The 288358-nt window shown below is 35.4% G+C and overlaps 1 protein-coding gene and 1 pseudogene across 3 annotated transcripts; one reads left to right on the top strand and one right to left on the bottom strand.

The window, feature by feature from the left end:
* Window positions 1–25396: 25396 nt before the first annotated feature.
* LOC127557017 (leucine-rich repeat neuronal protein 1-like) lies at window positions 25397–25911 on the top strand (annotated as a pseudogene).
* A 76788-nt stretch (window positions 25912–102699) lies between these two features.
* On the bottom strand, window positions 102700–269808 carry EPHA4 (EPH receptor A4). Of its 3 annotated transcripts, XM_051983467.1 has the most exons (18): window positions 266799–269797; window positions 263621–263688; window positions 258466–259129; window positions 196510–196665; window positions 175776–176114; window positions 142945–143069; window positions 141788–141947; window positions 139886–139997; window positions 131251–131309; window positions 129303–129416; window positions 128898–129083; window positions 124906–124967; window positions 124217–124426; window positions 121855–122004; window positions 116993–117186; window positions 111820–111975; window positions 110610–111513; window positions 102700–105494 (listed from the first exon to the last, which is right to left on the bottom strand). In XM_051983467.1, the coding sequence occupies exons 1-17, from the start codon at window positions 266887–266889 to the stop codon at window positions 111399–111401; spliced, it is 2961 nt and encodes a 986-aa protein (XP_051839427.1). In that variant the 5' UTR covers window positions 266890–269797; the 3' UTR covers window positions 102700–105494; window positions 110610–111398. The 3 variants fall into 3 exon arrangements, with proteins under 3 accessions (XP_051839427.1, XP_051839429.1, XP_051839430.1); XM_051983469.1 differs by lacking the exon at window positions 102700–105494 and having other exon boundaries at window positions 111434–111513; window positions 111791–111975; window positions 266799–269806; XM_051983470.1 differs by lacking the exons at window positions 102700–105494; window positions 110610–111513; window positions 111820–111975 and adding an exon at window positions 115721–115974 and having other exon boundaries at window positions 266799–269808.
* Window positions 269809–288358: the final 18550 nt, after the last annotated feature.

Below are 288358 nucleotides of genomic sequence, written 5' to 3'. Positions count from 1 at the left end.
AAGGGAGAAAAATATAGAACACAAGGTTTCATAAGGGTGAATGTTGAAAACTATCTTTACATGTATTTTTAAAAAAACAAAAAGCTACTATAAAAATATGGAGCTTATGTAATTAATTGAAAAATAAGAGTGTGGAAGTTATTGATCAGGTTTTAGAATTTATAATGGAAACTACTAGGCAAATGAAAGGAAAATATAGTGTTATTAGAAAAGCACTAGATTAAACATAAGAATAACTGGGTCCTAGTTCTTCCTTTGTCTGTAACTAGCTGTGTGACTTTGAGCTAAGTTTTCTCATCTGCAACTTCAATTTTTATCATTTATCAAATGGAGATAATAGTACCTGCCTTTATACTTTCAAGAGTAGTTTTAAGGAGCTAAAGAACTTATAGATATGAAAGAATTTGGAAAAATTAATCATCATTCTCTCCTTGGAGCAAGGAAGGATTATAAATGTTTTTGGTGTCTGCTATACTTAATCCACTGTGCATGGCTACTAAGAGAGCTTAAACCCTGGACTGGCTTCAAATCCAGCCCACTATCCACTACACTATATCTCCTTAACACTATAGCATTATAGCCAGATTTCTGAATCATGGCTATGAACAAGATGGAGGATCAGATATTTTCTGTGATCCTTAGAGCCTATCTAATCTCTCCAAAATAAGAGTTACATACAAGAAGAAAATCTATTTCAGCTGTTTCCATAATCTAAATACCAAGAAGTACAAGGAAGTAATGATATGATGAATTAACATCAGAGAAGGCTAAATCATAACCCTTAATGAACTCATTCAACACCTAACACACACATGTATCATGATAGTCTGGAAGATCTGCAAAAGACAAAGACACAGGCTTATACTCTGGGAGCCATTCAGTAATTTCCTTGGTGCTGCTATAGTCTTTGCTAAAGCATCTCATCTCTGCAATTCCCATCCCAATATTTTGTAGCAATAAGCAACAGAACCCAAATCTGCCTTCTTACTCTATCCTATGAGGAGGAAGTAGAGGTATAAGAAAACAGGAAATATATTCTCTCTGGGGTGGCAATATATGCCTTGCTCTACAACAATTAGGCAGTAAAATAAAAAACAGAGAGAACTGGGACAAACATCAGTATATATGTAATGTGTTCCACTAGACCTGAAGGAAAAGAGACAAGCATCCAGATAAAGCAAGTTCTGTCCAGCGCTCCTAAAGTCACTTGGAGTAGGAACTGAGGCAGTTGGCAAAATGACTTCCCCAGAATAAGGGATGGCTGTAGCACTAATTAGTGACAGCTCTTGAGGAATCTTCCATAAAAGAGGAAGGGATAAGAAAATAAGCAAGATAGGATTATAAGGCAGAAAAACTGAAATTGTCAAAGATATCAAGAGGAAGAAAACTGTGTTTAAAAACCTTAAGGACAAAGATATTAACTAATAGGGAAGATGATAATAAGAGAAGGGAAGATGGTCTCAAGTCCAAACATTTCTGAAGAATTTCAAGAAAAGGGAAATAAATCAATAGATGATGAGGCAAGGGACTCTGTGGATTACTAAGAGAACACAGAACCACAGCAGGATGTTCCTGAATTGTTCAAGAGAGAAATAAGAATGATGAAATAAGAATTTATGGCCCTCACTGAAAAAATAATTGGCAGTATATTAAAACTTGACTCCACAGTGACAAGTCTCACAAGCGAAACAAAAAAAGAACAATTGACTGGGGGAGAACAAATGCAATCTGAAAGAAGAGGAGAAAGAAACAATAACATTAAAAGAAAACACAATCTCTATAAGAGCTAAACATATCGATCTCAGAGATAGAACTCATAGAAATAACTTAAGGATCATAGGTCTCCCAGAAGAACACATTAAGTCAAAATAAATAAATATCACAATATAAAAAATAATACAAGAAAAGTACTTGAACACAGAAAACAAAATGCCAATTGAAAAAATCCACAGATTGCTGCCAGAAAAACTGAAAAACAAAAATCAAAACCCTATGGTCCAATGTATGACCAGGAATAAAAGAAAATGAAAATGGGTAAAGACATATTTGAAAGCAAATATGTTTCCGTAATAGTCAAGCTTATCCTAGAATCTAACATTTGGTACATTCTTCATTTCATGTTTTCTTTAGAATTCAACCTAATCCCACTCCTACCCTTGGGTCTTTTTAATAAAACAATGATCTGTAGGACACTTGAAGTAGTTAGCACTTTAAAATATTTACTTTATTTCACATAAAGTCTCTTTGTCTCATCTGCAAACCCAATTGCTACTATTTATCCTAATGCTATGTCAGAGCCTTGAGAAGGACTCTTAAACCTGGCGGGGAAACAAGCAGAAAATTCACATTGACTCTAATGAGAATCCTACAAACATTGGGGGAAAATGAGGATTGAGGTGAAATCTTAATGCCATTTAATCACCTTGATAAAACTGGTACTTCACAGTCAAAAGATATTGTAGTTCTTATCTATTTCTAGATGCCTTCATTCCTGGACTGGATAAATAACATCCCTGCTCTGAATAAGTAGATATAAAAAAAAAAAAAAAAAAAAAAAAAAAGAACATTTTTTCCTAAGTCATTTTTCAAGATTAGTTTTTCCTTCATCTAAAGCTACTTTCCATTGACAATTCCTAACTACAAACCATCAAGGCCCACAGACACCATAATTAGGGGGATTTCAATTACCTATGTAAGGCAGGTAATTGACAATCTAATTAGACTCATTTCAATTACCATTTTCCTCTTCATTAGAGCACTTAGTTATAAAATGAATGTCAGTAAGATATTCTAAGAAAGTAGATTTTTTTCCACTCTAACATTAAGATCAATTCTTTCAGTTGACCAAAAAAAGAAATAAGCAAGCTCAAGTCCAAGATTGGTGCAGTAACAAAACAAGCAGATTTAGAATCAGAAAACCTGACACATACTAATAATGTGACAAGTAATTTAACCTCTCTGGTGCTTTATTTCCCTTTTCTTTAAAATGAGGGTTTGGGACTCAATGACCTCAAATGTCTCTTCCAACTTTAAATCTATGATGTTAGGACTGATGAGAGGGAGCCCCTAGATCAGCTCATTAAAAACTAATCATCTCAGAGTGATTTCTAATCACATTCCTTTGAGTGGATGCTGAAGGACAAGTCAAATGAAATCATGTATGTAAAGCACTTTGCAAATGGAGAAGCATGATATTAATGGAAGTTCCTTTTGCTATTACTATTATTACTAGTAAAGGGTTTGATCACTAAAGAAAAAATAGTTGGAAAAGTTTCATTTTTGTTCCTGTAAACTGAGTTTGCCATTCTCCCCTTTACCTTATCGCATATAGACATAGACATCCAGAGAGATATAAAGATACATCTACATACATACATATGTATATGTGTGTATTTTGCCCCACATATGGGGCAGCTGGAAGTGCAGTATACAAAGTGCCAGATCTAAAGTTAGGAAGACTGATATTCATCAGTTCAAATTCAATCTCAGATATGCTAGCTGTGTGACTCTAGGTAAGTCACTTCACTGTTTGCCTCAGTTTACTCATCTATAAAATAATCTGAAGAAGGAAATGACAAACCACTCAGTATTTTTTTTTGCCAAGAAAATCCCAAATGGGGTTATGAACAGTCAAACATGATTGAAACAACTGAACAGATACAAATATGTGGGTTTATTATATATTAATATATTACATACACATGCATTTACATTGCATAAATATATAATACATATTTGTCCCACTCTATGATTTCATCATAGTAAGGAACTTCAGTAGCTATCTGCAACTTATACTTTTAGAAACCTTCTGATAAGTTAAATGAATGAACCAAAGACACACAACAGGCAGGGAGGAGTATGCTAGAGCCACTTCATATCAATTGTTAAATGCTCTGTGTGAGCATCTGCTGCTCAGAAATCGACAAATGCTACAAATCGGGGCTTGATTTATTGTTTTCTTGATGACATAGCCTTACTAAAAGTATGGAGAAAATGTTAATAATGCTATTAAACCTAAAAGTGAATGGTGTAAAGATTTTTTTGAGGGGAGGGGTTCATTGCCAAGTATTTATCAATATCTTTCTGTTTGCTGAATTTAAGAAAGGCACAAGAAAGTTGGGGAATAAGTTAGATGAGGTTGAGAATAGAGGCATAATAATGAGTAAAGAGTATATGAATATTATAGGAAGGAAACAAGCATTTTATAAGTGCCTAATATATGCCAAACATTGTGCTAAGTACTTTACAAATAGCATCTCATAATGAATTTTGAAATGCTTAATAACTCTGATCAACACAAAGACCAACTCAAAAGGGCTCGTGATAAAATATGCTTTCTGCTTCTAGATAGAGAGCTGATAGAACCAGAATACAAAATTCTTTTTCTCTTTCCTTTCCCTTTCCTTTACTTTCCTTTCCTTCCCTTCCCTTCCCTTCCCTTCCCTTTCTTTCTTTTCCTTTCTTTCCTTTCCTTTCCTTTCCTTTCCTTTCCTTTCCTTTCCTTTTTCTTCTCTTCCTTTCCCCTCCTTCCCTTGCCTTTCCCCACCTTTTCTTTCCTTTCCTTTCCTCTCCTTTCCTTTTTCCATTCCCTTCTTTCCCTTTCCTTTCCTTTCCTTTCCTTTCCTTTCCTTTCCTTTCCTTTCCTTTCCTTTCCTTTCCTTTCCTTTCCTTTCCTTTCCTTTCCTTTCCTTTCCTTTCCTTTCCTTTCCTTTCCTTTCCTTTCCTTTCCTTTCCTTTCCTTTCCTTTCCTTTCCTTTCTTTCCCTTTCTCTTCCCTTCCTTTCCTCTCCTTTCCCCTCCCCAACTTTGCTTTCTTCTTTTCTCTTTCTTTTAGGTATGGCATATTGTCATATCATACATATTGTGATGATGCATAATTGTGATGACTCCAGGCCCATTATTCTACCCACTACTCAGTTTAGTTTCCTCAGATTAAAACAGGCAAGAGCTCAGGAATATTTTACCTTCCCTGGTAGTTCTCTACACAGAAAAGCTCTCTTTCTTTCTCTTATTGAAACAAGTGGAACCTCTGAACCATCTCATATATGTCTAGCTAAATATTTATGAGTGCTTGCCCCTACTAGAGACCAGGCATTCTCATTGTTGGCTGATGGCCCACCCCAACTAACTTCCTCCTATATTCAGATTCAGGAACAAGCACACATCTCAGGAAATCTCAAAATAAGAGATTATGTTCACATTTGGGATACAAAAGATGAGACTTTCTTCCCCTAGATCAGCACTTGATATCTCTCCAATATAAGATGGATATTTATGTAAAAGAACAAGGTTGGATTGATCATTAGATTCTAAAGAGGAAAAGTCTATGATTATGCAGATTCTGCAAAAGTTCCCTTGTAGTATATAGGAACAAAGAAGAAAACCTCACAATGAGTCCCTCCTCTTCTCCCCAATGAAGGTGGGAAAAGATCAATCAAAATCACTATCATTAGGATGTATTAGCTAGTTGGTATAGTGGATACAACACTGGGCCTAGGATCTGGAAACTTTGACCTCAAATTTGGTCTCAGACACTTACTAGCTGTGTGACATGGGGTAAATCATTTAAATTATATTTATCCCACTTTTTTCAATAGCATTGGCTTACAAGGGTTGTTTTGGGAGTCAAAGGAAATAATATTTGTAAAGCACAGCCCATAGGCTGACACATAGTTGAGTGCTATAGAAATGTTATTTTTATTATACCTGTTGTTATTTTTATTATACCTGGTGCTGAATTACATCATATCAACCTTTCATAATATGCTATATATTTTCTTTAAGGAATGATTGACCCAGATACATTTTTCCCCTTAGAAACACTTCAAAAGGAGTGAAACAAGAAAAGCAACTTCTTTCTCATCAATGAAAGGCAACAGTTCTATTAACCTTGTTCCTTTCATGTGCTCTAGGCTTCCTAAGTTCATAAGCTGTCATAAATCTTCCTTCTCAAAACCTAAAAGTTTTCTTGAAGGTTAAGGGGTTGAGATTGATCTATCTCCAGGAAAATAATATTACTAAGCTCTGTATTGGAGAATTCTGGGCACTTTTGCATGCTGTTTCTCAGATGGGTCTGTATGTCTCCCGAATGAGTTATGAAATAAGTCCCATGGCTCTGGATGAGCCTGGAGGGGAATGGTTTGGTTTCCTCTGAGTCTGTGTCTTAGTCTATGGCACATCAAAGCCTAACAAACACCTACCTCAATCAATCCATCACTAAAAACCTTCTGCAAAACATTAACTTCCCCAAAAAAGAAAAAGAAAAAGGACAGTTGAATGACTCACCCAGCTTTCCTTCCCTGCAGGTAAAGAAAAACAGTGCACAGTTTGAATTTAGTTAAAATTATTTTCAGGTGGCAAATGCACTGTCATTTATTATTGCTTGAATACAGTATTAGATCAATGTTTGCTTGAGTTTATGGCTTATAATTTGGAGGCTCTGAGCCTAGATGGACCAACAATGGTAAGAATAACTTTTAAAAATTCACATCTGACTGAATTCTGTGTCAACAGGTGTATAACGTCTACACCTATTATCAATGTTCATATATTTTTATATAAAATACAATCATCTTCTAATCAATTTGTTTCTAGTTAAACTTGCTTTTCTGCACAGTATAAGAAAAAATAATTTTATGATGATAAAGAAGGCAAACCAAACTATTCCTCATGGCTTCAAGTATTGAAAAGCTTCTTTCTATCAACATTTTGAGAACCAAGGAAATTAAAGGAAAACCAAGGGTCCAGATAAAGATGATTCTCTTGATTTTTCCCAGTTACATTTGGAAATGAATGCTGTCATTCCACTCCCTGTCCTGTCTGTTCTTGAGAGAGTTCTAGTTCCTGAGTGTAACTCTCTGGTTAGATGAAGAAAAGCAGCTGTTTTGGAAGCAACTAAGTAAACCTTGCAATTTGACTACAACTGATAATCACAATGGATTAGATTGTTCTGTTTTCATAGCTGAAATAAAGGGCTAGAGTGTGGTCAATCAATACTGTTCCTTGAACCACCTTAGCAACCATCCTTCAATTGTACAGCAATTACAATGATCGCCCCTAGGGAGGGTTGGGGGAAGGGAAACAGCTTTGATGGAATGGTTGAACTGAAAGGATTGTATTCAATTTAATTTAATCAATAAGTATTTATAGTCATCAGATATTTAATAAGCACCTACTATGTGCTAGGTATCGTAATAGGTTCTGGAAATCCAAAGACAAATTCAAAACAAATTCCTACTACCCAGGAAGTTCTGGTCTCAGATAGACTAAGCTATCTTCATTTTCTGCAACTATGAAATGAAAGGCCCAGAGCCAGATTATTGCATTTCATGGAGCACATTTGGGGTAATGCCAAACTCCATAGCTTTGAGAGTTTGTTGTAATCATTTCCCATTTCCTCTGTGCTGATATGAATAAAAGGTCATGTTCATTTAGTGATTTGAGGCTGGCAGAGAGCTTTATGAGAATTAGCTCATATGATCTTCAAAAAATATTCTTAGAAGCAGGTGTTGTTATTATCTCCAGATGAGGAAGTTGAGGCTCAGGAAGGCTAAACTACTTCTACTTCTCTGGGGTCATACAGCAGAATTTAAACCCAGAGCTTTTAAAGGCTAACTCTCTTTGTAGGATTAGATCCACCACACCACAACCAGCCAATTTCCAGCTTCTGACACTCTCTCAGGCCAAATCCAGTTCATTTAAAGGGCTCACCTCATGACTGCTGTAAAAAGAGATAGTCCTAGAGACTACTACTATATCCTTCTTCCTGAATTAGTTTCCAGACTCCTTTAGTCATAATGCCTATTGTTTCTAGCTACTATAATGACCTTCAGGGTCCTTTCATGATACAATACTATATTACACTGAAGGTCATAACTTGAGGGACAATCTTAAATCCAAATCCCTCAGTCTCTATGCTGGTACTCTGTCTTGACCTGTTGTTGTTGTTGTTTCTCCTTTGTTCTCAAAGAGGACCATGATATCAGGAAGGGGAGGGACATCAGGGAGGCCATGACATGTAAGTGAATTGAATTTAAGTGAGGGAGGGCTATGCAAGGTCACCTGCCTCACTTTCCCCTCCAGAGCCATCTGGGTCCAGTAGCAAGATATAGAGCGAGACAGCTGGAGATGGCCTTGGATAAAATGAGAGACCTTAATCTTTAAAGCTAAGGTCTTCAACAGGTCTCAGTATGACTGAAGTCATACCCATTCAATGATTAAGGCTAGGTAGCAATAGCATTTGTTTTGATCTGTTCCCCAGTGGTTAACATATTGCTGTTCTGTGCTACTATCTGTATCTCAATTAATCTGACAACCAATGAACATGCCCCATTACCCAGCTCCAGGTATCTGCTCCCTTAGTCTCATTTACCTCAACTCCACCTCCTCATTGTTTCACTCCCCATCTTCCTGTTCCATTCACCTTATGCTCTTAAACCCCAACAGCTCTTTTTCTTTCTTGATTCTGACACTCATTAAGACTCGACTCCTTCCTTAAGTTTTCTCCATGAACACTTTCCAGGACTGGCTATACTTTCATATTCCCAAGTTGCCAGTCATTTAGGGGAAGTCAGAAGTTTCTCTATTGCCACACTCAAATCAAATTTACTACGCAGTTCTGATTCTAGTGGAGGGTATCTATCTAATCCCTTCCTCTCTCCTATGAGTTCAGATCAAAGTCATTTTCCCCACCCCAGTCTATAATTTCAACTTCAGCCTTAAAATTCCCTAACTTCTCATTCCCTCAATCTATTCTTCTCCCATGAACGCCATTCAACTTAAGCTAAACAGATATGATCATACTTTGATTTTTTCATTACACACAAATATTCTCCTGTGTTCCCTATTTTTTATCTAATCATAATCTTATATTTCTTCCCCTTATACTGTTCTTCATTCTCATTATTATTTCCAATCCATCCAATCCTCATTACTTCCCCAAGCCATCACTCCCGCATTGATTACATTCATTTTGTTTCCCAATCTTAATAGCTGGGTAAACTAGTTCAACTTTATACTATCCTATATTCTGAATTAAACTTAAATATAACAAAATTCTTCCTTCTGAATGAGTTTATCTTGGCACTATTTTGTTTGCAATACAAAATCTATAAGGAAATAGCAAAAGAAAACAATGAAGATTTCTACAATCTATTTCCTAAGTCTTTTGTGCCATCAGTAAGGCCAGAACTTGATAAATTTAATTTATAGAATGATATATTTAGAATTAGAAAGTATATCCTAGAGAGCCGTAGTTCTCAAAGTGTGGTCTAATTACCCTCAGGTATCCCTGAAATCAACTCAGGGGATCTGTGAGGTCAACATTATTTTCATAATAATATAAAACATTATCTGCCTATTAACATACTTCTCCCTTTTCCAACTACATATCAGTGTGAAGCCAGATTTTCTTCATATGCTTCAACCAAAACAACATATCACAGCAGATTGAATGCAGAAGCAGATAGGAGAATCCAGATGTCTTCTATTAATCCAGACATTAAAGACATTTGCAGAAATACATAAACAATGACAATCTTCTCCATTTTTTTTTGTTTTGGAAAGTAGCTATTTTTTATAAAAATATTTATGTTAGTGTATCAGTAAATATTAATAGATAATATCTTCATAAAGAGAAACTCTTAATGGTCCCAAATATTTTTAAGTAGGTGAAGGGGTCCTGAGATGAAAAAAAAAAAATTTTGAGATCGTAGTTTGTCCAGTGCTGTCATTTTATATATAGGGAAAATTAAGCCTAGATAAGTGAAATATTTTTCTCACAGTTACAGAAATCCAAAAATAGCACTTTTTTCTGTTCTCTCAAGAGAGATATGCTACCTCTTGGGTAAATTGCTAACATTAATTTTAGGAATTCATTAGAATATTATGATGATGATTATACTATTTGGTGGTTGTAGAAGAATTAATGGTGTTCATTCTTCACATACCACAAATTGAATTAGGGTTCTATAGCAAGTTAAAGCTTATTCAATTTTTTGTAACTAGGTTCATAAGATGAGTACAAAATTTGGAAGATGTCATTAGCATATGTTTTCAGACTTTAAAGGTATGTTACCAACTCAACCACTATGAATTTTATCATAAGATGACCAGATGTCAAAGATGCTTCAGGTAAGGCTAGGAAAAAATAATTTCTAAAGTCTTTTACAATTCATATAATATAATTAGATGATTCTAGGTCCTTAAGATAGTAGCATACTAGTTTTTGCAAGATGATGACTATTTATTTGCATTAGACATGCATGAAAAATATGCAAAAATGATAATTTACATAGAGAGGAAGTTTGAAGTAAAAAGAATACTCTATTTGGGAATCATATGACCTGACTCAATTTTGACAGTATTTTTTTTTTCTTTTAATAGTATTTTATTTTTTCAAATGCATAAAAAGATACTTTTCTACATTCATTTTTGTAAAACTTTATTTTCCAAATTATTTCTGCCTCCCTTAGTTACTTTTCCTCTTCCCAAGACAGCAAGCACTATGATATAGGTTAAATATGTTTTGCCAGTATTTTTAAATGTTTTGATTGTCTTCCTTTCTTCTTTCTTCTCTCCCTCCCTTCCTCATTCCCTTCCTTCCTTTTTTCTTTCTTCCCTCCCTCCCTTTCTTCCTTCCTTCCTTCTTTCTCTCCTTCCTTCCTTTGTATATATCTTTCTATCTTTTCTTTCTTTCTTTTTCTAATGTAAGAGCATTTATTAAGTACATATTATGTACCAGGCACTATGTTAAATACTGGATAAACTAATAAAAAGTAAATAAATATAGTCTATGCCTTCAATAAATTTACATTCCAATTGGATAAAATAACACGTGGCTTTGTAAAGAGTTTAGAAGGAAGGTGGCTTGGTTTGGAAATCATAAGAAAATACATAATGTCCTTGGTTCCAGAAAAGATAAAACAAAATTTCACCTCTCAGAGTCAAACATCCTAAGTGAAGAGTCCGTCTTTTGGAGAGAGAAAGAAAGAGATGGCCAGAATGAAGAAAGCTTGGTAGTCATTTCCCAATATGTTCTGCCCCAACCCCATCTCAACTAGCTAAACAGCAATAGATTCCTCATTTATAATAAAGAGGTTCATTGAAGGAAAACTAATGCACAGCTCAGGATTCTGAGCTATTTTTTTTTTTTTGGCTTTTTGGGCACTGATTCCTTTTTATCATTGTGAGTATGATGTAGGTTGTTCTCCCAAGTTCTGCTTATTTTCCATGGAATGAGCTCATATGAGTTGCCCCAAGAAATCTCAGAGTTCTTAGAATTCCTTTTAACCATTTCTGCTCTCAAGAAACTTACATTTTAATAGAAGAAAACATACTTAGAGAGGAATGGTAGGGAAGATTGTTTTGGTAATGAAAATTTAATTAATATTTTCAGAGTAGAAAGCTGGAGTGAGGAGAGAGGCAAAAGGAGAGGTTCTCATGAAGCAATTTGGTACTTAAATGACAATGAAATAGAATGGTAAGTTTTCATCTAGACATGGTGACTGTTCACCAATCAAAAGCCCTATGTGCAAAAACAAGAGTTTGGAACAATATTTTAAAACAGGAGGCTGAAAAATAGTAATAAGTCTATGAATGTCAATTAATTGAATTCTATAAACTGTGCTATATAGAAAATGAATTCTATCAAGGCCAATGAATACTTCAGGGGGCTTACTGACAAACCATGATCTTGATGAACAATTAAACTCCCAAAATCAATCAGAGATCTCTCCCCAAGAAAGCAGCAGGACATACAGTTGTCAAACTTACCTAGGACTATGAGGTTCACAGATTCCCCATGACCTCTGTCTGGTATTTGAAGTTGTTTCATTGGTGACATGTGAAAGTCATAGAGATATTGAACGACAAGAAAATCCCAAATAATATTTTTTAAAAATTTACCTAGAATGAAGGACTATCTGACAGAAGTTAACTCCTCTGCAATGGATTTATAGTAGGGATAGTTGGGAGTAAGATATCTTTATGAGTATCCATTATAAGGATGACCAAAGTTGACTTTTTTCCACTTTTTCAGGAAGCAGGCAAAATCTCTATTCAGCACTCTTCACCAATTTTTTTAAATTCCCTTTTACATCTGTGGGCTCTCTCTTCATCCTTCTTCATATCCAGATGTCCAGCTTCCTTATGATGCTCTTTCCCATGGCCCTAATCTTCTACAGCAACACCTCATCTAGCATTCTACTGAGAGCTACTCCATGCTTCTGAATGTTTATTCCTTTTTTCATTAATAAACTCAGTTTTTCAATTTAGTGAACTATTTAAGTTTACGAAGACTTAATTCATACTAAGGTGTAATTAACTGATGGCCCCTGCCAGAATGGCAGAGGTTTCAAAATATTCACATTTTTTTAAAAGCTAACTAATCAGTTCAAAGGAATTGGATGGTTCAGTTTCAGAAAACATAATAAATGTAAATGAAGATTTGAAGCCATGAAAGCCAAAAATATTTTGGATTAAAATCTTGCCTACATAAAATCTTATTCCATATTTTCAGTATACAGGTATAGATGTGATTGTGGTATCTCAAAGTCAATAGCAGTGGAATGCAAAATCTCTCAGGTCCTGCCAAGCCAAAAATGCTGTAAGTTGCAGTGATGACAGTAGCAGTAAGATGTACTACTTCATGATCAATTGTTTTAAAAAGGCCCAAAAGAAATCTTGGATTATAAAGAGAGCAGAAAGTAGAGCCAAAAAATATGTTCAGGTTATCTCAGTCATTCTGTGGTTGATCTAAATCTTTGTTTTACTTTGTGAAATATGTCTACTTAGTAATTCAGTGGGTTTCTATCTCAAAACAATAAATTAACATTTCTTTAAAATGGTTATTAGTCTTTGTATTAGTCCTCCAAATCTGAGGTTTACCCATCACTTGCACTCCCTCATGACATGACCTTTTTCTCTATAGTCATTGTTTTATTAAAGTCACTGCAGAACAGGACTCCTATTTGTCAGTTACACTTCATAGATATAAGAGAATAGAGATAAAATCTATTAGGCCAGTATGGCACCCATTAATGTTTCAGTGGCAGTAATTAAATCCTGATGGAAAATCATTACAAATATTTCTCCAAAACTGAACCAGATGTTTGGCAGCTGGATGAAGAAGGAAACCTGAAAAACTCCACATGCCATGGGAGAAGAGGAGAACCTGTTGTAAGCATCTGATTGCTCACCGTTGCAGTTTGCTGGAAACATTAAATCAGAAATTTTTTTTTCCTTCTTGCCTACTGTAGCCCATCAAAAAGCACATAGGACCAACTGAAGAACAGTGTATCAAACAATAGCAATTTTCAAAATCCCTATAATAAGGAGGCAAAAAGACTAATGTAGTTAGTTATATTTCAATGTAAGAAGCCGAAATAAATTTAGAGAGTCGCTCTAACTTAGTCACGCCTCATATATCATATCTTTACATGGCTTACAGGGGATATAATTCTCAAATTAATAGCCAGTGGAAATATTAATTACTGCTGTATTCATTAAGTGTTCAATTAACAAATGAAAACATAAAACATATTTCTGTAGCTGCCCAGCTGTGACCCAATGAAGTTTTAACTCTGGAGCATTCATTTATTCCCATCTTTGAGTTCACTACTATTTTTTTCCATTTCCTCTCTCCCCAATACCTCCCCTGGCCTATTTTCTTCCCAGTACATTATTTAAATACATTGACAAAATACTTTACAATGGAGCAGAGCTCACTCTGGTCTGAGCATTTAGATCCATGAAGCTGTCATGATATCTTGTCAATGAAATGAGAAGAGAAGAGTTATTTGATCCATGTAGACATAAATTAATAATGGAGGCACCATTTTCCATGAATAGGGTTGGCAGCAGTGACTGTGAGTATAACTCTCAATCAGCTGGGCTCTAATCCAGGGTGGTACAGACTTTGCATTAAGAAAGCAGGGATCACTGGCTCACTAGGTATCAAGCCTTGTCAGGTCCACACGGGAACTGAGGAATACAACATAGTGACTGGCAACCATTCCCTTCAGCTAGCACATTTCATTATGTCGAGGCAATTGCTACCCCAGTACCTATCTGATTAGTGCTAATTTATTTTCTGTGTTAAGGAGGTTAACTACACTGTTATTTTCTCAGCTACTGAGCTTTACTGCATGTCTGGAGGACAATATTCAGGGTAACCTCGTTGGGGGAAGGAATCACACAGAGGACATGGCTGAACAATAAATAACCTTAAAAATAATGTGTCCTTCAGACAGAGGAAATAAAGCAATATAATATTAATTGTCGCAAGCAGAGAGAAAACACATATTTCACAGACTGAAAGAGACAGCATAATGGCTACACATTCCTCAAAATACAATATCATACGAAACCAAATAGAAAGGGTTGGCAAAAACACTAAAACTTCAAATGACATCTGGGAGTTCAAGTTGAAATGTATTTTGAGAATAGCTATAGATATTATCGAGTTAACCCACGCATCTAGCTGAGCTTTCCTTTTCAATAAGATACCTCTTTAAAAGCCTGATCTGACCCTTGTGAAGAGAATGCTTTTATGTGATACAATCATTTAACTTTTTTCAAAACCAAGAGGCCATGTTTACTCTAAAAAAAAATTTCTACAGTATATTGTTTATAACTCTTTTCCCAGAAAACAAAATTAAAAATAAATAATAGATATTAGAGACTTCGTTGGGTATATATGTGTATGTGTATATACACATATGCATATATAAAATCTGTATATGCATATGTATATAAAGATATATGCATATATATACATGCATATATAATCATATGTACATATTTATAAATATGTATGCACATATTATATTGTGATACTATTATGAGGCTTTCATTAGGAAAATGATCTTGCTTATAACATAATGATATGGTTATAATATAATGATATGATAATGGATGGAGAGCCTGCCTGGAAGCCAGGAAAATCCAGGTTCAAGCATTAACTCTGATATATATTGACTGTGTGACCCTATAGAAGCCATTTAAATACTCAATGCTTATTGTAGTGATACATATTCTTAATCTTTCAAATTTATATATCTTTAAAATGCTGTTCCCTTTATATACATTTTCTCCTACTTTATTCATTTCATATTGCATTATTTCATGCAAGTTCTCTCAGGTTTCTTGGAAATGGTATCTTTTGTTGTAACTTCTTATGGCACAATAGTATAGCCTGAAATTTATGTACAATAACTTGTCCAGTCACTCTCCAATGCAATGACCAATCACAATTCCAGAGATTAGTGATGATGCATGCTCATTTCCTCCTGGAAAAATGAGGTGGGACTCAAGATGCAGAATGAGCTGCATTTTGGTGGTATGTTTTGCTTTACAATGCATACATGTTACGAGGGTTTTGTTTTTCTATTTTCTTCTGGTGGTCAGAGAGAGGGAAAGAAAGTAAATGATTATTAATAGAAAATGTAAATTTTTAAAGAAAAATTTAAATTCTCTCATTGCTCTAGGTACTTCTCTAAGATTATAAGCTTCAGAGAAAGTATCAACTTGCATTAGTAGGAGATTCTGCACATGGAAATTCCCTATGTCAATAAAATCACACTGGTTCTACCAGTCCCTATGGCAGAATATATGAATGTTTTGGGGAAACTAGTTCTAGCAGGGCAGAGCTGCTTATTATTTTTTTTTAACTAACACCTATGCCTGTATTCTTTATTATTTGCTGTCATGGGAACATAAACATGAAAACAAAAACATAATTCCTTATGTTCCCATGGAGCTTCTGTTGGATCACCTTAGATGATGCTTAAAGCCACTCTCCTTTCAATATAAAGAGTGTGTCTGGTATTTGTTTGCAAATGTTTTCCTACCATTTTTCCAGGACCCCTTTAGAATATAAATATTAGCAAGATAATCCATGAAGCTAGCCAAACTTTCTTTTTCAATAAGATAATTATTTTACTTGATCTGACCATTGTGAAGAGAATACTTTTTCAAGATGTAATCATTTAACTTTTTGTCAGGACCAAAAGATCCTTTTTAACCAAAAGGAACCTGACAGAAAACCAAGAACTTTTCTAAAATACTTCTTCTCTTAGGAATATAGTATAAATTGAAGAGAATGGTTTCAAATGATATTTTAAGATGGCAATATGTTCTTATCACTTTATACTACCCTTTGATAAATGACTCAATCCACCATTGTCTACAGATAGATCTATCTATATATAACAACACTTTTACTCTAAATTCTGTACTTTTGTCATTAAAATTCAATCTTTCTTGAAGTAAGAAAGTGCCTTTAAATTACCGGACATGTCATCTCCTAGACCTAGAACTTTTTCATATTTTTCTACCAAGCAATTGCTTTAGCACTCCTTCAAAATTCCTCTAAATAGTTCTTTGACTCCAAGAAATTTTTCCAAACTAACTTCACCTAGCTCAAATCAGTCATTAAGTCAGTCAACAAGCATTTATTAAATGCTTACTCTGAGTCGAGCATTGCAAACCACTCTAATATCATCTCATACCTCCCCATTGTATCTTTCCTATCTCTGGAAATATGCATTATGTATGAGATCACTATTATTACTTATGTAGTTGAATCTGACCTCATACTTTCCTTAGCTTCAAGGAGATATGTGTTTGTATTTGAATGACAAGGGAGAAACAAGGGGAGAGGGAGAGGCAAAGAAAAATGTCAAAGAAACAAATATAAATGATGGTAGCGAGGGGAAAAGGAAGAGAAGAAAGAAGGGGAAAAAGAAAAGAAAAGAAACAATGTTCAAGTGAATTATTTTATTTTGGCATCAGTATATGCAAGAATTGGACTCTCTTCTCTGTGGAAGTCTTATCAGGCCCAACAGTCTTCAGTCTGGATATGCACTGTATGTCTGTCATTCAAAAGACTAGCCTAGCTACTTCAGAGAAACTCCCTGCCAAAAGAGCAACCAACAGTTAGTGAACTTGGGGAAGAGAGGCAGACATAAAGTAACAACTAAGCTACTTAGTAAGATGTAAATGAGTGGTGATCTACATTGTTGGATGAAATACCCTCTTACTCCCTTCTCATTCACACGGAGCAATCAATCATTTATTATTGATCAACAAGCATTTATTGTTCCTACTATATGCCATATATATACATCTCAGCAGATGGGCTAAACTAGGTTGACAGTAACCAGCAAGTCCCAGATCTGTCAGCGAGTTAGGGGAATATCTAGAGACTTTCCCCAGTAGAATGGGTAGATGAAAATAATTTGTTCCAATGGCCATGGAGCCAGTTAAAGAAGGAATTGTGGCATGCTTAGAGATTAGACAGACATCAAAGCTCTCAAGGTCACTCACTGCATCCTGAACCATCATCAATTGTCTTGACATTTGTCTTCCTACTGGACTTATTGACTCTGGAAGAGAGAATAAGCCTGATAACTTTGTGCAACTCCACCTCAATTAAATCTAATTCATGCACAAGTCAAAACATCATCCCACAATGCCACTGATTTTCTTCAAAAACAAACAACAATTAGAAGCATTAAATTAAAAAAAAACCACACCAACATGACACTTCTCTACCTCAAAGTAATTACACTCTAATAGGAGAAACAAAATAGTACATATATGTCTATAAAAAATTAAAACAAATTCAAAGGGCATTAGGATCTGAGGAGGGGGTCTAAAAACCCACTATAGAGAAGGGGGGGTACTTAATATGAGTTTTGAAGGGGAAGAGAGAGAGCATTTGAAGCATGGAACCATCACAAAGGCATGGAGAAAGGAGATGGAAAGTCATGTGTGAGGAAAAACAAGCCCAGACTATAAAGGAAATGAAGTCATGAATAATGAGACTGAAAAGGTAGATTAGGGTCAGGTTGTGAAGAGCTTTATAGGCTAACTTGATTCTACTTGATTGTTTCTACTTGATTCTAAAAAGCAAAAAAGGAACGCAGATTTTATTGATTCTATATCCTGTATTCTTTCTACTATATCAAAATGTTTACAAGGTATATATTTATGAATGCATGCATACATGCATTTATATATGTATTTTGTTTGTATATATAATATGGAAGTATTTTGTTTTCCAATGTCTTCATCAAGGATTCTGTAAGTCTTTTATTTTCCTTGTAACTCCCCTCCATGCTAGGTACAGTAGTCTGTGGTAGCTGGGAAAATGCAATAAAAATGGACATAATGATTGCAAAGGAGTCACAGAATACGAGCAAATTTCAACTTTATGAGAATTACTTTGTCTCATACCAGGAGGGAAAACAAAGGAAAACCCATAAAAGTCAACATTTGGTCAGCTCTCAACTAGTTGCTGCTTTCTGAGTGTTGTCATTATTATATTAGTGTCATTAAATGCCTGAAGTTCTCTGATTTCTTGTGTTTCAAAATTTTTTCATGAGCTGTTTGTATCATTAGTATAAATCTGAGATTCAAAAACTATTCTAATTATGTCAACTAATATTTCTATTATAATATATTCTCTACAACCAAATATCATAAGAAATGTACATTAGAAAGACTATTTCATTCTGTTAATTTTCATTGCTTAAAAGATAGTTGTTTATTTCAGTGAGGATGTTTGCTAATGTATGTCTCCTTATGTTTCAGAATATGACAATATCCTATTTAAAAATATAAACCATGGGTCAGCTAGTTGGTATAGTAGATAGAGCCCTGAAGTGAGGAGGACTTGAGTTCAAATTTGACCTCAGAACTTAATACTTTCTGGCTGTGTGACCCCGGGTCACTTTAACCCTAATTGCCTCAGGGGAGAAAAACACAAAAAACTATAAACCCAGATTCATTTTCTATTAATTCTTTTCCCTAAATTATGACAACTTAGGCAACTTATATGAAATATTAAAGAAACTTTTCATAGAATCCAGTTTATATTTATTCTATTAATTAGAGAAATAAAGCAATCTGGGACTGTTCTCATGACTGGTTGGTTAGGAAATTTAAATAGCAAATAGAGAACTTTATCTTTTAACCTTGAGTCAATAGGGAGCCACTAAAATTCACTTGGTAGGATATGGGAGGGAATTCATGGTCCTAACTTTAGAAAATCATTTTATTGTCTATTTGGAGAATGGATTGGATATAGAGAGATCAATTAGGCCACTGTAATACTTCAGAGGGGAAGTGATGAAGGCCTGAATTAGGGTGTTGGTTTGTAATATATTCTCTCTACACTCACATATAATATAAAATATAAGATATTGTAAAGATAGAATCTACAAGATTTGGCAACTGATTGAAAATCAGTGGAATGAGTGAAAGTGAAGAAACAAGGAAGACATTGAGATTATAAACCTGAGTGACAGACAATAGTAACCTAAAAGGAATAAGTTGAAGGCAAAGATGATGTAACAAGATCAGTGAGGTTCAGAATGAAACTCAACTATGCCTCCTCAACCTGTGCAACTCATTCTAACTCCAAATGTAAAAGTGCTCTTGTTCATTGGTGACTGGCCTATAATACAGAGTTTATCTTTCAATGAATGCTTTTAGATAATACTGAGAAGAAGGGGTCTTAGTCCTCCGACTAAGGGAAAAAATAGATTTTCCCAACACCACCCACAGTTAAAATGTCACAATTATCATGAGGGGCCAGTCCTTGATGCAAAAAGGGACAGGTTGGGATTTTTCCCAGTAGTAGAAAGAACAAAGTTGGGAGAATGCTGAATCAATAACAGGTAAAGAATACATGTGCTTGTATTTGAGTCAAATACCAATGATTAGCATAGAATAGTGAATTGTTACAAATCTTCCCATTTTCTGTTTGATTTCTCATTCATGCTACACAATCCTTCTCCAAGATGAGTCTCAAACTTTGGAGTTTACTATTTGAAAGTTGTTAAGCAGAGGTCCATGTAAGATTTGAGAGGAATGGTCGCTAAAAGCCAATTTCTGATTTCACTATTTCTGTCATTGATACTATTACTATCCACACATTATCTTTGCTAATTACTGAAACTACCCTTGTCTCTCTTAATCAGTTAATAATACCAGTTGATTCTACCCCAGTACCAACTGTGAAATTTACCTGCTCCTTACTATTGAAAGAGAGAGAGAGAGAGAGAGAGAGAGAGAGAGAGAGAGAGAGAGAGATTTTGCCATTCCCAGTGAGATATAACAATAAAACCTATCCTTTTCTTTTTTCAAACCCTGAAAATATAGTGGTGTGAGTTACTATTGGATATAATCCTTGGTAACAACCCTCTTCATGCATCTAAATAATTGGAAATTTGCCAGTCCAATTCAATAATTAGAACCAAGATGACAGAGAAAAGGCAGGGACTTACTTACGCTCTTCCAAATTCCCCTCCAAATAATTTTAAATAAAACATCAAAAAAGAATTCTGAAATGGCAGAACCCATAAAAGAAGGGGGTGAAATAATTTTCCAGATTTGTCATGCTGAGAATGGAGCACAGTCCAACCTAGAAAATGCCACAGCAAACCAGCAGCAGGCCTTTGAAGCAACTGAATCTGCAGTAGTGGCTTTCATAATGCCTAGTCCACATATGGTAAGGGAGTCACACGACTGGTCAAAAGAACATTACAAGAGTCCCTTTGATGCCATTATGTGTAAGACTCTGCTGCATTATCCACAAATATATATTATATTATATATAGGGTCAGAGTCCTAGGTAGTCCTGTATGCAATCCCAGGGTGAAGAGGAATACTAGAACACCAGAGTTTGCAGTGGCAGAGGAGGTAGAAACATAGAGGAGTGCTTATAATGACCACATACCAAAGCACTGATCAAGTGAGTGGAAAACACACCTCTCCTTAAATCATATACCTAGAAAAACCTGAAAATGTACAGACCTTTAGAACTCACTCTGAAAATGGTTACAAAAAAACCTACAAGCTTAGGACAGGGCCTTTCTATCCTGAAAGCCCAACTTTAACATAAAGTTAAAAATCAAGAAATAAGCTGGGAAATGAACAAACAAGAAAAAAAAAAGAATTTGAATGTAGAAAGTTACTATGGTGATAGGGAAAATAAAAAGTCAAATTCAAAAGAAGGCAACAAAGTTAAAGCTGATACAACCAAGTCTCAAAGAAAAATGTGAATTGGTCTCATGTCAAAATTAGACTTTCTGGAAGAGCTCAAAATGAATTTTAAAAACAAATAACAGATGTAACGGAAAGTTTGGAAAAGAGAAATGAGACTGATGCAAGGAAATCATGAAAAAAGAATCAAGAGGTGAATAAAAGATGCACAAAAATATTGAAGAAAATATAGAATAGGCCAATCATAAAAGAAACACAAAGAGAAGAATTATTTAAAAAGCAGAATTGGCCAAATGGAAAAAGATATACACAAATTCACTAAAGAAAATAAATTTTAAAAAGTAGAATTGGGTAAGTGAAAGCTAATGACTCCAGAAGATATCAAAAAACAATAAAACAAAATCCAGTGAATGAAAAAAATAGAAGAAAATGGGAAACATATCATTAGAATCCATTGACCTAGAAAAATAGATCAAGAAGAGATTATTTGTGAATTATTGGACTACCTGAAATCCATGATACAAAAAAAAATTAAGACCCTAGAAATCATCTTTTAAGAAATTATCAAGCAAAACTACCTTGATAGTCTAGGTCCAGAGGGAAAGTAGAAACAAACAAACAAAAAAAAAATCCCCCAATGTTCTCCCAGGAATATGATATTAAATTCCATAACTCTAACATCAAAGAGAAAATATTGCAACATTCAGAAAGAAACAATTCAAATTTCATGGATCCACCATCAGGATAGGACAAGATTTAGCAACTTTTACATTAAGTAGTTATGGACTATAGAGCTTAAATTATGACATTTCAGAAAGCAAAGAAGTTAGGATTATAAAAATAAATCACCTTTTCATTAAAATGGGGTATAATCATTAAGGAGGAAAAAATGAATTTTTAATGTAAGAGACATTTCAAACATTCCTTACAAAAAGGCCAGACTGAATACAAAATTTGGCTTTCAAATATAAGATTCAAAAGAAGCATTAAAAAGAGATGAAGGAAAATGAAATTATAAAGGAGTCAATAAAGTTAAACTGTTTGCATTTCTACATAAAAAGCCTTTACTTGTAATTCCTAAGAATTTTCTCATTATTAGGGCAATTAGAAGGAGTATACCTAGACAGAGATCACAGAAGTGAGTTGAATATGATGGGATAATATCTAAAAAATAAAATTAAGGGGTAAGAAAGAGGAATATACTCGGCGAAAAGGGAATGAAATAGTAGAATAGTGTAAATAAGGTGCCTCACATAAAAGAAAGACAAAAGAACTATTACAATGAAGTTAAAGATGGGAAAATGGGGTGAGGAAGTGCTTGAACTTACTTTCATCAGAAGTGACTCACAAAGAAAATAGCATCTCTACTCAATTGACTATAGAAATCTACTCACCATACAGGCAAGCAGGTAGGGAAGAAAATAAGACAAGGTGGGAAGTGATAGCAGGGAAGGCATGTTGGGGAGGTGGTAGTCAAAGGCAAAACACTTTTTTAAATGGACAGTGTTAAAGGAGAGAGAGAAAGAGTGGGATAAGCAAGGAGACAAGAAAAAGAAGGGAAATATGCCAGTAATCATAACTATGAAAATAATTAAAGCAAGTTTCTCTGAAAAAAGGTTTCATTTGAAAAATGATCATTGTTAAGGGATATGAATAGGCAGTTTTCAAAATAATCAAAGCTATTTATAGTCATATAAAAATTCTCTACATCACTTTTGATTAGAAAATGCAAATTAAAACAAGTCTGAAGTATCCCCTCACACCTATGAGATTGGCTAATATTACAGAAAAGGGAAATGACAAATGTTGGAGAAGATGTGGGAAAATTGAAGCAGTAATGCATTGTTGGTGGAGTTGTGAAACATTTTAACCATTATGGAGAGCAATATAAGACTATTCCAAAGGGCTATAAAACCACACTTATCCTTTGACCCAACAATATCACCACTAGCCCTACATTTCAGAGACAACAACAACAAAAAAAAAAAAAAAAAAAAAAAGGAAAATAACCCATTTGGATAAAAATATTTCTAGCAGCTCTTTTTGTGGTGGCAAAGAATTGGAAATGGAGGGGATGCCCATCTATTGGGGAACAGCTAATAAGCCATGATATATGATTGTGACAGAATATGCTTATGCTATAAAAAATGGTAAGCAGGATGCTCTCAGAAAATCCTGCAAAGCCTTACATGAACGGTGCAAACTGTAATTAGCAGAATCAGGAGAACATTGTACACAGTAGTAGCAATAGTGCATGATGAGCAATTATGAATGACTTAGCTCTTCTCAGCAATACAATGATTCAAGGCAATTTCAAAGGACTTATGATGAAAATCTAATAATAATAATAATAATAATAATAATAATCTAATAAAAAACTAATAGAGACTGAATGCATATAGAAACATACTTTTTAAATTTTTCTTTATATTACTTGGAGCTTTAGGAAGGTATTGGGGTATCTGTGTTTTCTTTCACAAAATAACTAATATGGATTTCTTTTTTCATAATTGCATTTATATAGTCTATATCAAATCACTTTCCTTCTCAGTAATAGGGGATAACATCCAAATTAGAAAATTTGGAGCTCAAACATTTCAAAATAAATGTTAAAAATAGATTTTATAAATGTAATTGAAAAAATATTAAATACACATATACATATACATATATGTATATATTATATATAATTCAATATAAAAATTTGGGGGGTATCTTATGTGCAAGATAGTATACTAGATTCTGGGAAAAAAAGAATGAAGAAAAAGATCTGTTGCTACCCTCAGAAAATTTATAATCTAACAGGGGATACTGAGGTATGCTATGGTCATAATACAAGATAGAAATTGAGAACTTTCAAGTGTTCCTGATGGAAACACCAGAGCTGAGTAGAAAATTTGACTTTCAAATACAAGACACAAGAGGAGTATAAAAAGGCATGTCTCTAGACATTGATTTGACTGAATTAATTCATATAATAGAACTTTGTGCCCAGTCCTGGAATTGAGAGACACCGTTAAAAGGTTCCTAATTATTTCTTGCCCTTTGAAAACTCCGAAAATTACCTTTCAGGTTCTAGATAGCCATATATCACAAGTAAAAGTTTGCATGTTTATATTTTATGCTTGCTATCCTGGATCTTTCTTACTATTGTTTGGACTTTAACCATTCTGGTTAGGATTAACTGTGTCTTAGTTGCTTGTTATTTGGTGTTGGAATTGCTAATGAATTCATTAACTGAGTCAAACTTTCAGAGTAAAAAATGTTCCCAACTTTGTCTATGTGAATTCAGATTATGGTTCATCCCTCAATCCACATACAGAGAGACCACAAAACAGGCTGCAATGACCACTGCTTAACAGAATTCCCAGCAACCTTTTGGACAACAAGCTTTCTTCTTACAAAGCAACATTACCAAGACCTCGAATGAGTTCCAGAAGCTTTTCAACTTGACAGAGGTAGATTTTTCACAGAACAATGTCACAAATACACTGGAAGTGGAGCTGGCAAATCTCACTCAGTTCACTAGCTTTGGTCTGGAGGAAAATCGAATCACAGAGATAAATGACTACTGTCTGTGGGATCTTAGCAACCTGTAAGAATTCTACATAAACCATAACCAGATCAGCAGCATTTTTACTAATGCCTTTCAGGGCTGAAGAATCTTCTGAAACTCTAACTCAATTCTAACAAAGTGAAAATGATTGATAGTCACTAGTTTGATTCTATAGCTAAACTGAAAATTTTGATGATTAGGGAAAATCCAAGGATTGGCATATTTCATATGAATTTTAATTTCTTTTCAAATTGATGCAGGTTGGTTTTGGCAGGAATGTATCTCACCAACATTCCGGGTACTGCCTTTGTGTGCTTAGACAGTTTCAAGAGTCTTTCTTTTTATGACAATAAATAGATCACTGTCCTTACTGAACCTACATTTCAGAAAATTACAAACTTGAAATTCTTAGATTTCAACAAAAATCCAATTCACAAAATTCAAGAAGAGAACTTTGGTAATATACCAAGGTTAAAGGATTTGATGGGGAAATTGATATTAGTGGATCGCTATGTCCTGGACAATTTGCCTAAACTTACAAAACTTGAAGCCATGTATATTCCCAAGTCACACCTTATATTCATCGTAATGAATTTCATAGTATCTCTGCACTTCAAAGACTGTTCTTCAACAGAACTGTCCTGAATGCTGGTGTAAACGACAATGGAATATCTTAGTATCTGAGGGAGAATATCATTCTCAACAATCTTCTGAGTTTTAACTGTGTCATTCGCTGAGTTAATTCCAAGAAAACTAGGATGCAATCTCTGATTTTTTTTTTCTGTGATACCACCTGAATAAAGGTCAACAGGCAAAGGAAGTTTTAATTTAATATGAATTCACTTTTAATTCAAGTTAACAGTGCCTCTTTGTGATTTTTCATGAACATTTCCAAATCTCTAATCAAATATTGACATGATGATATTTCTAGAATGTTAAACCATGTAGAACCTGAGCCCAAAATGTACTGAGTCATATAGCTTAGAAATCAAATAACAGCGAAAACTCTTTCATACAAATATAAGCTGAGCATTGACTACATTTTGAAAATTACTAGTATACAATAGAATGTTCAGGTAGATACGCTTGCATCAAAATATAAAAGGGAAAGATACATAAGTAGCTACAATAAGAGTCAAGAGAATCCTTTTGGATAGTACTTAGGTACTGAAAATCTATGGTGAACAGACAGACTCTCATTTCACATTAGTTTCCTTGCAGGTTAATTTTGATATCATGATTTCAAACTTAAAATGGCTATCGGTCACCATGAAAATCAATAACCCTCATATCACATACACTGCCAGGGTCCCACTTGATGTCCATGAATACAAAATCAATAGATAGGTGTAGATGTGTCAAATTGTATTCATGGACATCAAGTGGGACCCTGGCAGTGCTAGTACTTGTGCTAAAGTTAATAATTCTGTTTTAACCACGGTGCTCAGTACAGTATGCAAAATAGTTGGGATTCCCTTTTGATTCTACCAATAGCATGGCCCTCCCATACCCCCTTTTTTTTGAAGCCATCAGTAAATAGTAAAAAGAGAAAAGGCTTCTTGAACTTCTTGAACTGGCTTTTTGAACAAAATACAATACTGTACTATTTTTAAAATAAACACTAGAAAGCATAGAAGAGAGCTTTACTTAAAATAATACATAGCACTTATTTAAAACCATCAGCAAGCATTATCTGCAATGAAGATAAGCTAGAAATCTTATCAATAAAATCATGAGTTAAGCAAGGGTGCCCATTATTAAGATTATTACACTATATTTTTCCGGAAATATGAGCTATGCCAATAAGCCAAAAAAAGAATTTGAAGCAATTAAAATAGGCAATGAGAAAACTAAGCTAACATTCTTAGCAGATGACATGATTTTCTAGAAATGTCAGCAAATTGAAGGAATTAGAATATGCAATGAGGAAACCACGGTAACATTTTTTGCAGATGATATGAAGAAATAAGCTAAGGTTCTTTGCAAATAATTATAAAATTAGCTTAAAATTCAATTGAATAATTAACAACTTCAGCAAAATTGCACAATATAAAATAAATTCACATAAATTAATAAGGCAATTAGGATCAAGTGACTTGCCCAGAGTCACACAGCTAATGTGTTAAGTGTTTGAGGCCAGATTTGAACTCAGGTCTTCCTGACTTCAGAGCTGTGCTCCATCCAATGCATTATCTAGCTGCTCCAATATTATTAAATATTATCAGCAAAGTCCCGCAGGAAAAAAACACAAAGAAAAATTCCATTTAAAGTAACTGCAAATAATATAAGATACTTGGAAGTCTACCTGCCAAGACAAATCTAGGAACTACATGAACACAATTACAAAACACTTCATACAAATAAAGTAATATCTAAACAATTAGGAAAGCATTAATTGTTCAAAGCAGGTTGAGCCAATATAGTAAAAAAGATAATTCTACCTAAATTAATTTAGTTATTCAGTTGCTTATCCATCATTTTTGGAGTGGACCAATGACATCACACTGTGATATCCTGACTTGAAAATGAATTGGATTTGAGTGAAGCAGACTTGCATAGTCATCAGCCTCAAGAAAGTCAAATGGCAAGACAAAAAATAAGATGACTGGCAATAGTGCTAGTTGCACTTTATATAGTGTAGTAGATAAAGCACTGGACTTGGAATCAAAAAGAATCATTTGAGTTTAAATCTGATCTCTGTCAGGTCTGTGACACTGGGCAAGTCATTTAACTCTGTTTTCCTTAGTTTCTCATTTGTAAAATGAGCTGGAGAAGGAAATGGAATACCATGCCATGATCTTTGCAAAGAAAAAGTCAATCAGGTCATGATAAGCCAGACATGATTGAACAAAATAATTGGAGAAACATTAAATACTCAAAAATAGGCCAAATCAGTATAATAAAAAATGATAATTCTAGAATACAAGCTATTCCCCAATTGGTAAATTGCCAAACAACTTCAGATGAAGAAAGTAATTTCTAGTCATATAAAAATGTTCCAAATCAATATTGATTAGAGAAATGTAAATTAGGATAACTCTGAGGTACCACTATACATCTCTCAGATTGGTTAAGATGACTAGAAAAGATAATGATAAATATTTTAGAGGGGGTGGGAAAACTGGGACACTAATACATTGTTGATAGAGTTGTGAATTGATTCAACCATTCTGGAACTATGCCCAAAGGGCTATCAAACTGTGCATATCTTTTGATCCAGCAATGTCTCTAGTGGGTCTGTATTTCAAAGAAAATATAAAAAAGGGAAAAGAACACACATGTGCAAAAATGTTTGTAGCAGCCCTTTTTGTAGTGACAAAGAGTTGGAAAGTGAGTGGATGTCCATCATCTGGAGAATGGCTAAATAAGTTATGGTCTATGAATGTAATGGAATATTATTGTTCTATAAGAAATGATCAACAGGATGATTTTAGAAAGGTATGGAGAAACTTACATAAACTGATGCTAAGTGAACCAGGAGAACCTTATTCATTGCAATGGATGATCAGTTCTGATGGAGATGGCTCTCGTCAATAATGAGAAGATTCAGACCAGTTCCAGTGGTCTTGTGATGAAGAAAGCCATTGTCACCCAGAGAGAGGACTGCAGAAACTGAATATGTACCACAATATAGTATTTTTACTTTTTTGTTTTTGTTTATTTGTAATTTGTTTTCTTTCTCATTTTTTTTTCCTTTTTGACCTGATTTTTCTTGGGCAGCATATTTGTGGAAATATGTATAGAAGAATCCCACATGTGTAACATATATTGGATCACTTGTCGTCTAAAAAAGAGTGTGGGGGAAAGGGAGGGAAAAATTAGAACACAATGTTTTGTAACGGTGAATGTTGAAATCATCCACGTATTTTGAAATTTAAAAGTTTTAATTTTAAAAAATGATCAGCAGGATGATTTCAGAAAGGTTTGGAGAGACTTGCATGAATTGATGTTAAGTGATGTGAGTAGAACCAAGAGAACGTTGTACACAGCAACAACAAAATTATGTGATTATCAAATCTAATAGATATGGCTCTTTTCAGCAATGAGGTGATTCAGGCCAATTACAACAGACTTGTCATGGAAAGAGCCATTTACATCCAGAAAGAGGAATATGGGGACTGGGACTGAATGTGGATCACAACATGGTATTTTCACCTTTTTTGATGTTTTTTTTTCTTTCTCATTTTTCTTTTTGATCTGATTTTTCTTGTGCAAGATGATATATGCGGAAATATGTTTACAACAATTGTACGGATTTAACCTATATGAGATTATGTGCTGTCTAGGGGATGGGGGAGGGGAAGGAAGGGAGAAAAATTTGGAACACAAGGTTTTGCAAGAGTGAATGTTGAAGGGGCAGCTAGGTGGTGCAGTGGATAAAGCACCAGCCCAGAAGTCAGTTGGACCTGAGTTCAAATCTGACCTCAGATACTTAACACTTCCTAGCTGTGTGACCTTGGGCAAGTCACTTAACCCCAAATGCCTCAGCAAAAAAAAAAAAAAAGAGTGAATGTTGAAAACTATTTTGCATGCGTTTTGAAAATGAAAAAAATATATATTAAAAAGATAATTCTACCTAACTTTATTCAGTGTAATACTAATCAGATTTTTAAAAATTGTAGAGCTATAAAAAATTATAAGATGAAATGAAAGAACAAAAGTTGAAGAAAACATGAAGGAAAGTTGCTTAGCAATACTAGATCTCAAAGTGTATTATAGAGTAGTAATCATCAGAATTCTCTGGTATTGACTAAAAAATAGAGTGGTGGATAAGCAGATAGATCATTAGATACACAGTACACAGTAGTAAGTCACCATAGTAATCTAAATGTTTAACAAACCCAAAGATACAAGATTTTTGAACAAGAAATCGCTATCTGACAAAATTGCTACAAAAACTGGAAAGCATAAACTGGGGATAGCATTTCTCACTGTGCATCAACAGAAGATCAAAAAGAAAAGATGATTTCAACATGAAGGATAATATCAAAAGGAATTAGGGGAGTATGGAATATTTTACCAGTCAGATTTATGATTAAGGGATGAGTTTATGACCTAAAAAGAGATGGCAATTCAATTGTAAGAAGGATCATTTTGATTATATCAAATTTAAAAGCTTTTGAACAACAACAAAAAAAAAAAAACAATGTAGCTAAGATTAGAAGAGAAACAGGAAACTAGAAGGGGAAGATTGCAACAAATTTCTCTGATAAAATCATTTCTCAAGTATATGGAAAATTGAGTCAAATTTATAAGTACATGAATCATTCTCTAGTTGATAGATGATCAGAAAATATGAACAGGAAGTTTTCAGAAGAAATCAAAACTATCTATAATCATATGAAAAAATATTTTAAAACACAACTGATTAAAGAAATGCAAACTAATACAAATGTGAGATATCCCCTCTTACCTATCAGATTGGCTAATATGGCAATAAAAGAAAATGACAAATGTTGAAAAGGATGTGGGAAAATAAGGACACTAATGCATTACTGGTGTAATAGTGAACTGATCCAAGCATTCTGGAGAGTAATTTGGAAACTATTCAAAGAGCCATAAAATTATGCATATATACTCTTTGATTCAGCAATACCATTATTAGATATGATTTCCAAAGAGATTAAAGAAAAATGAAAAGAACATGCTTATATATAATTAATAATTCTACTAGCCCTTGTTTTGTTGGCAAATAATTGAAAATTGAGGGGATGCCCATTATTTGGGGAATGAATGAACAAATTGTGTCATATGGTTGTGATGGGATACTCTTGTGCTACAAGAAATGTCAAGCAGGATGTTCTCAGAAAAAGTTGTGTTAGGTCAATTCTCCAAGAGCCTCCACAGCTATGGATCATAACATCTGAAGGAGTTGCAAGGCAGCCTTTACCGATGTAGGCATTGCAAACTGGGAATGAGATAAATTGGAAGCAAAGGGAAGAGGAGAGAGGTCAGACAATGCAATGGCCTCTCAGTCAATGGGGTCAAAGAACAGTAATTGTCTCTCAGTCTCTTTGTATCATCCTCTCACAAGAGGAGATTCATTCTGGGTTGGATCTCCAGCAGCCACTGTTAGATGGCTCCCGTGTATTTCAACAAACATGGAAAGACTCACATGAATTGATACAAAGTGAAATAAGCAGGACCAGGAGAACATTGTCCACAGTAAGAACAATATTATGTGATAATCAAATTAATAACCTTGCTATTCTCAGCAATACAGTGAGCCAAAGAAATTCTGAAAGATTTATGATGAAAAAGACTATCCACCTCCTGAGAAAGAACTTGTGAAGTCTAGATACAGATTGAAACATTTTTTAAAATGTATTAATCTTGTAGCTTTAGAGTCTTCATTTTCTTTTGCAACATAGCTAAAAGGGAAATGTTTCGCATTGTGCATATACGTGTATAATCTATATCAAATTGCTTGCCTGCTCAAAGATGGAGAAGGGAAAGGAAAGAGAGAAAGAAATTGGAACTCCATTTTTTTATATGAATGTTTAAAAAAATTGTCTGTGTAATTGATAAAAATATTCCTTTTTATTATATTTAGTAAAAAGTTTTAAAAGAAAAAGTGCATGGTTGAATAACAAAGTAAAATAAAAATAAGATAGGACTTTTCTAGAACTATAGCTATTTCCTCTTAATAAAGTATTTTGTTATTTTATGATAGGATATCATTAGTGACTGTGTTTCAGCAAAGTGCTTTCTTCTTAAGACTTCCTTAAAATTCTACTCTAATAGGTTATCATGGTGGAAAAGAGACCTTAAACTCACTAAGGCTTTCCCAGTAGATCAAAAAACCTCACAGGTTGCACCAAATTAAAAACACTCTGTGTATGTTAGGTAAATATTTCACTGTGTCTATTGCATTGAGTAAATTAGCTAAATTTATGGAAGCTCACCATCAAAAACACAACAAACCAATGATAAATTGGGGAAGGGCCAACAAGTACTATAAGCCAATAACATAGTTTACTAAGTCATAGCTCTTTTGTAACTTTGACTAGTTGAGGGAAGATGACTGGATGAAATCACTCATCATCAAATTCTTAGAATATTTATCAAAAAAGATCCTAGAATTCTTGGGGTCCTTCCATAGTTTCAATGGGGTTCTTCCAGAGACTTCTACAACCCCTGAGTTTCCTCTCTCTTATACGCTGTCTGGAGGTCACATTCAAAGGGGAAAATTCCATTTAAAATATGGAAGTGGGCCCAGGGATCCTCATTTAAATGCAACAAGGGTCCTGAACAAGAAGCACTTGGGAACCACTGTTTAAAAGGATGGTTCTTTTATGTTGTTTTTATGATGTTGGTTATATCTGTTTATTGTGCTGTCCCTTAAGGACTTAGATGTGGGTATTTAATTGTCACCATTGTATATGCTATCATTTTCTGTCTATGTGTTCATTGTCTTGATTTAATCATGGAACTGCTTGTTACATTTCCCGATAGAATAATAAAGCCATTCCTCTCTCTCTCTCTCGGTGGAAATGTACTTTTCTCCTTGAGATGGAGACCCTTTATGTCCTTTGTAACTAATACTGGAGCCTCCACTTGACATTTTATCTAAAAGTTATAGTCATATACCCACCAGATATACAAAAGGCCCTGATTTTAGGAATATATTTACTTAGTAAATAATTCATTTTAAATATTTCATCTTTGCAGTTACTATTTTTGGAAATTGTTCTCATTTGCTTACAGATTGACAATCTGAAGGATCAAACTCCAGGTCCCTATCCATGCATATCCATAACCAACTTGAGGCAAACAGAGCTTTGCCTTTGGACTCAGGCGTTGGAAAGGGACAAGTTGGAGGGCAGGTTGCTTGCTGCCTCTGAGCTCTCTATTAACCTTGACTCCAGGGCTTCTAACTGAACCTGGACAGCTAACTCTACAATATATCACTTTGATACTCCTTTTTCCAGGAGACTTTTGTCTCCCAATCTCCACAGAGAGAAGGGTGAAGCCTCCATTTGGTTCTCAGGATTTAATTATGCCCACAGTCAAATAATCCTTTGAGCTGCAATTATTTTTACTTCACATGAAAAAATCCATAATTATGGCCCTACAGGACATTTTCATAAAAGAGCAATTTGGCCTTCAAATTGTACATAAGTATAGAAAGAAACCAGGCATCCCTCTCTATGCTCTGTAACATGGGGTTCCTAAAGTGTAGACCAAGATCCCATGGCTTTTCCTAATAGAATATATTCATGGTTTATATCCTGCTAAGAGGCTTTTTTAAATAGAGGATTTAAGGGTATTAACCTGAGTTGCTGCCCTGTTTCTAGTACCATCTTATTGCTAAGGCAACAATGAATGTGTTATTTTTTACTTTAGTCCTTAACAATTTGTTGTTTTTATTTTGTTTTGTTATTAGTGAGAATCAGAAACTAGCGAGGATCACTTGCATTAATGCCTATGCAGAGCCTTCCAGTATTCAGACAGATCATATTATATGGTAAAATCCTCATGAAAGGAAACCTGAAAAAACTCATTAAACTATATATTAAACTATATGTTGTCAGACTACTCACATTATGATCTCCTGTTGTATCCCTGTACTGTATAACATGAGCCATGGTGAATCATGAAGATAGAGAAATGGAAAGAGAGGAAAAGAAGGAACATAAAAGATAGTTTCTCTTTAAAATTCAATTTTCCCTCATATCAAGGAGCACAAAACTTTTTTATGACAGACCTGAAATTATCATAGTTATTCTTAGAATTAGAATATTTATCTGAAGGTCTCACCTTGTACGTACTTTGCCAATTTTTAGGTATATTATTTAAAATTATTTATCACAGTATTAACAGAATTAATGGCAATTCACTTGGAATTAATACCAATATGGGGGGAGGGGGGATTGAAGCTACATCTGTTATTATTAGCTCTCTCCCTTTTAAAATATCTTTTGGGGAAACACTAAGTAAAGGCTTCTTATATTTTGTGAGAAAGTCAGTGAGGGAGAGAGTTGTGCTTGACTGAAAGTGGTGTGCCCACTTAGAATTTCCTTTTCCTTCAAGTATCAGGCCTGAGATTGAATATTTTTAAAATCAGATAACTTCTGCAAATTTAGCTTGTTTTCCCCATCTCCTTCATAATTATAAAGCACCATAAAAATCTGAGTTTCAATTCAAAGGATTGGAGGAACATAGAGGAATTGAGAATATTCTATCACAGAATTGCAGAAACTCAGAGTTGGAAGACATCTCAGTGGTGATCAAGACCAACTCAAGAATATTTTGAGTGATCATGTAAATAGAGGTCAAAAGCAAGAGATGGAAGTGAGAGAACTAGTTATCATATTGTCTATTTCAATAGCCACCAAAAAAAGTTATTATGGCAAATTATACACTAAAATCATTCAACTTGCTTTTCTTAAACTCTATATGTACAAAATTTAATACAGTACCTAGCAAATATTAAGCATTTAATAAATGTTTATTGATTGATTATCAAAAGGAGTGAGAAAGATGATAAGAAGAGAATAATAATATTGTTACCTTTACTAGAGGTCAGTTATTAAAGAGAGTGGGCCCATCTAATCAGCTGTAATTCATATTCTTCCTAATCTGTTAATTTTTTTTCCATTTTAGAAGTATTCTAATGCTATGAACCTAGTGTCCAGAAATATCATTGATTAGGAAGTGGATAGAAAGATGAACTCAAAGCTGGAAAGTCTTTCCTCTGTCACATATTGATTGAATGACTCTGAGAAAATCACTAAATCTCTGTTAATGCTCTAAGAAACTCTAAGATTTTATGTTGTAGAGAAGGTGCCAACCTCCATTGATAAAGAGGGTTTCTAATGTCACAGTTCCTTATGCCAATGAAGTCACAGGTTTGGTCCACTCAGTCAATCCCATAGGCTTGAGTCATTTTAATCCAAATAGTGAGGTAGTACTATAGATCAAGATTCTCAAGCCCAAGGTCTCTAGATAATTTTCAGTCACTTCAGCTGTATTGCACCCCTTTGTAATGGAATTTACAAATCCTTGAAAAGAAAAACAAACATTTAGACATCTGGAGAGTAAACAGATGAGCTGTTAGAAACTGAATTCAAAATTTGAAATTGAGACTACCACCATAATAGTTCCTAGGGTTTCTGGGGCTAGAAATAGTTACTTATCTGAGAGGGGCTTGTTTCTATAGATTCCCTGTTGAAAGAGTTCTAAGATTTTAAGTCAGAGTACCTGAGTTTTAGGGGTTTTTATAACTGTGGGTATGTAACTTTTCTGGGTTCAGTTTCCTCACCTATAAAATAGAGCTTTGCACCAGATGATCTTTAAGATTTTTTTTTCCAGTTCAAAACCTTGTGATGCATCTTCTAGTGCTGTGATCCATCTTCTAGTGCAATCCAAAGCTGACTTTGAGGAATAATATTCAAATCAACATTACAATTAATAAAAATGTTTCAGTGATTTTCTCCTTTATATTTACCATCTCTGAGTTCTCAGACCAAAACACTCCTCCCATCCAACATGCCCTTATATGTAATCTTGAAATCAGAAGCCAACTTGCCTTTTGTAATTGTATTTCGGTGCCTGAAACAGTACCTGGCAGAAGTAAGAGTTTAATTGATGCTTTTATTTAGCCATTAGAATAATCCAGTTTTCTTCAAGACTCTAGGAAATGTTGTATTGAGAAACTACGTTTGGACACCAACTGCTGACAAGTCCTGGAGTTGCCTGAGTAATCACTTTGTTTTGTATACAGATTGTGAGAGATTTATGAACACACCACATAACCTTACCATAAGACAATGCTGCATCCAAGGTCCTGAACTTAAATTTGTATGTTAACTTTTCTAAAACCAGAAGTCCTTTCATCCCTTTAATTTTGAGATCCCCATAGAGGCATTCCTGAGATGTTAATAGTGGCAGATAGTCCTATTCAGACCTTCACAATTGAAATACTTCTTAACTCCAATCTTATCATCCACCAGCATTGCCTCCTAATATTATCTAAAATTCTAAAAAAATGTAACCAAGAAGGAAAAGACTGATAGATTTTTTCCCCCTGGAACTAGTAGAAATATTAACTGCCATTTGTCCCTTATTGATTGGCAATTGCTTAGAAAAGCATTAGTCTTTTCAGCATTATGGCCACTTTTGGGGATGAATTTGGACGAAAGTGGATTGAATCTTTTAATATCCCCATAGGGGAGGAAATGGCCATCTCTGGGTAGTATAGTAAACTTCTTCCAGTGTCAAGTGCCAGTTTTCTGCCACAAGGGGAACCTTAAATGTGCCAATGCAGGGCCTTTTTTTTTTTCTTTAAATCTGGCGGAACATGAATAAGCTGTGATAGAGGAATATCCATTTCCAGGGTGCTGCTTTCCAGGAAAATAAACCTTTTCATCTAGGTTCAATAGTTATATTTTAAATTTGCAGAGTCTCAGTGGCTCATAATCATGGGATGTGCTGGGTTTTGAAACAAATTTTTTCATCTTCTTCCACAACCTATTTCATGTCATCCGTAAGCAACCACAGGAAATAAAAAAAGGAAAAAAATGCCAAATCAAATATGGTTTAAAGGATACATATTTATGGAGCAAAAGGAATAAAAGCCTTGGTTTAACAATCACTTTTACTCTCTCTTTAATGAATGCCAAGTGGAGGATTGAAGAGCTAGTGGAGAGACTTGGCAGACGCCAGACAACACACACACAAATGATTTATTCTTTACAAAATAATTATCTCAATAACTAGGTAAATTAAGCTATTTATTTCTTTGCATATTAGGAGAAATAAGATCACAGAATGAGAGTTTTATAAATGGGAGGGAATTCAAAGATCATTTAATCCAACTTCCTTTTTTTGTTGGCATTTTTTAGATTAGAGAACCAAGTCTTTGAGAGAGTAATTTCTCCAAAATGGGAAAAAAAATTATAATTTAAACTATGGCCTCTGACACCAAATCAGTATTCCTTACCAAGATTTTATTCTCATATTGGGAGGAAATGTGGGTACAATGGATAGAGCATTTGAATCAAAGTCAAAAAGACCTGGTTCATATTTGCTTCTGACAATCACTAGCATTATAACCATAAGTTATTTAATAATTTCTTTGAACATCTGTTTCCTCATCTGCAGTTTGGGGACCTTCAATATCTAACAGAGTTGTTACATAGCTCAAATTAGATATATGTAAAGCACTTTGTGAATTTTGTTTAAATGTCAGTCATTATCAGTACATCCTTTTTTGGTCATATTTTTAACTAAATCACTATGAATTCACAAAAATTAATGAAGTGAATAATTTTTGAGTTAAAACAAGGCCCAAACTCCATTCTGATGCTAACAAAAACTAACCAAAATATCCAATTTTCCTGTCAAAATTTTATCACCAATTGTTTTTGTTCATTATACTTTTCCTTGGTTAAGCTTTAAAGATTTGAGCCCAGCCTTACTTTCTCTTAGAAATTACATGGCTTTTTAATAGAATTTTGAAATGTTCTCCCCAATGCTTATCTTCCTTCCCAAGATTCCCGAGCAATAGAGTAAGTGCTTCATTTTTGGAATGGTGACATTTGGGCACAGTGGCAAGTCAGGGTTATTCTGGCCATGGCCCAGCCTAAGAAGATACTGTCTTGAAAGATCCAGGGCCAAACATTCTCTTGATTAATCAGCTATTTCAGCCAAATTAATTTTGTACCCCTAGTATGATGGGGTTCAAATTTTATAGGTGATGTAATTGAGCACTAGAAAAGGTTAACTGAAGTGAACATTACAAAAAGAATGCAGGTCACACGTTATCCAGTCATAGGCCATTTCCTTGATACCACTCTATCTGAATTTTCCAGACATTTTTCTGAGTTCCCCTCTTCATTTTGTGGATATACTATAGAACAAGGCTCTGCATCTGCTTTGAATCAAAAAGCAAAACTATCCGCTTTTTTGCAGTGAGAATAAGCCTCATGTTCATACAAAGGACAGAGCGTGGGCTGGTCAGTATCCCTTGGTGAAGCAGCTGCTGGATTCTTCACTTTCCCTAAATCAAAAAAAGGACAAACATAATAGCCTAAATTCTCAACTGCAAAAATTAGCACCAAGTGTAAAATTGATTACTTGAATGTAATGCACTATGAAACCAAGACCCTTCTGACAAGACTGGTCATTTCAACAGAAGTTTCACACTCCTGAACTCTAGCTGATCCTGTTACCATTGCTCTGTGCTCCTGCTTAAAATGGACATTGGATATGGAACATGAATCTGTCCATTAAGGACACCATGCCTGTAATCAAATACTAAGACAATATTATCTCAAAGCGTACATAGGGTATCAATTTCTTGCTCTTCTTATGTATTCATAGCTAAATGATTTATGTGCACACAAATGCTTATAATGCTCCATAATATATAGCATGACTAATATTTAATGTGGTTTTTAACTTTGCTGAATAAAATCCTCAAAAATACTTTTAGCAAATGCTCATTAATAACGTCTTTTGTCAACTACGCTCAGAGTTCTAATAATCAGACCCTGGAATTTACAGCTCAATTCTGGTGACCATAAATTTGAAGCTGTGTTCTGAACTCAATAAAATAGCCCTGTCACCAGGGCCCAAGTCTGAGAAAGAATACCTTTGTTCATACGTCTTGGATTCTAGACCAATGTCTGTGGCATGAGCAGAAATATTCCCTTTTGGGGACCCTGTCCTTAATTAAATGCATCTCCCTGCTGGTTCAGAGACATTCTTGACTTCTTATATTATATCTAGCAAGGATCTCAGAGACCATCTAATCCAACCCACCTCATTTAATAATTGAGGAAACTGAGGCTAAAGAAGCTAAGTAACTTGCCTGATGCACACAAATGTAAATATCAGAGCTAGAATCCAATCCAGTATTTTTTTTTCCCACAGTACTATGTTGTCTGAATAACACATTTTGTGACTGACAGGCTCCAATTTTAATTTGAGTCTGTGGGTTTTAATTAGCTATAATCTGTGAATAGGTATAATTAACCAGGGCAGAGATCAAACTGCAAAAAATATTGGAAGTGATTACCAGAAGGGGAAAAAAAAAAAGACAGATATAAGGAATTGATAGAAATGGAGATAAACTCTTCAAATTACTTGATAATGAGTCTACATCACTAGCCTGATATATCTTTGAGAAAAAAAAAAAACTAATGCATTTTCAGATGAAAGCAAGAGCTCTTGGTTTTTTGGTTTGCTTTTGTTGTTGTTTTGTTTTGTTGTTAAATCAATGTGAACATTGATCTTTTTTGAAGAGTTTTTGTTCTTCTATTTTCACTGACTCCTCACAAACTTAAACTGATAAACAAAAACCAGGTCTTGGGAGACTACTGTCATGTTCAACAGAGATTAGGTCTAAAGTTATAAAAAGCTGGCTTTTTTAAAAATATAGACCTCTAAGACCATTACCTCCTATGCCCATACCTCTAATAAAGGCTATGAATGCTCAGACTGTTCACTGCCAGTTTAAGAAAGCCATTGTGCTGACCTCATTCTTGTATGCTTGTGAAACCTGGCCAGTATACTACAGTAATGCCAGGAAACTGAATAGCTTCCATTTGAATTGTTTTAGGAAAATTCTAAAGATCAGCTGACAGGATAAGATACCAGACACTGAGATCCTTTCTCAAATTAAAATGCCAAATATTCTAATTCTACTACAGAGAGCGCAACTCCATTGGGCTGGCCACATTGTTTGAATACCAAACGTGTGCTTGCCAAAAAGACTTTTATAGACAATTCACACAGGACAAATGCATATGATGGTCAGAAAAAGTAATACAAGGATATTCTCAAAGTTAAGAAAGTTAGAATTGATTTGTGACATAGGAGACAGTGGCACAGGATAGCCTAGCTTGGTGTGAAAAGATTCTGGGCTCTGTGAGCAAAATGGAATTGAATTAATTCAGAAGAAATGTGAGCTAGGCAAAGTTAGAGAATCCATCCCAAATATTTATAGGGACTATACGTGCCCAAACTGTGGCAGAGCATTTTGAAATCGTATTGGTCTGATCAGCCACAGTTGGACATACTAACTTAGCTGTAACATTACATGCGGACTGTAATGACTGTGATATATCATTTTCATCCTCTTTGAGAATTAAGGACAATAACCTACCAACCATTAAGGCTTTAAATGCTCAGATTCAGTGCTACCTTAAGGAAGTTTTACCCTCCTTTAAGTTTCCACTCAAGTATAAACTCCATCAAAAAGTTTTATTATTTCTTCTCCCTGGTTGTTAGTGGTTCCTCCAATTATTTTGTATTTATATACTTATCTGTTTTAAATTTAAAAACAAAAATTTATTAGGTACTTACATGTCAAGAAACATCAATATCCCCACCTAAAAAGACTAGAAAGAGAATTTTACAGGATATCCCAAAAGTCTTAGTGCAGTTTTAATCTATTAAACATTCCTAAAATTTTAATTTACCCAATATAACGCTCTTCAATAACTTATAATTATAATAAAGCCTTTGGGACACTGCATATGAAATTGAATTTGTTACATTTTTAAATGCATATTAAATTTAAATGATAGACAAGATTGTATTGATTGTTTTCTCTTCTGAACTTAGTTCTGCTCTTATTTCTGTAATTTAATTTTTTTCAATTTCAAGCAATTATTTATTCTTCCCATATTCCTTCACTGAAAACAAAGAAAAATTAAACTCTTGTAACATATATGCATATAATCATATATATGTATATAATCAACCAAAGCAAATTCTTATATTAACCATATCCAAAAAAATATATGTCCACACACTAGAGAGGAAAAAGGAGAGAAAGAATGATTGTATCACATATGTTCAGTCATGCAAAACAAGTTGCATCTAAAATGTGCATCTATATGTTAGTCCATCCTATATCTGTCATGATGTGAGCAGTATTCATCATCAGTCCCCTGAAATCATGTTTGATCACTGACTTGATCAAAGTTCCTAGGTCTTCTAGAATTGTTTGTTTTTACAATGATGTTGCAGCATAAAATTATTTTTCTGGTTCTTCTCACTTAACTGTATCAATTTAAACAAGTCTGTGCAACCCTCTCTGAAAGTATATTTTTCTTCATTTCTTATGGCACAATACCCTTCCATTATATTTATATATCATCATTTATTCAGCCATTTACCAACTGTTAGTTTCTAATTCTTTGCCAACTCAAAAAGAGCTGCTATAAAATTTTTTTGTATATATACAACCTTTTCCTCTTTCTTTGATTTCTTTGGATTACAGACCTAGTAGTGGATCAGACTATATAGCTTAGTAATAAGGAGAGCATAATTCCAATTGCTTTCCAAAATTTTTATACCCATTTCTCACATGCACCAAAATTGTATCAATGTGCCTATTTTCTAATAGTCCCTCAGTTCTGTTATTTTCCTTTTTTGGTTATATTTTCCAGTATAATAAGTGTAAATAATCTTAGAATTGAATTTTTAAAATTATTAAAGATATGAAACATTTTTTTATATGGTTCCAGATGGCCCTTGAAAGCTACCTTTGACTATTAGGAAATGGTTTTTATTCAGTAAATTTGAATCCATTTCTTATGAATCTTGAAAATCAGTCCTTTGTCAAAGAAATTTTCTATGATGATTTCTCCAAGTTATTTCTTCTTTAATATTAGCTCTATTGTATTTATCTGTGCAAAAATATCATTTAATATTTTGCATAATTCACATTAGCCATTTTGTCTTCTGTGATTTTCTCTAGCCCTCATTTTATCATGAACTAGTCACCTATCCAAAGATCTAAAAGATAATTTCTTCCTTATTCCTCATGTGTTTATGATGTGATCTTTTCTATCTAGGTCATGCATATATATATATGATGCATAACTTGATATATTTTCTCTTTACTTTTCTGAGTACATATATTCTCCCTCACTCATTCCTGTATAAGCTCTTTGAAGACAGAAATTGTTTTCTTTTTGTGTTAATGCTCACAGTGCTTGATACATGGTGTTTTCATAGGTGTTTAGGAATATTTGCTGAATTGAATTGCATTAAATAAATACAAAGTATTTCAGGTATATATTTATGTATATGTATACATATGGTATGTGTGTGTGTGTGATGTGTTTGTGCACATATAAACTCCAGCTCTGATATTCCTTCAACATCCATGTTAAAAAGAAACTGACAAGGAAAGTAAGAAGACAATTTTTGGTTGTTGTTGTTCTTTGGTCATTTCAATTATATCTGACTCTTCAAGAGTCCATTTGGGATTTTCTTGGCAAAGATGCTCAAGTAGTTTCCATTTCCTTCTCCAACATTTCACAGATGATGAAATTGAGAAACAGAGTTAGATGACTTGCCCAGAGTCACACAGCCAGTAAGTATCTGAGGCCAATTGTAAATTGAGGAAAATGAGTCTCCTGATACTGGGCCTGGTACTTCTATCCACTACAAAACCTACCTCCCACTGCACCACTTAGCCCACAACATTCCTAAACTAAATTAAAATGTCTCTGGGAAATATTTGATGAAATAAATAAAAATGTAATAAAATATAGATAACATTATATTATAAATCTTAGTCAAGATATAGCTCACAGGGAACCTTATGTTTAGATTAGCAGCCCCCAGTTCCAGTTGGGTTTGACACTGCTTCCTTATGATATATTCAAGGAGTAGACATCTAGTCTTTGCTTAAAGACCAGCTCCAGGAAGAATAAGGCTCCAATCACCTGAAGCTATACTGGTTGTGTTTATATTTGGACTGGTTCAAAAATAAGAAACAATACAGGGCACTTTAAAGGCCTGCTTTTCATCTGAAGATGTCCAAGCTTATTAAATCAAAGAAAAGCAGCAAAAGGGGGCAGAATTGTGCCATGATTAAGGGAGCAAACTAGGTTACAGAGACCCTGAAACTTTTCTTTTTAAACAGAATCAAGAACTTTGAGTGATCTGGCAGTGAGGCCAGAATTGGGGATTAGAGGGGAAGGGGGCAGGTAAGAGAAAGTAGTTCAGATATATACGTGTGTATACAAATGTATGTGAATATATATATATATATATATATATAATATATATATATATATATATATATATATATATATATATATATATATATATATATATATATACTTCTATAGGGAGAGAGACAGAGACTTAGAGACAGAATATGTGATTTCTTTGGAAAGAACTCTCAGGTGCATAAGGTCCTAATTCAAGTTGGCACAGTTTCCTTAAGTGATTGGTTCAAAGCCATCCAGCTAAAAGATGTCAATGAGGGGAATTAGAAGTGGGCCTCCCTGCTTTTGAGACCAGCTCTTTAGCATGGTTACCTCCAGAGCTCTTTTGATAGGTTTTATGTTTATATAGCTTTAAACCCCAAAGACTGGAGGTCAAGAACTGGCCTGAATTGGGGGTTAAGGGGAAGGACTGGTTCTCAGCAGAAATTCCCAAAACCAACTGGATCAGAAACAGAGAAAAACAGAGACAGAAAGACAGAGAGATTACCTCAGATTCCTTGTAATATTCTTCTCTAAAATATATTGTTCTCTAGGAGCAGGTTTCTTGGGGGGCTTCTGGGAGCAGCCTTTGTTTCAGTTCATTGTAATCACCCCAAATGCAGCCAGGAGTTTAAGTCCAAATCCTTTATTTTTTTCTTTCAAGTATTGTCTCCTTCCTTCCTTGGGGTCAATTAGCTTTCTTAGAGGCCTATTTCTCTCCTTGGTTCCTAGAGCTCTTGCCGCTAGTCCTTTGCCTCTGCCAGCTTCAGCCTCTAGCTCCCTTCGAATCTCTATAGCCAGCACAAAGGTGGAAAATGGAATGACTCTGTCTTCTCCTCTGAGACCTTCTAGTGGGCTTCTCTTTCTGGCCCTGAGAGCTTCTTGCTTATGTGCTGTACACTGAGTATACACCAATCATTATATCACTAGGAAACTATTATTTGTTGTAGGATTAAATCAATCCTAAACTAGATTTAACCACTGTCTCCTCGATTCCATCTTGTAAGAATTCTAACAATTCCTTATCTATAAATTGAGGGGATTTTACTATTTGTCTTTTAAGATCCTTCCCATCTTTCAATCTATGATTCAATGATACTATGATATATTCTACCACCGTATATAAGATTTTGTCAAGTTTACTTCTTTTTTTCTCCCTAAAAACTCTATTATCATGTTAAATGCAATGGTAATACTGATTCTAGAAATTCTCTCCCCAATCTTCATTCTGGATTTCTCTCCTCACCCTCACTTTCCAGTTCTTTTTTATGTGTATACATATTATATATGTATACATATGTATATATGAATATTCATACACATATATGTAATATATATTGATTCTCACAATGATGCTGAAAAGTAAAGAATACTCTTATTGGTATTTTTCTTTTTTTTTTTTTGGTTTCATTGTTATCTTCTATTTTCATGTCCCCTTCATTTTCCAATAGAGTCCTCTCCCCCCTCCATCTTTTTTTTTTGACTGAGGCAATTAGGGTTAAGTGACTTGCCCAGGGTCACACAGGTAGGAAGTGTTAAGTGTCTGAGACCAGATTTGAACTCAGGTCCTCCTGACTTCAGGGCTGGTGCTCTATCCACTGTGCCACCTCACTGCCCCATCCTCTCCCTTTCTTTCTCATTTAGAGAGATATTCCTAAAAGAAAAAGAAAAAAGAAAGAAAAGTCATTCCTTAAAACTCACCAATACTTCAATCAGTCAACAAACATTTGTTAAGCACCTACTGTGTGATAGATACTGTATTAAATGCTAGGAATAAAAAACACAACTATTGACCTCAAGGAGTTCACATTTTAATGGAAGACTATGCAAATAACAATGAACATATAAGATATATGTACTATAAATAAAAAATAAGAAGAAAGGAAACAAGTACTTATTAAGCACCTACTATGTGTCAGGCACTGTGCTAAGCACTTTTAGATATTACCTCATTTGAGCTTTGCAACAACCCTAAAAGTTAGGTGAGATTTTTATTGTTATTTTACACTTGAGGAGATTGTGGCAGAGTTAAGTGACTTTTCCAAAGTCAAAAAGATAGTGATTAAAGTGGAATTTAAACCTAAGTTTCCTACTTCAGAACACAGGAAAAGAAGGGTAGGAGGAAGGAAGAGAAAGAAGGAGAGAGGGACAGGTGTGTGTGTGTGTGTGTGTGTGTGTGTGTGTGTGTGAGAGAGAGAGAGAGAGAGAGAGAGAGAGAGAGAGAGAGAGAGAGAGAGAGAGAGAGAGAGAGAATGAGAGAGAGAGAGAGACAGAGAGACAGAGAGAGACAGAGAGACAGAGACAATCCAAAGGAGGTTCATTCTCATATTTCTTCTTCAGGAAAAGATGCTGGCTTTATAATTACCCAATGCATAGTTTTATTTAGCTTTTTTTTTGTTCTATTTATATCATTGCAGCCATTTAGCTTATTGTTTTCCTGGCTCTGCTTTGCAAAGTTCTCCCTTTGCATTGGTTCATATCAGTCTTTCTATGCTTCTATTTGTCCTACATATTTATTATTTCTAGTGGTACAATAACATTCCATTACATTCATTTATCACAATTTGTTCAACCATTATACAAATTACTTTATTTCTTATTCTTTGCTGCTACACAAAAAGAAGTAGCTATCAATATTTTTGGAACAGAGTACTTATTATCATTCCTACTTCACAGAAATTAGGGTACAGAGGAGAGCACTTATTTCCAAATGGATTGAGAATCCAAGTCTCCCAAATTTTGGGGCTATAGCTCGTTCACTTTATGAAACATGCTTGATTTTTAAGAGATAGTTATTAAATTGAGTTTGTACAAAAAAATCAAAAGAAAGATATGGGTTCTGGAATTCCAACTTAATCATAGTACAAGCATCAGAGCATAATAAAAATTGGTCAGGATGCTAACAACCCAGCTCAGTGGAGTTTTCTTGGCTTTTCCCAACTTGGTTTTTAAACTCTCTTGTTGTTTTAATCCAAAATGAGCTGGCTTCAGAATTAGATCCTGCTTTAGCTTTTTTTTTTTTTTTTTTTGCTATAGAGATATGCTGATTATACATATATCTTTTATCCAGGTAGAGTCCAAGCATGTTTGCCTAATAGTGTTGCTTCAAAGAAAGGGTAAAAACTTCCCAACAATGACAGAACCAGTTCATCCTCCCCCTCACCCCCAAAGAAAATAGCCCTGCTGTCATTTCAAGAACAGAGAAACCTGTTTCTTATAATAGTCAGTGCTGTATTACCATTTCCTTTCCTCATCCTCAGGTCATTATCTGTCATTATCTGCTATTCAAGCCTTCCCTTTCTCTTTTCTTATAGGAGAAAAAATAAGGAATTTCTCTGTTCCTTGAAAGCCAGGCTATTGTTCAGTGTTATCCTTTGGTACCCATTCAGTGTAGCTCTTGGATCTCTTAAGAAACCTTGTCATAGGGTCTTAAGAGAGCTTGGCAGCTGCTAATCTGTCTGCCATCATTGTCTTAAGTTCTAGCCTAGCTATAGACAGATTATACTGATGCCACCTGGTACAGTACTACCCTGAGGCATTTTCCTTGCTCCATTGTCCTTTAAGGGATATTTGGTTCCCAAGCTCTTTGATGAGACTGACTATTTCACTGGGCTTAAATGTTTATCTGGGTAAGGGCAGGGGTCCAGGGGTCAGGAGTGCACATTAAGAGAAGGCATTGTTTGTGACATTCAATGAAGGCACCAGAAAACTATTGGTCAATTTCCCAGTGATTGGCCCTTCTAGGCAGATTCAGTTGACTTGGCAGGGAGAAGGCAAACAAATTGAAATAAAGGAAGAGAACAAAACTAAAAAAGAGACCAAACCCAAGCCCAAACAAGAAGGAAAAGAAGATCTTCCAAAACACAAGTTGTTTTCAAAATGAGTCCTCCCCCATAAAAAAAGTCTTTTCATATAGTTATTTAAAAATTAATACACAAAACTCCTGTAGGAGATCACAGAGAAGATATGAATAAAGCTGATAAAGGTGCTTTACAATTAAGGTTATAGCTACCTGCTTATGACAAAGAAAGTCATGAAGGAAACTGGGCATCATAAAAATAGAAAGAACCACAAAATGTGGAAAATTACAATTTATTTAGAACAGTGGTTCCCAAACTTTTGTTCTCAGTATCTTTATACTATTAAGAGTAATTAAGGTCTGTCCAAAGAGATTTTATTTATGTGGGTTATATTAAAGACATTTCCCACACTAGAAATAAAAACTAATTTTGTATTTGTAGATCCTTTTTCAGGGTTTCAGAAAGTATCAGGAGAGTTTAGACCACACTTTGAAAGCCACTGATTTGGAACAGGTTCTTAACCTGGTATCCCTGGTCCTCAAAGATACCTGGATAGATTTCAGAAGATCTCTGAACTTGGACGAGAAAAAAATATATATTTGGTTTCGTATGCAATTCCATACATTTCTTTATAGGCTTTAAAAATACTATTGTGAGAAGTGGATCCATAACACACACACACACACAGAAAGAAAGAAAAGGAAAGGAAGGAAGGAAGGAAGGAAGGAAGGAAGGAAGGAAGGAAGGAAGGAAGGAAGGAAGGAAGGAAGGAAGGAAGGAAGGAAGAGAAAAAGAGAAAGAAAGAGAGAGAAAGGAAGGAAGGAAGGAAGAGAAGGAGAGAAAGAAAAAAAGAAAGAAAGAAGAAGGAAGGAAGAGAAGGAGAGAAAGAAAAAAAGAAAGAAAGAAAGAAAGAAAGAAAGAAAGAAAGAAAGAAAGAAAGAAAGAAAGGAAGGAAGGAAGGAAGAAGGAAGGAAGGAAGGAAGGAAGGAAGGAAGGAAGGAAGAGAGAGAGAGAGAGAGGGAGGAAGGAAGGAAGGAGGAAGGAGGGAGGGAGAGAAAGAGAAAGGAAGAAGGAAGGAAGGAAGGAAGAAGGAAGGAAGGAAGGAAGGAAGGAAGGAAGGAAGGAAGGAAGGAAGGAAGGAAGGAAGGAAGGAAGGAAGGAGGGAGGGAGGGAGGGAGGGAGGAAGGAAGGAAGGAAGAAGGAAGGAAGGAAGGAAAAAAGGAAAAGAATGACTTACTTAAAATATTGGAACTTCCCCCACTGTGGTAATTCTACACCAATCACCCTGACCCTGTGCCTCATTGCCAAAAGCATCATGATATTGGGGCAAGTAGTCACATCTGGCTATTTCATTTACCACAGGTTTTTTCATCAAGAAATGGATCCAGATGTTTCTAGAGGATTTATATTGGACCTGAAAGAATCTGGATCCTGTAGGGAAAGTACTATTTTGTAGAACAGTAACCAAACCTTTTTCTCCAATCTATATAAAAGGGACCAGACTTTCTATATGTCCTTCATGTGAGTTAACCTATTTGAGGTACAAAATGTCGCTGTAATATACATGCTTCATCCTATGAGACCTGGGTTCTCTCCCTTTGCTTGCACCTGCAGACCACCCTTGAGACCAAAGGAACATTGGCATCCCCTCAGTATAATACAATGGTTCCTAATATTTGCAAGTATTAAACATGTTTTTAACATTAGAAAATTTCAAGAAAGCCCATATGATAATATTTGTACTATCAGGATTCATAGACTGTGAAACTAGATCATAAAAATCCATTATGAATCAATTACATTTTAAATGTATTTATGTTATTAATTATGATAGGATCATCACAGTGAAAACAGTAAAATAGAAGTGAAATAGTATTAATTCAGTATAAGTTTGCTTGTTTACTAATTTACATTTGGATTCATGAATCCTTCACAAAACCTCTGTGCCCACTCCTGGGGTTCATAACTCACCAGTTGGAAACCATTGTTCTATTAGGCAGATTGTAATGCAGTATGCTAGTTTATTAAAGATTGCACCCCACAGAAAAATGCTCATTCCCTTTGGAACCAAACCATCACATTTCACAAGTCTAAAGGCAAAGAAGAACCTTAGGAAGCCTGTAACCTATTCCTTACTTGTGGAAAGAGCCATCCTTCAATACTAGCACTAACCCACACTGATGAAATTCAATCCTCCTTTGAAAGATGTTTCTAGAAAGGGATCCCATAACCACTTTCAGTAACTTATGCCAATGTTTAACAACTCCCACTGACAGGAGGTTATTTTTATTTGGAGTTGAACCGGCCCAGTGGGTTTTTCCAGGGGTGTTGGGTTTGTCAGGGTGATCTGAGAAGAAATGGAAATTGTCACATTGAACACTAGACATCTTATGCTGGCCTAACCCCATCCAGTCACCATGTTATAGCAAACTTTGTTTCAGGATGGATAAATTCATTGGCCGTTATATGTCACACGTGCTTGTGAACACTATGGCAAGCTCTTTTGAAAAGTCTTCCTGCAGCCTCAGTACCAACTGTTCCTTCTGTCTTTTTCTGTCCCCCACCTCTCTCTTTCAAAGAGAGAGAGACAGAGAGACAGAGAGACAGAGAGAGAGAGAGAGAGAGAGAGAGAGAGAGAGAGAGAGAGAGAGAGAGAGACAGAGACAGAGAGAGCGAGAGAGAGAGAGAGAGAGAGAGAGAGAGAGAGAGAGAGAGAGACAGACAGAGAGAGAGAGAGAGAGAGAGAGAGAGAGAGAGAGAGAGAGAGAGATCTATATGTCTCTGCCTCTGTGTCTCTTTGACTTACTCTGGGTCCCTGTGTATGTGTGTCTTTCTCTCTTCCCCTTTTCCCCTCCCTTCCCTCATTTGCTCCCTCCTCTCTTTCTCCCTCTCTAGCTACCTCCTCTCTCCCCCTTCTCTCTGTCCCTATCTCTTTCTCTGTGTCCCTCTCTCTGTGTGTCTCTCTATCTGTGTCTGTGTCTGTGTCTGTCTCTCTCTGTCTCTGTCTCTTTCTATCTCTGTCTGTTTGTCAGTCTTTCCCTCTATGTGTGTGTGTGTGTATTTCAGTCTCTCTCTTTCTCCTCTCATAACTCAATCTCCTGGATCTAAATTACCTACCCTAAACACTATTTAAGGCTTGCAGCTGTTACTGAAAAAAATGTTGTGATTCAAGGAGATTCCAAATTGCTTCCATAGGTACATGAGAAAACCCTAGACCAAGGAGTGTTAGGAGGAATGAAAAATAAGGTAGAGATGATTCTCTAAGGCTTAATGAGGAGCTCTCAGATATACCAAGTATTAGGAATAACTACTCTGGATTCATATTGTTTTCTTATTGGATTACACTAACCATGTACCTCAAGATTGATTTTGAACTAAGTTCATTAGGTTACAATTTCAGTTTTCAAAACATTCATCTGATTTACATGTTACATTGTTTTCTATGTTGCTTCAATATATTATGTATTCATCTCAGAGATAGTGTTTTCATTATTTATTACTGATAATATTAGACACAAAATAACAAAATGAGTAGAAGGCCAAAATTGGGGACAGAAAGAGCTAGATTCAAGTCCTAACTCTTGACACTTGGGACAAGTGAACGTCACTGAATGACATAATGGCTCAGTGTTCTTAAGCAATTTATAAGACAATAAATTCCCTATATATACGAGACAGGGAATTTCTTACAACAGGAAAATCTCATGTGTACACATGCATATGAATATATAACATATGCATAAATTTTTATATATGATCACACAATATGAATATAGCAAAAAGTAAAGAAATGTTATGTAGGTTATGCAAATTTCATGCAAGGCAACAAACCTAAATTCATTGTAAAAGGTCAGATTAAAGAACTATGGTATTGAAAAATTATAAGAGACTTTAACAATCAGTTACCTTAGGGGTTCCTAATTTGGGGCCCAGTGACTTTTTAAAAATATATTTTCATAATTATATTTCAATATAATTAGTTTTCTTTGGAATTTTATGTATTTTGTTGTATATATTAAAAAATTCATTCTGAGAAGGGGCCCACAGTTTTTTATCAGACAAAGGGAATTATGATACCAAAAAGGGTTGAGAATCTCTGCTGTAATACAACACTCTGATTTAGCAAAAGGGGACAAATTTTGCAAATGGAGACAAAATTAATTGATCAAGGTCACAGAACTATATGATTAGAAACCGGTCATTATGACCCTCAGACTAGGGGATTTTCCATTGTACCCAATTAGCCTGATATGATTTATGTCACCATTATTGGTTTCCTATTCAAGTCAAACCGATGAATATTGATTAAGCACCTATGTTACAAGTACTACCATCACCCTGAGGATTCAAAGAAAAGCAAACAACAAAAACAAAAACAGTTCCTATCCTCAAGGAAATCTCCATTAGTGGTGTTTTTAAACCAGAGGCAGCATGTTCAGGGAATATGGGCTAGGCTTTGAATCACCAACACTCATAGCAAGAAATATGACTTTATTATCTTTAACATGTATGGCATTTGGGTTGTAGGAACTAATAAAGTTATGTGACTTTGCAACGTTGTGGAGGAATGGAGCAATAATAACAATCTCCTTCCATCACCCTTCTGTGATTCCACTGTCTCTAGTTACATAGAGCTTTCAACACTATGCCAGTCTTTGCATAAATGACTTCCAGAAATCTTCTTGGCCAAGTTTCTCAAAGCAGTTTACAGTCTGCCACTAGGCTAGACCTCAAGAGGTTGGACAAGTGGCTTGGGAACTGGTCCAAAGTAGAGTCACACCAAAATGCAGAAAAATGCAGAGATGTGTTTTTAAAGTTATTTCTTGCTACAGATTTAAACCTAACTTTAAAATGCATGTGGAAAAATTGGTTGGGGGGGAGGGAATTGAGAATAGGGGGACTGGGTTCACAAAAAAAAAATTTAAAAAGAAATACATTAATTCCCATAAGTATGTGTTTTTGCCTGTCTAAATAGACAGAAACTAGCAGTGAGTGATTGGTCTTGTAGTAGAATGACATAGATTTAAATCTTGGCGTGTACGTGTACATATACTAGCTCTGTGACCATAGGCAAGTCATTTAAACATTAATGCCTCAAGTAACTAAGATTATGAATTTTAGAAAAATTATTGATTTATATCAGTGGAGGAGTCATCAGTGAAATCACAGGGCCAGATTAACTGAATATTTATATCTGAATGTGTACATACACTTTAGGGGATGACTCAGAGGTCTGGAGTCAGAAAAATCTGAATTCAAATTCAGCTTCAGATATTTACTAGCTATGTGACCCCGTGTTCCAGTATCTTTGCCAAGAAAACCCCATGGACAGTATGGCCCATGAGGTCACAAAGAGTCAGACGTGACTGAATGATTAAACAACATATACACACTCAAATACTCAAAAGTGCCTGTGATAAGGCATGTGGATATGGTGTCTCCTCCATTAAAATATGAGGTCAGTGAGAGCAGAAACTGTCTTATTTTTCTTTTTGTATCTCTACACAGAGTACGTACTTAATTACACAGAGTAAGTACTTAATAAATACTTCTTGAATTCATTAATTCATTTGTTCATTCATCTAATCAACCTAGTGCTCCCTTTAGAACCTTTCTGTCCTTATGAAGCTTATCTTTATTCTCAAGTTCACCAGAGGTATAACCCAACATGCTCGATGAAGGACTTCCTGGATAGCTCCTTCCATCATGAAGATACCAGTGCAGTCCTTGGACAATCATCCTTCACCCCCTCTCCCTAAGCAGAACATCTTTTTTTCCTATCATAATTTTTTCCAATACTATATTTTATTCCCTTTCTTCTTCAAAGCACTTCAATGGCCACATGTGTCAGTGTGCTTATACTCTCATGAGTATGTCATATTCAGAAATGGGTATGAATTATAAGGAGATTATGTAAAGATATACATTTTATGCAGTGTATATATAGTATGTGTGTGAATTTATGTATAGATATAAAACATGTTACTATAAATAAGCATTTACTCTCCTGACTTTGAAAGAGGCTGAATTTCTGAAATGAAATTCCCATTCCTGAAATGGAAATCCTACTCTTCCTCACCTCTACTTCTTATAATCCCTAATCACCTTGAAAACTTACTTTATGGACCACCTCCTACCGGAAACCTTTCTTGATTACCCAAGTTGATTAGCATGTAGCTATGTATGTATTTTCATGTTATAACTTTGCTTCCCCAGCAAAATGTAAACTTTGTGAGTTTAGGAAATGTTTATGTTATCTTTATATCTTATAGTACCTTCCTCAAAGTCTGTATATAATAAATGTTCTTCCAGTTGGATTACATATAAACTTTAGATGTGTAGATGTAGATATTTAGAGGCTAGATTATCTTTTCTGTAAAATAAAGGGATTGGATTAATGATGATATTCAAAGTCCCTTCACATTCCAAAATTCTTTTATCATTCTATTTCTCTCTCCTCTCCATTTCTCTATTTCTGTCTCTCTCTTTTTCTTTCTCTGCCTCATCTCTCTCTCTTTCCATCTCTAATTCTCTGTCTCACTGTTTCTTGTTTCTCTACATACACATACATACACACATGTGTGTGTGTTGGATTATAGCTAACTGGACCCTCTATATACACAGAGGGTATACATGTATGCATATGTGTTGTGTGATTATAGCTAACTGGATCAGATTAATTAGGATGTGCAAAGGTCATAAATCCCACTGATATGGTTTGAAAACTGATAAGGTTTTTGTTTTTCTTTCCCTCTCAGGAAGAATTTGATGACCACTGTGAAATACTAGGTCTTTGAAAGCCCTTTCTCTCTATCAAGACTGACAATCTCCCTTCACTGTAAATGTTGACTTGGAAGAATGGCTCTTTTATCCAGCCACCGAGTAGAATGTTACCATTATTTCATTTGTGACCTGCATACTTATATATCTAGGGAAAACCTTAGTAATCCTTATTTAGTCTCAAACATTACAATAAAATAAGGTAAGGCTCTTTTTTTTTAATGTGCTCCATCAAAAAAGAAAAGGAAAAAAAGGGGGGTGGGGAAAGAAGCTAATTATATCTGAACTGGAGTATAACCATGGCCCTATTAAATAGGTAGCAGTTATGGGCTATTGATCGCAGCTCACAGGAAAAGCTTGTCATGTAGAGTCAGGGGGTTAATGTAATTACAAGAATGGGCAGCAGGATCAGCTGTAGTATAGAATAGGAGAATAACTAAAAACTGCTTTAGAGACACATAATGTTGTCAAAGCATAAATAATTCATCCCAACATTCGAGAAGAAATTACTCCTCCGTTCCAGCGTATTATTCAGCCATTAAAATCTTGCCCTTCTAAAGACTTTTGATGTAGTCATATTATCAGTTCTCAGAGTCATTTTGAGGTATTCAGCTTTTATTAAGCTTTATATTGTGCCTTTTCAAAGTATTAAAAGGATAAGAAATAGACTTTCAATTTATTGAATAACTGCATTGCCCCTCAGATAAGAGAGGAGGAATTGTATAGATTCCAGAAGTCAAGGGGTGGACCAAACTGGGGCTATAATATGTCATGGAATTCTTTAATTCCTCTAAGTTAGAGAAAATTCTGTCTACTTCAGCTTTTTTTGTGTGTCCTTTCACTGGAGTCAAAGAGGAAAGAAACTTGTGAGTAAAAGCAACATACCCAATTGACCTTTCTGATGAATTCTCCCATGAGCATTGTCTGACTGTGACCGGAACCTTAGCTATCTGATTTGAGATTGAATCCACTTTTCATTAAATGTAGAGTTTGTCTTTAAGCTATATATTTATGGCAATACTTGAATCTTACTCAATGCCTTATCCCATTATAGAAGTGATGGAAGGTATTATCAAAGACTGTGACAGTCAAGTATGAACTCTGTCTGGCCCTGGTAGGTTGAATTATGTATGAATTGTACTTTGCACTGACTGACCCCATTTCCTGGAACATCCTCCCTCCTTATGTCCACCTCTTCAAATCCCAACTTTCCTTCTTGATTCAGTTTAAGGGCCACTAGTTACTAGCTGCTAGAATACTCACTTTCCCAAATTACCTGGGATTCATTTTATTTCTATCAGACATAAGTCTATATTATAACATTAGAATTTAAGCTTCTTAAAGTCAGGGACATTTTAATTTTGGTCTATGTATCTTTAGAATTTAGTGTCTGCCACTTAGCAGGTCCTTCATGACTTAACTCCCTCCTATCTTTCCAATTTTCTTATACCTTTCTACTCAACATATATTCTTTGATCTAGTGACACAAACCTACTGGCTATTCCACAAACAAAACACTCCACACCTCTCAGCTCTGGGAATTCTCTCTGGGACTCCTTCCTCCTCTCAGATTACAGACCTCCCTGGCTTCCTTCAAGTTCCAACTTAAAGTATATACAGAAAGCCATCTCTAATTTCTCTTAAATCCAATTCTCTCCCTCTTTTATTTCCCATTTATCCTACACATAGCTTGTTCTCTCTGTATATTTGCTTTTATGATATCTCTCCATTAGATTGTAAGCTCCTTAAGGGCAGGAACTATCTTTTGCCTCTTTTTATATTCACAATTCTTATTACAGTTTCTGGCATATAGTAGCAACTTTAAAATGTGAATTGACAGATTTTGTTTTTGTATCCTGAAATCCAGATTAATTTATTCCCAGTAAGATGCCTATCAGATGATTTTTTTTTTTCTTTCATAGAAACTCAGGAATACCACATAGACAGTATGGTGGATCAAGACTTCTAGTTAGGAAGGCCTAAATTTGAATCCTTCCTCAGAGATTTATTCCTTCTCTTTGACCAACTTTGTTAAACATGTTGCAAACCTTAAAATGCTATATAAATGTAATCATCATTCTTCACCTCAGATTTCTCTTCTGTAAAATGGGACTGTTAATATCACCTAACCTCCCAGGGGTACTGTGAAGATCAAATATTGGAATATGGTTTACAATGCTCGCTATTAACTTTTAGCATCTACTAAGACTTAGAAGACCAAACCATCAGTTTTCTTTATACTTTGGCAACAATGCTCTGCCCACCATGGGTATTCCATTATATGACTAAATCTGTATACTGCACATAAATTTTGGATTTGTGTTTAAAGGGCTCTGATTCTGAGGCAATGAACAACATGGTGCAGTAGAAGGAAGCCATACTCAAATTTCAACTCAGAAAATTGCTAGCTGAATGACCCATGATTAAGTCATTTGCCATTTCTGCGTCTTGAATAACTCCTCTATGAAATGCAGATTAAAAAAAAGTTTCATAATCTACTTCATAGGTTGTTGTGATTTATAACCCTTTAAGTTATCTATAAATATGAATAATTACTATTATAATATTTGTCTGGCAACATGTGACATCCCAAATGCTGTGAATCATTTAAAAGTTTGCCAAATTAGTTCTTATCATTTGATATAGTATTATTCATGACTCATTTCAGCTAAATTATCAGCAATTGTTTCCTTCTACAAGTTTTCAAATTATTTAAATCAACATTTATGAAGTATTTACATATTCTAAGCACTCTGTGCTAAAGGACAAAAATACAAAAACTAAAGTATCACTGCCCTCAAGGACTATAGGGCAGATTTTTATATACAAACATACACATATATACATATATAGAGAGAGAGAGATCAGTAAACACAAAGTCCATGCAGATTTTATTTATATATATATACAATATTATATATATGTACACAGATCAGTAAAAACAAAGTAAATGCCAAGTAAATTAAGACTAATTTCTAGAGGAAACAACTTATTTAATAAGTATTATTAAGCTTATATAATAATTAATTAAAATTTATCACTATGAATTAATATAAAATAATTAACTTCAAGGAATACCATGAAAGTCTTTATATAGGAAGTACAACCTCCAAAATGTTTTAAAGGGAACAAAGTAAAAGTTAATGAGAGAGGCATTTTTTTAATGTTTCACTGATTTTTTTTCCCCATTTGTCACTATCCATTAAGTCACCATCCCCTTTCAAGTAGGAACCCTCTCTTATGACAAATATGTATAATCGAGTTAAATAAATCAACATCTAAGCCTTATCTGAAAAAATGCATTTCTCATTCTATACCTCATTGGGTAAAATGCCTTCTCTGCCAAGAGGTGGGAGGTATGTTTCATCATGAGTCTTGTGAGGTCATGATTATTGGCTACCTTGGTCCGAATTCTGACCGCTTTCAAATTGCTTCTCTCTTCTTTATCTAAGAAAATCATGTTAATGCCTGATATTTTCAATGCAATCTTTCCCCCAGGCCATGAAACTGTCTTCCTCCTTCCAATTCCCAAGAATTTACATTTTGTCATTAAAATCACATAATAAAAAGAAGCCAAAGTAACAGTAGTACCTGGGGGGAAGGGGGGAAGGGGAAAGGGCAGAATGAGGAACTTTTGGAAACTATCTGTTGGTCCTTGGCTACTACTCAACTTATACCACCTTGGGCTTAGCCTCCATATAGTAAAAGGAAAGGGAGCGAATAAAGATCAGAGAGACTAAAGAATAGCTCTCCTCACCTAGCTGCCCTTTATACAGTACCCAGGCCAGGTGTATTCAACTTCCTTTTTGGAATCTTTGCAAAGAAAATAAGAAGTTAAGTCTGGAGAACTTTGAGTAAAGCTAATTTGGGTCTGGTCCTAAAGCAGGCAACCAAACCATTACAGACAATTGTTATCATTTACCACCTTTTTCATTGTTTTTCATTCCATTATAACTTAAAAAAGCAATCCATTTAATTATTCCTAAATTCAAGGGTAGGCTCCTAGATCAAAAGTCCCTTAATAAAGCCCTAGATATATCTGCCACCAGAAATAGGAACAACTTGTTGTTGTTGTTACAACTCCTTTTGATTGTCATCTAACACAGCAAAACGAGAACAACTGGTTTTCAAAGACCTTGTCAAGGGTAAAAAGAGATTTTGAGTTCTCAAACAGCTGTGCAAAAACAGTTAAGGTCTTGGAATGAATATGAGTTAAATTCTCTGACTAGAGGTCAGGGACCAGGCTTACATCAACAGGTGAAAGGAAGCCCACCTCTGATTTCTTATAAGGGAGCAAAGGGAGAGTAAAAATGAGCAAAATCCCAGGAGCTAAAGGTGATGATGGAGGGGAGGGCAGCAAAGAAAGAAAAATAATTGACACTTCAGCAAAGGAGCTAAAGAATTTTTTTCCTGCTTTCCATTGTACCCAAGGTTGAGAACTGACCCTAGGAATAAATGGGGTTCATGGAAATTCCAGGATGAGGGGAATTCTCTCCATCTATTCTGCTCATGAACCTTTCCTACTACTTAGGATCTTAGTTGCTCAGAACACTGATAAAGTGACTTACCCAGTCACACAGTATATGTTAGAGTTAAGACTGGTTCCTGAATTCCTCGTTTTTTCAAGGCTAGTACTTTGTTCCTTTGGCTATGCTACTTCAGAATGAAGAGAAGGTCACAATAACAACAATCTATATTTGAATAATAAAATTTACATAAGGTTGGCAAGATACTCTCCTTACAATATCCCTGTGAGGGCAATAGTTTAAATATTCTCCCCCACTTTCCAGATGAGGAAACTGAGGCTATGGTGGATTAAGTGATTTACCTGTGTTTATAGCAAAACCAAAATTTTAATGCAGGACTTCTGACTTAAAAACAGTATGCTGTTTGCAATGGCACATTCCCTTTCTCCCTAAATCAGTCCGACAACAAAATATACTGGATTCAGAGCATTGTGCTGATTGAGCATTGTGGAATTACAAAGATAAATAACACAGTATTTGTCCTCAGGACACAAACTATATCCTAGAGAGAGCAGATATGTACATAAAAAGGTAGTTTGGTATTATAGAAAGATCACTGATTCTAAAGATCAATGACCAAACTTCAAATATTTGCTCAAGCACTTACTAGTCTATAAACAGAAGTATCCTAGTAAATGTTTAACAATAGGCTTTCTGGGGAAAAACTATATATTTAGACATACTTTTAAGTATAATTTTAATTATTAGCATTTTTCCAACACTGTTTTTCATTGGCAAACTATAGGCAGCAGCCTGCAACTATATTTGCCCATCAGTGGAGAATGTTAGTGCTGGATTTTCTCTTTACAATTTTAAATATTAATATGTATTTAGGAAGAAAATAAATTATTATAAAAATAAATGTTACCTCCTTCAAAAATTTTTAAATAAGGTTTTATTGTGTTTAAACATGCCAAAATCATTCTTAGCTTTGCCCTGACAATCAACAAAATAATAATTCAGGTCCTGATTGTTGTTTGCCAATTTCTGAGGTATAAATGCTCACACTGAAATTTAACCAATCAACACACTCTACCATGCATCACCTTGTTTATCTAAACTCTCTGAATCTCAAGTCCTTCATCCTTAAAATGAAGAATTTGGACTAAATCCTTTTTAAGATCCTATCATCTCTAACACCCTGTAATTAGTGCTGAATTTGGACTCATCAGAGTGCTGGGTTTGAATCCTGCCTTAGGACCTTTGGTAAGATCTTTATTCTCTTTAAATCTTTATCAAATTGATGTTTACAGCACTGGCCATACAGAGTTTTTATAAGGATCAAATGAGATAACAAAAAGTAAAATGCAAGAAAAAAAAGAAAAAAGTAAAATGCTTTGTAAACTTTAAAATATTAGTGATAAGTGGTTCATCTCAGGATGGAGTCTATGAAATGGCTAAAATTCAAGAATGTGATCAGAAGATCCTCCATGGATGATATCCACATGAACTTAGCCAACAATATGTTGACCCCCCCCCAAAAAAAAAAGCCATCAACCACAAAAGTTGAGTCATAAAGAATTCTTTGTGGAAATGAAGAATTTGATTTTGGCAATTTGGGAACAAGTCACTGCCAGAAGAAACTAGATAAGGATTATTCTTAAGGATCTCAGACTTAGTGATTAATGTAGATTATTCAATGAAATGATAGGAGCTTTATAATGTTTTTTCAAACTGGGGAGGGGGGGAGGGAAGGTTTTTCTCCTACTGAATACCTAATAAGACATGACCATGATCTAGTGGTTAGAATTACATATCCAAAACTCTCTATCTCCCATGCACTGACAAAGAACAAATCTCCAAGCTACACATAAAGACCTCAAAAGATCCTGGAGAATTTTCACAATTAACTGGATTGGAAACAGACCATTATCACAGCCTGAACTGTTATTCACACTGACACAGCCATAATACTGGTCTATCAAAACTTAAGAATATGATTTTTTGTGGCCAATCCCCATTTGTATGAAATCTTCCTAATGTGTGTGTGGAGGGGGAAGGGAGGGGGACTCATCACATTCCAAGAAAATATATCCCCTTGATGTATAATTCTAATTGCTAGGGTTTTTTTTTTTTTTTTCCCTTACACCAAGCTTAAAATCTGACTCTTGGTTTAATCCACAGGGACCAAACAGAGTAAATATAATTCCTCATCTTCATGAAAGCCTTTCAAATATTTTGGCTCTAAAATCCTAGATTTAAAACTGGAAGTGACCCAAGATAGCTATCATATACCCTTCCTCTAGGACTTCTCTCCTCCAACTTATGCACCCCCAGTTTCTTCAACTAATCTTGATATACTTCCTTTTTATGTATAGATTTAAAACTTTTTTTTATAAAGCTTTTTATTTTCAAAACATATGCATAGGTACTTTTCAACATTCATCCATGCAAAACCTTGTGTTTTATTTTGTTTTTTACTCCCTCCCTTCCCCATCCCCTTCCCTAGATGTCAAATAATCCAATATTGGGTTAAATATGTGCATATTTCAATCCCACACAAGAAAAATCAGATCCAAAAGGGAAAAATGAGAAAGAAAACAAAATTCAAGCAAACAGCAAAAAAGTGAAAATACTATGTTGTAAGACACACTCAGTCCCCATGGTCCTCTCTCACAGTGTAGATGGTTCTCTCCATCACAAGATCATTGGAACCGGTCAGAATCACCTCATTGGTCATTCATAATCGTGTTGTTTCTGTGTATGATGTTTTCTTGGTTCCACTCATTTCACTTAGCATGTAAATCTCTCCATGCTTTTCTGAAATCCTGATAATTTCTTATACAACAATAATACTCCATAAAATTAATATACCATAACTTATTTAGCCATTCCCCAAATGATGGACACACACTCAGTTTCTAGTTCCTTGCCACTGCTGCTACAAACATTTTTGCATATGTGGGTCCTTTTCTCCCCCCCCCCCCGAGGCAATTGGGGTTAAGTGACTTGCCCAAGGTCACATAGTGTTAAATGTCTGAGACCAGATTTGAACTCGGATCCTCCTGACTTCAGGGCTGTTGCTCTATCTACTGCACTACCTAGCTGCCCCTCATTTTTCCTTCTTAATGATCTCTTTGAAATACAGACCCAGTAGAAATATTGCTGGATCAAAGGGAATGCACAATTGATAGTCCTTTGGACATAGTTCCATATTGCTCTCCAGAATGGTTAGATCAGTTCACAACTCTACCAACAATCCATTAGTGTCCCAGTTTTCCCATATCCCCTCCAACATTCATTATTATCTTTTCCTGTCATCTTAGCTACTGATATAATTCTTTATAATAACTGTAATGCAAAAATAGATCATCCTGGGGCAGTTATTATGAAACTTGGACTTGAAACCAGCTGGACTTTTTTTTTTTTAACAAGGACTCAATTGAAAATTTTATATCAGTTTGTTTCCTAATCCATATCAGTTCCCTAGTACAATGTATCTTCAGAGTGATCCAAATACTCAACCAGGAAAAAGAAAAAAAGAAGATATCATAACACTGGTGGAAGCTACTATGTGTTCATTATACACTATTCCTCATCTGCAAAATGAAGTGTTAATATAACAGCTTGATAGTGGACCTCTGTAAAATGAGCTGAGGAAGGAAATGACAAATTACTCCAGTATTTTTTTGCTATGAAAATTATATGCAAATCAGGTATTATTGGAACATGTATTATTCTTGAAAATATTCAGAAGTGACAATCAGTTAAATAGGAAAATAATCCCTTTTAGGGAGTATATTGTTGGAATGCAACAAAATAACATCAATAGAAGACATCAACAGCTTTGCCCCATCAGAAATATGAGTTGTTCCTCTGTGGATGTGAGTTGGGTACATATATTCTTTGCATATCTCTCCTTTCACATGTGGGGTCCTATATCTATGGATGCTTCTTCAAGACTTCTAAGAAAGCCCACTTTACTCAAAAGCGGGGGCTCAAGATTTAAGGGTTGAAGAAAGGAATAAGGGAGAGAGAGAGAGAGGAAAGGAAGGAAGGAAGGAAGGAAGGAAGGAAGGAAGGAAGGAAGGAAGGAAGGAAGGAAGGAAGGAAGGAAGGAAGGAAGGAAGAAAAGAAGGAAGGAAAGAAAGGAGGGAGGAAAGAAGAGAGGGAGGAATGAAGGCAGGGAGGGAGGGAGGAAGGAAGGAGAAAGGAAGAGAAGGAGTGAAAGAAGGAGGGAAGGAGGGAGGAGGAAAAGGAAGGAAGGAAGGAAGGAAAGAAGAGGAAGGAAAAAAGGAAGGAAGGGGAAAAGGAAGGAAGGAGGGGAGGGAGGGAAAAAAGGGAAGGGAATGAGGGAGGGAGGAAGGAAGGAAGGAAGGAGAAGGAGTATAATCCAGAAATTTTAGTCTCAAAGTAGGAGCACATTATTTATGGCTAAATTTATGAGCTTTGTTGCTGCTATAATTCCAAACTAACTGTTGATGAAGCATGTCTCCCATCTCTTGGCAAAAAAATACTAGACCATTTCAATGGAATGAAATATATATTTTCACATATGGCCAATAGATTGAGCTTTAGTATAGGACAGAGTTCTGTTAGGGTCAGAAGAATTATTGAAAAATGATAGTGATTTTTTTTTAAATAGCATTACTATAACATATTTTTTAAGTATTTTTATCGGTGAAATGGATGAAGTGCTGGGCTTGGAGCCAAGGTTCAAAGTCTCATTCTGATGTCCTAGTTATGTGATCCTGGGTCTCTTCATTTTTCCATGTTTCCAGAGACCCTCTGGGACTTATCTACCAATTTGTAGTTGGGTTGAAAGCTGTTTGAGGAAACTCCTTCTACCAACACTCAATTTCTCACCACTGGAAAAAAAATTCCCAGTTATTTCCCATATTCTACTATCACCAAGATAATATGGGTGGGACATTTGTTGGCTGCTTGTCAACAACCATCAATCAATGGTCTGGCCCCAGCCTCCCCACCCCCACCCCCTTTCAACATATGTCCATCCCTCAGATTGACTGTTCCCATGTGACTGTCTCTTTGGCTGATTCTTTTCTCCTAAAACACTTCAACATCTAGTCTTCCTAATGTTTGTACACATAATTATATTGATCAAGGGTGTTCTTGATGTTCACATGAATTTTTTTCCTATTCCTGAGCTCCAGAAATGGCCTTTCTTAGTGATTTTAATTACAAATAAGCATTATCCAGTGAGCTTTACGGAATCATAAGATTTAGCACTAGAAGAGAACTTAGAGACAGGGCTATGCTGATAAATGTTTAGCAGGTCTCTTTTTAAAAATATGTATATGACACATTTTTAATGGCTAACTACATGACTAACATTTTCTTTTCCAGGTTAAGTTTAGATAACCAATAAATAAATAAATCAACCATTTATTTGTAACATTTGCTGATTTCTAAGCATTTGACTCCTGAAAGCTGTTTAGAGATGGCTCTAAAACACCTCTATGAGATACAGATCAGATAGTCTAATTCCCTTATTTTTCAAAATAGAAAAGGATAGTCTAGAGATAGTGAATGATTTCATCATCAAATCTTTCTGGTACAAGAACCGTCTAAGCTCATATACCTTTGTCTTTGGAGTGCACAGTCCCTTTGGTTCACTATGATCAGTATTGTATTCAGAAGTCTAGAAGGGCTAAAGTACAAATTTTTCATGTGATCGGAAACCAATATCATTTGATATCCCTGGAACTGTGTCTAAAACACAGAGTGAATCCCAACAAGAATAACTTCTAGGAGAAATAATATGTGCTCGTATTTCTATGCCAAAATGGTTTGTGTGTGTGTTTTCAAATTATCTTAGAATCAGGAAAGTCCAGTCTTCAGAAATACCACAACTGTCATAAGACAAAGGGGAATGTTCCCTTGTTATATTTGGCTCAATGTGAAGCCCAGCAACAGCAGCAAATGAGAACTGATGTTGGTTAGCACACTCCAAATCAGGCATTCCAAAAGACCTTTCTGGGGAGTTTTTCTGACCCTTTAGAAAACCTCTGGTATCCACTGAACACTGGTTTAAAACCACCACTCTGACTACTATTCATGATGTTTCCTTCCTCTTATTAAATTTGTGGCAAGCTTTCTCCTCAAATGGGATAGTTGTCCTGGGCACTGAAAAGCCTTCTTACTGTTGTTAACAAAAAAATATTTTGTTGGTGAAATCAGTAAAGAATATAATCATCTAGAATGTTAAGTGAAAGCAAAATGAACCCATTTTTACCAAAGCCATGCCCGGTTGGTTGTCAGAAGAGATGCCTACGTGTTTTGTGGTTAGTTTTTTATGTGAATTTACCAACTCTTCATCACATGATTATTCTAAATCCTGACTGATGGGGCACAGTGCTACAACAAAGAATCTTAACTAATTCCATCATTTCAGAAGCTTGATATTCCTTTGAAATATCATTCATAAAAAGACATAAAAGAGAGTTCCCAGAAGGGCTATCTCTTGGGGAAACTTTGGGTTGTTCACTACTCACCTGTCTTTGTGATTTTTTTAAAGTATAGCGTGTGATCATGTCATGCCCACTTCTCAATGAATTTCTTCTTATTTCTGGGGCGGGGAGATATAAAGTACTCTGACATTTAAAATTCTTCATAAATTGACTTCTTTCTACCTTCTTAGGCTTGTTACACATTCTCCCCTCAACACATTCTAAGTTGGATGCATTTCCATGTCTTTATATTAGCTGTCACCCCTGCCTATAATGCTTTGCTTCCCCTCCTCCACCTCTCATTTTCCTGGCTCCTTTCACCTTCTGAAGAATGGCTCACCCAGCCCCATTGGCTGTTAATGACTTTTCCTCCCATATCATATTCCATCAGCACTTAGAATGCATATGTCTCATATGAGACATTTATGTGGTTACATTTACATGTTGTCTCTCCCATTAAAATACATTATTCTAAGGACAGCTAGGTAGCACAGTGGATATTGTACCAGCCCTGAAGTCAGGAGAACCTGAGTTCAAATCTATTCTCAGACACTTAATACTTCCTAGCTGTGTGAACCTGGGCAAGTCACTTAACCCCAATTGCCTCAGCTAAATAATAATAATAATAATAATAATACATTATGCTAATGGAAAGGGACTTTTTTGGCCTTTCTTTGAATCCCTATTACTTTGCAAAATGCCAGACACATAATAAATGTTTAATAAATACTTGCTGATTGACCATACCTTGAAGAAAAAGAAATTTATATTTGGTTTCAATAGTCTTCATGATATCAGTTGTGACTTAATACACATACATGCACATATTCACAGACATGTATACACATAAAAATCCATATATGTGTGTGTATGTGTGTATTGTGTGCATGTATATGTATGGATAATCTATGCTATTCACTGTCTCTAGCGAGAACTGTATTAGGCACAAGGAGCCAAGCCACAAGCTTTTGTATATTTCCCAAACCAAACACAGAACATTGATCTTCCCACTTAGGTGACCTAATGGATAGAGAACGATTATAGATTTCTTTTTTAGGCTACTTGAGTGCTCCATTGCCCACAATTCTTCCCTCCTGACTTGCCAAAGCCTAGGTAAAGATAAGTATTGGTACTACACCTGTGCTCCTAAGGGAATCCTGAGTGGTCAGATAACAGACCCTGGAGTCAACATTACAGATGAGTTTCTGAGCAGGGAGTTAGATCTATGACTTTCATAGTATAGGGAATTTCCAAATGGGACACTTCTCTCTTCTGTTGCAGATAGGCATTTTTTTCTGAAACTTATAGTCTTATAGAGTTGTTTGGAACAATGGGAATTTGAGTTGCTTAGAGTTGCACAGCCAGTATGTGTCAATAAAAACAGATCTCTATGCCACAGTGACTCTCAGACTAGGAGATGCTGTGTAAATTCATTTTCTGTGGTCTGATATAAAAGAAAAAAAAAGGGAATGTTCTAATACCCTCCCCCAAGAGTCTTTTACTTTTTGAGGATGCTATTTGAGGATCTATTGAAATTTATTTTAATATTTGCATGAATGGGTCATTAATAAATTCAGCACTTTTATTCATTTATTCAGTCAGCAGGCATTTATTATGTTTCCTCTGCTCCTGTGCAGGGGACACAGAGACAAAAAAGAAAAAGCCATTATAATTGAGTAGTTTATTATATCTGATAGTATCTTCCAAAAGGAATATCTAGTGAAAGTAAAAAATGGACAAATTCTCAAAAGCAAAGGAAGGTTCCTTTACCCATATTATGCTCACTAGGTCCTTCTTCTGACTCCTCCAACATCATCTTAACCTTTTACTACTTCTCATCTTAAAGAGTTCACCATCAGCTTCAATCTTGGCCAATTCTTGGGAAAACTGAGAAACCACACTGTCCTGGTCTAATGAAATGGAGACATAGAGCTTACATATTTCTCTTCCATTAGCATTCAAGTATTTTAATGAACACCAGATTTCCCTATTTGTAACTTTTGGAGGATATTTGAGTTTGTCGTGGCCCATTTTCTTTTCGATTTTTTTCCTCTAAAAACACATTTCCTTGATTAGTCACAACTGTAATTACATCTGTAAGGAGCCGGCTGTGTTTGGTTAATGAAACATGCTTTATAAACGCAGTGACAAAAATTAATTCTGTGTTCCTTTTGTGGGGCTTCTCACTTTTCTTTAGCAAGCTCAGAATGCCTTTAAACTGACCTTTAACCTGAGAAGTTGAACTTCTGAGGCCCTGAAACACATAGAAATCTATCTATCCATACACATATATTGAAAAGAAAACTCTGGCACAGTCAGAGTAAGAGATATTCAAATTGCTCCCTCTAACCACAAAGAAGAGCAAATCATTCCCAAACTGTAAAGCGGTTTAAAGACAGGGAATTGAGAACTAAATTTAAAACTGACATTTTGACAGTCTGGTGACCTAGTTTCAGTCCTGGAGCTGTAAAATAAAGTGAAGGAAAAAGGAAGGGAACTAGGAGGAGGAGGGAAGAAAAGAAAATGGAGAGAGATAAGAGAAGGGAGAAGAAGGGGGAAAGAGAAGAAGGAGATGAGGAAAGAGAAAAGAAGAATGAGAGAAGAGAAAAGAAAGATTCACTGAATACATAGGTAGTCTGAATCTTTCTAAATAATTCATAATTTTTCAGTTCCATTACCAACTTTTGGGACATCCTTTGGAAATATCACTTCTACTATTCAAAAGGAAGCATCTGAATGAAACAAGACAAAATTCAAGCATTTATCTAGCTATTTCCAAATATTCTGATATTTGGCATCGGTTGCAATTTAAATGCCTTGATGTTTAATGGATTTTCATCCTGTCTTTGTATCTCAAACTTCTAGCACAATAAGCAAAGCCTTAATAAATGCTTGTTGGATTGCAATGATTTTTTTAAATTTTATTTTCTGCTTTCTTATGTTGATTTGGTGCTATGTAAAACAGAATTCTTGGTATCTCTCTTTATCTGAATCGATATAATATGTAATATTCCATATATCTTTCAAGGAGAGCTAAGAATGAATGAACTAAGATTTTATAACTTCCTTTAAGCTTGAGGTTAAAATCATGGTATCTAAAGGAAGTTAAATTAATGAGCCAGATTGTCACAGAGCCTTTGACTGACATTGTCATGGGTCCTTTCCATCTGGAACAAATAGTAAAAGACTCAGTAGAAGATGGAAGCCTGGTGATTATTACTCTGATATGCTTTACCCCATGCAAATAACATCTTATTTAAAAGCTGAAAGGGAAAGGGCATTGAATTAGGATGAAATGCTTTGAGCCTGCAATGGTTTTCCATTTAAAGGGGCAATTTGGGAAACCTGAAAAGGTAAAATATGGCCCCATGTCAACTCTCATTACTGTGAATTAGAAAATAAAATTCTGCTAAAGCAAACAAACCCATAGCCACCATGAATAATCAAACTCCCTTGAAAGATGATGTTTATGGAGAAAGGACAAAGGAACTTTATTAGCTTATGGATGAATGTGCATTAGAAACATTTCTCAATGTAAAAGGACATCTCAGGGTATTAGTGGCAATGAAGATTGGACATTTTGACTGCTGACTAAGCCTGTAAGATACTAGAGAATAAGAAGACAGAGCAATTTGAGGCAATTAAAAAAAAAAAAAGAGGGGCATCTAGGTAGTGCTGTGGATAGAGCATCAGTCCTAAAGTCAGGAGGACCTGAGTTCAAATCTGGTCTTAGACACTTAACACGTCCTAAAAAAAATGATATAACATTCTTAGCTCTGATCTCCATTCAAGACAATATATGTGAAAGAAATTGTCTAATAAGTTAACTAAACTTTTATTTTTCATTGGCAGGCTCATTTGCAAAGAACATATATGCTAATTCCAATGTTTAGATCTCTTGAACATTTTTTTTTCTTGTAAGCCTCTATTTTGGTAAAAGCCTCTCAAACAGTGAATATTCAAAAGATACATATGGAACTAGCATGTTGGATGTAATATATACATTTTACAAACAAATAAAAATTGAGCTGTACATATTGAGATTCACAGTTTTATATACAATACTATTTTTCCATTCTTCTTTGTGAATAGAAATATTTATCTTTGTTGTATTTCTCAAGTTCAGAATAATAATAATAACACAGAAAAGAATATCTCCAGTCCCCATCACCATATATCCTTTTAATTTAAACATAAATCTCTTATAACTTGTGTTTTGAACATCATAAAACCAGTTTGATTCATACCAAGGAAATGCAATCATAAAATCCCTAGCAACTTACCTGATAAGTTTTAAAATTTTTATTAGCTTATGGATATACTTTTTTTAAAAAAAATAGTGCTAATGTACTATTAGAGATAGTAGAAATTAGATTAGAAAAACTCAACTCCATTGGAATTGAACAGTGAAGTTGATTGGAAAGCATATTCTGGAAAGCATAAATGGTACCAGTGGATAAAGTACTAGGCTTAAAGTCATGAGACTAATATTTATGAGTTCAAAGGTTTCAGACACTTACTAGCTGGCAAATTATTTAACCCTGTTTGCCTCAGTTCCTCATCTGAAAACTGAGCTGGCGAATGAAATGGCAAACTATCTTTGTCCAAAAGGGAAAAAAAAACAATTGGTGTCACAAAGAATTAGACAAAATTGACTTTTGACCCAGAAATGTTAGGTTCGTTTCCCTACATGTTCAGGGAAAAAAGGAAAAGAGCATCTATGTTCCAAAATATTCTCTTTGTGGTGACAAAGAACTGGAAATTCAGGGAATGCCTATCAATTGGGAAATGGTTACACAAGTTGTGGTATATGATTGTGATGGAATAGTACTGTGCTGTAAGAAATGATAAGCAGGTTGCATTTAGAAAGACATGGAAAGACATATGAAATGACAAAGAATGGGATGAGCAGAACCAAGGGAACAGTGGATATAATAACAGCAATATTATTCCAAGAGTGTCTGTGAAAGACTAAACTAATCTGACTGCAAAGGCCCCGCCCACCTCCAGAAATACTGATAAATAGAAGTATGAACTCTGTGTGTGTGTGTGTGTGTGTGTGTGTGTGTGTGTGTGTGTGTGTGAAATGGAGGTATTCTCTAGTATAGGGTGGGGAGGGAGGGAGAGAGACAGTTTAGAATTTAAAATGTAACAAAAACTAAATTCATTTAATTTGAAAACAAAAGAATATTCTATATGAAATCAGAAGGCCTGTGTTTGAATTTCAGTTCTGCTATTTAGTCTTGTATGACTAGGAAATTCACTTAACCTGTCTTGATCTAAGTTTTCTCATCTGTAAAATGAGATGATTGGATTCACTGATTCCCAAAATATCTTCTGTCTTAAAATAGGTAATTAGTTTCTAATTTTTTAAAGTATACTGACCAGCCCCTACTACCTCTTCTCCATTGTCACTGTCTGATTTTCTTATTTTGACCCTACATCAGTAATCTTCAATATCTTTCTAATCCTTATGGTTTGAGCCTAATTGTTTCTGTGAGCCCTCACTGAAAAGTTCTATGCCCATTTGGTCTCAGCCCAGTCAGTTGTTCACTGTGTGGGAATTAAGTGCTTTTAGGACTACACTCCATTTTGCCAAGGAATGGAATTTCCCCCCCAGGATAGAGGCAGTGCTTCCTAAGAAGCAGAACTGAGCCAAGCCTGCAAGATAATGAACCCCTAAATTATACTATGTGAATAAGTTTATTTACAGTGGGAAAATTTCCAGCTAATACAGGTCATCACCAGTCATTTTGAGAATCCAAATTCCAAAATGAGGTGATAGAAAGAGTTTTTATTAGGGAGTAAATCCCACTGTTGGCTACTGGAAAATCTGGCCCTGAAAGTGTGAATTCACTATATAAAATAATATAGAAAAACACGGGAAGAAAGCAGGATATGAGGATTTCAGCACAGACATATCCTGAATAGGTCTGGACTGTCTCTCTTTGCTGCTGCTAGAGGTGATAAGCAATTATTAAGTGCCTGTAGAAATTTACCAAGCACTTGCTAATTTCTGAAGATACCCCCCCCCAAAAAAAGTATTTTCTTTCAGGTAGTACATAGACTAATGAGCTACACAACAGGCAAATAATTATGTTACCCCTCCCTTCCAGGATTGTTTGAGGATCCAAATGAAATAATAATTGTAAAGTGCTTAGCAAAATGCCTAGTACAAAGCAAGCATTATGATGATGATGATGATGATGATGATGATGATGATAAAACAAGACATATAAGAAAAAAATGGAAATAATCAACAGAGGTAAGACACCAACAATATAGGAAACCAGGAAGTCTTTTTGTTGAAGTAGGGATTTTAGCTAGGACTTGAAGGAAATCAAAAATACCAGATAAAAATTAGGAGGCAGAGAATTCCAGGCATGGGGAACAACTAGTGAAAAGGCTAAATCAAAAGATAAAAATGTCTTCCAAGTGGAACAACAAGAACAATATCACTACATTATAGAGCTGAGTAAAGTATAAAAAGATTGAAAACATAGGAAGGAGCCAATTTTTGAAGAGGTTTTAGGCCAAACAGAGGATTTTATATTTAATCCTGGAAATAATAGGGAACCACTAGAGTTTATTGAATGGGAAGGGGGGTGTAGAGTGACAGGGACAGATTTATACTTTAGGAAGATGAATTGAGCAGCTGAGAGGAGGATGAATTAGCATGGGGAGATACTTGAGTCAGAGAGATCAGCTGGGGTTTATAACAGGTTATTCATTCATTATTAAGGAATTATGTCTAACTTTTTAATATACTAAAGAAAGGACTCCTAAATTCTAAAGAATTAGACCTGCGAGAAGGAAAAAAGGAAAGCTGCCAAAATGTAGATTTTGGTTCAATCTAAGAAAAAGACTAGAGACAAAACAACTCCAGAATTCAGAATGCCCCCAACAGTCGTAATTTCACCATCACTAGAAGTCTTCTGCAAAGACTCAAGGACCACTTGATGTTGGTGTTATTCATGTAACAGGTGGGAGTAGATAATCTCTGTTGTTGTTCAGTCATTTTTTTCAGTCATATTTTACTCTTTGTAATGTCATTTCTTGGCAAATATATTCAAGCAGTATAGCATTTCCTTCTCCAGTTCATTTTATAGATGGAGTAACTAAGGCAAAATTAAGTGACTTGGCCAGGTTCACACAGCTAGTAAAGGTCTGAGGCCAGATTTGAACTCAGGAACATATCTTCTTGACTCAATACTATTCAACCTAGTTTCCCCAGATAATGTTTACGATTTCTTTCAATTTTGAAATTCCATGATTTTGTGATTCTGTGATATGAGACTGAAAAAAGGGTCAGAAAAAATACAAGGTAACACTTGAAAAAATCTTGTCACTTCCTAGGAATACAAACTTGTGCTGAGATTGAAAACAAAGTCAAGATGAAAAATAAATTCTTGAGCAACTAGAGTTGAAATTGAGAAATAACTAGGCACAGAGTCAGGAGCAAGTAAAGAGCTAAGACCTAATTAATGGATATGAGAGATTTTTCTCCCCTCTTTATTGTAGCTTACATATTTTGTTCAATGTCAAAGTTGAGAATTATGTTAAATTAGATGAGTGAGAAAGTCAAAAACAATATCAATTCATGATTCCAGATTTTCTAATTCTCATAAGCTTGCCTTTAATTGCTTGTATCCTGGTCACTTTGCAGCAAAAAATAATAATAATAATAATATAATAATAAACCTACTACTCACATTTATAATATAAAACCAAGAATCTGAACTTTTTTCAATTAATTTTAACAAAGATTATGAAAAACAACTAAAAGTCTAAAAAACCGATCAGTTATATACCCAAAATATGATTGTTTTGCCAATGGCTGGCCAATAAACTCAGAAAAGTATCATTTTATTTATCTTTTTGAAAATACTTTTAAAGATATAAAGAATGACCCATTTCACCTGGTGTCCTCTGCATGAGATGATGAAATACAATCTAGATAAAGAAATATAGTTTATATGCTCTGGTAAGATTACACCACTTTCTGGAAAGCGAACATTTGTGACTCACAAGGAAATAACACAAACCTGTACAAATAGCAATATTAATTATCCAGCCAGACAGTAAACACAAGAAACTGATCTTTCTAGCTTGTTGGTGCCCATACTCTGCCAATTTAGTAAATATTGATCAAGGTAAAATGATTTGGTAGCACACAAATTGTCTTCCTAAGGATTTGGAATGTGAAGAGGAACAATTTAGAGCATTAAAAAAAAAAAAAACAAAACGAATGATAGAAAGTAAAAAAGTTTGTTCCCTAAGAGAAGTTCACTGTATCCAGAAAGTTACTTAACCAGTTTCTATGTAAATAAAATTTCCACCTAACATAAAGCCCAGTAGGAAACTAACACTACTGATGAAAGAATCTTTCCAGGATAGTACATTAAACCAAATCTAATATGATGAAATATAAAAGAAACACTGGCTTTAAAAAATAAATTTCAGAAGTAGAGGATAGAGAGATATGACTAGATAGCAATTTGCATGAAAAATATCTCGGGTTTTAGTTTAATAAGAGTCAACAATGTGATTCCAGAAAGGCCTGAAGTTAGGAAGACCTAGCTTCAGACATTACTAACTGTGTGAAACTGGACAAGTCACTTAACTGTTGTTTACTTCAGTTTTCTCATCTGTAAAATAGGAATAATAATAATAATAATAGTGACTACATCCTAAGATTGTTGTGAAAATCAAATGAGATGGTAATTGTTAAGTGCTTAGCATAACATCTAACCACATAATAAGCACTATATTAATGTTGGCTATTACCATTTTTTCTTATTACATGTAAAAGAAAAAATGCAGTGGATAAAACACTAGTTCTGTAGTCAGGAGAACCTGAGTTCAAATTCAGGCTGATACATTTGACATTTATTAACTGTGTGATCCTGGGCAAGTCACTTAACCCCAATTGTCTAGCTTTAAAAAAAAAAAAAAAAAAAAAAAAAGAATGAATAATGGTTGCATTAGAGAATAATAGCGCCCAAGAATAAGGAATAAGGTGATACAAGTGCTATATTCTCTACTGGTTAAATCAAATTATCAGTATTGTCCTTCAGGACTACACATATTTCATTAGTGACATTAATAAGCTAGAGAATCTAAAAAGAAGTGTATCTAGTAGAATAAAAGGCTTGAGTTTATGCCATAAGAGGATCAGTTAAAGGAATTATGGTTTAAATGACTTATTCAAAGTTACTTAAAGAGATTTGAATGAAGATCTTCTCAATCTCTTTAGGCTCAGTCAGTTGAGGGAATTTAGAGTTCATTTTCCTTCAGAATATAACTTAATTCAATGGATCATGTCTCTTTAAAGAATATATATATTAAATATATTATATATAAAATTATATATAAAATATATATATATATATATATTTACTTATTTTCCTTCTGTTCTTATTAGTAATAGTACAGGCTTATCTACTAAAACACTAGGGCTTATACCTCACTTTTTTTCTTTTAGTATTTTTTTACTTTTTTTTTTTCTGTATTCACAGTAGTTCACCTTTAGCTTTCTGCCTTAATATTTGGTTCTTCCCCTTTCATTGATGTGGAATGTTCTCATTTGAAGAAAACTCTAGACTGGGAAGCCGTTTTCTCTTCATATTGCAAGACAAAAGGATCTAGCATGTTCCCAGTGCAGAGTAAAACCCTTGGGGAGAGAAATGACCTCCCAACTAGGTATCTAGTCCCCTTTCATTATAGAAGTCACTTTCTCTCTGACCATCTCTGCCCTGCCATGTTCCTCCACATCCATTATTTTTCCTTTTGTTTGTATGTTTGCATAGATTCAATGTTTGCTGCTTTATTATAGGGATAGGAAGGTGTTAGACTAAATGAGTGTTATGGAGAAAATGGCAAGATTTCCTATAGCTGGATCTTGAAACACAAGCTTATGAGGTTGGTTGTACTAATTGTATCCAACACAGGGGATGATGTTGGTGAGCAGAAGTGTTATGGGCCAGAACTCTGAACTTGAAACAAATGATTCTTATAAGGTACTAAGTCAGTGGAATTGAAAGAGAAAATAGTTATCTAATTTAGTATGGTTCAGTATGGTTGATTTAATCCTACAAGAAGATGTTATGGGCCAGAACTTGAAACAAGGTATTAAGTGGAATTGAGGAGATAATGGTTAAATCTAGTTTAGCATTGATTTAATCTTACAACAAGTAATGGTTTCCTAGTGATATAATGATTGGTTTGTACTCGGTGTAGAGCTTATAAGCTAGAAGCCTCAGCCAGGGAGATTCAGAGATAAACGGACAGAAGGCTGGAGGTTGAAGGCTGGAGCACAAGCCTTTGGACTTAGACAGATTCATCCCATCTCACACCACCTTGGTGGCAGGCTCTACTCCTTCACTTCTCCACTGAAACCAAGACTCCAGAAGGCCTCCAGAAAACTAGCCAAGCCCCAAGTGAAGGAGACAAGACTTTGAAGGAGACAATAAAGGATTTGGACTTTAATACCTGGCTACACTTGTGGTGATTACTGAACTGAAACCAAGGCTGCTTCCAGAGACTCCAAGAAAACCCAACAAGAGAACATTATGTTTTAGAGAGAACACTACACAGAAGCTCAAACTGTTTAACTTCTCTGGTCTTATTACATGAAGCTTTTGCCTTATGTTTCTGTATTTTTATCATTAGAACTTAGCTTTAATTATAAATCTGTTATATATTTCCCTTTAGGAGAATTGGTGAATTTTGAGGAAAATAAATTATTCTGCCATCTTGCTGATCGCATAACTGTAACTACTTTTAGCCAAACAAGAGCAGCCTAGTGACTATCAATGTCATCTAGTGATTTAAATGACAACTGTTGTAATATAGACCTTTAACAAATCATTTTTTGACTATCTCTGTGTATGTATGTCTTGTACACTCCCGAAAGGCAATATATTTCTTTTTGTCCTTCACAGACTTTATTCCAGTGTTTTACACACATAACACTTCATTATCAAGAATCTGTGATTTCTTCAGGGTGCTTATGTATCCCTTCCCAAACGCAGCTTATGGCTCTACTCTCACAGGAAATCTTCTTCACAACACTGTCCCATTACCCCCAGCCATCCTCTTAAGACCAACTCAAGTGAAAGGTTTTAGCTAGTTTTGACCGTTGGCAATGGGTATATAGCTTGTCATCTCTCCACTCAATACTTGAAGTTGTTCTAGCTTATTAGGATCTGTTAGAGCTGGTATACGGTATAAGCTTTCAAAAAGGCTTCAACACTACATCAATACTACAATGAGAAATCAGAGAAGATCTCTTGTTGAAACTACATATAATAATTTTCCAAAAATGATTCAATGAATTTTTTTTCCATAAGACTGGTAATTTTATAAGTATGGAGAGCTCTCCCAGTGAAGAATTCTTTTTGCTAATGAAGATTGGTTTGTCCTCAATAATTTGTGGTTTTTAGAGTTGTCTGAGGGCCTTAAGAGATTAAACAACTTGCCCATCCAACTAGTATACAACCAAAGTTGTACCTTAACCTGGATTTTTCTGACTCTAAGGCCAAAGATCTATTTATTACATGACACTTTCTTTCATTGTATGTACAAAAGTTTCCTTAGGCACATCTTTACTATTGTTAAAAATAATAATGAAAATTGTACTTATATGCTACTTTAAGATTTGCAAAGTGTTTCATATACATTGATGTTTAGATACTTTTTTTGACAATGTGGATTGTAATGAAACATGTTGAAGGAATAACTAAGTGAGTAAATTAAATTGTATTTATTAATTGCATATTTTGATTAAGGAAGTTTTAGGTACTTTAGCAAAGAAAGAATGAAAAGATAAAGAAATAGAAATTGCAGAATCTCAAAATTCTAAGAATTTAAAGAGAATTCAGAGGTAGTCCTAAATGTACCTAAAAATGAATCCTCTCCAAAATAAAATGAACAGGTTTTTCTTTGAGCAAGAAGCTACTGCATTATAAAATAATCTATTCCATTTTAAATATTTTAAATTTTCAAGAAAGTATTACTTACCTCAAGCCTAAATTGTCATCTTTACAACTTTCACTTATTCCTCTTTGTCCTGCTTTCCCTGGTCAACCAAGACCAGTCTATTCCCTTTTGAATATAATATCATAATTATAGAAATCTATAATATTCCACTTAAATTATCTCATATAAAGAATTATAGGCCTAGGAACCCTGAAAAGTTAGGTGACATTTCCAGGGTCATACAAGCAGTGTATTAGAGATAGGACATGAATTCAGATCATCCTGATCTGAAGTCCAACTTTCTATTTTCTATACCATGTTATTTCTCATATGTATATGTGTCATTTATGCTAAAAATAATATTAGAAAGGCATTTTTATATGTATATATATATATATGTATATCACCAAAAAATATATACTCTAAAAGATCTCCCAATGAATATAGGACAAGAGAAAGGAAGTCACCTTTTCTGCTGTTATTTAATATAGTTCTAGAAATTATAATAATAGCCATAATTTAAGAGAAAGAAATTAAAGATAGAAACTTCAGCAAAAAAAAAAAAAAAAAAAAAGAGGTAAAGAAAAGTATTCTTATTTGCAGATAATGGGATAGTTTACCTAGGAAATTCCCAAGGAGCAGGGGAAAACTATTGAGACAATTAATAGTTACAGTGATCATATACACACATATAACTACAAAAATGACCATATTTTCTATATGACAATAACAAAATCCAAGAAAAATTACATAAAAGCAAATTTCAAAAATATAAAATTTAAATGCTTATATTTGCAAATCAATCTACCAAGATATAGTGAAGACATCTAAATCATGCAATTAAAAACTCTTTATAGAAATACAGAAAACCTTAAACAACTGGAGGTCTAATCTAATGATTTCATCATGCAACTATAATAAAAAATGATTATATAACCTAAATTAATTTATGAATTTAGTCCTGTACCAGCTTATAGTCTTAGTCGTAGAGTTGGAAAGAGTAATAGCTAAATTCATTTTGAAAAAGAAAATACCTAAAATCTCAAGGGAAATAGGGAAGTGTAAAAAGAAAAGGTGTTAGAGTCTATAAAAAATTAATTTAAAGTAATCATCCTTAAGTTATTTTCTATTGGTTAAAAAAAGTAAAGCAAATCAATGGAACAGACATAATAAGGAATGATCAGAAACAAATAAACAAAAAGTTATATGGTTCAATTTTTGATTTAAATATTCTGCAGAGTACTGAAAAGGATTCTCTATTCAATAATTATCGAGAAAACTAGAAAATACTTGTTAGGTCAGCATCATATACAATATATAAGTTGCAAATGAACACACAACCTAAATATAAAAGATTGTATCATAAATGAAAGCAGAGAAAACATAAGGTTGTACTTCTCACAATGATTTGTGAATATATTCTTAGCTAAAAAGGAGATAGAAAAGATAATAATCATGATCATCATCATCATTCTAATTACATTAAATTGAGAAATGTTTTTATTAATAATATCAGTATAACTTGGATAAGAAAAATACCTGTTGATTATTCAAAAAACCTTTGTATAAAATATCTATGTATTATATTATTGTATATTGTATAATAATATATATTAATGTATAATTTTATGTGTGTGTATTATATATGTATATATTATACAAAATATAAGGCTATTACAATATATACTATATAGCTATTAAATAGCTCTCTGTTCATATCTATATCTATCTATCTATGCTATATAGCTAACATTTTTGGAACACTGATTATATGGGGAAATAAAAAAATATGTAAAATATCATTAATTACCTAGTATGTTTTAAATATGGCACTAACCACCAAGGATTAAAAGGATAAAAATAGAAAAGTAATACAATCTCTGCTCTCAATAAGTTGACATCTTAATTAGGGAAGTCAGCACATATGAAATGGTTTAGCAATTGGGCATTCAAAAAAGCTCAGTGGTTCTTAGGGTCAAACAGCAGGGCAGGTAGGTGGCAAGTTCCAGAGGTTCTTAAGGATAATTATTAAGCAATATGATAATTCCTTAGAGAATATGGCAGCAGGACAGAATATAAATCTATTGAGATAGGGGGCAGCAAGTTACATGGTTATACAGTTTAGGGATCTATGATCTTATCAGAAGGACTATAGTTTGTGACTCTCTGCTCATCTGTGCTTGAGTCATAAAGAAAAGAAATATTGATAGGTGTATATCATAACCATTGGAAAGAAGAATCTGAGCCCAAGGGTCAGAATGGAATAAGGACATTATCTCTCAAGAGACTTCAGATGGGGTATCAACAACTCACCAGAAGTCAAAAAGTGAAAAGAATTGGCAGGAAAATTGTTCTAGGCCTTTTGGCATAGAATGAGAATTGATAGTCAAAAAGACTGGAGTAGGGAGGGAAAAGGCATCCCATAGTACCTATTCCCAAGAAGTACAAATATTTAAACAAATATCTCAGAAAAAAAGCAATTGCCTGCATGGGCAAATGCTTCTCAAAAAAATTTTAAGTTAAAAATAGTAGCAAGCCAAAACAACCCTGTGGTTTCATTTTACACCCATTGGATTAGCAAAAATTATAAAAGACAGAAGTAATCAATGTTAGAGTAGCTATAGGAAGACATTTAGACCAATACGCTGTTGCTGGTGCCATGAGTTGTCCAACTCTTCTGGACTATAATTTGAAATTATACCCCCAAAAAAGTTATTATAATGTACACACCTCTTAACTAAGAGAGCCCAAGGACAGAAAACTGAGTCCCCTAAATACCAAAACATTCATGGTAGCAGTTTTGTGGTACTAAAAACTTGGAACAAAATGGGCATTTATGAAAAAAAATGTTTAAAATTATACACACATGTGTATGTATGTATGTATGTATATATAAATAAGGCACATATGTGTATATAATACACATGCATACACATATATTTATATATAGTAGTTAATTTTACCATAAAGAATGATGAAAATAAAGGGGTCAGAGAAAATTAGGAAGACTCGTAGAAAAGAAATAAACATAAACAAGGCAAGTCAAAACATAAGGATGACAATGTAAATAAAAAATATAAAGTGAAAATTAATATTTTGTAATTGTAGTGATCAAATTTCTCTGACTCCACATGGGATGTCAAATACATTTGATGCATGAATTAGTTTTGTGTAACCATCCCCCCCCTTCTTTATTATAATGAAAGACTCAAAAGTATGGAGTGGTAGAAAATATTCCCAAAGAATTATGACTTAAAAACAAAAATATCAATATTTTTACATGAAAAAGTTCAATACTTTAAAAATTGATTAGAAAAAATAAAATAAGAAAATAATCTTTGTCCTAAGGAGTCCCATCTTCACAATGGTGTTTTGAATATATCCTCTGGGACACGGCAGTGGTAAGGATTACCTCGTTCTTTACAATTTTGAAGGAGTCACACTCATTCTATACCTCTTTATGTAACCCTGATTTATTGTTAATGAGTTAATATTAGCATTTAGGAGTTAATGATGATTTATACATTTACTCAATCAAAATTAGCTTAGAGTACTAGAAGTTAAATCCTGCCTTTGTGAATTTAGAGATATTTTAGTAAATCTTAGTCATATGGCCTCAGTATAATAGAGTTGACTATCCACAATGACAGACACGATTAGTTGGATCCTTCAGACAGTTGGCTTTCCCTCAACCTAGAATCATTATGCAAATAAACAATACTTAGTTAACAAGAAAGCAATGCATACTAATAAAACATCTACTAAGCAGTCATGAGCTCTCTGTTTTCTTCCATCCCTTGGAAGTCCCTCAGATGGTACAAAAGTGACCATGACCTAGGAATTCTAGGAAATGCCCAGCTTTTGTTTTTGTATGTTTCTGTCCGTTCCCACAACTCCACCAGTTCAATGAGCAAATAAATATTCATTCTGGACTCACATATTTTCCAGGGCTAATTTTCAGATACTAATATAGATGAACTCTAAATCTGGGACAAGGGCATAGACTTAGGATGCATATGAATTTGGTAAAAACAGAAGCACTCATGAGATAAGAGGCAGTTAGATGCCACAATGAATAAAGTTTGAGAAGTGAAGTTAAGTCTCACATTCAAATCCAAATTCAAGTAATTACTGTGTGACCCACTTAAGCAAGGTAAATCATTTAAGTTCTTTCTATTTCAGGTTCCTCATTTATAAAATTGGGATAATAGCATCTATCTCTCAGGTATAAATTGTATTTGTAAATTGCTTTATTAACCCTAAAGTGCCATATAAAAGCTAGACATTATTATTTATCTTCTCAATTCTCTCATAACTATTGCTAATCCATTTCAGAGCTATCTGAGCTGACTCTGTGACATGACTCATCAAGTATGCCACTCTCATTGTGTCCCAGCAATTCTTTCTCTTCGATCTTGAATGCATCAGACTTCCTATATCTTCTCTCCCTCTCTTCCTTCCTTCTTTCCTCCTTCCCCTCCTCCCTCCCTCCCTTTCTCTCTCTCTCTCTCTCTCTCTCTCTCTCTCTCTCTCTCTCTCTCTCTCTCTCTCTCTCTCTCTCTTTCTCTCTCTCTCTCACTCACTCATACTCCTCAAATTATTCCACCTTTGTTTGTTTCTCTACCTCTCTACTGGGAGCTTTCCCAAGACAGGACTCTGTCTTGACTGGTTATCATATTTAATGAGTCATTTTAATTAGCCAATTTTATATTCAGCTTTATCTTCCAATTTTGGCATCGCTTGAAGTAGTTGGGGGGGGTAAAGGGAGAGGGGATGTGTTGAACAAAATGTTTGGACTCTCTTACCCTTTGTACATCCAATCTAATCTGAATGGCAATTTCCTAATTCCTACAGTCTAGAAGTAAGAAATATATAATACTACTTCAAAAGGATCATTTTTTGAGAGAAATACTCAATCCATCAATAGATCAATCAATCACGATATACTAAGCACTCATGTAACTGACTGGAAACTGCAAAACAAAAATCCATAGCCTTATAGCTGTGTTTTGATTAGGAGCCAGTTTTATTCAGTGGGGTCTGTTTTTAAAATCAAAATTTTAAACTAATCTCATCATCTGTGGGGCAAAGTGGTAGGCTTCATTTCATAAATAAAATGATACAACATTACATATTACGGATGCAAAATCAGATGTGCCAAAGAGATAACAGTCTGCCATACATTATAGACATCCGCTGTTCATCTTTGTTCTGATCTGGAAGCTGTCTCTCATAAAGCACTCCCATACAAGACAATTTAACTAGGAACAGATTGTACCTTATAATAGATTTTTTTAAATGACATTGAATTTTGCTAGGTATCAGGGAGTATGTTTTTAATTGGCCAAATTGAAAAAAGCTTCCGCAGGATTAATTAGCTGCATCATCCTGTTTTTATGGCTGCAGGCTTAAATAAAAATTCCTCTTAGAGAAAGCATGGGGCATCTCCCACATTTGAACCTTGGCTCAATCATTGAAATTCGGTTTAGAAATTTTAGTAGGGTTAAACAGGATTGTGTCAACACCACAAAATTTCATTTGTTATAGAGTCATATCTTATTTTTAGTCTTTTTTGTCCCTTTTCTGGCTATATGTTCAAGTACAATTCATCACATAAGAATCATTGAAATATACTACTTAGAGAAGCTAAGATAATCACATTTTTCAGCACATATTTCTGAGCTATGAAGAAGCAGGTATATCTTTATACCTAAGTCCATATGTGCAGGAACATACTTTAATATCAGCATTGATTTGTTGCTATTATTGTTATAGTTATTGTTATTGTTTCCATTCAAGGCATAGGGTAGTTGCAGTATGATATATTGTACATAACACTGACTTAGTAATCAAGAGACCCATATTCTAACCAACAGATCTGACAATAATTAGCACTAACAATAAGCTGTGTGACCTTGGTCAAGTTGCTTTAGTTCCTTTTAAGATAGATCAATTTGTTTCAACATTTATTTAGCACATACATAGCCAGGTATGAGGTATTCTAAAACAAAGCTTTCCCTATAAGCTTATACTCAAAGGAAAGCATGCTAAATTTGGAGTCAGGAAGAGCTAAAGTTAATTCCTGCCTCAGGGATTTAGCTTATTATCTTTGGATAAATCACTTAAATTCTATTTGTCTCAGTTTCCTCATCTGTAAAATTAAGAAGTTGGCTTTAGAGACCTTTATTTCTATATCTATGATCCTATCATCTACCAGATTGAACAAGAATTACTAGCTTGACACAAACCATGATGATCTGAGGTAGGAGAGAACTATAATATCTAAGAGAGTAATGCTTGGATCAGAGAAGGCTTTGAAGAGGAGCTGGCACATGAGTTAACCCCTGAAGTAAAAGAGCACTGAGACACAAAAGATAGAAGAGCCAGGATATTCCAATCAGAAGCCATGACTTGGATTGGTAAAAAGAAAAAAAGTTTATCAGATCTGTATCTTAGGAAGATTATTTTTGGCAGTTACATGAAAGAAGGATTTTTTTAAAAAAAGATAGGCTAATTAAAAGAAGTTCAGGAAAGAGATGGTAAAACGGGGGCTATGCAAGCAAGGGAAAGGAATAATTATAAGATTTGTTATTGCCAAAGAAACTATGGACTATGGACTGATGAAGAGAAATAAGAGAAGGATGGCTCCAAAGTTACAGACCAGGATGAGTCTTTCATCAAGAAAGTTTGGAGGAAGAAAGAGGGGACATAATCAATTCTCTTTTGAACACAATAAGTTTGCAATGCCAGTGGACATCAAGTGGGAATATCTATCATGCAACTGATTATATTGAGAGGACGATAAAGGCTGGCTGGAAGTCATCCAAATAGAAAAGATAGTTGAATCCATGGGAATTGATGAGATTACTAAGAGAGTATATGGAGAGAAATATACCTGTACTTAGAGAGAAAGAGACAATATAGTAAAGGAAAGGAAAACAACTAGAACTAAAGGAGAACATGTCATGTCAGCTAAGAAAAGAGAGATTTTTCAGGAAAAAAGATCACAAATATTAAATGCCTCAGAAAAGTGGAAAAGAATGAAGATTGAGAAAAGGTCATTGGATTTAGTATTAATGAGATCACCAATGATTTTGGAAAGAGCAATTTCAGTAGAGTAGGAATATTGAAAGCCAGATTTCAAAAAGTTGAGAAACAAGTAGATGTGGAGGGAGAAGCACTGAGCATAAACATTTTTTTCTGTTTGGCTATGAAATGGAAGAAATATATAGGAGGGTAATTCTAGGAGATGATGTGGTTAAGTGAAAAAAAATAGCCTCTTCTTTCTAACTATGCTATGTGTAGAAGTGGCTGTGGTTGTGACATATCAAAAGTGAATTAATAGACATATATATATATTCATATGTATGTATTCATACATTCATATGTATACATATCTACTTATTTATTTGTTTGTTTGTTTCATCCCTCTTCTCCCATTGTAGACTCATGCCATAAATAAAAGGAAGAAACATGTCAAACTGGTACCAAGGAAATGTTAAGTAATATTCTGGATAGCCCTTTCATATAACTGACAGAGCTAATATCTCTAATTAGGAATAGAATCATCATATCAAAAGTCAGTGATATCGTACTCAATCTCTTTCTTAACATGTTAGTGTGTAATAAAAGTATATTGGGTTAACCTCAATGGAAGAAAGACTGCCTGACTTCAAGAACATGGAACAGAAGAAGCCAGAGAGCTGATATTCATTAGAGGAAATGCTAGATAATTACACTCCAACCAAACCTTATGCCTGCATACTGGGGTGATGTCATAGTAGATCTGAATTTAGAAGAAAACATAGGAGAAAGCACATAGGAAGACAGAGGGAATCATTGAGTCCTGTTACATTCTTGAACCCTCACTGATATAGAACTGAACTAGATCAGTCTGATATTGTGGATTATAATCCAGTGTGCAAAGGATACTGATGCTTCCACCTATATTTGGTACCTTTATTTCTAGAGAATTCAGAAGATGGGGACTCAGAAATTTTATACCATATGGAAGGAGCTGACAGCCCAGATTTGGAATTGAAGCAAATGCAGTCCAACTGGGCTACAATATATTTCTATGCTGGCTACTGAAAGCATTCTGAGAGATGAAGAAATGTATTGAAGGATAATTTTTCTACTTCTTTACAAATTTCTACCTCTGGAGAGGCAATTATAGCTTTTTGTGTATGAGGAAGAAGATTTCTGATACTTGTTTCTATCTCATATGGATTTACAATTTAATTAGATATTTTCAACTTATAGCTCTTGGTATGGTCTACCATGGATCACTAAATCATGATTCAATGAACCAAATTCTACTGGCCACTTCTTTTTATAAGCCTATAAAAAAGTAGTTTAAAAATGGTTTCAATGATGGTTTCTTTGCTCACAGACTTATGAAAATAGGCATTGGACTGGATTTGACCTATACACCATAGTTTACTGAACCATAGTCTATTGTAAAGAAAATTGCAGTAAAGTGGGGTCTCAGACTATGATTTACATAATTGATTACTCTGGTAAGAAGAATCACCAAAGTCATAGTTTTCAGGAAACAATTAAGGTCTCAAATCTTACAAGGAAAAAGTTTTCAATTCAAACAATCTGGTCTCTACCAGAAATCTATGATAAATATATTGTTGCTCCCAGAGTTTATTGGACTACAAGGCAAGATTTCAAAGGAAAGTAAAAATGACAGCATAGCTTGTTTCAACTTCAGTATGCTTGCTTTTATCTTGAAAGCCAAGGCTTTTATGCCAGATCTCTACAGAAAACATGTCTGTTTTTATATACCATGGACGAATTGAGTATGTATAGTATTTCAGAATGAAAGTAGCACTTCTTTCCTACTAGTAAGGGTTAATGAGAACAGAAGTTGTCTTTTCTGCAAGTAGTGCTAGACTTTACCAAGAGCCAATCGACCTCTCAGATGCAATTCTCCAGATCAGCTGGCTTTCATCCACAAATAATTTTTTTGCTTCCCTTTCACTAGGCCCACAATGTCTTTCTTATTAGTTTCACTCGAAAAATCCCTGGAGATCAATACCTAGTAGAAACAGGCATATTGATACTGATTCCATGATCATATAAAACAGACACAATGCAAGGATTTTCAATATAATTTCCATAAGCTACAAAGTATTACTGGAGATGAACATTCAGTTATGAAATTCTTAGTTCTCTAAACATACTTGGCAGAAATCTGGATGTTCACTGGCCCTGTGAGCTCATCATTGTGGCCACTCTTTCTACTTTTGCAGACCCATGCTTTTCATCTTGTGCCATTCTTTTCTGTCTTTAAATATTTTTTATGCATCTATGAGTTCATCAAGAGGAGTATTTCCTCCAACCTGTTCATACATCCTCATCTTATGCAACTACATAATTCTGTGTAAATAGCCCAATGGGATTCATCTACTGCGTTCATCTAGTGTGCTGAGGAATATTCAGCTAAAGCTATTGATATTGCTTGGATACCATTAGTACACATAGACTATCCATTGGTTATCTCATCTTGTTGGCATTAAATAATAATTGTACTTACATAGTACTTCAAGATTTGCATGGTGCTTTATAAATATTATCTCATTTGATCCTTGAAACAATCCTGGAAGGTTGGTGCTGTTATTATTGAAATTTTATAAATGAGGAAATTTATAACTAAGTTATCAAAAAGTTAAGTGAGTAAGTGTCTGAGGCTATATTTGAAGTCAGATCTTCCTGGCTCCCAGACTAAGAGTCTTTTTTTTTCCCTTGCTCAATAGTATTTTATTTTTCCAATTACATATACAGATAGTTTCTAATTCATTTTTGTAAGATTTTGACTTCTCCTTCCATTTTTCCCCCTCTCCTCTCCTCAAGATAGCAAGCATTCTGATGTGGGTTATACATGTATAATCATGTTAAACATATTTCTGTATTAATCATATTAAGAAAGAAAAGTCAGAACAAAAGGGAAAAAATCAGGAGAAAGAAAAAGCAAACAAATAAAAAAAACTGAAAATACCATGCTTTGATTCACATTCAGGCTTCATAGATCTTTCTCTGGATGCAGATGGCATTTTCCCTCCAAAGACTATTGGAATTATCTTGGATCACTACATTGCTGAGAAGAGCTAAGTCTATCATAGTAGATCATCACATAATCTTGCAACATTCTATCTTTTACAGCACCTAACTGCTTAGATGGCCAGCCCACCCTCTCCAGATTTCTACTTTCTCCCTTGCTAACTTTTCCTTGTTAATATGCTGCAGCTTGTTCATACTCATCCTTTTCCTCTCTTTGGATGACTGCAGCTTGAAATCTTCAGACATTGTTATTCCATGCTAGACAGCCAGAGAACATCACTTCAGGAATATTGGTGTTAAAAGAATATGCCTTTGTTTCAAGGAAAAAAGCTTAGGGTCATTAAAAGCTTTGCATGATTTCCCCAAATTCATGTCCTTCCATAAATCCTCTATAGAGAATCTATCCAACATGCTGGAAGCCTTTCTCTAGTTCTTTTAATATTTCATGGACACGAGTGCAGCACTGGGTCTGTCCATCTGTTATCTCTCAGCCCTGTTCTAACCCTGCCTCACATACCCACTTTTCTTTGTACTAAATTTCATAAGATTACTATTCAATTGAACAAAATGTGCCATTCTTTCAAAGTATAAAATATTCATGTGCCTATATTATTCCAACAGTGACTGAGGAGTCAGAATGTGGATTAGTCTGGCATAGTAGGGAAATGACTTAATTAGAAAAAGGAAATAGGAAGAGAAATTTAATTTAGTAAATGATGTATAAAAATTAAGAAGGGGAAAAAACCTCCTATAACAAAATATGCAGCAACTAGATTGGTGAGAAGGGTAGGAGGGAAAGAAGGGGAGAAAGGGGTCCAGAAATTGAGTGATTGCTATGAGAAATTAAGTATTTGTCTCTTTGAGAAAAGTTAAGTTTCCTCATTTCTTTCTATGGCATTCTGAAGAGTTTGGGGGAGAAATTTTACAGGAGAATAAAATAATAATAGCTACCATTTATGTAATACTCTATGCTTTATAAAGTACTTTACATATAATGTCTTATTTGATCCATACAGCAATCTCCACTGGTAAATTTTATTACACCAAGTGACACGTGAGGAAATAAGCTGAGAGAAATTAAATGACTCACCTAAAATGGTACAGCACTTGCAGCAGAATTTGAACTCAGGTCTGCCTGATTCGACTATAGTATACTATCTACTGTGCCACATAACAGCAAGAAGAAATGCTGCTTTAAGGAAAGATGGACTAGGTCAACTAGCCATCATGGTGCTTACTTCCATTGTCCTTTGACTACTTTAGGAATTCACTATTTTTTAATGAGACTCTTTTATATTTGATCTATTTTATTAGTGTGATAAAAAGCAATTACTAGAGTACTGGCCTTAAGATGACAGCAGGTTTTATGTTCCATCTTATGAAATAAAGCTTTCCAGATGCCTTCACGGCTCTCAGATGAACCCTTTTCTAGCTCTTCAATCTTTTTTTAAGGATGTTAGGCAGACAATAGATTTTGCTCTAATCATCGGTTTTTCGCTCAAAGATTGCAGGGTTGGATGCTGGCCTTTTAGTCTTGGCTGAAATTTGAAAACATTCAATGCAAGTTTTCTCTTACAGAGTCAGTCACAAGAAAGGAACTTCCCAAGAGGTGCAATCAGAATCCGGCCAGGGATCTAAGTGAAAGGAGCCAGAGAGGATCCGGGAATTTCCTGAACCAAGTACCCTAACTGTAGTCCTGTCTCAATGAGAGAAAAGCAGCTAGTAATTCAAATGAGGCTACTTCCAAGTATTGTTCCTTCACTTTTATAAATGATTATATTCATGTATATATACACATATGTGCATATATGTATATATATACATGTATCAATATATATGCATATATACACCTATACACATATTTTATATATATATATAATTTAAAACGAATGCACATAAATATTGATATATATATATATATATCAATATTTATGTGCATTCGTTTGTGTGCGTACATGTATGTAGGGAGAGAGAGACAGAGACAGAGACACACAGAAATAGAGACATACAGAGAGAAAAAAAAACCTAGAGAAATGGAAACAGAGAGACAAAGACAGAAAGAAACAGAGCCAGAGACAGAAAAAGAGACAGAGATAGAGAGAACTTCTAATTAATGTGAAAAATTAATTCTGTGGAAATGGTTACATATATTTGAATTTGCAGGCAGCTACATGGACTAATGGGTGGAGTACAGGTATAGGAAACAGAAAAAAAAAATCTTCCTAAATTAAAATATGACCTCAAACTCTGCTGGACCCTGGACAAGTCATTTAGCCCTGTTTGCCTCAGTTTCCTCTTCTATAAAATGAGCTGAAGGAAATGAACAACTATCCAATATCTTTGCCAAGAAAACTCTAAATGGGATAATGAAGACCAACATGACTGAAAAATAAATGCATTATTTAAAGTTAAAATTATATAAAATATGCATATTGCTTTCAGACGAATGGAAATATATAATGTAAATTCAAATGAGATCATTTTATGAGACTCATTATTTACACTGATTGGGATTTACCTCTGTGTGTGATATGCACATGTTGTATGTATAGGCATATAGATGCACATACATATATACAGCATGTCCCAAAAGTCTTTAAGCCATTAAAAACCTAAAATTATACTAAAACTTTTGGAATTCCATATACACATGTGACTCTATCTATGAATCTATAATTGTATATATATATATATATATAGATGTGGATATTTATGTGTGGATGTATCTATAGATAGAAACATACAGAGAGGATTGCCAAAAGAGTTTAAATACTTACACTATAAATACATGTCTATGCTTCTCTATTTATTTGCCATACTATCCCTCACCCATATGACTTATAAGATAGAATTAACTTATAGAAAACAATGTCAGAGCTTAAGGGCCCTTGTAGTTGCTCAGTCATGTCAGTCATGTCCAACTTTTATGACCCCATTTGGGGTTTTCTTGGCAAACATACTGGAGGGGATTTCAATTTCGTTCTCCAGATCATTTTACAGATAGGAAACTGAGGCAAATAGGATACAGTGACTTCCCTAGAGTCACACAGCTTTTAAGTGTCTGAGACTGGATTTGAACTCAGGTCTTCTTGACTCCAGTCCCAGCACTTTATCCACTGCACCTAGCTGTCCTAAAGTGTCCAATGATACTGGCCTCTGTTATCCCAGAACAATATACCTCATCTCTCAGCTCCAGTTATTTTTTTTGACTGTCCCCCATTTTTGAAATATTCCTTGTCCTTAGCTCTACCTCTTGATTCCCCTGGCTTTCTTCAAATCCAAATCAAAAACTTGTTTCTACAGGAAGCTTCCCCACCTCTCAATTCCAGTGTCTTCCCTTTGCTAACCATCTCCTATTTATTCTGTACATAGTTTGTTTGTATATATTTATTGTCTCCCTCCATTAGATTGTAAGCCCCTTGAGGGCAAGCATTGTAGATTGCTTCTTTTTGTATCCCTAGTGCTTAACAGAATGCAGAATGGGGCACCTAGATAGTACAAGGATTAAAGCACCAGCTTTGGAATAAGGAGGACCTGAGTTCAAATCTAGTCTAAGGCCTTTAACATTTATTAACTATGCAACCCTGGCAAGTCACTTAACTCTCATTGTCTCCCATGCTAAACCAGACTGCCTGGCACATTACAGACTCTTAATAAATTTTTATTGATTGTTTGATTAAGATAAAATATGTAAAAAGCATTGTGCAATTCTTAAAATCAATATTGCTGAAAAAGGATGATGATCTCCATAATCCACAAGTTAATTAGGGCAGAAGAAGTCTGCCCTGTCATAGAAGTTTAGGTAAAGAGAACAATGGAAGGGATCACATAATCCAGTAGAAACCCTATAAGCCTAGAAGTATACTAAATTAAAAAAAAAAAAAAAAAAACACACACACACACACACACCAAGGGAGAATTGCTCCAAGACAATTCTCCCTCCAAGACTCTGAATCAAAGAAACCATCCTAGAAATAAAAATAAAATAAAAATGTACACACTCTGTGAAAGGTAAGCTATATTATTTATCATTTTTTAGGAAGGGAATGAGTGCATTGTCTTCACTAGAATTCTAGAAGTTAAAAAAAAAAAAAGGATGCTGATTTAAGACAAATCCTATATGTGTTTTCTACCAATTTTTTTGTCCTTCCAATAAGAAGAAAAATAAATCTCAACAACCTAGATAAATGACTTCCCTATATCAAATACATGTTATGAACTAGAACACAGGTACTTTCATAGACATGAAAGATTTCTGGAATACAGAGTATTTTTTAGTAGAATTTCTCTTTTCTCTCTTCTGTGTCTATAGTGACATAGAATTGGCTTATTTGGCTTGATTAGATTGGGAAAGAGGAGCTGGCCAGTGTAAAGTACTCTCAATGCAGAAACTTCTTCCACTGAAATGGATCAGAGACCCTCCTTTGATTAATAGCATTTTAGGGCAGTGAGTGAGAGAGACTTCCCCAGGATTATCCAGCAAATATATTTCAGAGATTGGGAGTCTTGATTCAAAATCTTCTCTTTAAGTACACTGTGATTTGGTTACAGAAAAAAAAAAAAAAAAAAAAAAGATGGTGACCTTTTTTCAGAAAGAGAAAATCTGCAACTGAGTTCTCTTCTCTTGACCACAATTAAATGACTTGGGTGAATTTATAAATACTCTGCTGCCTGGTTTCTACAAGTGTTTCTAATCTGAGCCATGACAGGTGTTTGCTGTTTAAAATAAACAGTCAACCAGGGATCTTTTGCTTAGGATTCAAAATATGCCATCATGAAAGCACTAAATAGAATATCAAATAAATTGAGTTCAGAAACAACTTGGTCAACTCCTGCCTGCCTCTGCTTCTGGGCCAGTTAACAGTGCCCAGAGTACACAGGGACTAAAATCTGTTCTATCAACATAGTGGCTAGTGCCAAATATCTTGCTTAGAAGAAGTCAGTTTAAATCAGGAGAGCCATAAGGTAGTATGGTTGGTCAGGGTTAGCCTCAGGAAAGGAGATTTGAAAGACCAGAAGCAAGATGGATGTTCAAATTAACATCTTATCCCTGCAAGTGTCCTTATGTAAAATAAAATGAGGAAGAAACAAATAACAATTGGATCCTTCTACTATGGGAATGGGTCATAATTTTAGAGCTGAAAGGGATTTTGTACTAGAACAGCCTTATCTTACAGATGAGAAAACTGAGACCCAGAGTTATGAAGAGACTTCTCTACAAACACCCATGTAATGAATGTCAAAGGTGAGATTTTAATTGGAACTAATTGTCCTATCATGCCATTCAGACTACCCTAGCTCTGGACTCAGAAACCTAGACTTCATAGCTATCTTCTGCATTTACTGCCCTTTGGGATCTTCTCCAAGGTGACTTTTTGCCATTTCCTTACACTTCCTGGGTTTTAATGACCTTGTTTATGCAATGAGGAGACTGAACCAGATGGTCCCTATCTTCTTTTAGAGCTATGATTCTATGAAATCTTAGGATTACTTCTCAAAAGAGGAGCACATGGGGTATTCTGGAAAACAGGTACTTTGAAGTAGAATACATTTTAAAGTTTAATATGTCTTAAAATTTTCTCCATCACTTACTGAAATCTAAACAGTCAACAAAACAGTAAACGGAGGCCTGGTTTGTACGACTTGCCTATTTCTGAGATATAAATGTTCACACTAGAAATTTAATAATTGGCTCTTTGGATTTTGTTCCAGTATATCCCTGGAAACCTATGAAACTAATAGACATGGAGATGTCAATAACTGATCAGATCTACTTTCTTCTCAATAAGGTGAAGGGTGATCAATTGGAAAGAGAAAATGTCTATTAGGAGGACAATGATCACCTGATGGGGGAGGAAGGGGAGTAATCATAGGTTTATCATTTTAGAGTTGGATACCTCTTTTTTTTTTTTTTGGATACCTCTTAAGGAGTTATTATTGGAAAGAGAATGGTAGACTTTAAAGAAGATTCAAATTCTACTTCAGACTTTTACTAGCTGTATGACAATGAGCAAATCAATTACCTTTCTGGGAATCAGTATCCTTATTTATAAAATGATATTATGATATCTTCAACAATACTTGGTTCCTGGCTTTTGTTTTTGAGTTCAGTGTTCAGCACATAAAAAAAAAAACTAGTTTTATTAAAGCAGCCCAAACCTTTTCTATAAGTCTGAGCATTACCAAAGGTTAAGGGTCTTACTTGCCCAAAGTCACACAGCCAGAAGGTATTAGAATTGATACTTACATTCTGTTTTCCTGGATCTGAGACAAAATCCTACTACTTCAGTTCAGTGAGTTTTCTCAATACAAAAGGAAAGAGTTCTCTTGCTACTTCTCCCTTAAGCTTGCATCAAATAGATAATGCACTTATTGCACTTTGCAAACTTTAAGTGCTATATATTAAAGTGTGCTATCATGATGGCTATTTCACAGAAGAGATAACTGAGGCAATATGGAAGAGGAATGGGAATAACTTGCCTAAATGATAAGTATTCCAATACAGACCTTTCAAATGTCCAATCTAGGACTCTTACCAATGCACCATCCTACTTTTCTTAAGGCTGACAAACTCCAGAAGCAGTAATGTGCCTAGCATGGTGAGAAAAAAGACAATGGAGACAAAATACCTACTTTATAGGTTTGCCTAAGGTGGGTCTGCCCTGCAAGAGGATATACTTTAAAGAGATTGCACCATGAAGTGCCTACATTGAGCAAGAAGGAAATAGCCATTATTCCACTGCTGAATTGTTTCCCTAGCACCTTGGGTTTCAGGCAGGCTGCACAACCATTCATTAATTATTCCCTAGGGCTTTTCGGAAAGATCTAACTGATGAGGAGACAGGTGCATCAAGATCAAGTATCTTCCCAAGACCTGCTTAGCACCTCAAAAAGAAGAACCAAGCTAGCTTCTTTTTATTCCTACACCCAAGTTCTCAAAGCCCCACATGGTTTCAATATTGTTTCAGGGCAGAGCCGAAGGAGAATAGTATGATTTTCACAAGCAGCCAGAGATCTGAAATTCATTCCCTTGTACTTAAAGAAAATGGATGAAAACTCAAAACTCTTACAGGAGGGAGAGAGGGAGGGAGAAAGGAAAGGGAGAGGGAGAGAGGGAAGGGGGGAAGACGGAGGGAGGGAAAGAAGGAAGAAAGAACAAGAACAAGAAGAGCAACAGAACAAGAATTTAGCTTTTTGAGGAGAGAAGGACCACGGAATATGTAGGCCCTGAAAACGGTATTCTCCACAAGGCAAAAGGAATGGAATAAAAATTGACTCAAGTGTGCATAGGTATTGCAAGATATCTAAAGAATAATTTCCAAAGAACAAAAATCCAAAAATCAGTTGCTTTATGAAAGAATGCTCCAAGCTTCTAATAATTTAGAGAAATATAAATTAGAGCAAATCTGAGGTTCTATTTCATAGTCATCATAATGCCAAGGATGACACCTCCTCCAGCAAAATAATAATAATAATAATAAAATAAGACATACTAATGTACTGTTGGGGGAGCTCTGAAGTGCTCCAACCATTCTAGAAAGCAATTAGGAACTCTGCTCATAATTTACTAAATTCTGCATATGCCTTTGACCAAGTGATAACACTGTGCCTACACCTTAGAGAGATCAAAGGAAAAAGACACCTGTATGTGCAGGAATATTTATAGTAGTGCTTATTGTAGTGACAAAGAACTAGAAACAAAGGAGGTGCTCATCAATTGGAAATTGGCTGAACAAATTATAGTATGTAAATCTATTCAAATAGTATTATAAGAGAATATTTTCCCTTTCTTTTTATTTTTTGAAGGGAGGGAATAAGAAGGGAGAGTAAGTTGATTTTTATTGAAATTGAAAAGTAAAATGAAATAAGTTCCAAAGAATCTACACCAGGAAGCCTCTATCTTCCAATTGTACCTTGAAGCTGTTTACTTCGCTCCTGGGAAATTAGGTTCCTCAGCAACCTGGCATTACACAAGGAGTAGCCTGGTAAAGTTTCTTAGAGAACATGGGTCTCAGCAGACTAAGAATAATGATGCCTTGGGAGTACACTTGGGAACAAGAATTCCCTCACTTGGTCACCCTTCCCCATCTGAATTATTCACATTGACATACATATCCATAAAAAAAGGAAAGGGTCCTCTCCTTTTTCCCTTCAGGTTCTTCAAGTGTCCTTCCTTTCATCCAAGTTTAGGTTGTTCGGTCTATAAGAGAAGGCTTATAATCAAGATCTGGAATTCTATACCTCTAGGGGAGAGGGAATATGATATAGTGGGGAAAATGTACCCTGGATTCAAATCACAACTCTTTCATCTTCAACCAATGTATAGTTGGACAAGTCTCATTTCTTCATCTTGTAGAATGGGAAACTTACACTAAATAACGAGAGTCCTTTCCTGCCCTGAGTTGTACAATTTGCACTACCATTTGTTATGTCCTGTACCTCTCTGTGGTGAATTATAGTCTTCAGTCAGGGTATAATATCTTCTCCTCTCCCAAATAAAATATATACTTTTTTTTTACTACCTTGTTTTTACTCATCTTCTTCCCTATACCAAGAATGAACTCATTCCTTTTCTTTCCTTCTTTAATCCCTATCTTTTTTTTTTTTTTTAATACAAGCTCTAGAATCAGAAGTTCTGGGTTAAATCCCATTTCTGGCACTGCCTATGAAAATCCCTGGACCTCAGTTTCTTAATCTGTTAAGAATAAAAGAAATAGTACAAAATGTAAAAGCTAAGAGACATGGAAATGAACTAGATAAAAGGATTAAGTGAAAGTGAGGAGAGGAGATGACCCCTATTTGACTCATTACTTTTATGGGAAAGTGTCTGTTGATAGAGTTTTATAAAATGTTGCATGGTAACCAAAGAATAAACATTAAGAAATTATATTAGAAAAAATGTACAGCCACTGTTAACAACTACAAATGCTTTTGTAAAAGATTGACTAATTGTAGAAATATTTGTTAGAATATAAATAATGGAGATGGTGAATTGATCGAATGTATTCGTTTTGTTTGTGTCAATGTATATTTTTATTGCTGATTAATAAATATATTTTGTAACACATATTCCATTCATTATGACATTATTTTAGGTTATTAGGTTTAATAAGAGCAATAGCTACCTCAAGCCCCCTTCTAGTGTCTACTCTTAACAATCCAGGTAAGAACCATTAATCAAATTTAAAAAATTTACATACAGCAAAATAATGTAAAAGGGGGCATTATAGACTAATTTTCACATGTCCACACACAGACTCAAATATACTAACATACATAACAGTATGATCTCCTATAGGCTTACCTACTAGTGGAACATCCAGAAATTTCATTAAAATATGAATAAGCCTGGTAGAGAAACAAAAGTTGGAAGCATCTGCTAGCATTCTTACCATGGTGATAAATTCCTGCCTTCCTTAATATTAAACAAACAAAACACCAACAATAAACGGGAGCGACGGGTGGGGGAGGAAGGATAAATTATTAGCATGAATAACAAAAAAATGAATGGAAATATGAGAAAACCAAGCCATTCTTTTGTAGTTTAAAATCAGTATAAATAATTGGTAACAGTGAGCTAACTTTATACTGTAGATCTAAAATACATGGTATATGTATCATTTAGATGATATAATTATATTTTGAATTTTATCTTTAATTTATTCATGTGCAATCCTAATATATGTGAATATATGCCTAATATATATGTGTATGTGTGTACATGTACATGCACATTCAGATATACTCACCTGTATATATGTACACATTTATACATATAATATATGCATATATACATTAGATTTAAAATGAAATTCATAATATATCCAATGTGGATAAATTAAACAATGACTTCTGTAATTAAATAATTTTTCAGCATTATTCAATTCATCTAAAACTGGAAATAAAAGACCAAAACCACCACCACCATCACCACCACCATCAACAAAAAAACAGCCTTCCATGGAAATCGAGAATCAATCTACTAAGTAAGCTAAATATATTCAGTCAACTGGGGCTGATTGAAATTGACTTTGCTTCTGCTATAGCTCCACCCACTTTCTGAACTAATTAAAAAAGCACACACGCAATATACTCAGTCCAATAAACAAGATAAGTGAACTTCAAAAGTAATCAGTCAAGAACAGTAATAGATCTTCCTGGAACTTCTCAGAAATGTGCAGGAGCTAAAGGTACCAATAGAAAAACAAAAGTCTGAGTAGCTGGGCCCCAAACTAAGGCAAGCAGCTTCAGGTGAGCATCTGGACCAGGCAGAAAAAGAAAGACAAAGCCAGGCTGAAAATAGATTGATGACAAACGCTCCACCTAAATTCCCAGTCCACAAGAGAGCAATAATGTCTAAGCACCACTCATAACATTTGAAGGGATCAGCACAAAAATAATTTCCATTTTCTATAAATGTCCAACCATGGAAGACAGGCTCATTTGAATATATTAATTATGCTATTAATCAATAAAAGGCCCATATTTCTTTAATTTGCTTTTTTCAGGAATTATAAAAAAAGTCTGTTTTCTGTTTGCATAAGATTATTGTTGTTGTTGCTCTCCACTTCATTCCCAGTGTTCTAAAAACGAAAAGCTTACTTTCTTAATAAAATACATAATAATAATAATAATAATAATGATAATAATGGCACACCTCTTTCAAGGTATCCAGGGAAAAGTTAACTCCATTGAAAGGTCTAGAATGGAGTTTCACAAGTATATACACATAAACATGTTTGTATTATATGCATGCTACCATTATTATAACAATGAATCTCAGCTATCTGATACATTTTAAGTTGTATTATGAAGCTGATTCCTACGTGGTAATACTAGTATATTTGTTCTGCATTTGAATTTCAAATGAAAGCCTATGATAGTGGCTATTTGATCTCTGAGCAATCACAAGGATGACAATAAAAAAACGTTTATGCTAATAATAATAGATAATCCTTATTTACTGTTTTAAAGCTTTCAGAGTATTCATTCTCATTTGAAGCTCAAAACAGCTCTATGAATTGGGCAATAGGAATAGAGGAATGAATGGGATTAAGTTTGCAATTACAACCGCATAAAGTAGCTCCCAAATGGGCAAACTCCTTCTGTCCAATGAAAATTGATACCTTTTTTTGTAGCTCATAATCTTAAAGATTTTCTAGGGCACTTTGAAGCTAAATGAGGATCAAACAGGTCATACTGTACATAAGAAATGGACTTAAAAGGCCATCAGTAGATCTACTCTAAGATGTTGTTTATCTAATGTAGATATTATTACACCATTTTACTGATAAGGAAATTGGGGGACAAAATGACTAAGACACTTGCTATAGTCACATAATAAGGAAACATAATTTGGAGACCTCTAAGTGCTATGTAAATTTATGCAAATATTTACCATAATGGTAAATATTTGAGTCATTTTGTTGACTTTAAAATTCAAAATTGAATCATTTGTTGAGCATTAAAAGATAATGTATTTATTCTCAATCTGAATTTTCCAAATGAAGTTCAAGTCCAGTTGATTTGGTTTCTGAGTCATCTAGAAGGTGTCAATGTAGAATTTGGAGTATCTTTGTCAGGAAGTTTAATTCTACCTTCATTATGAAATCATATGCTATCTAAAAAGCAGGTAGCAAGCTATGCTCAGAACTCTGGTCAATCGATGCTTTGGTATTGACTCAAGAAGAGCAAATGCTATTTATCATCTATGATCCATGTTACTGTTCAGAGTTTAGGTTTTCACAGATTTTCCATCAGGACCAAATCTATAACCCATGAAACAAAATGGTAGAAAGCATCCATACATTTCCTGATTGCCTCTAAATATGCCTAAATTCCTTTGCCATTTGTAGGATGGAAATTACATTTTCCAGCTACATTGAAATTTTAAGAAAACCTTGACTGTATGGCAAATGGTATGGTAATTCTGTAATGGAATACACAGGCTAATATCCAGGCAATAAGAAATTATCAGCCCATCAGTCCATGGGAAGATTTTAAGATTTTAATAAATCACAGGTGAAAAATGTTCGTTGACTTTACAGCAACTGAATCCTGAAATGGATGTGAATCCTAAAAGTGACTGTCTCTCTGTTGTTCCAGGTTCATTTGAAACAAACAAATTAAAAAAAGAAAAAAGAAAAAAGAAAAAGAAAAAGAAAAAAAAGTGATGAGTGTCTTCTGTTTTTGCCAAGCAAATACTTGAGTTTCTTTGAAACTTTTTAGCCACTCATTGCTTCTTCTGGTAGATTTTGAAATTATGCTAATTGGTAGAGGAGGGGGTAGGGAACATTAGTAATGGAATAAAACAGAATGTTGCTTCTTAAAGCATCTGGTGCAATCTGAGCCATTTCAAAGTGCATCATATGAAATAAAGATCAGAATAAGCAATGCCAGACTGATTACAAACAACATGGGTCTCATTAGAATACGTCAGCCTGATTGCTAGGCGGTGATACACTGCAGATTCCCAGACTAGAACTGACTCCTGTATATTATGGGTACTGCACAGAGTTTCTGTGGAAGGATATCAAAGCAACCTTTCTCTCGTGGCTGACTTGTCCAGCCAAGCAAAAAGCAGCAGACTTGTTTTGCTATGCTGGTTTTAACCCAAAACTTTTGGTCCTAATTGTGTTTATTTTTAAGAGTTTGTCAAATTTTCTGTAGGACTGTTGTAAACTCCAAATTAAGTTCCAGGCTACTGCCAGAAATAAGATATGTCAGAGGCCCATTACCCATTGGATTGAGGGGCAGTCAATGGCCCAAGGGCATTTCTTCAAAAGAGAAAGGCTAAAATAAAGGGAGGTCAGGGCCTGCAGTGTAGCTACAAGTTTTAATTATGTTGTTGATTTAAGCGCACTGTGCATTTTTTCATTGTCACAATCTATTTTGATTTTTTTAACATGGTTGGAAAAATTCAAAGCTCAAACAGAGCTGTGACTTGTGCATATGCTGCCTGGCTTAGTGCTTAAAACATGATGCCATAAGCCAAGAAATTAGGAACTAAAATTTTATAATGTGTTCAGAAGCATTATTTTCAGCCAATCAATTGACAGGCATTTATTAAGTGCCTGATTTGTGCCAGGCACTGTGCCAAATACTGGGGATAGAAAGAGAGGCAAAAAAAAAAAAAAATAGCCCCTGTTCTCAAGGAATTCACCATCTACTGGATCTTATATTAATCACCGGTAGGTAAAATTAATTTCTCTTTCAAAATGGGATGTTTGGGTAAGTAAAGGAGGGCATCAGTGAGGTGGCACACTAAAATAAGTAGGAATCAATAGTTTGAATTTTAGTCCTAAAGTTGCTGCTCTCTGTGAGGGCTGAGACTAGTCATATCACAGTCAATTGTGATATTCCTTTTTTGGTAAATGAGGGGATAAATGAAGATATTTTCAAAACCTAAGATTACTCAGTGTGGTAGAAAGAAGCTAAACACAGATCAAAAGATCTGGATTTAGATCTGTGACCTTTACTAGTTGTGTGACCTTGAACCAGAAAGTCTATCTCTCTGAGCCTCAGTTTCTTTATCTGCAAAATGGGAATAATAATACCCTAATATTTGTACTACCTACTTCACAAGGTGGTTGTGAACAGAGTACTTTGTAAACTTTAAAATGTTGTAATGATATAAATTCATATAAAGATTTTCTTCTGGTTCAATCCTATTATTTAGTGAGGGTAAGAAGTGCTTAGTATAGAAAGCCCTTCCATTAAGATAGACATGAAAATTCATTTTCAATTTGTTCTTAGAAAATTACTTGGGATACAAAGAGATTCAATAGCTTTCTCAGTCATCCACCCCATTTATGTTAGAGGTGAAGACACATCTAATTCTTCCAGATTTCCAAGCTGATTCTCTAATAACTTGCTTATTCTTATGTAAGTAAAATATTTTAAAAAAATTAAAAAGTGCATCTCAAAATAAACAAATGTTTACAACAAATGTTTTTTTTTTCTCTTATAGTAAAAGGCAAAATTTTTGTCCATTTGCTTGAAGAATGGAACTGTTTTCATAAATACTAATACAGGTAAATCATTATGTTAGCTTTCTTTACAATGGATAAATCATTGCCCCTTTGTGCTTCAATTTTCTCCCATTCATGAAATAGTACAAAGGCCCTGCTTGCATTATAAAGGTAGAACTGATTGTTACCCCACAAAAAATCATTAAAATTTGGAACTAAAAAGGACTATCAGCCCAATCTTCATTTAAAACTCATACAAAGTTAATTTTAGAGAGGAAAAGTGATTTGAAAATCATAGAGCTAGTTAGTCTTAGATGTGGAAGTTCAATTAGTTTGTGAAACAATAAAATGGTTTCACCAATGTCAAGGGCAAGAATCTTCTGGTTTCATTGCTAGTTTCACAACAATTATAAGCAGCTGTGCAACTGAATTAAGTCTGTGTTTTCTTTTACTCATGGTTGTTTTCTATTATTACTTTCCTACTATTCTGCCTTTTGTCATGGTACCTAAATTTAGTTTTTCTGCTTTGCCAAAAGATATAATTGCACCTTTCTTGTGAGAATACAATGCCATAAAAAAAAAGGACCGGCTAGTTCCAGCTCTAATATGAACTGGTTGTATGTTGTTCGTTGAAAATAACATTATTTTGGATTTGGAGTCTTAGAATTCAAATTATACCTCAGGTTTTGTCATGAAAGAGAACTTAGAAGACTTGGGTTCAAAAGCCAGCTCAATCACTCTTCACTTTTATGACCTTAGATAAAATACAAATTGAAAGGATTGAAATGTAAATTAAAAGAACAAAAATGATATAATTGTACCTAAAAGGAGAAAAAAAGAGAAAAGAGAGAAGGGAGAGAGAATTACCCCTTTTCTTTCCCCTTCATTAGAGAGAATATGGTAGCCCCTAGATCTGAAACACTGTCAAATTCAGTTTGAACACTGTACTATTTCATTTTGATTGGTTTGCTGAGCTATTTCCCCAACCCCACTTCTCTTTCATTGACTTTTTATTTATTGCAAATGCAAAAGATGATTTATTGAGCAGCAAAAGTAGGGAAGAGAAAGGATTATGGGCAGACTTGAAGATGATATCAAAGTCAAAGATATCAATAAAAATATTTGAAATGATAAGGTCAAACTGCATGACCTTTAAGATCCTTTATATCTCAATAACTTTGATCCCATGACCTTCATTCTTGTCTCTCATCATGTTTCTCATATTGCTGCCTCTCTTTGCTTTTAGCTGATTGACTCCTTGTCTCTGCATCTATCTCCTGACTCTGCTTAGTTAATTATTAGCTTCTATCTATAGCACCTGAACATCCTCAGGGGAAAAAATGGTCTGTGAGAAGACCTGTTTGAAGCCTTTATGCTTAGACCATAGAAACAATAATTAGGAAAATCATTACCCCCTCATCTATGAGATACAGTGTCTAGGTATCTGTGAAGCAAAAAGTTATTCTGAGCTTTTAGTGAAAAGCAGAGAAAGGGGATTTAATCATAAATTAATTCTCACTAAATGCAGTGAGCTAGGAAGTGTGATACTTAATTTATGGTTTGGCACCCATAAGGATCCTCTGAATTTTGACAAGAAAATCAAAAGCCTCAGAGTTTATAGAATCTATGAGTTCAATGTGATACAGGAAGAAAAAGCTATGTCAAATAGTGTTACTACCTGTGTGACATTTGGAAAGTAGCTCAACATCTCTAGACTTCAGGTTTCTCATCTCTGAAATAAGGCATTGGATTAGAAGGCCTTCTAAATTTCTTTTCAGGAACAAAACTGTGCTCTCCAAAAAAAAAAAAAAAAAAGAATTAATTGAGAGAGGGGACTGATCTTTCAGTGGCATTTCAGAGAGGGGGAAAAAGTCATCAATTTTGCCTACTCAAAAGAAGATCACCTTAAAAGTGCCAATGTTAAGAGAAATCTAAATTCATTTAGAGCAATCATCTCATTTTACACATAAGAAAACAGAGGCCAGGAGAAGTAAAGCTATTTGCCCAATGTCAAATGGCAGTTAGTGATAGAACTCCATGCCCATCTTGAAGCATTGGTTACTCCATCCATTTTTGATGGCTTTGGATGGAATTCTTGGCACAATCATTACCAATAAGAAAAAGGCTTGCCACGAAATTCCATTCCTAATTTCTTTTAGCTTAAAAGTTGATGCTTTAAAAAGGACCACTTCTACCATATGCCTCCTGACATCCTCCGTCTGATACTCTCTGCTTTGCATCATGCTGAGATCTTCAAATAAATGATAAGTGATATAATATTGTGGTCTTCAAGACCTTATTCCTTAAAACTACTGTTCCATTTGGGGATGCCTGGATGCTTCATGTAGTGAAGGAGGTCAGAGGACAACCCTTGTGCAAAATGATGGTGTGATGGAGCCCATCAAGTAGCAAGAATGCTGAGATTAGGTAATCTAGTAAACTCCCAAATCCATGTGCTATTTTCTTGTTCTCAGGGGTGGACCTGAGGTAGATAGATGTGCATGCTTGTACTGTATCAAATTGGGGTCACTTCAAGCTTATATAACTTGAATCATGAACTAATAACAAATGGAATATTCAGGAGAAAAGAAATTCATAGAAATATCTTAGAACAAAGACGCTAAAAAAAGCAATTCTATTCCTGGTTGGTACAGTAACTACTTTATTATTTTCAAATGCAAACCTTTGCATTGAGTTTGCTATTTTACAATTTTACAAACTAGGTATAAAAGACCATAAATAAATGACATAAGTTATGTGTACCTAAAGTTCAAATAGGAAAAAAAAATGACAAATTAAAACAAAATAGAAAATCTATGTCTAACTCAGAGATCACTCAAATTTATGGACATTTATGAACCAAGCAATGGTCTCTTTAAAAAAAAATTTTTTAGCATGAACTAAATTATAATATGCCTTATACATTCTAATTTTAACCACAGTCCTTGCATATTCCAATATACTTGCAGTGATACAAAAAATAAATGCACTCTTTATGTCAATGTTTGTTCTTGATAAGAGAATGTTAATGGAAATATTGCTTTTAAAAGTCTCATTTCCTGGTAAGAATTTTTTTTGTCTTTAAACATATACATGGATATAAGTGTATGCATTAATACACATCTCCATCATAAACTGAATACAGCAAGAGATCTCAAAGCATATTTACCAGCAGTGTCAAGAGCACAACCTTCCCCTACCCTGCCCCCCTCCCCTGACCCCCAACATACTGGTTTGCTTAGTAGAGTGTCCCATCGATAAATTCCTTCGATAACAAGGGGTTGGCTGACAAATACTGGCATCATTTAATTTGGTCTGGGGTGAGGAGAGAGTTTAAAGCTGCCTTGTTCATGATTTGATGGTAATTTGGTATCTGAGCATGCTATATTGTGACAGCACTCAGATCACAATTGATTCAACTCAATTAAAAAGAAGACATTTATTAAGTGCCTACTATGTGCAAAGCACTGTGCTAGATTCTAGGGAAGATACAAAGTGGAGGAAAAACAGGCTTATTCATCCTGTTCTCTGTCTCTAGCACAGTAGACTTCTTTGGCCAATTATCTAATCCCCCCTCATTTTAGAGATCAGGAAATAAACTTATTTTTGAGAGTCTGCTCAGAGCATCCTATGATTTATACTAATATTCTCCAAATATCTATTTATAGGCACTTCCCTTTAAAAAAAAATAAGGGCCTAAGGAGGGGTAACATACAGGAAAATTAGTTTTGACTCTCTATTATAGTTTCTAGATTACAGTGCCCCACACCCTATCTTAATACAATCAAGGTTGGTAGATAGTGGGCATAGATTCAGCATTTTGCCTCTTGTCAGTGATGTTTTGTTGTGTTTTCTTTATCTTGATACATGATGCTATAGCAATCTTTGCAACCATCATGCATGGCAGTCACATAACTGAATCCACAGAATGGCAGTACATTGGCTGGAGTTTGGTATACATTTCCCGTCCATGAACAAGTAGTTTTTGTCAGCACTCAATCTTCACATTCTAGACCTCAGATTCGAGATGCTGGTGCCATTGTGAGGGCCATAGGAACTTATGGTAGGTTATTTCCCTTTATGAAAGTAACTTTCCATGAAAATTTGGAACTTGGAAGTGCTCGAAGCTACTTGACATGGACCCAAGAGTGTACCCTCAAACATCACTGGTATGTGGTTTTTTGTGATGTTGGGAGACAAGCTATTAATTATAGGACACAACCTTCTTAGCACCTGACACTGGTGTCAGAGTGCAGCTCTGACTGTATAGAATTGCATATATTTGTTCACATTTAACAAGTCCATTTATGCAGGAAAATAGGCTTTTTGTTGTTTTATATTTCAGGTAACCAGATACAGATCTCACCCCCTCCCCTTTTTCAATAAGTGTGATTCTGAGAACGACGAATCAGAATTAGCAACATTGATGGCTGCTCCATCACCTGAACGGACCTTTTTTTTTTCATTAATCATTCCGTAACTAAGGTGAAAGTGCCTCCGTCTTAGGCTGCAGGATGCAGGATTATTGATTAAGGTTAGCGTGGCAGCTACAAAATACACTTAGAGATACAGGAAACTTAACACTTCTGTGTTTTCTTGCTAGTAGGAAAGACATAGTCTACAGACCCACTATCTCATGTTGTTCGTCAGCTTGGATGTGGTGGAAAGACAGTACCCTAGGAGGGTCCCAGGAGGGACTTTTTCCAAGACATCCATAGGCAGTTCTAAGCATGAGATAATACATGTACATACATGCCTGTATTCACATTCATTCACTCACATACATACACACATACACACTCACCCCTATGTACACACATCAAAAGAGATAGTCAGCTCATTATTTAGTCTAGAAAAAAAATATATTTATATCACTGCAATGGCACATCTCGTGTAAAATGTAACTTCAGCAATGCATATACTAGGCAGCTCCCATGAACTGGCTTTGTTCAGCGTGGCGGCACCTGGCTTGGCGTCCATGTTAAGACCTGTAGTGTTGGGTCACTTGCCATCATCCAGATGCAGCAGTGACATACAGGAAAGAGCTATGGAAATATGTATAAATAAAAATCAAAACAAGGAGAAAAACAGGGACTCTGCAGGGCTAGCGCTTCAATACAGTACATTCCTCAAAGTGAAAACTGGAGAGAATAGATGCTGAGCCTAGGAGGTTGGTGGTGGTGTTGGTCGTAGTGATGATGTCTTCTTCCAATGTGAAAAAGGAAATCGGAAAGTCACATGCTTTTGCTTTTTAGGGACCAATGCTCTTTTGTCCAGTGTCTCTGCCTCATCCCAAAGTGGTGCGGTAGAAGCAGGAGGCCCGTGGAATTTGGAAGGATTCAAGTTCAAGTTTGACTTCTTGAAGTTCTTTCCCCATGGTCAATATGATCATCAGGAAGGGCCATGAGGCCAAAAGAAAATAAAAAAGAATCCACTTTCCCTACAAACAGAAGAAAGGAATATATTAGATAAATGTTTTGGCAAAGTTTCGAGACAGACTTCAAGCTTTCTCTATGAAAAGAACGACAGAAAATATCACATGGCAAGTCAGGCAGCAACCTCTAAAATGAGATGGGAAAGGCTCCTCAACTTTTAATCTTAGCTCAGTCATGTAATTTTGCTGAACCTTTCTCCTTTGACTTTCTCTTCTGAAAAACAGGAATAAAAATACTTTACTGCAGAATCCAACTAGATGATTTCTAAGTTCTTTTCCAATTTTAAAACTACACATTCTGTAATACTTTGTGGAGAAGTATTAACTATCTAATGTCAGAACATGAAATAATCACATTAGATTTTCCCATGATGTTGGCATGATATCCAGGATTATTTCTTATTTAAATACCTTGGATTTATAGAGCACCTTTCTTCTCAGGGGCTCAGGGTGTTTCACATAAGAATATTTCATATATCTTTACAACATCCCTGTGAGTTAGCTAAGGTATCATTACTAGGGTATCATTATCCTTAATTTTCAGGTGGAGAGACAGAGCTACTGAAAAAGCTAAGTGCCTTTCCCAGAGTCATACTCAGCACATACAGACCTGGTTCCAAAACACAGATCTGCCTGATTCTCAGGCTTAGGTTGTGTTAGGTCCCCTCCCTCCCATTATCCATATTTTTATTTTAGCTACATTTACTCTGATGCTTATAGTATGTCGGTGGGAAGGACGAGTTAAATGCTTTTCAGTAGCTTAGCCAGGAGTATACCGACAATTTGCAATCTCACATTAAAGTTGTTAAACTAAGAAAGCAGCATACAAAACAAATTCACTGTAAAAAATGCCTTCAACCTTGACTTTCATTTTAATCACTCACAAGTCCCTTCTAAAAAGCAGGTACTTTTTAGAAATATTTACTGATTGTGAGAAAATTAACTAAAGCCAGAGATCACAACTAGAGAAATTTTGGATTAAACAGAATTCATTTGGATCCCTGATTTTAGCAGAGTGCTTTGCACATAGTAGATATTTATATCATGCAACATAGAGGACAGATATGGAATCAGAAAGACCTGAGTTCAAATATTTACTCAGATATTTACCTCATATTATTTTGCCTCAGATATTTACTAGCGGAATAGTCTTGGGTAAGCCATTTAACTTCACTAATGCCTCAGTTTCCTCATCTCTAAAATGGAGTTAATAACAACAGTACCTACTTCTCAGGGTTGTTGGGAGGATCAAATGAGTTGCAAACTTCAAAATATTACATAAGTGCTATTATTGTTATTATTATTATTATTATTGAAAGTAGTATCAGACCTAGATGCAAATCTTTAGTTGTGAGATCCTGGACCAATCACATAATCTCTTAATCTTTGTGTACTTCATCTGGAAAATGAAGATAAAACCTACTTTGCAAGCTCCTGAAAGTATCAGCTGGGATACTGCATCATATAAATGTCAACTGCAGCTAAAATCAAAACAACTCTAAAATTCTCCAGAATCTTCTAATATAAATCCTGATGGTTATTATTATTATTTTTTGGGGGGGATCTGGGTTTTTTCCCCTCTTAAAAGATAAGACCATGTCTTTAGAACTTGTTTGCAGAAAAAAAAATAATAAAATTCTCTATAGGTTTCTCAAAGGGAGTAGTAACTCCAAATAAGTAAAAGAACCAATCTACCAAAAAAAAAAAAAAAAAACATATTTTCCCATGAATATCTAGGCCTCCTAGGCTTCAGCTGAAATGGCACTAACACATGAATCATTGGAGTAGCTTTAAAAAAAATCTCAAATTCCTTCTGAACAGAAAGGATTTTACTACCAGTATTGCAAATGAGGTTTGCATCCAACTGCCATCATTTGACAGCATCAAATTTAACATCACATGCACTAAAGAAGTAGCTTTCAGGTTAAAGCCTAGGGGGAAATGTTGTTAAAATCATTGCTTGCCATTGTTTAGAGGTGGTAGAAATGACATAGTTAAAGAAGTTAGATTTTCCCAGTCCAAAAAAAAAAAAAAAAGAAAAAAGAAAAAAGAAAAAAGAAAAAACTCTAGGTTTTGCTTTAGGGAATAGATTGAGCTATTTAAGCCACTAACTTGAAGAAGAATTTTCAAAATTATAGTTGAGGTGTGTATAATGAAGCCCTTCAATGGAAGGCTTCAGGGATGAACAGGGAAGAGCATAGAGAGTATGACCATAACGGGACAAGTCGAAACCAGTTGTCTCAGATCCCCTAGTTGGGGACTTTCTGAATTTTTCCCTGTCTGATCCTGTTTATTGTTCTTAGATTAGTAAATGTGACAAGAAAGGAATAGTATCGAAAAAAGAAGAGAATACCTCAACGTGTCTCTCCTTTGGGTAATCAGTCAATAAATATTTAGGAAATGCCCAATATGTGCCAGTCAATCAATAAATATTAAGCACCTATTATGTGCCAGGCTAAGCACTAAGGATACAAAGAAAGGCAAATGTTCCTATTCTAAAGGTCTAACGGGAAGGCTTTCCAAGACCTTCTGACTAGATAGAAGGAAAGGAGAGGCTCCTGAAATTTGACTCCATCAAACTGGAGAATGGCAAACTCTTCCTCCTCTTCTTGTCTCAGTATAGTGTGTAGGATCAATAATAGGGACTATTTTCTCTATTTTTCTTCCCAAGGTCCTACTCTCATGGACTATCTGGATTCCTCAAGCCATAGCATCTACAAAATCCACGACTAGCCCTGATCAGAGATCTATTTATTGACATACAATATAAATCTGCCCCACTCCTGTGGTGTGTTCACCACTGTAGAACCAGTCCTTCCTGGAGGAATATCATTATATGTTGGATGATCTCTACAAAAGATCTGAAAAAGGAATACATTCAGAAAGAGTGTTGCTCCCTATGTTAGGGACTCAATTCCTCTAGGAGTCTGCATAATCCATCCTTCTAAAGTACTATTGCTGCCTTTCCTGTATAAGTTCTGCATGATTGAATATAGCCATGTGCCTCTATTTATGGTCAATAGTTTCTTTTCCACAAGTGTTTGGCACATAGTAGGTTCTTAAAAGTAGGCAGCTAAGTGGGGTCATAGTTTATAGAACACCAAATCCTATAGTCAGGAAGCTTATCTTCCTGAATTTAAACTAGCTGTTTGACTCTGGGTAAATCATTTAGCCCTGTTTGCCTCAGTTTCTTATTTATCAAATGAACTGAAGAAGAAAATGGCAAGCCACTCCACTATCTTTACTAAGAAATGGGGTCACAAAGAGTCAGACAAGGCTGAACTTACTGAATAGCAATAGCTCTCAACTAATTATTAACTGATTGTATTTTTCTAAAGTTCATATGTTTAATTTTACCCAAAAGAAAAATTTTCCAACTCAGAAAAGCATTCTAAATTTTCTAAGCATCTGGATCTGTTTATTCAACTAGACTTAGAATAGTATCACTTCTCATTTCACTAAAAGCTACTCTGACTCCCTGCACTTGTCAAATGACAAAAAATTTCTCTGAAATTTGATAATTATACAAAAAAAGCAACTAATTGACACCTGACCCAGCAATCACACTACACCAAAGAGATCAGTGACAGAAGAGTCCATAAGTCCTTTATACAATAAGATAACTAACAGCAGCATTTTTTGCCCTAGCTATATATATATATATATATATATATATATATATATACACATACATACATATATATACATATATATAAAATTATGTAGCATTATCTCATTTGAGCCTCACAAATGCTGTATTTGAGCATTTATTTAGTCTGTTATTATGTTCATTTAACTGTTGGGGAAACTAAGATAGATTAAGTGACTTACCTAGGAACACACAGTAAATGTCAAAGGAAGAATTTGAACTCAGATCTTCCCTACTCCAAGTTTAAAGATCTATCCCCTCTATCACCTAATGACCATCTAAATTGCCTTGTTGCCTAGACCTGAGACCAAGTCTAGAATGTTTTAATCTCACCATCATCTCTGATATTTCTACTTTTGGGCTTCACTGTTCTAAATGGAAACTGTTGCACCCAGCCTATTATTTGAATCAGGTTTCAGCCTCATGATTCACCTCATTTCCCCATTCTTCAACAGTCTTTTCAACAGACCCACCTTGCTGCCACTTGCATACTGCTTCCCTTTCTCCGGCCTCTACTTCTTGAATCATTATCAAATCAGTTTTATCATTATTCCCTAAAAATGTTGGTCTCTACTGGTCTCTATTATTGATCTAAGTGTTTTCCCTGGACAGTGTTTTCTTACCTGTATGCCTCTTGGAATGTAAATTTATCAAGCAATTCACTGTCTTGCTTATTTACATATCTATCTATCTATCTATCTATCTATCTATCTATCTATCTATCTATCTATCTATCTATATCTGACCCTTAGCGCAATATTTGGAAGACAGTAAGGTCTCAATACGTACTTTTTTATTCATTAATTCATTCTTAAGAAAAATACCACCAATTCAAAAAGACATGCTAAGAAATGAAGCAGAGTAAATGAAGCAATTTGATAAGAATATGGCTATGATAAATTAAATATTTAAAGATACATAAACTCCTCTTGCTAATTAAGTTAGTTCTAGAGTGAGTTCTATAGATCAAAAGATGTAAAGGTCTAGAGGTCTATATTATTGCCTCATACTATCAGTCTTAAATGCTTTCTTGGGCAGATTCTGTTAACCAGGCTAAGTTCAATGACATGAGCATTTCCAAAACTGGGAAATAACTATGATTTTTCTTTTAGTGCAAATTATATATATATTTGGATTGATTTATTATAGAAGTATGAAAAATATGGGGAGATAGCCTCTCAGGCTCAGCCAGAGTTACAGCAGAGCCATCTTGATGAAATGATGAAGTGTAATCATGAGATTTTTGCATAAAGTGAGAGACTGAGTAAGGCTGCAAACTATCATTTTGCTTGAGCCGCAGGCAAACTACCAGAGCTCAGAGTGGCGAGTACCTTTTCATAGAGACCTATGATTTCGCCATCCTAGGAGGCCCAGATTAAATAGCATGGTTATCAAGCGGTATTTCAAGTAAGGAGACATTCAATAAGGGTATACATTGTTGGAAGAAATACATAGTTTGTTCTTTCACTGACCTTTTCGCTTTTTGGTTGCTTCTAAAAACGAGCGAAGTATGGAAGTTGCCAATCCAAGATTGTCACAGGCAGCTGTCAGTAAGGTAGTTACAAAAAGTCCGAAGCGTTCATAGGATAAGATATTATATGGCACAGAAACAACTAGAAAAGAAACAAACCTCTTGTGTAGAGGTTTTGGCGTGTTATGTTTTTTTTCCCTGTTTTTCTTTCTTCCTTTCTTTTCCAGTAATCCACAAGGCAGCTTAAGCCTGGCCCCGGCCAAGCACCTATGGTGAGGCACTGAGCAGCCACATGGTAATTTTCACGGAGATTTTCCCTCAGTATCTATGATGCCCTGTAAGCCAAGATCAAGTCTGTAGAGGATATCCTGGGCAAATTCTTCATTCCAGTGAAAGATGCAGGAGTGTGATTTATTCCACAAATAAAATACTATGGATGTAATTCCAAGGGGAGAGGAGAAAGGCTGTGGGTAGAAGCCCAGCATCTGGCAACGAACACAACACCAAAAAGTTGGAGGTGATGTTATATTTATATAGGTACATGTATATTACACACTGTGGATTGACGGCAATATATTTTGAGAAACAATTTGTTCCAGGTCTGGTTTCAATGACACGTTGTCATTTATATAGTGGAGGCCCCACAGTTTCAGCAATTCCATCCACCAAGCAATGCTGCAGATTTTTATTTCAGAGGGCGAGAACGAAGTAAAAAAAGTGCAGGTCTTCAATTAAAGTGCATGGATGAGGTAAACTAATTGCAAGAGTTTTGAGTTTATTCAGTACTGGCTCAGACAGGAACCATCCTGCCATGCATCTGTTGCATTTGGGTTCGCATTGCCTGGACGCTGTTCAAGATCTTGTTCTGGTGCGTGGCGGCTGTGATGCCGATTCTCGCCAGGTCGCTGCATCGGGGGCAAAACAGAAAGAAAGGAGGGCTCAGGTTCTCGTTTCTGATATAAACACACATCTGAATCAAGCACAATTAATATGGCATAACAAGGCAGGTGGGGAGAAATGTTTACTTAAGCAATTTAATGTCACAATGGAGGTGCTTTGCAAAATTACATTCGATCAAAATGAGAGGCATTCCATGTTGTAACGAGCAAGATGAGTATGCAAGCTCCAAGCAAAATAAATGAATTAAAGTAAATTTAAAAGACGGATTAAATCTAGATTTACCCTTTTTTGTTACATCGCTGAGTACTTACTCCTGGTTCATGTGCACCACAGCCTCAAGGGTGGTGTACCCGGCAGCTGTGAAATTGTCCTTATACCGGTCCATTTTAATGGCCTGCAGCCAATCACCTACAGATACCACAGCAGAAAATTCAGGAGAGCTAGGATCCAACAAGGCAGTGTTGGGCCTGGAAACAGAAGCAATGGAGACAAACGGTTAACATCAAAGGGATAATGACAAAGTTCAAACTCCCTAAAAATTATGAATGTAGGAAGGAAGGGAGAAAAATCTCTAGATGACACAGTCTGTTTTGTTCCTTTAAAGAGAGGAGGAGAAAAGTCTGAACTCTGATTTCAGTTTCTGAGTTGGAACCAGCTATCAAAATGGATCAGCAACTTATGGTCTGTAACTTTAAGAATCCAAATCTGTAACTTAGACTTATATGTTGCTTTAAATGAAATATAAACATGAGATTTTTGTATGAAGTGAGAGCCTAAGCAAGGAACAAATTGTTGGCTTGCTTGAGCTATAAGCAAGCTACTAGGGGCTCAAAGTGGAGAGTAATTCTTCTTAGAACCTTGTGATTTCATTATCCTTCAAGGCACAGATTAAAGAGACCATGTATCAGATAATATTGAAGCAAAGAAACACTTAATAAAAGTAAAATGTCTATTACATCTTTAACTTATAGTCTTAGAATGATACCTGGGGCATTTGGACTTTAAGTGAATTGCCCATAGCCACCAGATTGAACTTATATCTACCTGGCTTTAAGGCTATCCCACTATGCACTGGAACGTGCTACCCCTCCTGGATAGCATAACTAAGAAGTGTAACCTAAGGAATATTTTTTCTCTCTTACAAAATCATAAGTCATTTGTATTTTACGTGTGTTTTATTTTAATTTTCAGGATTGGTCATAACTGGATTTTCCAGTACATTAATGTTCATAGCTTTTATCATTTTATTTATCATAGCATTTACACTTTGGCTGGGCTTCTTTAGCAGTAACCCGCACAGAATGAGCCTGGCCCTCACCGACATGACATATCACAGACTTGAGTTCAGCAACTATAGAAACCCTAGTGAAGTATGAGTTGGGGTTGGGGAGGAGCCAATGCAGAGGGCGGGAACCATAAGCCTTTAGCCTGCCAGGCTTGAGAGAGAAGCACAGAAAACAGCAAGAACTCAAGTCAAGCATGTTTCCAACCAGTTTTTCAGGCAAGCTCAGTGCAGTGAAACAAACTTGGGACAGCAGGGAGTTAATCCCTCTTTTAATCAATCCATTCCTGAACAGCACGTGTGCCAAGACTGGCGGGAATAATGGTCACTTTGATCATTGTTTGGGCTGTGGAATGTGCTTCTCATATTCCCTGACTGGGGCTGCAAAATAATGATTTCAACAAATTCAATGCACTTATTATTAGCTTATTTATTAGTTTATGTATATTTCATGCCAGGTGTTTTTTATAAGGTCACTGTCAAATTGCTACCAAGGATTCAGACAGAATTCTTGGCATTCCTAATGGTATTAAGACATACTACCATATTAATAGGAACATTAGTTAGTACGGTTGTGTCTTCTTTTCATTGACATTTACCTAATCTCCCAGGCTCTATACAGGTAGGCATCTTGTATACTTTTACTTAAAATTAACTATAAAATCATATTGACATTTTTTTTTCCTTAAGACTGTTCTGTTTTTCATTCTCTGTGTTATGATCTATTTGTTACAACCACAATAGCCTTGATTTAAAATGCTGGATATGTTCAAAGGTTGATCTGTTTTGAATGATTCCCCTAGTCTCAAACCCTTGTGGGGTAGAAATAAAACTGGATTTGGAGGCAAAAGTCTGGAAGTTCAAATCCCAGATCTACCACTCACTATCTTTCAGACTTTGAAATGACCATCCACTTCTCCGGCAAACTTCATCTTGTGTGGATCACTGAGGTCTTTTCTACATCTAACTCTACATTTTTATGATTCCTCTCTCTTTTCTATGATAAAACAAATCTGTCTGTTAAAAGACAACTTTAATCTGGGGCCCCATAAATTTGTGTTTTTTTTCCTATTTTGATGATTATATTTCAATATAACTTATTTCCTTGGTAATCCTATATATTTTATTTGATGCATTTAAAAATGTTATTTCTGAAACCAAATGCTAAAGGGGTCCATTATAAAAAAAAAAGTCAAGAACCCCTGGTCTATCTTCTCCCCAATCTCACATCTTAAAGGACCTATTAGATTAGCATATGAAAAATATAATAGAAGGATAGGAAAGCTAGTTGGAAGGAGGGAGCAAAGAATGTGCTCACTTTAAGGACCTTTTGGCTTAGGGCAACAAAGAAAAAAACCCCAGCAAAATGTGAGAATGAACAAGAGGAGGAGTCACTTGATATTATAATATTTGTTTTCTGAAATAAATTAGCCAAGAAAGTTGCATTTCATTTGTGAGTTGGCAAATAGAAGCACTAAGATAAAAATAGTTTCTTTGATCATATAGCCTTTCCTTTCCTTGAATGTGCATGATAAATCAACATCCAGAAGAACAATTGTCTAAAAATAAAAAAGGTTTACTCTAATGCCAACTAGGAATATCAGAAACAGAATTAGGAACAGCAACACCTTGCTTGTTACTTATCATTTCAAAAATAATAATAATAATAATAGTCTGGGTAACCCACAATATGTGCAGACATAACAGCTGAGATTGAAACATAGCCACTATTCAGTGGCTATATCACATCTCCAATGGGTCTCCACTTCTGCCCTGCTGATGCTGAGGGAGGCAAAAAAAGGCTCACAGGAAGCTGTGACTGAATTCTGTCTTTCCTAGGGCAAGGTGACCACTGGCACAAGTACCCTTTTGGACAGGAACTGTGAAAATTGGAAAGCAAACACACTTCATAGAAATGCTGACCACAAAATTTTCTCTGATGTTACCCTAGCAAAACCCAGCTATCCAAAGTTTAAAATTAGTAGGCAAAGTAGGAGATAAGGATAAACAAGGGAAGCATTAAGCTTCCTTACTTTCTCCTCTCTCCTAGAGACTTCCAACGTAAAGCTAGGTAGGGAAGCCAAGATAGGGGAGGGGGGAACTAATAATCTATTCTCTACTTGCTATTCTGTATCATATGCATGCAGGACTATCCGGAAAAGGAATGGGGACTGGACTTGTGATTTCATTAGTGTCAGAAACTTCTAAGTGACAAAATTCCCTTTAACAAGGCAAGTCAGTATCTTCTGAGAAACTTAAAAACTTGGAGAGAGCAGTGGTATAAAACTTAAAGAAATCTCTGTAGGTTGCAGATTAGTTTAAAAAACCACAGATTAGCATTATCTATATGATATGATATTTTAAATTATTTTGTTCACCATTTCCCAATGACCTTTTAATCTACTTTAGACTGCACTTGGAAGTTTTGGTGGAGGTTGACAACTCCCTAGAACATTGAGAGATTAAAGTGTTTGGCGAGGGCCATACAGTCAGTGTGTAACAGAAGTGAGATTTGAATCCAGATCTCTCCTGGCTTCAGTTTTCTAGCCACTATGCCATGCTGTATAATTTTTGGTGTATGTGTGGGAAAAGTTTGGGATACAAGAGGGAAGGGGACTATAAAACAAATGGATATGAATAGTTGAAAGGAAGTTAGTTCCCCAGATGTGTTTTATGTGAATATGTAAATGGTTTCTTTTTTGGTATTTTTGAGATCTCAAGAGTATGAACCAAGAAGTTCCTGGGATTGAAAATATTAATCTTTGTACATGCTGCTCTAAGACCATGCCAAACATATTTGTATATTGTCCATGAAATAGAAATGTAGCAAATACAGATTTTTTAAGTGGAAAAAAATTTTTTTGGCTTTACAAAACACATATGTCCTTTTTACTTTCTTTAAAAAATTAAATGTTTTATTAACAACTTTATACAGAAAATCAATTCAACCAACAAAATTTACTTAGAAACAATTTATACTAAAATTAATTAACTTTACATTTAAGATATCATTACAAATTCTCCTCACTCCTTCCCCAAAGGATTCTGGATTGTCCATTTATTCTCCTCCTTTCCTCTTCTTTGGTTGTAAGTATTGTGTATTCTCTTCTTTTTATTCTGCTTATCCCTCCCCGCCTTGCATTATTTCATAAAGATCTTTACAGATGTCTTTGTATTTCTCACCCTGGTCAATTTAAATTACATTATATTAGCCCATTATATGACTAGGCTACAATTTATTTAACCACTCTCCTATTGTTAGACTTTTAAGAAGCTTCCAGTTTTAATTTATTTTTAATTATGTATCACTATGAAACTCTTTAATCAGATTGTGCTTTTTTGTTACTGTTTGTTCTTTATGATGCTCCGGCCTACTGTTTGCCCATTTTCTTTACCAATAGTTTCTTTATATTACTTTATCTTACTCTCCTCATCCTCATCTCCCTCCCCAAAATGACTTAGGTGGGAAGTACAATTATTTTGCATTTTTAAGCAGATTCTGTAAGTTTCAGTATGATCTTTTCCCATAACATTATCCATTTTGGAAGTCAGATAGTTTAATAGCTAAGGAGCTAGAATTACTCACCTGTCTTACAGTATAAAGTAACTTTTATATTCAATCTAATGTTTTAGTGCTTAACTATTATATAAGGAATCAGAAAAACAGTTTCTCGTGCTGGATTTTTTTTTTTTTTGCCTGCAAATCCAAAACCAGCTTCAGCTTTCTGTAAATAATGATGCACTTTTAATTTCTAAATCATTTTTTCTCCATCTCTTCTACACTGTTTCTAGGTTATTTCTTCTTTGTCCCTTTTCAGATATTTGGCATCTTTACTTGGTACGGAATACCTCTCAAACTTATATGTGATGTCCCTTTTTGCTAAAATTTTCAAAAATAAAATAAAATAAAAATTTCAAGACTAATTAGACTTAGGTAATGGTTTCACTGACTTTTTTTTAAGATTCATTAATTATTTCTTTTGGCCTGCCAGATGCTAATCTCTTCAGCATTGACAAAGAATGATGGCAGAAGCATTTCTTCAAAGCAATCCCCCGTTGAAGAAAAAAAGCTGCCCCTATTGGTGAGAGTCAGGAAACATCCTCTAATCCGAGAACAGAATTCTGAGTGAGGGTGAGTTACTGCTTGCCTGTCACCTTTCATAGGTTCCCTCATCTATCACCATTACGTAAGCGCTGCTGACCTGGAGCTCTCAGTACCCGTCCTCTTCAGGCTGTTAGGGTTGCGGATGAGTTTGTCCAACATGTTGACAATCTGTCCAAATTTAGGCCTGTCGCTTCTTTCCTTCTGCCAGCAGTCTAGCATCAGCTGGTGGAGAGCAATGGGGCAGTCCATTGGTGGAGGTAGCCGGTAGCCTTCCTCGATAGCTTTTATAACCTGTGCATGACAATACAAAGAAGGTCACAGGCTGCCAGAGAAGCTGGCATCCAAACTTGCCCATCCTGATCCCTGTGCCTGGCTTGCCAACAAATGGAAGCTGTGGGAGCAGCTCCCAATCTCGTTTACAGTGGTCAAATCTGGCTCCAGGATCCACAACTACAGAAAAGAAAGGTTGCTAATTGTCATGGGATGTTCCCAACTGGCAAGCATTCCCTATCTGAATATCTGATGCAAGAGAACACCAAAATTTACCATTAAAAAAAAAAGAATTGAAATAGAGGGAGGGCAAATAGGTGGTACAATGGCTAAACTGCAAGCTAGAGTCAAGACTCATCTTGGTGAATTCAAATCTGATCTCAGACACTTTGTTAGCTAGTTAAGTCACTTAACCCAATTTGCCTCAATTTTCTCATCTGTAAAATTTAACTGGAGAAGGAAATGGAAAACCACTGCAGTATCTTTGCCAAGAAAATCCCAAATGGGGTCATGAAAAGTAAAGCATGACCAAAAGGACAGAATAATACCACCAAATAAGAAATAGAGGGTGTCAGAAAGAACCTGAAGTTAGTATTTACTTTATCCTTCCACTCCTGTAGATATCAGACATAATCCTACCTAAATAATCCTAGAAAAGGGAAATGAACCTCAAAAAGCAGTTCCAATGTCTAATAACTCACTAAAACTTAAATCCTTCGTGTTTCAACTTAAACCTATTTCCTCTTATTCTGCCAGAGCAGAGATTTTTTTTTTAAAGGACTTAGATGATCACTAGCACCAGACAGGCTAGCAAAAACCGGGATGGAGATAAAGTTTGTCTTTTATATGTATTTCCTGCCACCTAGGCCCCTCCACTTGCATTCAGAATCCCCCAGAGCCTTTCAGGTGCCTAGCTCATGACTCATTCCAACTAATCTCAACTGCCTCTCCACCATTAACTACTAAAGGTATTAACAGATAATCTAGAAAGGGGTATCTATATTTGTAAAAGCATTCTCAAAGACCTCCGAGGGAAGGAAAAGAAGGAATGCAAAATTTGGAGACAGAGGGCCCTAGTGCAAATTCCAATTCTGACATTTACTACCTACTAGGACCACCTTAAGAAAATCACTTCTCTGGTTCCCCATTTTCTCATCTATAAAATGAAAAGATGGTAGTAAATGACTTGTAACTAAATGACCTGAAATGATTTTCAACGTTTCATCAATTATCCTCTGACTTTTAAAATGGAAGAAAAGATGAAATGACCAGTAGGAGAGTTGATATTTTAAAGTAGAAAGTTCGTATTCCTGCCTCCTTAAATCATACTCTATAAGAAAGATTGCTTTCTCCCATTTAATGAATCTGCAGATGTGCCATTTGGGCTAAAAATTCTTTTTCATATTATTATTATTATCAGAATTCAGCTTTCACTTTTCCAGGTTCATAATCCTAATTCTTTTAACTTGTTCTTATAGGTACTGTTTTTCAACCTCTTAAGCATCTTCATAGTCCATTTCTAAATCTTCTCTACATTTGTAATGTCTTACTTTACAATTATGGAACCCCGATGAAAGAAAAAAACCTGTTAGATTGTGACCAGTATTGATTGAAAGAAAGAATAACTCGTTTCTGAATCCTATATTTCTAAGCTATCAACCAACTATTGTTTACTTTAGACTTTTTTTTTTTAGTCCTCAAAATGTATAATGGGCAAATATTCTAAGGAACTGCCATAGAGTTTGTGCTGCAGTTGTGCACTCATCATGTGTCTTGGAAAACAGGCACAAAATTAGTAGAAGTGTCAGCAACTGTGTATCAAGGTGGGATGGGGAAAGGAGAGGAGGAAAATATAGTCAGAGCCAGGTGCAATCTTTATATCAAGAATTGAGGAACAACAGCAGTATAGAACATAATCTTCTTAAGGGAAGGTATTTTATCTTTTTACTTATAGCAACTAGCATACAGTAGCATTTAATAAGTGATTGTTGGATTTGAGCAGGTCCTTTTATACTTTTGAATTCTTGTTATATCCTTCTAGCTACTGGTCATGCCTTAGATTATGACAGGTCCCAATTTCAGGAGAAGGTCCTATATTCAACTAATAAAAAAGTATAGAACACTGGAGGGGTCTGGGACTCATGGCTCCCTATCACCATTTGTTATGTCAGACTGACACTAGCCCTGGAGCCAGTTGGAAAACTACTTATATGTCCTGGACCACACTTTCTTAGTTTATTGATGAGTGTGTCATGTACGCTAAGAATCAGAAATCTTGCTAACATTAAGACAGATTTACAGCAATTCCTTTTTCTCAGAGTGCCCAAAACCAGTAATTCTTGGGTAACAGTAATTCTTCAGCTGCTTTTCCTGTAGTCAAAATCTGCCTGCTTCAAAACTCCAAGAATTCACACTTGCTTTATATATTGTCTGGCCCAAAGTCACACACATGTATTGATGTCCAACTAATACTATAAGAATGATAATCTAGGTCTATTGGAAACCTGCTGTTTCCTCTATATAATTTACAAAATTTAAAGGTTTAAAACATTGAATAGCATATTCAAAATGATACAAAATAGCCAGGTCCCAAAGTGAGACAAACAGGCTTTCCCCAAAACTCCAAAATGGAAAGAATTAGTTAAATAGCTAAAGGCTTTTGTCAAAGCTACAAGTTTGAAAATAGACACAGCAGGACAACGGACATCTGGAAATATTTTTAAGGGTTCTGTTCTTGTGGGAATGACACTCTAAGTCTCCGATGAAATTGAAGAAAGCTCAAAAAAAAAAAAAAATCAAAATAAATATACAAATGCATGAGCTGCCCTTGGGTTGGATGGTTTACCTTTAGTTCTCTCTGAGCTTCCAACCTGAATCCTAATACTGCAGGAAGCCACTTTATACTCTTTGCATAGAATAATTGTACCAAACATTATATTATGCTACCCGTCACCACCACACAGACTTTTTAAGGCTGTAATTATCCATCAGTTATGCTAGCTGCTGCCTTTCTTCCCATCTGCAGTGATTCTTCCTTTGTAATTTACAGATAATACCATGTCAACATTAACTACCCCATTTAATCTTGTTACTTAGATTCAGGAATTTTCTTTGACCCACAAAAAAAAAAAAAAAAGAAAGAAAGAAAGAAATGTATTAGCTGCTCTCTTGATCCAAAGCAATCTTTCACTGATGAAAAATCAAACACATCATCTTTCTTAAGCACATCTGGTTTTTAGATTAATTGTTAAACCCCGATGGCCTCCTGTTGATTCAGGGGGACAAAGGAATCTTGGAGAAAATTCACATGACAAATAAATTGAAAAGAACATTCTTAAAATTATTTTTGGGAAAGAAAATATATTTTCGATACTTTTTATTACTATACCAAAATCTAGGAGTAAAGGAAATGCTTGTCTCTACTCCAGATTGAATCCTCTCTTGTAAACAAACTAAAACAAATAAGCAGAAACAGCCAATACAAAGACTACCTCTGATAATGTCGAATATCCTTTTTTTTAAGGGGTAGATTGAAATGTCAGCAAGATGTAACTTCTTGCCAACAGTTTAATATTTGTACAATAGGAGGTTACATACATTCACACAACAACAACAAATTCCTGTAATCATTTTATTGGGATCCAGTTGTCAGTAGCCTGATTGACTTTGTACATCTCTGGGCCTGTTTCCACACATTATTATATAATTATATAATGGGTTAATTAATACTTGTATTATCTACTAAAAGGATTGGTGTGGGAAAACCACTCTGTTAACTTCAAAGCACCATATGAATGTGAACTATTATTATTATTATAATTCTTTTCCACAAACAGATAAGTTCAAATTCCAGATTAATTTTTTAAAAAAATATATCTTTAATCAATCCCCAGGAAAAGCAGTTGGGACTGGGAGTTTTGTTGTTGTTGTTGTTTTTGGTCTTTTTCACCTGAGATATTTGCCACTAAGTTCTTTCCTCACAGAATCTTATTAGTTTCATTATTGAGTGCTTTTCCTGAAATTGTGTATATACTCCCTTATGAAATGGACTGGAAGTCCAGATGGCACCGTTAAAGGGATGTGCATAATTTACAAAGGGTCATTTAGTGAAGCTGTTTTTTAGTGTCCTCAAGGGGCAGCTCTTTCTCTTATTGAGACACAGTGGTAAGTTCTAATTACAACTTCACCAGAGTTAAATATTAACCCCTTTTTTCCCACTAATGCTAACATTTCAAGAAACATATAAGAGAAATTGATCTTCATTTCAGCTTGGGATATATTTAATTTTCCTTTCCCCCACACAGAAGAATTATACTTAATTTTACTTTGTCTTAGTCTTGAAAGTTTGTGAAGTGAAAAAAACTTGTCAATGCAGTTGATGCAATTTTGTTTCCTGGATCTATAATATTAAGTATAAAAGAATTAAATTTCATAAAGGAGGGAATGATTTTTGTTTTGTTTGTTTTTTCTTTTTTCCCTCTTAATTGTTACTAACTTGCATTTAGTAGGTGCTTAATAATACTTGCTAGATTGGATGATCATAGCAATACATTAAGTTGATAGGATATTATTTCACAGAACATTATTCTACACCAACACAACCCCCTTCCATATTCCCCAACTCCTCCTTTGTCCCATAACACTTAAAATCTCAACCCAAAACTGTTTGTTTCAGAACAGAGAACTCACATCCTGGTTGGACATATCCCAGTAGGGTCGCTCTCCATAAGACATCACTTCCCACATCACAATTCCATAGCTCCATACATCACTTGCAGATGTGAATTTACGATAAGCAATTGCTTCTGGTGCAGTCCACCGGATGGGAATCTTGCCACCCTATAAACATTGAACTGTAAGTTATTTCCTAAGTACAACACTGACTTTGCAATTTCTGAATGACATCACTGTTTTTTGAAGATGATAGTACAGTGCCTGGGACAGCTCCCAAAATAATTTCAGAAAGTAAGATAGCATTGCTTGTTTCATTTAAGTTTGCAATATTGAGAAAGGCAATTTCACCCATATGTTTCCTTTACTTACGTGGATATGGATCAGTAAATTGTTTAATATGCTTTGCTTAAATCAACCTACAATCCAACCTTAACTAAATACTATATCAGGGAAGTGGTGGTAGTGGGAGTTATAAAAGGCAAGATGCATATATTATTCACAATAAATATGGTGTAGAAATGCAAGTAGTTCTAAAAGATTAAGCCCTTTTCTTGCCTTATTTTCTAAAGACATATTAATTAAGCAGCATAAAGGTCCTTGCTTTAAAGATTGGTTCAGAAATCATGAAATCAAGGCTAATTTGAAAATGGGGCATGAAATACTGTCTCCCTTCTGCCATACTATCATCCTATTCCTTACCAACATGACAGACATATTTGAAGTAGGTAGGAGATAAAGAGTTAAATAGGTTTGTAGAGACAAAAAGGAAGAAACTAGATATAGTATTATCCTGATTCATTTTTTTCCTATAAGCTATCTAATGTGGGAGAGGAGTAGGAAGGTGTGATTTTTTTATTGAAGTTTTTAAAAAGACAATTTTTCAAACCTAGGTAGAGAGCCATCTGTTAGAGTTTAAGGGACATTCTAACCAGTTATCTAATTCTCTTTTTACCATAATCATTCCATGCCAGGAATTTCTCTGTTTGTTTATGTTAAAGTGCAAGGTGTTTTTAATTGACTTTAAACTTTACTAGGGTACCATCTGGGGGAACTGATTCAAGCTCAAGAAGTCCTGTTTTAAGCTGTTCAATGGAAAGAATCCAAAAGTTTCTTCTCCTTTATTATAGATATTAAAACAAGACTAGAGACAAGGCAGCAAATGACATTGCTTCTCTGCAACTTCCTCCAAATAACACCATCTAAAACTAAAATTTTCTATATTCATACAGAAATTGCTATATTGACTTCTGCCTCTTATAATGTTTGCTGGAACTGCTCACCTTCAGATTATTAGAGGAAAGGAAAGCACTTCACTGTTTAACACAGATCACTTCTTTTCTAAGTGAATGAACTCTAGATGCAAGAGGATGCATATTGGAATTAGCAATTACAGCCAGAAAGACTGAATATTGAAATCAGGCTCCAGGCACAGATGGAAAATGGCAAATATTTAAATGGAGTGGAGGAAAGAAGGGTGGAAACTTTCTGCTTTGTGTTAATTTTAATGGTTCTGGCCTTAATGGTCAGTAAATTGTTTTATGAGCTACTGTGTTTATACCATTAGTATTTTATATGCAGATTGCTAGGGCTGGACAGCAGACTCATTAACTGCCAACTGATAACTCTTAACTGTACTAAAATCCCTGCTTATCTTTCAACATTAAAATGAAGACCATTAGCAATTGGGGGGGAGGGGGGAAATTCCCAGAGCAGAAACATATTATAAATCCACATTCTATACATTTCACACTCCCTAAATACTCAGTTGGAGGAAAAAAAAAATATGGAGAAGGAGTTCTCAAAATATGAAGACTTTAAAAGATCAGAGAAGAGTGAAATAGAAAAAAATATTCTTAATGTATCATTGATTTAGAAGTAGGTGAGAATTGAGAAGCTGCAAAGCCCAATTTTTTCATTTGAGAAAACTGAGGTCCAGAAATTTCTGCAAGGACACAGAGAAAATAAGTAATAGACCAAAGATGCAAATCCAGGTCTTCTGACTCTAAATCTGACTGTACCATTCCACCTCCTTCCTTTTCTTCATCATTCTCTAGTTGCTGTTATCTTTAAGTTAATCTGCTAATTAATTTAATTAAGAGTACTCTTCATCCAAAAAAAATGGAGATAGATTCTATTTTATTTAGTAGTTCTGGTTATCCCATCTGTGATCTTTTGTTTGAGGCAAAATCCTTCCTGAGAAAGATACTTTAAAAAATAGATTAGCCATTTTAGAGAACAGTCCAAAGAATTGAGGGCCTATTTTTTTTAAGATAAATTATTAAATTTCCCTGACACACAAATGGTGATGGTTTTTGGAGTCCAAAAAATTCATCATCAAATTTGCAGAAAAAAAAAACCCAAATGGTACAAGACTTACCCTGGTTGTGTAAGCTGCTTCAGGATCATCTTCAAGAACACGAGACATGCCAAAGTCAGAGACTTTGCAGACCAAGTTGCTATTGACCAAGATGTTCCGGGCAGCTAGATCTCTATGTACATAGCTCATATCAGAGAGATATTTCATCCCAGAACCAATGCCACGAAGCATCCCAACCAATTGAATCACTGTAAATCTTCCATCATTCTTCTGCCCAGAAAGTGTGTGTGAGGGGAGGAAATGGGGAAAATTTCATTAGCATTAAATCAAAATGAACTATTGCCAAGTATTACTAAGCTATTTCTGATAATCTTCATCTACCACAAAACACAATACCACATTATTTCTTTGTCTTTCTGACCCAAAACACTAATTCACTAGGTGAATGCATCTTATAATCTAGAGTCCCACATCCTGTGTTAGATGGAATTTGTCCAATGATAATGAATCTGTGGCACTGCCAGGCCCACTGAAAAGGAATAAATCAAACAGAGAACTGACTAATCATGGATTATTTAATAGGCTCTTTAAAAAATCATTGATCCTGTATTTCCTTTCTTCTCCTGTCCCCACCCACTCAAAGTCAATAAAGATAGTCAAACATAAGTCATATGTAGAATGGCTGGGGGAGGGGAGATTCATTTACCAAGTGCAAACAATCTTGAATGTAATATCAAATAGTCACATACCCTAAGGAATGCATCCAAGGAGCCATTCTCCATGTACTCGGTTATGATCATTACAGGTTTACCTAGAGTTTTCAGAAAGAAAAACATAATTCCTTGATGAACACCACCGTTAATGAGATAAAAATGGGCTGTGCACAATTTTACTGCCAAGACACCTGTCTTATGTGATCTAATTTAATTAAAACAAGCCAAGCTTATGCCTCAGCTGTGGGGAGCTGGGAATGAAATATTAAAAGGACGAGTAGGTTTAATCTCCATCTGGAAGGTTAACCCTTTGGGTGACTTGTTGACAAGGTCTTTAAAGTGGCCTCTGGTATCTAGGGACCTGTGAATGGATAATGGCTTATTCAAGGTGGAGGGGAGGGCAGTGAGGAGAAGAGAAAGATAAAGGGGCAGATCTGTTTAAACATGAAAAAAAATTTTAGGATAATTAAATCCATCCCCCCACCCTCAGCACTATAAGAGTCTTTTGTGTGAAGCTAAAGAGTCAATGTATAATGAGACTCTTTTCCTTATTATTATGTAGACACCTTGAACCATTCCTTCATTTTTCTTAGCTCAAGTTCAACACATCTCCCTATTTTCTCCTTTTCCTCCTCTCTATAAATAATATATCCATCTGCTTCTCAAAAAAAAAAAAAAGAGTATTACTAGAGAAGAGATTCAATGAATTGTTTTATTCAGAGGGGAGTTGAATTACAATATCAACTCTTCATTTCATTGGGATGAGTATGATAGAGAAAACCCTTAGTTCCTAGCAAGACTGAGGAAACAACTTGTAGATTACTTGTTTGTTTTCCTTTTCTTTTGCAATGAAGATTTTTAGAGGAAAGTTATGCTTGTTATTAACCTCCCCAGTTCTAGCAAAGAGCTCAAGATTTTAAAGTTTTTCAGTCTTGGGAAAGCTGCACTTTATTTTAAATGTGTATTGTCATAAGTAATTTTCATTGAGTTTTTTTTGGAGGGGATTTCCCTCTCCCTATTTTTTTGGCTGAGAGAAAGGGGAAAAAAGCATGGGGTCACTAAAGATGCTCTAGGACAGAGTAAAATGCTAGCTTGATAGATCAAAAATATTCACAATGTGCTGGCTGCATTTACCATCAGTATCCATTTAGACAATCAGTCAGAGAAAATAGCTCTGGAATATTTCAACATTGAAAAACTCCCCTAATTATTCTGCACCAATAAATTTCTGTTCATTCCAAAGTCCCACTCTGCTTGCAATTTCCAGAATGGGCTCTTGATTTCTGAAGTGAAATTTTTGGATTAGAGAATAAGAGTTTGGGTATGATAATTTGAGAAACTATAAAAGGCAGGAAAGAGGAAAACGCTCAGAGCCCAGAAAAGAGATGAGTAAATATATCATCCTTCCCTTTTCCCTCACATCACTTCATTAAAGTGGAGTCTACCTTTCTGTGCCTCCTCAGTATAAATGAGAACCTCTAACCCAAACTACATATTTCTCAGTTTCCTTCACATACATCCCCACATCCTTGACCATGGCCTTTTGACAGAATACATCTAAATGAGTTTTAATTAACCTCCCTCCATCAAAATATACTTTGTCAGCCAACAAGGATGGGGACCATGTTCTTTCAGTGCATTAACCCATAATTCCATTACTCAGATACTATCTTCATGGTAGGGAAGAGAGGAACATTGAGAAAAACAAGATAGAGGGAGTGGTAAAGGGAATTTGTGATCCTACCATCAGTAATAAAAGTTATTCAGCTAGCATCTGGTAATAAGAGTCACACTCTTTATTCCCACTTCTACACCTTCCCACTCTGCCAGCCCAACTCCCATGGCACCTCCCTCATATATTTTTGGGACTACATTTTATTTTTGTTTATTAAAGCCATGTATTCCCCACAGCCTTTACGAGCTTTGTAAGAAAAATGAAGACAAATATATTTCTAAGAAGCAATGCTAATAAAAAAGTAAAAAACTCTAAGATAGTTCATTTGGGTTTACAGTGGACTTTTTCATCAGGAACTAGACAGATAGAAATTCAATGAGAGGAGGAGGGGAAGTCTAACCCATTTACCCTCTTCACCCTCCCAACTACCACACACACCACCACTCTACCTCCCAACCACCACCTCATTTGGTGGAAATTTTAAATCATTTTAATTCAGTGACAAGTGCATTATGCAAATGCATCTAGTCATTTATAACAGTTACAGCTGTAATAGCTATGGGTTTTAGAGGCACAGTGGGATTTTAATACAAAGATCCCCTGTTACCTCTCTCTTTTACTGAGGTGCTATGAAATTCACTGTCTATGGCAAAAAAATATCCTAAGTCAAACAGAGACTCCTTTTTACAGAATAGGACCTGCAGAAGTATTTAAACAGAATGTTATCTTTTAATTAAAGTACTGAGGGGCTCAGAGCAGTCCTATAGGCCACAGAAAAATATCCTTTCTGTAAAACTAATCTGAAAAAGTAAAGTGAGATATTCAATACTAATTGCATTCTCAACCATAAGAAATATCATATTATGTTTTATGTATAATGTTATTTGATCACCTTTTCTATAATTCAAAAATATCCCTACCATATAATAATGATAATACACACACACACACACACACACACACACACACACACACACACCACATTTTCCTATGCCAGAGGATTTGATTAACACAGACCATCTTACTTTATCTTTTAAGATTAGTTTTATGGAAAGTCTCTGGAAGACTCTGTTTAGATCTTTATAAATTGAGATCTTGAGAGATAAGAAAGAGTCTTTTCAGTTACCTCTATTGCTCCCCCCCCCCCCAAGAATCCATTGGGGAGAAAGAAAAGAAACAGGAAGCACTTAAGATGCATTTGAGAAGTATAAATAACATCTTCATTTTTACATTTTGAAGTACATTTCCCCTCTCCAGACTCCAACAAAACACTGGGTATTTCATCAGTTTTATTTTCATAATCTCTTTCATGTCTATCAATTATAATAGCTTCTATGCCAGTCAGTTTTTAAAAAATTATCTATAAACCACATTTTAGGATTGTAGATTTAGCACTGGAACAGACAGAGATCACCTAATCTAACTCTGCTTTTATAGATGAGAAAACTGAGCCTGGAGAAGTAAAATGAATTGAGCAAAGCAAAATCCCACAAAATGGCAGAGCCAAAGTTTGAACCAAGGTTCCCCATTCCCAATCTGGTCCTTTTGCCTCCCTCATCAAGAGAAGTACTGACTTCACTGAAAACATGCTTCTGAGTTCACTCTGGTCCTCAACTCTCTGTAAGCGTAATGTGAGGGCACATTCACTGCACGCTGCCCTTGGAAGAGGGCCATTCCAAACAGTAACTGCTTCAACTAGACTGTCTTCATGCCACTTTATAAGCTGGGCTGAGCCAGCCTTACAGATGTATTTAGGCTTTAGCTTGGAAACTGCATCTGCTGAGCTCTGTCATATTTTAACTGAAGCGTAGTTCGCAGGCTCAGTGAATGCTAATGGACTAAGAAAGCAAGGTTCAACCAGGTGTTACTGGGAATGGAAGCTGAGCTTCAGCAGCCATAAATCAGAAAGAGCAGACAAGTCTCTAAATATAATAAAGATTCCTTCGACTCAACGCACTGCATCTGGATTTGAAACTCCCCAGCAAAAGGTGTGGGTAAGATTTTGTTGTATTTATGTAAAAAATGTGTAAATCTATTTGGCTCACCATCTGCTCTTGCCCGTCCTGTGACAATCACTGTGGCCTAGCAGATATTTGAACAATGCCATAGAATACAAAAAAAGTTGCAGTATTAATTTCCTGAAAGTCACACACAAGCTGCTTTGAGGTAAGGTATCAGACGAAACCATAAACCCATTTAGTGCTGACAACAAGATTAATGACTTGTCCTGCACTGATTTCTTCCTATTAGCAATCAGTGGATCTGCTCCATCTGTCATTTTCCTAGAAAGAAAATGTGTATTTAATTTCCCAGTGATTCCTAGATTGGCTTTGAAAAAGAATGACCTACTTACATTTGGTGACTACGCCTTCTAAGTGGATGATGTTTGGGTGGTCAAACTGTCCCATGATGCTAGCTTCACTCAGGAAATCCCTCCTCTGCTTGTCTGTATATCCAGCTTTAAGAGTTTTAATAGCCACACATATTTCTCTTTTCCCAGGTACTTTAAGACGCCCACTGCACACTTCACCAAATTCACCTTTGGGAGAAAAAACAAAAATATCTACTAGGATCTAGGAAGTCAACTATAATCACATCATCTCCCCCACTCCCCAATCTAATTTTCTGCCACAGCTTTCCATTGTATACCTAATTTGTTTTTCAAACAAGACTAACATTATTGAGGAAATATTTACTTTTTTATAAACCTAAAATCTTCTTATCAAAAATAGGAGTGTTAAAACATTCCAATACTTACCCACTCCTATGACTTTTTCAATCTTAATGCAGGATGCATCAATTTCTTTGGCAAATTCTCGGACAGCTTGGTTAGGATCTTCATATGTAAAAGGGTCAACATAAGTTCTTACACCTAAAAGGAAAAAAACATGACAGTTTGGTTTAAGACTTCAACCACGCCCATAAGAAAAGTCTTTCGATATACATATATATTTGTGGGGACAGTTTGAGGCAATTGGGGTTAAGTGACTTGCTTAGGGTCATACAGCCAGGTAAGTGTCTGAGGTCAGATTTGAACTTAGGTCCTCCTGACTTCAGGGCTGAAATTTTGATTTTTTTAAAAGCAAAAATGAGAACATATAGTCAATATCATTGTCTAAACCTAAGTAAAATGAGAATTAAGAACTGAAGTCCATTGAGCAATGTACACTTCATATGTACAAATGTTTTGATTTCTATCTTGCTCTATTATAATTAGTGATAAAAAAAAAAAAACTGTTATTTCCAAAAGGAGGCCTTTTAAAAATGTTGAAGATTGAAATTCTTCTGTCTTTTTAGAAAATAGGAACAAAGAAAACAAAATTTATAATCGATCAAGTGGAAGAAAGGAGAGTTTTTATGTGAAAGTGTGTATGTGTGTGTGTGTGTGTGTGTGTGTGTGTGTGTTTATGTTTTTCATTTGCCAGTCTTTTAGGTGACTTAAAGATCTACCACAGGTTTCTGGCATAGAAATAGTTATCTAGATATGGCTTATCCAATAGGCCAATTAGCCACAGAAACTTCTTTTCTTTCCTGATTGTTTGAGATTTCCCTTCCTCCATCTACTCTCTTGTACCTACAATCCTAGACTCTTTTTATTCAATATCATCCTGATTCCATTGTTTGTTCAGGAATTCTTCCTTAGAAAAGTTCTTGTCTTTGTCTTATAGCTTCAAATCAGAGTACACTTAGTTTCATATTTCAAGGAATTATCAATTCAAGACAATTTTCATCGGCTGTGAGATATTCACAATCCCACTATATCTAAGTAGATCATTTTCAAGTTTTGCTCTGGTCAAAAAGAAACATCAATAGCCTATGGAGCCTACTGGGTAATGAGCCTCTCTGAAATTAACTAAGTTGGTCTTCTGAAAATAGACATATTTGTGTTTCACAACACACTCCATACTCAAAGTCTATCCAGGTTGACAGGATCTGCACAAATGCCCCATGGAAATAACCTATGCAAACCCATGTATGCATAGGGAGGGATGGGGTAAGGACTTTATTGTAGCTTTTTTTTAATATATCCCATTGATATTTTATAACTGATGCTCAACAAAAATGAATTGATGGTGACAATATCTTCATCTTTAAATTACAAATGAATTGTCTCATTGTGGAAAGGAAGTGACTTTGATATCTTCATCTTTATATACGAATTGCCTCATTGTGGCAAGGAAGTGACTTTGAAATCGTGGAAGTTATACCAATGAACCCTAAACTCTACAAAGTCCTATTAAAATTCAAAGCTATCACACACAGACGGAGATAGACAATGGATCTGAGCACCAGTCTTGTGAAGTGTGAAGAAGCTTGTCTTCAGAAAGTTCACCATCAGCTGGTGATTGTTATTGTTGCTGCTATTGTTCAGAGCTAGTCCCCCAATTAAAGCTTGAAGGAATTATGATCTGCCTCATCCAAAAGAGCATCTAAACAAATTAAGTAATAATGTCATGATACCCAGTTGAAAAGAGGAGTCAAGAGGTATAAAATCCCTTCCGGCTAGAAAGGAAAAAGAGGAGGAAAAGAAAATGAAATCCCATGCAGCTATTATGACTTGATTCATTTGAAGTGAATTACTTTAAGCAATTGCATGAAAGAAAAACACAAAGTCTAGATGAAGGCCATTTACATTTCCTTAACATAAGGATAAGCTTCCTAGAAAAGATCAAAAAACTCAACCCTGAAGATTTTTTTTTTTTTACCTTGATTCAAATGTTTCTCTTCATCTGCTTCTTGCTTTGCCTTACTGTATTTACTCCGTCTGTTGAGGGGAAAGAACCAAACCAAAAAAATTTTTTTTAAAAAAATCCAAATCTATTACAGTATGAAATACATTACAGAATGAAATTGTCTAAAAACTGGCTAGTGTGAACCAAACAAGTTCTTACCTAATGAAGCTTAAAATGGGAGTCAGATAATAAAATTATTAACACCTACGACAGGGAACTCTTGCTTTATTATTCTATAGTTAGGACCCAGAAACAATCTGTTTCTTTGTGGCAATCTTCATGCCATGCTACAGAATACTGTTCTCTCCAGCTCTGGGACCAATAATCAAATCAATGTTACTATTTCTGGAAAGAATATGTCCATCAAATCCCTTATAGCTCCATTCATCACATCTATAATTTCCCAGACCAAAAACACTGCTCCCTGGATACTCCCTTATATGAGTTGCCTTCTCATATCAGATATAAGCAATCAAGGGCAAAGACTTTTTTTTTATTGGTAATCTCAGTACTGGGCACAATAACTAGAATATAGTGTTTAACATTTTTTATTATTTCATTTGTTTATTATGATTAATGTTACTATAGATTAAAGATGGAGATCAGGTTTCAGAATTTTTTCCCCCAGAACAACTACTGATATTTTGCTTATAATAAAGGACTATGGGATAAGACTGACTCTTTTCCTTACCACAGTGTCAAGTAGGAATATTTATCCTCATTCAAAAAATATGATAAATCCTAAAATCTAATTTTTTTTTGACCACAAATTATATGATAGGTGAACTTGTTTCCTTGGGGATATAGCAGAAGTCATTTCACCAAAATTTTTTTTTCAGGAAAAAAAAAGAGTAACAATTAATGAAATTAACAGTTAACTTAGAACAGTTCAAAGAAGAACTTCTTAGAACTTGGTATTTCCTGATATAGCTTGGCCAAAGGAAAGATAATTAAGGCAGCTATCCATATCCTTTCAAGGGAAAGACTTATTTATCACAGAATTTCTAGTGGAGAAAAGATTGACTTGTACATTGCTCTGAAGAGAGTACATCAGCCAAAGTATATCAGTAGAAGACATCTATAGCTTAATAATGTTATAGACATGAACTGTTCCTCCATGTTTGTGTAATGATCACATGTGCTCCCCATGTATCCACCCCATTATGTCGGTATTTTGGCCATATTAAATTCTCCATGTAGGAAATACCCTACTATGGATATTTACAGTTTATTGAATCAATAGGTATTTGTGATTGATTAAGCTCAAAATGAGTGTGTGTGTGTAAAACTTTATTTGATGTAAATTGATCATTAGTCAACCAGTATTTATCAAGCACTTAAGTGCCAATGACAAAAACTCTAAATGAAAAAACAAAAACAAAAACTATAATAATGTACTAGTAATAAAAGCAATGAAGCAATTGAAACTGACTGCTATGAAACTTTAATAACCAAGTTCAGCCCCAAAAAAGACATAAGAAACTGAGGTAGCCAAAAGTTACATGATTTATCTAAAGTTATGTAGTACATATTTGTGGGAAAGAAATTAGAAGCCACATTGTCTAACTCCTAAGACCATGTCCTTTAAAAATAATGCCTTTGAGGATGGAAAGTTGGACATCTAAGCTCACATAATTAAAAATATCATTGGTGTCATGGGGGAAGAAGTTAGACTGTGAGTTAGGATAAGAAAGAATTTTATAGAAACTTGGTTGAAAAGAAACTTAGAATGAGATCTGATCTAACTGCTTCATTTTTAAAATGAGGAAATTTATGACTAGAAAGGTGAAATAAATTTCCCGGGGTTAATAAGTTAAAAAATAATAGACCTGGAACCAAAATATAAGTCACTTGGTGCCAAGTCCAGTCCATCTTTGTTATTTTTGTTCATTTGTTTTTATTTTCTCAGTTTCTACTATTTTACCTTAAATAAGTGATTCCAACTCTCTGGGCTTTATTTGAAAAGAGATATGTGTTATAGAACCAGATAGCCTCAAATTAATTTACATTCTACAAATATAACATTGTTATAATTTCTAAGTGTAAGCCACTGCAATTGGCTTTACAGGTTCTTAAAATCCATTGAGATTCATCAATGAAATTAAATAGTTTGATATACTCTGAAACACAGAATTCAGAGCAGGTACAAATCAAACCAATATGGATGTCAACAAACACGTGGCTGCATATAAAGAACTGTATATGACCATAAGTACCTATGTGATTTTCATGTAGTTGAAACTCTTAAAACCATAACCTGAAACTACAAAGATAGCTTTGTACTCACTCTAGATCTAAAACATTGGTTCAAACCACCTTCCATCAAAAAGACCAAAAAAAAAAAGTTCAGAAGAGATTGCTTTTGGACCTAATTTTAAGTTTCTATAAATTAACTTAGTTAAGTATCATATTCTACTTCCAAAAATCAAAGCCTAGTTAGGAAATGTCAGTTCTTTGACTATAGTTATAATTAAAAGATAACAGTATCATCCCTGAATCAAACATATTCCCTGAAATATACAAGGCAAGAAAAGAAATGAAATTACAATATTATTTAATTTGAAGTGTCACACCTAACACCGCCTCCCTCCCAAATAAAACAAATGGGATGGATATTTAAATAGGGACAGGAAAATTAATATAAATGATTTGGAGTTAGTGATGAAGTTTTTATTATTTAAAACATCTTTAAGTCTGATTTTGGAGAGGGGGGGATAGGACACAGATAGGAAGAAAAAGAGAAAAGGAAGAAAGGAAGGGAGGGAGGGAGGGGGGAAGAGAAAGAGAAAGGAAGAAAGGAAGAAAAAGAAAGAAAGAAAGGAAAAGAAAGAAAGGAAGGAAAGAAGGAAGGAAGGAAAAAAGAAAGAAAAAAGAAAGAAAGAAAGACAAGGATTATTGTTCAAACAATAATTGTAGCTTATTAACTTTTAATACTACCTTTAAAAACAAAAATGCCTATTTCCAATTCTAGCTTTGTCACCTGTTGACCTTTTCTCTTTAGTGCAGGGTAAAGAAACACTGTGAGCAGTTATTGTCCAGAAAATAAAACCCTTTGCAAGCTCATTATTTAGTCAGGGCACCACAGGGAAACACCCGAGTTATAAGAAGACCTGACATTCAGAGGTTGCTTCACCTGAATGACAGAAGGAAACCTTTGTGGGAAGTTTGAATTTGGTAATTATAGGGATTTGGATGGCGCTGATTAAAAGGAGGGGGAAGGAGGGAAAAGAGAGAATAAAGAGTGTACAGAGAAATTTTCAGAAACTGCAGGAGGCCAAGAGAGAAAGCTACAGGTGAACCTAAGAGAAAGAATGATGAGGGTCTTCTTATAGACTAAGGGATATTTGCCCTCCCCCCAAAAAAGTATTTAACCGGCTTTATTCAAAAACAGCATGAGTTCCTAAGCCTTTTCAACCAATGTGTTCTAGTTGGCATTTTGACGATTCCCAAACCAGACAAAAAGAAAAGAAATTGACAAATCCAGAATTAGGTCTTATCTGATTAAGATACTAACTTCAGTACTCCAGGAGAAGGATTTGATTGATGTAGTCCACTGTTCCAAAACTAATTAGTAAAAGGTAGATAATTTATTCAACTGGAGTACAGATTAAAAAGTAAAGCAATCTAATAACCATAATAGCTCCTAGGGGACATTCTCGAGCTTCCTCTGTATTGTCAATAAAGGTTCATAAAAGTCATCCATCTTGATTTCCATTTTCAGGAGCCTCTGTGACCCTTGCACCAAATGTTTCCAAGTTGTTCTCTGAGACATTTTGAGATGGTTAAACTATAATAATACAATGGTAAGGAGCGGATGGAAATGTTCAGGTGGCACCATCTGCCTTCTCTCATTGTATGAGTTTATATGACTTTATCTGCATCAGTTTAAATTACCATTCATTCTAATGTGAACATAATCTTCCATAAAAGCCAGAGAAGCCAGGAAAGAAGCTGGATGAATGAAAATAGACCAGTATCCTATCAGTTGTTTCTCCCTTAATGGAAGAATTAACCTTTGACAAAAGAGGGAGGCAGATTTTTAAAGTCTGTCTTGGTGCCTCATTTCATATTCAAGCAGACCCAGATTTGGAGACTTTGGGAGAACAAACCTCAAAATACCCCAAAAGTTTGCCTGCTATCACAACTGTTATAATCTTCTTATTATAAGTGATGGTATTTTTAGGTTTGAATTCTGTTTAAGATTCATTTAGGAGTTGGGAGATCTTACAAAGAGCCTAAAATGTTCTAATATGTTAACTTGACAACAAGGAGGAAGTTCTAGGGTAGCCATAGATCATCATAGATTTAGAACTAAAAGGAATGTTAAAAGTTTTCTGGTATTACACTTTGTTCCCTTTTACAGATGAAAAAACTGAGGTTGAGAAAAATTAAGAGACTTTGCCAAGATCATGGAGCAAGTAAAAAATTTGAATCTAGATCCTCTGATTCCAAATAATACAGTAAGCTATATTAATCCATCAATCAATCTATAGGCATTCTTTAAACTCACAGTACCATGGGCCTAGGGATCATGCAAATTGAGTCCCAGATAAAAGCACTGGGAATGTTTAGCCTGGGAAAGAAAAGCTTTAGAGAGAACACAATAACTTTTTGAGAGATACAAATCTGTTTCTGTATATGATAAAGTAAGTAGAATTATTATGCTTGGTCTCATAAGACACAGCTAGGAACAAAGAGTAGTGGTTATGAAGGTGTGGATTTGGGCTGGATATAAGGGGGGAAAATATCCTAACTATTAGAAAGGTCAAAAAATGGAATCGACTGCTTAGAACGGTTGGGCTGTGATGATCAATGGACTGTGTACTTAACACCTGCAAAATGTGGATCCAAATCCTGCCTTAATGATGCTTCTTAACTCTGAACACAGGCTAAGAATCATTTTTATCACCTGCAAAATAAGACTTGGAGCATCCACTTCATAGAATTATTGTGTTGTTCTTCAGTCATTTTAGTTCTCTGTGTTCCCATTTAGGGTTTTCTTGGCAAAGATACTGGAGTGGTTTGCCATTTCCTTCTCCAACTCATTTTACAGATGAGGAAACTGAAGCGAATAGGATTAAGTGACTTGCTCAGGGTCACAGAGAGAGTGTCTGAGGCCACATTTGAATTTAGGAAGATGACTCTTCATGACTTTAGACCTGGCTCTCTATCCACTGTACCACTTAGCTGGCTTCATAGAGTTGTACTGAGGCTCAATTGTGATAAAAGTGCAATGTTGCAAGCTTTGAAAGGCTAATTCTGAGATACTACTGCTGTTGATGACAGTAATGATGATGGTAATTCTGTATTAAAGAAGATTCTCATTCAGGTTTAGGTTATACTAGATCTTTTCTTATATAAGGAAATATACCTTAAAGGCACCCTACCATTCTGTACTAAACACTGGATTTGGAGATGGAGGACTTGGATTCAAGTTCTGTCTGTGCCATTTATTAGTCTGTAATATCAAGCACTTGACCTCTTCAGCTTTAGTTTCCTCATTTGTAAAATGAGAGGGCTAGACTCCAGAATGGCTTCCAGCTCTAAAAATCTGCTTCTTAGAAGAATTGGAGCAATCAGCGCAGAAGACCATTCTAATTTTCCTGGCTTTGTTTCATCTGTTGCTTTCCAGGAGTCTCTGCCAAACTCTGGCTCATCATCCAAGGGAAGGATCCCAAAAGGGCTCCTCATCTCTTTACCACTTTTCATTTTTGCCCCCCTAAAAAGCCTAGGCTAGACTTTTGTCCCTAGTACTTGTCTCCTCTTTACCTGTTCTTGTCCATTTTAAGCACTCAGTCTGAGATAAAGAAATAGACAGCCAGAGTGAGAAGAATCGGCTGAGTGTGCAGTAGCCGCAGTGAGCCCGTCAACTACCTGGCTCCAGGCAGCCTTTCCTTTGACAGCTTTATGGCCAATACTAAAGAAGAATCAATATGAGGGCAAGGGGTTGACATTTCATTTTCTAAAAAGTGATCCATTGAGGGCCAATCACCAAGCAGTGTTTATCAGCCTTGGGAAGTGACATTTTTTTTTTTCTTTTACGAGGGAGATGGGACAGGAATCATCTCTAGGAACTCAGCAGGCTCAATTCTCCAAGGTGGCGACTCATAATTAGAAATCCAATGTATCCAGCTATCAATCCTGCCTTAAATAATAAAGTGATCAATAAAACCAGAAAGGAAATTAAGTCATCAAGCTTGACGATGCTATTTTCTGTAGCCATGGCTTTTAATAAACCTGTCTTTCTACATTACAATTTCATATGTTCAGATTTCCTTTCTTTGGGCCAGCCCCTTAGCTAGAAGCCAAGTCTCAGAGAGAAACTATTATAATGAAGAATGAGTTATTTATAATTACAAAGATTTTGCTTTAAGACACTTAAAAGTAAGGGGGGAAAAAGAAAGGGGGAGAAGAGAGAAAAGAGAGTGAGAAAGAGAAAGAGAAAGAGAGAGAGAAAGAGAGAGAGAGAAAGAGAGAGAGAGAGAGAGAGAGAAGGAAGGGGGGAAGGAGGGAGAGAGGAAGGAAGGAAGGAAGACAGGAAGGAAGGAAGGAAGAAAAGAAAGAAAGAAGGAGAACAAAGTTAGAATGATCTTAAGAGACCCTAAAAGAGACTTTAAGGCTAGGTAATACTGGTGTCTATTTGCTTTTAAAAAGGTACAGTCACTAAACCCTAGAAAGAGGTAAGAGGTTAGACTTACTTATCATGAGATTATTTTGTACCCAGCACTGAGACATTATAATGGTTTGTTTTCACTTGAAATCTCAGCTGCCAGAGTCACCTTGAGTCTTCTCAGAAAGAAATGCCATAAGAAATAAACGAGGTTTCCAAATTCCCTGCTCGGTAAACTAACATTTACGAGGCATGTTCAGAATTTCTCTTCTAAGGGAAGTGTTTTAAGGGACTGATGAATGTGTGTAGTGAAGTAGTATTTCTTTTGTTTTTTCTTGGTAGGGATTTTAATCCTAAACTTATAGAACTCTAGAGAGGACAGTGGGAACTTCAAGGTTATAAGTATAAACAGATGAAAAAACTATGATTCAGAAAAGACAACTTGGGCAAAATTACAGTTAGTAAAGCAGACTCAAGTTTCAGATGGAATTAGCATCTTTCCTATTTAAATGATACCTTGCTCAAGACAATAAATCAATAAACTATTATTAATAAAATAGATGGGCTTATCCCCATTTTACAGATGCAGAAACTTGGCCAACTGTGGTCACAAGGATGACTTGCTCAAAAGTCACAAACTAATAAATAGCACAGCCAGAACTTGACTACCAACTCCTTGGACTCTAAATCTAGGGCTTAGTTCACCATGGCAGATTGCTTTTCAGGCACATCTTATTTATACATTATTATACATTTTACATTATACTTTTATATTATGCATTGTATACATTATACAATTATACATTCCTCACCAAAGAGAATTAATCTTAATATATGTAGATATATATAGAGGAAAACTTGCTTAATAAACCAAGTTACAGCCAATTTGTTCAGTCATTTAACATCCAACTCTTTATGATCCCATTTGGGGTTTTCTTGGCAAAGATGCTGGAGAAGTTTGTCATTTCTTTATACAACTTCACAGATGAGAATACTAAGGCAAACAGGGTAAAGTAACTTGCCCAGGCTCACACAACTAGTATTCAAGGTTGATTATGAATTCAGGACTTTCTAATTCCAGGCCTGGTACTCTATCCACTTGGCCACCTATCTATTCTTTTGGCAATAAATTAATGGTTATAAAGTACTTTGTAAATATTAAAGTGTTACAGACAGTTCAGTAATAGTTGTTGCTGTTATTATCACATGCCTGAATTAAGCCAATATTAAAGAATTCGATAAAAACAAAAAAGGATGTTCCTAGGTGCAGATAGTATGAATTCTGACCTAATTCTCAGGGAGACTATCCTGATAGCCTCATTCATTCGGTCAATATTAAATAAATGCTACTGTTCTGGACAATAGGAAAAGATAATATTCTCTAAGTGGAACTCTCTAAAATGAGAACCACAGGTAAGTCACTTTTATCTTCTCTGAGCTACAGATTTCATACCTATAAGATGGGGCCAATACCACCTATATTACTTTTACCCATCAGAGTAAATATCATTGGATTTTGCAAATTTTGAAAAGCTGTATATAGAAAACAGTTATTATTATTCTTACTATTATCATTATTAGTATATAGGATAGCAATAGTACCTGGCACAGGTATAATTAATGCCTCTTATTAATAAATGTTTATTGATTAATTATTGATTGGGTTTTGATTTTCTCATTTAATCACTTACAGTCATTACAAGTGATATATATAACCCACTAAATTCATCATCAACTACAGCATCATTCTTCAGATGGAAGCATTTATTGTTATTGTTACTGTTATTAGTTTTTCAGGAAGGGCTGCTGGGAGTCAGACTGTTCCCCACAGAGGGCTGAGGCCCCTATCACAGAAGATCAAAGGGACAAGGGAGGGAGCTTGTAATGCAAATGCACTTTTATGATGCTAATCCAAGAATGTAGCTTTGTGTGGAGGAGACAAAAGGTTCCCTTATAAAGTAAGAGGAGGGGCCCCAGGCTGGAGGCTTAAATCCTTACCTCCGGCTGATGACAAAAGCTGCAATCAGAATGACCACTAGTACCACGCTGCCTGAAACTGACACCAGCAGGACAGTGGAGTTGGTTCCATCTCCAATGATTCGAGAAGGCACTGCAAAAAGGAAAGAGTTTGCCCTAAGAAAGATATATTCAGCTTCATTGAGGGTGAGATCCCTAATCGGACAAGAGGCTTTTCTCTCCACCACAACCTTCCCTTTAGAATCCTCCTCCTAGCTTCTCAGCCTCTCATTAAGCTTTCCTTCAACACCTCCTTACAGACAGCTTTAATGAGATAGAGATCTTTTTCATAATTACCGGAGAAGAACCCCTTCTAGCAAAGAATCTCATGCCTCAGTGGAAAGATACAATAGGAGGACTAGTGGAATAGAAAGACTAGTGCTATGGATCTGGAAGAAGACACTGCCTGTGGGACTTTAAGTGAGTCACTTCAACTCTGGACCTTAATTTCCTCACCTGAAAATTTCCTTCATCTGGATTAAATGAGCTCTGAAGTCCCTTCCACCTATGAAATGGAATCAAAATGGGTGTATCCTTAACTGATAAACTGCTACCCATTTGTTTTTTTTTTCCTTCTGAATGCAAAGGAGGTTGCATTTGACCAGTGAAAAAATGTCTGGTCCTGGAAAAAGAGAATCTGGGTTCAAATTCAGGTACTGTCATTTACTCCCTGAATTTTGATCTCCTCTTTGGAAAACAAGGAGATTGGATAAGTTGGTCTCTGAGCACTTTTCTAGCTCTAGACCTATTGTCATATAATTGAATGATCAATGATGACTTCCATATTTGCCAACATCCAAGTGGACTCAATAAATATTAATCAACTGCCTACAAGGAACAATCAAGGTTCTTGGGTTCAAAATACAAAATCCACCTTGCCCACAAGAAATCTGAATACTACTCCCTAAAGAGAATTCCCTAAAGAGAATTTAGTACATCTCCTCTTCCCCTGATTTGGTAGTCCAGATTTACCTAGGTGTTTTTCTTGTAGTACTTTCTTTTATAAGCTTTTTGGTAAATGGCATAAATCAACAAAGTAAACCTCCCCAAAGGTATTCTTGATCCTAACTTCTCCCAGATTCCCCAAAAGATTGACCTCCAACCATTACACTGCTCTTACATCTTCCTTCAACTCTCTGTCAGCTGACTCTTTAGGTGCCCATAAGCACTCCCATGGATGCCTATCCTTAAGAACTCTCACTTCATCTAGCCAACTCTTGCTAGCGATCAAGAAAACCTATGGTCAATCCACAGTACTGCCCTAATGGAAGATATAGTATAATATGAAGAGATGATATATATGTGTAACTATAATATAAAATCATGCATCAAAAATGCACTAAAAAGGTACAATTGTCTTGTGAGGATCAAGACAGGGGCTTTAAAGGATAAGAATTCAAAGTGGGCTGGGTGGGGGTCAGAAAGAGGCAGGGCAGCTTTAGGAGAACTCTAGGGAACAGAGTAAGGAATTTTTAGGAAACAATGAAGACAGTGAGCTGTCCAGATGGCAAGTAAAGTATGGAATAAATGGAAAGGAATAATATAATATTAGACTAAAAACAAATACTTTAAAAAGAGAAGTTTTGAATAACAAGATTTTCAAGTCACAGTCACTTATTTCAAGCAATATACAACACAAGATCCTTGGATGAGTCTTTGGAGAGTGATTTGATGTTTGGCTTGATGATTAAGTGAAACAATAATTGCAAGACCTTTAACTGACCTTAAAGTGCTTATAAATGTCAGTTTATAAAGTATAAAGTAGTATCAGAATATTATCATTAATAGGACTTAATCTGTACTCCTCCATAGATATCAGCTATGACTATCAATAATGTTTTTATTACTCCAACAAATGTCTCTGAAGAATTCTGCTCTTCTTACCTGTGTTAGTTGTCACCTCAAAGGGCTCACTAAAGTCTCCATAGCCAGCTGCTGTACGGGCTCTCACATGGAATACATAGGAAGTCAAGGGATTCAGGCCTTTGATGTCAGTGTTCCTGGAGGCTGTCCGAACAATCCTATAACTGCGTTCATTCTGATCCTACGAGAGAAGGCATAGTTGAAAAAAAGGAGAAGCTGATTAAAAACAAAAGCAAATTAGAGAAGAGATTGACAATATATGTAAATTGCATTTTTTTAACACTTCATTTTTCTAAGTGCTATTTTTTTTCTTCTTGGCTCTCAACCAAACAGAAACAAAATGGGGCTAGTAAGGTATCAGTGATCGCTTTTGACATTGAAAAATGGAAACTTCAGGTAAACATCCAAATCTTTGATTATAATCTCTTTTGACAATAACACTTAATGAAAACAGGAGGGGTCCCTACTCCCCACCCCCACATCAATAAATGACAGAAATAAGTACATGAAGGACCCTGTCAAAGTCTTCTTTGTATTTCCTGGCTAGGAAATGTCAAAAAAATGTTGTAATCTAGCTTGAATAAAAATCTTCTGTCCTTTTCTGCTTTTAATAGGCTGCAAATAAGCGATTATCTTTTTTTTTGAAAGAGAGAGAATGTAATTGTTCATTTTCTAGACAACCTTGCATGCAAATAGCTCTTTTCATAGTTCTTTTCTTGAAGAGAGACAAGTTATTTGTTAAAAAAAAAAATGTCTTTCTATAACTTTGAGAGGCTGAAGAATGTAATTTTCCCTCCCCTATTTTCTATTAAAAGCCATCAAACTCATACCATCATTCTGAACAGAAGCTATGCACTTAAACAGATGTTATTATTATTTCTGTCTTATATGTCTCACTCTTACATTACTGTCTTGGTTAGTATCTTGAGCTTCTTAACTGACACTGATTTACATGGTAAATACCCCTTACTTGATCCTAAGAACAAAATGTAGAGTCATGCCAGGATGTATTGTATTATTCCTATTATTCAAAGTCACTGTTTGAGCATTTGAAGTTCATAATTGACCATGATTATTAGGAAATCAAATATGTTCCACCCTGAAAACAGGCAAGTATCCTGGGCTAGTTTTACTATTAATTTAAAAGAAAATATGGCTTCCTCTTTTTAAAATCATACCTTCTCATAATATTTGACTTCATACTCTAAGATGACTCCATTTGGCCGATCAGGTTCCAGCCAAGCCAATGCAACGCTGTATCTCGTTATTTCTTTAGCTTGGATCAAAGCTATTGAAGATGGAGCTGCCAGAAACATTTAAAAGACAGAGGCAAAAAGTTAATTTTAACGATTTTATTAATATTGGTGATCATAATGAATCAATTTTATCCTTTTAAAAAATACACATACAGCATCTTCACTCTACTCTAGGACCCCATTCCACATTTAAAAAAGAGATCTTATTTTTAAAGAATTCTCAAGCATTCTAGTTTCCTGTTTTTTTAAAAAGAATCTCAAAAGTCAGAGCTTGGTGGTCCAAAATACTATGATGTTTCACAGTGCCTATAGCCAATCCCTCATAAAAGGCCAACGTTATAGAATGCTGACTTGTTTCTGACCTTTTACAAAATACAAAAGCTTTTAGAAGAGCTTCTTCTGGCTCTATAAAACTATCGTCCTCCCTCCAAAATACTAATGGGTGGCATTTTATTGGTCTTTAACTTTATTTGGGAAAAAAAAGAAAAAAGAAAATCCATAGCTTTCTTAAGGGGATGGGAATATGAGGAAGAGAATTCTTATATCCAATTCCTTGGAAAGTAAAACATGATTCTGTAGTATAAACACTTTGTATAATTTAACAATCCCAATTAAAATGCCAAACACGGCACCCTTAACAGTTTTTGCTTGTGTAAAATCAGGAAAAAAATACAAACAATTCAATAATTAGTTTCTGTGGTCATAAATGACATTTTCTAACAGATTCTTAGGGTTTTTTTTGGGGGGGGAAGGGGTAAGAGAAAGTTGGCTAGTAGACAGTGCTTCCCTCCCTTGACCCATATAAGAGCAGATTCAGTGCTGTAGTGAGGAAACAGAATGCTAAAGATTTATGAGCCAGTCAGCCCAATTTCTGTTGTGCTGCTACTGTGTGGTCAAATCTCTAGCCAGCTGTTATCAAGCTCTGCCATGGCTGACAATAACTGGTACAAATGTGGGGTCTCTTGGGAAAAAAGGGCACATTCATGAAATTTTTAATCTTATCTAACAACACTGTCCTGTAGAAGTAGAGATTAGAAGTCTTCCTAAATTGAATGCATTTTCTTTTCTATTATTTATTTAACTAGTTGGTTAGTTAGTTTTGCTTTTCAAACTATAGAAATGGATGAGATTTTATAGACAAGAATGAAAGCCAACTTAAAAATAGAGCTAACACAATGTAATTGTATCAGTCTTTTGTCCCCCGACTCCTACTGGTAACTTCCAAATACAAGGTAATAAGACAGATAAATATAATTATCACCCAATATGGAAATAGGACAAAAAAAAGCTTCACATCTGCTTGACCATATCTGACAACTCTCCTGATGGGAATGAAAACAACAGAGGAAGGAAGGAAGGACTCCCAGCTGAAGCAAAGCCATCAGGGACAGACTCCTAGCTTTAATGTTTGACAGCTTAGCATCTCTGTTAAAGATGCCTCCAGAACTGAATGCACAGATACACAGAAACACATACAAACATACATTAAATTGTTATCTCTCTTTCTCCCCTTCAACGGGGAAAGGTGAATTATCACCTTCAATGCCATGTATATGTAGATGAAATCTCCCATGGGAACACATATAAAACAATAGAAAAGACACTTACATCTTCTTTAAATGATGTGAGAGAAATACCCTTAAGAAAGGTGTTTCAAACCAGATGAGTAATCATTGCTGACATTTTCAGAGCATTCTGAAGTGTTCAAAAACACAGTATCCAGACAGAAGGGCACTAATAACCACTTTGGAGGGGAAAGTCTAGGTGTTCTGTGCCAAATACCACTGAATTGTCATTTGTCTACTTGAATTATGATTGGCTACTTTTAAGGTGAAGATTAGCTTTCTTTAAATTCCCTTCCCCAACATTATTACAGGAGTTGTCCTTTAAAACAAATGTCCTAAAAATTATTACAGGACTTGTAAGCTTTTGTTCTTTTCTGAGTATTTGCACAAAAGTAGGAAATACCCTTGGCTATTTTCCCTTCCTTCTTTCAGCCTTAGAGAACAGTACTAAGTTGATATTTATGCAACATTTTAAGTTTTAGGAAGTTTTTATTTGACCCTCACAACAACTCTCTGATGTCAGCAAGAGTATGGGTACCATTCTACACATGAAATTGAGACTCAAAAAAATGTGACCAACTTCCCCAGGATGGCAGAGCTCCTAACTCTCTGAGGCAGGATTCAGACCCAAGCTTTTTAGCTCATTTATGGTAAGGCCCATCTTATTAACTGTATCCTCTACTCTTAGCACAGAGCCTGGCACACAGTAGGACCTCAATAAATTTTGTTGATTGATTGATTCATTATACAAGGAATGGTATAAATGATTTTACGAGGCTGCCTTTAGTCAAAGTATCATTGGGCCTTGTTCAGTTTAATGATGCCCAATTCTTCACGACCCTGTGAACAACACAGTCTATGGAATTTTCCTTTCTTTTTTTCAAAAATATTTTATTTTCCCAAATTCATGCAAAGATACGTTTTCAATATTCACCTTTATGTGTTCCAATTTTTTCTCCTTCTCTCCTGCCCTCTCCCCTCCCCAAGACACAAAGCAATCCAATGAATATAGTTTAACATGTACAATTATTCTAAACATATTTCCCTATTTGTCATGCTGTGCAAGAAAAAAAAAAGATCCACATTCAGTCTCCATAGTTCTCTCTCTGGATGTGACTGGCATTTTCCATCCCAAGTCTATTAGAATTGTCTTGAATCACTGCATTGTTGCTATGAACCAAGTCAATCACAATTGATTATCACATTATCTTCTTGTTATAATGTACAATGTTCTCTTCATTCTGCTCACTTCACAAAGCAACAGTTCATATAGGTCTTTCCAGGTTTTTCTGAAGTCAGCCTGCTCACCATTTCTTTTAAAACAACAGTATTACATATTATTGTTCTGTAAGAAATGACCAGCAGGATGAATACAGAGAGGACTGGCGAGACTTACATGAACTGATGCTAAGTGAAATGAGCAGAATCAGGAGATCATTATATACCTCAACAACGATACTGTTTGAGGATGTATTCTGATGGAACTGGATCTCTTCAATAAAGAGATCTAATTCAGTTTCAATTGATCAAAGATGGGCAGAAGCAGCTACACCCAAAGAAAGAACACTGAGAGATGAATATAAACTGCTTGCATTCTTGTTTTTCTTCCCGGATTATTTATACCTTCTGAATTCAACTCTCCCTGTGCAACAAGAAAACTGTTCGGTTCTGCACACGTATATTGTATCCAGGATATACTGTAACCTATTCAACATATACAGGACTGCGTGCCATCTGGGGGAGGGCATGAAGGGAGGGAGGGGAAAAATCGGAACAAAAGTGAATGCAAGGGATAATGTTGTAAAAAAAAACTACCCTGGCATGAGTTCTATCAATAAAAAGTTATTTAAAAAAAAAAAAAAAAAGATGTCCCTGGTGAAATAATGATAACCTGAAGAATGCAAGGGAAAATCTGCCTCTTCAACCTGTGAGTGACACTGATTAACTAAGGAACTTTTTCTCTGGTTGACTGAACCTTCATCTGCTCCATGTAGGGGATGAATCTGATTTTTATTTTCAGACAGAGGAGCAGTAACATTGTGTTATTACTACAAAAGGGAATATGTGATCACTGAGATGCCAAAATGATGCCGGGCAGGACTTAAACAATATAATAATGTAAGAATAATGCAATATTTCTAGGCATTTCTATATACTGGGGGAAAAACAGATTAGTGAAAATGTAAAGGTAAAATAAATCTTGGTACTATATGTAAGCATTTATGAAGGAGATAAAGGGGGAAAATAATTTTCAAATAAAGGAGAGTACTCTGAGATTTTTCTAAAATGTCATATGTAATATGGGGGGAAAGGCCAAGGAAACTGAAATTTACAGGTAGCTCAATTTTATTGTTCTTCTATCCCCCTAGTAGGACTCTTTCCCCCAACAAACCTTAGCATAAATAATCCCCATGAAGTGCCCTATTACTCACCAGAGCTCCCCTATCCTATCCTATTTAGGTTTTCCTTTACTGGCAGAGCCCCCACACTCATTCCTATATCAGTCTTATGCCAGCTAATATGTCTTAGAACACATTCCCTCAAGAACTTACTCTACCCAGATAACTGGGTATTAAAGAAAAATAGGGGAAGGGAGTAGTGAAAGAGGGCATTTTTCTTTTTTTACAGTTGCATCAATGATCCCAAGTACTATGCGTGTTCAAGTAAGCAAGAATTTATGGAGTGCTTACTGTGTTCCAAGTAATGTGCTAAGCACTGAGGCTACAAAGTTAGGTCAATACACACACACACACACACACACACACACACACACACACACACACTGATCTTAAAATCTCTGTCTAAAAAAATTAATTAATTAAAAATTAAATTTTAAACAGAGAGAAAAAAAGATCCCATTCTAACTGGAGAGATAATATGAAAATAATTATGTACAAGATAAATTGGAGATAATCACAAGAAGGAAGACAATAAAATGAAGTACTGGGAAAGGATTTCTGTAGATGTGGAAAACTGGAGAAATCAAAGATAGGAAAAGCATTCCAAGCACGGGGGACAAAGCTAGAACAAATGTCTGGAGTTGAGGGAGATTTGTGAAAGAATCAGTAAAGAAACCAGTAGTAATTGTATTTGTTCTGGTTATACATTTTTGTAGTACATATAATACATTCCGTTACCCACACCAACACCCAAAATATATGTTCTTTAAGAATAAGGATTATTTCATTTTTGCATCCTTAGTACCTAATATAGTACCTGTCATGTAAGAGCAGCCTAATGAGTGTCTGTTAAATCATACTGAACTGAATGTGTCCTTCTCTTTGGGGAGTATGGAAAAACATCGACCTGACCCTTGCATTTGGCCAGAGTTTTATTGACCTCAAAAAGCTGACTTCATTTACACTGGTGCATTCATTGTGTGTGCTGCTCTTTGGGGCCCTGCTGCTTCACTCTGGTTCACTTCATGGAAGTTCTCCCCCGTTTCTCAGAATATTTCATATCTGTCATTCCTTTACAGTACTGTAATATTCCATTATGTTCATATGCAGAATTTTTTTTCTGTCATTCTCTTATTATTGGACAGACTTTTTGTTTCTACCTTTTGGTTGTCACAAATATGAATAACAATCTTTTAAAATTAATAATAACAACCTTAGGGTATAATCCAAGTAGAAATATATTTGGAGGTATGAACAATTTAATAACTTTTTTTGTATAATTCCAAATTGTTTTCCAAAATGGCTCAACCAGTTCAAAGCTCCTCTAGTAATGAATAAATACAACTGTCTTCTCACAGCCCCTCTTCACTGATTTTTTTCTCATCTTTGATAGCATAGTGGGTAGGATGTGATTTTCTCGAGGTTATTTTGATTTACTTTTGATTATTGTAGGTTTTCAAATGTTTAAATATAACTTAGATTTCTTGTATTATTTTAATAAACGATTTAAAAAAATTTTTTTCTCTCACCTTTCCCTACATAAATGTAGGAAAAAACCCCACAAAACAAACTTTATCACATTAATTTTTTTTAATTACACAGTTTGTAAATGTCAGACATAGAATTCAAATCTAAATCTTTTGACTCCAAATACAGTGCTATTTCTACCAGTCCATTAACAATAATAATATGTTATACTCAGATTATGTCCCAGAAAAACATCCTCAAAGTTCTAACACTATAACCAATTGAATATTGACATTCTGATTTTAGAGATTACAATTTAGATAGATTCTTTTTCCCCTTTAACCTCAAATCAACCAAACACTTTTAATTTTGTACCTGATGAAACGTTTTAACTTTTCCTCTGTAATCAATTTTTCCCATCACTTAATGCACTGGCTTCTTCTTAGAACTTTCTTTCCTGATCATTCCTCCAGTTTGCTCTTAGACAGAGGAATGATATCACTGTTCATAGAACTAAACATCAAATTGTTCCAACTTGACTAACCATTGGATATTTACTTTAGTGTCAACTGAATCATACAGTTATCAACCAAGGATGAGCAAAGTAATAGACTGTTCATGTGTTGATCATTTAAGTTTACTTAATTTATGGCTTCCAGCCTTGTGAGAGAATGAATGATTCTTCTGCCCTTCAGAGGGAGGGAAGAAAAGCTATGCTGAGTAAGGTCTGTGTCTCTATGCTGAGTAAGGTCCATGTCTCTGATAAGTTAAAACAGAATATTTACTTATTCCTTTTCTTTCTGACTGGATTTCCCATGGGACAAAACTATGTTTATCAGATGGAGGACAGGATAGGGAAGAGGAATTCCCAAACAGGATAGGACTATATGACTAAGAAGCATTTATCAAAGATAACTAAAGATATAGTAGTAATATGGAAAATGTACTTTGAAATGTAACAATTCAATTTAACAAACAGCATTATTTTAAGGGTTGCAATAAGGCAAAATCCCTATTCTCTTGGCACTTACAATCTGGTAGAAGATTAAAGTAGATAAAATCATAATAATAATAAAAAATGATGCTTGAGAGGTCTATTATTAGAGAGGTGTAAAGAAAATGCCATGTGAATTCCCCATATAGCTTCCAGAAGTTGCTCTACATACACATTTTTTTTTTGCTTCATTTTATCTTCTCAGTAAAAGTTCTTTATATGTCAGTTAGTTCATAGATGTGCCAGGAGGATTACATCCCTGCCAGCCACCTTTCACTACTAATTAAACAGAGAGGTTACTGCCATATTCTCAGAGCTTTAGGGTAGGAGGAATGGTAGGGAGTGGCAAGAAAACAACTCCAAAAACCAGAGAAAAGCTTTGGCATTTAAGAAGAAAAAATATATATAATATAATAGGAACCAAAATGGGCAAAGAATTGACTTTGTGGAATTCTTGACTTCCACTCATGACCAAGGATTTCCATTAAAGACCTCATTCAGAGCTCTCAGTACATTAAAAACAAGCAAACAAACCAAAATTGTCAGTCAAGCCTGCCAGTGTGCTAGTCTTTATGTGGCCATTCACTTGATGCCAAAATTTCATTGTATCACTGAAGAAGAAAGATGGTTATTCTAATGTACAGCAACAACAGGCATGCAATGGCAGAGACAAAGTGACAGAATGAAAATCTAGAATTTGCAACCTCAGCATGTATTCCATGAGAGAAAATAACTAAGATTTTATTCTCCATGTGACTTCTAAGGACAAAGAGAAAAAGTAATCCAGCAGTAAATTAATCAAAAACTCACGAAGTTGAATAATTTGGGCTTTTCAATGAAAATTCCATTAAATAAATCCATCCAATATAGCACTGGATGCTGAAAACTGGCACATTTCTAAAAAAGGACCTTATGATAAAGTTGTTGTCATTTATAATCAGAGAACCCAAATGACATCACTATGTTGGTACCAATGTACAGTGTGGAATGGACTGTGGATGAGGGATGGAGTGTTGGAAGGGGAAGAGCATCTTTACGATGAGAATACAAGACCAGTTGTTGCATTTGGTTAAAAGACAACAAATTCTTTGTAATTCAGGGCATTCAAATGAAGGTTTTCAGCATTTGTCAGAACATTTTGATAGATGGTAACAGCATAGATCATATAGCAACAAGGTGAGTCAGAGCCTGAACTGATGCACTTCACAATAAATGATTACAGGAGATGTCTTGATGTGAAATAAAGGTGATTCTATCTTTTGTAAAAAGGGTAAATTAAGCATTACCACAACTAGTCTTTTTCCAAAGATGATTGGGGGAAAAGGAAAAGGACTATGTTCTAAAATGTTTTTAAAAGCTCTCTTCATTGGCAGGGATGCCCATTGATTGGGCAATGGCTGAACAAGCAGTTGTATGTGATCATGATGAAATACTACAGTGCTGTAAAAAAATGATGAACTCAATGATTTTAGAAAAACATGGAAAGAATCACATGAAATAATGAAGAGTGAAATGAGCAAAATCAGGAAACACTGTACATAGTAACAGCAATATTATTTTAAAAATGACTTTGGGGGCAGCTAGATGGTGCAGTGGATAGAGCACCAGCCCTGAAGTCAGAGGGCTTGAGTTCACTTAACATGTCCTAGCTGTGTGATCCTGAGCAAGTCACTTAACCCCAATTGTCTCAGAAAAAAAAAAAAAAGAATGACTGAACAAAGTCATATTGAAGTTTATAAATACCCAAATTATCTATAAAGAACATATGAAGAAAGATGTTACCTGGAGAAAGAACTGATAAATAGAAGTATGTATAGTGTAATTTAACATAAATATCTCTCTGTATGTGTGTTTACCTAGTTGTGTCTAATGGAAGCCTTCTCTAGAGCTGTGGGGGTGGAGGGGAAGGTGGAAGGGAATAACAAAAGAAATGTACATAATAACTTTATTATATATTTAAAAGGAATTTAAAAGGAATCATCTCTTTTTTATACTATGTTATGGAAATGCTTGTTTTATTCAAAAAAAAAATTAATGGTAAATTTAACTTTGATTTGAAGACCAGAAACCTAACTGCTTTAAAAACAAATAAATAAATAATGAAAGATCTCTCCCCCCTCCCTTTAATATGACTATAACAGTATTCATGGCTTTCCATTTCCAACAACTTGCTATTAAACACCTTTTATTGATTTTACTTTGGTTTGTTACTTATGACATAAGAAGTGGGTAGATAGGAAAAAGGGCGGCATGTAGAGGTGGCAAAGGGAGAAGAAGATTCATTCATTTTCTGATAGACAACAAGCACAGCATTCACAGATCCTTGAAAGAACAGCAACAGACTTGATAGCATTTCATTGCTGGCTCAAATTAGCAGGGTGCATGGGGTAGATCAGCAATAAACAGACTGTAACCCTTCAGGCAGGCAAGAATGAAAATAGTCCTTTATGAGGCACCAAGAACTGAGCACCTAAGGTTGCCCATGGTTCATAATACTCAGTTTTTCAGGGAGGATGCCTTTATAATCACAGCACCATTTATTTTCCACTCCCTAAGATTTGAATTTAAATGGATCCTGTTTATTCAAGGGTCTTTCACTTTCACTTTCACAAGGGAAAGAATATCCATAGTTCATACATTATCTCCTTTATTCTCAAATATAATTTTTAGATTTAACTACTTGAAGCTTATGAGTTATTAGTTTGTTTTATTCCCTTTCTCCCAATTAAACATTGTAGGTCTCATTTGATTTTTGTACATTTTTAAAATGATGATCAGCACCATCATTCAATGCATCAGGACATGAATAATACCTCTTTCAAGACAAGGGATTTTACCCTATAGAAGTTAGGACTCTTGATAGTAATTGCTTTTGTTTCCTCCAACCACCCCACCCCAAACACACACATACACAACTTATCTCCTTCCACAATGGAAGATTTCCTCCCAGGAGGTCAACAGTGTCAATGATAAGAAATCCAGTGTTTCAGTTTTTATGGTCTTCCATATCCTAAGTATCTTACCAAACAACTGTCTCTGCTATTAGATACAGATATGGAGAGAGACAGAAATAGACAGTGAGATGGGGGGAGGGGGCTGAGAAGAAGGAGAGGGGTAGGAAGAGGGAGAGAGAGAGGAAAGGGAAAGAGAGAGAATTGAGAAATTTAAATGTGGACTAATTCTCCATCCCCTCCCTTAAACCATACATGGATTTACTGGGAGAGGTATGCAACTTGGAACAGAGCAGAAAATTAATTTAATTTAAATACCTCATTTCAAACTCAGCACCTTTCCAACTGAATCACCTTAGCTCCCTTTCCCCAAAGTCAGAGAGGAAATATATTTATTTACTTTAAATATAAGATGAAAAAAATTTTCCTGAAAAATACAAGAAATGTAAGTCATTTTCAATCATGGGGCTTTGGTTTTAATGCAATTTCAGGAAATTCTTCTCCGGAGCGACATGCAGGGACCATGAAATGATCTTATGTTGAAGGGGATTAGGAAAGAATCCCACTTCTGAAAATCTATATTGCAATGAATTTGACCGTGGATGGGTCAATGTCAGTGATCTGAAATGATCTGAAATGTGGGTCAATTTGGTTGAATGAAATGAAAACAGTTCTTCTGAATGAGTGATTTCATACTTCTGATTCTAATGATAATGAATTTTCTGAACAAAATAATGAGTGATCTAGGATAAGCAATTTCCCTTAGAGGAGATCTGATTTGGTTTCCATTCAAAGTGCAAACTTTGACAGGCAATTCAAGGAATCATAATGCCAGAAAGATCATGGAAGGCCATCTTCTCCAGGATTTGACAAATCTCAGGTACTAGGAATGTCATTATACCTGTTGATTTTATGCCTTTACTTGAAAATTTGAAAGCTATTTTGTCTGAAATTGCTGGAATACCCTTGATCCTTTCTGCCCCTTGGCTTGTGGCTTTCGCATGATAACATGAAAAGTTGATAATATAAGGCAAAATTCCTGGTATAGACAAAAGTAAGTGCCCATTTGTGGACTCTGATCTGTCCCCATGTCTCTTTATATGCTCCCACTTTGAAATGAGTTAATCTCTTTGAATGCACATGAAGAAATGAGGTGAGTACAATGGATGAAATACAGTTCATGAAAGAACAACTAGATACTATAGTTTCCGGCCATGTCAAGAGGTACTATTAGTATATTCAGTTTACTGTATGAACTAATTCTGAGGCTTTTTGTGGATTCTGGAACTTAATTTAGATAGAGAGCTATATAAATATAGAGAGAACCAATTATCTAAAAGAACATGTTTGGTTCATCCCTTATGATCATCAAAAAATTAAAAAAATTCACTGAGTTCCTAAATTTGACAGTTGGATTCTAGATGCAAAATATATTCCTTGAAACCTGATCTGGCCTCCTTAACAGAGGAGGAAACTGAGATATAGATATATTAAAATATTTCCCAAAAGTCACATATGTATCATCATTTGGGATTAAAAGATGTAGATTCAAATCCTGACTCTGTTATTGAGCCCTACCTAACACTGGGGAAATCACTCGTTGGGTCTGTTTCTTCATTTTCAAAAGGGAGGAGTGAGACTAGATACCTTCTTAATTCTATTTAAACTCTTAATTCCATTATCTTATAATACTATGGATTTATAGAGCTAGAAGGAAGCTGAGAGATTAGATAATCCAAACAATCTTATAGATGAGGACATTATAAGCACTAGAGAAACAAAGAGACTTTGTCAAATTAAACAAATTCTCTCTCCAAATCTAGAGCTCTTTCACACTGTCTGCCTCCTTCACTATTGATTTCTAGCCTTCTTTTAAAACCCACCTCAAGCACTACCTCTTCTATAAAACCTTTCCTGATTGCCTTTTCTTGCCAAATTGCTCATGAACTTCAACCCTTTCTCCCTGCTGGACTTCACGGGGAACATTCTGTCTTTCTTATGATTTATTAATTTTATTACAGCTATTTAATCTGTCATATCCCTGGAATAGACCATGGGACTACAGAAGGGACTATATCAAAAAAGTTTTCTCTCTCATAGTGCTGAATGGTTGTTGAAATAAAATAAATAAAATAGATTAATATATATAATAAAAATTAATAAGATTAAAATAATGAATTAAATTGAATATAGATGAATAGTAAGAAATACTAAATCCTTTCTGATACTCTTTGACTCAACTCTACTCAGAGTAACACATCTCAAATCCAATTGGATCTAGGTAAGTAAAATCTCCCCAAAAGCTAAACAAACAATATTCTGAAATAGAAATTCAAGTTGAAATAAATTACTATAATCTTAAAGAATTTTAGTAATAAAAAGGCATTTTGAAAGGATTTCAGTGTGCATTTCAGCTGTTTTTTAAAGGCCACACTCATTGGCTCTACTTAATTATTGGGTAAAGATTGAAGTGTAAGTGACCACAAAGATCCAAGAGGCTTCTGCCAAATCTGGCATTAAAAGGTCCTTAACAATGATTCTTATATGTCACTGGAAACCACCACACAGCAACCAGCATTCTCTGAAATAAAGAAAATGCCTCCATTTTCATCTCCCTCTTTCCAAGTTTGAAAATGCTAAATACAGCCCTCAGTCAATGAGGCTACACAGATAGCTATACAATTAGCAGTACAATTAGAAGCCAGTACACTAAGATATTCTCTAACATTACTACAAATCAACCTCCCCAAGCGGAGGCTATATATGGGATTAAAAGACACCCATTATTCTGCACATAACTGGAGTGTTCCTTCTGTTTGGTCTGAGCTTTGCTTGGCTCATTTTCTGCTTACTTACTAAGAAATCTCACTTGCCAACAGAAACATGGCAGGATTCTGTGCCTCTATTTCCTTCAAGGATGAATGCCAATCTAAAGCAAACAGGAAAACAAACCTTGTCATTGAGGGGAAGTACATAAAAATGGGCAAACTATTTTAATAAATGAAAATAATGATTTTTTTTCTTTTAAGTCTTAAATGATCTGAGTACAGAAATTAGATCAGGAAAGATGAATCTGCTAATAGAGCCAAAATTTTTATATATGTGTGTGTATATAGATATAGATAGATAGATATAGATATAAAATCTAATTGTAAATACATAGCATTATAAGATCACAGTATTAAGGCTGGAGGAAATCTAAGAAGGTATCTTGTCCAATTTCTTCATTTTACAGAAGAAAACAAAAAACTAAAATCCAGAGAATGATTTGCCCAACATCATTCATTGTTATTCAGACTCTTTGTAACCCTATTTGTGGTTTTCTTGGCAAAGATACTGGAGTGGATTGTCATCTTTTTCTCCAGTTCATTTTATAGATAAGGAGACTGAGGCATACAGGGTTAAGTGACTTGCCCAGAGTCACACAGTTAGCAAGTGTCAGAGGCCAAATTTAAACTCAGTTCTTCCTGACTATTAACCTAGTATTCTAGCTGCTCTTGCCCAAGATCACAAAAGAAACAATCAGGATTAGAATCCAGGTGTTTTGATTCCAAATGCAACACATTCTTTCCCCTGTACCACACCACTAATTTGGAATTTCATGTTATTGTTCTCTTAATTTTCTTCAAAACATTATTGTTTATTATTATTACAAAGATTTCAATGTGTTTGAAGCAGATAACTTTGCTTCTACAATCCTTGCGTCAACTTGCCATACTCCCTAAACTTCACACCTTCAACATAATCACATATTCCAACTATGAGATTCTCCAAAGTTCCAATAGAAAATGAAGCCATAGTCAAAATGAATATTTCAAAGGGGTGCCGGATTCTATTACATTAGCTTGGAGTATGGAGAATGAAACGAATAAGAAAGGAACACTTCTGTTGTGTAGATCCAAGCTTAAATAGAACGAAGAAGGGAAGCCTTCAGTTTCTTTGTTTTAAGGCTCCCCTCTTTCCAGTGGATACATTCATCACAGGCTTTAGGGACATCAAATCTGGGTAGGGAAGGAAAACAATCTTTCTAAGTTCAGGTTCCTTTTATTATCCAACTGGCTGCTAATTGACCTGCTGTATCAGAAACTAGTAAGACAATGCCTAAAGCATTTCACTTTCTGACACTCAGAGCATCTACAGTCATCCACAATTAAAGATGTATTAATCACAGGGACTTTAAAAGCCTAGATAATAAATATACACACTAAATCTTTCTTCTTGCCTTTCACCTTCCATTCTTAGAATTTATATTTAGAAGCAAAAAAAAATGAAAAAAAGTCCTTAAAAGCCCACTCTATAACCAAATAAACCATTTTTTTTTTTTTAAAAAGAGTTTATCCATTGGTCTCTCTCACTCTTTTGAAGATCTCCAACTCAGGAAGGAACTTTTCAGACATTGGTAAGGCATTGCCTATCCTGCTAAGGCAGCTTTAATATTTCAATAAACAGATCTAGGGAGGTTGTATCATTGTGATTTTTGATGTGTGTTAAGGATAACCTGAGAATGAGATTCCTGTCACAGATGAACCATCTACAGCCAAAAAAAGAAGATGTCTTTGAGAAGCTCAAAAGGAAAAAAAGACAATAGGAAATTTCATATTGGTGTCTTTGTCGGTTTGTTTTTCACTGAGACCAAGTTATCTTTGGATCTTGCAAATAGCAAATAGAATCTTTCAACATCACAAAGCAATATGGCTTAAAGTTGTTGTTGTCTTTGTTGTTGCCTAATATTTTGTTTATTTTTGACAGAAACAGAATTTGAGTTTTGAAAATGTAAAGTGGGTTGTAACAGAAACAATCAAATTTATTTTGTCCTCTATTTTGCATAGTAGCAATTGTAGCTGAATTTAAATTACCCATTAAAATATTACATCTTTAGGTCTTTATTTTAATCAGTGACATAATTGTCACCTTTTTTCCAAATTGAGCAACATGAATGACGCCATCAAATTGTCCATTTCTTTCCATATAATACATACGTGTGTGTGTGTGTGTGTGTGTGTGTGTGTGTACAGAAAACCTGGAAATATTTTTAATCTTCAAGTTCCCATGGAAAACAAAAAGGCAAACTGAAAAAGTTTTTCTGACCCCAGCAAAAAGAAAAATTCCAGGTCCCCAAGGTTAGTGGAACTCTTTTAAAACTAAATGTCTATTTTATATTTTCCACATTGATGGCATATTGGTAAGGACAGTAGAACATTTGCAAGAAATGCCACATTGTTCTTGGCTCCAGAAACCCAATTTTTCTTTTTATGAATGGCATCTGAATTCATCATAGATAAACTAAATTTCCAGCATTGTATTAATGAAGGTCCACTCTGTTCTAAGTTGAAATAATGGGGAGTCAATTAATGTCACTTATAATGGGAACACCTGTCCACTAAGACCTGGCCTAAGACCAACTTCATTTACATAGCCACTAAGTAGCAGCCAGATGACAAAGGCTTGGACCACTTACTGAGATATTCTAGATTTGAGTAGGTGACCTAAAAAAAAAAAAAAAGGTCTACTAGAGTCCCATTAATTATCTTGTGAGCCATCTAATTCCCTTTCATATATGTGTGGTTGGAAAGGGAATTCTATTTTCCTAATGCTCATTTTAAAAAGGACTATCGGCATTCAAGAGAACAAAATATCATAACCACAGAACTGAGAAAGCCAGATCCTTATTGCTATGTCAGCCATAAGAAATCTTTGGATTTCTCTCTTTGAAATAGCTTTAAAGCTGAATTCACCTTTCTATTTCCTTATATTTGAAACACACTGGACATTGCTTATAGAACAGGATAAAAACAAAACTGGCAACTTCACTGACAAAGAATGCTTATAGTTCTAGATGGAAGGAAGCAAGGGAGGACTAAGATAAGCCAAAGTAAACAATCCCACAGTGTTGGCTTTGGAGCTGTTTTTTTTTTTTTAAACTATTCTGGAGGGAGTTTTTTAGGCCAAAGTTTCTTAGCCTTCTTTAGGATGACTACAAAACTTGGGTTGAACTGCAACTATTCTGTGATCATGTGTAACAGATTCAATTCTAATTCTGGAAACACTTATTAAATACCTAGATTGAGCAATGAATTATGCTAAGGACTGGGGAAAGCAAGCAAATTAGATATAAATCTTGTAAGGTAAAAAATAGTAAAATTGTTGGGATAGGATCAGAGAAGTTCCCTAGAGTAAGACTTCTAAATTTTGCCCACTTGCGATACCTGAGCAAATTTTATATGACCTTGGATATACAAGTATCTAAAATAGGTATACAAATCAAATATTTACTAATAATAAAACTATAACTTTGTGAGTCTCACATTCAATTACAAGACCCCATATGAGCTTACAATCCACACTTTAAAAAAACTAGTCCCTAGAGGGACCTTATCCCAACTTATCTAGAAAACAGTTCTAAGAATGACAAGTCAAAATTTCAAGGGACTGCTTCAGTATTTTTCCTTAATAAGGTGTCTCCTTTTAAGGCTATTTCACGGTCCAATCCAAATTATTTTTTCCTTGTCTTTGTTTACACAGATAAAAGTCAGAGATAAATTACATGAAGGAGGATGTGGAGAACTTTTAGATGAAATTATATTACAGTATATTTAAAATAATGTTGCTTCTATACCAGTGGGTATAGAGGTATGGGAAGTGCAGTACAGATTTGGTTAAGATTAGAGAATGAGAAGAATAGAAAGTAGTCAGATTTCTACATGTAAAAGATTAATATGAAATAAAATTGGACACTTTCAAATAGAGAAATGGTCAAAGGAGATGAAAAGGTAATTCTCAAAGGAAGAAATCTAAGCTATTCACAACCAGGTGAAAAAAAATTGTTCCAAATCACTAAGAAATCAAAGAAATGAATAAACAGTCATCAGAATAAAAATTTCACTTTCAATGAGTTCAGAGAAAGCATTAACAAAATGATAGAACACAACATGCAGATTTTTCAAGAAGTTAAGCATGAAGGGGGAGAAGAGAGATATGATTGTATCTGGATAACCAGAAGAGTCAAGGGAAGGTTTTTACAGTGTCTGTGGGACCTCCATATGGTTGTAGGTAGATAAGAAGAAGCCAAGAGCAAGAATAAGATTCCAAGAAAAGAAATTAATGTTGGAGCTAGGTACTAGAAGAAGTGGGAGTAAATCAAAGTTGCAGGTAGATAAATGAACCTTACAATTCTACTGAATTCTTCCCTCCCCTGAGAGTGAAAGGAAAAAGAAGGTGATGATGTTGCATAGATTTAAAAAAACAGAACAGAGAAGCTGAGAGAGTTCATGTGTCTGTAAAATAAGGGGATTAGGAGTAGATGATAACCTCTAAAATACATACAACTCCAAAAAAATTTATTAGTCTATTAATTTTAGCTCAGGGAGGAAGGGATATCTTAAGTCTCACTTGGTTGAACCATACAAAGCAGGAATCTCATATAATGCTCCAATGTGATTGTGGATTGTATGAAATGCATAATATGCAAACTTTCCAGAAAACGTTCTTTTTTTCCAAGGTAGCATTTGAAACATTTTATACATTATACTGGAGTCTTGCCCTAACATAACTCGCTATAGTGGCAATTTCAGTGTAACAAGGCTTCATCTTGGAAACTATCTCAACATGCCAGAAAGATGTCAGCATAACTTACCTAGAAAGAATCCCACATTTTGGGCTCTCTGAATGGCACTGGAGCATGGCTCCATTTCACTATCATCATTATTTATAGAAGCTGTTTGATGAGTGGCTTGATATGGGGAAAGAACCCTCCAAAGTTAGTGTCCATGAAAGAAACAATCTTGAAGAAAGTTAAAGAGGAAATTTAACAGCTTTCTCAATTATCCATCTTGAACAATAAGCTTTTTAACATGTTTAGAGAATGTTCTGTGCAAATAATCTATTAAGTTTCACAGACCTTCATTTTCCAATCTATATGAGTTCATTTATAGTTCATGTGTCTACAGTAGATGCTACAAATACTACCATTGCTCCTTTCATTTTCCATCACAAGCTTCACCCATTGAGATAAAATAGGCTACTCTTGTTTATATTGGATTTAACTGTGCATTAAATTGTTTAATTTGATCATTTCCCCCCCTCAAAGACAAAATTGATAGAACACGTTAGTCTATAAATATACATTCCCATATTCAACAGAAACTAGCACTCAGTAGTCCAGCCAACTCTATATTATTTGCAGTAGTCCATGCAAAATATTGTCTCCCATGGCCATGCTTTTGTGCAGGCTGAATGCCATGATTGGAATATACTCTGTCCTCATGTTACCTTCCACAATTAGTACCCTGTCTTGAGGATCAGCCAAAGTGCCACTTCCTGTCATACATCTAGCTTGATTCCTCCATATACTAGTGGCTTAATTCAAATCCAGATCTTTGTGACCCTTAATTATAACATCCATCCATTATGCCTCCTAAATGTCCCAAAATAATGTCTATATATCATGCATTTACTTATTTCCGTGCATATTATTTTCATTTCTCTTGCTATCCCAAGGACCTCTTATAATATTTGTGATGTAGAAGGAATAAATGATAAACTTGTAGAAGTCTCCCTATTTCTCTGTCTCCTCTTAGTAAAGTCCTATAAGGTATGTACATATACATATAGTTCTGAGGAGAGTCTATCTTTCAATGTGTTTTGACCATAGCAGAAGCTCTGTCAACTAATCTTGCAAAAGTTTTCAATTTTCAAATGATAAAAAAGATTTTAATCTGGGAGTAGGAAAAATACTCAATTAAGGATGATCATACTTGGATATTCAATGCTTTTGGCTTATTTGTGAATAGTCAAAGCTTTGGAAAAGAAAGTTAAAAAAAAAAATTTGGTGGGCCTTTGACTGCCTTCATTGCTTTGAAAAAATATTTATCAGGGTTGATTCACCAGGCAGACTCAAACCGTGCAGCATGAAAATTACACAATGGTAATAATATTCCTAAGGATTCACTATGAGAATGCTTTATTTCCATTCCAATGAATGAAGGTAAGTCAGTTTAACTGTATGTATTTGTTAATGCATGTATCCAACCTGTCTGGGGGCAGGTGTTTTCATTTAATTCACTCTTGAGTTCATAGATATATATTCAAATCTAGGAGTCATTTGTATATTTTTGCAATTCCATGTCACTGACTTTGAACTGAGGAGGTAGGGAAAAAAAAAAAAAACTTTTAGATAATAAAATCCATTCTCTGCCCTAGCATTTGTCTTTGACAAATACACATTTCTAAACATGAAGAATGTATGTGCAAGTCTACAGGATTTCAAACAATGATCTCCCTATCCTGAGGTATATACCAAAATAATAAAGGAACAACACAAATAAGATTTTTTATTTATCTTTCACTTTTCCTACAAAATCCATTAAAGAGAGATTTTTGGAAACCATTCATCACTTTTTGCTACAAGCAAACAACAAAATATGGTGCACAGGGGATCCATAACAAAGTTACTTTATGGTAGACCTGACTACTTTATCAGACTTAAAAAAAAAAATAACTATGGAATTTAATCAGGCTGTTTGGATGGACCAAAACAGTCTCCACAGTGATCTTTCAGTATATGCTAATGTTAGCAAAGCATTTGCCCTATTCATTGGAAGTTAGAGGAAGTCACTGAAGGTCTGCCATACTAATAGAACCTCCCTATACATTAATTCACAAGTAGGTCCAAATGGGAAGTGACATTTCCCAATAAAAGAAGCAGTGTTCCCCAGGAAAATGGCCATACCAATGTCTGGTAGCATTTCTCATCTTTGATTATAAGGGGCTACAAACTTCCTATGGAATCTTTCCTTTCTCTATATCCTTCTTATATATTCAAAGGAGGAGGATGAGGTGAGGAAAGAAACGCCAAAATGAACAAGCTACTTTTCACATTGATGGATGAAGCCAAAGCCCCATTTGTATGGCAAAAAACAACAATCAAACTAAAATCGAACCCCTCTCCCCTCCAAAACCCCCCAACAATTTTGTACCTAGAAGAAAACAAACTTCCTCCCACCACAGACAATTGGGATAAATATCAAGCATGACATGTCAAATTGTGAAATAGTCCAGAAACTCTGAGATTCAGAAGCAGGCCATGTTTATTTGTGCTCCATAGTCTGGCATTTTAATTAGTCACCATAGATTTAAAACGTCTCAATACACTCAGAGGGCCAGTGGGTTCAGGGCTGTCTTTGTGTTTTCATATTGTAAAAAAAAAAATCCTCTTTAAGGACATCAGCAGGGGGTTAATGGAAGCTTTGATAAAGTTTCCTTGAATCTTTTTATTGATGCTCAATTGCAGACTGGACTCTTGGTGTCTCTGGCCACATTAGGGGATATAGTAATTAATTCAGTCAATTGGAGTGACAAGGAGAAAATTTAGAGGCCCATCAAAAACCTGTGCTAGCCTTGTGTTCATTTCTCATCCCAACCATGGTACATATTTTTCAAAGCAATTGATGGCTTCTCCAGAGGGTGTACAAGCTGGTGGTGTTCAGGGTAACAAGCCAAGAAATGAAATATCAGACTCCAGACAGTCGGTGTTAAGAAAAATCTGGTGAGCGAATGTCCTCATGAGTGTATGTGTTTTTGTGTTTGTGGAGGAGTGAGGGGAGGGAAGGAAAGAGACAGGAATAATAGTGTGCTCAGCCTGGGGGATGCATAAGTAACCTTCATTTCTCACAGTGAAACATTCACATTTTCAGGAAAAAAAATGAGACCAAACTTTTATTTAAGTGCCATAATTACCACTTGGCTCTCCTTGACATACTGCTTGTCTAAACTGTTCATTCAAGCTTGAAGCTGGTTAATTTAGTAAGACTCTTTGGAATGCTGGGATTTCTCCCTCCTTACTAAGGCATAGATTATCACCCACCTAGAATGCAAATTTATAGGGCCTGGTGGGGCACCGTACAGAAGCCACAAAGACATAGATACCGACTTGCCATTATTGTCACAATCTCCATCAATACTCATCACTAACGACAGTGGTAACAGTACTAATATTCAATAGAACTCAAATTCCTTTCGTGATGAAACCAAATGCAAACTTCATCTCTCTGTTTTAATAGACATAAATGCATGGTTTAAGATACACATTTAACATTTGCTATCAACTCAGCCAGCAGTCTGTGTCTGAATACAGAGTTCTTAATGAGAAAATTACAGCTTGGCTACAATGCTCTCTATTCTGGGGTGCTTTCTCAGGCCTATAATCACATGTGCATTGAAAAGGAAACTTCAATTGGTCATCATTCCTTTCTGTTCCTTTGAGGTCTTGAAAGATCTCATCTCAACAGATGCGACTAGGTAAATGGCCAAAAGACTTCTCAGCAAACATTTTAGATCTATAAGCATCATACAAAGATTTTTAGTCATTTCTCTTGAGATTTACTTTCTTTTATGTTTCTGAAGATACTCCCCACCAAAAAAAAAAAAAGAAAGAAAGAAAGAAAAAAGATTCAGTGAATAAAAGAGCTGCATATAATAACAAAATTGTTGATGTGAATATATATGTATACAGACATACATATATACACACACACACACACAATGCATACACATGTGTGTGTATGCTAGCATTAATGAATTACAGCATTAAAAATGTATACTTGAATGAGAATCAGGCCATTACCTGGTAAGAGTCATACTCACATCAAATTATACATTTATAGCTAGTGTAATTGGAAAAAAAGAATCATGTCAATGCAGTGACCAATTATGATTCCAAAGGATTGGTGATGAAGCATAGAAAATGGAATAAGTGGCAAATATGGAAATTTATTTGGCTTGATTCATGTGTATTTGCTACAAGATTTTTTTTTCTTATTTTGTTTTCCCTAAATGGAAGGAGGGATAGTGAGAGACAGAAAATGAGAGAGTAAGGAAGATCTGGTTTAACTCTTCCCTCAGACATCAGACATATCGGTTGACCACTCTCAACGTTAATTTTCTCATCTATAAAATGAGAGGGATGGATTTAATGACCTTAAAGGTCCTTTCTAAATCTACATCAAAGATTCAATTAACCAGGGGTGAGCATGGGGCCTAAAGTCCTGTGAATTCAGGACCTGAATTCAACTTCAGGTATTTACTAAGCTGTGTGAGTCTAGGCAAATCCTTTAACCCTTTTTGCCTCAATGTCCTCATCTGTAAAATGAGTTAGTGAGGGAAATGGCAAACCACTCCAGTATCTTTGCCAAGAATATTCCAAATGGGATCACAAAGAGGCATACACAACTGAAACAATTAACCAACAATACCCAAACCACCAGTAGTCTTCATTCTTGTTTGATGCTTTGATCATGATAAACTGCCTAGAGTTTCATTTTCATTTTTTGCATCAAGTCCCCTTCGATATTCAGTCTTTCTCAAGTTGTCTTGATAATATTGCCCTCAATAATATCATCACAGCCTTTGACATTTGTTGCAAGATGAGAGGAACCCAGAAATGTATTCCTAGGCCAAGCTTGCCAAGTTTTTTTTTTTTTTCTCTCATTTCACATGAAACCTTCCCTCACCATCTGGAAGACATATCTATTTGCCTTTAAGTGTAACTGCCAGGATCCCCTGTGTTCTACATCATCCCACTAAATGCACCCACACTTTTCCTTGCATTAACTTTTTTAGCATGGAAAAGGGAAGGGGAGAAAAAAAGAAGAGAGGAGAGAAGAGAGAAGGGAGAAGGGAGAAAACAAAGACTTTGATTCAAGCATTATAGCTTTAAAAAGTTATCCAGTTTAATAAGATAGTTTTTAAATGGAGAGTTAAAAGGTAGATGAATTTTTTTAAAGATTATTTTAAAATCCCTAACAGAACAAAATACTTCCCTGCTTTTCACTCAATAACCCACTTCAAACAGATTCTGTAAAATTCAATTGCTTAAAATTGCTAATGTAAAAATGAGATCCTTAGGGGGAACTGAGTTGATTTGTGCCCCTTCATTCAGCAAGAAAACCTCTCCAGTATGAACACTCATAGTCAGTCGAGGTCTTCAAAAAGAAGACCCCAAAGTGCAAAACATCCAGCTGTGGGGTTCATTAAGTTGAGAAGGCCTACTGGATGGTCAGCCGGTGTTCTACATTATGAAACCATATTTTAAGGCCAGCAAATAGCTGAATTATTCACTGAAAAGACCCAGAGCTTATAGAATGAGGGGCAGTGATATTAAGACCACCAGGTGCCACAGCAGCTTTTAATGTTCCAAGCTCAGTTGAATGGTGAGTAAAACATTGCTTTTATTTATATAACAATTCCTTATATAACACATACTCCATTTATTTGATTCTGATGGCCCACTTAAGAACAAGTAAACTAAAGGTATTCTGAAAAAGAAATAACACTTAGTGTATGTTTAGTTTTAAATGTCAACCAGTTAATTCCTCCTTTCAAAGAATGACGGAAAGAAGGAAAGCTGTGGTCTTTTATGCCAAATATAAATTCAACACAACAGTATAAATAACAAAATATAAAGACATTTGGATTGGCAATACTGGCTCTAAAGATGATGAAACACATCTCCATCTTTTTAATACAGAGCCAGGAGGTGATAAGTGCTATTTTTAAACACATTTACTATAATCATTAATTTTGCTTAACTTTTTTTTTTTTTTTTTTGCCATAAGGGAGATTTCCTGGTATGAAGGATTGGGAAGAAATCTTCTAATATTTATGGGTTTAAAAAACAAAAGCTATCAATAAAATTTTAAATAAAAAAGTTTTAGGAGAAGAGTTTATTCATAGCATAAGGTATTCACTATATTCATGACAGTTTTTACTGGGCTGTGAAGATGTAGCTTTAGCAGTATATGTTATTGCTATTTGTTTTTTGTTCTCAAAGAAGACCATGATATCAGAGAGGTGACACTATGATGTGCAAGGGAATTGGCTTTAAGTGAGGGAGGGCAGTGCAAGGTCACCTGCCTCACTTTCCCCTTCACAGCTATCTGGGTCCAATGGCAAGATATAGATCAAGAAGATTGGACATGGCCCATGTATATGTGTATGTGTATGTATGTGTGTGTGTGTGTGTGTGTGTGTGTATGTATGTATAGATATGTGGATATATATATATATACATATATATATACATGAATTATATGTATGTATGTATATATATATATGAATTACATAGGTGTGTGTGAAAACTAATATCTACACATATATATCACCAGTTAAATGTAAAAGAGTTCACTCATTCACTCACTCACTCATTTTTCTCACATTATACTCATTTACCAATGCCTTGAATTCTGCTTTTTTTCCTTTTCACTCAGCTGAAACTATTTTCTCCAAAGTGACCAATGAAGTATAAACATGCCCTTTACTCAAGTATTACCCTTGACCTCTCAGTAGAATTTGATCATGATCACTGTCCCATCCTCTCTGTGTAGATATACTTCACAGCTCTAACCTGGATCCAATTTTCTTCTTTTACTTTTTTATTTATATCCTCTCTTGGAGATTTCACTGACTCCCATAGGTTTAGTTATTAACTCTATGCAAATGATTCCCATATCAAAGTATCTTGATCTAATCTTTTTCTCTTGTGAACTCTAATCTCACATCATCAGTTTCCCAATGGATATCGCTAACAAAAAATCATGAAAATGATACATTCTAAACCCTACATGTTGAAAACAGGATTCATTATCTTTCTCTTCAAGTCTTCCTTTTTTCCCCTAACTTCTGCATTTTCTTGGAAGCACAACCATCATTCCTGACATCCAGGTTTGAAAGCTCAGAGTCATTCTTGATTTTTCCCTCTGACTCATTCCTTCCACCCAATCATTTTCCAAATCTTATCATTTTAACTCTATGACACATTTCTCTTTCAATCCCTGGTTTCCACTCACACAACTCCTAACTTAGTTCAGACCCTCATTACATCATGCCTTGTTTATTATAACAACAATCTAATTGGCATCTCTACACTCCCAAACTATCTCCTCCCCAATCCTTTCTTAAATAATTCCAAAAAGACATTCCTAAAACAGAGGTCTCATCATCTCATCTTTCTGATCAGGATGCTATGGTGAATCTCTCATGCTTCTAGGATAAAGTACAAATTCCTCTATTTGGTTGGTAAGGCACTTCACGATCTGGCACCAGCCTACGTTCCATGTAGCAGTTTAATTCATATTACATTCTAGCTTTCTATGCCTCATGAAGCCCCTATTTTCTGTCAGAGATCAAAAAAAATATTACCTACTAGTGGAAGTCCCTTCTAAATCCTAAAGTTTCTAATACTAATAAAGATTTCAGTTTGGAAAAAACTGAATGAATTTTTAAAATTTAATTTTCTATGCATGTATTTTTTTTCCTCCAGAAAGAATATAAGCCCTTTGAGGACAAGATATTTGATCTTTTCCCCCTGTAAAACCTCATATATAATAAGTTTGATGAGTTATTTAATTGAATTCAGGTCAATTGTGAAAGCCAGTCTGAATTAGCAGGAAAGCCTCCCTATAGAACGGTTTCAGCATGTCTCTTTTTTACTGCTTTCAGGGACATATTTTAGATAGGCTAACCAAGTTGCCTAGTAGAGGTCCTACGGGAATTTGCTTTAATGAAAAGATTGGAATGATTTGTAATTAGCATATAATTGTGTGTGTATGTTTAAATGGGTATTCTTAATGTGTTTGAGAAAGCTTAAAACATTCTGGAATTTAAACATTTACCCAGAATCTTCATCTACCCTGTTAATTTGCACTAACTATGAAGGAAGAGTTTGTTAAGCAAAGGTAAACTACTCTGGTGATTTTGAATTGGTAAAGTTTAAATTATGGAGACATAATAAGGTTTTACAGGGCTTGTCTGCAATTCTTTCTAAATCAAAGGTTTTCTGGAAGGCCACATGGGAGGTCTTTTTATGGAAAGATTTACTTTTAATTTTGAACAGTCTCCCAATATTACCCTCTAAGAAAATTAAATAAGTATATGGCATTTTATATTATTCAGCAAACTTCCTGCCAGTACTGCTTTCTATAGCAGAAGGAGGTATCTTGTTAGTGTCATGAAAAGTTCTTCTCCATCTTCTCCTGCTAAACAAACAAACAAACAAACAAACAAAAAAAAAAAAAAAAAAAAAAAAAACCGAATAGCTACAGCATTATGGAAACTAGTTTGGACAAATAATAGCTTGAGTTGGGATGGAAATTGTTGAGAGATGGATTTTTAGATCCATGTAAGGAAAAATTGTTCTAACAATTAATTACACGAGGGAGGAAATGGCCTGTCCCAGGAGATATTCTCCTCCTTCATGTGCCCTCTTCCCCCAAAAGCCCTTTATCTCCCTTACCAGGAGGCTTCAAGCAACCGCCATTCTCAAGAATGGTATTCAGGGATGAGTTAGATTAGATTATCTCAATGATCCCATTGAAATCTGAAGTTCTATTTATTCTCTGATGCCAGAAAATTCAGTTTATTCTTCTGGGTGTGTGAAGAGAAGTCCACATGTAGCGCGTACCAAAAGTCTTAATTTATTTTTAAGCTATTAATGCTTAAAACTGCATTTTTTTTTGAGACAGCCATTTTAGGCTTAAAGGATTATAGGTTAGAGCTGGGAGGGATTGTGGAAATAATCTCAGGCAACCCACTCATTTCATAGATGAGCAAAGTGAGGTTCAGAGAGATGAAGTGACTTCAAAAAGTATGTGGTAGAGTCAAATATTCTGATCCCAAATCAAGAGTTCTTGCCATTTCACTAATGATTCTCTTGTGGTAAACATAGGGAGGGCAAGATCAGCACTTATCAATGATTGTGTCATTCAGGCACTGCACAAAACATTCACTGAGTGTCTATTATATACAAAAGACACCATGTGAGCATTAGTGGTGCCACATGTGATAATACCGCGCCATTTTAGGGTCATTTTTTAAACTATACAGTTATTATGCTTTGTGGGGAGGGTATGATTTATCCATTGATAGAACTGCATTCACTTAAAGAAGCATAATGTAATTCCAATTATTGGAATAGCTACCCCATTTATGTCCCTGAATCTTCTTTTTTTCCTTCCATCCAACCTCAGATTTACCAAAATAATCCTTTTAAGGCAGATATCTGATTATTTACACTCCTGATCAAAAAATGATTAAAGTCTCCTTATTTTCCCACAAGATAAAATGTGGCCTCTTTCTAGTCAAAAAATTCCACAAGTTCATGATTGATGGTTGGTGATGATAACCAGTATATATACAATGCATTAAAATTTGAACAGTTATTTGCATGCATTTTTTTTTGATCCTCCCCCAAACCCTATGAGGTAGTTACTAATAGTATTTCTGTTTTACAGATGAGGAACTGAGGCTCAAAAAGGATCAGTGCCTAGTCTAGGATCACACAGCTACTATCTAAAGCAAATTTTGAGTTCATTTTCCTGTCTTGAAGTCAGGTACTTTATCTACTATATCAAGTTCTAGAATTAGATGAGATCTCAGAGATCATTTTGTCCAGTCCCCTCAATTTTGAAGAAAACAAGACCTAGGAATATTAATTGTTCTTTTTTTTTTTCCAGCCAGTTAGTATTGCTATATCAAGCTAAGCATTGTATATCTTTTGCCTCCATTTATTCACAGAAAGAGCACAGCCTCCTAATCTTTCTATCAGAATCTTTATCTTCTCCAATGCTCACTTATATGTCACCTTTTCAGTAATACTTTCCCACATCCTTCTAGCTGCTAGTGCTATCACTTCAAATTCCTTTGTATTTACATAGTTGCATATATGCTATGTACCTCCTTCAGCCATCTAGTCATAAGTACAGCAGTTGCCAGAGAAGTCTACAAAAAAACAAACAAATAAACAAATGATTAAACAAAACCACAGGTCTATCTTTGGGTGGCTGAAGGCCTTCATTCACATTTCCAATGAGAATTACTTTATCTGGCTTAAGTGGAGACTCAAAAATCCATCAGAAGACATCCATCCCAATCAGCTAATAAATGAACATAAAGCAGGATGTGTCTTTGAGAAGAGTTTCAAAAAGGATAGAATATTCATTTGCTACAAGCCAGATGCCCCACTGTATAATGTTAGACTTAGATCTCTTCGAATGACGTCAGTCTCCTATTATGCCTTTCCCATATGAACATATTTACACTGATATTCCCTTAGACATAATACTCGGTTGCATTATTTCAAGCACAAACATATACAAACCCAACATCAGAGGTGTGTTTGTGATGTTTCAGAATTTCTAAAATCCATTCCTCATGTGAGCAGGTGAGTGTAAATTGATCAATGAGCATCAACAAGCATTTATTGGAACTTAGCACAGATGGGGAGGAGGGCAAGAGGGCAGAGTGGCTATCCATGTGGACTTGAAACCATAGGAGGTTCAAGTCCCACATTTGATACATACTACCTATAAGACTGGGCAAACCCTTTAACCTCTCAATACATCTTTAAATAACCAAAGGTTGCTGAAAAGGTACTGTCCTACATTGGTAGGAGTTTCCTCACTAAAAAATAAATCCTCTATACCAATAAAATCACAAGTCTAGTCTTTATCAAATATCAATAGTGTGCTATAAGTGGTAGACATTTGGCCCTCAGAAAAGGAAAGACCTGAACTGTACCAATGTGGGACAACCCTCTAAACTTTCATTGTCTATAGGCAGCTTTCTGAGACTCTAAGTGCTAGAACAAGGACATCAGTGTCAGACTTCAGCTGAAGTACCACTAACATACCAATAGTACTATGTTCAGTTCCAGGTACCACAGGATTTGTTTCTACATTATTATTTATATCATTATTATTGTTATTAGGTGAATCTGAAAAGGTAAAAAATATAAATCATAAGTCACTTTCAAATGTGCAGATTAGGAAAGGCTGTTTTTTGATAGGTAACTAAAGCAAGTTTGTGATTCTGCTTTGTAACTTGCTTCTCCAAAAGTCAGGAGAATCACATCATTTAAATGTGTATACCATATCAGAGTCCTTTATAGCTTTTCTTTTTTATAGCTAGTCTATCACTGGAGAATTCATTTTAGCTTTCCAGTTACTTCATTCTGATGTTATTTATGTCAACCCTTCAGGACAATGTAGAAATTAAGTATGTTACGTAGAGTTATTTTGTCAAAAAAACAACAGCAAAAAAGCTTGTGTGGGAATAAGAAAGTTTGAATTCTGATATCATCAGACTATTAACTCTCACTAAATGACTCTGAGAAAGTCACTCTCTTAGAGTGACCACCAATTGGGCAGAAGGAAGATTCTGAATGGGTCTAAATGCCGTAGGAGAAGCTAGAAAGCACTCAGGCTCTAGGGGACTCTCAAGATTGAGGAAAATCTTATTACTGTGTAGAGGGGGGAAAAAATCAGTGTAAACTGAGTGGGTCTCATCTCTGACCCAATAATGCCTTTTTGCTGCTGTCTGTGATATTGCTCTGGAGTCTTAGGAAAGGGAAATTCAAGCATGTATATTCACTTTTAAAAAGTATATCATGAGAAACAGAAATTCTTGATCTAAGCTAAATGAATCATGACACTCAAACATGCCTGATAAAAAAGGACTTTAGAAAATTCACTTAAAGACAATTAACAGGCAATATAAGGCTTCACTGCTCTTAACAGCAGTGAAATGCTTCGAAGTCTACCAGGAATACTTTATCAAAAATTACATGTGAAAAAATGCCAATATCTTAACCCCCTAGTTACGAAAAATGAAGTTCCCTCCCTTTTGTCATAGACATGCCTCTAATGTCATTTAATTTCCATTATAATGCTATCATCACCAGTCTGCTATTAAGCTAAATCTTGGTGTCAATTCCACATCAGGGCTTATATTTTAAAATTTTGCTATCATAAAAAGAAATGTTAAATGCTTTTAAAATGTTTGATAAAAAAGTTTGAAAAAAGATAAACTGCACATTATATACTTATTGGACTAAGAAACAACAAATGTAAAAATTATAAAATTGACTGGAATCATTCTATCATATAATGTTAATGCTAAGGAAACAATGAAATTGCAAATACAAAATATTGACACTGTAGATAATAGATTTATGAAATAGAAGTATTCAATCTTGGGTACAAGTAAATGGCAGTATCCTTACATTGTTGAGTTAAGCTCAAGAATTGATATCATCCAAGAGAATCAGAATAGGAAGGAGAGAGAAAATCTTGTTCTTTGAGCTAAGAATAATAAATGTACTATTTACCTGATACCTTTGAAATGTAAAAAGACTCATTGAGGAAGGCTTTTATCTTATGGGGTAGATCCATAGTGAAGGACCCAGGAAAATCATCCATGAGAAGCACCCAGGAGATATGGATGAGTTTTGACATATGAGAAGCGAGGGAGGAAATATCTACATCAATTAAGACTTTCTCTCTGAGGTTACCTTCTATCTATTTTGTATTATATGTAATTATTGACATATTGTCTCTCTCATTAAAATGTAACTTCATTGAGGAAAGGAACTCTTTTGCTTTTCTTTGTATCTCCAGAATGGAGCACAGAGCCTGCCACATAGTAGATATTTTAAACAATTTTTGTTGAATAAATGGATGAATGAATCAATGAAAAATGTTGCTTAAGTGTCTTCTATGGGCAAAGAACTATATTAAATACTAGAGGAGTAGGAGGTGGATAACAGCCCCTGTCCTCCAGAAATTTAAATTCTACTAAAATAGACAAGAAAAACAATACAATAGTAACAAATATATATGTGTGTGTGTATATACAATATTCATATACATGTTCATTAATATATTGATAATGAATACAATATGTTCATATATTATTCATATATAACATTCATATATATGAATATTGAAATATTCACATATATATTAATATATTGTGAAGCTCATCAAACTTCCTAACACTCTGGTAAGGTAGGAACAATAGGTATTGTAGCCTCTCTTTTAAAGACAAAACACATAAATACATGGATTAAGGAATTTCAAAGCCAAAAGAAGACTAAGAAATTAGGAGATTGGTAAAATATTCACATAGGAGGTGGTCCCTGGGCCACACAGAAGCCTGGGACTCCTGAGAGGCAGAGATGAGAAGGGAGTGGATTCCAGGCAAAGGTGATAGCCTATAGAAATCAACAGAGCAGAAAATAGCAAGTTTTGTTGAGAGGACAATTAGGAAGCTACTTTGACTATAATTGAAAGAGTAAGCATGGTCTGTGAAATATTAAATATTAAAGAAATATATATTATATGTAACAATTACTTAACAAAAATTAAAATTTGTGATAGAGACACATACTACAAAGAAATATGAAATTTTCTGAAGCACTCTCATTTCTCCTTCCCCTTTTCTACTTTTGCTTAAAATCTTGAGGCAGGAATTGTCTTGTTTTTATTTCTTTCTCTTAATGGTATTTTCCCAATGGCAAGAGAAAGAAAGATCCCAGCCCCAGCCTCCAGCACACTGGGTAGCCTCCAGTGAAACAATTATGGAAGGACATAAATGTGTATGAACAAGCAAAAGTAGATTTTGTTCTACATCTTTGGAGGGAATATTCCCATTGATAAGATTACAGCCACTGGAGAGAATTTTCCTAAGTGGGGAGAGCAAGGAAGAAATAGAAGTTGAATTGGATTGAATGAATGTGTAAAGTCAAGTCTCATGATCTTCAGTGAACACACAACTAAAATCACCAGAAAACTGTACTCATGGTAAACAAGACATTATTACAACTAATGAGATCAGCTTTCCCATTCTAGCCTGCAAGGCACAGCAGTACACCCCCCAAAAGATGCACAGAAGAGAATGTGTTATATTGGGTACTCCTACTGGGAAGTGAGGGGGATCATCTCATTGCCTCCCAACCTGCAGATGGCATCTCTATGTGAAGCAATGTTACCCCAGACTACTTATACTCTGTGGCTCAGAGAATCTGATGAAAAAATAAGTGATTCTGTACTTGGGAAAGGCAAAAGAGGATAATTCAAATGAACTCATTCAAAAACTGCACTTGGTTAATAATAAACATTAGCTACAGGGGCAGAGCTTGATCTGTTCATTCCCACTATCCATCATCTCAAATATTTCTTTCCTTTTGTAGCTAAATTACCTAAGAAGGCTGTCTTTAATTGGTGTTTCCATTTACTTTCCTCTCACTTTCTTAACCCTCTACAGCCTGGATCATTCAACTAAAACCACTTTCTCCATAGTTACCAGTGGTTTCAACCATCAAATCTAATAGAGTTTTTGAAAAAACATATTGGAAAAGAAATGCATTTGGAAAACATGATAGGCCAAAGTCTATGTCTATTGCAATTTTCCCTTTTAAAACAAGTATCATACAATCATAAATACCATTAAGTCCATCAAGGAAAAATGATCAAGAAGGAATGATATTATTATTTATGATTTATAGTTCCCTTTTAGTATTGTGGACTATCTTTTTTATACTCTTCTATGAGATTAAAGGTATCATCCTATGTAATTTTTTCTCCCTATTCTCTCAGAGCTTCCTTCATTGGGCCTATGTCCAATGGTCTTCTTGCAGAGTGTCTTACATTTTATAGATATCAATAGGACACTTGAGTGGTCAACTCAGACAACATGGCCAGCCTACCTTCTTTTCAAGTTGAGACTCCAAACAAACTATCTCCTTTTATACTCATTTTCAAAATCCATTTTAGCCCACAGAAAGATAGAGACCACTATGGCAAAAACAAGATATTCTCAGAACAAGAACCCACAACTGTCAAAGTTCAGGATTGTTCAAAGTCAAAAAATAATGGCAGAAGTGTTTATTAGAAATCCTGAAATATTTCAAAGTGGTCAGGGCATATAAAAGGAAATAGAAATCAAAGATATATTTTGGGAAATAATCTGAACAGGTCCTAATAACAAAGTTCTTAACCATTCTATAATTACTCAGTGATGATTCCCTCATACAGATACTGCTTTTGTCAGGAACTAATTAGAAAAAATGATTTTGGTAAAGGAAAGAAAAGTTTTATGAAGTTACCAGTCATGAGACAGGAACATTTGGATAAAACCAGAATAAGTTAAGAAGAATGAAAGTTTTCAGTCTTAAATAAAAGGGAAACTGGACAAAAGTCATTTGTTTGATCAATAACTGTGTCCCTGTAAATTCATGTGGGAGGGAAAAAAGTATGGTCAAAGAAGAAAAAAGTATGTTCATGAAAATTACATATACAGTCCTGGGTTTCAGTCTTATTGAATAGAGAAAAGATTCTTCCTCCTTTCGTTTCCATAAATAGGCTATTCTTGATTAAATAAAAATTTGCCCTAGCCTCTGGTAAAATACCGCTTATAGATTTTTCATTAAACTCATGGGGTTCAACTTCATTTGGAAAACTTTAACATTGCCTTTGGATAGGATGACACCATGCTCCATTCCCCATAACAAATGTCAATTTGACACCAGAAGGCAGACAGAGGATCCTACCTGCTTGGTTCGTTGTCACAGTAACTGAAACCGACTGGTCATGACTTGGGCTATATCTGGACACTCCATTCACGGCCCAGATTTCGAAAGTATAGTTAGTATGTGCCAGGAGGTCTGTAATGGAGACTTTGGTGCTCTTGAGGCCGTTCTGCTGGGGCGTGTAGTGAACTCCACTGCCACAGGACCGACACCGGCTGGGATCACCAGCACCACACTTCTTACATACTACATTGTAGGAAATGTCCTGGCGGCCCCCCGTGTTCTCAGGACTGCTCCACTCCAGGTTCACTGATGTTTCATTGACATTTGAAATCAAGTTGAGGGGAGCAGATGGTGGACCTGTGGAAACAATCAAATACAATATATGTTACACACAAGGACCCGAAAGTCTCCTTTAAAGATATCTCAGAATCTGCTCACTCATTTATATGAAATGAAAGCATTACAATTAACACATCAGTACTTTAAGCATGCTCAAAGTTAAGGGTTTTCTGAAACTCAAGGGCAATAAAATAGCCATGATTACACAAGAAATGCTAGAATCTGGATTTGAATCCATATCTCCCATACTATGGTAGGCTATTTACTATACCAAGTTGTTTCTTTAGCAAAACAAGCCTATAGTGGGGTCTTTTAAAAGAATCATCTGACATAAAGTGCTTTGGTGAAGTTTCATTTTAATTCCTGGGAAAATAATCTTATGTCAGGTGTTCCTTTGACAGATGGGATAATCTTACATCAGTCTCTTATGTCCAACCATATCTTACTTTGAAGTAGCAGAGAACCATAATACAGTTTCTTTACGTCTCAATTTTTATCATCCGGAAAATGAGTCTAATAATACAATCATAGTTCCTGGGGCTGTTATGAGACCCCGTTAATTAATGTTTACAAACCATTTTTGCAGATAAAAATGTTACACAAGTACAGGTTATCATCAATGTTATTATGGAAAAAAAAATTAAAAACCAGGTAAATTTTTACAGATCTGCCATTGGCAGCAGAATGTGAAGGGTTAAGCTGTTTGAAGGTAATTAAGAGAAACTGGTTTAACCTGGTTGTATGGTGCAGAAGGCTCAGCAATTGAAAGTTATCAGGTCAGAGCCTGAAAAGGCTGGTTCCAGGCCCCTCCTCCTTCCTTTCAAAATGGAAAGAACTCCATCATGTTCTTTATTAATTCACTTATTCCCAGTGACATCAAAGAGATTGGATAAATATGAGTTAAAGGGATGATATAGGTCCCACTCATTCTGGAGCTTGTGGGTTTAAATGATTGCTTTAATGATGGCAGTTTTGAAGGAGAAATGCCAATTGCAAACATAGTGTTTAGGAAAGAAAAGAGGCCTCAATAAGCAGTGATAAATATTCTTGCTTTCTGCAAAAAAAAAATAGGAGTCTGTGCAAGGAAGCCTAAGAGTCTCCCTAAATCTGGGGACAAGGGCAATTTTTAAGTCGGAGCTTATTCCAAGAGATCCATGAGATAAAATCATTGCTAGATGCTAGAAAAGGACCTTGAAGATTATCTATTCCAACCTTTTAAGTCTTACAAGATAGAAACTGAGACCTGATAGATGAGTGATTTGTTCAGGTCCCCACAGCCAATGAATAGCATATGTATATGCTCTTTCCCTTCCAAAAGAATGATCTAAATCAAAATCCTTTGAAATATCACAGCTTGTAGTTGAGTTCCTCATTGTTAAATAAAATAATATTGGTAGCAGGAAGGCAGACCACCTTGAAACAATGGAGAGCGTATTCAGGGGGCCTGAGTTCAAATCCCAACTCTGCCAAGTACAGATTACTTTCTTAACCACGGACAAATCATGTAAGCTACTGGGACTCAATTTCTTTATTCCTGAGAGAGCTGTCTTTGACATCTATGCTTTTATGAACTGTGGGGACAAGATCATTTCGAACTATTTAGAGGAAAGATGATGAAACTCTGTGTGATTCTTCAGTCCTTTCCATGGTCCCTCAACTACAGTGACTAATTGATCACTTACTGTTCTATAAAGGAAATTTCTGGCTTTCTTGCTAGAACTTCATGGAAATTCTTTAGAGATTTTTTTTTTTAAATCCAGAGCTGCAATTTTCATTGGTTCAGGAAGCTTCTTGTGAGGGAGTCCCCCTGTTAATACAGACCAGCACTTTCTCTTATAGTCTTAGAGAGTTATCTAGGACACTAAGAAGTGATTTACTACAGACCATGTGAGTCAGTATGTATCAAAAGCCGAACTTGAACTTGGGTCTTTCTGAATTCTATATCAGCTTTTATTCTCCAAGCCATGCTCCCTTTCCCACAAGTAAACCATTGTAGAATGTTAAGAGGTCACTTACTTGTCAACTTATAGGGGTAGGCATTTATTATTTATTATTTGGTTTGTGGTGATGGATGGTAAAAGGATTTTCGTGATAACATTTAATAATTCACTATTCTTGTCTCCTCATACAGATTAATTGAGAGCTTGAAAAAGATAATGTCTCTATAAACTCTCCCTTGGGCCTATTTATTCTCTCCATCTCAACACCAATATCATCTATTCTTTGGTAAATTTAAACGGGGAAGAGGAGGGGGTGAAAGACTGAACAGTCAATGGGGGAGGAAGCATGATGAAACAGAATGACTCTAAGGTTTGGAATCAGAGGACTAAAGTCCAAGGCTGATGTCTGCTATTTATTGACTGCTGATCTTGGGCAAGTCTCAGTTTACTCATCTGTAAAATGAAGGGGAAGGACTAGATAACCTATAAGACCCTTGTCAGTTCTAAATTTATAATCCTATTGATTTCATTCATATTTTCATCAGTAATGAGTGTTAATTAATGAAGTTAGAATTCAGATCCAAAAAAATCTTGATGAGGGAGAACAATGATGCTATAAAGTTTTCAGCAGGCAAATGATGAGTCTCTCATTTAGATTCCAAATCAAATATATGCGTGTCTGTGTATAATGTATACATGTTGTATATATGCATACATGTATGTGTGTATTTTTGTGAGTTGCTGTCCTTTAAAATCTAAGATGACCAAGATGACATCATTAGATCAATATACAATATACCCATTTGTGGCTGATCAGATCAATACAAGCTAAGCACATTCTACCACACATCAGAAATAAATAGTCCATCTGAACATTTGGAATGGAGATGACTCTAAATTTGCACATCACACCTCACTTTTGTTTTTATACATATATAATTAAATGCACACAGCTACCTAACTACATATATCTGGAAAAGATAATCTTGTCTAAATCTTTCATTTTATAGATGAAAAAAATGAGGAAAGTTGAGTAATATACCTAAGGTCACATAGAAAATAAGCATCAAAGACAAAATTTGAATCCTGGTCCTCTGATTCTAAAGCCAATAACCTTTATAACTATTCCAAGAACTCTAATTTCTTGCTGCTTTCAAGCTTCTATTCCATTTCTAAAAACAGATCCCATAGAATTTTCCATGGTTTCATTTTCTTTCTGTTTATTGTGTCAAATACTGAAGTCATAGTAAAGAGAGAGACAATGTCATTTCTGTTGAAGCCTGCTTGTCCCATCCTTTGGCAGGTAAATGGAAAAACAGAGAACTGGTATCTTTTCAGAAGTGCCAAATGAAGCCAATAGTGGCCATTACTGTGAAATACATTGCTATCTTCCAGCACAAAAATATCATCATGTCTTGGTCTCTTTTAGAGATTAGTTACTAGTTCCTATGTTACAGTAACTTTCAGGTTAACTCAAAATGACTCTGAAACCCATTAAGTTTACTGCCAAGGTTCTGTGTCCATTTTCATGTGGGAAAATGTGCCACTGTGAATCAAGGAGGCAGCGGGAAGAAGTCAGTCATTAGTATGTGGGACAAGGCAGTCATGGCAGTATCTCAACAGAGAAGAAATGGAGCAGAAACTAAATAGGCAAATGGCAATGGGTCCCAGGGATAGAAGAAGGAGCCCTGTACTGAAAAGGGGGATGCCAATGGACTACAAAATGGAGGGCTGGTGGGAAAACAACAAAAGCATGGGAAGCTTCTTTCTAACAATTGTTCATAATTATGAAGGCAGAGCTCAGGGAACAGGAAATGAGGATTTTTTCATGTTATAAAGTCAATCTCTCCCAAATAATAAGAAAATTCCATTGTCAGTGTTCTTCCTATGCTTCTTCTCTTCCCTTGCCCCCCACATGAAATCCCCTTTTCTCAGCTAGCAATAGAAAAATCTCTATCACCTAAATGTAAAGCAGAGAACTTGGACTTGATTCCTAACTATATGATTTTCAGCAAATCATATACCTCCCATAGAATCCAATTTATCCAATTATAAAATGAGAGAGTTGACTAAAATTAACTTTCTAATCAGTTCTAGATCTAACTCTTATAATTTCAACATTCAACAAACCAACTAGGGAAGAGAATTTCAGAACTTCACTCAATCTGGTCCAAGTGATTTACTTCATAATACTACCTTAAAATAATTATGGACAAAGAAAACATTTCCTTTAGATAAAAGAAAATCATCTGGCAGCAAGGTGGTATTGGCTCTATATTTGTAAATGCCAAAGCATCAAAATTTCAGCATCTAAATAATGGTGGAAATGATCCCTTGAATGTTTTGTCTTATTAAGCCAAATAGTTGGAAACATTTGGAAATATCTCAGAAATGAAATCATTTCCTAGGAGTAAGTAGTCTTTGAAATCTAACTGTCTGAAGCTGTCCTCCTCATATCTATTATGACAGAACTATATTTGGATGGCAAGTTAGGAGTAAAGAGGATAAGGCTTACAATAGACAATAAGGATCATATACATCATTAAATATATTTTCATTATCAAAGAATGAGTTTGTGGTGAAGGGGGATGTTGCTTCGCTTTCTCGGGGATCTAGCAACCATGCTAATAACTTATTATTCCTTTGTTAGGATCATTCCAGTCACTGATTATTGGGACAAAGTTGGGGGGGGGAGGGGAGGAGGAGAAGACAATCACATTTAGGAGACTTTTTAACCATGATTAGCCTGGAAGTAAGTTGTCCAGATATCCTTCAAAAATGGAATTATCCCATATTGTGGAGTCTTGTCTGAGGGATAAGTCTACAGTGACTGGTGGCAGAGAGCAAATATCTTCAAAAACGTGAATTGAACTTGTCATGCCAAAAATTTGGCAATTCTATCCACCCAGTAAAGAAATCCTAAATGTGTTTTCACATTTTTTCCCCAAATGTTGAAATGTAGATGAACCCAAAAGTCCCTTCCAATTAATAATAATAAGTCAGCATTGTTATCACACTATAATTCAGTTATGCTTTTATCCTCAGTGTTTATTAATAGAGAAGAATATGGGTTTGAAAAGAATTTAATAATCTGGAATGATAGGCAAATCCAGAATAACAAATTTTAATGGACATAGACTAAAATCTCAGATTAAGATTTAAAAAAATGAACTATCACATGGACCCATGATATGGAAGAAAACCTTGCTTAATAAAGCAATTAACTTTGACTTTGGGGTATTTTTGGCAGATATACAATGTCCACAAAGTAAAACTTTCTGGTCAAAACTATGTTTAGTTTGGGACATCATATTTTAGGATATTGGCAAATAGGATGAAAAGTAGAATGGCTGGAAAACTCAAACTGAATCTTATGAGTATGATTGAAACAACTGAGAGAACATTTAGACAAGACTTGATATCAATTCTAAAAATTTTGAAGGACTGTCATGAAGAAAGTAAGGATTAGATGTATTCTCAGAAAGCAGAAAATTATAGGGAGGAATACTTCAGATCAATAGAAAGAATTTGCTAACAAATATAGCTGTCAAAAAAAAAAGGAGAAAAAAGAAAAGGGAATGTAGTGTTCTAAAAGGTTTTAAGTGGCCTTTCATTAGAAGAATTCAAGTAGAAACTGAGTAAGTATCTGCTAGACCTACTGAAATGAGGATTCCTGCAGGAAAACTAGACCTATATGACTATTAAGGTCCCTTTCATTTTTAAGCCTCTAAGGTCCAAAATAGTATCAGCCTTCCTTATTACCCAATTCTTGTGCTAGTTGAATCAGGAATTCTGAAGATATGGTAAAATCTCACATGATTACATTCACTTTCTGAAAATCATGCGTAACTGTTACTGAAGCTACAGTTTTTATTACCCATGTTTTTACATATTGTGTTTTTATGAGTAACATGCCTTGTATTTTATGAGAAACTGCCTCAGTGTGGTGTGGAAATGATCCTGCATTTTGAAATGCTTTACCAGCAAGAGTACAAGTACTGGCAGGTCCTACTAAGCCAAAAATAAAAAAAAATAAAAAGTCCATGGTGGACAATGTGCTAGTCAATCTGAGGACCTGTCCAACTACATTTTAAGAAATTCTTCAAAAAGGGTTTGGCATAAAGAAGTAACTTTTTTTTTTCATTCATGGCAACTCATGTAATAGTCTATGAAAGTGTGGGAGGAGTTGTGATTAGCATAGAAGGAAGGTGTATCCACACAGATGAAATCATTAATCTCAGAACTAAGAAACCGTGCCTTTTAAGGATGCTCTCTGGAAGCCTGTGGGTGAGTGTTGGTTGAATATTAAATTAAAGTTTCTTTTGACGAGGCTAAGGACACTTGAAAGGAAGCACAAATATTGTGACCACAAGACAAGTCTATTCTGGTTCATGGCCATTGAAGGATAGGAAATCCAGTGTACCAAACATAGGCTCTGTACAATAAAAAGGACTTAAGGAAAAGCACTACCAATTTTTCTTTGTTAAAATCCTTTAAGCATCTTAATCTAATGGAATTATAAGGACATTAATTATATTTCTAGCACTATAAGCCAAAAAGCTCCTCAATTTTTGTATTCAAGAAACAGGATCTGCTAGCTACCTCAATAAAGCATGATCATTCAATCCACATTTCTTAAGTGCTTCTTATGTGCCAAACATTGTATTAAATGCTGAGGATACAAAATGAGGTAAAAGATATTCCCTGCCCTCAAGGAGCTTAAGATCTAATCATTTTCATATGTTGAGTTAGAGGGACCAACATTCCATTGGAAAAAAAAACAATATATACATACACTTAGGTACCTACCAAATAAATATACTATAATTGGAGGAGGAGAAAGAATCAGCAGCTACCTTGATTAGGAGAAGTCTCACATAAGAGGCCACTTGAGATGAATAGTGAAAGAAGCTACAGTTTCAGAGACAGAGATGAAGAGGGTATTCATTCCAGGTATAGGAGATAATAAAGACAGAGTGCCACACAAAAAAAGGAGTTGACATGTCATATATGGGGAACAGAAAGACCTATCTATTTCTACCATGGAGGATTCTTGAGCCTGTCAAAGTAGACTGGAATCAGGTTGTGAAGATTTTTAAATGCCATACAATGAAGTATTAGATCCTAGAGGCAATGGAAATAGGACCCGAAGTATCTCATGACTTCACAATTACTGGTGGGAAAATGGCATAAAAACCTTCTTAGTTAAAACCTTAGGCAAAAATCCATATGTATAACTTACTGCCATCTTCCTTTTATTATTATCTTTAATAGAGATCCCCTCAACCCAATTGAGTACTTCTCCAATGACACCAGTGACAAAATACATCTATGTGCTAATTACCATTAAAAGAAGAAAATTACAGAATACCTGAGATACAAGGGGCCTGATTCATATTTTGTACATTTCTCCATAAGAAAGGGGCACTACCCTTTTTTGCCATTATGAATAAATTTAATGAGCATCCATTCATTTCAGTGGTGTAAAATACTATTTCTGCATCACCCAGCAGGATCCTGGTGAAAGGTGCGACAATGGATAATTATTATTTTCTGGTGGGATGTCACCTTGCATTCATTTGACATTAACTTGACAGTGTTAAACTCAAGGTAAGCTGTAGCCAATTTCTAATGCAGATGTAGGATTCCTATATGAGGGAAAGAAGTCTTTGTTGTCTTAACCAATCATGGGTTCTCTGGTGGTGGGGGAGAAGAGAAGGGGGAGGAAAGGAGGGAATGAGAACAAGTTTTGTGATCTGAGCAATGAGAATGAGAAATTGAATATGAGTGGCTTTGTAAAATATAAAGCCAACTATGGCAAGCAATAAAGAACATGCTAATAATTTCATAGTTCTCCCAGATCACAGAAGTTTGGAAGCATATGTGCTGATGTATTTCTAACATCTGACAGGTAGGTGACCCCGGGAAAGTGTCTTCACATTTCAAAGACTCAATTTCCTATGAAATGAATTTAATAGTACCTCCCTCAGAAGTGCATTAGGCAGGTCAAATGAAATAGGCTTGTACTATACATGGGCTTTAAAAAAACTGTAAGTTATTACTACGTTTGCTTCTTCTGTTTTCAAGGAGCAAGGTCTGAGTTCAAATATGACCTCAAACATTGTGTGATCTTGATCTAATTGCTTAATTAGTCTAATTGATCTACTTGCTTACACCTATTTGTCTCAGTTTCCTCATTTGTAAAATGAGCTGAAGAAAGAAATGGTAAATCACTCCAGTATCTTTACCATGATACTCCAAATGGGATCAGAAAGAGACAGAGATGATTGAAATGCTCAAATAACAAAGTTCTGTTGTCATCTTTGGCTTCATCCCTACAGGACAAGTGAATGTCATGGCCATGCGAATCCTACGTGAATGATAATATGGCCATTGAACAAAGATATTTTACCAACGGTAAATTTAGATAGATTTTGTTATAAACAAATATATAAAATTAACTCTTTGACACTGATCCATTTGTGAATCAACTTTAGAATATCTGATAAATAGAAGAGAATCCTTGTTTAAAATAACTCCCCTTGTCCCCTAACCAGGTGGAATTTGACTAGATCTTCCTAGGAACAAACTTGGAATGCTATATATGGCATAAATAGCAACATCTTATTAAAACAGCCATGATAATGGCAATCAGAGATGGGTTCTCTAAAAGGCCAAATGTAGGTGTAGGCACAGAGTTCCATATATCATATAATGCCAAAGAGTCTCCCCTTCTGAACTCTGGAATCAAGATTCAAGTGCAAACCTGTCATCAGCAAAAGCCCACATAGAATAAAAAAACAAAACAAAGCAAAAAATTTTAGACAAAACTTAGAACTCATCTTGTTCATGAACATGAATTTATAAATAAAACCCAAATACTTCCACAAACAACTGATGCTCATTATTGCCAGATGTATCACCACCATTTCACTAGTATGTGTGGGAAGGCCTGGTAAAAAACATTTTTATAGAGTGGATTAAAAAAAAAAAGTTTGTAAACTGATGAGATAAAATTAAATCTATTCCAGGCTTCAATAAAAGAAAAAAACACAATGGTAGGAATGTGACAAGTAGGCAAAACAACCTAGATTTGTTTTGTGTGATGAGTGGCTTCCAGGGCTAGTAGATATTTTTAATGCTGAATGTATTTTTAACCATCATACTAAAAGCCAATGCCTAAGCCATAATATCAAGGCTGGTTGTAGACACAAACAGTTCTCCTGTATAAATATGCAACTCTTAAAGAGAGCAGCATCGTTAAGTCCCTCAATAACTCTGCTCAAATGCCAAGTCAATTGGTACCAGGTACATATCTCTGAAAGAAGCAGATCTTGGGCTGCTTCTCCCATTTCAGAGGACTTCATTAATCATGTACAACTTTGAGACTGTCAATAATACTTCAGAGTCTTAGCTGTAAAACCCTTCAGATAAGCCTTTGTTGTTAATCTCTCTCCAGTTGAAGAAAGACAGGTTATAACACAGAGTAAACACTTGGGATGTATAAGTTTTGATTATGAAATAAAACCCATGCTTTCCCCCCTGACAGTTGTATATGTTGTTGCTACTAATTGCTTTCTTCCAGCCCCTGTTGCTGTGGGTGAGTTTACATAAGGACTGCTGTTCTGGGAAGCCCCTTTTTCTATAAATGTATGGATATTCCTCATTCTTTTATCACTAAAGTTTCTGTAGTCTCACAATAGTTCTGGCCAAAACTCAGCAGTCCATTATGAAAAATAGGCTCATCAGCTTTTTTCATAAAGGGCTATCTTCTTGAAGACTTAATTTGCTGTTGAAATTTTAGATACTATTCTAGAGCTCTTCTATACCAAAGACCTTTCTAAGAATGTCGTCTTTTCTTTCCTCGCTTAATTTCTTTATAGTGAGAATACTAGTTAATTCATGTATAATTGAAATCATTTATATAATCAAGTCTCAATTATCCGAGTCATTAGAGGGAAGTTTTAATGAAGATATATGCCCCCAAAAGCAGTTTAAAACAGTTGTTTACATTTGATTTTTAAAAAATGCAATTGAATGTCAGTTTATCACTTTAATAGCCAGTATCTATTAACATTTTCAGTCATTTTAACTTGCTCATTTGGCCTTATTATGAAGTAGATCCTATAGGTATTGATATTCCCATTTAATATATAGAAAAACTGAGTTCAAAGAAGGTTCAAATGCCAGAAGAGTTGAATCCAGGCTTGTCATTATAGCAAGCCAGCAGTTTTCTAACAAGTACTATAAATCTGAAGGAAGGAGAAATTATTGCTGGGTAGAAAAATCAAAGAAAACTTCATAGTAATGGGAAGAATTTGAAGGATAAATAGGATCATTAAATTTTAAAGCTGAAAGAGAACATGGGAGTTAGCTAGTCTAATTCCCTCATTTTATAAAGAAGGAAAATAACACCCATAATAATTAAATGACATGCCCAAGATCACACAGCTATTAAGAAGGCAATTCTGGGATTTGAATCCAGGTCTTCTGATGACAATCCCAAGAATCCTTTTACAATACTAGAAGATTTCAAAAGAGTTAGGGTAAGACCAAAAGACAGATCACAAGGGGATTGGGATATGACTATAAAGAAAGCAATTGGAGGCAATACATGTTGGAAGTTAAGTTTTCCTAAGACTTAAAATAAATAAATAAATAAATAGATTCAGGATGGGACTGTCACTGAAGTTTTTGTTTTTATTTGTTTTCATTTTTCCCCCACAAAAATGAAGGGATATTGGAAATGCCAGATATAATTTAAAAAGGAGGTCACAAAGGGAAATAAATTAAATATTACAAGGCTCTGGTTGTGAAGAGGATTCTGAAGAAAGGAAGGAGAGGACAGGAGGTGACTGAGCACCATAAAGAGATCAAAAGAGAATGTAGATGCTTGAAACAACAAAATCTGATAACTGAGCAGATATGAGACGTGTCAAAGAAGATTCCAAGTTTATGCACAAAGATGATTGGGGAAATTGTGATATTAGTGAAGTCTATTTCTATAGAGTCACATTTCAAGGGAAAAATGGCAGTTTTGTGTGGGGATGCATAGAGCTGGAGTTACCAGTGAAATATCTAGATGGAGATATCTGGTAGGCAGCTAGAAATGTGGATTTGGAGATTGAGAGAGATAAGCGCTAAAGATACAGATTTATGAGTTGAGAAGCTGGGAGTGATAGTTTAGACAGTGACAGTAGATGAGATCATCAAGGCATAAGGTGCAGACAAAATAGAGAGTACTAGGTAAAACCCTAGAGGGTATCATATGGAGGAGGAAGCAGAAGAGCCAGTTAAGAAGCTGTCATATAAATATGGAAACAGGAGAATCTGATAAGGGGACACAGAGAGGAAACTGGACAGGTTTAAGAACAATGGACTGTCTCTTTCTTGTAAAGAAAGATGTTGAGAATGAGAATTGAGAAATCACATTGGATATAGTAATTCGTTTGTCATTTGGGAAGTCTGAAGAGTGCAATTTCAGATGGCAAGGGATATTGAAGAATAAGCAGTTGAAAAGATAAAGGAGACAGTGAGTCTAGAGTACTATTTCAAAAATCATTAAGTTAAAAGGAGAATAGTAAGATCCAAGAAAGATGGATGTTTTTTGTTTTGGTTTGGTTCCTTTGTTTTTTTAGGATAGGGAGACAAGAACATTAGTAGGTGAAAAAGCCAACACCACAATTTAGATTAAGTCACACAAAAGAATGAAGTCATAGCATTTAGCCAAAAATTGACACTGTTGTTCCTCATCTTATTCCTTTGCCCAACTAATCCTAGATTGCTATATGGAATAAATGTGACATTATTCTTCAGATCAGAGACAAGCTTCAACTTCTCTATATAGCCCATAATTTCTTTCAAAGGCTTTTTCTAACCCTGGAAGATATCATCAAAAGGGATAATATTTTTAAAAGATCTTAGCACAGTGTCTGGTATATAGTAACCACTGTATAAAATGAATGCTTATTCTGTTCTGTCCCTTACACTACCTAAGAAGAGGAAAGACAGTTGTCTACTCCTATCTTAAGGTTCCATCTTTTACCATTGCTAGGTTCCAAGTAAAGCAAGAGAAAAATCAATAGGAGCTAAAAGTCAAGATTATGACCATTTCTTCTGATGATGATAATTAACAGACATGAAACTCAACCTCTCAGGAACAGTGACATGGTGCCCAAAATGACATCAAGATAGGAAAGTGGTGAATTAATTTCAACTGAAATTTAATTCTTCAGTGTTATAGAATAAAATTACCATTTATCATTTCGTGTTAGCCTTAAATCATGACAGTGTTTTTTATAATTTCCTGTGAACTATCTCTGTGAGGATAAAGATTTCCATGTGTGTCCAGTGCGAGAGAGAGAGAGAGAGAGAGAGAGAGAGAAACAGAGAGAAAGAGAAGAAGAAGAAGAAGAAGAAGAAGAAGAAGAAGAAGAAGAAGAAGAAGAAGAAGAAGAAGAAGAAGACAACTTCCTTTCGTAACCACTTCAGAACTGAGAATGGCATTAGCTTTTTTTAGACATCAGTGAATTTTTTTAAAAAATTAAGTAGTAAATTGTTCTTGGTAGAAACAATTTAGCATCTCATAATTACTAAAAATGTCAAATAATCAGGTTGGCAGCCACACTTTGGGAACTATGAGGCTATTCTGTCAATCTCCTTCTGTTAAAGGCTGTTAGGAAGTGGAATGCAGTAAGTGGTCAATTGGAAGGAAGGTACTAGCAAGAAAAGGAGTGGAAATAGATAGGATTAATCTGAAAACTAAACAATCAAACCATTCTTGATGGAATCTACTGAAAGAAACTTCATAGAAATGCTTACATTCATGTAAGCATCCATCAGTATTATATACATGGGAGAATCAGGGGTCATTTTTTATTATTTTAGCATTTGCTAGAATTTGAAACATTATTAGTCCAAATAGGCCATTTGCCCAATATAACATGACCATGGAATGATCTGTTCAGTTGTCCATTTAAACAGAGCTCTAAGTTGACTTTATCCTCAGCTAGACCTTTTTCTTAAAAGGACATCTCACAAAAATCATTCTGCTATTTATCGATGATAAGTGGAAGAAGTACGTAACTATCGTAAAACAGAAAGAGCCTTAGACTTCATTCATAAATCTATGGGGTAATCAGGAGGACCTGAGTTCAAATGTGGCCTCAAACACTTCCTAGATATGTGATCCTGGACAAGTCACCTAACTATAACTGCCTTGCAAAAATAAACAAAACAAAACAAATAAACAAAAAAATAAGGTTATGGGTTGAGCTTTAAGGTTTGCCATTAGTTAGTTCTGTGACCACAAACCAAGCACTGAGCCTTTCTTAAATCTCAGATTTCTCATCTATAAAACAGACATCATAATAATCCTACCACCTAGCTTATGGCAACATTATAAGAAAAGTACTTTATAAGCTACAACTATTAATTCTTATAGATGTATGCTACTGTTTGAAAAGAAAAATAGGCAGCATGATGACATGGAAAGAGCATTGCTACATAGTGTCAAAGAATCTGGATTTGATTCTTGGCTGTACTGTTTACTATTGATAAGATTTTCAGCAAGCTCTGTGAACCTCTGTTTCCTTTTAGAGAGATGGGATTGGACCAAATCAATGGTATCAAACTCAAAAAAAAAAAAAAAATGAGATGCCATTAATCTAAGGATTCTTCAGGCAATGATAGTTTTAAAATGCATATATATTGTATTTTTATAAATGTTATTAGATATTTTCCAATTGCATTTTAATCTGGTTCAGGCCACATGCAGGATATGTCATCTGGGCCATGTATTTGACACCTCTGGACTAAATCACCCTTCATTGTCCCATTCCCCTTTAAACCTATGCATTGATTTGACAAGATGGCACAACAAACAGAATTGGATTGGGAATTAAAGACCTTGATTTAGATCCTGGTTTTGCTACTCTGGATTTAAATCATAAATATTTGACTTCTCTGAGCCTTAATTTCTTCAAGTGTTAAAAAAAAAAAATGGGGGGAATAGATTTGATGATTGCTAAGGTCTTTCAATTTTATGTTCATAGTACTTTTTATTCGATAACTTGAATACCAAAGCTTTTTTATATGACTTTTAAAAACACAGACTATTACAAGCTTAACACTTGGGGAAGGGAGGATATTTAAATTGTCATATCAGACACATAGTTAAATGCAAGTCAAATAAGATTAAGGAATTTTTAAAATCTCACTTAAAAAAAAACTTCACTCTGACCTTGGAAACAAATAAGGACGATGTTATTTTAATTTGCATTCAAATTTTAACAACACAGTCACATAGCACCAGTGGAATCCACATTGGGTTTCCACTGAAGATTGCTCATCATTTCATTATGGTTCATTATGTTGATAACTGTCAGAAAGCATTAGAAGCAAAGGCTTTGAGTAATAGGACTGAAATGGTAATTTAAAAACAATATACTTTCTGGAGGAAATACAGCAGTGCACTAAATTCAATTAGAACAGGCGAATGTAAAGACAAACTAAGTGACGTTTGTTGTCTGAAGTAGGGCCATTTCAATTTCTTGTTAACCTAAAGCTGCAGAAACCGTTTTCAAATTGGGTCCTTTTGTCATACATTGTGGCAAATTTGCCCTTGTTAGCCCTGAGGTCTTCCAATATAAACTGTCCTAACAGCTGAAATTTTTGGTATATTTCAGGTCATGTCTAAATATCAACCAATCACTCTTTGTTTGGCACAGCTGATTCAATTATTCGAGGCCATTGACTTGGAGACAGATTCATGAAGGCCTTTCAACTTGGCAATGTAAAATAATAATCTCTCATGTATGAAGTACCCCCAAACACAATGCACTTAGTTTTAGCACAAGTTAAAGAGTACCAAAGAGTTTAAGAGGAGATTTTAGATGAAAAGGGTTTTTAAATTATTTTATAACCAAACTCCACAGAAATCATCTTCAGGCAGATCATATAATACAAGAGAATAACAGATGGACAGTCTAATTATTTCACTAGTATACAAAATAGTAAAACAAAACAAAAACAAAAACCTGAAGATTTCCAATACATTAGACTGATCCTCAGAGTAAGATTTATGAAAAGACAGAGTCAGGATTTACACAGTATAAAAGAGGGTGGTTAGATTCCAATCTGCTCTAAGGGAGGGAGCACCCATAGAGATGTGATCACTGATCCATCAAAATAAGAATAACCAAGCTCAGAAGTAAGGTTGGCAAAAATGATTTAAAAAAAAAAAAGCCTATTTCTCAACCACATTAAGAACCCTCTTTAAGGACTTCCCTTTTGACAAGACATCTTTTGAGCAAAAATTGAAATGTAATGAGAAGTTGAGCATTACATTAGAATGACATTGTCTCTACTTCCGGAGTTGGATAAAGGATGGGAGGGAGAGATTATTCGCTCACATTCTGTGCTCAGGTAGATGTGTGATAAGTCAATCCTGTGGTTTCATGCACAAGCATGTAGGTGACATTTTCACCGCATGATAAAATTTCTAGTCTGCATTCCTGACTTAGATGAACAAGGTAAACATGAAGTGGAAAAAAAAAAAAAAAAAAAAGGAAAGAGACCAAGAGTTGCAAGGACATCCATTTCAATGACATTCTCAAATATTTCTATGAAATGATTTATGAAACCAAGATGTCTGCACAATCTTAGACTGTGCCCTTCCTGCTACCTACAGAGCTTCCCTGCTTAAAAGGAAAATTCTGCAAAAGTCATTTTTATATTCCTTGTGTTCATATGTGGGCATTTTATTCATTATTCATTGGATGAAAGGATTCAATTTGTTGTTGTTACTCTTGTTACTTTCCCAGCCTATAGTAAATATATGGAGGAGTGGGAAGGAAATTTGAAAATTCTTTCTAAGGTCACCAAAGAAGTGTCATGTAAATTGTATTTATTAACTTCTTCCAGGCCAGGAAGGAGAAAAAAATTACAATTATTGCATTACTGAAACTAAAAAGAAATTCATTTCTTTCACACTGGTCTTCAATCAGAATGGCAGCTAAATTTTACCAGAAAAAAATAATACTCTTTCATTTTCTTCAGACTCTTCAGAAGGGACTCTCCTAAGAACACATTAAAGTACCTCAGAATCAGCCATGGATCAGTGTCATTAAGTCAATACAGCATTAACCAAATCAATAGTCAAAAGAAGGAGCTTTTTACCCAAAGTTCTGAGAAGATAACATTCCTCTCATATTCCTCTAAGGAAGAGAGTGGAAGGAGTGAACTTTAGCCCATCCCAGGTGTTTCCTTCTAAATTAGCCAATGCTACTTTTATTCACCTGGTCTAATAGTTCTGCTAGTGAACAAAAACCTGATTTTACAAGCCAGTGGAGCAGAGTCTATCTTTCGCTAGAAGAATGGGTCTCTGCTAGTGTGTTTTATTTCTTCATTAGTGTGCCGTCACAATGAGTGCTCACTAAATGCAGGGCTGAATAAGAATGCCGGGGTTAAAGAGAGCATAATGAACAAAGAAGGAGCCTGATTACCATGGCTGTCAGCACAAGGGAATTGGGTTTGTCACCTGGCTTAACCAACTGGGAAGAACTGATTAGAGTCTGAAATCAGTTTGAAAAGATCCCTCCCTACATGTTTAACTTTCCCTCCATCTCCATAGCCTGTCAAGAGAGAATGACAAAGGAGGCAGAATAGGGCAGTAGAAAGGACATTGGCCTGTGAGACCAATTCTGACCCCAGCTTCTGCCATTAACTAGCTGAATGACCTTAATTGGATAAATTAGGTTTTCTCTCTGGACCTCAGTTTCCTTATATATAAAATGTGGTGGTAAATGGAAATTATCTAAAAAGTTCTAAAATTCTTTTCTGTGTGATTTCATTGATGTGAGAAATTCTCAATGAAGGGACTCCTAGCAAAGCAGGACATTTAGCAGCTGCTTTGCAACTTATAGACTTAAAGAGATATCTGCAACGAAGAAGTTAAATGACTGCTAATACATGTCAATGACAATTTAAAACCAGGGCTTTCTGATTCTAAGAAAGCATTCATATCACTATCTATTGCTTTTTCTCAAATTAATGCTTTAATCATCTATAATTCTAATAATCTCCAGTAGGAAAACTTATCCAGGAAGAATACTGGTGTGGGGAGGGGGAGGGAGAGGAGGGAAGAGAAAGAAGCATAGATTTATCATGGATAGAGAACCAGCCTCAAAATCAGGAAGAACTGGATTAAAGTCCTGCCTTTGACACATACTAGATGCAAGACCCTAGGCAAGTCACCTAACCTAGTGTACCAGGAAACTCTTGAAGGTTAAAACTTGCAGTTATGTGAAAGTTTTCATACTGATAGTTTCCCTACCTTTATTAAATTGCCAGTCTAGAGAACAAAAACAGAAAATTTGAAAAGGAAATACTTTGGTGAATATCCTATTCTCTGAAATGACTATTAAGTTTAAAGTAAAGGGAAAGGCATCTTGGTGAATGCTTCTAAGCCTTGCTTCTGAGAGAAGCTGGGATTGATGGATTACTTGTCCTTGAGAGTTCTGAATTGCAGCAGGCTAAAGCAGATCAGAGGGTTTCATTAAGACTGATGCAAAAAGGGTGAGCCCCAAGGAAAAAAGAAAAGGGACCAAAAATAGTAAAGTAGTTTAAGTCAGAAACAGAACAGGTCAAAGTTCCTTTACCAATCAGTATTGAGATAAGACCAATGAGTGGCCTCTTCACTGTACTTCTGGCTAATGAGGTGATGGGAAGACCCACTTTTTAGGATATATAGATGATGATTGATAGATAGATGATACACTGAAATTGAGAAGGAGATTGAAATAGAGATAGATATATGAAAGATTGAGATAGATCATAGATTGAAATAGACAGAAATAGATGATACACTGAAATAATGACATGATAGATTGAGAAAGATTGAAATAGATGACTGACTAAAGAGAAAAACAGAGACAGAAGGGGAAGAGAGAGAGACACAGAGAGAGGTGAAATGAAATGAAGTAAGATAGGTTAAAAAAAATAAAGATTGTGTTTTAAAGGAAAATCCAAAGCCTAAAACTAAAAGACAGAGTTCTGTATTCCATTACTTACTGCCACTAACTTAGAAGTTCACTATTGATGTCTAGTACCTTCCCTGCTACTTTACTCATTTGTAAAATGAGTCCAGATCATTTCACTCTCACAGGAGATTTTAAGAGCCTTAATTAGTTAATGTTTACCAAGTGCTTAAAGATCCTTAGATGAAAAGACCTATAAAATCAACCATAAAGAGGAAGTGAGTGTGATTCTAAAGAAGTAGTGACATGGACACTACTGAAGGTAGTCAGATGAGACAGACTTCTTGTGTCCGCTCCAGTCTATGGCCAAGACCTTAGCTTAACAACTGCAACAGGGACATGCTTCATAGTCAGCAGATTCTAAGGCATGAACTAACATATGAACAAAGTCCCAGCTTCAATAAGTTTAGCATTAAGACCAGGGAGGTTTTTCCCATGAAGAGGGATCAATAGGAAAAAGGAATTAAATCTAGCTCATTTATCAGCATGGATATTGCACTGATGAGGAAAGAAGCAAAATCAAGCTTGTGCATGGTGAAATCCACTTTTTAATCTGTAGTGGTCAGAGGAGATTTTTTTTTAGCCTGATTGTGTTGTTGTTCAACCTTGTGCCAAAATGATCTTTGAAATCACAAAAACAATGATTATTTTCCTTTTCTTACTCATATTCACTAAGGAAATTGGATGAAAATTTCTCCAAAAATAATGCTGACCTACTCTGCTAGCACCTCTTCAATCATCATGGTAAGTGCCTCATATGTCACATATAAAAGTCAGATGAATATTGTAAAGTTCTTGTGCTTTGAGCAATTGCTGAAAAGGTTTATTGTTTCATAGATGATAAATCTAAGTTGCCATGATTAAATGATTTGTACTGAATCATTATCTACATTGGCTAGTAGATCCTGAAATAAGAGGGAGGAAAATGTAGAAAAGGGAAGTACATTCCCATTCTCTAATCAAACAACAAATTCTATGGGATTAGTAGTATATAGGAACTCAAGACAGGACTGGAATCACATGTGCAAAATTTAGAGGGAGGAGAGTTTTCTATATTATGAGAATTTTGAAAAGTCTATTTTGTTTTGTTTTGTTTTTAATTCCTATTATTTAGATAAGAAATTCTTTTGATTCTGTTATTATGAATTGTAAATATCTCCCAAAAGAGATTACAAAAGTAAAGAAATGGTATGAAAAGGAGAAAAGGAGAATTAATTCATCAAAGATTAGTAAGCCAGTTACTTAAAATGAGCCTGGAAAAAGACACAGAAAAGGTAATGAGTAGGGTGAGAGAAGAGATTGGAATATGGAACCGTAATCAAGGTGGTTAGAGAACTAATAGAACTAAGTGGGAATGATATGAGAATGTGTGGCAATTGACACTAGAGAAAGAATACCCAGCAGTGGAAGAAAGAGGGGCAAAAAAGATCTAGGAATGTCTGGAGGCAAACCAGCTATTTCTTAATTTTAAAACTGACACTGATCTAGTCATTTGTCACTTGAGAGTTCTCTAGAGAAGGAAGGGCTCCCAGAATTCTCTCTAGTCCATAACAACTATGGGAAGTCAACTTTAGCTCTGATTCATTTTGAGCCAGGAAGAAGTTCATGAAATAAGGAAAATGTCAGAAGCAACCTGAGGATTCAAAACTATCCTATTTGTATAGTCTATAATGTGCTCTGCCCAGTCATGAGCAGTATCATTCTGGGTCTGTAGAGGGCCAAATATGCATAGACAGAGGAACTCTGCCCTAGTCCACGGTAGAGATTTCTTTGTTCAACCATTGCTAATGGCAAAGCACAAATATAGACAAGGAGATAGGCTATACTTTAATAATGATGGGATTATTATATATATATATATTATATATATATATAAGACACATATATAAAGTCTTGTGTGTGTGTGTGTGTGTGTGTGTGTGTGTGTGTATAAATCTCATTCATTTATATAACCTTACTCTATACATGTTTCTCCCTCAGCTGTCAAGATTATTGAGCATCCTAGATGGAATGGTAAAGCAGTTTATAAATTCAAATCTTAAGCCCTAATTATACTGTCAGATGCCCACAAAAAGCTCAACTGGAACTCTCTTCACAAAATGTTCTGCTGGCAGGATATGCATTTGAAATGAAATCAGAACAGTGAACCAGATCCTCTCATTTCCATTGGCCATTATCATGCCATTATTAGGGTGGGGAGAATGCAAAGGGGAGAGATCATTCTGATCTAATTTGCCCAATGCAGGGCACCTATACTGAGAGAAGACCTGGTATTGCCCAGTACTGCCCCTCAGTGTAACCAACTAGGGAAAGAACATGAATGCAAGCTATCGGCTCTAACTTCTCAAAGGGTGTTCCCCATTACCACCCTAGCCATGATTGAAGCAGGGTAGGAAGAAAGATTTAATTGTGCTGGGAAAGAAGTATTCAACTTACGAGTGCAGGGCATGGAAGCTGCATCATCATCTGCTCGAAAATAGCCACGGTCACAGGTGCAGGAGGTGGCTCCCTCCCAGACAGAATAGCTATGGGGAGGGCACTTGGAACAGGAAGTATCAGTGGAAAGGGCCTTGTAGTATCCAATCTTGCATGCTGTGGAAGTAGAAAGAAAGAAAAAACATCACATGTAATCACAATTACAGCAAGGAGTAAGTACCACAAAGTTCATCTTCCTAATTGAGAAGAAAGCCTAGGCTAGAAAGTATAGGCCCAGGTATGAAATGAGCAAATTTATAAAGGCTAATCACTATCATCATCTCTGGACTGCCAATATTCCTACTCAGAACAACCACCTTCAAAAAGCAGCCCTGGAAATTAAGCAGATTTTTCAGTCAGAAAATCTCCTATATCTATACAAAGACATTTCCTTTCTCTTTGTCTCTCTGCTCTTTCTCCCTGCTCCAACCCCATCCTCCCTCTTTCTTTCTCTTCTCCCTTCTCCATGTCTAAAACCAAACTTAATATTTCAGACTAAAGCCATGGTTTTAGTAGTGAGAAATGCACTTGAACTACCCAACCAACTCAATTTCTGAAACATGATGTATCATATTCTATATGTCTTGGAAGGAAGGAAGGAAGGAAGTCACATAAGCAATCATAATAAAACATACCCATAAGAGCACCCCTGATTTCTACAATTAAATACAAGTCTAAACGGTCTTGATGATCAACTGGTAAAGTATGATAATCATGTTAGCATCATTAGCTTCCAAAAATTCAAAGAAAAGGCAACCAAAAAAAAAAATGGATTTTACAAAGCTCAGTCATTCCATGAAATCAGAGAATAAAAAGAATGGCAATCATCCTTAAAATTGTCTGTATAATTCATTTTTTATTTATTTTTTTATTTTTTAAAACTGTGTCTTAAGTTGTACCCATATAACCAAAAATACCAATTGGAAAAAAGTGTCAACCAGCTGCTTTTCATCATCTTGGCAATAACTAAATCAGACCCAGACACTGCTGTTGCTGTCCATGTACCAGATTGCACTGAAGCCACCTGATAAAAAATCCTGAGCAAAAACGATTTGATTCAGTGGTTCCACATAGATCTAGCCACAGTTATCCTAGCATTACTCATGCACCAGGCAGGCATCAGTGTGGGTTTCAATTCAAAGCCTGTTTCTCTCTCATGTACATCCTGTTGGTATTTCATTAATCATGCACCGGTCATGGTGAGCGGAAAGAGAATTTAGCAAGAGTGCAAGGAAGACATCGTAACTTCACTCTTATTAACCGTAGTTGTTTATGGAATTTCCTCTAAGGAGCTCAGACTTTATGATGTGTGCAGCCCTGACAATAAAAGTGCTAAGAGATCAATCTCTCCCTCATTTGCTTTGTCTTTTACTGGACCAGAGAATCTTAGAAAACAAGTTGCTCCAGTGACTAAGATTTATGTTTCTAGAGTTTATACACATCACATAATTAGATAAGGTTCAACTTGCAAGGTGCTGTTTGGCTGGGCTTAAACTGGCCCGAGGGTTTCGATTCAAATCGGAAACCACAGTTCTGGCAGGAAGAAGCAGAGGGGGTCAAGGCTAGCCTTCCCACATCAAACACAATAAGTCTCAGAACACCAATGCAACCCCACCGGGCACAGCCTGTCACTCAGTCAGTCCCAGTAAACAAAGGCAACTTGTATAAGACTGGTTACCCTGCTCCTGTTGGAGGAGCTTGAGCAAACAGGTCCAAATTACTTTTATTTTATCTTCTTTCCCCTCTTTCACATCTGAATAACAGTGGGTGAGCAAAGTTCCATTTAGCCCTTAACTGGCTTTCATGTGCCCAAAGAGCAATTGAAATTAAAATCTAAAAATCTACAGATGGAAGGGAAAGATACTGCTTTAATCTGATCTGACATAAGCCAAAACCATAAGGCTTTGAAGTCATACTCAGGTCACCTGGATTTCTACTTCTAGTTGATCTAGATCCCTATGAATGGATGAAAGAATGAATAAGTAAATGAATGAATAGATGAATGAATGAATGAAGCACAAAAATATGTGATGCACAAATAAGTAAATTTCCATAAATTTTGAAGGCATGAAAAGAGTTCCAATGTGTAAGGAAACAAGAATGTATTAAGCCATAAGGTTTTGAAGTCAAACCCAGGTCAACTGGATTTCTATTTTAGTTGATCCAGATACTCATGAAGGAATGAAGGAATGAAGGAATAGATGAAAGAATAGTTGAATAAATAAAGCACATAAATTTGTGATACACAGATATGTAAATTACCATAAATTTCAAAGGCACGGACAGAGTTCCAATGTATATGGAAACAAGCATGTATTAAGCACCTACATGCTGGGCACTGTGTCAAGCAATATCTATATTATACATACATGTGTACATGCATGAATTGTATGCAAGTATATATATATGTGTGTATATGTATACATATAAAATCACCTTTGATCCTCACTTCACTACAATCCTGAGAGATAAGTGCTGTTATTATACCTATTTTACAGATGAGGAAACTTGCCCAGGATCACACAAAAAGTATCGAAGAATGAATTTGAATTTAAGTCTTCCTGACAAGTCCGATATTTTATCCACTGGACACTCAGTTATATTTAGTTGCTGCACAAACAAAAAAGGAAAAATAACCTCTTTATTGTACAAATGCACAACTATAGATAAAATGTCTGCCTGTTATGTTTAAGTGTTCTGAACTACCCTTCCCCCTCCTTACTTTAATATTTGTTTTTAAACCAAAGAGGGTATAATTCTGGTGCTCTTGGCAATCCTATCCCAGAGCCTTGAGCTCAGCACTAGATGCCTTTGTCTTCTGCTACATCAAGATCTGTTGTTGATATTTCAGGACCTTAAAGCACATCTCTCACTTCAGATGCTGGGGGTGACATGCAGGGCATTCAGCCTTTTTGCTGTCTATATTCAATAAAGCTTAGAAATGAATAGTTTGGGGTATTTCATTATATTCTGTGATTCACAGCACTTCAAGTCTCACTACAATGGATGAATACCTTAGTTAGATCTTAAAACCTTTGCTATATCTTTTAGTCTAAATAAAACTGATAAAGGATTTTCTTTGGGTGTAGATGTGACTACCTATCCAAGTCTAAGGGGTGAGAATGTTATCCTGTATTTTTTAAATGCTAATGGCTTAGTGGGCAAGAAGTGTGTGGAGGGCCTGGAAGGGATTGCTTAAAAGATTTCTGCATTTTGCTCCTTATTAGGGTGAGGATTTGCTTGATGGGACAGAGCATGAATAGTAACCTTACACAGCTTTCCAGAGATGCCATTGTACCAAGATTAGTTCACATGTGCAATACAAACTTTGAATTCAATTCTCTTGGCTTTGCTTTAATTAGTTCTTTCTGCTGGTTTACAACTCCTCATCCCCCACCCCTCCTCTCTCACTGTGCCTTTCCTCTTCCATTGAGCTCACCCACTAACATAAACCAAAGTTACATTTTAAGATAGAATCTTCCTTAAAGCTCAAAATTCTTCAGCTCAAATACTCAATATAAAAGGGAAAATATTCTCACACACACATTTCCACATTTTAATAGAAGTTCTGGAGAAACCAATTATATATTTTTTTTAATTTCAAAAAAAAATTCAACTATGGTAATCAGAGACTGGAGGCCAGGACATATCTTTAAGGGAAAAGGAAGCCCTGGTTTTATACATTCTCACCAGGAAGACCAAAATAATCTCATCAATTAAAGCAAGGGGAACCCTATGTAGGTTCAATATATGTAGCACATTTAAAAGACCAAGGAAACTGATTTAGAAATATAAAAGGATAGTATTACCCTCCTTTCTCTAAAATTACCCAAATACTACTCTCTTTATATGAAGAATGGAGAACACCTGCTATGAAGGGAGAAACAAATATGCTAAGAAGAATTTCATATTCTGAGTTCCAAGTTTAAGGAGGATTATTTAATAAGCCATTAATATTTCCTTAATTTTATTTTTTGAATAATATATTTTTCAATTACATATTTTAAAAAGTTTGTTTTTTGTTTTTTTATTTTGAATCCCAAATCACTTCCTTGATTTCAAAAATGGAAAATAAAGTTAAAGTTCCACTGACAACCAACCAAAGTTTACAATTTGGCAAAAACACAGCATTGAATATAAAATCATCATCATCATCATCACCACCATTAATAATAATAATAATATTGAATTTCACTGACAGAATTTATGGTCAGCTAGATACTTTTCTCACAACAGTGATAGGAGATAGATGGAGTTAGTATTATGTATCCTTATTTTAAAGATGAGTAAACTAAGGCAGAAATGAAATGGCACAATTGAGTTAGCAGCAAAGTAGAAGTTTGAACTCAGATCTTCTTATAACAAGTTAAATATTTTAATGGGATAATGGAAATGTTTTAATACAGAAGGACCAGGATCCTCAACTAACAAAATATTTTTTTTTACAATTTTCATAATTTCTCTCATTTATGCATGTGTATTTTAAATGCAAATAATTATAGGCAGATAATTATATTATTTTGAAATTAAAAAAAAAAAAAAGCCCATCCTCTTATCTCTAGTATGTACATATAAACAGTGTCAACTGAAACAGCTTAGTCCTTCAAGATATTCTTAAAACCTGGTTCTTAAGAAGTCCATCGAACATTCACACTACTCAGGACTTGTATGACACTAGTCCAATTACTAGGAAATCAGATATGCTTCCATAATATTCAATGCAGCTGCATTTTTATAGATAATATAATATCTTTATTATATAATAATTACTTTACATGGACATATAAGACATCATGCTAAGCGCCAATGTGGATATGGAGATAAAAAGGATATCATCCCTTCCCATAAAGAACTTGCAAGCAAACAATAGGGAAATAAACCATCTACACAAATGCAATTTAATAGAAAATTCCATGAGAAGGTATGTGAGAGGTGCATAATCTCTGAGCATTCAAAGAAGGATACTTTTCCCTCCCATGTGAAAATCATGAAATGTCAGGACTAAGAAGAGAAACCCTCTCTATTCCAGGTGCCTCATGGTATAGATGAAGAAAGTAAGCCTGAGAGAGCTTATGATTATACAACTAGGAAGTAGAACTAAAATTAGAATTCAAAACATAAATTGGAAACCAAAAGAATCCTTAGGGCTTATCTAATCCAGTATTTGTCTGTATTTTATAGTCAAGTAGCTGGTGCAATGGATAGAGTGCTGGACCTGGAGTCAGGAAGACATGTTCAAATGTGACCTCAGATGTGACCTTGCTAGCTTTGTAATCTTGGGCATTCAATCTCTGTCTCAGATTTCTCCTCTACAAAATGGGTTGAGAAAGGTAACCATCCACCAAGGTAATTGTAAGGATCAAATAAGATATTTGTAAAATCCTGAGCACAGCACCTGACACATAAAAAGCACTATATGTTAACTAGTATTACTGATAAGAAAAGCAAGCATTGAGAGGTCAGATGACTTGCTGATGACCACACAGGTAGCAAGTGGCTAACCCAGACCATCTGACTTCAAAGCTGGTACTTTTCCCACTCTACCATATTACCTTCTAAGAATCATGGAAATTGTCTCTATTTAATGTTCTCACTCCGTAGGGTAGCAATAATGCAACAAAACGAAGGAAGTAGCCACAATTCAAAAGAACACCATGGACCACATTTGCCACTTTTCTTAAAACAGCATCATAAACTGTTAAATCGAGAAAGCTACATGACTTGACCAAGATAATCTGGCTGGCTGGTCTGAGGACTGGAAATAGAGCCCAAGTTATTCAATGACAAGATTACTGCTCATCTCCTGAGAATCATGGATATTGAGAATGGAAGGAGTTTAGAGGTCACCTGGTTCAAATATCTTACAGGAAAAAAGGATGTCCAGAAAGGTGAGGTGATTTAGCTCAACATTGCTGATTAATGATAAGCTCAATGGAGCTGGTTAGTGCAAGTCCAGCTATCTTGACTTTGGGGTCAGTGTTTTTTTTACTAAATTAAAGCAAATCCCTACTATTAGAGACAGTGCAAAACTAAACATGCCTCCATGAAGAAAGGACAAGATACCCTTCATCTTCAGGATGAACTTCATCACATCCCTTTACCAATATTCAAATAATGCAGATAAGAAGATCAGAAACTTTTTCAAGGTTAAGTTTCACAAGGTCAAACAAGTAGTAATCATCAGAGAACAGACTGCAGAATGATGTGCTATCTTCTAGAACTGCCAGTTTTAAGGATGGACATTTGAAGAATCTGAATATAATGAATTAAGGAGTTCTTTGTGAAATTATGCCATTCTTCTGGCCCAATGTAATTAATCCCTGTAATGCCCACGACAATTATGGAACCAACCCTTAAGAAGAAGCTTCTAAAGAAAACAATCCCATATGAAACAGAAAATAGAGGAAAAAACCCACACAGAGAAATCTGTTCTTCTAAAAGTCATATTGTGGAATCCAATAGCAATATTACTAATGCCACCTCAAATAAGTCTTTTGATATTAACACTGTGAAATCTGCCTCATCTTGTTTCTTCCCAAGATTCAACTTCCTAAGAGTTTCAAATATCATTCATGTTCTCCATCATCAGTAGGGTTCCAAAGACAACCAATTTTTTTTTTTTATAGAGGCCATTTGGATAAGGTTCTGAACATCACAAATTTGTTTTTAAAAATCAAAATCAAAATAATTTTAAAGATGTTAGTTACACTTGAGGTAACTGGAGAAATCCTGGTTTTTCAAAGGAAGTCACAAGAAGTTAATTATTTCTTAGAGGGAATATAACTATCAATTCATTTCAGTTTTGGCTTCCTGTCCAAATGATGGCTATAAAGATTGTTCAGTTTGAAGCTCTGCTAATGGCTAAGTAAAATATATTGGACATCCATGATAATAGAGGGGTGTGTGTGTGTGTGTGTGTGTGTGTGTGTGTGTGTGTGTGGTGTGTGCTTGTGTCCTTTTCTTAACTGGATAGAAAATTTCACAGATTGCTAGTGGTAAGAGAGAGAGCTTAGAAATCACTTAATTTCAACTCCCTCATTTTACAGGAGAGAAACTTGGGGCTAAGAAAGACTAAACAACATGCTCATAGTCATAACTAGGAAGTAGCAGAGCCAACCTTTGGATCTATAGGAGTCATCTGATAAATATATCTGCATTTCATAGACAAGAAAAAAAGAGGCAAGTGATACTACTTAAGAAGCAGTAGGATCAAAATTATCATCAAAAATATAAATTAAGAACTAGATAGATGCTTAGCAGACATCTAATTTGATATCTGCATGGTATGGCTAAGGAAAAAATAGTATCCTCAAAAGGTTGACTGATTTACCCATAGCTATAGGAGGCAAGTAGTTCAGTCAAGATTTGAACACAAAGCACTTGCCTTCAATGCTGGCCCTCTATGCCAGTGCACAGCACTGTCTCCCGATAAAAGCTGGTGCATTTTCTTCTTTTCTCAATAGATTAATAATATTGTAACTAAAGTGGGAAGTTGCAGTTGTTTGGACATTATATCAAGGTTTTGTAACTAAAGTAGAAAGTTACAGTTGTTTAAATAGACACTATATCAAAGTTACCATATTTGCTACTTTTCTTAAAACTCACAAATTCAGTATCATAAACTGAAAGGATTTTGGAAGACATTCCCTGAAGACATATTGCAGCATATTATTGATTTAGAAAACCACAGATTAACATTATCTATGTTCAGACTTAAGTGAAAATTTTTCCGTGATGTTACAACTATGGTTAATATATTACTTGACTCTCAATGGTGGGGGAATGAGCTAGAGGAAAGAGTAAAATTTGAAACTTCAAATTTTAAAATTAAATATTAAAATAAAGTTTTTAAAATTATATTTTTGGTTATATTTTTATTTATTTTGTTAAATATTCCCCAATTACATTTTAATTTAATTGGAGGCATTGGGGAGTTTTGACATCTCTGATCTCATTCTCTTCCTCTATCCTTGTAAATCCATATCTTTGTCCATCCCTGCAATACATATACATACATACACCCACTCATACAATCCTCTTGAATGAACTGAGCCAGATCCTTAGAAAATCTGTCTAGAAACTATACACAGGTGCCTGTGAAGATTAGTTCACTCTACCAAAGAGTTTGGCATTTTCTCATAGCTATGTGGGCAAGTCTATGGTGACTAGTAGTGCAGATGGCTTTCAAATAAGTAATGTCAAAATATCAAATGAAACATTATTTGTAAAGGCCTTAGCACAGTATTTTCCCTTCCTTTTCAAAAAACATATACAGAAGCTAATAAATTATTAACTCTATAAAAAATTATTCAACAACAAAGAATAAAATAGAAAAATGGTGGTGGTGGGGGGGGGGGGTTTGGGAAGTAGGGTGAATGGATTTAAATGAAAATCAAATCATTTAAGAGCTATTTCTGTTGGTACTTTTGGAAAAAGACACACTGGTTTTCCAAAAGATGGACCCAAATTACTCCCTTTTGTTTGCTGACTACATCTTGTGCAGGAAAGGTTGCTGGCTAAAGTTTCCTTAAATCCTAGATAAAGCTGATTAATTAGAAGAATCTTAGACAATTACACTATCTAATCTCATTACTAAGGAGCTTGTCAAAGGTTTTCAAAGCAATCCTCTTCAATGTATGTAAAAGTACTGATGGGAATCAAGATATCTCTCAGAATACCTTTTGGCCTGCTCAAGATTCTCAAAAGAAAATTTTTAGATTCAATTTTTTTTTTAAATATCCCAAGCATATAAAGATATACACATATAAACACACAGACACAAACTTAAAATTCCAAATTCTGACTAAAGCTATGATACAAAATATGAAGGATTAAGCATATTTAAAAAGAGATCATATTTTCAGATTTGAGGACTTAGCTCTAAAATGAATTTGTCACTGATGATATCAAAATGATATTGTATTTGGTCACATCTTTTCCACTAGTGTCCCCTCCCCCCCAGCTCCACCAAGTGGGATATTACTTTATATACTAGATAAACATCATGATAAAACAGATACAAAGAAGGCTGGATCAGAATTCAAATGACCCCAAATTCAAATCCCAAATAAATGCCACTTATAATCAGCCTGACCTTGAAGCAAAACACTTAATCTTTCAGAATTTCTGTTTCTTCAATAGCAAAATGGGGTGGGGTAGGGGAAGGGTTTCAATGAGATGACTTTTTAGGTTCATTCCTGCTCTAAGTCAATGATCCCACTTTACAATTTTACATATAACAAGAACTAAAGTAAATAAGCAATGAGTCAGAGAATCTCTCAGGTAAGAGACTAATAAAATAAAATAAACTTCATTACCCCACCAATTTACTTAACTGCAATGGCCTCATGACAAAAATGGGCAAATGATTTCAATTCCCAAGAAATGGAAAGCCATTCCTTGAGCTGAACATCTAAATTAGGATGCCACACAGCAATTAGAATAGCAAGCATGTGAATGTCAAATTTCTTAAATAAAGATTCCATACCACCCACTCTCACCCTGCCTCAAATCCACACACACACAAAGAAACAAAAAAATCTGCTATATTTAAAAAAGACCAAAAAAAAAAAAAAAAAAAAAAAAAAAACACCTTCCAAAATAGCCATGGACTTCAGTATTCGTTTTAGGAGAAAAAATATATATCAGAAAAGGAATCTAATCCTAGGAAATTATAAAAGATTTGTAGGAGTTTCTTCCTTCCCTTGTGAAATACAAATTCCAAATGACTGTAAACATACATGGAAAACACTGTATTGCCCACCAGGTCCTCTTCCTCCCAAAAGAAAGTGAATGAGGTGTTAAGGGCTAACTTCAGAACCAAGAGCAGATCCTCTCCAACAGACTGCAAAACTCAATTGAGTAAAACTACTCAATAATATACATGCTTTTTGAATATTTAATGCTTTCCTTCTACATTATCACCCATGTTCAGGAAAGATTACAACCTTAGGGACACTAATTTGTTTTTAAAAAGTCAGTTCAAATCTGGAGAGTCATCCAAAAACAAACAAACAAACAAACAAAAAAACCAAGATCCCTTCCTATAAAGGGATTAAATGTGTGTGTGTGTGTGTGTGTGTGTGTGTGTGTGTATGACACTACAGAATATAATTGTTATAAATTAGAAGGGAGAATATTAGCTATGAAAAAGATTATATCCTTGCCTTCTACTTGAGCAGAAAATGATTGAAAATACCTAGACAGGCAGGCAAAAGACTTGACTAAGCAGCACGGTGTAAACTATCAATCCTCATCATCCATGTGGGACATCATTCAAGAGTGGCATGCAAATCAGGATCTATTAGCCTCTGTGCTTGATTACCCATGACATTTCAGGAAGGGCCAGACTTCTGCTGAATTCTTTTCTCAACTTTCATTCTTTGATATTTAGAATATATAGAATCAGAGCTTATTAAAAATATGCAGGTGAAAAAAAAATCACAAGTCTTACTAAGGAGTAAGGAAATGGCTGTTATTTTTGTCTGTGCTCTTTTCCAAAATCTATGCTGAGGACAAATTCACATGTAAAAATAAGCTTTTAATAAATATTGGTATGAGATACTGTGGAGAACCACCAAAGTTCAAAATTCAGCTAGAAAGCCAGTAATGTCCAGATTCCTTATCGCTCCTCTTTCATCTGAATTGGAGCTGAGACTTAAATTTTTTTTTTTCACGTCAATTACCATGGCGTAGTGGGACATAGGGTAAAGTGTGCTGAATTTGGAATATATATAAAATTTGGGTTTAAATCTTGGCTTTGCCAACATGTTCATGGTGATCATGAACAAATCACTTAACTTTTCTAAATCAGACATGATAATACCTTTAATACTCAAGTCCAGAGGCTGCTGGGACTTTCAAATGAAATGAGGAATGAATAAATAAAGCCCTTTAAAAATCTTAAAGTTCTTTAAGCTGAAAAATTCTTTATTATGATTTCTTTTTTCAATGCAATTCCCATTTCTTCTAATTTCAAAAGAGTTACGAAGTCATTTCCACTGAGGTAAAATGCAAGTCCCTTGCAAAGACTTAGATGTGACCCCAAAAGTTGCCTTCTACAAATGAGTCACCAAACTTAAATTGTTGTCAGATGACAGCCTTAGAAAGACATCACCTGGCTAAAATCCAAGCTTTTCACCTTAATGGGACCAATCAGACTTTAACTGCTGCTGGAAGTCAAAAGTATAGGGTCACCTCCAATTCCCATGACACATAAAAGGAGGGCATTCATGGAGAAAATTTGTTGTTGTTGTAGAATGGGTTTTTAGTATAGAAAATATGGATTTGTGTTAACTATGATAACCAGACTTAAAGATCTGACTATGATTTGAACCAAGATGGGAACAAAAATAGTATCAAGTGAAGGGGGCTATGCTATAGGGGAACAAACCCTACGAGGCCTGGTTTCTAATACTGCTCCTGACAGTTAGTAATTTTGTGACTATAAGCAAATCATTATTTTCTCAGTTCCTTCATAAATGAAAGGGAAATAATACTTCTAATATTTTTAGGCAGCTAAATGGCCCAGTGGATGGACTCAGGAAGACCTGAGTTCAAATATGACCTCAGACATCCATCAGTTGTGTGACTCTCGGCAATTCATTTAATCTCTGAAATGGCAAACTTTTACAATATTTTTGCCAAGAAAACCCTATAAAGGGGTCACAAAGGGACATACAATAGAACTTCAACAAGTATTTATTGTCCATGGATTATGAGGTTCCAAACGAGATGATAAATGCAAGTCATGTTCCAAACTTTAGATTCTACGTAACTATCAGTTATTATCACAAAGAATTAGATAGCTGAGTTTTAGATAATTTCCAGGTGGGGAGTTCTGGGAAGGCTTCAGGGAGGCAATGATCTGAATAGATTTTTTTTGGGAGGAGAGATATTATGTAGAGCCTGATGTTGTGATTAGAAATGAGACTGTGAAACAAGACACAAACATGTGGTGACTTATTACAAATTAATTGATTCTTTTCTTCTTTCCTTTTTCTCCTAATTTGGAAAGGAAAGGATGGTTTGTATTTATAAAATACACAAGATCCTTGGGGAGCCTGCAATCAGCAGTGTTGTTCTAAGAAGTTGCTTTAAATGCCAAGCAGAAAATGCAATGGTACTCAGTGCCAGAGGGCACCCCTGCCTCAGTGGAGATGACTGCAGTAGTTTGGGCTACCATATGACCTAGCTACCTTACAGCATATCAAAGGAATGTGCTAAAGGAAAGGAAGAGTCTGGTGAGGGAAGTGACATCACTTAACACAGCCAGTTAAAGTCCTTACAACCAAATGTACAAAATCTTGTCTTGTCTGTATTCAATCTCTTATTCACAGAAGCACACGATCGACAACCATATATCTTTCCCCTAATTCCTCATGGAGTGGAAGCACCCAGTGTTCGTTTCTGTTTAGTTCAATGCCTTTTACATAGTGCAAACTTAATAAAGTGTTTGTTGGACCTAAATGAATTAAATTGAAATGAACTGAGGTCAACCTCCCACCCTTGGATACTCTGGGTGGTTATACGTGCAATGTGCCTGGGGAACAGTTGCATTCTTTGTCATTTAGGCCATTCCATGGGAAAGGGCAAGATTCCAAGCCTCGTTGCAGGTGAATTCCTCATCCCTTTCAAGTTCATCTGATTTACACTGATGGCTTCTAAGTGTGTTTATCTTTGTGTTTGGAGGATTATCAGTGAGGTCAGTAAATCTCTCATATATAAATTATAAATCATGAACAGGAATGTCAAGTGAATTAACAAGTCAGAATTTGTCCCTTTGTCTGTAACAGTGTTTTATGACAAATGCTTCGGCACTTTCAAGATCTATCATTTTGTCTGTATGAGCCACTCCCTTCTGTCTATAACTGAGGAGGCAGTCTTCAAGAACTGCAGTGGCTAAGAAGTGCTTCCATCTAAAGTCTTTTGACATTGGACCTGCATTCCAGACAGTACAGTGAATCCATTGCTATATTTGCTTCAGCCATTTTCTCGTGATGTGATATAAGCCATTTACCTTTCCCCTTTTTAGTTCGCTGATCTGTAAAATGGGCACAGTAATACCACCTACCAAGCAGGGTTATTGTAAAGATCAAACAAGATAATATACATAAAGTGCTTTATAAATCTTAAACTACTCTTATCTTAGCTATTATCCCATCACTGAATACTGTAAAACATGCTGAAGCTTGTACCCCACTAGCATACAAGGTCATGTGTGCATCATGATGAGCCATCAAATTAGGACCCAAACAAGAAGACCCAAGAATCTTAGTTATACTCACTAAGCCTGGCTCTGTATGATGCCTTCCCCTCAGAATAACACTTCTTAAAAATGCTGGAGCTATTAAGAACACTACTTCCGAGATACCCCCAGACAGAAATAAGCCTTCCTCAAAACTCCAATTCTTTGTTCCTTTCCTATCCTCTCATCTTGTTTCATTTTGTAACAGAATCATATGTACAACTGTGAGATAGGGAGAACTACATCTAGTACTATTTTACAAATCATATTTTATCACAATTACATTACAAATAATATTATTTAAGAAACAAATGATGAGACAGAGAATTTTTGAGGGGAAATTATATTAGGATATGAATTCACTATCTATATATCTATTCATCTATCTACCTCTATTATATAATATATGGAGAATAAATGAATGTGGCTCTATAGGAAGCAGCAGGACGACTTACAATAAATGACCCTCTCCTGGGGTAGTGGTGTGGGAGATGGGATTGTAATTCAAAATACTATAAATAGTCTGTGCCTAGAAGAGTTTAGATTTCTATTCTGGCATCTCAAGGTTCTCCATATAATAATTATAGATGGCACTTTAAAATTTACAAAGCATTTTACTCACCCCTACTATGTGTAATATTTAAGGAAAGTATTACTATATTCATTTTGACATCATCTTAAACCTAGATCTAACCTCAAGAAGACAATAAGTGACTTGCTATTGTCACCCAACTCTTGAAAATACAAATCTCTTAGATTTGTCCAACCCACCCTCCCCCCGTTTTATAGATAAGAAAAGGGAGGCCTGGAGAAGTGACAAAACTTTGTCTACCATCATATAGAGCAGACATAGAATTTTCTTTCCTGTCCCTATATTGAGTAACCACTTTGCAATTGCACACTGCCTCCAAGTTTTTATTGTGTCCAAATGAGAAAGGTTAATAATTCTGGTGCTTTTCTCCAGTAGGTAACCTGGCAGGTGTGATTATGTACCTCACTTCCTTCCTATATAAATAGATGGGAGTCTTATGAATCATTCCAAAATCCTCCTTGAGCAACCCTGCTTCCTGGACTTTGCAGGCTACCACAAATTTGGACTCAGGAAATGGCTCAGCATATCAAGAGCTAATTGTTCGTTCCTTCTGGGTATCTCAAAGCAATTGAAAATCAGCAACTAATGAGACGTTTCAAGGGGGCTATAAAAGTAGATGATAGGTATCTCAATAGCCCAGGAAACTGAGACACTGAGAAGAACTTAAGCTTTATTTAATAAAGAGACGACATAGACTCATTCAGCTTTTTCCAACATTCTCTAAAAAAGATGCTTCCTGAAAGCTTTTCAGGTTTATAAAAGAGAAGCCATGAAAGATTGTTTCAAACATAAAAAGGCTTTTGTCAGGTAGACAGATAACTCTGTGTCACAAATAAAACTGTTTAGCTCAAGGCAGTGATGGGGTTATGCTTGGCATGTCAGGAGTACACCAGTTTTGTTGCAGTGCAAAACTGCACATTACTAGTAGATGTCATGTTGTATAATAAAGAATGTCCTGGGTAGGCACTCAAGGAAGAAGGAAAAAAGAAACTATCCATTAAGCACTTAGTATATGCCAGACATTATGCTTCACGAGTATAATTTCATTTGATCTTGACAGCAACTCTTCAAAATGGGTACTAATAATTATCCCCATTTTACAGTTGAGGAAACTGAGGCAAACAGAAGTAAAGTTCACATAGTAATAAATATTTAAAGCCAGATTTTAAATCAAGTCTTCCTAATTCTACACTCAAAATTTTACCCACTGTTCTACCTAGCTGCCTTTAGTTATGGTCCTAGTCCTATCTCTAACTCCCTTTGTTACCTGGCCTTTAATTTCCTCATCTGTAAAATAAAGAAAGTCAGATGGATGGTTTTTAAGATTCCTTCCACCTCTAAAATTTACAGTACCATGATTGTTCCCATAATCTTCTGGCAGAAGCTTTTTCCTCTAACACAATTTTCATACTTTCCTAAAACATCTTGAAACTTATTCATCTTCAACCTGACTTGATTTTGCCGAGTTCTGAAGCTATTTCCCTCACTTTCCTGTACCCTTGCTGCCACTTCTCCATCTTTTCAAAGATTCTGCTTCCTTATATTAGTCACCCCTTCTCTTCCTTGCACTATCAAAGATCAGAACAAATTGCTTTACCCCATTATCATATTTCAATCTTTCATCACTAGGCAGAATACAAGCATAAACTTTGTAAATACCAGAATTCACAATCTCATGCTCACTGTTTCATCTCTGTACAAATTCCTGAATGATGGACTTGTCCCATTAACATTTTGGCCTCATGACTCAGCTAGCTTTAATGGTAACAAAAATGGACAATGCATAATATGGGTGGAGCATCTATTTTCTATTACACCTATTATGTTGCTTATAGGTTTGGGTTTTTTTCTTTGAAGGGGGAGGGTTCCATAAAAAAATAAATGGGGAGAGTAAAGAAGTCACCAGGAAGGAAGAGTGATATCATAATTAATTCATCAATCAATGAGTTAACAAGTATTTATTATGTTCTTACTGTGTGACAGGCACTTACTAGGCCCTGGAAATGACAAAAAAATCAGACAACCTCTCCTTCTAAGGCATTTACTAAAATAAAGAGCACAGATAAAACAATTATTTTAAAATGTGATAATAACAAAAGACAATCCCAATCCATTTGTTACTCATGATTATAAGAGAAGAGTCATAGTACTTATAACAATCTCACAGATCATGAAAAAACTTTTTAAATGCCCAAATACTATAAATGTGAACTACTGTTGTCAGTTCACAACAAAAGCTCAATTAATAGATTGTGCTTATATGATATTTTGTGTGTGACAGAGGGTTTTCTTTATATCAACCCCATGGGGTAAGTGATGCTCTATTTCACACGAGGACACTGAATCTCAAAAAGTGTTCATAAATTATGGTTTAGAGGTAAGGATAGTTGGCCTTGGACTCAGCAAAAATGGATTTTAGGATCAACTCTGTCACCTTATTGTGACCTTCCTTTTTGGCCCACAGCTGCCTAACCTGTAAAGTGATATCGGATGGAGTGAATCTATGAACTGGGTGGGAAAACAACTTTCAGTTCAAATGTTATACAATCCTAATTTAAATTGACAGGGTAGAAATTTTCTCTTTTTTACTGGTTTACAAATTCTTCAAGAGCTATGTTGATAGTTTATTTATCTTTACATGTTTCTCAATACTCAACACAGTTCTACGCACAAAGTAGAATGGAGAAGTAATAGTCAACAAAAATTTGCCAAATTATTTAATTAGATTCACTATGACTCCATTGAACTCTGACTTTTAGCTCCTTTCATTCCAGTGTAATTTTTATCTTTGTAATACTTATATGTAACACTAATAATCTACTCCTTTAATCTAACTTCTGAGCCAGGCACAAAAAAATTGAGGTCAAAGTATCCAACAGTTGATTTTTGTATAATCTACGCTTTTTTCTCTAGAATTCTACATTCTAATCCTACATCATATTTTAACTTTTCACTTTTCAAAAGCAGTCATGAATTCTTCTAATGGGATAGGTAGCTACCATTTTATAGTTTGGGAACATTGCTTTGTTATTTTTCAGGGGGGAAAGATTATAACAACATACGTTCTCACCTATAGGCTGGCCACTAAGCAAATTCCCAAGGCTAGAATCATTCTACTATTTCATATTAGTGTGTTCTATTTTTAAAAATAAAGCTTGAGTTATGGGCTTTGTCACAATCTCCAGGCACTGTCACTTATAAACTCATAGCCTTCCAATACCAGCAATAAGAGAAATTCTTAATGTTCTTTCTTTTTCATTCCTCAACAAGCTATTAAGCAATTGTGTAACAGAATACAACCTTGGAAAGTCTCTTAGATAAGGAAAATATGTTGAGTCATTTTGGAATAAATGAATATTTGGAGAAATTTTAGAGATTCTACCATTACCTTTAAAAAATTTTATTCAGAAAGACTATTCTTGCTTAATCTTTCTCCAGGATCTTCTACCTCTTATTTTCTGCTAGAGAGTTTCTTTATCTCTATCCAGAGCCATCTCCAGTCTCATCCATGTGGTTCTGGAGGAAAAAAATGAGGCTGATGACTGCATAGCCCATTCTCACTTAAATTCAATTCACTTACTCATCATGGCATCATCTTCCTCATGTCATGCATGGTCTTCTTAGAGAATGAAGGACAAACAACAACAGAGATCATCTGCTGAAGGCCTTTTACTTTACAACCCAGAGTTAAGAGAAACTTGCTCAAAGTTGAGAAAACCTAAGAGGAAAATCTTTTTTTTTTCCTTTAGGGGAATCTAAGACCTGAAAATAAAATAACATAAAAAAAAAAAAAACCTCTCCATATTTATTTCAAAAATGAGTCATATTTAGATCTACCTGAAAGGACATCATTTCCATAACCAATTATGGTAGCAAATGCCTCTCTGATTTCCTAATGCACCTTCTCTGAAGCCATAAGCTGAAGAGGGACAGATTCCTAAGAATGATTCAAACTTCTACCAGGCTAGTTGTTGGGGTAAGAAGCTTGTGAATGTCAACAGTCAGGAAAATGAATTAAGAGTTATTAGGTTTAAAGTTGATTTTAACTGATACAGGTTGCTGATGTGGGCAGCTGTGTTATTTTAGAAGTGAACAAGTCACAGAGGAAAAGGAAAAGAGAAGAAAAGGAAGAAGAGAAAGAGAAGGAGGAGAAGCAGAAGAAGGAGGAGGGGGAAGAGAAGGTAAAAAAGCAAGAGGAGGAGGGGGAAGAGAAGAAGAAGGGAGAAGATAAGGAGGAGAATGAAAAGGCAGAGAAAGAAGGAAGAGGAAGAGGAGGAGGAGAGACACAAAAAGAAGGAGGGGGAGAGAGGGGGAGAAAGAGAGAGAGAAAGAACTGTATTAGATCATCTAAGAGGTGGCAGTTAGCTGGCTGGCTTTCTGGAGTGATACTCACAGGGCCTGTTTCCAAGGATATTTTTATTTTTATTGGTTATTATACTTCTTCATTGCATCAAAATCTCTAGAGATAAAGAGACTTCTAATCAGTACCTGAACAAGAAACTCATCTATAATACTTCTGTCAAGTTATCATTCAATTTTTGTTTGAAGGCCCATAATGAGGGAGAACTCAGTAATTCCTTGGGCAGTCCTTTTCACTTTAAGATGAGTCTAATTATTAGCAAGCTTTTCCTACTTCAAGCTGATATATGTGCCTCACCCTAATTTCCACCTATTGTTCCTATTTTTTTTCACTTTAGGACAAAGAGAATGAGCCCCAGACCTAGAGGCAGTGAGTCTGGCTTGCCCATTACAATTCTCAAGCCCCACACTGAAGAGAGATCTGCCAGCTTCGTGAACTTCTCTGGAAGCCCATATTGCCAGTAATTTAGAGTTTTCATTCTGATGATTTAGTTTTATTTCTAAATAAAAAGCAGTTCAGAAACCACTTTATCTTTGACCAAAAGGAAAGTCCAGAACTGTAGGTCCTTTGGGCCTCAGGGTTAATCATACTGAACCTTGGTCTTATTTTCCTCATTTATAAAAATAAGGGGATTAGATTAGATAGCCACAGCCTAAATATTCAATAGAACCATAATTTTAGAGCTATAAGGAACCATAAAAATCATCAGATTTCAAATCCTTTCCCCTGGCGACACCTTTTCACCTGAGAAATTTTTATGTGACCCTGGATATATAGGTACATAAAACAGTCCTACAAATCAAACACTTACTAATGATAAATCATAATTTTACAACACCCACATTTAGTTATGAGACTTCATATGGGGTCACAACCCATATTTTAAGAAGTGGGGCTTTGAAACATTCCTAGGAGTCTGACCCTAGGCATGCTGAAGGCAGATTCAAATCACCCACTGACTAGATCAAGTTAGGATCACTTTCCTTATCTTGGATTTGTTTAGCCATTCTTATCAAATGCCTTTAAAATGGTTTGAGATGTATACTTACACAGGCAGGAGACTAATTCATGCATCTGGGAGCTGGGTTAATTTTTTTTTTTTTTAAATTGGACTCCAAATTCTCACCCTATCATTCTTGTATCACTGGAGGTGAAAGCTGAGTGTCTTGGTCCTTATTCACATACAACCAATGCAGTGTTTTACTTTGAAAGTTTAAAATATTTAGATATGAATCATAGTCTGAGCAAAGATAACAGAAAAGGTTGGGGGTGGGGTGAGAATGAGGGGGAAGGAACAAGTCATACATCAAAGGCAGCCTGGGGAGTTCAAGGAGATAGGATAACAGATAAGTCCTTTGCTGAGTTAGTCACACCCTCCCACAGACAATTCTTTTAGCACAGGAAACTTTTAAAGCAAAGGAGACACGCTTTAAGAAAAAAAAAAAAAAAAAAAAAAAAGAAAATCCCACTGTAGTATAGTATCTAGGATTTCTACATTGGTTCTAAAATATGTGGAAAATAAGCAAAACATGTTCAGGGAAGGCAAATCTGATGAGCCTCTAGTTGTGTGACAACAAATGAGAGTTGCCTTGATTTATTTCTATTTTGGGTAGTTATAATATTTCCTAATTATAGCTACATTACTACAATATATACAGAAATTTTAAAAGGGGGGGGGGGGAGGGCTGTGGGAGGAACATACTGAATTATCCGCAAGCCTGAAATAAACCTTCACATGACAGATAAGCTCCCTGAGGGCAGAAATTATTTCACTTTTGTCTTTGTATTCCCATCATCTAGCATTAGGCCTCAAATATGATACTCTTAATAAATACTTATTAACTTACTGATTGTAGTTTGAGACAGAAAACTAATGGTGACTCCAGTTCTATGGTAAATAGTATCAAAGGAAAAAAAATGTATAACAGCTCTCAGAATGAAAGGATTATTATAGGAAAGATAGCCTTTCATTTCTTCAGCCTACTAGCATTTTTGTTTGTGTTTTTTATAAGGCTTGGAGGCTCTTCTTCAAGTTGATCAGGGGATCCCCAAGGTAACACCAAACATCTATCCCCTCTGCAGAGAGACTATCAAGATATGCTCTTAATGGCTCTCATCTGCCAACAGAATTTTCTGTCCCAGGTAGAAGAATTTGAATTGTGATGGGAGGTAGGGAAAATGTTATTATCGACTATGTCAATTCAGCTACTATCATTATTATTATTATTATTATTATCAACAACAATAGCAATAATAATTTTTTCCCTGAAGGAATTGGATGACCTAGTTCATTCAAAAAGGAGCTTCTTTCCAGATTGAAGGACAAAGAACATTTGAAGATTTACTAACAGTAGTTAAAGTAGTTAATTGAGAATTTGAATGCAATGACCATGGAATAACATTATGAGAACAATATCAGAAGTATTCAAATGGACTATATGAAGTTTACCTCTAATTAGTCCAATAATTCAAAGGACAGTCAATGACAGATCACAGCTTCTTTATGACTTAATATATCTTCAAGTATGTCATCAGCCTAAATATTCATCACCCTGCAGCCAATCTGGTGAATAAAATTCTCTGAAGTTGGCAAAGCATTATATTCAGATGGCAGACATACAATTAATCATCAGGCCCTTTCATTATGTCTGTTCAGCTTGGGGGGACATCCCAGAATTTAAGCTTTAGTGGCCTAAACACTAAGAACCCAGTATCATTTTCACACCATAGTTGAGTCAGCAGAGGGGGGAATTCTAAGGTTTCTGGACTTAAAGGCTGTAAGACATTGCTCCAAAGCTCATCTCTGATGTTTATAAATTGTATAATCTTGGGCAAAACAATTAACTTCCTAAATTCCAGTTTTCTTATCTGTCAGACAAGAATACTAATGCATGTTATAATATGTTATAATGTTTATAGAGTACTTGGCAAACTTCAAAACACTATGTAAAAGACAATGGTAAAATTTAAACTTAAAATTTTTCTCTCCAAAAAAACTAACTGGAGTGTGGTTTTAATTTAAAAATTAGGAAATTTAAAATGTGTCTATCTCTTAAAAATTAAAATTAAATGAAGTATAGTTTTACACATTCTTTGATTTAATTTTTCCCTGCAACTAAGAGAATACCACAATTCAAGATTCTTTATTCTTTGAAACAGAAGTACAACCATTTGCCTCCATGCTGAGATGTCACAAGGGAGAGGTATAGATAAAGTACCATGAATTCAATAACAGAGAAATTCTAGTCCCCATAAGGAAGAATAACTATCATTTCCATGTTTCCTAGCCCATCAAAAACTCCATAGCCAGCCTTGAAGAAAGAGAGAGGAGACAAGAAGAGCAGCTTAGGGGAAACTTTAGATTGGCAAATTAAAGTGGAGCTACTGATGTGATCTGTGAAAAAGAAATTTCACTTGGAGGACATTGGAGGTATAGCAATGCTACAAGTCTTGGGAAGTAATGCTAGACTGAGGTTGGTAGGAGAAAGCCATTGGCTCAAAAGGAAAGGCAATCCTTAACTAATTTGTGTTTATATGTGTGCTTATGAGGGAGGTAAAAGTAAGTTCCCCAAGAGCAAAGACTGTCTTATTTTTGTCTTTATTTATCCAGTGCCTAAAAGTATCATATAATATTATGTTATATTTTATATCTATCTATCTATTATCTAAATATCTCCCCCAATGACTAAACAAAATGTCTTACAAATCAACATGCATGTATATTATATAATAAATGTGGAATTAAAGCAAACAAACTCATTTTGAGATTGCATGACCAAAAACATGGCTGATCCATTTATTTTAGCTGTATTAATGAATGAACCAGATTGCAACAATGTTAATCCAGTTGAAGTTACATGATGGACTGGGAAAGTAGCCAAAACACACCCAACTCACTATACTATGACCAATTCATTTTCTGCATAAATGCTTCATCTTAGAAAGACTGAATAAAATAGTGTTCATTTTTAAGGGGATTTGAGGGTACCTAGGATCTAAATTATCTCTCCTTAAAACAACAATTCTTCAGTAGTTCAAGAACATGTAGTTTCATCTATATGGGTGCTCCCTAAACAATTCTTTCCACATTCTAGTAGGTGACCTTCATCAATTACACTAGTCAAAGGAAATTCATTACTGAATGATGAATATATAATTCTAGGATCCCTCCAAACTTAACTAGGCTTGTCCCGGAAATACAACCCATCACCAGACCTAGAGATAAAATGTTTTTAGTTTGTTGGGCATACCAAAGTTTATTCTATTGACACAGACTTTAAGGTCACTTATAAAAGTCAGTGAGATATTAGAGTAAAGCTTCTGTAGAGAATATATTAACATCCTTCCATAACAATTACCCTTGTAATAAGGAGACATTTCATCATATACGATTTTACATCACATGGCCAGAGTCTTTTGGGGTTCAATCAAATGGTAGGTTTAAAATTAGTCTAAAGTTAGACCTTTTATTCATAAAATTTAGCTGACACCATCACAGAAGCACATGGATGTGAAATGTGTTTCTCAACAGTTATGTTTAATTGTTTATTGTTCCTGAACTTTTATACTATTTTTTTTTGTCAAATTTCATACTTCTTGGTCTTTCCCAAGCACCGAACAATATGATCTTTCTTTGCTGAAGATTTTGTTCTTTCTGTGTGTTTAGGATGCTGCACTCTTGGTCCTCCTCCTACCTGTTGGATCTTTAGGTCTCCTTTTCTAATCATTGTGGATATCCTGCCCTTAACTATGTTGTGTTCAGCAAAGTTCTGTCTCAGACTCTCTTTTCTCTATATATTCTCACTGGGTGAATTCATCAGTTCCCATAGTTTTGTTTTAATTATCATTTCTATGTAGATATTGAAATATCAAATTTTAGTGTCTTCTCCTGACTGAGCTCCTATTGTACATTACATGTTGTCTATTAAATATTTTTGACTGTATGTTCCATAGGTACCTCAAACTCAATAGATCCAAAAGAGAAATTATTATTTTTACTTCAAAATCATGTTTTTGTTTTTTCCTTCTTTTTCTAATTTACATGGTTACCCCTTTAATCCAAGCCTTTTATCACCTCTCACCTATTGCAATAGCCTACTAATTGGTCCACTATGCATCAAATCTCCTTCCTCTCTCTAATTTATCTTTCACACCATTCTCAAAGTAATTTTCCTACAGCAGGGATTTAACTATGTGTCACTTACCTACTCAGTAAACTTCAATGATTCCTTATTACCACTAAGATCAAACAAAAATGCTTTTGCTTGGCCCTTAAATCCTTCTTCAACGTGGTTCTACTCTACCTTTCTAAATTTATTATTATTTTAGTTTCCCTCATACCATTTAATTGGTCTTATGAGTCCTCATATGTTGACATTTATATTTTTTGCTTTAGTTACACTGCTTCACAAAAAGATACTCCTTCCTTACTTCCACCATTGTTGTTGGGTTGTTTTTGTTGGTGGTGGTGCTTCTGGCTTTGTGTTGCTTTTTTGTTGATGGTGGTGGTGGTGGTGCTTTTTGGTTTTGGTTTTTGCATTTCAGTTTATACTCAACATTAAGTACTGTGCCAGACACATAGTGGGATAATGGGTATTTCATAAATGCTAGTTGTGTGACTAACAGAATCCCTAACAAAACTCTTCTCACAAGCAACCTCCTACAAATGCCATTCCTGATACTTTCAGCTACCCGTGCCTATGCCCTTCATTATTTTGGATTTGTATACATTGTATACATGTTATTTTGGTTTGTATACATTTGTGTATGTGTGTGGTCTTGTCTAAAAGAATGTAAACTCCCTGAAGAGAGGGGTTATTTCTTTTTTATCTTTATGTATTTTATACAGAATAAGCACTAAGTTAATGCTTTTTAGATTATTGACCTTCCATACAATATAACAAACAGTTTTGTTGTTATTGTTTTTACTACAAAATTCAATAGATTTTCAGTTGCATTTTGATGGTCAATAAGAACAGTTAAATTTCAGCATATCAATAACAAGCTAAAATTAGAGGTATGAAAACAAATTTTGTACTTCAGGTAAAAACAAATGCCACTTGAAAAAACACACATAATAATTTCCTGTATAAATCCAATTCACTTAGAGAGGACTTGGATAGACAAGCATGGTGGTAAATTACCTTTCATAATTTGTATGATTGTTAAAATTCATGTAAGCATTAAAAAGAAAATCTTCTAGCTCCTCGAGAAGCTTGAAATAGGAAATCCATGAGAAATATGCTTGTGGTATTCTCAAAATTTTCAATCATATTAAGGGCCATTAATGTATTATTTGCATTAATAACACTGTATGGACACTGACAATGAAGTAAAAGTGAATGCATGTTTATATGCAAATCATGTCTTTATAAAACAGTGTGACAAAAACGGAACAGCAATAAAGAGAATTTAAATCATGCTTACATGACATTTAAAATATTTTCAATTGTTTTCTCAGTTATACTGATTATTTAAAAGATAAAGGCATGAATAACTATTTGAAAACAGCTAACAAAAATTAAAAGTCACATCTTAGACTCCACAAAATAATATAATGCACTTGCCCAGAAAGATAATGGGATCTAGAACTATCCTAAAAAAAAGAATAAGTAGGCCTAAGGAGGTGAATCAACATGAAGAGACCTCTGAATTGAAATCCAGTGCTGCCTAGTCCAACCCACATCTGCACAGGAAAACTCTCTACCATATACTTAAGAGGTATATGATAGCCTTTGCATAAAGACCTTTAATGATCAGGAACCCTTAGCTTTTTGAAAGAGCCCGTTTTATATTTCGATGAATTCAATTGTTAGAAAACGTTTTTCTTATTTTATTCAGTCATGTTCAACTCTTGTGGGGTTTTCTTAAAAAAAAAAAAATACTGGAATGGGTTGCCATTTCTTTCTCTAGTGGATTAACCAAGTGGAGGCCAAGTGATTTGCTTAGGGTCACATAGCTCATAAGTGTCTGAGGTCAGATTTGAACTCAGGAAGATGAGTCTTCCTGACTCCAGGTTCAACACTCTATCCTCTGAATCAGTAGCTGCCTCCTTCTTTATATCAAGTCTATTTTTAAAAATTCTCTCTAAATCTTCCATTCATTATTCTCACTATAGTCTATCCTGGACAGATCACATCTGAAGTACTATGTTTAAGACATATTCAGATCTGGACAGCCAGCTTGGTGAAGGGCCCAAATAGTAGATGAGTATTTAGAGGATAGAAAACTTAGAGGATACAGAATATGGTGGTCTTCCAGTATCCAAAAAGCTGACATATAACAAACTAAACAAAACAAAAAGCATTAGACTCATTCTGCTTAGCCTCAGAAGACAGAACTACAAGAAACTGGGAGAGTTATATCAGGAATTGGAAGAAAAACTTCCAAATAATTAGAGTTACTCAAAAGTAGAATGGATTGCCTCAGGTTATATAGTAGGTTCCTATTCCCTAGAAGATTGTGAAAAAATGCTGGATAGGTTCTTTCTAGTATGTACTGTAGGGTAGTGTCTCAAGTACTAGTTGTCTTGTGTGAACTCAAAATTCCTCTCTAATTATGATTCTGTGAATTTATTTTAATTTTTAAGTGCTCAGCAAACTGCTCACACAGATGGAATTCTCTATTTCATAAGATAATATGACAAAATAGATTATAGAAATGAGATGAACTTATCAAATATTTCAGCTTTCTAAATAGCTCAAAGGCAAATCATACTCATGACAGGTCTCTGGTCTATGTAATTTAAATGTAACATAACTTTAAGCCTCAAGTGAAACTTCCTATTTAGGTTCATGGAAACTTAGAGAAAAAATAAATTTCCTTCAGCATATGTCAAATTACAGAAATGGATTTTTTGACCTATGGGGCATTGAGACTTAACTGGCTCTTATATAATGAAATAAACTGATCATCTAGAGCTGTACTTCCCAAATTAATTTGACCATGAGAACATTAGGGTGCTTGAAATAGATTTATGGAACCCATATATTTGGGTTCAGGACATTTTGATGTCTGTTTTTATAGAAAAAATAAACCCTTAAAACACAACAACAAAAACATCAAAACAAAACAAACACATATAGGATATCTTTTGGAGAAACATGTAATCTTATATTTGATATTTTAGAGGAAGATGGGAAGGGAAATGGAAACAAATATTTATGAACTGCCTACTATGTACCAGGAACTGTTCTAAGCCCTTTAAAAACAGTATCTCATTTGACTCTCAACATAATGAAGAAATACAAATCACAATAACAGAAAGATTCAACTTTAATGTAAAAAAGAACATATATCCTTCAAAGCAGGCCTCTACTAATTGTTGTTACTTTTGCCTTTGATTACATAGTGCTTAACACAGATCCTTCCTTATAGTAGGTACTTAAAAAAAGCTTTTTGGTTCACAATGAAGCACTTTACACAAAGAGCTCCTTGAAAGGTATCCTGGCCTTTTCAGGAGTTCTATTTTGAGATGTCCCCTTGTTTATGTCACTGCCATTTGTACACTAGAGGCACGAAGGAAACCTGGATTGTAGCAGTCACTACAAACCTGAATTTATTTTGAGTTCAAATTTGAATTACTTTTGGAGATCAACTCAAAAGAACTAACCACAAGACATTTGGGGGTGTCCTACACAATCTTTTTCTCAATTCTGCAATCAGAATCCCAATCTGGTGAAATAATAGAGATGAACGTTATCCTGAGTCTAGAGACATTGTAAAACAAAGCTAGTAGAGACAGGTCCCAAATGATCCAGGAATCTCTGCCAACCCAATTACTTTGGCTCAGGAGTTGAGAGACAAAGAAAGTCATTCACACATCAAGCTTGTTTATAAGACACACACAAAAACCTTATCTGTTGTTTAAAACACACAGGCCGGTTGCTCTGCTCTGTCTCTTGTGTAAATGAAACGAGATTCCTCATATCGAGAGCTGTAATCCCCCAAAAATGCCTGATAAGGCAATCTTAGGTGAGAGAGCAAACCTATCTGTCTTACAGGGGAATTCATTCACTCAGGTAAACACACAAGGTAAAAGAGAAAAAAAGTTTCAAGGACCTGGGTACACACAAAAAGTTAGCTGCCCTGACCTGGAATGTTTAAAAGAGATCAGGACACTGTTGCCTCTATTCTGGAAAATTGTCCTGCACAAATATTCTTATTAGGAAGGTGGACCAATTCTCAGCTTGGAAATAAATGGCCACCTCAACACAAACAGTGCAATACATAAATGTCAGTCTTGTAGATAGGTTGGGGAAACACACACATATTGTTAAAGAATTTCTCACACTGCCCCACCTTAGCTCTCTTGACCTTTTATAGCAAAATCCTCTGAAAGGGCAGTTGTGTCCTTTGAGAGAAATATAATGCAGCTGCAAAGAAGCAAGTGAGCAAAACTCTATACAAGACATATAGGATTTATGGTATTATATACCATAATTTATACCAAATATATGCCAAATGGTCAAGGATTTGCCAGAGAAGAGTATTGTAAAATGGAAATTTAAATAATAATGTTAAAAATGAAGATCATGATGAAGAAGAGGAGGAGGGGGAAGTGGAAAAATGGCACCAGGAAGACCTCAAATCCTGCACTGGATACTCCAGGATACCCATTGCTCAAGAAACTCTTGCCTCAATGTTAATCTTCACTGGGGGACAATTTCCATACTAAGAGTTCCTAAACAGATAAATCACAAGTCTATACTTATAGCTCACATTTATACAGAACCTTAAGGATTATTTGTTTTTCATAAAGTAGCAGAAAAATTATCCTTTTCCACTCCCTTTCAAATCATCTCCAGCCATCTTTCTCTGCTTTATTCTTGCCCTTGACTTTCCTTATCCCAGGTTCTCTAATCCTTTGACCCTTCCAACTCCGAGCTAATATACTGCCATGGCAGGCTTTTAAAAGGTGCTTTTTAAAAATCCCCTCACAACCATAAAAGTGTTCTGTCTGTCTCTGTCACAGATATATCCAGAGACATGTTAATCTAGACAAAGGGGCAAGTCAGAATTTTCAGCCTCCTGTGTTTTAATTGCTTAACGTTTTGACCTCAAGCAAATAAGGGTTTTCTTGCCTCTTGAAAAGAAAAAAAAAATTGAGGTCCCCTGGGAAAGGAAGGAAAGAAGTTAAAAGAACAGGGCTACTGTGTCCAGCTGGTGAGGAAACCTAGTTTTTCTCCTAGACCTGAAGAGGACTATGGAGAGAGAGGGTTGAAGGCAATGGTCAACACTCCATAAAGCACAGAAGGGAAACTGAGCAGACAGCTTCCTCTCATCACCACAGATTGTAGATTCTGGAAATATTCCCCCAGTCCTCAAGGGTTGGCAACTCTCTATATACATAAACACCCCTGATGTCGATTTGTAGCCAACTAAGTCTACATATTCTCTGAAACATATAAGAGGGACAAGGACAAAATACAAACAAATCTTGTAGCTGGAAAGAAAGTAGGTGTTCGTTATTGCAGGCCAGCTTCTAACCTGAGTTTGCATTGTGAAGGGAGCCTTGCCCCACACACATCTCAATTTCTCAAAAGGTAACCACATATTATTCTAACTGCAGATACTTTCCCAGGGGACCTCAATTTTTTTTTTTTCTTTTCAAGAGGCAAATGTGGAAACCAAAAGAAACTATTTGGGGAGATCCTTAATATCGCTAGGGCAAAATTGGCTCAGATTATTATTTAAATTGACAATATTCAGGAGTGGCTATGTACTTAGCACTGTGTAGAACATATGAAATTGCTAGCAATGCAGAGCAAAGATTGACTTTGGGGCACCTTGCTATGGAAGAGTTCAATTTCTAAGTAATATATCTTACTTGGCCACAAATACTGCTTCTGTCTGCCTTAATCTGAAGACAGAATATCAGTACCAGAAGAAGTAATCCAGGATGCCTCATGTTTCAGTCCCTACATAAGTACTTGCTTGCACAGTTGCTATTTATGTGACAAAAAATGGATTTTTTTAAAAAGTAAAATTATGTCAAATGTTATATTAACTAAAGATGAAGATAATAAACACCAAAAGCAAACATCCCAGTACAAACAGGTAATAAATCATAATTCTTGTGGGAATCAGATCTCATTAGACTTGGAACAAAGAACACTGTTACCCAAGCTGATGATTAGTACCATATCCCCTCCTTTTTTTCCTCCTTTAAAAAAAAAATGGGGCAAAGATCCAAACATCTTATGTGCAATGTCATTTCATTTCTTATGGTACATGCCTCAGCAAGTCCCCATCAGCTGTTATTTTTCAGGACAAACAATATGGCAACAGGGCTGATTCATATGTTAGTTTAGGTAAGGGGAGAGAATGGCCATGCTGTAACTTCCATTCACAATAACATTGGGCATGAGCCACAATGTGGATGGTGACCTTAATATCTAACAAGACCATGAATGATTGAGTTTAAAGAAGGTCAAATGAAAGACAGAGACATATTACTGGATTCAAATCTGTCTCTGGAGTCAAGAAATACTAGATTCTAATGCTGCCTTGCATATATACAATGTGTGGATACATACTATAAAGTTCATTTCAACCTCTCATCTTGTCTAAGTCCTTACACTTGGGTGTGAGTTGTCAGTCTGCCTAGGGAAATTCTTCACCAAAAAAAAAAAGGGGAAGAGGAGATTAAAAAGAGTACAAATTAGCAATAAATGACATCAAGAATTCTTGGGTACTATTTAGTACCCAGAAAGTCGCTCCCCTCCCATTAGAAAATGTGGCCGTGATTAGGGGCATGTATATCCTCAGGTATTCTCCCAGGTGTGGAGCAATCATCAACAAAAACTGCCAGGAATGGATCCGGCTTCTCTTTGCTCAGCCCTGGGTGGGAAGAGAGCTCAGAGGCTGAGAAGAGTAGGACTTAAAACTTTTTCTATTAGTGATCCCTTTTTGCCTAAGAAACTGTTATACAACCCTGGGCATATAAGTTTATAAAATAGGTATACAAGTCAAACATTTACTGATAATAAATCATAATTTCACAACCCCTCTTTTCAGTTCTGAGGCAACCCACAGTTTAAGAAGCTTTGTTTTATATTATAAGGGACATTTCTACGCCCTCTGGGGTCATGAAGGGAAAAAAATTAAACCAGATGTTAGAGACCTCTCACCTCTGTAAACTAGTATTTTTTGGTCAACCAAAAACAGAATGCATACTACTTATTATTTGTAAATGTGTTTCTTCGGGGACCTCAGAAATTGAAAACCCTTTTCTTATATTGAACCAAAAAATTTAGAGATAGAAGGATCTTTAAAGTTCATGTAACCCAATGCCATGTTTAACAGATAAGGAAAAATGAGTTCTCCCAAAAGGAAAGGTGCCTTCCCCAGTGTTATTATGCAAATATCTAGTACACATATAGAAGACTCAGAGTTTTGAAAGCCAAATCTAGCATCCTTCATATTACACCACAAGATTTCTTCCTATGAACAAATTGGAAACAAGACTGGGGTCCACCCTTATCATTTAATGCACCTGATGAACTCAATTGGAATTTATGAAGTGCCTCCTAAGGGAAAGATTTGCAGCCACAGAAGGTACTACAAGGATGAGTAAGAGACACTGTGTTAATGGGCCTTTTAAAAACCAGTTATATTAGGGGAAGCAAGATTTGACCAGTGACATAAAGAAAAACCAACATCATTGGAACTAGACTAATAAAAATTTATCTGACCCCTTTCTCCAGTGTTTCACCATTATAATCCATTCACCATAAAATGGTTATTCCCCTCCTGCTCAAAAACTATAGATGGCTCCCTACTGCCTCCAAGGCAAAGTGAAAACTATGGTCTAGTAGCCAAGACCTGCCACAGTATGACTCCAATTTACCATTCTGGCTTTATTTCAGACTACTTCCCCTCGCCCACACAGGATGTATTGTAGCCAAATTCCATCATTGGCTGTATCCCAAACATTCCCTCTCCCTAAGTTCTCACAAGGAAAGTCTTCCCTACCTATTAATCACCCAGACTGAAAAGTACTCCCCTTCCCAGAATTTTTCTCTTCCTTCTGGTGCTGCCTTCTCTGAGTAAACTTCCTTGATCCCCTCAGAAAACTTTTTGAGGACAGGGAATATTTTAATTTTCTCTTTGTAATCCCAGCCTAACACAACATCTTGCACATAGCAGATGTAAACAAGTGTTTGCTAAATCAAAGGGAATACTAATGTATTTTTCCAACTGCATTATGATGTAAGAAAGGAATATTTGCCTTTTTTTTTTTTAATTTAGGTCCAAAGCTATAATTTCAGCAGTGTAGGGAATTCTTTTATCAATGCATATCTACAATTTACAATAAGCCATCAGAGGTTACATGACTCTCTCAGGCTCATAGATGAACACATTGTAACACAATATATATATATTTTTATATATTTTTTTATTATTTTTTTATTTTTTTATATATTTTATAATTTTATATATATTTTTATAATATAATTATAGAACACAACATTAATATATATATTTTTCCACATATACAACAATCCAATAATGTCACAGCTGACTTCATCATGTCATCCTGCCATCCCCCAAAGTCCCTTGTGAATGTAGAGTCAAAAAAGAATTGCTTACAGAGAAGAACAAATATGAATGCTTAACACACCATTCCATTATCTCTAATTAGACTCAAGGCCTTGGCTTGGAGTGATTACTAAAACAAACAAACAAAAACAAACAATAATAGAAAAGAAATAAACAACTACAAAAAATGTGAACTGGAAAAAATAGCAAAATAATCCTGACACTGCTTTTTTAGTTAGCCTAGATCTTAAAAGTCCAGTTGTAAAATGTTTATCCATTTAGCTTCAATATTCTTTTCTAGATTAACTTAACTCCTTCATGTGTCTAAAATATTGATCATTTCTTACATTCTTCAAAGCATTAAACCTGTTTCTACTTGCAAAATCCTTACATACTTTGTAAGTTCTAGGAGAAAAACACTCGTTGGACTCTAAATCCTCTTTCAAAGGTCTTCCCCATTGTACAATTTCGTTACTGAAACGCCGGTCAATCTGTCTCTGGCAAGGTGGGAATTCTATAATAATGGCAAATAGAAATGGAAAAACCAAAGATTCAAAATGAACATTTCAACTTGACTCAAGAGAAATAGTATCTATCCTTAGTACTAATGCTACCCCATCTTAAGACAAATCTTCTTCCTATCAAGATAAAGATAAGATATATATTTTTAAATGATGAACCTCATCTGAGCAAAATTCCTGCCTCCTTGAAAATGACATCAAATCAGATGATTTTAATATGTGGAGACAAAAAAAAAAAAAAAAGAAAGAAAGAAAGAAAGAAAGAAAAGCCTTCTGTCAGAAAAGCCTTCCAGGGTCATCCTGGAAGGCTCAAGTTTACAAGATTTATGCATTGTTGTTGTTCAGTCATTTCCAACTCTCTATGACCTCAGTTTGGATTTTCTTGGCAAAGATACTGGAGTATATGCCATTTCCTTTCCCAGGATTCCCATTTTATAGATGGGGAAATAGAGATAAACACAGTTAAATTATTTGCCAGCATGTCCAAGGTCAGATTTGAACTCAGGAAGATAGGTTTTCCTGATTCTGGATATAGCACTAGTAGATACACTGTACCATCTAGCTACCCAGATTTTGCATATCTGCTTTCAAAGCCAATAGCTGATTTGGAATACTAAGATTTACTTCAAGGATATTATGAGATCTACTGTTTCAAGTGCATAAAATTTTAATTTAAAATTAAACATATACACATAATTTAAAGATCTTTCAAGAACATAATGGCTTCTTTTGAGTTTTACTAACTACACCTGCAACAACTAGCTTTAAATTGCATGTGGAAACTCCTGGAAACACTCAGGCCTTATTTTTTTATTGTGGCAAAGATGGTTAATTGGGAAATATCTTTGGCTGAATTTTGGAATGCAATGTTGTCAGGAAGCAGATTCCCTCTCCCTCAATTGATTGATCTAAAGCTAACTGCCACAATAAGTGTTCTTAACTAAGGAGAAGGGCCTGGGACAGAGCAAATAGACCTAACTTGTTTGTAAGGTAAATTTCAAACACCATTCAGTTGTTTCAGTGATATCTTAACTATCTTCCTGAAAAGATGAAAGGAAAAAAAAAACAACTGATGGATGGAGATTTAACAATCTAGCTATACTCAAGAAAAGAAATGGTTCCAGAATTAACCAGATTCCTTGTCAGCACCAATAACCATGATTAATGTGTATTTCCTGCTGCTCAAGGAGGAAAGTTATTATTATTTTCCCCCCTCATATTCATCAGAAAGTAATGCCAAGGAAGGCCTTGAAATTTGAGGACAAAATTTTGATAGCAAAACTGTATGTGATTTTTAATTTGAGCCACATGGGTGGCTTAGAGACAGGAAGCACGAAGGGGAGGAATGGAGAAGAGAGGGAAAAGATTGGATTTAAGGTTATTTCAAAAGTTTTCACATATACTGATTCTATTGTATAGATCACAAAGGATTCAACCCCCACATCTCTAATAATTGGCAGTTTTGCAAGTTAGGACAAGGAAATATCTTGGAACAAATGCTAAATAGAGTCTGTCACCTATTGACTTGTATCTGAACTGTTCTGCAGCCTGTACAGGATTTATATTTCTGTGCACAGTGAAGGTAGCCTAATTATGTCCTCCTAGTCCTTTGATTTTAATAGGAGGGTGGCATGTTGGCGGCACAATGGACTAGTAAATGACTACAGGGCAAGGAGGTAGGCTGGTATGTCCTCGAAAGTTCCCAGGTGTGTTCCTGACTGGAAGAAGTTGAGAAACCCTGGTCTACACCCATCTGTTAATCCTAAAGCCAACAGAGCTTCCAGATTTACAGATTACAGAATAAAGCACTAATGTAGATATTACAAAGCTATTTTAAAAATACATCATAAAAATCCCTGGATGTATATAGAACCTTTCTAAGAGTTCAAAGTGATTCTAAATGCAATCTGACCCAGGATTCTAAAACCAGTTTACTATTAGAGGGGATACTATTCTAAATTTTTTCACAAGAGAAAAGGTATTCTGTAGTATTCATCTTCTCCGAGAAAAGGAAAACTCCTTTCCATGGGCTACCATCCTATGCCATATTCCCAATTTCCTTCCAAAGCATATTGGCTTCATTCTATGCTTGGAAATTTCCCTAACACCAAGATACCAGAAGTTCCAGGAGATGTCTGAGGGATAATGACCTTCCATAAAAAATTCAGTGACTCTCTTTTCAAATCAAGTACATTCCTGATTCAGGCAAAGAATCAAAAACCCTCAGAATTCAATGGGAATAAATCAATATTTTGAAATCAAATGTTAAGAAATAAACTGAAAAAACAAATACCACTGATTCATATTATACAGGGTATCAATAATGGCTAAAAACCTCTTTGGTTACATACACGCAAAGTACCTTGCTTCTACTTGGGTATGGACTGCCAATGGAAATTTATTTTTCCTCCATAGGAAAAAAAAATTAGTTGCCCAAATCACTGTCCTTAACCAACAAGTTCTTCATTAGAAGCTGACATGATTTAATTCTTGATTATATCATTCTTATAAACACTGATATATTTGATTTGACTAAAAGCTGCCAATGACTCTCATGCAAGTCCAAGTTATTAAAGATTGACCTAAATAGGTTAGAGATCACAGAATCCACTATGTCCTCAAATACCAGGAGTATGGCTGTAATGGGACTTTCAAAAAGGTTTTTGCCACCTATCCATGATTTCTCTGGACAAACAAGGCTATTATCAGGAGTGACCCAAAATAGATACCTCTACTGAAACTTATACTTCACAGTAGGATCATTACAGATTCAAACAAATGCAAAGATTGAAAGAACTAAAAGGAACCTCAAAATTCATTGCATCTCAAATTTCACAGAATTTAGAGCCAGAAGAGAATTGCAAGAACATCTTCATCTCTCAATGCTAGTCCCTTGTCTATGAAATTACTTCCTGTCTATTCTATATAGACCTTGTTAAACATAATTACTTGTATATTCTTTCCCTCATTGGAATGGGAGGTCCATAGAACAAAGACTATAATTTTGTCTTTCTTTGTATTTCTAATATTTAGTAGTTCCTGGCACATAACAAGTGCTAAATAAATGTTTGTTGACTGAGAAGTCACATTTAACAAACATGAGATAGCCAGATCTTCATGCTTTGAGTTTTATGTTTCTGTTGAAATTTCCAATGCCCTAGAGCAAAATAATGCTATGACTTTTGTCTTTTACCTGCCTTTACTTCCTAGGAATCAGATCTCTTCAAACTCTGGTTTTTCTATCAGAGAAAGGGAAGCCTTTTATTGCTTGTCATGAGCTCACATTTCCTCTGTTTCTGTAGATGTCCCATGCAAGGGCAGTTAGGGAAGATTTCATCTTCAAAGTGATAAAGTTCCAAACCCAAGGTTATAGCCTCAGGTATATACTCCTCACCTATGGGAATTAGTTTCAGTGAAAAAGCTGTGTCAATACTTTTCCATCTAGGCAGGAGGGAGAGAGGCTGAGTCACTCAGCTTTGGAGGGAATGATCCCAGCTGCTGCTCAAGAAATCTCAATTGTGATCAGTAGGGCTTACTATGTTCCAGTGACCAGGAATCTGGGGTCTAGGGTAATACAATGGTTTAGGCTGTTGGTTCAGTGCCTACTATTCAATGTATTCTTTACATCTGGAGCTGCTGCTAAATACCTGTCCCATCTATGGCTTCATCCATGATTATCATCAGTCTCTTACTCATTTCCTGCATCATTTATTTTAAACAGAACAAGAGACCTATAACTACAGATAATCAATCAGGTCTTTGTCCCAGGGACTTAAAATTAGCACTTAGACTTTCAGTATTTTTGCAACATAGAAACAATTGAGGTTGATAACAAGTTAGCAGAAATTAATTAAAACAGAAAGCTACAAGATAGATGGTTTTCTTAGTCTTCCTGTTATCACCTAACCATTATATTCCATATACGATCCTCCCCAACCCAATATCCCATTTTACTCCCCACCCCTGTGTGGTCTTCCCAACAACAGATTCATACTACCTTAAAGTTTGGATCATTTCCTCCCACATGCTATCAACTTAATTGAAGACATGTTTTATGCCATTTGGTCTAGGCACAAAAACTCACTATAACTCTGCAGGTTGTCCAATAGGTCCACAACATCCTTCTATTCACCTATCTATCTGTCTCTCTTTCTGTCTCTCTCTCGCTATCTATTTATCTATCTATCAGGTATCTTCATCTGTCTAGAAGATAGAAATGTCTTATCCTCCCCCACTAGACCCTAAGTTGCTTAACTGATTTTTTTTCTCTTCGTGTACATCTCCCAGTATATAGAACACATCAAGTACCTAAAAAAGTTGGTTGAATCACTGGATGTATTTTTTTTAAGACTATAAAAATGCAAACACATTTCTTTGTCAATTTATAAGCAGCCCATTGATTTCCGAATTATGAGCATATGAATACAGAGCATTTTTTAGTATGAAACCAGCATTTATCACCACCCTGTTACAGCACTGGATATGTCATAAATTTAAATACTGTAATTGAAGTTGAATTTTCTACGGGTTTATTTACCAGATCAAAGAGTGACTTCAACTTTCAGCACTCATTCTATTTGCCAGCATAAACTCATGGGTTTAGCTAAGTGCCAAGAAAGAAAAAAAATTAATCATCTGAGTTCTGTGAATTCTGGCAAGTTACTCTTTTTTTTTTTCCTTAGGAAAGAATAAGTTTCAAATTTGTTTCCTTTTTTTCCCTGAAAAAGCCAGCTGATTGTATCATTAGCAAATGTAAGGTTTCTAGTAAATAATGAAAGAACTTTAGGCAATCCTCTAATCCTTCTAGAGAAGTGATATAAGGTCCAATGCCTAGTAAGCCATCTTAACATATCAGTGAAATAGAATGCAATTGATACTACCCAAGAGACATTTTCAGTCATGTCCTGCCTAGTCCAGAATACATTGACAATTCTTTAACATGCTCAAAGGAGGAAAAAAGATCTTTCACACAAAAAATAATACAGGAATAAGTTACCAGTATTGTTGTATCCTCAAGGATCTTTGATTTTTGTGCTTTTGAAATATAAAACGTCATTGCATCATCCCTCAACTCTTTTCAGTTCACTCATCTCCATTTATGGTAGTACTTTCAATTTTACAGAGTTATTGAGAGTACCTATCCTGAGCCTCAAATTCCAAAAGTTCAAGGAGACACATGAAAAACCTAAGATGTATGCTTCAAAAGGAAAATTAGATGTTTTAAAATGAATTATCTTACTCATAGGATATAAGGATAAGCCATCATAAGTAACTTCTCTTTAAAGCAGCTACATGGGAAGATCAAGCTTATCACTCAAAATGTTGTTGCTAAACTTTGGTGGATTTCCTCTTTTGGGACTGCCTTTGGAACTTGAGACACTCTTCTTTTGAATAGATCCAATGATGGAAAAAACGTCCCTGCCTAGGTAGGAGTAAATTTGAGTTTGGGAAATATAAAAAAATCATTTAAATCTGAGCCTGGTGAATAAGTTAAACAAGCAAACTGAACAATATTGTTAGAGAGAGAGAGAAATAAACAAATATGGTGTGACTTTAAATCAATCAGCCAACAAGCTCTTATCATGCTGAGGCATTTGTATCTAATACAAATAATGATACAAACTATTCTCAAGTAGCTTATATTATCATTCAATAAGCATGGATTAAGCACCTACTGTATACCAAGCCAAATTCTGGGGTATATCCAAAAAGAAGAGAGAGAAAAAGAGAGAAGAGTTATATTTTATTGTAGCGGACAGGATTTACATAAATAATCATATATAATATACAAAAAAAAAATTTAAAGGGGCCAATCAGAAAAGGATTCATGCTAAAGGTGACAATTGAACTTATGAATTCACTCTGAAACATATTTTACTGTGGATACCTTGTAAATGTGCTCTGAAGGCCACTCTTTAGTTGATTTTTCATCTTCTTTGTTTTTCCAATGTGAATATTTGATCCATCTCTTTCCCAATATGGTAAATTTCATCAAGAAAGCATTCTAGTATTCTAAAACTCAATCCAATTACTTTATTTGGTTTGGACTTTGCAGGAAATTCCAAAGACACTTATTGATAACCTTCCATCAGAATATGCCTCTGTCGTTTATCTCAACTTGATGTCAGTACTCAACAGATCATTCAACAAAGAGATATCCACAGTTACATCTGAAAAATGTTTGTATAATTTTAACATATTCCAAGGAAAGATCTTTTTTTGTGAGGATCCTTCAAATCTAGATTCTATTTTGAGTCAAATGTTTTTTTTTTTTTTTTTAATTAGCAAATCAAGGCAGCTAGATAGGTGGTGCAGTGGATAGAGCACCAGCCCTGAAGTCAGGAGGACGTGAGTTCAAATCTGATCTCAGACATTTAACACTTCCTAGCTGTGTGATCCTGGGCAAGTCACAACTTCAATTGCCTCAGCAAAAAAAAAATCAGTAAATCCACAGGAATCATTCTCTCTATCAGCTATGTGACCACAAAGGCATAGATCTACTTTAAACCCAAAATCTAAATATCACTTATGAGAACTTACATGTTCTTATGTTTTCATTACATGTGCATCTGCCATTCTCATAAATATTTTAAAAAGCTTAAGTCTTTTTGGTCATTTCCTTTATCCTTTTTCTAGATAACAGCATGGCCTATAATCTGTTCGATTTCTTTGGAAATCTCCCTGAGTGCCCTTACAAGGATGTCATGGACAGCATGGGGAAGGTCCACCTCTTCAATCAAACTTTATCTTCTGAAATGTCCTCACCACTTAACTAGGTAACAGAGTTCAAATGTGATTATTCAGGATTATTGCCAATGAAAAGAGATCACCATAGACAATCTATTCTGTTTCCTGCATGTTTAGTTCTTCCATCTTATTACAAATATTATTGTTTTGGGGTAGACCAAGTGAACTTGGTCCTGCATCTCAGGCCAACCTCTCCTCAGACTTAATTTTTATTTCATGGCTATATAAAGTCTTTTCTGTAATCACAGTTTTCAGAGTCAAAAGCTTGTTCCAACTATGCTGGTGATAATCGCCTACAATGAGTTCCCATGTATATTTTTCTCCTAATTTATTATTTACTTTGACTTTAACTCTTACCAATCAATGGATCAAGTGCCCACAAATGAATTATTCTGAAATAACTGCTATGAAAGCAACCAATCATTTCTTTTTCATTAAGACACAGTTCATTTCATCTTCTCCTTTCTTCACAGTTGGCCAAATCTAGCACTTACTCTATTCCTGAAGGAAATACACATAACATATTAGTAGGTCCACTTTTATTTCTGGATCCCTAATCATATTTTCCAACATCAATTTTGCTGTCATCCATTCTGACCACTTTCCCACAGAAATCATCAAGTATTATGGAATATGTTATATAATACTGAAGAACATTTATGGAAGATAGGCAGATTCAACCATTAAAAAGATACTTATCATTTGGAAACCACCATATAAGATCTTGTGTCATGAGATTCTTTCATACAGAGAGTACCAAAAGATTTAGTGTAGCTTTAAGCTTTAATAGTTTTAAAATTGCACCAAAATTTTTAGTGTTCAGAATAATGTTATCCATAGAGTAATGAATAGCTTCAAATATAATTATGGGAAAAGTTTATCATCAGATGTCAGAGTTGGAAGGGATCCTCTTCAACACTGAAAGTTTCCACCTTGTTTCAATATTTCCAATGAAAGGCAGAAGTTGAAAAGTTAAGTCTCTAAGTTCCTTCAGAATAAAGACCTAATTCATTAATAATCTTTGTTTTTTGCTATTAACTCAATTGCATGTCTCAAGAAATGGCCAAAGACAACTCTATTCAACATGGGGCTATCTCTATATGGAAGAAGAACTATAGTATTTATTACTAATTGTTATTGAGGACTAAATGCAAATATGACAAGTCCAAACTAATTAGAGCAAAAAGATGAGCCAAAGGTTGATCAGAAAGACAAGAGAGAAATCCAAGCTTAGGAATAAAGACCAGGATTGGGTAAGAAAGCTCATAAAAATCTGTGGAAAGATAAGAATGGGAATAGGCACAGGGGCAATTTATGAGCTGTGTTAAAAACTAGAGAAAGTTAGAGATCAGAGGCAGATCAAAGTTAAGAACAACATCCCAAATTTCTGTCTGTCATTTTGAGACTTTCTGGGAGCTTTGCTGTAGGGCAGTCCACATTGTTCTTAAAGAAAAGATATCTGGATTCACTGGAGATATATCTTCAACTGAAGCGGCTATTTCCAGGGTTAGATGGAGAAAGCCAAGTAGACCTCCATGAGGTGTATTCTTACTGGCCAACTTCCCCTATTCCCCTCTCCTCATCAAGACTGCAAACCAAGATCCCTGTAAAGGGAGTATTTACCTGAGGAGATTTTTTTTTTTTTTGCTTTGTCCTACATTGCTTTTTCCACCCATCTATAGTTAATTGTTAAAGTTAGAATTTTATTCAGTAAAACTTATGTTCACTGATACTAATCCTGCTCTTTTTGATGACATAAATAAATTTAATCATGACAGCCCTTCAAGTATATGAAACAAGCTATCATGTCACTCCCCTAAGCCTTTTCCACTCAAGGGCAAACACTCCCAGGTCCCTGAAACATTCTGGGGCCATGATTTCCAGATCTCTAGAAAATGACAGGTTTGTCAATGTCTTTTTAAATGTGTCATCCAGAATTAGACAGAATGATAATGCATTTTCTAAATATGGTCACAGGATAAGAATTATGAAATCACCTAATCCAACTGTTTCATTTTAGATATGAGGAAACTGCAATCTAGAGACATAAAATGACTTTTCCAAGCAACACAGCAAGTAGAAAGTCAAGATATGATCCCAGGCCCTTCAACTCTTAAGCCTGTGCTCATCTGTCTATGCCAGTCACAGAAAAGTTTAGTAATACTGTTTTCCTTTCATCTAGAACATTTTAGTAATACTGTTTTCCTTTTATCTAAAACATTTTACTTCTATTAATATAGCCTAAGATTCTACTTGTTTGTTTGTTTATTTTTTAACAGGTTTAGGACACAGGTAACCCATATTATATTTGTGGTCAACTAAAACCTGAGGGCCACACAGTCATAATTTGTCAGAGGCAGTACTGGAAACCAAATCTTTCTGATTTGAAACTCAACTGTCTCTTCGTAATGCCATTTTGCCTGTAAAGTCCAACCATAAGACTTAACTTCAATTTTCATTAGATTTCATCTTCTTAAATGATCTATGGGTAGCACAAGTGCTACAGGGACAACTACTAAATGTTAAATAAACAAATAAGTAGTTAAGTAGATATTGTAGAAAGATAAATGAACAAATAAATGTTAAAATAAGTAAATAAATGAATAAATGAGTGAATAAACAAATATATACAAAATAGGTGAATAAATGAGATATTAAATAAAGGTATAGCTAAATGATAAATGAAAGAAAAGAAAGAAGAAAAACAGGAGGGGAAGAAAGAAAGGAAGGAAGGAAGCAAATGAGGAAAAGGGGAGGAAAGACGAGAGAAAAGAAGGCAGGAGGAAAAGAAGGAAGGAAGGGAGAAGTAAAAAAAAAAAAAAAGACAAAGGATGGAAGCAAAGCAAGAAAGAAGGAAGGAAAAAAAAATAGGTCTCTAAAACATTGAATGTATCCAGTCTTCCACTTTGAGATAACAAAGAATTGGACATAACTAAAACAATGGAGCATACCAAGTTTCCCATATCTGAGCAATGAGGGTACTCACACAAACAAGAATATCTTAAAATGTGAAATACTGCGTTGGGTATTGTAAAAAACAAAAAGGTGACGCTTATCACTGTGTCATTTCAAAGTCCAGTTCTACCATCTGCCACCAGTGTGATATTGAGCAAGCCTCTAACTCTGGGCTTCCATCTATTCATCTATAGAATTTGGGGCTAAGAGAGATGATCTTTGGGGTATCTTAGCACACACAATCATTTTAAAGCCTTTTAAACTATAAACTATCCATATCCAGACACACGTTAACATATCTTTACAAATTAATTTTTCTCTAGTTCAAAATCTTGAACTAGAAGCTTTGCTAAAAAAGCATTTGGGAGTAGAGCAAATACCTTTGAAGTTCTCGGTGTAAGCAGTGGTTTTTTTTTTGTTTGTTTTGATTTAGTTTTCATGTTTCTAAGAGGTGGAGCACAGGAAGAAGGTGTGTTGTGACAGAGGAAATCCAACTCTTAGCTAACCCTCCCATTCTGCCACTTTCCCTAAATTCTCTAAGGACAACATCTCTCAAATAGTTTTTTTTTCCTTCACTGCCATTCCCCCAACAATGAAGATTTTCTAACCTGAGCCTAGATAACCCAGATAATCCAGCTGATAGTGAGCTTGTTAACTTGGAGAAGTACTAGAACTAGGATTGGGATAACCTAAGACCTAACATCACCTAATGTCACCCTTAATTGTGTGATCCTGAACAAGTATTTTCATCCCTCTGTTAAAAAAAAAAAATAGCCACTACCTTCCAAGGTTGTTGGGAAGAACAAATGAGAAAATGTAGGCAAACCTTAAACTACCATGTAAATTTCATTAATTAACTAAAATCAAAAGATAAGGAAAGAGTAGCCAAGGATATTATTGTCTTGGACCTCATCCTTGGAAATTAAATGTTCAACTCATAACAATATGGAAGAAACAGTTATACAAAGAGAAGAATGTTTAAAATTTATATTCTAGAACTAGCTAGCTACAGTTCAACTCTCTAAATTAAAATCCAGCGGTGAAATAATGGACCATGAAGTACCCATGTGGAATTTTGGCACAAGATATCAAGATGACTCAATTTAAAAGTGTCAGACCTTTCCAACCATGATCCAATGATTTTTAAGGTCATTCAGCACCTGATTATATGATCATCCATGGCCCAGAAGGAAGGAAAGCTAGCAAACACTACTGGGACCTGAACCTGTGGTTCCAATACATGTAGGTATTTCAAACCTGATATTTAGTCAATTAAGTCATTCCCTTTCTCAGTCAGTAAACCTTTGAAGGCATTATTCTAAAAAATGGAAAATATGAGGGACTAGTTATATGAATGATTATTGCAACAAACAGCATCTTTCAAAAGATGACTTTTCATTAGATTTTTAAAAGTAATATCTCACCTGGATAGTGGGGGGAAATAAAACCTTAGTGACAGAAAGAGGAATGATAGTTCCTGTCAAGCTTTAAAAAGATCAGCCTTTTATCAGTGCTTGTGGGCAGCTGAAACATGTAATAGAGCCCACTAGTAGGAACCTTATTTAAACAAACTTAAACAATTAATTGATTTTAGAATGGAAAGACTTTGTTTCTATAACCTTGAATGGCATAAATCAAGAGGAGAAGCTTTCTCACACACAAGTGCTAATGATTGCTGTATCCACTTTGGAGGCTCATTTCATTAATTGATTGTATGAAAGCTAACAAATAATGCTTACTTATAATATGATTTTTGCCATTGATAATTCTCATTTATCTTTTTTCAAATGCTTTATTGCCTAGGATGTATGTAATGATATCATAACCCAAAATCAATGCCCATTTGATATCTCTAATTCCTTTTAAGTGGTTTCAAACCACATCTCTCTCCAAAAAAGCAGAGATTTTCAACAGCATAATAGCTATATTTATGAGATTATTAGATAGCTCATCTATACATTCAAAAAGCAACATTCGAATCCTAAAAAGGTAATAATGTTGAGGTTTATTGAGACAGGTTTTTTTTTTTTAATTTTGGAAACTCAGGTGCATAGAAACATTGCTGTTTAAAGATCTGTCTTTCTCTCTTTAGATCCATGAAAAAACAAAAAAGGTGTAATCAAGAAAAGTGTAATTTGGTACAATAGCTTTACACAGAGGTATTGAATAAAGAGAATACTCAGATGACAGTAAGTCTACATAGGATCATGTCTATATAGCAGAAGCACTTTGTAATTTGGAGTCCTTGCTTAAAGACACATTACAAACTGGTAAAAAAAAACATCTTGACCTCCCCGAATATAGTCCCATTCTAGGATTCTTCAGAAACAATTGATAAGAAATTAATTCCCAAAATAAATACAAATCCTTGAGGATCTTCAATGAATGTTAAGGTTCGAAGAAAATACTGAGTTTACAAAAAGCATTTTTACAGAGGGGAGGTTTAACTCCAATAAATGAGCTTCAACTGGTAACACTCTTGAAGAGAGATGAAAATGGGACAGAGGGAGAGGGGAAGAACATGAAAGAATGAACTGGATCTCAAAATCCCTCTAAGCTTCTTCCAAGTTTCTTGGAGAGGGAGAGAAGGGCTTTCAGCGTCTACAATCCTTTTTTGGAGTGGTCATGTCTTTCTTTATTTAGCCCAAAAGGTATAGAGAAGGAAATGTTCAATAAATTCACACTATGGTACAGTTAGAGAAATGCCCATCATCTTAAAAAATGAATGGTCTCTTCCTCTGCTGTCTTAGTAGAAAACATTAACACCATTCTCTCCTATCTAGCTATCAAGTTGAGAGAGAAGGCCAAAACCACAAAAAACCCACAAACCTCACAATTAGAAGGCATTTCTTACTCTATTTAATCCAATTTACACTAGCCATAATCTGAATAAAAAGTCTTACTCATATATCTTTCATATTTTTCAAATGTTTGTGAATTCTGTAGGGACTAATACAGCTTTTTTATAAAGTATGATTTAATTCAGACTAGCTTCTCATCCTCACATATTTTTTCATTTGGTTGTATTAAAAATAAATGATTTTGGAATACATAAAACATTTTTTTTAAAGAGTCCTAATAATTGGAAAGGTTAGAAACCACTATTCATTGGATCATGAATGTTGAATTGGAAGGGAAGTTAGAGGCCATATAATCCAACTCTCCTTACAGAGGGTAAAGTGAGACCCAGAAAATTTAAGTGATCTGCACAGTCAAGAGATTTGGGCAGTTGCAATTTTGACCCAAATCATCTAATTCCAAGGTCAGTGACCTTCTCACTATTCCTCTGTGCTCCTTTAATGATATATTGATTACATAAATGATTACAGAAAATCACTTTTGCAGGGAATTCCTCCTTGTGATAAAATATGTCATATTACAGGAATCACTTCATTATAGGAACTAGGCAATATAATAATATTACTATCCAACAAAACTATATGCAATTAGTTATCTTCTAACTTTTTAAAATTCCCTTATGATATAGAAAAAAAAATTTAAACTATTAGAAAAGAGGTAAAATGCTTCGGTGAGTATTGATAACCCTATCTTTTCTTGAAAAATTATTTCAGCATACATTTCAGGTGAATGGTCATAGGATGATAGATTTATAATTGGAAGGCACCTTTGAAGCTAAGAAGTCAACCCTCCCCTAATTTTAAAAATGAGGAAAGTAAGATTGATCAAGAATAAGTAACTTGTTTAGAGTCCCACAACTAAAGTTTGAGGAGTTTGAACTTCAAGTCTAGGTTTTGGAATTCTTGGAAATGTATCTTTTTATTTAGATCATGAGTTCCAGAATTACAAGAGTCTTGTATAAGCTGAGGAAAGTTAAGCCCAGAGAGGAGAGGGGTTTTCCTTATTCCATACGAGTTAAAAAAGAGCACAATTCTGAGTCTAAATCCAGCTCTCAAATCGAGTTCTCTCTTTAAAGTTCTATGAATTTCATGATCAACATTTAAGGACTCAGAAAAGGTATTTAGCTAGTCTGCCCTGCCCATAGCAGTGTGGAATGATACTCTTTTGCTGACTGGAGACATCCTTCAAAGTCCATAACCCTATTATTTAGCAAAGCCCAAGGACAATCTATCATCCCTCCCTGCTAAGGTAGAGTCAAATAAATATAATTGCTCAGGAACCTTCTCTAACAGGATGAGGATGCCTATAGCCTTAAGAGTTACACAGTTGTATTTGTCTTTGCCCCTGACTGACATAAATGTGTTTAAATTTCATAGGAGACCCCTGTGAAAAAATACAAAATGCTATTTACATAAGGGTAAAACTGGGGCATTGAAATTCTCTCAGAATCCAAACAAAGCCAAGTTTCACAAAGAGTGGCTAAAAGCACATATCTTGAAGCTTATCAGTCTGAGTTTTATACCTTCTATAAGTTCCCAGGGTACACTCTTTCTCTATCTCCCCCTACACACACACACACCACACACACACACACACACACACACACACACACACACACACGTCAAATCAGATATTTTTTATAAAAGCAACATATTTCCTTCTATCAGTATTGATCCAGAGCCTTAATGTATTTTTTTTTTTGCACAAAGATTGTGAATGTCCTCAATTCCTGCCTTCCTAATCTAGGATGTCTTTATCCATCCTCTTCTGTTCAGGCACACGAAAAGAAAGCAAAGGACTGGATTTAAGAAACTTTGAGGCATCTTGTGAATCAATCCCTCCTTTTCAGTCCTAGAAGATAACAGACTATAGATGACATAAACCACTTTCCTCACAGAGTCAGTGCCAAGTTACCTTGCACACAGACCACATTGGCTCAGCTGGGGAAGGACTAAATCATTAAAATTATTTCATCTTCACGCTATGTACTATTAAGAATATTTTTTAAAATCACATTTATATAATGCTCTAAATTTTTAATGTAATTTTTTTTCTAGTGGGATAAGGATAAGAAGAAAGCAATTTTACAAATAAGGAAACTGAGGTACAAAAATGAAGTCATATGCCCATGATCACATAACTAGTAAGCATCAGATCCAAAATTCAGACCAATACTTTTTGCACTTTTGTTAGCTGTCTATCCTCTGAGTCCAATGGAAGAGTGAGAGGTGCTGGGATAATGGGAGAAGGGAATAATGTGGTTGAGCTTAAGTCCATTTCCAGGTTTCACTCTTGCCACCTTCTATATGTCACTCAAGCAGCTGCATCATTTGCACATGTGTTAGCAATGACCTTTGCTTATGACAAACCATAAAAAATGGAGTAAATATTCCATAAGAAGAAATACTATATGCATGATCATGGACAAATCACAAAACATTTCTGGACCTAATAGGGAGGGTGGGGGGAAGATGTATATAGAGTCCCCTTGAGTTCTAATTCTATCATCCTCTAAGTAATAATAGGAAATTCTACTTTTTTCCTCTTTAAATCATATGATGAAGGGGTGGAAAAAGAGAACAAATACTTGTAATAGTCATTTCAGGATTGCTGTAACAGTATTTCATTCGAGTGTCCTTTCCCATCTGACTAATTATCTATTCTACCTCTCATTGTAAGGATAAGAGAAATGAGTCCCAGAGAGGACAAGTAGGATGGAGGAAGGATTATGAACCTGTGAAATTTTCTAAATCTTGATGTCCTAATTTGCCAAAAAAGAAGGTGGTTAAATGATCTCTAGGGTCTCTTCCAATTCCTACAATCCTGTGAAGGATAACTAACCAAGGTCACATAGCTGGCCAGTGACAAAGTCAGGAAATGAAACAAGTCCATCCCAAATTAAGTACCCTGGAATCTCACTCTGGGCCATCAGTATGCCCAAGAACAAAACAAAACAAAACGCTTCAGTAAAGCTCCATATAAGCTTCCTTTTTCAATGAAATATAGCTTTTTCTAAGAGAAATATTTTCTCAGCTAGAGTCTCATTAACAAATGACCTTCTGATTAATAAGTAACCCAACCATGCCCAAAGATTAACTGTGATTTAAGTTAACTTTGCTTGAAACTGAATGCTCTGTATCTACAGAAGTAATGGGAAAATCCAATAATATGATTATGGAAGGGAAGGAAATAGTACCCTTGTTTTGACTCAATGAAGGCAGGAAGGTTGGAAATCATCTGGATCAAGTGAAATGTATCTACTGTTGGATTTGAGGCATTGATGTGTTAAGACATTCAATGGGGTTGAATTTTTCAATAATTACCCATACTAAAAATGGACAAGCTAGATTTCTTTGGAGTACTTTTTTTTTTAGAATATCTGCCTCCTAAACCTTCATTTCTACTTGTATTTTCTTCCCCTCTCTTCTTCTCTCTTTTTCTTTTTTTCTCCCTTCCTCCCCCCCCCCCTCTCTTTCTCTCTGTCTGTCTCTGTCTCTCTCTGTGTCTCTCTCTCTCTGTCTCTGCCCCCCCCTTTACAAAACTGCACTTTGCTCTAAAAAAAGTAAAAATTTCAGACTGCCCAAAGGGTAATTTAAGAGTGTGTATACTAGGTACAATTACATCAGATGACCAACCATGACATGGGAAAAAAAATAGTGTGAGGATATTGTTAAAGAAGTTTATGATCATAAATGGAAGTGGGCCAGGCATGCCAGTAACAGTAAGGGACAAAAGACAGGCATCCCCAGGGCTGAGCTGGTAGACATGAAATATTAAAAGACCCAGAAAGTCTCTAGTATTTTGGTTAGATGCTCTGATGAGGATTTATGGAAAAATATGGGCAAGAATGATTCAAAATTAAGTCATGGATGGGTGATGAGCATTACCTAGGAAGGCTACCCCAATGAGATTATAAACCCACAGACAATTTTTTAAAATATGTCTTTTTAAAAACAAACAAACAAACAAACTTTTTTCTGGTGAGAAAAGAAAAAATGGAAACTTTAAAACCAAACAGCAACTTTTCCCCCAATGACATCTAAACTGTCATTTATCAGAATAGTTGAGCATATGTATATACTTTTCCCCTCTGCCACATAACTGCATAACTTTGGACAAGTCATTTGATTTCTCCAGGTCTCAGATTTCTATAAAATGAAAGACAAAGACTAGAAAATCTGCCAAGTCACTTCTATCTCTGAATCAGTGATCTTAAAACTTGTGGCATTCAGTCTTGCAGATGTCCAATCTCCAGAAATGCCTAAACAAAAGTAGGTTGAATAAAACTCAGTTTAATAAAACTCAACTGAAAACTTGCCTTACTCAAATACAAATACTTTGATATGTTGTTGTTGTTTGTCCTTCAAAGGACCTAAGATTCTAATCACATCACCAATGATACCACTGAAGTAATGTCAGCCTTGTACCTAATGATTTCTGAGTTTCATGGTATATATGTGCACCCCAATGAAATCACCAATGTCCAGGGTCTGGCTTTCAACTTTGCACATTCAGAAACTCCTTTTTATCAGTTCATTCAAGGACAATCAAATTCTAAGAGTCTGGATAGCACTAGACAAATTCAAGAAACTGAATAATAAACTAGAATGTCAATTTCTTAATTTACATAAAATAGACAACTTTCAAACAGATATGAATGTTCCTATGAGCTAGTAAGCACATATCTTTTTTCTAGCAGAAAATTCTATTTGGAAAAAAAAAAGATATTTTAAGATCAGGAGTTGATGTGGTAAGTACAGAGTCAGAAATTTGGGAGGTCTACAGAGATTTTGTAATCAGGCTATAATAGGTTAATGTACTTATTTCTATTATTGTGATATATAAAATATATGTATATATGTTCTAAATATATCTACATATAAATCTAAAAATCTATATGAAGATATATATAAATCTATAAATCAGAATATAGTATCAGTCAAATTGTTAAATTCTTATCTTCTAGGTTTCCCTTTCAACAGTTCCCCCTGCCACCCAAATTAAATGTCTTTATGACAATCTTAATGGCAAACAAAAAAGATTTACCAATAATACAAGTTTATTTTTTGTGATTACATTTTAAATTGGTATGGTTCTTTTAGGTAGCACAACAAATTCCCTAACTAAGATCAAAGAAATACCCATATGGCATGAATAAGATGCTTTCAAGATCGACTTTTAGCCATAATGGCTAGAGCTCTGATTTCAGACTAAGATAAATGGAGTCAAGTCCAGCTTTTGATATATATTGGCTGTGTGACCCTGGGCAAGTCAAACTTCTTAATGTTTTAGGCAATTCTATAAGACAATAAATCACAGAGATACTGCTTTGAGTTGGTAGAAGGTAATTTCCTCATCAGAAACTTCTCTATATTAGTGAAATTCCAAGTCCTGTTGTCTCCTAGACTATCAAAAGCTGACATTTTTCCAATCCTGTATCTTACTGCACAAAAATGTATTTTATTGGCAACTCTAATATTTTTCATAAAAATCATAAGAGTAACAACTAATAGCCTTTCACATCATAACTGAAGAGAAATCTGATTTCAAAGATTTTCAAATGGGGGGGAATGAATCTAAAGTACAGTTTTTTTTAAAAGGTATTTTACAAAGGAACAGTGAATGAATAAATATTTCCAGCTGCACTACAGTAACAGCACCTTGTTAAGGAACATGCAGTAATGAAATCACAACTTCTACCATTAGTTAATTAGCACCTTTGCATCTTGTCTTAAGTGGGGGAAGCATTTTACTGTTAATTACATATAACTGCACTCAGTACATTTCTATGAAATCAGTAGCTGCCTATTTGTTTTTTTCTCTCCTATAGTTAGGTTTATATGCCCTTCAAAAAAAAAAAAAACACCCACCGACCTATAAAATATTCTTCCCTATGCACAGGGTAAGTGGTACAAAATTGAGTACTTGAACAATTAAAGAGAAGTTCAGACTCCGAGTACCCTTGTATTGATCTCCTATTTCTCCCAACAGTTTTCTTCTAATCCTCTCTATAATTACATGAAATGCTTGAGTTTTCCTGGAGCTGTCAATTTTCTTTGCATCTGTTTTCAAATGGCCATCCTAGACACAGTCTGGGCTCTAGATCAAGCTGTCAATGTTACCCACCCAGCAATCGAAAATCCTCTTGAAACATACTGGCACATCAGTCAAAGGCCTCCTCGAAGGCTTCTAACTCTTTCCCCCTCGGAAGAGAGGAGAAGGGTGGGACTAGGGGAAGATATTGATCCAATTCTTTTAACATGCTAATTTGCTTAGGGCTGTTTCAATCACAGCCAGGCTGGACACTTCAAAAGGAAACTGTTTTCAAAGTGCAGATGTCTTTTTCAACCACAGAAAACACTTAAAACTGAAAACAAATGAATTCAAGGACCAAGTTCATAGGCCAATATTGTTGATTTTTTTCCCCCAGGGGGCCAAGCTGATACAGTATTTTACAATGCATTTAATACTTGAAAAAGCAAAGCTTAACACACACACAATACACACACACACACAAATCTCACAAGGCAAGAACCCACTAGGATTAAAAGATATTATTAAGCGACCTCTAAAGATAATGTGTACAATATAACTAATAAGAATTAAGAAAAAAACAAAAACAAAAACCCCTATAACCTGGTAAAAGCTTGCATTGATCTTGTTTCCAGCCACCTGTTCTCCTTAGGATAAAAATTAAACTAGCTGTAATTAAATTGCTGTAATTCATTAACAGCATTGATACTGATGAATGCCTGAACCTATCCTTAAAGTGTTGATAATGAGAAATAAAGCTGATTGTTCATTTAATTACACCTCTGATTGGAAACACACCATGAAAGCCAGACAGACAAAAAAGTGACAGCAACATTATTAAAGTATCTTTGTCTCCTCCCTTTGTTATCTGCTTATTATTCCATCAATGAAACATAAGGAACAGATATGACTACAAGACATAATTAAGTGTCTTAAGATTGGAGAGTGTATTATCATATTAAGTTTGCAAAATTAATTCATCAAAAGCAATGATTTGCTCACAGCTTTGGGGTCATACATTTCTAGGGACATGCTAGTTACGAATGGTGGTAGTTCCTGGGAGAAGTGACTGGAAATTGGAATCCTATGAAGGAATCTACTCTTCTGATGCAATAGCTGGGAAACTTCTGATCTTAAAAGGGAGATGTTCTTGTGTTCAAAAGCCCAATAGAAAGGCATTCCAAAGTGAGCTGCGTCTTAACTAATCATGCGGTTTATCCATATTTACCTGCCATGGTATTATGGAAGGAAATCAGTATTCTGTTAACCTCTGACCCTATGGAACTAAAGCAGACAAAGAACAAATCTGGAACCATGGGAGACTGTAGCCAAATGTCAAGCAGCAGGGAACCGATTGTTAAAGAAACATTTGGCTTTGGAACAGGCATTTTCACTGGTGCAAACTGCTATTCACAGAAACAAGCCATGAAGAGATAACACCATAAAATATGAACAAAATGGAGCTTTTTTTTGCCTGGCTCCTAAATTGTTGGCTTTATGGGACTTCATGCTGAACAGTATGAAAAAAAAAATCCAATTTGCTTTGAAGCGTATTAGTCTGTCTAACATCCTAATTATTGTTTACACTGCCATTTGCCTTCTAATAAGAATTGAATAATTACCCAGCACTTCATAGTTTAAAAATACAAGCAAACAGGATTATCTGGGCAATTAAGAAACTGTACCACAGCTTTGTACTGGTGCTCTGAAAATATCTGCACACAGAGAGGGGAAATGATAATTATCAATCAACTTTACTTCAAATGGCATTTTAAGGATTTGGAACAATTTGAGATCTGTAACTTATTAAGAGAAGGTTAGCAGGATCACCTTTGTGAAGAGAGGGTCGGTTTAAATCCAGCTATAGAAAAGAAAGCCAGATAAATCAGCTGAATTTTCTTATCCACTAATGACACCAGAGCAAATATCAAATATAGAGGAGCCTTCTGCTGTTCTTTAATCCTAATAATCCATCCCAAATGGACTTTGAACAGTACCAGCAAAGTTTTTCAAAGGATGGTAGAGTTCAACTGAAGCTTTTCCATTCTTGCAGGATGTGTTAGCTGACCTTGCATCCTTCACTTAATCGTGCTGCAAGCTGAGCCCATCTTCGGCACCCTGTGAAATTAGTTTCAACCTCCACTCACTAGACTTCAAAAAACTCTCTCCACAATCCTATCCTTTTGTTTATTAGATGCCAATAATCATAGCCTTTCCAGAGGAGCAACATACCAGAGATAAATGAAAAACATGGGCAGTCCACTGCAGCGTGGGTACCCATGTCACTCACTCCCACAGTAGGCTACTTAAAGTACTAATAGTTCAACAAATTTGGAAAAAATATTATAAAGAAATAAATTGAAGTCATTTTGACAGTAGGGATTTCAGAAAAGGGAATCCTTAAATAACAGGATTTATTTCAATTGTTTGAATATAGTTAATCAACAATCATTTATTAAGCCTGTATATGGTCCAGGTGCTATCCCAAGTGCTGAGATAATAAAGAAATGCTATATCAAAACCTGTCCACAAGAAGCTGACATTTTATTTGGAGCTGCAAAATGAAAATAATGAGATACATAATAAATGCATGAAAGAATCCAGGAACATTCATAAACATTTCAGTGTTACTCATCACACTCCCACCATTCCACTCCCAGATCCTTTTGATGGTTTCTGAAATGCAGTGATATTTCTCTCTAAAGAATCAGTTGTAACCTTTCACTTTATAATATACTTTCAAGTTTTGCTGGCAGATACCTGTCAGCATCCCAGGCCAAAAGACAAATGTTTGAACTCGGCCATCTCCTCCCACCAATCTCCACCAGAGAGCCAACACCAAAGCCTACAGCTGAAGCAGTCCTGGCATAGACAGGCTGGAAGGATTCTCCAATATGCGGCTCTTTCCCAAAGGTCAAAATAAAATGAGCAGCAAGGGGTTCTGTCACTTGGTAGGGCGGGAGAGAGTGAAACCCAGGGATGGGGCAAAGCTAAGACCCCCAGGGACAAAAGGAGTCCTGTGCAAATAGGGACAACTCCCTGCCCCCAACCTCCACCCCCAATCTCTTCAACAAAGCATTAAAATCAAAACCGAATTAATTTGCATGGAATCCAAATCAAGGGGTTCTGCATAAACAGAAGGGGATTTTGGCTAGGGTTTCCAAAGGAAGCTCTTATCTCTTTTGTGAAAGGGGGAAATGGGTGTGCTGTTTTGCATGAGGGTGTATACAAAATATGCAAATGAGGAATCTGCTGCTTGAAAAGGGAAGACTGGCCAGACAGCTGACAATCCCCATTCACACCCACACAAAAACTTTCAGAGGCCCCAGTGGGAAGGACGAGGCCTACCAACGTTTTCTGTTTCCCAGGGAGCTGAACAAGGTCTGAATATTCATAAAATGTCCTTTTAGTCATGGGAGTGTTAATTGTCTCCTGGATCATGAAATTCTGTGACCTCACCTGCTCTCCCTAAAGATATATCAAAAGGACCAACCATAATGGGATGCAATGAGCAAGGTTTGTACCACTAGTGAAAAAGCTAATCTCCAAAGAGACAAGGCTACAGCCAAGAGTTGCCTTTATCATTTTGTCTTACAAGAGCAATAAAAATCAAAGATCATTGAACCATGTTATTGAACAAAAATAAATAGTACTTAAGCAGCCATGATCTATGTGTCTAATTGTATGGGCACATCATAAATGCTGAACAAATAGAGTTGTGTCCTAAACTCTTTCTAAAGCTTTCCCATTCCTAAATTTCCTTTTAGAGATGACCAAGTTTTGAATTATTTTGATGAAAGTGTTGTTTATCAATCACATTGTAACGGTAAATTCAAGTCTAATTCAAGTCTGAAAGATCCGAAATGGCAGCACAGCCTGTCGCAAAGAAATAGAAATTTAAACTGTGCTTACAGAGGATGTAATGGGAATGGGCAATGATCCCTCTGATCTGATCAATGCAGCCAACAAAATCAGATATCTTACACCCAAAAATCCATTCTGGGGCCTGAATTATTTCTTTGAATCATCTACATTGTGTAAAGGTGGGGTTACCAAATCTATATAGTTCCATACTGTGTAGTTTTAGTCACTGAAGAGGAAATGCTATAGGTCCCTGCCTTTCAACATGAAAGCACTATGGGGGTCTTTGTATATAAGAACTACACACACAATACTCCTGTGGGATTCTTTATTATTGCAGAGATTCAGATACATTACTTTCCCATGAATCCCAAGGCATAACTACATGAAGGAAAGATGCTTGATCTAATAGTTAGCCAGTAGCATATTAGTTGTCTTGTATGTTCCCTACTTTCAATGCCCCTCCCTATACATTTTAGGAATATATGTGTTAGATATGTGTATATTCTATTATAATTATTAGTACTTTTTCTGAGTATACTTATTCTGTACAGAGGAGACCATTACTCTTTCATGCATGCATCCATCTCTCTTTCCCCCCTTCCATTTCTATGTTTATTACGTGTTATATATACATATATGTATCTACAAGGTCATTCATATACTTTATATGTATATGTATGTATACATACATATAAAAAGTTCATTCATTCAGCAAAAAAAGTATTTATTAAGCTTCTACTCTATGCAGTGCATCTTGTGAGGCAGAGGAAACTGGTTTACTAGATTAAGGCAACTCTCTTAGAGCTAGATGTAATCTCCAGCTCTTTGCAGTGAGTCATGTGAATTATGAAAATGACAGAGGGAACTCCTGATTGATCTCTCTATGCATTCATACATGCATTGGCATTAATATATGTATATACATGATCACACACATAAAGTATAAATATAAAATAATATGTAGTTATACAAATAATATTTAAATATGCATGGATGTATATTTAAACATATAGGTACACTGCAAGAAAGGAGGGAAAGAGACAGAGACAGAGAACACAAAGTACACATAGAAAAGCTATTAATAATTATAATAGCATTAAAATAGTACTTTTAGGTTTTTGAGGTATTTTGCTAGTATTGTCTCATTTGATCCTCACAATAATCTTGGGAGGTGGTTGCTATTGTTGCCCCCATTTTACAGATGATGAAATCGAGACAGACAAAAAGTGACTTTCCCAGGTAAGTGTCTGAAATGAGATTTTCAAGTCTTCCTGACTTCTGGTCCAGTGCTCTACCCACTGCTCCCCCTAGCTGCATCAATATTATAATACAACTAGCTTTGTTAATGAAGAAGGCGTTCTGATAAATATTTAGTGATTCAGAAACACATTCATTCATCTAAAGAAGCACTTATTAAATTCCCTCTTTATGCAGTACATGGTCACTGGGAGACAAACCTCTGGTTTGCTAGATTGAGGTATGAGGCATGAAGTCTGGCTTTTTGCTGCTGGGGGGTGGGGGCTGGAGGGGGACAGGGCATATATCCTGTGAAAATGACAAGGGGTTAACACCAAACATTGATAGAAACATTCTCAAAAAAACATTCTATCCTTTTTTCACTTCTGTACTCCTCTTCCTTTGCACAGCACTTTAATCACCTTGAACATTCAGGAAAAGGTGGGTTGCCCCACCCCCACATGATAATAAAAACTGCAGAATAAGCACAAGATCTTAAGAACTACAGATGGGGGATATTCCTCAATTCGGCTTCATCCACTCAGACTTTCAATCTTTATTCACATTCAGGATAAATCCAATCACTGGGAACCAATCACGAGTTTCCTGTGTCATCTCACCAAAGAGTCAAAGTTCATATCCAGATTCGGGTGATATACCCCAATCCAACATATAATATTAAGAAGAGAATTAACACTGGAGAATCAAGATAGGTCTCATGTAGGAGATAGCACCTTAGCTTGAAGGGGTACAGGGATTCCAAAAGACAGAGGTGAAAAGGGATGGCATTCTAGGTTGTGGAGAACAATCTGTCTAAAAAATTCCAGAGGCAGGAGGGGAAATAGCAAATAGGACAGTTTAATTGAAAGGCTCTATCCCAATTCAATCCAAATCAACCCAATCTAAAGAATATTTTATTCAATGCTTACTAGCTGCAAAATAGGCATTGGCAATACAAATACAAAATAGGAATGGTTCTTAACCTCAGGGAGTTTACATTCTACTGGAAAGAAGGGAGACACTTTTAGCAAGATTATCTAAATCATAAATTTGTAATTGAATTGATTTAATCCTTTCCCAAGCTTTAACACATCCTCTTAGACCTATCAAAGTTTAATTTATTGTGGGTTGCTTTTGTTTTATTTAGCTTAGGATTTCTTTGTGAGGTATAAAGAAGCTAGTGGGGAAGAGGGGGAGAGAAATACAAAACTCCTAAATGACCAGCTAAATGAAAGATTGGCTACATCATATTTGGTGTAACTAGAATGGGTCATTATCTCAGTCCTACAAAAATCTGGTCACAAGCAGAAGAAAAAGGCATAAGGAGAGGGGGCAGGGAAGGATCATAATTAAATCCTGCTCTTCTGACATATAAAATGAAATTCTCCTTTCAACGATCATAGGTATGTTTCAAAGGCTCTGAGATAAAAGCAACCATGTTCTTCAAGTGATTGCTTCCTAAGGACACTTATCAAAGGTAAAAGAAAAATGTCAAAAAAAAAAAAATAGCAAGGATATGAAAATACAGCTCTCTGAATGAACTATATTTTAAATACTTTCTCACCATTCCTTCTCCCAAAGCCCACTATTGTTTTAGAAAAACAAAGTATTGATTTTCTTAATATTGATTTCTCTTGAGCAAAATACTATAAAATTGAAATATTCAATTTTATAAACTCAAAGTTATCCTTAATTGCTAGGATATACCTAAGGGTCCTTTATTTTTCTGCTAGTTTTAAAATAAAGGTTTTTAATTAAAAAAAAAAAAAGCTTTCCCACATCCCCCCCCCCACACACACACACAAAGTGTATATGACTAAGATACAAAACAAGTCCCATAATCAAAATAATGCAATTAAAGTAAGGTTAAATTTCTGTCCAGGTTAACTTTACTCCCAAAACTATAATCATATTGGCCTTCAGACAGTCATCACATAAAAGAATTTCCTAGGTTGCTCCCAGTGTTCTTCATGGAGTTTTTCCTAAAATATTGTTTATTAAAGTTGTAGAAAGCAAAAAGAGTAAATATTTATGTCTTTAGATTCACTTCTCAGTTTACAAACTTTGCAAAAAAAAATTTTAAGTCTCTTTTCTTCCAATTCCCATACTTTTTAATAGAATTGCTTAATATTTCTTAAGTAATGAAAAACCACTGTAAAACATCTGGAATATTTCCTCAAAGAGAGAAAAATAGGGAGAGTTAAGGTAGATTTCTTTCTCCTTTTTTTGACAGTATGACAAGGTTTCAGCAGCACAATTTTCTTCAGTACCAAGTCCTCCTTCCCCAAGTTCAAACTGCCAACTCCAGTCATCCATTCTCCTTGAGAGGGCAGAAGAGTTATTTAACAGCCTTTGTTGTCTAAGTACAACTGAACAAAATCATTTCAGAAAATGTTATTCGAGAGCAGAAGCTAGAATGAACTTGCAGCTGCTTTGGGGGGCAAACCAACAATCACCTTCTAAACTTTTGACATGTCTCTTCATTCTTGGCCTCCATTAGCATGTACTGCTTGTAGGTAAGAACGGCAAGAGGAAATGTAGTTTTGTCCCCAAGGTCCCTTGAAGACTCCACCAGATGACTAAGGTTAGGTCTCAAACAACAGGACACCACAGGCCCCCAGCCACATGGCCATTTTTGCCCACCAATCCTTTGTCAAACATTTAAGATCTTAATCAATCTTAGCTCTGACCTCCAAGCACCCAAGGAAGATGGATGAGGAAGCATGTGACCTTTCCCCTTTTCTTGTATTTATCCTGTCACAGTAGACCCATTGAAAAAACAATTGGGGCGGAACCTGCCCCCAGAGTTCTGAAGCCTCTACTAGGACTTCTCTCTATACCTCTTTCTTGGATTTAAGCTTTTTTCCCAAAAAATCTCTTGCCCAGTCCCCTCCCCGGCTCATCTCACCCAATATAGATTTTTCTTTCTTTCCAAGGCATCAAGAAATGAATAGAAATAATTGACATAATTTTCAACAGGAATAAAAAATTTAAATGTTTAACTTCTTTTGGTAGGATTTTATCCCTAATATCAGAGGGAAATCAACATTGCTATGAAATACTCTGACCCTCAACCAGTATCCAGGCAAACAGATGTGAACTTGGGATAAGGATTATGATAAAAGTAAAATCACCATGAAAGAAAATAATTTTTATTTCCATTGATTTTAACTATCTTAAGTCATGTGAAAAAAAGCAACACTAATTTGGCATTGGAAAAATTCTTTGTCATTTAAATTTTTCTTCTCTGATACCCATGACTTCATCAGAGATTATTACTTGGGTTGGGGGCTGGGAATAAATTGTTATTGTTGTTTGTCCTTCCTTTGAAGAGGAGCATGACATCAGGGAGGTGATGCCATGACATGCAAGTGAATTGGATTTAAGGGAGGGAGGCTTTTCAGGGACCTCACAGTTGATTCTTTCCTTCAGCCACGTTTAATTAAATTTGTCTTGCCGAGTGTTTTGGACGATTTTTGTATGGACTTTTTGTTTTGAAAAAAGTTGAGTCATTAATCTAAAGAACATAGAATGATTGAGCTGCCTCCTTCAGAGCTACTCAGATCCAGTAGTCAGGATTACTAGAGATGACCTTAGATGGGGGATAGAGAAACCATGTAGCAAAAGGTAAAAGGTGGAAGAAACTGGAGAAAGACCAGGAAAGACTAGTCTTTCTAAGTAAACTTCTTTGAAGGTATAGGTAGAATTTCTGAAAATTCACCATATATTTGCTCATTCTAAAATGACTCAACATGTCTCCATTATCAACCAATAAATAGAAAATTTTTAAGCTCAGGAAATAGATGACACCTGACTCACTCAACAATTCCTCATGGACCTTGTACTAGGTAGTATTTCGTTTCTGCTTCCTCCTTTCTAAATTCCCATGATTATTTCCATTAAACAAATCACTAAATAGGTTAACTGTTTTTCCATCCACTTTCCTTTCCATCTTTTTCTCCTCTCCCCCAATTTGAGTTGTAAAAACGTCAATCAGGAGCCCTCACACATAACAATGTATGAGTTATGTGGACTCTGGGACATCTGAAAACCAATGGCAATTTTGGATATGCCAAAATTTCCTAATATTCAAAGAGCATGCACTTAGCAGAAACTGGAAGTTAACAGTGTTTTCTATAGTTCTTGACATGTAGAGATGTGCAGTTGCTGTGTTTCGGAAATCCAAAAGACAGAATAATTTACTCTAAATATGATGCCCTGTCACTTCACTGTGTTTTTCAATTTTTGCCATCATTGTGATTTACTTGCATATAAGATATGCTTATGTATTTTCTCATCAGAATGCCAAAAAGAATCACCAGTTTGCAATGTGGCATAGGCTAAGTAGTGATTATTAACTCAAAGGACAAAACAATGAAATGCCAAGGAATTAAGGTTTTAAGGGTTTTCCAAGTATGATGTTTAAATGCAAATTATTTTCTTATACTGGGCCTGCAGGAACAGTTGACAGACAACCTTTTTCATTGTGTTACAGTGAAATTAAACAAGAACTGAAAATAGTTACTTCCCCCAAAAGGAAAACTGGCAATACCCTAAGAGTTATCATTAAAACTCTTTTTTCAAATACATCAACTACTATAAACCATAAAAGTAAAATCCTATACATTTCTATGATCCAAAAGAATCATTTTTTAAAAAGCCATCAACATCACCTGCCTTTAAATCAATTGGAGTGTCACATTAGCAATTTGGCAATCAGCTGTCTTAGTCATCCTAAAGACCAAATCATATGAACATGTGGCAACTCAATCCATTGCGCAGCAACACAAAATCTGAGAAGCCACCTATGGGCCAATTCCAAATTGGTTATACTGGTTCTGTTTAGTCCTAATAGAAATAATATATACAACAAAAATAAAAGTCGTTGCCATTTTTTTAATCCGTTTAAGAAAACATTGAATAATTTTATTTTTGGCAATCTTTTATTCCTATCAATGCATAAATGCAGAGGGTATTATAAATAAAAATGTTAGTCCCTATCACAGAAGCACAATAACTACAAATAGGATTTTATAATTAATGTCTATTTACACACATATATATCATACATACATATACATATATACATATAGCAATATCACAGTTTTCTGTTTGAAACAGAAAATTATAAAAACAGAGGTAGTAATAAGCCACATACACAAATTATTCAACAAAAATCCACCATTAGTCATTAATGAGATAAACTACTTAGACTTAGAAGACTAGAGCAATCAAAATAAATCACGATTTGCTGCCTATGACCACAAATCAAATCAAAGAGCTTTTACCAACTTTGTTCCACCTCCTAAGGGAAATAAAAAGAGTTTATGTCAAAATTAATTTTACTTAGAGGTGGTGTTTATCTGTGTGCAAAGTGGAAGTGAGTGTGCCTGAAACAGCCATACCAGCTTGTGGCACATTTGTTCAAAAATGGACAGGAACACAGTGTTAATGGACAAACTGCTCACAAGGGATCTATCTTAATCAACTGAGCTGGTTGGATTGAAATGACCCAATCAACTCATCATCTCTAAGTCTACCATACAATAACACATGTCTACACACATATTGGTGCTTTGCTATTTTACCAAACATTTCCTAGTAGAAAATTATGGCTTAAGAAAAAAGTGTACTCTCTCTTTAAGTGAGGATCAGTCAAGTGTATCTATTGCTTCAGTGGGTTCATTTAAATTGCATAGGATACATCAAGTCAGTTTGGATCTAAGAGCCTGTTAGCAAATGTGTTTGACCTTCTGCTGATTATAGCAAGATCATTTGTTTTGTCAGAATTATAAACGTCTTAGCCTTGCCACCTGGAGCTTTTGGACTTGCTCATTAGACCCCTCTGTCCCACTGCATCCCACAGGGGCTGCTAATTACTGGCTTTACTCCATTTAGTCTCATCTCTGATTTAATTATGTGCACTAAGCCCTAATGAAAAGTACAATATGGCTGTTCCTACCTTGGCATTCTCCATTTCTCTCTTCATGCCCAGCATTGCATAGACAGTTGCCAATGGGTACCAGCCATTCACCATCTGCCCCACAATACATTTTTGGCACATCCTTTTCTTCTGAGTTGTTGACACAGGAGCCTCGAACTTCCACTAGGGAGGATGTATCAGCCCCAGTGATGGTGTCTGGAAACTGGGCCAGATTTCGAACTGTCAATGGACACTTCTTATAGAAAACCCGAACAGAGACTAGAGCAATACAGGCTCCAACATCCTGAAAAGCCAAGTAGAACCCTTTCTTGCTCAGTGGTCCTACGTCTCTTATCTCGGTGTTCAACTTCATGATTCTATCACCAATGTCCACTTGGGTGAAGCTCTCATCAGCAGCAATGGTGTCGATCTTAGCAAACTGGCTTTCTCTGATAAAGCGTTCTTTGTCATTATTGGATTCATAGTAGTACAAGTTAAAAGTCTCTTTGCAAGTTCCCATAACTCCTGGTAGGCTATTACAGTCTCTCAGTGTGAATTTAATCTCAATATACACCCTCTGAGCCCCTTCCCGAGGAATCCAATCAGTTCGTAACCAGTTGTTTTGGCTGGACTCCATGACATTGCAGACTTGGTAAGTACGGATTGGAGTATTTTTCTCATCCATAATGCTCACTTCTTCCCACTGTGAATATTCAAAGAGAAACAAACTCATTGAAAATTTACATCAAAGCATTACTTGGTAATCCTTTCTTCCTCCAGTAGGACCCTAATTTTATTTGCTTCTAACATCAGAACTACTAAAAGATGAGAAATACAAAAAACAACTACAGAAGTCCCTTAAGAGAAACACAGTCATAACAGTTATAAGATATCTTGGTGGCTAAGCATTTTTTTTCATTGGTTCTATCTCTTGAATAACAGCCAAAGACTCAGGTAATCCCATTTATGGTGAGTTTATTGTCTGTGAGTTCTCCCCAGTTATTTCTGGTGGTCTAGCAGCCTTCAGTTCACCTATTACAACAGCCCCAATTGGAAGTGGCAACAGTTCAAATTTGCTTATAAATGAAAACCCAGTAATGTGTATTGTTTCAACAATTGAGTAGAGACCTGCAAATTAAGGACAGGAAGAGTGTAGCTTGCCAAAGGAAGACAATTATCAGTTAATTAGTAGAACTCCTGTCAGAACTTTGCTCCCTAATACCTAAAAAATGTCAGTCTTTCTTTTTGGCACAATCACTATTCTTTAAAAAGAAAAAAAAAAAAAAACACATTCACAACATTCTGTGATCCCAAGTAATCCCAAGAAAATGGGCAGTCAATAGTAAACCCAAGAATACCAAGAAATAAAGACTTGGGGCCAATTGCAATGGTAACTAACTTTAAAACCATTTGTTCCTATAATCATCATGTATGTTTGTTTATTCCTTTTGAAATTTCAGAAATCCAGAAGTTTTAAGAAAGGAATATGGCATTGAACCCATTTTATTTCACTCTAAATCTGCCTTGAAGAGTGGAAAATAAACTAGCAGATGGAAATTATGTCACCAAGAATGAGAAAATTTAACAAGAGTGGGAGCCGTGACATGCAGACTGAATTTGATGTGCCTGGAAAATCTGCTTGGTCCTACTTATTATTCAAAAGATTACAGATCTAGAGATCATCGAGTTCAACCTCTTCACTTTTATGGATGAGTAAACTGAGTCTCAGAAAAAAGACTTTCACATGGTCACAAGAGTCATATTGGAAGTAGGATCTATATCTAGGACTTTTGACTTCAGAGCTAGGGTGCTTCCCTTATTATTTGTTAAAGATGTCCTTTCCTATGGTAGAATAGATTTGGAGGTGCAATAGGCTGACAAAGCCATGAGATAGATTGTCCATTCCAATCATTCATTAACATCCAGGCTACTGAATTTCTATAGACCTGACACAAATCTGCCATAGCAGCAACATAGGAATATCACTAGATGGAAAAGAAATGACTTTAAAATAAGTACAACAGAATAGTTCTACTTATATCTTCATTTTGCTCCAAAGAATTATGTAAAAATATTACATATCTTCTGGAGGCATCCCCAAGGGTATTACTGAACATTAGTGGCAAAGAAAATGTATTAGGTATACATTATAGAGTTCATAACATATAAATTCTTTATTTATCTGCTACTAATGACAAAGTTGGATGGGGGGGACTGGTGAGGGCCAGGGATGAAATAAGTATGAGTATGAATCAAAATTGATTTTCTTCCTTCTAATTAGCAAGTAATTGCCAGTAATTTCCTTTACTAGGGAAAATAGTTGATGAATCCAATATATAATCTCCCCCCTCTAAGAAATATTCACAAAGTTATTCCATCTCAGAGCAAAGGGAATATCCTAATCTAAACTGAGACACTTAGGTTTTGTCTACACAGTATGAAACAGGATATCTAAAGCCCCAAAGTGGGATTTTTCCACTGATGCTTCCTGCTTGACTAACTACATAGCTCAAATTAACTGAACTACTGACAAAACTCCCTATTCACTGAATCCTAGAGTATACAGCACAAGACCATGAGTGGTCAGCTCTTTTAAATGAGAATTGCCTTCTGAATGAAATTCTGTGTTAAAAGGATGCCATGGAAATTGGGTTTTGTAGGACTGGTCTCACGTATGAAGGTGGGAGAGAATAAGTAGTCTCCCATAACCTATGATGATTTGCTTGATATCTTTTCCAAAATGTGTCCTTATTAACAAAAATCAATCAACGCAGCTTATGATAGTCACTATTATCTCCAAATAACTATCTTTCAGATTCCCAACCAAAAAAGATATTGCATGTTGTAAATAATAATAATAAAACCCGACATTATGTTATTTTATATAAAATTTTAAAGTTTTCATATCACTTTACATATGATAATTGGTTTTTAAAGAGATTTAGCTTTAACAATCCAATTCAATGCCGATTTGAAATTTGAGGCATTAAGCTTTTTCAATTATAAAATTTTAAGAAATCATAAATTAAGTTTGTAACTGAAAATATTAATTGTACTAGAGCTACTCCATATTTGGGAACAGGGAATCCTTAAGTTTTATCATCACCATCTCATAATAACACTTAAAATGCCGTACAGGTAAAGAATTGTCTACCATAGACCCATAAAGCAGTTCTGCAGTATATACATTTATCCAGGAATAGTTTTCAATATAAATAAATAAACTATCACAGTTTAAAAAAAAAAAAGTTTCCTGTCCACAAGAACTGACCAGGATGCTTTTTCAAAAATTGGAAAAAAGAAATAGAGAATTTGTTAACTTCCAATATAGACTTTCAAAGAACCAGGCAGGCCGTAAAATAGGATCTAAAATTTGTCACTAACTTTCTTGAAGTAGGCTACATGTACAGGGATTTAGTAAAATGTCAGGTCCCACATAAAACTATAGCCATTCCCTCCTCAAACTAGAAAATAGCTTTCAATAAGGAAAATCTGGCAAATGAACATGATTAATAACTCACTGACACCTTCCATCTTCAATTTTACTGGTAGTTTTCATATATTTTAATCTACAGAGAAGTACCCCACTGCAGCCGGAGAAAGCCTGTGTGAATCAGTGACCTTTCCAGGGTATAGGATTAACAAGAAGCCTGACTCTCACTGAGATAAAGCTGTACCTTTCTCCACTGTCAAAGAATGAGGGCAATTGCCTACAATCAACAGTGAATACAGCCTGTCTACACTGCCAGAGACCTGCCAATCACAACGTCCCTTAAAAAAAAAATGATTTTGAGGCATCTAATTTTTTTCTACACAAAACTACTGAAAACCGTAGTCAAGTTCGGACAAAAAAATTTTTAAAAACCCAACCAAACAACAAAAACAAACAAGAAAACAACAACAAAAAATACACAATGAGGCAAACTAATTTTATAGTATTATTTGACACAGATGGCCAAGTCAAATTTCTGCTAGCATAAGAGTTTTTAAAAGGCAGCTTAAATTTCTTCAGCTCTACTAACCATGTCTTTGCCTTATTTTTGGAAAGAGAACATGTTCACCTGTAATAGTTCCTATAAATCTTTTTTCCTTATAAATCACTCAAGTGTTTATTCAGCTCATGGGTATGTGGCACCATACTGGGTAACTAGTTCTTGTATTTTGCTTAATAAAGCCTCTTAATCTCGAAACCCCATTATTTTCAATCAGCGAATCTTAGTCACAGAATACTAAAGGTGCAAGTCAGGGTCATTTGTTTAATTTCTAAAGGATTTGAGAGTTATTTTAATTTGGCAGGAGCAAGATGCACAATGCTGACATATTTCAAAGACTGTTTCCTAGGACTAATAATTAAGGGGGGGATGGGGAGAGAGGAGACATGTTGTCATTTGCCTATTTTCATTTCTTACATCTTCAGATGCAGGCAGTGATCGGCAAGTGCTACATATACTGAGACAAATTAACAGTGAATATTTGCACTTTCGAAGATGAGGTCTCTCCTACTTAACCAGCCATCCCAATCCCTTCGACCTTAGACTAGAAATTCTCTAACTTTCCACATTCGGCAGAAACAATACCCAAACCCAAGCTGTTGGGATGTTTCTTTTGAAGACAAGGGATGCAACTGGCAGGAGTCAGATAGCTTTCTCAGAGTGTACAGGAAAACAGCAGTGATTGGAGGTTGTGATATGGAGGTATGAAGCTTTCACAGTATGTATCCTCAGAATTGGACTTGCTTGCATGCTGTAAGACCTGCCTTCTCCCTCCTTTATCTTTATTGATTCATTTTCTTAATCTGGAAATAACACAATTGCTCCACAGTTAACCCCTGTAAGGTCTTTCACGGCTATAACAGAAATAGGCATAGATTCCAATTTGGTCCCTAGATCATGTTTCTTGTCAGTATTTTAGTTTTAAATAGGCATCTAAGTCCATGCCTCAACCAATCTCCTAATTTTGAAACCCTTTTCTGCCCTTTTGGTTTCTAGTTCTTCCATGACAGAGTTATCCAGGGGGAGTATAGGATTTCTTCAACAAAGCCTAATTCACTTCATAGGCCATGGAGGAAATCTGACCTCCTCACCACAATCAACAATAATCGAGCCATTAGGGCTCTCCAGAAACTTACTAATCACTCTTTAAAAAAAAAAAAAAAAAAAAAGCTCTTTTGATCAGCTACCCATTCAGAACTTACCCCTCCTTCCAAAGGGCTGGCTATCCACCCAAGCTCTCCCTGAACCGATCTGGAATCCAATAAGGTAACTGCAGAAAAACAAAGCAAAATAGATTAATTTCCAATCACTAAAAGCCAATACTACAGAAACTATTTGCTTGAGTGTTTCCATATGTGAGGAGGGTAAGCACATCCAACTCTGATCTAAACCCAAACTTTGTTTCACTTATGTAAATAATCATTATTCACTTGATCTTCTCCCCCCCTTTAAATCTGTAGGTTTTTATTTATTTAACTTGCCTAGCAGTTAAAATTCCTTCCAAGGACTCTGTTAATCCACTTGGTTTTAAAGATAAATGCAGAATTCAAAATAAAATGAGAAGACAATATGGGGCAATTAAACTCCAGAGTAAAATATGCAGATATCTATGAATGGCATTGGATGGAATTATATTTATTTTCACAAGTTTCAGGTGACTATATAACCTAAAACTGCCTGGCAAAGTCATAATTGAATTCTTTATGAGTTTCCCCCAAGGATCATAAAAGACTAAGGATTCTTTTTTTTTTTTTTTTATTGGTTGATTGAGTTTATTTTTCCCTTTTCTATGATCCTTTTCTGTTTATCACAACTAAACCTATATGGCATTAATGTTCGATAAGCTGATTTTTAAAAATAGCAAAGTTTCAAAGGAAAGATGCCTGATGTGTTCTAGAATCATAGCCAAGTATGGAGAATAACATAGTCTATGGTCTCTTGGTGGAGACGGTTTGATGTTTCCTTTCACACCTCTGAAGAGAATTCGAGTTTTGAATTTTAGGTATATATAGTAGTATCTAATGGATTTGATATGCTTCTGTCATCGTAACTTGGAACTGCAAACCAGGATGCTATGAGACCACATAAGTATGAAAGACGTCCTTTTTTGGGAACAGCTAAGGTCATTTATCTTTATGACATTGAGAATCCAAATGAATTCCTAATCCTCTATCTTTATTCCCTTCCCCATAGTCCCTGATGATCTGGAGGCCCAAAGATCCACTAAAAATGAACCAATGGTATATTAACTTGATCAGCAAGGCCAACCAGAACGGGGTGAGGGGTAACAATTCCCCGGAATGGGTATGATGAATCCCTCCTTACTCCAACACCGCCCCCTTCCCATTATTCTGAATTCTTTCCTCCCCAGTAGTTCCCCCCCTTCCCAATCCATCTAGTTATAACCAGTATTTCTCTTCCTTTTCTTCTTATGGAGAGATTGAAATCTCTAATATGATTTTTTAAAATTGTAACCGCTATCCTCCACCCCCCGGCAGCGACACCCCTACCACAGCACCTAGTATATCCCTCCACCCTTCCCCCACCTCCGTATCTTTCTTCTCTCCCCAGAGAAAAGCAGGCAACATCCATTTGGATTAATGTAAGGTGGATTAAGGAAACAAAGGGAACAATGCGACCCAATTTACAAAAAAAAAAAAAAAAAAAAGTGGGGGGGGGGGAAAGAGAGGGTAAAAGGGGAGAAAAGGAAACGTGATGAGAATCAAAAGAAGGAACAAAATGAATTTATTGAAAAAAATAAGGGGAGGGCGCGTTAGAGAGGGAGGAGACATCCTGGCTTTTCCTTACTGCGGCTACGTCGGTGGGTTTTGGCTACAGCTATTTCACCCCAGCTCTAAGTTTAGATTCTCTAGCCACCCTAGCCCCATGGCTCCCCTTCCTTTCCCCCACAAATAAAGAAAGAAAGAAAGAAAAGAAAAGAAATCAAAAGGAGGAAAGGGGCTCTGCGTTTGGTAACAAACAGAAGTCTCCCGGGACGGACTATTAAGTTCACGAAGTAGCAGAGCGAGCGCACAGGGCCTGATGATTATCTCCTGCCTATCCCTCTGTAAAGGACTCCCCGCCGCCCACACCTGACAAGGTAACTGAAGACAGTAGGCCCCGGGTGATCTGGGGGACGGAGATGAGCAAGGACCATCTTATCTCCCCCATAGACAGTCTTTCTCTGTAGTCAGGTATGTGTATATCTCTCATCTCCAGCCTCTCTAGTTTTGGATATCGTCTGTTCCTACATTAAGTGGATGAAACTACGTTTTTTTTTTTTTTTTTTTTTTTTTTTTTTAGCCCCATCTCCCTTTGTAAGGAGAAATATATAAATTGGATCGGAATGCGCAGAAAGACTAGATATAGACAGATAAATAGATAGATAGATAGTGGATAGGTATAGATATAATGGTCACACACACACACACACACACACACACACACACACACACCCCTTCTCTACTGCCTCTCTGGTTAAGAAATGAGCCTAATAAATTAACCCAGTTTCTCGGACCGCACAGATGCGCTCGTTCCAGACGCTCTGAGAATGAGCGGAGAAAAAGCTCTGTCCTTAGCTGTCTAAAGCTTTTATTTCGGAACTAAGACGCCACCTCCAGGGACGCTCGCAGGGAGGGCCGCAAAGGGAAACCCTACAATCTGTTGGATTGCAACTTGCTTCTCTTTCCCCGAGAGCGGTAAGGATTATATTAACCGAGGAATGGGAGAGCTCCCGGACTGCCAGTGACAGGAGCGCATCCAGGATTGTAGAGTCACGTCCCTGAAAAATCAGGTCACTAACACCCTGGCTGGCGCAGCAGCCGCGATCCTGCTGCAAACCTGCAGCCTTATTTCTCGGGTTTAAGAAATTAAAGAAAATAGCTGAGAGAAGGGATGGTGTAGTAAAATAACAAACTTTAAGACTCTGGGAGCAAGGGATGAAGTCTCAGAAGAAATAGGATCCACCACCCCACCCCGCTCCAGCCGCTGGACTTGATCTCTCTCCCACCACTAACTCGCGATCCTTTGCAGAACTCCACTTTAGGATCTGCGTTGCGCTGAATTACACCGCTCTCAGGTTCCCGGGAGCCTGTCCCGTCCCCTGGAGACACTGGTCCGCGGATGCTAATGAACTTTGGCCCCTCTCACTAAACTTGGACAGACTTGCAGCTTGCATCCATCGTGGCACCCGCGGCGCCCACCTGGATCGCCTGAATCTTTCATCTTTCCTCTTCTCCGGCTTGCACCACCCCTGTCCATCCCATACAGCTAAGAGGATGGCGCACACTCGGACCCCGGATCCAAGATCTCCGGAATAGCCGGGAAAAAGCATCGTCTATCCTCCCGTCCGTCCTCAGCGCGCACCCAGCAAACCCTTACCTTCGTTGGCAGGATATATCCTAGAACCGGTGACACCATTGCAAATTCCAAACAGAAACGAAAAGAGGATGAAATAGAAAATCCCAGCCATGATTTTGTCGATGCAGCGCCGCTCTTGCCTGTTCTATCCCAGTGGAATAAATGCTTAAGTTAGGAGTGCAGCGGGCTGTAGACATTGCCAAGGAGGCGGAGAGCAGTGACGTCAGGCCGCCAGTCTGAAGGGATCGGCCAATCGCGAGGGAGATCGCTCCGCTTCGTCTCCGCCCCGGCCCCCTGCTTAAAGTCCGCACTTCTCGGGTTTCCTCCCGCTTTTGCATTTTGCCGGGTGCTTGTCTCTGCAGCGGGAGATGCCGACGTATTGGGGACTCTCCGCCTCCGGAGCTGCTTCTATAATCTGGAGTATCAATCCTGTCCTCTAGCTAGCTCATTTCGGCTAGAGGGTGAGGATGGTGGAGTATAAATGGCTGGGGGCCGGGGACATCTTTAAGATCCTCCAGCTCTTGGGTCCTCAGTCACTAACTACCTAAAATAGGAGTCAAAACCCCGCGAGTACGAAAAAGGGAGCTGTTGGTCTTGAAAATGGTGTCTTAATTGAAGAGGAAGAAGAGTAGGGGCCCACTTCCACCAATAAAATGAGGTCCCTGAAAAATGTTTTATATTTTCATGCCCTCTCACCACCACCACCACCACCATCCCTTTATACCTAGCTCTTCCTTGATGTTTCTTTTCTACGTGGTCCTTTCAATTTGCTGAGTTTAAAACAGATCTAGGACTTGTGTTAGGGGATAAACGAACAGTTCTCACCTCTCCTTTACAATTCAATAACCTTTTCTTCCACACACTACCTTTTCTCTGAAGGGCTCTATCTCATCTAACCAGTTAAGGAAAGAGTCAGAAACGGGGACGACGATTACCTTCTAAGTATCGATAATGGGGTGCAGGGGGCGAGAGGGGGTGCTTCAGGGTGATTAAAAGAATAGGATAAAATTCAAAGATATATAGGAAACCGACTATTACCCGCCTGTGTTTGGCAGTGCTCTACCTCTTTCGCCTCCTTTTCTCAGGTGAAGTTCCAGGAAAATGAATTAACAACAGAGAAAAGGGAGAGTCAGCAGTCCCCCTAATCTACATGATTTGAGAATAAAGAAATGCAAAAACCTGGATCCTCTGAATGAAGATGCTGGTGTACATGAAAGGGTCAGGTTTCAAAGACTAAATTCTCTTACCCTACTCCACCCTCTCATCACCCAATCACTTTTTAAAAGGAAAAAAAAAAAAAAAAAAGGAAAGTCTTTCTGTCTGGGGAGAAAGTCCTCTGAGGGATTTCTTCTGTTTCCTTAAAAAAAGTACCTGGCACATTTCAACGCGGTGACAAGGTCGAGATCACATAAGTATTGTCCATTGATTCCACTTCCCAGCGCCAATTTTTCTTGGCCTGTTTTTGGAGGATGGAGAAGGGTCGGGGTTAGTGGGGGTAGGGCACGCATGGAGGGCAAGATCTGGGGATGCATTAACTTTCCAGGATTTTTCGCAGTTATGTTTCTTTTCTCTCTGTCTCCTCCTCTAGCTGCCCCTCCTCCTTTTTCTTTTTCTTTTTTTTTTCCCTCAGGGATTTCCTCCGGAGCTTAAAAAACAGTCACCGCTAACCCCCGGAGGGCAGCAGCCCTGGGTGCTGGCTTAGGTTCTAGCCCGAGCGGCTGCGGCTCATTTTAAACCAATAGCGCCACCTTCTGGGAAAATACAGACCCAGGCGGCGAGAGCGGGCGAAGTGAGTGAAGTGAAAAGAGGAAAAGGGGAGGAGGCGGGGGTCCAGACAAAGACGTCAGTGTGACAAATCAATGGAGAAGGAAGGGTCTTTCGCTCCAGGAGGGCATCTTTCTGCCCCACAACCTTCCGCCGCAATCTGTACAGCCCAGGGCCCCAAGAAAAGCTTATAATAATAACGGGCAAGCATTTGAAGGAGAAACTCAACGAAATGAAAAAAGGAGGATTCGTTCCGAGTGGCAGCTAGCTATTCTCTTTTTAAAGTGTGATCTCTACATGTGAATGGGGAGAGGGGCAGCACGCAGAGAAAGGAGAGCGAGCCAGCTAGAGCCTGCCTTGTTTCAGCGTCTGGCTAAACCTTTAGGGGCTGAAATCCTTGGACAGCCCCTTTCCACTGAAGCAGCCTCGGTTTCCCGTGGAGAGTCATATACGAGCCCACTTGCTCTAAAGACCTGCTGCCCCATCCCCTTCCTCTCCCTTCTTGAGCTGGCATGGAATAGAGATTGGCTCTGTGTATTCAGCTAGCCAAGGGTAGGTTGGAGAAAGGGGTTTATATTCCAGTGACCTTCAAATCTAGTTGCTCTGATTATTAATTTCATTGTTAGAGGGGAAATAAATACCAACTTTAAGCAAAGAAAAAGCCTTTTAGAAAAGCTTTCTTGGGGAAAAACATTTCTGGGTTCCCTTAAACTCCCTCCAAGGTTTGGGGGACAAAGATAATGGATTTTCCTGGGCTCACTCAACATTAACCAACACTAGATTTTTTTTCCAACGGTTGTGTGCTATCTCTCCTGATGAGCATTGCTATTTTTGCCTATGTGTATTTGTTTGAAGTGGGCCATAGGCGCCTGCCTGAATCCTTAAAAAATCAGGGAAATTTCTCAAACATGTATTGATTTTTAGGAATATGCTCCCAGAATATTAAAGGAAGCCTTTCCAGTCACAGCTGCCTGAAACCAATGCATCATTTAACTATGATACACTGAGTGACTTTTTTCGTTTTCTGATTCTTTTTTCATTTTGAAGTCCCATCACAGCTTAATAATTTGAAGGGCCAAGAGCCCTGCCTGGAAGAAGATCTGGAACATAACTACTCCTCTTTGAAACAGCTTTGTGCTTGAGGTCAGAAATCAGCTGCTTAAAATTCCCCTGTATATTGCTGCATTGTTCCAATGCAGAAAAAAAAAAGTGCTTTAACAGCCAGACTCCTAAAAATAGGGCAAGAAAGAAGATGGGAGACTTGGATTGGTCAGAGTTTAGTCCACTAGCAATTCAGAATTCCTGATTTATCAGAAAGGAAATGACCACAGGTGTTGAAAGAGGTGTAAATGTATCTACCCATCATGGTCCTAGTGATATAATAAATGACTGTACTTCTTGTAAAAAAAAAAAAAATACTTGAGTTCTTCTACTCTTTAAATGATTTTCTTTTCTCTCTATAAACACTGGCCAGATATATACACTGCCAGAAAATTGTTTGACACTTTAGATTCATCTTTGTAACAAGGTCAAATGTACTTTAAAGTTCACTTAATGGCAAAAGAAAGTAAAAGATGCCAAAATGTAAAATATGTCCTTTGTTTTAAATGTTTCCCAGATCCTAACTTAAAGTCCTATCTTAAAGCCTTGTAATATACACTAACCCAAGGCTGCTTTAACTTCTAAAAATGTTTTATTATGATTTAAAGCCTAGTTTAATAAATATATTTCGAACAGTACTATGTATCCCAATGATCTACATTGTAAGACTAGAAGGGAAAGTGCATTTGATCCATGGCTTATTAATAGAACAATGAAAATGAAATTTGTTCAGTGTTGATCAATGAATGAAAAACATGGGACTTTAAATAATTTCCCTATTAACAGTCTCTTAAACAAAAACAATGTCCAATGGGAAAAGAAAAAAAAATATTTGATTAATCTTGATTCTTCATGTCTCCATAGCAAAAGGTCATTTCCTAAAGCCCAAATATCAAAAGCATTCTTCTTACCTCTGCTGTAGGAGGGGAAGATGTTTTCTTCCACCTACAAATAAACTCTCAAATTACTTCTTTCCACTGATTTGTGGAAACCCAATCTTTCTATAACCATTATATAAAATGGACCTGTCAAAAAATTCCAAGACTGGAAATTTCACCATTCTTGTTGTTGTTGTTGTTGTTGTTGTCGTCATCCTCCTCCTCCTCCTCCTCTTCCTCCTCCTCCTCCTCTTTCTCCTCTTCCTCCTCTTCCTTCTTCACCTCTTCCTCCTCGTCCTCCTCCTCCTCTTCCTCCTACTCTTCCTCCTCTTCCTCCTCCTCCTCTTCCTCCTCTTCTTCTTCCTCCTCTTCCTCTTCCTCCTTTTCCTCCTCTTCCTCTTCCTCCTCCTCCTTCTCCTCCTCCTCCTCTTCTTCCTCCTCTTTCTTTACCTTTTCCTTTTCCTCTCTCTTCTTCTTCTTCTTCTTCTTCTTCTTCTTCTTCTTCTTCTTCTTCTTCTTCTTCTTCTTCTTCTTCTTCTTCTTCTTTCTTCTTCTTCTTCTTTCTTCTTCTTCTTTCTTTTTGAATGGAGGAAAGATTTATTTTACATTCTTACAAGAATGGGTGACTGGGTGCCTAGATAAACAGACACACCTTTGGGACTCCAAATGCAGCTTTTATTTCTTGTCCTGAAGCACAACCCCTGATTCCTCATTAATTGGATGTTACAGAAGTTACATGTCATGAATTTCCATTCCACATTACATAACCAGTCTTTGCTCCCAAGGAGTTTATATTCTAGAAGGGGGAAGGATAACAGACGAGGGCTAAGGGCAAAGAACAAAAAATTCTTTTTAAATCTCAGGCTACCTCCCCAGATTACAAAAGTCAATTTCTGCCCTCAAGGAGTTTACATTCTTTTGGTAGATAACCTCCACCCTTGATATCCTTCTGGGTTTCAGTTTTCTAATTTGTTTCATTTCTCCAATTTAATTTTCATAATTGTGGAGAACAATTGTTGGTCCATTTCTCACAATTTCCCCTTTTTTTCTTTTTAATAATTTGATTTCCATATTTTTTCAAATCCCTCAGATTTGGCTAATTTTTACATCGCACTTCATAATAAAAGTCTATTAATCTCTTCATAGATCTCATTAAACAGGATGGATAATTAATCTCTGAATTCTCTGTTAATTCTTCTGATAGGGCTGTACAAAAAGTGAAATTACTTCCAATTGTAACACATGTTCCTCTTCTTCCTGCCAATAACCTTTCTAGAGTCATCCTATTTTCCCATGTAGTTCTCCTAGTGGCCTTCTAACTACTCTGCTATTCCCTTCTCTGCCTCTCTAGTGTAACTTATCCAATAATATTTACTCATCAGAGTAGGAATGACCCAAATTCAGAACTAGATTTCTAATCTTTAATTCATCAACTACTGGCCTTGACTTAATTCTTCCTGATTCATGGAATGTCAGGTTAAAGGAATAGCCAATTGGGTCAGTGCACAGGTGCTCACTCAGTTCCTGGGCCAAACAGATTTGAGAGTGCTTAGGGTATGCTCATCCGAGAAATTGCCAGAGCTACCCTCAGTTATGCTCCAAACTTGGTAGCTTCTACATGCTTCTACAATTCCTAGATTTTAGAATCTTTCACACTACTATGAGAGGCAAGCTGATTGATATCCAGATATAAGGGACTGATACAAAACATTGCAATTCTTCCCAAGAATGATAGTTTGGGAACAGGAGAATGTTCTTCCATACTTAAAAAGAAATGGTAGTAGCTGGACATGGGACATTCTTCATTTCAGTCTTTCTTTCAGTGTATGTATGTATGCTATTGGAAAGCAATGTCCCACCTTTGATTAAGACTGACCTTAACTATAAAGGTGTCCCAAAAGTCTTAGTGTCTTTTCAAACTATTAGAGCTTAATATGCCTTTATCACTTTTAAAATCATTACCTTTCTATTTTCATTAAGTTTACAAACAGACACCTAACATTCTGCAACCTAGAGCTTGTTTTTTAGGTAGTCAAAATTAGGAGATCTGAATTCTAGTTGGAGCCTGCCACCATCTGACTAAAAAAGAGCTTTCTTTCTATAATCTTAAGCAGTCTCAGGATGTCATTAAACCAATACCTTATTTTCTTCAGGAACTGCTAAATGATGGAGTGGATAAAGGAGTGCCCTTACAGGGAGGACCCGAGTTTAGATCTTTTCTTAAACATTGACTAACTCTGTGACACCAGGTAAGACACTTCACCTATGAGCTAGAGAAGGAGATGGCAAACTATTCTGATATCTGCCCAAGAAAACCTCAAATGGGGTCATGAAGAATCAACCATGACTAATGGACTAAAACAATTTTTTTCTTCTTCATAGTAATTCTTTTTTTCAAAGAACTCTCACTGAAATGGACCTCCAAATTGTACCCTACACAGTATCCTTTCTAAAATATCCAACCTTGTGACCTTTGCTGAAAGACTTCTAGTGAGAGGGAGCCCAGTACCTCATAAAGCAGCCCAGTAAACTTCTCCATTAATCCAATTTTTGTACATTTTTTTTCTTTCCAACAAATACAAACCTTTGTTACTTCCATTTGTCACTCCAACTCTGATTTTGAGATTTGGAGACAAATAGAACAAGTCTAGTGCTGTTCTTCCATGGTAACCCTTCAAATACTGAAGACAATGAATCTGAATGGTTTCCCTTCTAAGGTTATCTTACTTAAAAGTTTACAAAGGTCTTTCCTCAACATAACTTTTTGATATACCTGGTGAGTATGAGTATTCATATCCCAGTTTTAGAGTTAAGGAAAGAAAGGATCAAAATATTTAAATGGCTTCCCTGGAGATGTTGTGTTCAGTACTTTTTTTTTTCAGTTGCATTGAAACTTTAGATTCTACTTGAGGTTTTCTTGGCAATAATTCTAGAGTATTTCCTTCTCCAGATGAGGAAACTAAGGTAAGCATGTTAAATAATTTGTCCTGAATCACACAGCTAGTACATTTTTGAGACTGGATTTGAATTTGAAAAGATAATCTTCCTGACTCCAGGCTTGGCACTCTATGCACTGTGATAGCTAACTTTCTGAAGTTATAGTCAATGTCTTCAAAATCCAGGGTTTGACCACAAAGTTTCCTAATTCCAAATCCAGTATTCTTTCTATTATACTCCCATTGCTTCTCTTCTATTAAAAAACATGGAGGTGAGAAGAAGGAGATCTCTAAGGTTTCTTACAACTCTGGAATTCAAGGAATCATTTTTCCAAAGAAAAGGAGCTTGTTTTAAAATGGTGAAGTATCTGGGTACTCCTAAATCAAGTGATCCCAATAGCCATATTGGTAGTCATGTAGTCATCTGAGATTGGTATAGCTCACTTCATCAGATAAAACATTCAGGGACCATGGAATCAGGACTGGTCAAAGCCCAGGGTTCATAAGCTTGCTGTAGGATCTAGAAATGGAAAGAACTACGGAGATCATCCAGTCCAATGTTTTCAATTCAAAGATGAAGAAACTCAGTCTTTTTTTCCCCAGAATGCTACCATAAATGTTTGTTGAGGATAATAAAGCCTGTTGCAATGTTTATTCCTTTATGTTAAGGTTTTGAACCTTACTGACATGGAAATACCCTAAGAGTGAGACACTTAAATGGAGTTAAGTTCTTAGGCATATTGAAGGATCTGACATTAGATTTTGATAAGTCATGGGGTGAAAGTATGACAGCAAAGAGGATTGGAGATGGGGGTTGAGGAGAAGGGGCAACTTCTCAGGGAAGGAGAAGGGAAACACTGCAAAGAGCTGGAGGCAACTGAACACAATTTTACTTTGGACTGATTCTAAGAACAACTAAACACACGGCATGAATTCAGTTTAGAGAGAGCCAAGAACTCGAAATTCTTAGAATTATTTAAAAGCTTTCCTTAGCTCTCTTTGACCCCTTTGGATTTTGTAGAGACTTCGCTCCTTTCTTCGGGAAGACATAGGGACCAATCTAACCTGACATCCTATTGCATAACAGTATGTTTTAAGACTTAGAACGGTCTTTTATGAATGAAAGCCATGCTTTTAATGAAGGGTGGTAAAGTCTTAATTGGAGCCTTGCATGCATAATACCTGGCAGAATCAAAACCAAGGATAGCCATGTGGGGGTACAATGCATTCATTTGCACTAATTTAAAATACCAGTACTAGACTCTTGATTAGACACTGGTCTTAAATTTAAAGATATGGCTACAGTGATTGTTAGATTTACTGGGAGAACTATTAAAACTGTGTTAATTTACCATGAAAACAAATATCAAAGTGGATTTGTATTATAGGAATCCAGTGATATCTAAAGATGTTTTTCTTTTCTTTTTTAAAAAGTTTTTTTTTTCCTGAAATAAAGAAAATTATCAAGACTAAGTACCAATTCATGAATACTTGGGGAGGAGCTTTCCAAGTCTTTTCAGAAAGAAGAATAATTGCAACTGAATCTTAGAAGAGAGATGGAGGGGGGGGAGATTATAACAATAAAAATAATTTATGACATTCCATAATGAAGTTGGAAGCTCTTCTTTTTCCTTTTTTTTAATTACTTCATGCAGTCTTTATGAAGCATTTATTTTTTTTTACAAATGTTTATTTTGAAACTTCAAAAACCAACATCTAAAATGATACCTGATACATTTTTTACTTAATTGCTTTTTTTCCCAATTACATGTAAAGATAGTTCACACTTTGATTTTTGTAAGATTTAAGGTTTCAGATTTCTCTTTCTTCCCTCTCTTCTTACTCCCCTCTCTAACACAGCAAACAAACTGACCAAGGTTATACATGCACAATATACTTGTAGTGTTTCATATTAGCTATATAGTGAAAGGAAACTCAGAGAAGAGAAAAAAATATGAGAGGAAAAAAATTAAGAGTATGTTTTGATCTGCATTTAGTCTTCATAGTTCTTTCTATGGCATTTTCCATTTCAAAGTGTACTGGAATTGTCTTGAATTACTGTATTGTTGGGAAGAACTAAGTCTATCATAATTGATCATCACACAGTATTGCTATTCCTGTGTACAATGTTCTGGTTTTGCTTACTTCATTTAGTATCAGTTCATGTAAATCTTTCCGAATTTTTTCTGTAGTTCACCAGCTCATTTTTTATAGAACAATAGTATTCTGTTACATTCATATATCACAGCTTATTCAACTACTCCCGAACTGATGGGCTAAATTTCTAATTCCTTGCTACCACAAAAAGAGCTGCTACGAATATTTTTGTATATGTGGATTTTTTCCCCTTTTTTGTGATCTCTTCGGGATATAGACACAGTAGTAGTATTACTGAATCAAAGGGTATGCACAGTTTTATATAGCGCTTTGGGCATAGTTCCAAATTGTCCTCCAGAATGGAGATGGATTAGTTCACAACTCCATCGATAATGCATTAGTGTCCCAGTTTGACCATATTTCCTCCAACATTTAACATTTCCTTTTTCTAGTGTATTTTTAGGAACAAAAGCAATCCTTTAAGGAATTTTATAAATTGTAAAGTCTAACTTTTGAAATGATACATTTTCTTAATTACATAGCAAGTAGAGAATAGAGAGAGGTTTTTTTGTTTGTTTGTTTGTTTGTTTTCCCCTTCACAAAAAGGGAATTCTCCTTCCTGGACAATTTGCCTTAAATAAAAAAGGTGTGCTCAGTTAAATTCTCACAGATTATAATATTATTATTTTACATTAGAAACTTCCCATTTTCCATTAGCTACTTCCTAAAAGTTCACTATAAATTCATGAAAACTTGTCCAAAGCAAGTAAACTCATCCAATGAAATACAAAAGCAACATTTCTTTCATGGTGTTCCTGAGATTGGTTTATATAACACATTATTTCTGTGGAATTCAAAGTATCCAAACAGTGTTTGAGGCAGTAAATTAGTTACCTAGCTAGCTCTTGAGCAGCTAGGTGTTCTCAATGGATAGATTGCTGATAGAGTCAGAAAGATCTGATTCCAATATATCTTTGAACACTTATTAGCTTTGTGATCCTAAGCAAGTCACTTAATTTCCATTTATTTAATCCATTGAAAAATGCAATGGCAAATTCCTCTGGTATCTTTTCCAAGAAAACTCATCTACATTATTATGATCCATGGGATTATGAAGAATTGGACATGACTAAACAACAACAAAAAGACAGTGTTTAACTTGGTAGTATTTGTTTTAATCATAAAATGATGAGACATGTACAAAATGGCACCATTCAGTGATCTTGAGAAAAAACATATTTGGTCAGTGATCTTGAGAAAAAATATATTTGGTCACCAAAGAACTTTATGGTTCTTTGCCCCATCTGCCTCTAAATCTACCTTTGTCCCCTAACACAAACAGGAATGCATTTGAATGGAATTGATGAACATGAATTTTGGAAACTAGTTTTTCTTAGAATTTGAATCTGTCCACATGACAATCATTATTACCATTTATGTCTCACATTAATATTTAAAAACTATTTTCCTCATAGTATCCCTGGGAGGCAAGTAGTAGTGACAAGTATTATTTTTTTGCATCACAAGCAAAGAAACTGACTCTCTGAGAAGTAACTTACCTATACTCCCACAGTACAACAAACTGGGATTTGAACTTGTTGTTCCAGTTCCAGGATTCATTCTTTCTCTACCATCTTGTATCCACAAAGTACATAAAAAAAGAGTTATTTGAAGTAGAAGAGGATGGGGAATATAACTCGGCCAATAACCAATTGTTTGATTGAATTGAACGGTTCCTACACCCATCCTCATCACACACACATGTAAAATTTCTCCTATAAGTTTAAATGGTTTTGTTTGTGTGTGGTGTGGTGTGTGTGTGTGTGTGTGTGTGTGTGTGTGTGTGTGTGTGTGTGTAGCTTTATTTCTTTATGGGGGGTTGGAGGGAGAATGGATTATCACTTTAGCTGGCATATGGAGAAAAGGGCTACTATTGTTTATTAAAGAGTGGTCACAGGAAGAACTAACCCTTTAAAACCACCTCCTATAGATGAGTTCTGGCTGATTATGAGGCCTGCTTAAGTCAGGTTTGGGCAAGTCTTCTATGAAGAACATTTATATAATATAAACATTTCAAATCAACAATCTGAATTCATTCCTCATGATGATACTCAAGTGAATTGGGAACAGGGGACAGGCTGGATAGACAGCTGTCCAGTCTATAGTAGTCAGGGACATTTTTATGTCACTCTAAAAAAATTCATTTTTTTAACAACAGAAGATTCTACTCCCCACAGCATACAGATGTTTATTTTGTAATATATCTAGCTGCATGTGTTATAGCAAATCTCTAAATATCTGGTGGACAGTAACACAAACGGGGTGTTATTTTCAAACCCTGCCTGGGGCAAATAAATGTCTTGTCCTGCCTGCACATTGCTGATATTTCTATTTTCCTGGTTTTATATTACTGAAACACTTCCATCAACCTTGCCTTACACAGCCTTGTCTTTAAAAAAAAAAAAAAGTAAGCTTCTCTAAGGGCTAGAGAGAGTTTTTTCCGACACTCAAGCCTAAAAGCTCAGATGTGTGATAGTAACCTGCCTATTTACATTATGGTGGCCATGTATCCATAATCATTTAACTTGGACAGAAACTAATCCAGTAGATACTATTAGATGGTAAGCTTAATGTTACTCGGTAATGCATGACCAAGTTTCCTCTGCTTGTCTCATTATGTCCTCATTGAAAAGTTTTACAGTGTTCACTAAAATTATCACAATTTAAAATACTTTGCTAAATGTCCATATTGCCTAACAGCTCAGCATGGCTGAGTTGCTGAGTGAATAGATTAAAAATGTAGAAAGCAAATGAACTGAACAAGGAAATGTGGGATGCTTGATATCTTCTGGGTTCTACGAGTTTCTATAAGCCTATTACATTATTTTGTAAAATAATTTTAGGTTGCATAGCTCAAATATGCCATCTATTCATTTATTTGGGGGAGACCAAAAAAGAAAAAATAGATTGGAAGTGAGATTAACATGAAAATGATTACATTTGTTTTCCACACATCAAATGACCCAGACCATCGAGTTTAGAAGCTTTCCAAAGAATGATAGTTTTAGGACCTTCACTTGGCTGGATTCTGATTTAATCTATTTAGCCCTCTATTTTTTTCTGGTCCACCTACTCATGTCTGTCCATCTCCTGAGAAGCTTTTTTGCTGTCAGTCAAGTGACAGCCTTGGATGGAAGCTTTGTGTTGTATAGGCCTCCCGAGGCCCAGCAGTACATTTAGGTTGAGGAAGGAGGGGGAGGGAGGGCATCTGTTGGATCCAGCCGCTTCCTTTAATATGCAATGCTCTGGAAAAGCTGGGGATGGATGAGGGGTAGTGGGAGCTCCTTCCCAAGCTGTTTTTACACACATACACACACACACAATTTCAAATGCACAAATATACACACATACACACACATACACAAACATATCTAAATTCCCACAGCCTCAGCTCTTAACCAAAATTCAGAATTGAGGTAAAATGACCCTAGGAAGTTGAGTATTCTATAGTCTAATAGTCTTATCATAAGGAAAAAGAGCACACAAGATGTACTTTAATGGAGGTAGTCAGAAGAGAATAAATAATCTTAAGTTTCTTTCCTAGTTTGGATATTCTTAAGTAGCTAATTTTTTTCTTATCAGAGACTGACAGATTCTTAGCTGACCCATAAGTATGTACTTTGCTAATAAAATTACTTGGGAACTTTTATTGTTAAACATATAAAATCAGCTATAAGCATTGGGGACTTTAAAAAGATTTCACCCTGCTCAAGTAAATGCATTTCTATGGGGAAATGATTATTTTCTAGGCTATAAAATCACACCATAAAGACACTGAAATTTGTTGGTTACAATTGATTGCTACTTTGAAATGATTATTAGTAAAATCAGAAGTTTGGTTTTTAGGAGATGAAGCTGCTAATTTAAGACCTAGATATATTCTGAATTGTTCTGTTCTCATCTGGTGCCTTTCTCATTCTGATTATAATATTCTTTGGCAATTTGACATTATTTCTTAATGATTGGAGCAAATTTTTAATTTGGCAAAGATTTAAATGATTATATAAGAATCTGGAAAAGCAGCATGGTGGATGAATAAGTTGTTAGATTTGGAACTAAGAAGATCTGAGTTCAAATAGTGCCACATATTTATTAGCTATGTGACTTAGAGCAAGATATTTGGCATCTTTGTGGCTCAAGACCAAGCTAATAAACCATAGATACTAAGATTCTCTATGTATATAAATGAATTATTAAAGGACAAACTCCAAATATCTACTAAAATCAGTAGGAACACTTATCCAGTCTAGAGAAAAACAATGATTTCCAAATCTCAGACTTTAGAAAGGAACATGTCACCACCAAAAATAATTTTTTTAAATATGATCTGAGTTTGTAATATTTTATTTTCTGCTTTATTAAGATAAGAAAAACAATGGATTTTAGCTAGACTATTTTGGGAAAGGAAAATGTAAAAGCAAATTAAAGATCAAACAGGACAAAAATCACATATTGATTTGAATTATTATTGTAATTTGTTGTCTTATGAACAAATCAAAAGTAATAAATGGAAATGTCGATCTCTGCAATATGGTAGGAAGCATAATTCCTTGTGACAGTTGGGTCTCTTCATATGGCCCAGCAAAAGGCAAATTGTGTTTCTCTCTGGCAGAATTCAGCCAATAAACCTGTACAAATAACTTTATAGCCCTGGAGTTTATTTGGGATGTTAGCACAGATGCTTGACGAGCCAATGAGGAATGTTTGGCAAATGTTTGATTCCCCCAATTACTTAAAGCTGCTGAAGCTAAAGTATTTCATTTATGAGTTTTGGTTTTGGTTTTTGTTTTTCCTTTTGGTGACTATTCTTAATCCTCAGAAGTTTTGTTCTTTCTTGATACATAGGTTATATTAAGTTATTGAACTCAACAGCAAAGTAAAATAAAATAAGAAATTTCCAGTATTTTTAAAAATCACTTATACTGAGACAAATATCCAATAAAAATATTACAGAATATAATATTTGCATGTTTTTAACCTTTTATACAAACTGTAATAAATAAAATAATTATAAAACCTTAATTAATATATGAAAATGCCAGAAAGTTTTTAATTGATGACAATAAAGCCATGTCACTGATCTTAAGCAGTGTGAAGAGACAGCTTATTTTTCAAACTATATATTTTCCAGAAACTATCTTGGGAATGTGTGTGTGTTTTTTTTTTTTTAATTTCCATTTCATCTAGTAAAACACATGCATAATTTAACCTTAGTATCACTTAGATTCCAACTTTTTTGAAAGTTGATTAATTTTTGATTCATTTTAAAAAATTATGACACTGCTGAGAATAAATACTGTGCTCAAAATTTATATGTTCAAGTCCTGGAAATTCTCAATAAATTACACTTGGTGGTATATTGAAGTTGCCTTTTAGTGAGTTATCTTCTTACTAAAACAATGCCAAGAATAATGTCAGAATCACGAGGATCCAATTTGTGTTGATTTGGTAGATTTCAATGCAAAAGTGTGCCTGGAGATTATTTGCACAAATATGACACAAGTCAAAACATATCCAGAAAGACTCCCTGTCAGGCTATGAAGAGGTTTGTCATTTTCATGGAATATAAATTCTAAGTACGACACATTCTTGCTTTGTGATTCACAAAGAAGGAAAAAAATCTACATAAGAGAGAAAAAAAAAAAAAAAAAAAAAAAAAAAACAAAGGAGGACTGCTTGAATTAGCAAGGCTAAAAACAAGCTATTCAAAAAACCTTCATCTGTACAAACTGACCCTTTTTTATAGAGGAAAAACAAGTTACATATACTACTCTCTTCAACCACGTAAGTGAATGTTTTTTTAGTTTGTTTTCTTTCAATAGAAATGATTATTGTACATAAAGTGGATTTTTTGGGTAGTTGTCTTCTTAAAAATGAAACAATGAGAAAGATTGTTTGAATGACTGGTAATTTATTCCTCTATATAAATTGAAGTGTCTGTATATTATGGAGTTGTAAATGAATCAAAGGTGATATACTGAATTTCAGTTTAATTCAATCTCCTAAACAAATATTAAGTGCTTATAAGATTTAAAGTATGGTGCTAGGCACTGGGCAGACAAAAATAGACTAATCCTTGCCCTTTGAAAGCTTACATTCTATCTAGGAATACAACATGTAGACAAATACAAAATGTGTGTAAAGTAAATGTACTACTTTGGAGAGGAGGGCACAAACAGCTGGGAAAAGAAAAGGATGTGCTCAAATGCTTCACATAAGAACATAGTATCATGTATTTAGAGATTATCAAACCCAATTCCCTAATTTGAAAGTTGAGGAAAATGAAATTAAGTGAAAAATGAAGTGATTTACCCAGAGTCATGTAACTAGTAAATGTATCTGAAATGGTTGCAATTGAAGAATTTCTCAAGCTTTTTGTGGCCCTTTATTTCCAGATTTTCTCCATTTATGCTTCTCCAGTTTTAGATTAAGCCTTAAATTCTTCCTTGGTTAAACTGGTAGCTTTGTCATGGGATAGAATTGATCTTGAAGTCTGGAATAAAGATTATGCCAGTTCCTACTAAACTAGAAAGGCTTTGAGGATGGGCTCAAGGACAAACTATACCTGTTTTCTGAGGATTAACCTTGATAAGTATGGAGAAGCCTATCACCAAGATGGCAACAGGTTGCCAGATTTTTCAGACATAACCACTTTAGAAGACCAACTGCCAAGGTGCAGAAGGATTGCTCTCTCTGTTTTTGAAGAGAGTACCTGCAATCATAGAATCACAGATTTTTGGAGAATGCTTTCCCAAGCTTTCCTTTTTTCCCAAGACCCTCTGTCATTTGTTAAAATGATTGCTGTCTGAGCCATTCATTCCTGTAGTCTTGATGATTAGCTTAGATTACCACACAATTGTTTGGTCAGTGCTATGGCAAAATGAATGATTTGGTTGTACTACATTCAGTTTTTCCACAAAGTAGAGACACAGGAATAGTTTTACTCTCGCCTCTGTCTTTGTATGTTTAGAGATAGAAGGTAAGCTCATCCAATCCTCTCATTTTTTAAGAGGAGGAAAGTGGGAGTCACAAATTATATGCATTTTCTCATTTATCCTCATAACAACCCTGGGAAGTATATTCTTCCTTATATCATTCCACCAAAGGAGCAAATCAATAAGGTTAGATGACTTGCTCAAGTCATACCATAAGCCATAGTATTTATTATGTGATTCAGTTATTGTTCATTCATTTCATTCATTTACTCATTTGTTTCTTTGTGATTTGTGATTCCATTATTGTAGGGTGCTTCCCAGAGTAGAAACTTCCTTCACAGATTGGAAATTTTCTGTCTTATAGTTTTAGAGAATTTCCTAGACACTATGAGCCTAAATGACTTGCCTAATATCAGATTGTCAGGCAGAACTTAAATATTGGAATCTTACTGACCCCAAGGCCTGTACCCTCTCCATTAGGCCATATTGTCTCTCTGCCTTTTGATATGAGGAACTAATTATCTAGCTATAGATCATCCACTTTAGATTATCCATATTTTAGATTATCTTCTGCCATTTGTCAACCTCTGGTTGATCTGGAAAGCAGAAAGCAAAAGGAAATGAAACTCAAATCAGTCAATTGAGCTATTTACTTATGTCTAGTTTGAAAAATAAAATAAAATTTTAAAAGTATCAGGCAAGATATTGAAATTATTGAACAAAATGAAATTTGGAGACTGATTTTATTCCTCTCTTCATTTTCAACAATCACAAACAACTCAAAATGGATAAACTTTAATGAATATCCTTAGGATAAAAAGAAAATCTGTTTTTTCATGTTCAGATTTTATAGGCTCTTTTTAAAGTGATGATATTGTGTCCATTATGTCCAAGGTTTGTTTTCTTTTTTATTTTAAACATATTTCCACATTTATCATGCTGCACAAGAAAAATTGATCAAAAGGGAAAAAAATGAGAAAGAAAAAAAAAAAACAAACAAACAACAATGATGAAAATACTGTTGGTAATGCACATGCAATCCCCATAATCATCTCTCTGGATACAGATGGCTCTTTCCATCACAAGTCTATTGGAATTGGTCTGAATCAAGGTTTTCTTTTCTAATGACCCTCAGGATTAGGTCTAATGTCTCACTGTACCTGGGAACTCTTCTCTGGTATCCAAAATCAGCCTGGTCTCCCCATTCCAGTCAGAACCAGCAATAATCCAATGCTAGATTGGGCTTCCACAAACCAAAGAAGACTGAAATTCAATTGTTTGGCTTCCCTAACTCTGAATAGTTTAGACATGAATCTATATAATTTGAATAGCACATGATTGATCCTAAGTTTTTTGTTTTATATATACATGCATATATACATACATATGTATATGTATGTGTGTATATATACATATATATATATATGCACATACTTGTTATTATTGTTGTTGAGTTATTTCACCTTTGGTTTTCTTGGCAAAGATACTTTGTTATTTTGTTATTTCCTTCTTCAACTCATTTTATAGATAAAGAAACTGAGGCACAGTGGATTAAGTGATTTGTCCAGGTCACACAGCTAGTAAATGTCTGAGACCAGATTTGAACTCTGTCTTCCTGAAATATCCTTCCAAGACAGGCACTTTATCCACTTTGCCACCTAGCTGCCCCCTCCCCATGCTTACACACACACACACACACACACACACACACACACACACACACACACGTGTTTCCAAGATAGCTGTCTTTTACATAGAACTTGAAGTTTGTAATTTTCTTTACAGATATTTGTTCCTCAAATCAAAATAGCCTTGGAAGATAGGTGATATTATTATCTCCATTGTACAGTTGAAGAAACCAAGGCAGGCAGAAACTGGGTGATTTGCCTATGATCACATAGCTAGTGAGCTGAATTTGAATTCAAGTTTTCTTGACTCTAAGCTTAGCCCTTTATCCACTACATCATTTTCTACTTTGCCTCTCAATAATTTATGCTGTTGTCCTTAAATGCTAATTTCTTGTGTTTTAGAGTGTTACACTTTGATAGGCACCTTCATTTTAATATATGAAACCTGGAAATCATCCATATTCTCCATTTTGTTACTGTCTGGCTCCTAAGACACAGAGAATCTGGAAGTCTATGTTTGCTGGGAATTAGGGGCATTCCTCCAATTTGATTATAGAGTGCATATTCACCACACTCGTAGACTGCCTTAAAATTTGTGTGTAAATCAGTTTCAAAACCCTAAATCTCTTTCCCCCCATTGCCTTTCATGATAATTTCAGCAAAGCTTTAAAAGGGTCTCACAGCCACTAGTCTGCCAATCAGCTGTCTGTGTTCCCACCTATCATCTGTCACAGGCACAAACATGGTTACTGTGAATATAGGCATCTGATCATCACCCTCTCATATAGCAATGAATCCTCTTGCAAAAAAAAAAAATGCATCTCATCAGTGGTCTGCCTGTTTTGTAAACTAGGATTTTGTGAACTATATTATTAGCAGCCCTCACCTGAAATAATGTATTTTCTTTGAATCCAAATTCTTTGTAACCCAGGCTGTTTTTCTAAGTACATAAAATGTGATCTGCAATTTCTACTGTTTCTGCAATTTTCTTCTAAGCATATATCAGTCCGGACCACATGCTCCCTTCCCCCATATCATAATAATGAACCATGTATCCCATATATAGCTTTAAAAAGTTGGGGGAGGGGACCAAACAATCTAATTTAATAGTCATATGGAAAGATTTTATTTTGAATAAAGAACACTCAGCTTGGAGTCCACTTCCTAGAATCAGTTCTACCACCCACTAGCATTATAATTTTGAGCAATTACACTTACTGTCTCCAACCCTCAGTTTTCCTATCTCAAAAAGGAATAGGTGGGAATAATTGATCTCCTGGCTATCTCTAAAATTCCATCATTCTAATGCAAGCAGCTTCTCAATAGTGGGAAATGTCCTTTTTTATTGGAAGAATTTAGTGATAAACATAAATGCATTGCTCTTTTGAATTTGGTATAAAATTCTTAAAAACAAAGCAAACACTGGAAATGACACATGCATCTTTTAAAATGTATGTATAAAATATATAAGCTACAATGTCAGTGCAAAATAGAAATCAATAGAAATATATAATATTACTTTGTAATTTTGTTCCACCCATAAATGAAATAGTGCAACCTCTGTTTTCCAAATATATGTGATCCCAAACCTAAGACAGGACATTTCTGTAAAGCTCTACATATTTAATTTTTGCAACAGTGTCTACTTCTATTGCTGCATGTTTATGAATGCATAGTTCTCAGTGTTATAAGGTCTTCATAAATAAATCAACCTTCTTAGATCGGCATGTGTCGAATAACAAGGCAGCAGCCACCCCAGCAGATGGATGCATTTTTAATTAGTCAATCAGTTGCTGTCCTTTGGTTTGGGAATTCTCTTGCCAGTTTTAACAAAATATTTCAAAAGGCTGGGAGAAAATAAAGGCAATCTCAAAATCTCAGGTTCCCTAAAAGAATCCTGTCTCTCAATACTTTGATAAGTTATTCATTTGGGTTTTAGATAGTTATAAACTAAATTTAACTCTATCGGATAAGGGAAAAAAATAAAAGTAAATTGAGGGAGGGAGATTGTAATGAATGAAATTATTGTCAGTGACCTGTTTGCTTGGATTTTGTTTTGATCTAAAATCAGTTGAGCAGGCCTGTACAATTCAAATTAATTCAAGCTTCTTCTGTAATTTGGTAGGAAAAGAATCTTCCATTATGGTGCTGTTTTAAATTTGCATTATTCTGTCCCATAAATTTAGAAGAAGCTTTTGCAAAATTGACTATACCAAAATGGGAAAGAAAATAATATTCATGCAAGAAAGTTAAATTTAAAATTGGGATTGGTGGGTTAAAAGTGGTAGAGTATATATTGAGTTTTTCTTGATATTTTAGTGATTGTTTTTTTTTTGAAGAAAAAACTATCCCTATCCATCCATCTACCCATTCATATGTACATATATATACATAAAGAAAAATAGAGAATTGAGGATAATTATCTATATAATTAAGGCACTAAACACCTTTATCTGAAGTATACAGATAATTGAAATAATTTTGCTTACCTCATTTCATCACTTCTCATTTTGTGTATAGATTAACTCCAAGGTACCATGAATCTTCCCAAAACATAAATAAAATGTGGCAAAAGTATGGCTTCACAACCATTGGCTTATAAAAGATTGAACCCTTTCAGTGGATTGGAAGCTCAATATAAGTCACCAGAGTGATTTGAGAGCCCCAAATCTAATGTAGTCTTCATTAGTGTTGAAGACAAAGGAGACAGTAAACCAAATTTGTTCTCCTCTGGTGAGAACACATTGGGAATGTTATGTCCAATTCTGGGTGTCACATGTTAGGAGGCATCTTAACCAGAGGATAGTACTGGAGGCAAAAAGAAAGATAGTCCTTGTTCTTGAGAAACTTATAGTCTGGTGGGAAAAACAATATGTAAACTACTACCTGCACAGATATCATCAGCATAAACTGAAAATAATTAGTAGTAAAGGGCCTTGGGTTAATATCATATGAAAATTTGTTGAAGGGACTCCCATAAAAGAAAAGAAAATTAGGAAGAACATGATAACTATAAAATAAGTATTAAAAGGATTTCCATGTAGAAGATAAATAGGTTTATTCTGCTCCTTATAGAATAGCTGGAAGTGGGAGGTGAGGAAAGAGGATTTAGGCTTGAGAAGAAAAGCATTCTAATTTTCCCAAAATGGATTGGGTAGCATTAGGAGCTAGGGGGTTTCCATTCTCAAGAGTCCTTAGGTTAGAAGATCACTTGTTAACTTTTTGCCAAATAGATTCTTTGTTCAGGTATAGATTGAAATTGGTTGTCTCTAAAACCCTTTCCAAATCTGAGATTCTGTGATTCTGACAGTTGATAATATTCCATGAAGGAGAAATGTATGTAGAAGTATTTCAAAATAAAATAACTAACATTTTGAGTGGTACTTGATACTATTAGTAAAACTATTTGTTTGGACAGTTTGTATAAACAAACAGAGATAAGATTGGAGATTGTGCTATAAACCAGATGATTAAAGATCTCAAATTAGATGAAAAAGTGTCTTATTTTTTAAGAAATAGTGAATCATTGAAGATTTTTTTAAAAATTTGAGTAGCTAATATGTATGTCAGTGTTCTGCGAAGATTAATCTGTCAGTGATATATTAGAAATACTGAAGAAGAAAAGATTATTTAAAAAATCATGTATAGAACAACCAGTTTGATACAATTTGAAAAGACAATGAGAAAGCCAGGGCAAATCATTTAGCCAACAGAAGAAAGGTTAGGACTAGATTGAGTTCTTTCTCCAGAGGTCATTATTGAAGCCATGGGAGTAGACAAGATCTCTTAAGAAAAAGAATGTGGGAGCAGTAGAGAATGAAGGAATGGATCTGAAAGCACAAACATTAAGAACATGAGAGAAAATCAAAGTATTTAAGAAAGCTGAGGTACTTGAAAACAGTGTCAAATTATAGAAAGCAAGAGTGAAGATAAGTTCAAGGAAGAAAAGCATTACAGATAGAGAAATGAAAGAAGTAAAGAAAAATGAAGACAAAGAAAAGTCCATACAATATGGCAGATAGAGCATTGATCACCTAAAAGAAAACAATTTCTATGGAATGATTAAGGTCAAAGATAATTTGTAGTAGATTAAAGATTAAGTAACAAGATGTCAACATGGAAAAGTAGATGAAGAGCTGACCTAAAAGCTAGGAAAGCCTAATTCAAGTTCCATTTATTACA

Source organism: Antechinus flavipes, chromosome 3, assembly GCF_016432865.1.
Source record: "Antechinus flavipes isolate AdamAnt ecotype Samford, QLD, Australia chromosome 3, AdamAnt_v2, whole genome shotgun sequence".
NCBI lineage: Eukaryota > Metazoa > Chordata > Mammalia > Dasyuromorphia > Dasyuridae > Antechinus > Antechinus flavipes.
This window is presented reverse-complemented; position numbering and strand designations above follow the sequence as displayed.

Bases quoted from the DNA above. Each gene is read 5' to 3' on its own strand.
- EPHA4 (XM_051983467.1), bottom strand. From the start codon at position 266,889: ATGGCTGGGATTTTCTATTTCATCCTCTTTTCGTTTCTGTTTGGAATT. The intron at 139,998-141,787 runs GTAAGAAGAGCA...TCCTTTTTGCAG, and splicing joins TGAGGTGACAACTAACACAG to TGCCTTCTCGAATCATTGGA. The intron at 129,417-131,250 runs GTAAAAAAAAAA...TTTTCCTTTTAG, and splicing joins AGAGAAACATTTGAATCAAG to GTGTAAGAACTTATGTTGAC.